Genomic DNA, 288,358 nt, shown 5'->3' with positions numbered 1-288,358 from the left:
TTAACTTGATTCATATTTTTAAAACAACGCAAAGGAACCTCCAAAATGATGGCGTGGGCTACTCACAAAGTAGTAATTGGAGCAGTTATAACACAAGCTGCTCACTGCAGAAAGAAAAGCAGAACGACTGAAATTAATTTGTTCAGGATGGAAACAATGCATAAAATGTTTTGATTTGTACAAGTGCTACTGGACTTGACATATAGAAGGGGTCACCTAACCACTCTTCTTCAGGCTCATGCTGAGCTGGCAGTGAGGAGTAATAGTTACCCCTTCTTCAACCAGTAAAACAAATTAAATACACTTTTGGCTAAAAAGTTGAATCTGAAATAGTCCAAGGGCTAGATTTACTAAGCTGCGGGTTTGAAAAAGTGGGGATGTTGCCTATAGCAACCAATCGGATTCTAGCTTTCATTTATTTAGTACCTTCTACAAAATGACAGCTAGAATCCGATTGGTTGCTATAGGCAACATCCCCACTTTTTCAAACCCGCAGCTTAGTAAATCTAGCCCCAGCTCTCCTATTTTGTAGTCTGGGTGTAAGTGCAAACAATCTCTTGGTGTAAGTGTAACGTGGGTGTAAGTACGTCTGCCGTAAACCTGGAGCACATGGCAGCACAGTGGCTTAGTGGTTAGCACTTCTGTCTCACAGCACTGGGGTCATGAGTTTGATTCCCGACCGTGACCTTATCTGTGTGAAGTTTGTATGTTCTCTCTGTGTTTGCGTGGGTTTCCTCCGGGTGCTCCAGTTTCCTCCCACACTACAAAAACGTACTAGTAGGTTAATTGGCTGCTATTAAATTGACCTTAGTCTCTCTATGTCTGTGTGTGTGTGTGTAAGTTAGGGAATTTAGACTTTAAGCTCCAATGAGGCAGGGACTGATGTGACAGAGTTATCTGCAGAATTAGTGGCGCTATATAAATAACTGATGATGATACAGGGCTTTTTGTTCACTTCTTAGAAGATGGTCATTCTAGTCATTCTTAGAAGATATTAAATGGTAATTGACAGCTGTGTCAATGATATAAATTAATATTTTAATTGTCTTTTTTACTACTCTGAATAGGTTTATTGTTAAGAAATTTCAAAACAATACTAACAAATGAATTACTAAAACATGACAAAAACTCAATACACTTATCTAAATATAAACAAATCGTACCCTAACTAAAAGAAACACACAGAAATATAACTTTATGCACCCTCACTAGCTGCCTTCTGCTGCTCCAACAGAGATCGTACATGACTGATAGGAAGTGAATGGGATGAATCGGTGCTGGGATCGTGCTAGTAAAATTTAAAAACAAAAAAAACAAACTAAGGGCCTGATTCATTAAGGATCTTAACTTGAGAAACTTCTTATTTCACTCTCCTGGACAAAACCATGTTACAATGCAAGGGATGCAAATTAGTTTTCTGTTTTGCACATAAGTTAAATACTGACTGTTTTTTCATGTAGCACACAAATACTTGATAGCTTATTTGTACACTGAAATTTAAAGTTGATATTTGTGTGCTACATGAAAAAACAGCCAGTATTTAACTTATGTGCAAAACAGAATACTAATTTGCACCCCTTGCATTGTAACATGGTTTTGTCCAGGAGACTGAAATAAGAAGTTTCTCAAGTTAAGATCCTTAATGAATCAGGCCCAAGAATCTTATTGGTTGCTATAGGCAACATCTCCACTTTTCAAACCCCTCGGAACTTGCAGCTTGATACATTTACTCCCTAGAATTGCATCTCTAACTCCTCTCTGAGGAGACTGAAATAAGAAGTTTCTTAAGTTAAGATCCTTAATGAATCAGGCCCTAATTTCACAAATTTTGAGCAAAACAAAAAAACAGGTTTTACCTATCCTTATACTACACGTGGATACAGAATTTCTAGGGTTTTATAAACACCATGGGTTACAGAGCTCTTTTCAGTGAAATACAAAAATAAAACTTTACAAATAAATTTAAAAGCTAGTGATTAAGTAATGGGTTTCAGCTTTGTGGCAGGACTTAATTCATAGATAAGCATATGGGGGGCGGGAATCAAGTGATAGAACTCTCTGCTCTCTCCAGGCCAGAAATACCGAAGGTCCAGTTTTAAAATAAGAAGCAAAACTCCTGCCGTACAATGCCTAGCAAGGCTCAAAATCATGCAGTAGGTATACGCATGCTGAGTTACAGAGCATATGAAAAATTTGGAAAAAGACAGAAATGGAAGTCACCCCGCCCCTCATATTCATTTCTACTCCTTCCCCAGGATTTGACTACACATATGCTTCCTTGGAAGCGATTCCACAGAAGCTGCTTTTGTAGCTCTTGCTAATTTAAAGTATTGTTTGAAGAGTTCTTTCGGTTTAGCGTCTGGTTTTAAAAGGAGTTGGGCTGTCTAATTACTGATCTGCTTCTTTTCTCTCTAATTGCCTGCCAATGGTCTGGAACGCTATTTGCACACGGCCACTGTTTAAGCAGCTACATGATTTCAAAGAGTCAGGTAATCCCCTGAATAAACTCAGGACCAATGCCCAAAAGTCAACAGCTCTCAAACTGCCTCAATATGGTGTTCACTAAGTGGAATATAAACTCTTTGTACTTACACTTTGCAAGTGAATCAAAGAGATTTTTACTCTTATCCTAAAAGAACTTTATATATTTTTGAACTATTATCTACTCATATGTTCATGTTAATTCTCATTCTTGCCAATGCCATACATAAGCCTCAGGAGTCTGCAAAATATTTGTTGAAGCTTAACTTTAGCATTGTATTAAGTAATGCCAGTCACTTGAAGTATACCATGGCAGGTTGTCTTTTTGTGGGCTAAGGCAGTGTTCGTTAGACTGCAGCCAATCAGGTTCACTACAAACCTATGACACCTCATTAATAGATAAGTTGCCGTAAATAAATTGATTGGCTTCAGTTTAAATATTGCTTTGTCCATTGTATGTAGGTGGTGGGTGCATTTGAGTGTAAAGGAAACTAACTGTATTAGATATGGACCATAAAAACAACAACAAATTATATTAAAATATGAATCAACTGTAACTCAAAAAATAACAAAAATAGAAATTAAAACATATAAAACCCTGTTATTGCTGAACTAAATAATGTATCTAAAGAAACAAACTTTTTCATATTTGACTATATCTACCAACATTCCATCCTGTCCCATCCCTTTGCTGAAAGTTTACATCTTCTCTATCTTGCTTCACTAAAAGGCAGAAGAGAAAATTCCTTGGCTGTAGTGTAACGGAGCTTGGGGTTATGCTGTATATTCCAATGATCTTGGGGGGGATGTTTGTTGTAAAATATTTGTTGTGTAAGCATTGCCAAGACGAGAGGCTTGATGTGTGTTCTAGTGAAAATTTAAACTCTGGTGCTCTGGAGGGAATATCAAAGCACTAAAAATGGGGTATCGGCTTCTAAGGAGTTTGCTGAATTTGGATTTGTTTCTAATTCCAATGAATATTAAATTCTGAAGCCGTTACAAAAATTGTGTCTTTGTTGATAATTGCTGTTGGATGTCCCTTTTCTCAAACCAAAACTCATGGCTGTTAATAATTCAACCACTATTTCCATCTTCATTGGCCTATCCCTACTCCTCTTTACCTTGCTCTATACTCTCTTAACCTAGCAGCAAATGCCTTGGTGATGTCACTGGGTCATATGGAAGCCACAAAATGGGTGTTTTATCTATGTGCATGCCATGGGCTGCAATAGAACAGCACCACAATGTGGCCAAAGAAGAAATAGCAGAAAATGAACCTGTGTTTACTAGAGATGCTCAGGCTCAGTTTTCTATAAAACTGAACCCACCCGAACATAGGGGATCCAAGTAGGCTCGCGAGCCGGCTCTGTACTTTCACACGTCCTCGGATCTGAACGGAGGCAAAACGTCATTTTTGCATTGTCAGATCTCGTGAGTTTTGGATTCCAAAAATACCTTCTTCCCAAGGAGATCCAGCGCCATTGCTCACACAGAAACAGGAGTAGAAGTGTTCTTGTCACTCTTCATTCTCCAGTGACATTGCTCACACATAAACAGGAGTAGAAGTGTTCTTGTCACTCTTCATTCTCCAGTGCCATTGCTCAGCGCCATTGCTCACACAGAAACAGAAGGGGTAGCAGTGTTCTTGTCACTCTCCAGTCTCCAGTGACATTGCTCAGTGCCATTGTTCACACAGAAACAGAAGGGGTAGCAGTGTTCTTGTCACTCTCCAGTCTCCAGTGACATTGCTCAGCGCCATTGCTCACACAGAAACAGGGGTAGCAGTGCTCTTGTCACTCTCCAGTCTCCAGTGCTATTGCTCAGTGCCATTGCTCACACAGAAACAGGGGTAGCAGTGCTCTTGTTACTCTCCAGTCTCCAGTGCCATTGCTCATACAGAAATAGGAGTGGTAGCAGTGTTTTTGTCGCTTGACAAAAAATTGACTGGCAATGACTGGAAATTGATGTTATTAAGGTTAATAATAATGTAGGAACAAAAAAAAGAGCCAAATTATGTGATTTTAGCAAAAATAGTAGGGATTTTAGAAAATAATAGGGATTCAAAACCAAAACACGCAAGGGCGGTTTTGCCAAAACCAAAACGCAAAGTTAATCCAGATCCAAAACCAAAACACAGGGGTCAGGGGTCAGTGAACATCTTTACATCTCTAGTGTTTACCAGTTAGACCGGGGAAGATTTCAAGATTGGAGTGCTGCTGTTTCATTCATCAAAACATACCTGGTTTGTGCATGAAGCAGTTCTTAGGTACAACACCCTCCCTTATTTTTGGTTGCATTTTCCATATATGTATTAAATAAATGGACAGGAGTTAAATGTCAAATCGGCTGTAATGCTCTATTGCAAAAGCCCTACAGCGCTTCATACAGTGTACATTCTAAATTCTTCCAAACTGTGTCATTTTCAGATGCTTTTATTGACCATTTTACCTGGAAAAATGTTAATGTGTAGAAGAGAAAATATTTAAATGGTTTCCAAATCTTGAGGGCAGATCTCCTAAGAATGCTTTCTTTGGACTCCACAATGTTATTTCTTTGGCATTCACGCTGTGGTCAGCGCAGATCATCAGAATATTTAGCAGAGGCAGTGAGACTTGCGCATTTCCTATAGATTTCCCAGAGGAAGTCTTCCACACCCTCCGCTCTGTGTTCTAGGTAATGCATGTTAAACACGGAGGCTTTTTCTGCTGACTTCAAATGTGCTGCTACTCTGTTTCAAAGAACATTTAATCCGCTCATATGTTTTTGATCAGTTCCAGTTCTCCATAAGTAAAATATCTGCTTCAATGTCTGCTTCATATGCTGACTCAATTAGATGGCCATTGATAACATAAAGATGTATGTATTCAGGATGAATTAATAAATTAGCTAAACAAATAGATCAATAGCTTGGGTTATTTTAACTGGGATAAAAAAAACTAACGTATTTTGGAAAGTCAAATTCACATTTCAAATAAGAGTGCTAAGACAGTCCTTATATAAATAATATAGTCATCGTCAGGCCTAGAATTACGTTTCTGATCCCTCCTGACCAATAACAAAGCCAAATTAAGACCAAATAGGGCCTCATTTGGCATGGTACCAGTTCTGAGTCCACCACGTTCTCTGTGCCCCAGCAAATGATCATAAAAGCACTGTGCCCAGATTCTAGCCCTTCTGCCTAGACTACTTTGCCAGACAGTTTGCAAAGGCTCCATGTTGTAGATCTGTTTGCAAGCCACTTTGCACAACCTGCACCCCCCTGGATAGTTCTCCTTATTGCACATATCCACTAAATTGTACAGATATCCACTGATTGGGCAGCATGGTGGCTAAGTGGTTAGCACTTCTGCCTCACAGTGCTGGGGTCATGAGTTAAATTCCCAACTATGACCATATCTGTGTGGAGTTTGTATGTTCTCTCCGTGTTTGCGTGGGTTTCCTCGGGGTGCTCCGGTTTCCTCCCACACTCCAAAAACATACTAGTAGGTTAATTGGCTGCTATCAAAATTGACCCTAGTCTCTCTCTCTCTGCGTCTGTCTGTCTGTGTGTGTGTGTTAGGGAATTTAGACTGTAAGCTCCAGTGGGGCAGGGACTGATGTGAATGAGTTCTCTGTACAGCGCTGCAGAATCAGTGGCGCTATATAAATAAATAAATGATGATGATAATGATGATAATGATGATTGAAAAGACCAGAGCCTTACATGTTTCAAAGTGTGGACCAAGCAGAGTGGTGCTTAAACTTTCTAAGAATATCGGCATGACCTCTGCCGTGTGTATGAGGTTCTGAAGGATGTCCAATGCTATGAGCATCTCTGTACTTTGCATTTATGCAAAGGAACACAGATAAAACTAGACGACCCTCAATGACATTGCGGGGTCAGGTTAAAGCATGCAGCGAGGGCCAAGATCCCAGCAGTGACTCTTGTAACATATTTAACTAAGCGCCTATTTGGCCTTACCAGTAATGCAACCTAGGTTGTTAAAAATTATATTTTTTTATGCTACCATGCACAATCTACTAATTTCTTATTGGAAGTTTTCTAATGGATAGGACCTGATTAAGATACCTTAGAGCAGGGTTTCCCAAACCCAGTCCTCAGGGCTCCCCAACAGTGCAGGTTTTCCATATCTCCTTGCTGGAGCACAGGTGTATTCATTACTGACTGACACATTGTAACAGATCCACAGGTGGTCCTAATTGTGTCACATGTAATCCAGAAAACCTGCACTGTTGGGGAGCCCTGAGGACTGGGTTTCTGACCCTGCCTTAGAGTGTTGAGTGACATCGAGGACCTTCTGTAGCCATCACTGAGCAGTGTGTGGCTCATTTTGAGAATAATTTTGCTATAGGGTACTGTTCAGACAGGTGGACCTGAATCCTGGCGATGGTAGTCTCTAACATGCCTACCACTACACCGACAAGGACTTACCCGACTGATAACGTAGAAGGTGCCAATGACGATAGGATGGGAACAGCGAAGCTTTGAAAAGAGGACTTTGCAGAATCGCGATCAATACAGAAGCCGGCACACAATGTCATGTGATTTTCTCGGACTGTACTATTATTAGGGGGGTTTAATGAATAATGCAGGGAGAAGCACAATGTAAAACATTTTACAGCAACCCTTCTACTTGGTACATTTTCAAACTCCCTGCATTACTCATTACACACCCCTAATATTAGTACAGTCCAAGAAAGTCACATGACTTTGTGTGTGGCGACTTCTGTATTGATCCCGATTCTGCAAAGTCCTCTTTTCAAAACTTCGCTGTTCCCATCCTATCGTCATTGCCACCTTCTACCTTATCAGTCGGGTAAGTCCTTGTCGCGCTACTCAGAGTCAGGGGCACGTACCTCACCCAATCCTGGAACTGTCCTTTTAATTTAATAGAAACCATATCTACACTTTCAGCCACAAATCTAATTAAAGCATTTAAATAGGCAAGATTGCCACCACACAAAAGTCCTTGCCGGTTGTTCTTTGTGTTGTGGGAATCTACACTATAAAAGCCACCTGTATTTTTTTTCCTTTAAAATGTTCCTAATAGGCTACTGAGTTTTTTTTTTTCAAGTGTTCAGTGATCATATAGAGCCACAAGACGTGATACCTTAAAACTGCCGGACAGTATTCAAACCATTGGCAACTACTACAATTTGTCACTCATCCCTTAATATTCCCAGGAGATTCTATACACAAGTGTTTTTTTTTTTATAAATTGAGCAAAGCTGACAGTCTTGGGCAGCACAGTGGCCTAGTGGTCAGCACTTCTGTCTTACAGCACTGGGGTCGTGAGTTCAATTCCCGACCATGGCCTTATCTGTGAGGAGTTTATATGTTCTCCCCGTGTTTGCGTGGGTTTCCTCCGGGTGCTCTGGTTTCCTCCCATACTGGTAGGTTAATTGGCTACTATCAAATTGACCCTAGTCTGTCTGTCTGTGTATGTTAGGGAATTTAGACTGTAAGCTCCAATGGGGCAGGGACTGATGTGAGTGAGTTCTCTGTACAGCGCTGCAGAATTAGTGGCGCTATATAAATAAACTGCAATTAACTGCAAAAGCCTCTACCCAAGTTTCAAAAATATACAACTAGTCCCTCAGCCAAGCTCACTTTACCGTTAGTTAAGATCATACTTGGAGAACCGAATTGAATCTAGGTCTGGGCCCCCTTGCAGATTTGGGCCCCAGACGACCCTCCGAAATTCAGTAATTATAACACACCAGTGTCCACAAGAAGCCTGGCCAAGGGCTTTTAAATGTTGACATTCAGAACTGACTGTTAATCTCTTTATAATCTACAGCAGGACATATGTTATTGCTTATAATATACAAGTTTCACGAGCGAATACTTTAGTGATGATATAATTCACAGTATAATTAATGACACTTGTGCATTATCCATCTCTTATTACATATTACACTTTCATTTACATGTTTTTACGTCCTTATCCTGCTAATTCGTAAGGGGCAAAGATCAGGTAATTTACTTAGCTCTAACTAGTACGAGATGAGGGGGAAAAAGTTGGTGTAGTGTGTGTTTATGAAGGGTAGAAGCTGGGCAGACATGATTAATATGTAGACCTCTGAGTACAGACTGCACATTTTAGGCCTGGACAATCTACAAGACAACCTAGGCCTGTGTGTAACCGGGAGCTACTAAGAGGCTGCGTGTTTGCAAACAGCTAAATGGTTGCACTAAATGATCAGGTTTCAATGAAATCTCTGCAGACTAGCAATATCGAGGAAAGAAAGTCTTAAGTTCGCTCTTGATACTAGCATTAAAATAAAACCAAGGAACTGGGCACTGTCTAGGGCCCAATATACTCTTGCACGACTCTAATTATTCCCATCTTAATCCATTAGAAACCAGATAGCCAGTTACAGCGGAGTGTGCAGAGTACTTTATAAGAATAATAGTTGCTTTATTAATTTATTACTTGTAACTATATTCCTTTTTTTCCATTTAAAATAGTGGACATGTCTTAGTAATAAATCATGGCAGGCCTTTCTCCCTAATGCATAGCTTGTGTAACTTTTCAGGTATGTAAAACTCTACAGATATATCGAAATAACTGACTCGCACATACCAGGATTGGTTGCACCGGATCTATAGCTTTATTTGTTTTGGCTCGCTGAGTTTCTTTAGGAAGAGAAATCATCAAAATAAAGTACTTCCTCTGTGTATTGTCACAGGAAACACTACTTCTGTGCTTTTTCAAATACCGTAATCTTTTTTTTTCCCCCAACACATCCAGCCCTACCATTAAGTGCTAGACGCTGGCTTTGCCTGCTGAACCCCCTCAAATAACCCAGCTCCCAACCCATGATTATTAGCGGTAAATTGATATTAAAAAATATGACGCTAGTTTTTTTTTAAAAAAAAAAAATTCTATAAAGATGCAATTTGTGTCTTCCGAAATAAAAATGAAATGCATTTATTTAAAACAGCTGCAAAAGCTTGTATCGAGTGCTGGGGAGGTCAAAGTTCAGCTTTAACACCACTCTCTGTGGATCTTTGAAGCTGACATTTTGCAGATTATATGTGTCTCTGTACACACTGGGCATGGCATATAAATTGGACTAAGAGGCCCCTTATTTGTTCTCTGTTTTTTTTATGAGCCAATAGAGATCTTCTTTGAAGCCACATACGCAAGAAAAAGAAAAGTCATTTTAATGTTCTAGGGCCGTTCGCAGTAAATCATGTTAACGTAGTAATTTTCATTCCGCAGGGATATGTGTTGAAGATTTCTGAGTTATGTTTGTATAACATTCTCCTACAACTCTATTTGGAGCATTTAACGTGGTCAAAAATACTCTTTTTTGGTGTCATAATGTATCACGAGTTATATAGAGAGAAAAAAAAGAGATTTTAACTTGCTAAAAAAAAAGCATTGCTTTATTTTACGTCATCGGTGCAATTAATATAAGAAAAGATTGCCATTTAATTAGCCTTTTATATATTTACCTACAGTCATATGTATGTGTGTGTAGAGGCTGTATGTTCGGCTCACAGCTGCACAATTTGGAAAGTGGAATATATAAGAGGGTAATATTAATGGCAATAAAAAAGGCTTAGAGGTAATCTTTCATTAAAAACATATTACCTTATAAATCTTAAAAAACAGCCATGAGCATAAAATTTTATGTTTCTGACTGTTGTATTCAAGGAATCATGTTCCATATATTAAAGGCTGCTGTCCCTATCTCCATTTCTCACCTATAAGGCACCCGTGAGTGATTTTGCAAAATTGCAATGCTGGAAAATCACAGTAAAAATAAGGTGCAGTCCTTTCTCGCAGTACCTTGTTTCTTATATCCCAGACAAAGTCTCTAGGGATTGGTCATTGTGGTGGATGCCGCAGGTATGAATAGCTTTCTCTTTGGAGAGAATATGAAACACTGAGCAGAAAGCCCTAACTTACACTGATGAGACCTACAAACCATTTGCTTGTAGGTGACCATTCGCTGTCTTGGTTTGGGTCATACTCTGCGCCCAGTGGTTAAAGCAATGACTCTACCACAGCAGCAACATTTTAAGGTTGAACAGGTCATTCACTTTTTTGCTTCCACATTTTGTGGAACGGCAACACAGATTGTATTTATAAACTCCACATTTAGTTGAATATGTAGATTATAAATCAAAATGGAATGGTGATCTCTGCTTTGTACCTGCGACTGTTTTGTGGTGTGGCTGGGGCACAATAAGTCATGGGGTAACAAGAATAAAAGGGGGAGATTTCCAGCTCTGTGACAACACAAGACCACATTCTGCTGGAGAACAGTGGCTGCTATCCACAGTATTGATATATTGTGCTCAGATGTCATATTAATAAAGGTCACCTCCACCTGGGATCTTACTTCATGCAACTCATTCAAAGAATGTTCCTCCTGTAATTTCCAATGGGTGTCAACCAGTTCAACCATCCCCTTTACAGTTTTATATTTTCCCCTTTGTAGGATTTTGACTGGGCAATTTGGATTAAACCACAAAATCCACCAAGGGGTTAAACACAACATAATTTATTTATTTATATAGCGCCACTGATTCCGCAGCGCTGTACAGAGAATGCACTCACATCAGTCCCTGCCCCATTGGAGCTTATAGTCTAAATTCCCTAACATAAGACACAGAGACACAGACAGACACTAGGGTCAATTTTGATAGCAGCCAATTAACCTACCAGTATGTTTTTGGAGTGTGGAAGAAAACTGGAGCACCCGGAGGAAACCACGCAAACACGGGGAGAACATACAAATTCCACACAGATAAGGCCATGGTCGGGAATTGAACTCATGACCCCGGTGCTGTGAGGCAGAAGTGCTAACCACTGAGCCACCGTGCTGTTACACACAAGTATGAATGCATTCACACTACGGTTTCCTGGCCCTTTTTTCCCTGGCCCCTTTCTTATGGTCCCCAGATTTCCACCCAAGCCAGAGCGGGTTTTCTAGGTTTCTAGGGTGGTCCTCAGACCCACTAGTGCCCATGTGGTGTCCTACATCAGAAAAAAAAATATTATTGCCCCATTGTTAATCATCATCATCATCATCATTTATTTATTTATATAGCGCCTCTAATTCTGCAGCGCTGTACAGAGAACTCATTCACATCAGTCCCTGCCCCATTGGAGCTTACAGTCAAAATTCCCTAACACACACACACACACACACACACACAAAACTAGAGAAAATGTGATAGCAGTCAATTAACCTACTAGTATGTTTTTGTAGTGTGGGAGGAAACCGGAGCGCCAGGAGGAAACCCACGCAAACACGGGGAGAACGTACAAACTCCACATAGATAAGGCCATGGTCAGGAATCAAACTCATGATCCCAGTGCTGTGAGGCAGAAGTTCTAACCACGTGTTAATAGAATAGTATGCCACTATAATATAATAAGATACATTTTTTCCCTCTTACATATAATCAATAATGAAATTTGGCTCACTAGTTTATTCATAAGATAATTTGGCCCCTGTAAGCTAATTACTAATAATTTTTGCCCCTTTAAACAAGAAATCATTACCCTCATAACTAAAACTTTTATTATGCCTCCTGTTATGTTAATAATGGGCAGATAGCCCTAACAGCATGCTTTATTTTCTGTTGAATCTCCGGCGAGACTCACTAAACCGATGGCGGGATAGGTGTTTTAAAATCAACACAAGTCGCCGGAGATTGGATTTTGGAATCTCAGAATTGTGGGTTAATACATATAGTGACTTTGCACACAAAAAAATCGCTGGTGATCTTAAACGATTTGCAGCGCTTTGAAATGGCTGAAAAAATAGAATTTTGATATTTACCCCCTAGTGTTAGAAGTTCAAGCTGTACAGCATACTGGTCACATAGAGTGTTGCTAGTGAACGATTGAATACAGCTTTGTGGGAGGGTTGTTGTGTTGCCCCTTTTCCTAGATGCCATTCCTGGGAGTCTCAGACGACAGCAGGGTCACTACTTCCACCCATCCCCTCAGACACCCCCTTCCTTCCACTCTGTATTATATCACCTGAACAATTGTTGTGATCTTTCCCCTAGAGCGAAGTGGAGTGTGGGGAGCTATGCTGAGGATTCGGTGAGTACGGTAGTTGGACTGATCGTGATCAGGTAGGAACTCTGTGCATCTGTTGTCTCCGTAGGTGTTACAGGATCCATGCCCCAGCTCACCTCCAAGTGTCTTAGCCACTGACTAACACTCAACGTTCCCTCCAACACATTGGAGTTTATGAGGGATAAAAGTCCATGTGTGGGGAGGGTTCAGGAGATTTTGGGTAAGGCAAGGCTGGCACTTTATGTTCCCATTAGTTGGTTATTGCTATGCCGTTTCTATTAGATCTAGGAAGACAGAGTGGGTCTGATAATAGCAGAGAGTCTCTATGGCCTGGTGCTGCCTGCCACTAGGGACAGTGTTGGTCATATGAACCACCCACCACGGCCTTATCTGTGTGGAGTTTGTATGTTCTCCTTGTGTTTGCATGGGTTTCCTCTGGGTGCTCCGGTTTCCTCCCACACTCCAAAAACATACTGGTAAGTTAATTGGCTGCTATCAAAATTGACCCTAATCTGTGTGTGTGTGTGTGTGTGTGTGTGTGTGTGTGTGTTTGTGTGTGTGTGTGTGTGTTAGGGAACTTAGACTGTAAGCTCCAATGGGGCAGGGACTGATGTGAATGAGTTCTCTGTACAGCGCTGCGGAATTAGTGGCGCTATATAAATAACTGATGATGATGATGATGAGTGCAAATCTGTGGGAACATTAGACTGCTAGACTGCCCCCCCTTTGTGAGTTTGAGCCCCAGGAGGCGGCAAAAATCCTGTAAAAATGACTCGGGTTGTTTGTGTATTTCTCTTAGTGTGCACTTTTATTATCTACTGAAAATGTTGTGTAAGTTGCTGAGAACCTTTATTTTTGTATTCATTTTTGGTGTGAGCGAAGATTCCTACCACACATTGGTACCCAGTACCTCTGTTCTCTAGTCCTTAAGGGTACAGTTAGGTAAAGTTACCACTAAGATGCAACTGAGGGGGAACCAGCTAAAATTGGGCCCTGTACTAGTTCTTTTCTTTGGGTATCATCACAACAGCATAGAGAACATTGCTGGTGATCAAGAAACGTTAATTGACAGTTGTTTAGTGGAAAGCCCTAATGTTCTTCTTTACAACATGAAACAGAATACAAGTAAACAGATAATTAAATCCCATTCTGATCTATATAATAAACATAAAACAAATGATCTTTATCTCTATATTTTACAAAGCAGAAACACTTTTATTGCATGCCTTTACGCATATTTCTTTGAGTAGTTTCATAAATTTAATGATATTGTAAAATTACCCCAATATATTATATATCTAGAATAATTGTTTTAGTGGAATAAAAGGGATTTAAATACACAGAGCTCTGCCCTGGGGTATTGGATTTCACTCTGGGACAGGTTCTATTATTTGTTTTATTGAAAGATTATACTGATTATACTTTTTTTTTATGTTATTAGGTGTTTTAAATGGTGAATGCGAGGGACCTACAAGAAACAGACTGCCAGGGAATTTAGCTGCAGGCTCTATAGCCACCTAATTAATTTTCAAACAGAGCTTTCAGTGGTTAATTTACATTAGGCGAAATGTAAATCATGAGGAGACAAATGGGGTTAAATTGCAATTGCGGGATGTGGGACACGGTTTATGGGCAGTGTAAGTACGAGCTGTGGAAATCCCACACAGACAGGGATGGCCCGATAGACCACACTGCTATTCTTACTGCAAATTCGATTTCATTTAAAGGCTCTTGTGTCACTTGAAAGTTATTGTACAATTCATATATAAATACACTTTCCAGTGAAAAACAAACATTTTGAGGTAAATTTATCAAGATGCGGGTTTGAAAAAGTGGAGGTGTTGCCCAGAGCAACCAATCAGATTCTAGCTGTCAATTTGTAATATGTACTAAATAAATGACAGCTAGAATCTGATTGGTTGCTACAGACAACATCTCCACTTTTTCAAACCCGCAGCTTGATAAATTTACCCGCTTGTCTTAAATGTAGTTCCATACGGTAAATGTGTTTTTGATGCCATTCTCCTGTTGTCTTCTGAATGTTGACTGGAATTATCCTTAAAGTGTTAGGAGAACTACAAACACTAGCATTCAAATGAGAACTGGATCACAAAGTCCATGTTAATTTTTAATCTATATTTGCTCCCCCCCAATCCCCTTATTATTTATGTTTTATTAGATGCTAAATCTACCCATTGTTCCCTCACAATCCAATTACTTTTTTATGTGGTAAAAAATAGTGCAACTACGCTTAGTATATAAGTAAATAAATCTATGTAGAAGCTATTATATAAGCCAAACTCTAAAAGACAAAACACATAAACCACAGCGCTTGTGGATATCCCCAAAATTTTTTTTTTATATGTCTCACTTATAAAACAAAGGAGTAAATTAGATTTATCAAACCTTCGACAAAGGAAAAGTAGAGCTGTTGCCCATAACAACCAATCAGATTCTAGCTATCATTCTCTAGAATGTACTAGATAAATGATAGCTAGCATCTGATTGGTTGCTATGGCAAACAGTTCCACTTTAACTTTTTTGAATGTTTTATAAATCTACCCCAAAGTCTATAATAAACTTTTTATTGCACTTTTATCTAAGATCTAAATCTTAACACAGGGAAGAAAAATATAATGTTACTTGGCACAACATAGCCGGTTACGCTCCCAAAGGTGCAGGACTCCTTCTCTATGTTATATTCCACACAAATTCATTTTAGAAGACTGAGCTTCAGAGGCGCAGGAGCCAAATCAATATTGCTGTAATCCGCAATGGCAGAAAGTAGAGGAATAAAAGTATTTCAACACATCAGACGCCAAACGAGGGACTATTTGGAAGGAAAGGGGAGAGTAGGTTTGGGGATGATTTGGTTCCAAAAGAGGGAAGGATGTGCCATTGAAATGAGGGTCGCAAACAATTTATACTTTTATTTTTATGGATTGATCTGAATTTATAAAAGCTCTTTTATGAACCTGCGAAATGTGCACCCACAGGACATATTGCAACTTTGCGCGCCCATTTTTAATGGGAAGCACATGGATCTGTACGCCAACATGGGTGGAACTAGATGCATTGGAGTGCTCTTAGTTAAATGCAGACTGGGTACATTAATGCACCTCAAATTGCTCTTGCATGCACAAATGAGATTTTGTTTAGCAGTATAGGATATTGTAATGAGTCTTAAGGACTGGAAAAAGCACATTTACGGGATGTACATTGGTTAGCACCCCTGCAAAAATATAGATTTTTTTATGGTTGCTCAGGGAGTGCTAGGATACAGTCTTCCGGTCGCCCACTGATTAATTTAAGATATAAATGATGCTGGAAAGAGAATTAATGAAGGGTGGGGTCCTAAACTTTTAGTTACAGTACTCTGAGATGAAGTTATTACTCTTCCCACAATGCAAATTTCCAGTTGGACCCACAATCCCCTAAAAATGGGCAAAGTGTGATTTCATGAGGCAGCTCCCAAAATAGTAAGTGGGGCGTGCATCTATGGACAGAGATATTTGTACATAATAAACTGAAGCATTTCCACTTCTGTAAATAACTTTTATGCATCCTTATCCTGTTTATGTAGAATACAATTCTGTCCATTCATCTAGGTACTTGGTCATTGTAGGTCTTCTTTGTAAAAATTACTGCCTCAATTCTAAATCCCCAGGTGGTGAGCTGGAATTGAGGAATTCTCTTGCGTAAATGATAGCATCTTCTCCTTGTGTAACATGGTCACATAAATTCCAGGAAATTCTTGAACAGTTTATTTACAACGTTATTTGTATTGACTCTGTGATGACGTGTCAGGTCTGAAGAGATGCTTATAAATTAGATGAAGCCTTCCTAGTCTTTTTCTGTTCCTCATTACATGAACCACCGGTCTGTCCCTCAATCTACACGTAACTGACTGAAGGGCCCTTTCATAGGCAAACCAAGGGGGGGGGGGGTTAGTGTCTGGAAACCCCCTCCCAGCATGGGGCACTGTATGCTTGTGGTGGCTTGCCCCGTGTATATGATTGGGATAGGAATTGCCTGTGTATATGATGTGGATAGGAAGAGTTGGAGAGCAGCCAAGCACTGTCTAAAATTATAGTCATGCCCCCATGCATGCTGGTCACGCCCACTGGTGGCGTAGCGTAGAAACCCCTCTCTACAAATCCTGCATTTGCCCCTGCCTCGGTCCTGCAGATATGCTTGTTTTCTTCTCACTACTTGGCTAAGTGTCCTCCTCATTTAGGCTAGGTACACCCTGAAGTTTTCTTCAGCCAACTATTGGGCCAATCTCCTGATAAACAACAGCTTGGCCAGATATCGCGTTAGTGTGTATACTTACACGCTGAACGGCAGTCGTTCAAAAGTACCCATAGTCATTTCATATAGTTGGTTCTGTTTAATAATTTCGTTCCAATCACCTTCCAATCTTGCAGTGTGTGTCACAGCTACAGCCCCGGTGGTACCCGGAGGGATCAGTGACAGTTACCCCCCGTTCCAGTTGTTTTTGCCTTTAAATAATATTATACAATATATAATAACTTTGGCATCAAGTCCCACTTTGATGCCAAAGTTATAGCCAGGCCAGTAAAATGCCAGCCAGGTGGCAACTGTTAGACTAGGTACACACTGAAGAATGTTTTTCCGACTAAAGTGTTATCTCAAATGATTGTACCTACGACTGAAGGTCCGATCAGTCTGACGATTCATATATACACACTCACACTATTTACCTTTAGATCTGTGCTCCTTATCTGGTCCTCTAGTCTTCAGAGAATGACAGCACAATATCCATTCATTCATTCTTGTCACATTGTCACACTGATTAAAACCGGCCTTGTTATAGCTATCCACATGTCCTAACGAATTTCGTTAGCTTCTGGGACTTTGAAACGAAACATTCTGTCTTAGAACAAACAAATTAATTATTCCTTTTACAACACTCTCTACATTTTCTCACCGGGACATTAATTCCCAGCATCGGCTGAAAAGAGCTCAACTCTGTAAACTCTATGGGAATCGTGAGCATGAGTGCATACACACTACATGATCGTTAGGTGGTTGGTCGGAATTGTCGTATGTCGGCCGAATTGTCCGATTATTGGAAATGCTCCAGTGTGTACCCAGCCTTATCTTCAATAGATGCCAGTATAGTAATCTGCATGGTCCATATTCACACCCTCTCTTTACAAAGTGTTTCAAGAGATAATACATAATCATGTCAATTCAACATTGTTTGATTTACATAATTTAGCCTAACCCCCACCCGGACCTTTACTGGACAATAGAAACAAATTGAACTCAATATTGCTGGACCCAAAAAAATCCACCCTTCTTTTTTAATTGTCCCCGATGTGTTTGGTTCTAATCTTACCGTAGGGTGTGTTAAAGGGATTAATGATCTCCCAACTAATTTTCAACTAATTATTCTGAACATGTTGTCAACACATACTAAGCAATGAGTTAATGTCACATTCCGTGCTCGGAGCTGAGCAGACCAGGACCCTCCCCAGGAGAGGTGACCTTCCCTCACATAACAGCTGCTAGGGTTCATTAACTTAAACCATCATGAAACAAAAAAAAATCCTTTTAAGATCTTTCAACTTCTTTAAATGAAACTGGGGGAAAAAAAATCTATAAACTGGTAGCCTGGCTACTACGGTATGGAGTAGCTTAGGGCACAATGGGTGGTGATGGATGATATATGTGAAACAGATGTAATTTCTTTGGTGATTGCACTCGGCATTGCATTTACTGCCAAATTACATAGGCAATGCAAGGTAATTAAAGAGCAATAATTGTTCATGATGGCAGGAACCTCAAGGCAAATACAATCATATATGTTTTCCAGGACTGCCGTACTGTAAACAACGGGAGAGGTCTTATCGCCAACATTCCACATGGAACGTCGTGAAATAATGGAGGGAACAACAAGTGGTTAATGATTTAAGCTACCTCTGCTGTGAAAGCATGCTGAAAGTCTGGTACTTCCATTATACTGTCAATTGCTGGTTTGATTGCAGTGTGTAAATGTCTCCACAGGGTGCCAAGGAGAGGGCAGTCAATGCTACAATGAATGGGTCAACCAGGTCAACAACTGCTGAAGGATACGACTGTAAAAAAGGAAATTTAGAACTTCAGGATTGTTGTGGGAATTATTATTATTCTTATTATTTTACATCTGTACAACAGATCTCTATGGAGCAGCAGGATAATGCAAACAAGTCAACATATAAATTCTTACATAAACACAATGGAAATATAACTGTTCGGAAGTGTAGGTTTGTTTTGCAAATAGGGGGGGGTGGGGGGGGGGGTCATGTCTCTTTTCCGCAGTGAATTTCCATTTTTTTATGCAACGGTATTTTTTTATTTAGTTTTGAGTTTAAAACCTAAATAAACCAAATCCGCTTTTAACTGTTTTTTTTTTATACTTCCCATTAAAGGTTGACTTTATTGCTTTATAGCAAAATAATTTTTTTCAGAGATCGGGTTAAACAGCTTACAACCGCAGACTTTAATGGGCCCTCTAAAGATTTTGTACAGCCCTGAGCCTAAAATTTCACGCAGCCTGTCTGACCCACCTTTGCCTCTATTCTCTCCAATCAGGTTTAGGGAAAAGATAAATACAGATCTGCTACACTGGAATTTTGGTAAATCACCCATTGAGAGAGGTCCATAGCATTTCAACACAAGTATTGTGTTGAAATGACATTTCATTGACAAGTATAAATCATGGACCAATGCTGCAAATATTTAAGCATATAAATATCCATAATATACTGACACATAAAAAATTCACGTAAATGGGGGGAGGGAACCGAGCAGTGGGGGTGAATTGGGGAGAAGAGAGAACAAAAGGAAAGAGAACTGTAGAGAATGGAAGAAGAAAGATAACTAGGAGGAGAGAGAACTGGAGAGGGGGAAACGGGAGAGATAACTGGGAGGAGAGATAACTGGAGGGGGTAAACGAGCGAGATAACTGGGAGGAGAGAGAACTGGAGAGGGGGAAATTGGAGAGATAACTGGAAGGAGAGACAAACGGAGAGGGGGAAATGATAGAGATAACTGGAAGGAGAGATAACTGGAGAGATAACTGGGAGGAGAGAGAACTGGAGAGATAACTGGGAGGAGAGAGAACTGGAGAGGGGAAAACGGGAGAGATAACTGGGAGGAGAGAGAACTGGAGAGGGGGAAACGGGAGAGATAACTGGGCGGGGAAAGAACTGGAGAGATAACTGGGAGGAGAGAGAACTGGAGAGATAACTAGGAGGAGAGAGAACTGGAGAGGGGGAAACGGGAGAGATAACTGGGAGGAGAGAGAACTGGAGAGGGGGAAACGGGAGAGATAACTGGGAGGAGAGAGCACTGGAGAGGGGGAAACGGGAGAGATAACTGGGAGGGGAGAGAACTGGAGAGATAACTGGGAGGAGAGAGAACTGGAGAGATAACTGTTAGGAGAGAGAACTGGAGAGGGGGAAATGGGAGAGATAACTGGAAGGAGAGATAATTGAGAGTGGGAAAGAGGTGAGATAACTGGGAGAAGAGAGAATTGGAGAGGGGGGAAGGGGAGAGATAACTGGAGAGGGAAAAAGTGGAGAGATAACTGGGAGGATAGATAATTTAGAGTGGGAAAGAGGTGAGATAACTGGGAGAAGAGAGAATTGGAGAGGGGGAAAGTGGAGAAATAACTGGGAGGAGAGATAACTTGTGAGTGGGGAAGAGGCAAGTTAACTGGGAGGAGAGAGAATTGGAGAGTGGGAAAGAAGAGTGATAACTGGGATTAGAGTGAACTAGAAAGGGTGAAAGGGGAGAGATAACTGGGAGGAGAGAGAACTAGAGAAGGGAGGAGAGAAAATATTCATCTACTATGAATAACATGGAAAATTTTGAAAAAAAGATGGAGAGGACTGTGGGATAGTGAGAGAGAGACAATGGGTTTACCAATGTCCACTTCCCCCTCCAGGAGTATAGGGGCTCCGCAATGGGTATCGCATAGGCCATGATTATGTTAATATACCTAAAACCATATACAACTACCACTATTTTACATTAGAACTTCTTCTGATTACTGATAGTCAATAGAAATTTTCCAACTCTCCTCATTTTAAATTTCATGTTTTCAAGATTTGTCCCTGGAATTTTTTGTCCCTGGAAATGTCTCTGTCTTTCAATACTGACCAACTGCACAGTGCAATTCCTCTAAAAATGCATATTAGATGCAATTCTCACTGCCTATTATTATTCTTTGGGCTTTATGATGTAAGATTTATTAAGGCATATCTAAAATCTCCCCACATTACATAATAACTAAGTTTAATCAGCCTGGGATAATGTGGATAGTAGTTCCCTATGGTCCGCCCAAACTGGACCCTGTGTAATGAGATTGAATCCATTTGCTCAGCAGCAAAATATCCCAAGAAATTATTTGACCATTATGGGTCGTGTTGCAGTATTTTGTAAATGAGATTGTGTAGTTATCAGAAGAGAAATCATTTGTGCCTGTGATTAAGTGACCTTGAGACACCATATGGCTTCACCTGAATGACGTGAGTCGAGGTAACTTACCTTACCTTTGCTGCAGTGTGTGCCTCTATGGTCTACCTTTTCAGTTTTTGCCCTAAAATAGTGCCCAGTTTAGCTTCATTGGTGGATTATATTAAACATTAGCAAAGAGGGGACCCTCTTCACCTCCCCCAAAATGTGCCCTCTTCACCACCACATAAATCATACATGCCAATTCTCCCGGGAATGTCCGGGAGACGCACACATTCCGAGTATGTTTCCCGGAATCCGGGGAGAGTAAGGCATCCTGTCACGGTGGGCAAATTAGAGTCGGCTTCTAGGGGAATCACGTCATTTTGGTCCCACCCCCCGCTGCAAAAAACTCTTAACATGCATTACGCCACTGAAGTCGGGGCCAAAATGACACGATTCGCAGGGCCTGACCCCTCTGCCCATACACCCCTCCTACACTCCTGGACGGGACCAACATAAAGTCGGCAAATATAACCTAAACCTGCCCTCTTCACCACCCCTTAAGCACTCCAGCGCTTCTTCCGCTGTCTGTATAAACATCCGGGGGTAAATGTATGAAAGTCCGTTTTTTTCAACTCGCCGGAAATCAGCGAGTTTACAGCTAAAATTTAAAGCGGCGCTGGCTTGTAAAGGCAATTTTGCCTTTACAAGCCAGCGCCGCTTAATCAAAATATAAAATATAATCAAGGAGGAGCGCTCTAAAGACCCACTAATGAGAGAATATCCAACCCTACATCGTAATCAAACAAGAGGTCTGGCGCAACTGGGACAGAAACGGTTAAAGTGATAAAATATGGGAAAGAGGGGGAGACACAGCGCAAACAATACAGCAATGGTGATCTATCAAGCGCAAGAGTATATAGATATATTGTTACATTTGTTGATACAGTAATTCTCCAGTTCAGTAAATTATAATTGTGCTTTGTCCCTCCCCACTTTCTAAATGACTTATAGCTTTAACCCTTAATGTCCCAGGTTCGCTGGACCGCTTGCTTGTTTAGCTTGGTTTTATTTTCTACACTGCACGAAAAAAAATTACAGTTAGAATCTGGTTGGTCGTTATGGGCAACAAACTCTTTTTCCACTTCAATTCTGACAACATCAGCACTGAATTTCCTCTTCTGGGAGGTTTGTTTTCTACCAAACTGTGAGATGAATCAGTTTTTAAAAAGTTTTCATTGCAAGGAATTGGTTACTCGAGTTACGGATGGTGCCTGTTGAACTAAACAGAGTGAAATTAAATTGCTTCATAAAATTACAACATGTTTTCTCTAAGGTTTGATTGTGATTTTTATTAGCCAGACCTTAATTTTGCAGGGGTATAAGAACAGTGTTTTCCAGTAAGTGTAATTGTAAGCTAAGGCTGCCATCTAGCAGTCATACAATGTAGTTACATAAACTACTGACATTTTTGTAACCTGTTCAGTTTAATGTTTTAAAATTATGTTACACTAATTACTCATAGTAAGTGTTGATTAATATTTAGGTATACACTGAATCTAGGACTCAGAGCAAAAAAGGTGTATTCTTTCGCCAGTACAGGCAAAACAGAGGTGCGAAGCCTAACGGACCTTTAAATTTTCACCGGGTATCCCAGCAAGGAGGTTTGGGCTTCGTTGCCAGGAGCCTGCAGGACACAGCCCTTTTTTATCCTTTAGTGTGACGAGTTGGTAAAAAGTAGGGGTGGGGTACGGAATAATAATGGAGATTATTCCGACAAGACTTACCCGGTCTTTACACCGAAGGGCTCCTTCCCGACGAGGCTGCAGGACGACTGATGTGGCCACCGACTGCAAGCAATCGCGATGAATGAAGAAGCCGGCGCAACTTGATAACGTCACTGGGAACCGCGATGCTGTTATCAGTGCTGTTAAGAGGGTAACATAAGTCTGCACCCATGGACAATGTACAATGCTTTGTAAAGTACATCATACTTGCCCAAGTTTCCGGGAGTTAGGGGCGTGACTGGAAGGTGGGAGGGGGCGGGGCATGACCAATTGCGGCATTTTGGCCCCGCCCCCCCGCGAAACCGTACGGCACATCGTGGGGGGCGGGGTCAAAATGACGCGATTGGCCTCTCCCCGCCCCCTCCCGCCCTCTAAAATGGCGTGATTCTCCAAGTGTTGTGAAACTACAAGTTCCAGCATACCCTTCAAGCAATAAGCTGCTATATATTGGAAAAGCATACTGGGGCTTGTAGTTTCACAACACGTGGAGTGCCACAGGTTAGCCAAGCCTGGTCTAGTGGGACAATCATGATTTTTGGCGACTGTTCTGCCCAGTCTAAGGTCTAAGACTGTGCATTCTTTATATACTACACTATAGTGCTAGCTGTCCTTCGTGGGCTGACCACTCCCCCTCTAGTGTCTGGTCTCGCCTGGCTGGCCACATCCCCTCTGGTGGGCCCCTAGCGTTTCAGTCCCCCGGTGGGCCCTTCATGACCCAGTCCGACACTGATTAAAGTGCAGACACCAGTGCCAGCGTGTAACAATTCGTTTCTGAATTTGGTCAAAATCTACATCAGCCATATTTGAAGCCTAGTGTTTCTGGGATTCTAGAAAATGGATTAGATTTACTAGTAACAATAGCGAAAATGAGATAAGATTTTATCATTCTGGTCCCACCTAAAAATGTAATATGGAAATTAGGGTTCAGTATTTGGTGGAATCTTTTGAAAATGGATTTGCTCTGTGGAAAAATCTTAAAATATGGACCATGGGGATAAATATTAATGTTATACTTGAAATAACATACTTGGTGACACTTATCTAAATCTGTAAGTGGATAACCCCACCCTTTCAAGCACCTGCTATAGCCTATAAACTGATTGAGCAACTTCCACTTCTGTATTTGTCTGAGAGGCATGTTGGTGTCAGTAGCTGAGGGGGAGTGCTGACATTGGATTGCTGTTTGGAGGCTTCTGGGGTACCTCTTTGGTAAGTTAGCTCTCAATTTAAAAACACATATGTATGGCCCAAATATATGGGACTCTCATTGCTTAGAGTTAGGACCACCCTATTAGCAAAAGCGCTGTGGAGTGGTGGGTGGCTTTAACATACATTTGCAAATGTGTGCAACTGAGACTTTTGCATTTTTATCTACAGTAGAAATGGCAGATCTGTTGCTGGCTATAGCAGTGTGCTGGGGGATCTCTCTGTGTCTGTTCCTTTTAGGATAACCCCACCCTTTCAAGCACCTGATATAGCCTATAAATTGATTTGAGTAACTTCCACTTCTTTACTTATCTAAATCTGTTACCCGACCAGGGCCTGAATAAGGGTTCTGGCCGCCCTAGGCTAATACACCTGTAGCGCCTACCTTCCCCTGAAATCATTAAAGGAAAATTCAGGAGTATTCTTTGGCAAACAAATTTAGCTTGTTGTTACAGCCTGTGGGCTAATTAACCCCATTATGCTTAAATTATACTATGCCTGGGGGAGCTAATTACATGATCCTATTCCTGCTTTTGATTGGCTGCATTTAGTATTTAAGGCAGGGAGGACTTAGCCTCCCTGCCAGTTATAGCGTTCCAGTTGCCTACTGTTGCTGACCTGCTCTGGATACTTTTATTACTGATTACTCGTTGTGACCCCTGCCTGTTTCTTGGACCCTGCATGTTTGCCTGTGACCCTGACCCTTTGGCCTGTACCTTGGATTCTGCTGTTCTGCCTGTGACCTTGACCTTTGGCGTGTTTCCTGACTACTCTTCTTGCAAGTGACCCCTGACCTTGGCTTTCGTCTGACCATCCCTTACCATCTCTACTGTCCCCTGGTCTGCGGCTGCGGTTTAGTATAACGAACCTACACTACTTGGAGTTAAGTCCTGGGGGCATCTGAGTACCTGTGAGCGCGTCTAGCTCTACGGGAAAGGCGGCTGCTATAGGTGAAGACCTCCGCCAGTCTGCTCTGCAGGTTCATTATCTGACCACCAGCAGCCTAGCACCAATGAGCTGTGCAATTTGCACTGTAGTATAATATAGGTCTATGAAAATGTTTTTAGTCGTAGTTCATAACTTTGATAAGTAACTTAGATGAGGTGCACTGGTCTGTAACAGAATTCTGCTTAACCTAACACTGTAATATGAAGTGTGGTAATTTACATAAGGTAGCACGGTATGTCATAAAAGATTACTTTATATAAATACAATAGTAAGTCCATATTTCCCCATTTGAAATATTGCAACATTAAAGTACTTTAAGCTCCCTTTGTGTAAGTGATTTAGGTATTGACATCACAGTCAATAAGGAGATAAGGGTCAGTGAATGTTACAGCCATTGGTTTAGTTACACTGCTGTCAAACAGAAATCAGTATCCTTGAACACTTGTAAATACTGTATTATTATAATATACTATAGATTTCTGATTTAGATGATTTGTCAATTAATAGTCTGACAAGTATGAAGTATGAACGGAAGGAACTCTGACAAGTGGGGACTTACATTCAGAATGAGTAGATCCCTGTTAGAGGCTGTGCTGGTGCTATTGCAGTCCTACAAATGGGGGAATAGAGACCTAGGAATAAAGTGACCTGATAACTATTCTATACAAGTGATGTCAGTTTTCCAGCTTTCTCGCGGATGCAGGAATGTTATTGCTGCCTGTTAAGGGACTTTCTAATCCTAAAACTTTATTGTCTCTCAAAGATACTATTTTGCTGAATCCACATCTAGCCCTATGGTGGCACACAGTTTGAGCTCTTTCTTGTACAGCTTGCACAGTACACTCTGTCCCCCCTCATTACACTGTCCCACTCATTACACTCTATCCCCCCTCATTACTCTCTGCCCCCCCTCATTAAACTCTGGTCCCCCCTCATTACACTGTCCCACTCATTACACTCTATCCCCCCCTCATTACACTCTATCCCCCCCCTCATTACACTCTGCCCTCCCTCATTACACTCTTTCCCCCCTCATTACACTGCCCCCCTCATTACACTGCCCCCCCCTCATTACACTCTGCTCCCCCTCATTACACTCTGTCCCTCCCTCATTACACTGCCCCCCTCATTACTCCGTCCCCCCCTCAGTACACTCTGCTCACCCTCATTACACTCTGTCCCTCCTCATACACTGCCCTCCCTCATTACACTCTGCCCCCCCCTCATTACACTCTGCCTCCCCCTCATTACACTCTGCCCTCCCTCATTACACTGTCCCCCCTCATTATACTCTGTCCCTCCCTCATTACACTGCCCCCCCTCATTACACTCTGCCCCCTCATTACACTCTGCCCCCCCTCATGACACACTGTCCCCCCCTTCATTACACTGTCCCCCCTCATTACACTCTGCTTCCCCTCATTACACTCTGTCCCTCCCTCATTACACTGTCCCCCCTCATTACACTCTGCTCACCCTCATTACACTCTGTCCCTCCTCATACACTGCCCCCCCTCATTACACTCTGCCCCCCCCTCATTACACTCTGCCTCCCCCTCATTACACTCTGCCCTCCCTCATTACACTGTCCCCCCTCATTATACTCTGTCCCTCCCTCATTACACTGCCCCCCCTCATTACACTCTGCCCCCCTCATTACACTCTGCCCCCCCTCATGACACACGTCCCCCCCTTCATTACACTGTCCCCCCTCATTACACTCTGCTTCCCCTCATTACACTCTGTCCCTCCCTCATTACACTGTCCCCCTCATTACACTCTGCCCCCCTCATTACACTATCCCCCCCCTCATTACACTCTGCTCCCCCTCATTACACTCTGTCCCTCCTCATACACTGCCCCCATCATTATACTCTGTCCCCCCTCATTACACTCTGTCCCCCCTCATTATACTCTGCTCCCCCTCATTACATTCTGTCCCCCCTCATTACACTCTGCCCCCCTTCAGCACACTCTGTCCCCCTCAGAACATACTCTGTCCCCCTCAGAACACACTCTGTCTCCCTTCTGCACGCTGTCCCCCCGCATAAACACAAATCTTTTCTTACCTGGCTTCTGGCTTCTTTTCCTCTGTCAGCAGTGAAGCGTGCAACAGTTTATTTTATGTTTTTTAAATAAACTGTACATATTACCTAATATGTTATCATTGTTATTTTAAAACCTTGATATTATTTTTAATCCTCTTAACTTCTGTTACAATTTATTATGCATTCTATTGCTGGGCTGCTGTTTCCATTTTGACCCCCACTTCCTCACAGATCACTGCACAGCATACCGTAGCTGAATCACGTAGAAAAAACTTATTGTAGATATTTAGTTCAATAAGGGTTTCAGTGCGCCGCTGTATATCATTGCAAATGTACTTACATTTTATTATGTGTTGCATTGTTGCATTAGAAATGTATTAATTTCTGAGGTATTGATTTCTGATGCAGTAGCCATTTGTTTGAGGAATTCTGATTTGTAACTGCAAGAGGAAATCCTCATTAAGTTAGTTAGACCTTTTCATCACAGTGAGACCAACAGGTCTTTTTAGCTTGGATACACAGCATCCAAAGGAGAAAAAGGAGTCATCACCTTTTCATCCTGTGGGTTAGAAGAACCTGTCTAAACAATGTAAACAACAAATGATTTGGGAAATCACAGATTGTTGTAAATTTTGTTAAGTATAAATTACATTTAAAATTCAAATTTAGAGAACATATTACATCCTGATGTTAATCTTTGAATGTAATATCTCAGACATTTAGGTCTCTGGTCGGAAAAGGAGTTGGTTTACCACCTGCCAACATATGAGTCAGAAACTGTGTAAAAAGAGTACTGTTTGACCATGTTTTGTATCATTCCATCTGTAACTTCTGGAAGATCTCTAGTACCTCAAACTAGCATGTAACTGTCCTTGTAAGGACTATGTGAGCTAATAAAACATCACTGCTTCAATATCCTGCTTTGATGCCTACTTACCTGCTATATATCCTGTGACCTACAGATTAAACCAATCTAATCTGTTATCCGGCTGTTCTGAGGTTGGGACCTAACATTCCAGTACCAAAGCTCTGTCTGCTACCCTGCAGGTCTGGCCACTATGATAGTAGGCCAGTGAGAACCATCCACAGCAACCATTATCTAAAGGAAGTGGTCAGGTTTACCAGTCCAAGTGCCCAGCAAGGGGGTACACTAGCAGCAACAGTTACCCAGAAAGAAGCGGTTCTACATGCCGGTGAAGGAGCCTAGTGGTTGTGCATTTGGGATAAAGAAAGAGGATGGTGGCAAGGCAAGCCCAGTCAGTCCCCACCATCACTACAGGGAGGCATAGGAGGTCCATCCTGTCACACATAAAATATAGCTGGAAGTGAGGGGGTGTGAATTTTTTTCAAATTAAAATGTATATATGTAAGAGGTGTGGATGTGCCATCTACCTTTTTTAGGCATAATTGATAGTGTACCCCTTGCCCATGATTAAGGGCTATGGAATATATTGGTGCTATATAATTAAATGATGATGATTATGAAGGGATCAGAGAAAAGTTAGAGATGCAATTCCAGGGAGTAAATGTATCAAGCTGAGAGTTCCAAGGGGTTTGAAAAGTGGAGATGTTGCCTATAGCAACCAATAAGATTCTTGTTAGCATTTATTTAGCAAATTCTACAAAATGACAGCTAGAATCTGATTGACTGCTATAGGCAACATCTCCACTTTTTAAACCAGCTGGAAATTCTCAGCTTGATACATTTACCCCTATGACTTCCATACATGTAAATCTCTTCAGTCTCTTCACATTAAGAGATGTAAAACATGACCTCACTATTTTATCCTGGGAGGCATAAGACCCCTAGGCATATGTCAACAGTGACATTTGGACAAGGGGTCAGGACCTGGAGGGAGCTGAGGGAGGGAAGCTGTCACGATACTGGTATGTTAGCTAAATCCAATGGCCATGGTAATTGCAAACAGTATACTGAAGTAACTGGAATATGTTGATTATACACTGTATATATGGGCAAATTCAGTTTGAAGTACAATGGCGACCTCTGGTGTCCTGAGGTGATATTTTCTGAGACTATTCATAACAGTATTCCGCTGTCTCAAACACATCTTCTGGAGCAGTGCTTTGCTGAGTTTCTCTGGATATCTCTAATGGAAATCTCCCAACAATCGAGGGGCATGGACATTCTCTTCTGGTTCCCATGAACTCTCTTCTGGACTGTACCCCTGTCATTGTAATAAATATCGGTTTTAAAAAATGCGTGAATCCAAAATTCTTTTTACAGGAAACTTTTCATATTCATCAGCTTAAACAGAATCTGGAGAAGGTAAGGTATGACCAGGAAATGTTTGAGATCCCCAGTATCAGTAGAGAAATATGAAAACTGGATGAAACTTCAGTATGGGACAAGTCAGAAGTCATTTGTACTAAGATTTTAAAGGTGACTTTTGGGTCTAGTTTAGGGGTAGACTCTAACTTTCAAATTTGTACAACTTTGTTGCTCATCTTTAAAACTGATATACGGTACACCGTGTACCTTTATGGTGCCTATCAAGAGTTTTTGTATAAATGTCAAAAAAAAAGTGACATAAATGACAGACACTGTCTCATCAAAAAAACTACATCACCAGGTTCTCCATATAAACTAAACACTTCTCTGCTGTTTCTTTTGCAGAAGGAAATCCACAACAGGCTACAAAGTGAACCATCATTACGACTGGATCGACAATCACCAGAGTTATAGTCTTGCATTTAGATGGTGGTAAATCCACAACGAAATCCTTCGGGATTGATTCCTATTCAGATGACAGAAAAAGGTGGTGAAAGTCCAAGTGGAAAAGTATGTGGAGTCTTAAACCAGGCACAAATACTGAAGGACGACACAAACTTTTTAACGTCCTCCTTGTATTTTGGCCACCAGAAATAATGAGATAGAAATGTGTCGGTCCTATAAATATCAATTTGCTTACCAATTTGGAGTCAAAACTAAATTGCATTATTTTTATTTGTGCCACTGCTGGTACATGCAAACAATGCCCATAATTCCATATAGTATTGATAGGTTAAGTGTAACTTTAATGGAGGATTTATAAGGATTTGATCCATTCTATAACCTTTCTTAATGCAGCAGCTCGTCATCATCATCACCATTTATTTATGTAGCGCCACCAATTCCGCAGCGCTGTACAGAGAAGTCACTCACATCAGTCAGTTCCAATAGTTCCAAGAAAATTTGACTTCTCTATGCTGGTCTCAAATTGGGGTGAGCAATCAATATATTCTCTAGATAAGGCATCAGCCTTTCCACTCTGGGATCTGGGTTTGCAAGAAATAAAGTGAAAATGATTTATGAATATACCCCATCTTGTTTGTTGAAGTAAAATGCAAACCTGATAAATTCTAAATTCCGGTAGTCTTAAAGCACAATTCCGTAAATGCAGAACATTGGCTAACAGTTCTGTTTTCAAACACATCATCTTTTCTGAGGCAGATATTTGCTGGGAGAAAATAACACATGGGAGCAACTGCATCTTCTCTCCCATTCTGCTCTCAATATTGCCCCAAATGTGAAGAGACGGTTCTGATTCAATCCCAGGAGAACAAATCTCTTGTGAAAATGAAAGGGTCTTTGATTCCAAGATAAGGGTTGGGTTATTTGTAGAATTGCCCAAATAATAGGAAACAGAGGGAAGAGATAAACAAAAAGGTAAGCATCTCATGGTGATTTGGTTTGATTACTAGTTCCAGGGGGTCAGTTTTGCAAGGAACCCCACCTAAGTTCAAGGTATTGAACGTGTATAGACGTGGCCCAAGCAGAAAGCATTGCACAGACCTCTGTAGCATATTCAATCAGCTTAACACACACACACACACGGCAGTGCGTGTAAAGTGACAATACGGTACTGCAACATTGCGGATTATCCTTTGCAACCGTAAGGGTGGTGCACATGGAAATCCGCGATGTTGCGGTATCAGGACTCATGCAGCCGTGCGTAATCATGGACCGAAAAGCTAATTGACTATGCCCCTAAGTCTGCTTTCATTGGACAAGTGTGGAAATAGATCTTAATTTCAATGAGGTCCACTGCATCTGTACTGATCATAAATATAGGGAGCATGGGCGAAGTGGTAGAGCCAGGAACTACCAGTAGCGCTGTCCATGAAGCAAGCCCATGTGAAGCCTTAGTGAAGGTCTAAGAGGCTGTAGAGCCAACACATTCCGATGGGGTGAAGATAGATATAGAAGGAAGGTGATTGTGTAGCAGGTGAACTCAGATCTTGCTATATAGTAGTCCTTGTTATGCCTGCATTGTCATGAACAATATCAATTTCGCCCTGAAGATTAGAATTCTAGGCAGGCTGTTTGCTCTTCTTCCTCTAGGCCTTTTGAAGCTGTTGCAATTTTTCACTTTTAAAATATGGTATGAAGCAGGGCACTCTATTTAAACCCATCTATATGGCTCTATGCTGAGTCACACCCCCCTGAAGGAATGTTTTTTGACTCTTTACACCATGTGCATTTCCGGCTGGACCCACATTCCCACAAACTTAGTTGCAAAGGAACTTTTTTTTCTAAAAATGGAATGTGGGCGTGGACTTATGTGTGCTCCAGGACAGCAAATAGGTGCATAAGGAAAGGGTGTTGTAGTGCCATTTTTATTCCAGTTAAAAAAAAAACTAATACTCTCAAATTATAAATGGTTATGTAAGAATCACAAAAAGTATAAACGGAAAAGCTTTTTTATGTGTGCCAGTGCACCTATCTCATGGTTCTTTCAACTGACCCTAGAAAATCACAGTTACGGTTTTACGGACACTCTGGAAACCATGGTGGTGAAAACAGTAAAAACGTCACATAAAAGTACTACTTAATTGCACTCTAGTTTTCACTCTAACTTTTCACTTTTCCTTCTAAAATACTGCTCCCTTTAGCTTCATTTATTACTTCAATGAATAATAAGAGTGAGAGAACCTTGGGCGTGATTCACTAAGGATCTTAACTTGAGAAACTTCTTATTTAAGTCTCCTGGACAAAACCATGTTACAATGCAAGGGGTGCAAATTAGTATTCTGCTTTGCACATAAGTTAAATACTGACTGTTTTTTCATGTAGCACAAAAATATCAACTTTAAATTTCAGTGTACAAATAAGCTATCAAGTATTTGTGTGCTACATGAAAAAACAGGCAGTATTTAACTTATGTGCAAAACAGAATACTCATTTGCACCCCTTGCATTGTAACATGGTTTTGTCCAGGAGACTGAAATAAGAAGTTTCTCAAGTTAAGATCCTTAATGAATCAGGCCCCTTGTGACTATCTTTATTACAGATGACCATATTCTGTATTTGATGCTTTTTCTATTATGGTGGTCAAAGTGTGCCTAAAATGTTCTTTCCTGCAAAAAAAAAAGAGACCTAATCCCGTCACATCAGGAGTTCTGGAAAATAAACCAGTCCTTTTGTGGGGGGAAAGAGCCGCTGTGCCCTCTTGCGGCTTCTACATGACCCTTACAGTCTCGGCTCACAAAGCAAAAGTAATACTTTAAATACAATCTAAGTGCCTTGTCACACGTGCGTGAACATGTCTATTTTGAAAAAATAGACATTGTAAACAAAACACATTAGTTACAATGGGCAAACATTTCCACGTTGTGACTTTTGCACATATGACAATGAAATGTTTTCATATCGCTTTAGATATGCACATTAACCCATTCACATGTTCTTCACTTGTATCCATGGAATTCAGGCTTTAATACTAGTAACATGAAACAGTTAGATATTATGATTTTAGTACTGAGCAAACAAAGGGTTCAATTTATTATTGGGGGACAGTAATCATCGGTATGTATTGCAGCAATACATTATGAAGTACTCCCATACTGGGGCTGCACTGGGCGCACTGCACTGCAACTGTGGCGTAACGCTGCCGGTGAACGGAGGATATGCTGTGCGCATGATCGGCTAATGTTGGTGCATGTGCCTATCACTTTGGCAGACTAGTTATTCAGCAAAGCCAGACAGGCTTCAGCTGGATCCCATGTTGAAAACAAGTAACGCCAAAGCTTTTCGCAGATTCATAAATTGCCTAATACCAGAGAGGTCTATGGGTTGGTGGTAAGTCATGGTAAATAGGTTACAAAAAGAGAAATCCCTGATTAACCCTTTGTTAAATAAGGAACATTGGTGAAAGAGCCTTTTGTCAGCGTTTTTTGGGTCTTCGCCACGTGTTAAATAGACGCCTAAATATCTATTGGTCCAAAATTTCCAGAAGAAAATATGCTTTTAAGCAGAAAATAAATATTACAAATTATTTTGTGCAATTTCCATGTAATGTTTGTGTGCCATGCTGGTAAATAAGGCTTGCCTCTGTGTCCTGACTCTGCAGATCTACACAGACACCGCAGAGATTACCTTGGCTGCAAACAGATTCAAAAGACGATTCAAAACCTGGGATAAATGAGGCCACGCCCCTCTCTCCCCAAGCTCATGGTCCAACCTGATAGGTCCAACATCTGCCTAAGTAACATTAGCAAATGGTTAGATCACCGCCCATTTGACCCACAGTATTGCAGACATGCAGGACCATTCATTTAAGCTTTTCCTATTTTTCTCCTAAAATACTGCTCTTCCAAGTCTCATTTATATATTGCATTAATCATGAGAGCAAAGGAACATCAACATAATATTTATTTCATGTGTCACTATTTTACTTTTATTTATTATATTGGCTGAATTGTGACTATATATCCACTCTTCCATATAAATTATGCCTCAATGGTTAAAATGTATAGACCCAATCGCTACCATAGTGTATATTTACTAAACTCTGGGTTTGAAAAAGTGGAGGTGTTGCCTATAGCAACCAATGAGATACTAGCTGTCATTTGATAGAATGTACTGAACAAATGACAGCTAGAATCTGATTGGTTGCTTTAGGCAACATCTCCAGTTTTTCAAACCTGCAGTTTAATAAATATACCCCCATGTCTGAGTAGGTGTGAAAATCCAGTCCATTCGTGTGGAACTGACCAGGGAACTCCGTTCCTTCCTTTCCACCACGGGTTACATACTTCATCCTGCAAAATGAAATCTAGTTTTTGCATTTGGGTGCATTTACAAACAATTCTTCTCTCCCCTTAGAAGATGCAAAATGTTGCACCCCATCCCGCAGATGCTACCATGTTGGTTTGAAAATCCATGTACTTTCCTATATAAATCGGTTCATTTGGGTAAAAACTATCCCATACACATTGAAGCACCATAATAACTACTTGAGAAATTGTATATATATCCCCATATAGCTTTCTTAAGAACGTCACTCAAAAGTGCCAGGTTTCCTCCTTTACCATTATCTTCTTATCTGCATGTACTATTCGGGGGGTGGTATATTTAGCATAGCCTCACCCCCCATTTGCTCTGATTGCTTGGCCCTGCCCCCTACTTTGCTTTGATTGGACCTCTCGTCCACCATGCAAAGGTATGTAGTTTGGTGCTGGGGGGGGGAAATACTGCCCCAATCGCCACCTCTAGACACGCCCCTGGTATTGACCCCCCACAGACTAAGCCTACAGCCGCTTGAAGACTAGAAGATCTGAGAGACAAAGGAGAAATTCAATTTTGTTTGGTTTGGTAGCAATTTCTGTACAACCTGTACTGGATTGGGCTGGACAGGTTCCATGGCTATCCAATAAGGAATGTCTGCACTGTAGCTCCTTCTTCTTTTCCTCAATCAACTGGAGGACTTGACCTTCAAGGGCAGATTTCAACATTGATTTGAAGGCAGCACCATGTGTCCAGGGGAGGGCGTAATAAGTCTGAAAGAAAAAGGGGGGGGGGAGGTTATTACATTTGGGATTAATAAACCCTCATTAATGAAACCTGTATATTTTATTATATTATCAGGTCCAGGATTGGGGACAAAACACCAGCTAAGATTGATACAGCCAGACAGTTGTGGTGCAGAGTCTAGTTATTAGTGATATTCTCCAGAGTCAGCCGCAAAGCAGGATGATTGTGGCTACATCAGACGGTTGTTGTCTTATGTGTAAAGGGACGGTACAAGGGAAACCTAGTGAGGTTGGTTGAGGAATATTATAAGCTTGCCTAAAGAGGTGGATTTTCAATAAATACTTGAAGGTTTGAAGACTAGAGGAAAGTTGTGCGAGGGAGGGAATTCCACAAAGTGGGTGCAGCCTGAAAAAAGTCCTGTAACCTGCAATAGGAGTAGTTAAGTGTGGATATGAGACACAGATCTTGTGCAGAACAGAGGTTAGTAGAAGTATTTTATATTGGATTTGGTGAAAAACAGGCAACCAATGTAGAGTCTGACAGAGTGGCTCAGCAGAGGAAGAATGATTTGCAAGAAAAATCAATCTAGCCGCTGCGTGCGAAAATAGATTGTAGGAGGGAGAGTCTGTTTCAGGGACGACCAGTAAGGAGGAAATTACAGTAATCAATGCAGGAGATGATGAGTGCATGAATTAAAGTTTTTGCAGTGCTTTGTGTGAGATATGTGCGTATTCTGGAAATGTTTTTTAGATTTATGTAACATGATTTAGATATAGAGTGGATGTGGGGAACAAAGGATTGTTCTGAGTCAAGGATCACACCTAGGCGGCGAGCTTGTGGGGTGGGATTTATAGTCATGTTGTCAACAGAAATAGAAATGTCAAGTAGGTAACAATCTGTTGGCGGGTGGGAATATTTTTAACTCTGTTTATTATTGTATTAAGATGGTGGTCAAGAGTCATCTCATGTTGAGTGTAGTTTTCTATGTATTATGATGATGTCCAGATGTCAGGTAATGATGGGTAGGCTGCGTATCCTATGTCTGTATAGAGTAGTGATGGGCAACAGGCAGAGTTAGGGCAGCACCATGCGGTCCCTGATGTGTATCCGGTTGCCCATCAGTGGTATAGAGTATTGTTTAACTGTATTATGATCATTTCCATTGGTCACGTTATTTTAGGTAGGTGTAGTGTCCAATGTTTGTAGAGTGTATACAACATCTACAGCTCGACAGTCCAGCAGCAAAGTGTTGCTGGAATTTAGAATCCTGTGATTTACTGAAGACTTGGACTGTTTGCATCATATAATGTTATCAAGAAAGCACATTCATGTTCAAGTGCAACATGAATATTATTACACGTTACCGAAACGTCTTTTTTTTCTTTTTTATACAGCAACAATTTGTGGTTTAACATTTTCCTTTAACGGAATTTGTATGTTTCCTGCTGAGTGTAATGAAAGGCTTGAAATATTACCTTTCACAAATATAAGCTGTATCCTCGTTTGGAAAGACTGTGCTGTGCGGGATTTGTAAGATGATCAGCCAACAATCACAATGGAAACAAATAGTTGTATTTCTCCAGAATTGTAGGCAGTGGAAGCAGCAAATGCATGAAGCTGTTCCTTCATATATTTATGCAGTATTTACGCTTCAGAATCCCAGTTTCTGCCTTTATGTCAGCAGTTGCCCAAGATCAGTCTGTTATATAAACAATCTTAACTTAAACAGGACTTTTTTTTTTTAATAAATAGTACAGGGCAGGAAGGGATAAACCAAACTCAAACAAAGCGCAGTGACCCCAATCTTAAATAAACAGATTGGCTGTCTTTCTTGTTCCCCTCTCTTTGGGTTATAAAGACCAGACAATCATGAGGATGCCTGGGGACAACCGTAGAGACTGTTAGAAACTGCTACAACTTATTAATCCCATGGAAAGAGACAGGGTAACATTATGTATGAACTACCCCTCTGATAGGGAAAGTTATTATTATAATTTATTTATATAGCGCCACCAATTCCGCTGCGCTGTACAGAAAACTCACTCACATCAGTCCCTGCCCCATTGGGGCTAACAATCTGAATTCCCTAACACACACACACACACACACAGACTAGGGTCAATTTGTTAGCAGACAATTAACCTACCAGTATGTTTTTGGAGTGTGGGAGGAAACTGGAGCATCCGGAAGAAACCCACGCAAACACAGGGAGAACATACAAACTCTTCACAGATAAAGCCATGGTAGGGAATTGAACTCATGACCCCAGTGCTGTAAGGAAGAAGTGCTAACCACTGAGCCACCGTGCTGCCCACCGTGCTGCCCAAAGTTTTGTTTAAATAATAGTGGTTCACAGAATGGTATGCACCTTCTCCGGGCCATTTTATTTTGCTTTGGAAATGTCTTAAAAATGTTTCCACTAGTTTGGGGGGGGGGGGGGGGGGGTTAGCATCCCCTGTCATGTTTGATTTACAGTTAAATTTAGAGGCGGTACATAAGTACAATCAAATTAAAGAAGGATTATCAGTAAGCTGAAAAAACATAAACTTTATTTGTTCTTATAACCAATTTTTTTACACATTTATATTGAAAAAACATTGTGAAAGTAAGTTTCAGGATGAATGCTGTATAATAGGCAGCCCCAACAATCCCTGTGTTAAAGGGAGAGAAAACATGAAGCGAAATGGGCGTCAGCATGTCTATGTTTGTGCGAATGTCTGTTTACTATAAGCATTAAGCAAGATACTCCCTGTAGGAGTCCCGCAGGGCTCTGTCCTCGGCCCTCTACTTTTTTCGCTCTATACTTCCTCCCTTGGTGCTCTCATCTCCTCCTTCGGTCTTCAGTATCACCTTTATGCTGACGACATTCAACTCTACATCTTCTCCCCTGATCTTTCTTCCACCCTCCTCTCTCGTGTATCTGACTGCCTCTCTGCCATCTCCTCCTGGATGTCTGCGCGTTTTCTCAAAATCAATATCTCTAAAACGGAACTCATTGTCTTTCCTCCATCCAGACTCCCATCCCACCATAACTTTTGTCATCAACAACACCACCATCTCCTCTGTCACCCAACTCCGCTGTCTGGGTATCACCTTCAACTCCTCTCTCTCTTTTGCCCCCCATATTCACTCCCTTGCCCAAGCCTGTCGCTTCCAACTTCGCAACATCGCCCGCATCCGTCCCTTTCTCTCTCAGGATTCTGCCAAGACTATCATCCATGCACTCATCATCTCCTGCCTGGATTACTGCAACCTCCTCCTCACTGGTCTCCCCCACTCACATCTCTCCCCCCTCCTCCACGCCGCTCCTCCTCTGCCTCCCCTCTCTGCCTCGCCTTACACTGGCCTCCCTTCCCCTACAGAATCCTTTTCAAACTCCTCACCACCACTTACAAGGCTCTCTCCCACTCTACAGCCCCCTACATCTCTAACCTCCTCTCCATTCACACTCCTGCCCGCTCCCTGCGCTCAGCCAATGATCGACGCCTCTCCTCCACTCTTTTCACCTTTTCCCACTCCAGAATCCAAGATTTTTCCCGTGCTGCCCCCCTTCACTGGAACGACCTCCCTCGTTCCATCCGCCTCTCTCCTACTCTGTGCTCCTTCAAACGTGCACTGAAAACCCACCTCTTCCTTAAAGCCTACCAACCATCCGCATAACCCCTTCATCTCCTCCACTTGCCTCATCTGGCTCCCCTTGTGCCTGTTCTGTTTTTCCTCCCTTAGAATGTAAGCTCACTTGAGCAGGGCCCTCTTTCCTCCTGTCTCCTCACCTGTTCTTCTGCTCCGTGTTTATTGCTTTAACCTGCCTGGAGTTCCTGAAGTATTATTGTTTTGTACTGTCTCACCTTGTATAGTGTACTATTTGTATGTATGGTGTACGGCGCTGCGGAAATCTTGTGGCGCCTAACAAATAAAGGATAATAATAATAATAATAATAGCAATGCTCCTTAGGAAGTAATTGATAATGACAGGGGAGAGTTTTAAACCCAATATAGGGACATAATAGTTTAAAATGTATTGTTTCCCCTGCGCGAGTTTGTGCAATGTGATTTGATAACCTCAGATGTGATATGAGTAAAAAAGAGGCTCCTGGATGCCCGAGGCCCCTGGGCAATAGCCGAGTTAGACCTCGGGTTAATCCGGCCCTGCGTACACCAGAGACAACAACTGCTAATTTACAGTAGATGCAGAGCAATACCTGGTACAGAAGAGGAACGCAAACAGCAAAAAAAAAAATCTCTTTACTCCGTAACACCATGCTTGCCAACTCTCCCTGAATGTCAGGGAGACTCCCTGAAATAGGGGTGATCTCCCTCACTCCCTGAAGAGTCTGACATTCTCCCTGATGCTGAGCCAGTACAAGACATGTTTGGCTTCACCATCTGTGGCATGATGACACTGTTCAGAAATTGTGTCCTATGTCCCTGTATTGATGCCTATGGAGGTGGCCATTTTAATGGAGACCAAGATTTAATCAAAGACTGACAGATAAGACAACATGACTTCAGTAATGGAGACAGAAATGTAAAAGACACTTCAGTCTCTAGAGATTCATTAGCTGCTTTTCTTTAACGCATAGGTGCCTACTTTTCCGGAATGTATGGGAGACTCCCGCATTCTGGGAGACCTCCCAGGAAGCAGGGTAACCTCCCGATTCTCGCCCCCGCAATAGATAAGTGGTGGCGGGAGGGGCTTAGTGACGCGTAATCTTAGCGTAGTCAAGCCCCGCTCCCGCACGCCCACCTCCCCCGGGATCTCCCTGAAGTCAACAAGGTAAAGTTGGCAAGTATGCGTAACACACGGAGGTATATTTACTAAACTTGCGGGTTTGAGAAAGTGGAGATGTTGCCTAAAGCAACCAATCAGATTCAAGTTATCATTTGTTTAGTACATTCTATAAAATGACAGCTAGAATCTGATTGGTTGCTATAGGCAACATCTCCACTTGTTCAAATTCACAGTTTTGTAAATATACCCCCTAGTGTTCTAATTCCAAGTGCTAGCAATGACACATATCAGCCATACAGGGCCTAAATCATTAAGGCATACACACTGAGCACATCGTGCATTTGATTTAAACTGCATGTAAATAGGCTCTGCATACTCCAAAAGGCAACAAGGAACGGATCTCATACGTGTGGTAATGTTTACAGGTGCAGGTTTACTCTGCTGTACTCGACCAGACACTGCAAGACACGTTCAATACTTATGTGGAATATAAAATCTCAAAAGAACGCACAGAAAAAATAATATATATATATATATATATATATATATATACATATATATATATATATGTATATATATATATATATATATATATATATATATATATATATATTCAATTCCATGTCAATATTATACTATTTATGATTATACATGGAAATGTAAAAAAAATGTTTTTTTTTTAAACAAAAACATTTATTAGGGTGGGGTGTACTTCATGTCTACTGTACAGACATTTTACAGTTATTCCTGATTGCAAAGCACATGTTTTATCATGAGTACTCAGCTTTCAGCACTAGTAATTGGCATTTAGACTGGACCTCTAGCTGGAGCAAGAGATACAGAAGAAAACCAGCGTACTGCTGCATGCGCCTCAGTTTGACTTGGACGTAGGTGCACGAGAACACCTTTACTGTATATTGCCAACATGCACCCGCCCATCGCCGTCCCCTGTTCCCCCACTCCGAAATCATAAGCTGTAGTAAGTGTCCTTTGCGCTCTAAGATAACTTGGGCGTGGCTGCGTTTAGTTGCGTATCGTCCGGTTCTGAGCATGTGCAGTGTGATTTTGCGGAGGATTCATTAAGGAAAGTTAAGTAAAAAAATTGAGTAAGTAGTCTCCTGGACAAAACCATGTTACAATACAAGGGGTGCAAACTAGTTTTCTATTTTAGATATAAATGCTAGTCCCTGGGCGCATGAACAATATTAATGTGTAAAATAGACATTTATTGATATTAGAGTTGCAACTCTGCATATAAAGCTGTACACAAATCACACATAGAGCAGTAGTGTAAAAACTTGATGTGGTATGTCAAAAACAGCACATTATATACAACAAGCATATATAGCAAGCATAGGTGGGCAATAGAGATCAGCATGCATAAATAAATGTTAATAAATCCAGCTGGTAGCCAATCGGGCTAATCGTAAATGCAACATGTGCTGGGGTTCCCAGCCCACAAGTCCATCACGCACCGTGAGATGAACACAAGCAATGTCCAATTTTGGATGTCATAAATCCGTTCCTCCTGGGTGAGGATATGAAACAAATGGGATAGTGCAGACAATTGAATATCCACAAATAGGTAATAAATCAGTCCTTTACTATACTATACTGAGCACTTTCCTCCTCCCCCCTGTGATTGGAACTGTTGTACTTTTGTATATCTAATACTGCATACTCTCTCCATTTTTCTGATGTATCTGTACGGTATTGTGTGCCCCCCTTTGCTGTTGCCTTCTCTCCCTCCTGCCCTGTTTGTCTATTTGACACCTGTCAAAAAAAAAGGAATACCTATGCTGTCTCTAAGTCTTATATGTTAATATATATTTGCAAGCAGTTGTATTTATTGCATATTTGCCTACTCTCCTGGAATGTCCATGAGACTCCCGAGTCCTCTCGGACTCCCGGGAGAGCAGAGCAACCCCCCGCATCCCAGTCAGTTCGGCAAGGTAAATGGAGGGGGCAGGGTTTAGTGACGCAATTCACACATCACCGTGGGCCCGCCCCCTGCTGTTGTAGGCCAAAATGGCAATGACAGTCTAGGGAGCGGGACCAATAACGTGATTCTCCAAACCCACCCCCACACACTCACCTGCCCCCCGGACCTCACAGAAACAAATTCCCAAAGTTGGTAAGTATGATTTATTGATGCTTTTGCAGTCTCATGCTGTATAATGTGCATACCAGGTCCAATTTACTATTTAAATGTTATATTTCATGCACTATGTGGCACTTTCCACATACCTTTTTGGCTGTGGTTTCGTTTATGATATGAATTGGTTGATTATCTGGTAAGGTGATTACTGTTTTAGACTATAGTTGCCCACTCTCCCGGAATTTTCGGGAGACTCCCAAATTTTTGGGAGTTCTCCTGGACTCCTGAGAGAGCAGGCAAAAATCCCGGATCCAGCTGTAGCCATTGATGATGGTGGGGGCGGGGTTAAAAAGTGCATCATGGCCCGCCTCCTGCTGCGATTGGCTAAAATTGCCTAAGATTGACAGGGGCAGAGCTTAACGTGCACCCCGCGTGGCCACGCCCCGTCGACGGACCCCCCTCCCGGAGAGCTCCCTTCACAAGTAGGCAAGTATGTTTTAGACTGCCTGTTTCTTTTATTTTGTTCTTCAATATTTATTTCTGGTCAGTCTGTGCTGAGTACTTCCTGCATGTCATGTTTAACAGAAGTTTTTTTACTTTCATAGCTGATATTTATTTTTGTTCAGCTTTGCCATGCCTGATTTGAATTCTAGACTTGCACCCATTTTACAGATATGTTTCTTCTGTGTCTTCATCTATTTACAGAATCAGATTACAGTGATCTGCAAAGTTCAGGTTCTTTGTAATAGAGGACAGAGAGACATCTGTAATCAGCTGTATTCAATGTACACAACAAGATAGCTATAACATAATCACTTGTCTGCAACACATCCAAATACAGGAACAATAGCAAAGCAAGTGGAAAAGTTTGAGTGTGATGTAACTGATATCAGCCTATCAGCAATTAACTTTGATCTATTGCAAGTTACACAATGAAAGCAAGCATCTGATTTTTGTTGTTAAGAGTCACTGTACATTTGCATTCTTGTACTTTGCTAGTAAATGACTCAAACTGTTAACTATCCCATCATTACACACCTAGGGGTATATTTACTAAACTGCGGGTTTGAAAAAGTGGAGATGTTGCCTATAGCAACCAATCAGATTCTAGCTGTCATTTTGCAGAATGTACTAAATAAATGACAGCTAGAATCTGATTGGTTGCTATAGGCCACATCTCCACTTTTTCAAACCCGCAGTTTATTAAATCTAGCCCCTAGGCTTTCTGTCTATGGGTAATTTTTGGCTTGGATCTCATTTAGTCGAACCACAGACACAAAGCCTCACATTCGCCATGTTGGCTTTGGACTGGGTTGTGTCTTCCACCTTAAAACCTTCCAGATCAGTACATAGTGCAGCCAGATTCTGTACGTATCTGCAAAGCTGCCATGTTCCTATACATGGCTGCCATCTATGACTGCGTGATCGCAGTCTCGGTGATGTCATGAATGCACAATTTCTGCTTTTGTGCTGCACTCTAATTTACTTGCTGGCTATAAATTCTCCCTAATCCAATAAATTGTATCTGCAGTTAAAAAAAACCATTGAGCTATGCTGTAGCTTTAAGTCTCTAATACTCTCAATTAATAATAATATTCTCCAAGTATTTTTCTTGTAATTGAATACATGCTGAATTCTAAGATTATCTTTGGCATCAAACGCATGGGGTATCTGAAATAGCTGCCAAATGATAAATAACTGAGTCACCGGAAATCTGTAACATATTGAGTGTATGGATGCAACACCGTTCTAGGAACAAATTAATCTGTATATCAGCTTTAATTATGTCACAAAGTTTATATAGACATACATGGCAAGAGACGTCTGCCACATAGGAAGGACAAGGTGCGAAATCTCTGCCAGACATTTGTGCAAAATTCAACCGAAATAAATTACAAATGTTATCACATGTAAGGAGTATAAAAATCATAGCAAATGTAAACTGTTTTGAGTACATACATGGCTCTAATCTCCAGGAAGAAATATTTCTGGCACCTTGTTACCCTGTGGTTCATAAATTATCCTACCTAATTTATAGTGCATAGGATTATGTAAGCTGCAAAGTATATCATATAGATTTACATAGACAGTAAAAATATACATATATATGGAATGGTTTTGTTATGTTTACACCATACGTTTATAAAGCTACAAGTAAAAATAATGTCATGCACAGTCCTAAATTCTTATTTTTATGCTTAATTTTATGCTTTATGTATTGTTTTCATATAGTTTGTTCTGGGAACTAGACTTCTATGTGAAATAAAGCTGGGTACACACCTATGCAATCCTACTTAAGATGCAATGTAATGATTTCACCAACGATTGAAAGTCCCGATAAGCACGCCAATTCATGTGTACACACCTATCATCATCATCATCATATATTTATATAGCACCACTAATTCCGTGGCGCTGTACAGAGAACTCATTCACATTAGTCCCTGCCCCATTGGAGCTTACAGTCTAAATTCCCTAACACACACATACGCACACACAGACTAGGGTTAATTTGTTAGCAGCTAATTAACCTACTAGTATGTTTTTTTTGGAGTGTGGGAGGAAACCGAAGCACCCAGAGGAAACCCACGCAAACACGGGGAGAACATACAAACTCCACACAGATAAGGCCATGGTCGGGAATTGAACTCATGACCCCAGTGCTGTAAGGCAGAAGTGTTAACCACTTAGCCACCTACATGATTTACCTTCAGAACTGTCCTCTTCATCTTCATAACCATCTGCTGAATAGATTATAATTCTGTACACAGTCTACAGATATCTGTCTACATTGTTGGTCGTGAGTGCGTACACACTTCCACATTTGCCCGACATCGTTCTATCTTTGATTGTGATTTTTGGAAGGTTAGAAAACCAATTTAACAGATGCAATGTGTTTTGGGACAATAAAACATGATGATATGAGCATACACACTATTGCAATATTGACCACATGGTCATGAATCGCATGATCTGCACGATAATTGCATTAGTGTGTACCCACCTTTACTCACATAGGCATTTATCTAAGGGCTCCTACAGCTAGATGTTGGTGGTATATGTCATTCACAGAGGTAGTCATTGGTATCAATAAACAGGACACATGTTTTCCCCACATCGCTGTATGAATTAATGATTCCTTTTATTATTATTATTATTATTACTATTATAAGTATCTTTTATTTCTAGGCGCGCCACAAAAGATCCGCAAAGAATGAAACAGTACACGGCATACACGGTAAAAACAAAAACAAAGTGCAACTAAATTACCAACCCAGCTGAAAAGAGGTGCGCTGAAGACCAGAATACTTTAGAGACTAGTAAAGAGAATTAGGAGAGCGGGGAGTGCACCAAAGCAAGCTGAACCTGTGCCCAGGAGCATAGGCGCAGCTAACAGGTAGAGAGGTAAAGCCAGAGGAGAAGTGGAGACCAAAGGCAGGGACCTAGTGTTGAGGCGCGAGAATGAGGCTGGGGTGCCGAAGGCAGAGGTGACATGAGGAGGAGAACAGAAGAATAAGAAGGCCCTGCTCATGGGAGCTTACCATCTAAAGGGATAGGGCAGACAAAACAGAAAACACAAAGAGGGTAGACAGTGTGAGGGGACTATGAATAGTGAAGACAGATCATGAAGAGGCGGGTTGAAGATAGGACAGAGAATGTTAGGCAGAGGAAGGGTAGGCTTTACTGCACGGAGGGTTTTGAGGGATCGTTTGAAAATGTGTAGGCTAGAGGAAAGCCTGATAGAACGAGGGAGATCGTTCCAGGAAAGGGGGCAGCATGGGAGAAATCTTGAATACGGGAGTTATATATGGTAACCAGATGGGAAATGAGGACTATAGAGGACAAGAGGGAGTATGACTGGAGATGAGGTTAGAGACATAAGAAGCAATGTGGAGTTTGAAGAGGATTGTATGGCGGAGGGGAAACTGTTGTGGTGTTTGACAGAGAGGGGAGGCAGATGAAAACCGGCAAGAGAGGAAGATTAGCCGAACATCAGCGTTGAGTATGGACTGCAGTGGAGACGAGAGTGGGGGAGCCCAGTAAGGAGCAGGTTGCAATAGTTAAGGCAGGAATTGATGAGAGAATGGATAAGAATTCTGATGGTATCAAAGAAGAGGAAAGGACAGATGCAAGCAATGTTGTGGAGATGAAAGCAGAACAATTGGGCGAGGGATTGGATGTGGGGGGTGAAGGGTAACACCAAGGGATCGGACTTGGGTAAAAGAGGAGATGTTGGTATTACCAATAGTGATGGAGAGGATGGGAGGAGAGGAGACTCTAGAGGGAGGGAAGACTATTACAGATTTGGCCATGTTAAATTTAAAGAAACTATGGGACATCCAGGAGGAGGTGGCAGATAGGCAGCAGGACACATTAATGGGGAGGGATGTAAAAGATGGTACTGGAGGCCAAAAGAACTAATTAGTTCACCCAGTGAAGAGGTATACAGAAAAAAGAGGGGAGGACCAAGGAAGGAGCACTGGGGGACTACCATGGGAAGAGGGGAAGGTGTGGAGGAGGAGCCTGAGGTAGAGACAGAGAAGGAGCAGTCAGAGAGACAGGAGGTGAACCAGGAGTGCAGAGTGTCAGAAAGACAAAGGGTGTGCAGCAGATTGCAATACAGTTACAGAATGTAAGAGCAACATAGATTGCCCACAGAATCAGGGGTGGTATTTACCACATAAATATATGGTACATGGTTTTTACGATCCACCAGTTAAAATAATAGAGGAAAAGGTCATGGATTGTTTACGTATGGATAGAGCAGTACTTGTGTTAAATATGGCCCTTTCATACAGGTCTATTTGATTACTCTCAAACTTACAAAAGGCTAAATAATATTATATATTATTATCAGGGCATATTCCTGCATTGTAGGTGTTTGAAAGTAAACTTGCAGTGCAGGATAGATGGGCATTAGCACAGCTTTACCTGAATTTTATTATTATTATAATATATATTATTCTTCATGATGACCGTGTTCTGTACTGTTTGTCACTGAGGCATAAGGGCTACATGTCACCAGAGACTTCCCACATTTCCAGCTCTGCACTAAGCCATCTCCCAGTCATTCAGCCATCATGGTCTCAGACTTGTAAACAAGCGTCTTCAGGACCACCTCCCCTGCAAGATTCGAGAGGTCACCATTGCCACGAGATTGGCCGAAGCTTCCACTGGGTACCGGTTCTTCAGCTCCCCCTAAAAGGTGGGAGCATCAGATGACTTAGGGAGAGATGGTCGCCCATAAGGGTCAAAAAACAAAAACAAAAGGACACAATAAAAAAAAAAAAAACGTAAAAAAAGTGTAAGGGGCTGCGTGTTTAAAAATAAGTAAGGGCCGTAAGGCTCCAGCCTTTCGGCAGGAAATATAAAAATTGTCCTTTGCGCCCGGCCAAAAGACTAGGGCAAACGAACAAATGATGCTGTCTGAAAATTAAAGGTGCATAGTGCAAAGTACCTTACTCTTACTCCATCGTGCATTTTCGGCCACCCCCAGCTCAGATAGCACCGGGGGCATGTAACACCTAGGGCTTCAGGCAGCCGGCCTCTTGGCCAGAGGGCCAGGTGAGGTGCCTTTAAGCCCCACTTCGTACATGGGCATCTACACCTGATCTTAGAGAAGCAGCCTTGTAAAAACAGATTCTGAACTCAGGCTTGCACGGCTCCTAAAGTATCCTTATACATATAAACCCTGTAGGCTAAGTGCCTATACTAAGAGGAGTATATAAAGTAGTGTATCAGTAAACTATAGGGTAGCGTATCAGTAAAATTGTACCCCCGTTTTTCATGGGGCCAGAAAAAAAACATGCTAAAATCCTGGAAAGCTTAAAATGAGGGAAACAATTAAAAAACACCTCAAACTTCATGTAAAACATACAAGCTCATTAAATGTTGACCACAGTTGTTTATTGCGCTGGTCAATTTGTTCCAGCATGTAAACTGTCTACAAACTGTGGACTTTCCATGGAACACATCTATATATAGTAAAATAAAATGTTAACTTGAGTAAAAAAAAAAAAAAAAATTGTCGTAATTAGTCCTGTATGCAGTAAGTACAGAAACTTGGAACTTCTGCATTACTAAAACAGGAATTACTGCACTGTACTGAGCACTGACAGTAATACAGAACAAGACAATATCTACCATACAATAATATGACAGAACAAAATACTAGTATATTTTTATGATGCAAAATAAAGGATTTGATTTATTGGAAAAAGAAGAAGAAAGAAGAAGATCCATTAGGAGCTCAATAAAGTGGTGAACAAACAAATTAGTGGTATTTTATTTACATTAAAGGACACTTACTATGGTATGTATTTGGCTTTTTTAAAGTTTTTTTTGTGGTACTATAGGTTCCAGCGGGCTGTGGACGCCAGGGCATGTTTGTGCTTGTAGTTCTATGGCTTGCTGGGACCAGTAGTGCAACATATGAAAATTCCTCTAGGGATTGCAGCCCCTTGCTGATCAGTCAGGTGCTGTGTGACATTATGACAGAGGGACCTAATGCTGCAGTGTGACCAGCCCAGCCTGTCATAGTCTGGTACAGGTTGCGGCTTGTGTGAGGGGACCCAACCATTGCTCAAGCCTGTTATCTCCAGACTGTGTGGAGCCAATGCCGGCAGGGGGTTCAGGAGAAGTGAGTTGGGAGATGCATGGCTTGTGGACAGTATTGCTGTGGGTTCTACTGGTGCAGATATCATAGAGCGCTGCCTGACCTCAGCCTTTCTGGTTTGACTGCTAGTGACCACGGCATCACAAGCGCTCATCAACTCGCCTCTCTAATCATTCCCCAAAATAACATTGGCTGGGAATCCACTCATGACTCCCGCCTCCATCCCACCCAAAACAGGTGTACTTGTAGTAAGGGGATGATGGTGGCTAGACTTTGGCTAGATTCATTCCTGGGGCACCAGAGTGGAACTCCACACAGTGATGACATCACTGCTCTCTAGATATAAGTGATGACGTCACTACTCTCTAGATATAAGTGATGACATCACTGCTCATAAAATATAAGGATATATTTTAATGGATATTTTACATATATTCTTGTCAGTTGTGTAGTGTGTATGTGTGTGTGTCTATGAATTGTTACAATACTCAGCGATTAGTCATAGTGACAGACATTAGACAAAAATAGTACTGAGCAGCCAGGTAATGTCAGCATTTCATCAATTTCAGGAGAAGACATATTACCCTGACAAAATCTAGCTATGTCTTTGCAAATCTCTTTAAAACTTGGTCAACTTCTCTGTATAAAAAAATACTCTGGTGCAATTCCTGTGACATGGTTTGTCTCTGTTTTGAATTAAGAACATATTGTAACTACATTTAACATAATAACCATTTAATAAAAGAAAATTGAATTGTTTTATGGAGACGGAAAACATATGGGGAAGTGAGAATGCCAAAGTAAGCTCTCCAGGGTCCGATGAGATTACTCGAAATGTACTTTCCAAATATTTTGCCTTCTGTGTTTACCTTAGATGTAAATGTGTACAGGACTAAACAAAGCCACCTTAGAAATAGGACAATTAATTACCTCTGTCTTGTTTAAGGGTCAGTGTTATGCTTCTGTTTGATGGTGATGGTTAACGGTTATTACCTATTGCTCAATACAACAAAACTCCATCTTTCTGTCGATATACCGTCGAAAAGTTAGGAGCAAAAATGTAAATGTTATATATGATAGTCAAGGTGCCCCTCCTTCTCCTGACACCGAGGGCCTGAATTATTAAGGGATGTAAATGGCGATTTTGTGCGTATAATCCGCACAATTACTCTGCCCACGCCCAGAACCGGACCACACACCATAGAACGCAGCCAAATCCAATTCATCTTCGAGCGCAAAGGACACTTACCACAGCTTATGACTTTAGGCAGGAAACAGGGCGGGGGAGGGGCGTTTGCCTTTAGTCAATGTACAGTACTGTGCCAATCTCGAGCGCACACAGCAGCGTCTGATTCAAGCTCTGGGCAAAGGTCCTTGTATTTTGGCCGTATCTCTTGCTCCAGCTACAGGTCTAGTCTAACTGCTGATTATTAGCGATGACGGCTGTGTATGCATGCTAGGACATGTGTTTGCAATTAGGATCACCTGCTAAAATGTATAAATATATATATATATATTTATACCTCTCCATACCTGTTCTTCAGCTCCGTCTTTACTGCACATTACTGGCCGGAGTTTCTGAAGTATTGGTACTTTTTGTTCATTGTTCTGTATGGTTTCACCCTGTATGGTCTACTGTTAGTACTGTGTGCGGTGCTGCGGATACCTTGTGGCGCCTAACAAATAAATGATAATAATAATAATAATATATTATAATATATATATATATATATATATATATATATATTTATTTATTTATTTTCAATGTATGACTATATTATTAACATGGAACATTAATAAAAAATAAAATAAAACAATTTGTGTGTTCTTTTGTGAGTTTATATTACACATATGTATTTGACGTATCCCACAGTGTTCTGTCTAGTAGAGCAGAGCAGTCCTACACCCGAATTCATCACCACACAAATCTTCACATCCTGTCCTTGTTGAATTCGGACATACATATACCCGATTCAGGTGCGTTTTTAAATAAACACACATTACATTCAGTATGCGTGCCTTAATAAATCAGGCCCTGAACGAGTAATATTACGTCACTCATTAATAAAATGCATATGGTTAATGTCTTTTCCTTCACGCACCTTACCAACCTTCGTACATTATAAGTGTGACTTAAACTAAACCAAATTAACACACGGACACGTATAAGCTTTTTGGCAAAAGGTCGCAATTTTATTAATAATAACCAATTAAATGAAATTCCACCTGGTGGTAGCGAGAGCAAAATGCAGTCAGCTAACAACCAATCATTTAACCAAATATTGCAATGCCAAGATGGCATTCAAACTAACCAAGGAATAATCCCTTAACATTGGCCGGTGCTAAAACAGGCGTCAGCATGACTGCTCCCCTCTGGACTCAACATTGACGGCCACACAAAGCACGCCAAGGGATCCTCCGCTCAGAAGGATCAAGAGTGATGTTACTTGAAAGGGGCAGTGATGTGCGGCCAAATAGCATAACTACCGTTGTGATTAGTCGCTGACTGCACTGCTCTCCCACCAACTGCGCCGCCTCTGTAAATAAAAAAATATTAAGCCAAACCAAACACAACTAGCTGGGTGGGAGGGAAGGCATCCGAGAAAGTGTGGGAAGAAAAGACCCAGCATTCCAAGGGAAGCAATAATGAAGAGGCTATGCCACTCCCCGTGGATCCTATTGGCTAGAGATCAGCAAAACTTTAACCCCGAATGAGTAAGTGCTTGAAACTCCTAAACCAATGCATTTAAGTGGCCTCAGTTTAATGGCTTCACTAAACATTCTTTTAGGCACCCCTAACACCTGGGGGTAAATGTATCAAGCTGAGAGTTTTTCGGCGGGTTTGAAAAGCCAATCAGATTCTAGCTATCATTTATTTAGTACATTCTACAAAATGATAGCTAGAATCTGATTGGTTGCTATAGGCAACATCTCCACTTTTCAAACTCGCCGAAAAACTCTCAGCTTGATACATTTACCCCCTGGTGTTCTACACCCAGGATTGCCTAGTGATTGTGCCTGCCCTGACAAAGATAAAAAACCCATTCAGTAGATAGCAATAGTAAACACACACCTGTTTTTGCACATAATAACCCATTTTTACAGGCCAATTTGGTATCATCTGCTGCACCAACAGGCTTGTTTATTTTTTCTGGGATAAGATTATTCCAATTAAAAAAGTGATAGCTTTTTCTCTACACAAAAGGACTTGCTTTGCCAACCACTTCTGAGGTACTTTGGCACTATGACTATGTAATCTCATGATTAATACAAGACACAGATGAACCTAATCCAGAAAGTATTTCAGAAACAAAATAAAAAAGTTTAAATAAACAATAGTCTGATCTTAAGTGTTAGTAAGTTGGACTTGGAAGTGATGTTAACTCCAGTTATGCATGTTTCAGGTTTATTTGCAAACCTGCAAAGCTCGGTGCACATTGATTTTCCTGGGGCAGATTTAAGGACCGGGAAGTGGGGATGCTTCATTAAATTAATTTTCAAATCAATTGTCTGAGTAAAGAAGCAGTGCAGTTCTTAAATGATCTTTATAGAAATTAACACAGGAACGGTATTATAACTAGAGTAAAAAATTAGGATCACCTGCTAAAACTTTTATCATGCACCAATTATCATCATCATCAACATTTATTTATTTATGTTCTGGTTTTGGTTTTGGATCTGGATTAACTTCGTGTTTTTTTGCTAAAATCCCGATTTTTTTTTTTTTTGCTAAAATCACATATTTTTGCTTTTTTCCCCCTACATTATTATTAACCACAATAACACTAATTTCAAGTGATTTGCAGTCAGTTTTGGCCACCTCACAGGTCACAATATTATTTTCATACTCTTTCAAACAAAGACTGCAGATTTAGAAGACCAAGCCTGCCAGACCCATTATTTGTATTTCAGCAATGACAATTAGCAATGTCTGTCGAGTCGTGGCTCCTCTCGTTGTGCTCCTCAATGAAAATGTTGGGCGTGATGGCGTCAACATTCAGTGCAAATGCAGCATGGAGGAGGGGGAGCTGGATCGACACTGCAAAAAAAGTACGTTTTTTTTCTCTGTAATAACTTCAGAGCCCTGGGAAAGACAGCATAGGCAAACCGAGGGGTGGTTTTCTAGCGCCTGGAAACCCCCCTCCCAGCCTGGGGTACTGTATACTTGAGGTGGCTGGACCCTGCCCCCGAACCAGCCACTTTGCAGCTTGTGTGCAGGTCGTTTCTGTCTACACTGTTCACAGCCATCTCTCCCCAACAAGTACTGAAGCAGCAAGAACAGGTAGCAGAGAGCAGGACAGTCTGTCAACGGTTCTGACACACTCAGTCAGGACTTTGTCCTGATTGTAGGGACAGTTGGGAGGTATGTCCCGCTTCACACGGCTGTGCTCGAAAAGGGAGAGCTGTGTGCCCCTAACAGTAGTGCACGCAGCATTGCCTGTGTATATGAAGGGGATAGGAAGAGTTGGAGAGCAGCCAAGCACTGTCTAAAATTGTAGCCACGCCCCGAAGCATGCTGGCCACGCCCACTGGCGGTGTGCCATGGAAACCCCTCTCTACAAATCCTGCGTTTGCCCCTGGACAGCCCTGATCATGTGAAGCACTTAGCCAAGGGATTATGTGAGTAAATTGAGAAGCAAGATAGTAAAGTCTAAGGTTAGGCAGGGCAAGTGCACCTGAGCTCTTTGTTCCCCATATCAACGAGATTAGGTACTTGTTAATATTTTGAAACACATATAGCGGCAAATCCACTGGAGAATATTGTAAAGTATATAAATATTTGGGTTGGATTGCCATTTTAATAAGATTAATTCTTCCAGTGACTGTAAGGGAAAGTCTTCTCCATGCATGACACTTATTTTTAAAGTATTCAGCTATTGGGTCTATATTGAGTTTGACGTAGTCAGACGCATGAGCCGTCATGTAAATTCCCAAATACTTAAACTTACTATGTGAATAACCACAAATAAAATTTGGGATAGTCCCCAGGCGCCTATACAGAGACAATGAAGTCAAATGGGCGAAATAGGTGTTTATTTGAATGAATCCATAATAATAAACGTTGGTATATAAAAAATAAAAAATATGTACATATTTCTCTTTGACTGCGATATAAAAACATATACAGAAAAACTTGAAACACAGCAAAAACTTCCAGCAGTTTTGCTGGTAAACAAACTTCACAAGATAGTGAGCTGTTATGCACAAATGGATGATAGAGTCCAGAGTAAATAATTGCAAAGTTGCAAAGATGGTGCAATAGCCATGTGTATAGGCCCAAACAACAATGGGTGTTGTAGTTCTTTACAAAACAGAGCAGTCTTTGTGTATCAAGGTAAAATAAGTATGAGTGGAGTGATCCCACAGCGGCTCCAATTTACCACATAGGGGCAAAGAATCATAAAAAAACAGACTCACCCCGCTCTGCAGAGTTTAACTCCCAAACATCCGTCCAGGGGAGCTGTTATATAAATCTCCGTCTGTGCTGAAGAGAATCCAGTTGCCGAGTGAGAGTTGAAAGATCGCGCATGCGCATGCGGTAGTTGCTATCCAGTCTGTGTAAGCTTACGGCCGGCTTGTCAGTGAAAAGGATGAATGCTGTTAGATGTCGGTAAATCCGGTTTGGATGAATAACCTACGCGTTTCACCCAGTACAGGGCTTCATCAGGGTTGTTTAGCAGAGGTCACTTGGCCTCCTTTTATAGTTATTAAAAATGGATTGTCCAATGAAAAGTCTTGTTGGACCAAATGCAGATATTGAAGCTTCACAATGAATAGGTTCAAATATAACAGCAGGTTCCTTTCAATATTTCAAGTGACAAAAAGAACTAGATTTGATGCAAAAATCTAGTCTCTTAGCAAATCCCTTAAGAGACCAGGATTGTTCCAATCTAAAAAGAATGATTAAAGAAAACTGTTAAGTTCAAAGTCAATATTAAGACCTCTTGGAACGAGAGTTTTAAGTTTGTAGATCCATTTACTCTCCTCACAAGACATGGACCGGATAAAATCTCCTCCTCTCCATGATCTCTTTATTATACAGATGCCCTGAAATTTAAGCAATGAAGCATCTTTATTGTGAAGGAGTGCAAAATGACTGGAAACACTATGGGCCTCAAACCCCTTAGTTATGTTCCTTTGATGTTCGCTAATCCGGGTATGTAGATCTCTTGCTGTCCTACCTACATACTGTCTTCCACAGGGACACTCAAGCATGTAAATCACCCCCTTGGTGTCACAGGTGATTTTGTCTTTTATCTTGTAAGTGGCTCCAGTAGCAGTTGCCGTAAACGTACAGATAGGTTTAGTGCCCCTCATACGGCTCGTCCTGCATGCTTGGCATCTTGTGCAGTAAAAGAAGCCTTTTTTATCCTCTCCCAACCATGTACTGGAAGGTGTCTGTCTGGTAATGGGAATGCTGCTTGTTACAAGGGCATTTTTGAGATTATCCGCCTTTTTGTAGATAAACCTTGGTTTACAAGGTAAAACTTCCCTCAATCTTTCATCACCCAAAAGAATGTTCCAATGTTTGCAGATGATTTTCTCTATCTTTTTGGAATCATTATTATATCTGGTGATAAAAGAGGGAGCATCGTATGAATCAAGGGGTTTTGTCGTCTTCTTTATCAAGAGGTTTTCTCTGTTCTCTTCCCTGACTTCAACAAGGGCTTTTTCTACAGAGGTGTTATCATAGCCTCTCTGTAGGAACCTGTCCTTTATTATGCCAGCTTGGATGTCATATTGCTCTATAGTGGAACAGTTCCTCCTGATCCTGGTGAACTGGCCTTTGGGAATGTTCCGTAGCCAGTTGTTGTGATGGCTACTACAGGCCGGGATGTACGAGTTGCAGTCAACATCCTTGAGGTGCGTTTTAGTTGCAATCTGATTGTCCTCGAGACGGTAATGGGAATGCTGCTTTTACAAGGGCATTTTTGAGATTATCCGCCTTTTTGTAGATAAACCTTGCTGACAAAGGGGGGGGAATAACTGTTCTCAACACCACTGATTACCTAATGGAATTGGAGAGACAACTTAAAGATTCTGAAACATATGAGCATCTTAATGGTGACCCCTTAGCTAACTACCAACGAGATTTAGTAAAATTACTGAAAAGTGCATCAGAGGAGGGGATACTCAATAAGACTGAATTGGAATTTCTCAAGATTAAGAACCCACGGTTACCGGTCATTTACCACCTCCCTAAAGTGCATAAATCTCGTACAAACCCACCGGGGAGACCCATTGTTTCTGGGATTAATTCCCTCACCACCAATTTGTCAAGCTACATAGACTTTTTCTTGCAACCTCTTGTCATACAACAAAGGAGTTACCTGAGAGATACAAGCCATGCATTGGAAGTCCTACAGGGTGTCCAATGGGAAGAGGGCCTTATTCTTCTCACATGTGATGTAACTTCTTTATATACGATAATCGATCATGACAAGGGTTGCCAACATGTGAACTCTATTCTAAGAGAGGAATCAAACCTCCAAACGGAACAAATAGAATTCCTGATGCAAAGTATACGCTTCGTCATACAACATAACTATTTTTGGGCGAACAGTGGGTACTACAGACAGATTCGTGGAACTGCGATGGGCGCGAAGTTCGCGCCAAGTTACGCAAATCTGTTTGTAGCCCACTGGGAAAACCTTAGGATAGGGAACAACAATCCGTTCGCAGAAAATGTACACAAGTGGTACAGATTTATAGATGACGTACTGTGTATATGGAAAGGCACTACAGGACAGCTGGAAGAGTTTTTACTCTATATCAACAACAATGACTTAAACATGAGATTTACAGCCAATCATAGCAGAAACAAGGTTGTTTTCCTGGACCTTGAAATTTATATCGAGGACAATCAGATTGCAACTAAAACGCACCTCAAGGATGTTGACTGCAACTCGTACATCCCGGCCTGTAGTAGCCATCACAACAACTGGCTACGGAACATTCCCAAAGGCCAGTTCACCAGGATCAGGAGGAACTGTTCCACTATAGAGCAATATGACATCCAAGCTGGCATAATAAAGGACAGGTTCCTACAGAGAGGCTATGATAACACCTCTGTAGAAAAAGCCCTTGTTGAAGTCAGGGAAGAGAACAGAGAAAACCTCTTGATAAAGAAGACGACAAAACCCCTTGATTCATACGATGCTCCCTCTTTTATCACCAGATATAATAATGATTCCAAAAAGATAGAGAAAATCATCTGCAAACATTGGAACATTCTTTTGGGTGATGAAAGATTGAGGGAAGTTTTACCTTGTAAACCAAGGTTTATCTACAAAAAGGCGGATAATCTCAAAAATGCCCTTGTAACAAGCAGCATTCCCAGTACCAGACAGACACCTTCCAGTACATGGTTGGGAGAGGATAAAAAAGGCTTCTTTTACTGCACAAGATGCCAAGCATGCAGGACGAGCCGTATGAGGGGCACTAAACCTATCTGTACGTTTACGGCAACTGCTACTGGAGCCACTTACAAGATAAAAGACAAAATCACCTGTGACACCAAGGGGGTGATTTACATGCTTGAGTGTCCCTGTGGAAGACAGTATGTAGGTAGGACAGCAAGAGATCTACATACCCGGATTAGCGAACATCAAAGGAACATAACTAAGGGGTTTGAGGCCCATAGTGTTTCCAGTCATTTTGCACTCCTTCACAATAAAGATGCTTCATTGCTTAAATTTCAGGGCATCTGTATAATAAAGAGATCATGGAGAGGAGGAGATTTTATCCGGTCCATGTCTTGTGAGGAGAGTAAATGGATCTACAAACTTAAAACTCTCGTTCCAAGAGGTCTTAATATTGACTTTGAACTTAACAGTTTTCTTTAATCATTCTTTTTAGATTGGAACAATCCTGGTCTCTTAAGGGATTTGCTAAGAGACTAGATTTTTGCATCAAATCTAGTTCTTTTTGTCACTTGAAATATTGAAAGGAACCTGCTGTTATATTTGAACCTATTCATTGTGAAGCTTCAATATCTGCATTTGGTCCAACAAGACTTTTCATTGGACAATCCATTTTTAATAACTATAAAAGGAGGCCAAGTGACCTCTGCTAAACAACCCTGATGAAGCCCTGTACTGGGTGAAACGCGTAGGTTATTCATCCAAACCGGATTTACCGACATCTAACAGCATTCATCCTTTTCACTGACAAGCCGGCCGTAAGCTTACACAGACTGGATAGCAACTACCGCATGCGCATGCGCGATCTTTCAACTCTCACTCGGCAACTGGATTCTCTTCAGCACAGACGGAGATTTATATAACAGCTCCCCTGGACGGATGTTTGGGAGTTAAACTCTGCAGAGCGGGGTGAGTCTGTTTTTTTATGATTCTTTGCCCCTATGTGGTAAATTGGAGCCGCTGTGGGATCACTCCACTCATACTTATTTTACCTTGATACACAAAGACTGCTCTGTTTTGTAAAGAACTACAACACCCATTGTTGTTTGGGCCTATACACATGGCTATTGCACCATCTTTGCAACTTTGCAATTATTTACTCTGGACTCTATCATCCATTTGTGCATAACAGCTCACTATCTTGTGAAGTTTGTTTACCAGCAAAACTGCTGGAAGTTTTTGCTGTGTTTCAAGTTTTTCTGTATATGTTTTTATATCGCAGTCAAAGAGAAATATGTACATATTTTTTATTTTTTATATACCAACGTTTATTATTATGGATTCATTCAAATAAACACCTATTTCGCCCATTTGACTTCATTGTCTCTGTATAGGCGCCTGGGGACTATCCCAAATTTTATTTGTGGTTATTCACAAGGTACTTGGGGGGAGGGGTCTCCCCCCCTTTCACTGTCTCCATTCTTTGGCAGCCATTATCTACCTACACTGGGTATTTGCGCAGATATAATACCCTCTCTATTGTGTATACTTAAACTTACTAGTCCATAGGGTAGTACCATATTTGCCTTCTGTTTTTTGTCATTGAATGTAATTTGTTTGTGTTATGATCTCCTCAATATTCAGCTCTGCATAATACAGCATGTCAGTGCTTTATAAATAAAAATATAATAATAAAATAATAATAACACTCACTGAAACAGAATCAGTGTTAAAAAAAAAGGACTGGGTTAAAAGCAACGGTCTGCAAAGCAAAACATGAGAATGTTTTCCGTGCAGGAGGGTTGGTCACTTAATAGAGGACTGTTGGGTTTGGAAAGTCAGAATAAATCAGCTGAAGCAACAATCTATTCAACAAAAAGCTCAAAGTGTTAAAAAGGAAGCAGAGGAAGTGAGTTCACCTTCAACTCCCTATCATTTAAAGTCTGATGAATGGACTCCAGAACCGTGAGTCATATGACTAATGCTAAAAATCTCTGCACTCAGCTTGGTCAAAGCACCGGAGATTGAATTACCACAGTTAATCGTCAGTATATAATAATAGGGAGGGTTTACCTAAACCAGTCTGTAACTATAAAATATATTATATGTAGCCAACTTTGAAAATTCACCAAGAAAGTACAGTTCTTGGTGGTCAGGTGTGTAATTTATTTACCTCCCAAGTTACTACTAGTCTACGTTTCATATTACTGTTACTTTACATCCTGCTCCAAATCACAGCTCCGTAGAGAGCAGAACAATAATTAATGTAAGCCAAAAGAATAGTCTCATAACACTCTGCTTCCTGCTCTGAACTGAACTCAGCTATCAAGTGTACAGTGGGACAGACAAAAGTAAGCTGCTATCAGCCAATAGCATGGATGCTGTGACCTAACAGCAATGCTGAGGCTGCCACTGAGCACTTCTGCTGGGGGATTAGAGGGTCCCTATACTCTATCTCCCACTTTGGCCCTCACTCTGTTAGACGCTTGAGAGATGGGCATGTGATAGGGTGAAATTGTTTGAGTCTCCTGGAAAATATGTTTGACATGTATGCACAAAAGCATTGATGGGCAATTTTTTGTCCACGACAAGGCCACCCCCAGGGGCACACGCAGGGGGGTTTCCACACCATGCCGCCAGTGGGCATGACCAGCATGCATGGGGGCATGGCTATAATTTTAGACAGTGCTTGGCTGCTCTCCAACTCTTCCTATCTCCATAATATACATGGGCAATGCTGTGTGGACTACTGTTAGGTGCACGCAGCTGGGGCAGGGTCCAGCCACCTCAATTAAACAGTGCCCCAGGCTAGGAGGGGGTTTCCAGGCACTAAGAACCCCCCCCCCCTCGGTTTGCCTATGACCCCCAAGATCCAAACTTGAAGAGCTAGAGTTGTTCACCACATTTATATGCCAACCCCACAATAATATTACCAAAAAGAAAGGTAGCGCTAATAAGATACATTCCATTAACATAATAAATACACACAAAATAAATTACTGCACCGATGATTGACTGGGGGGCAAACCTTGGCAGTGAAAGTGAGAATTTTTTAATCTATAAATACCAATTCATAACATATTAAAAAATGCAATGGTTGTAATTTATTTAAATAGTGGATCATGCTGCGACTGTGTATATCTTATCCTTCTAAGGAAACCGGCATTATAGGTGGAGAAACGCGTCAAGTTGTTTAATAATTGAGTACAGATGGATTTCATATTTATTTTATCCACAAGTCTTTTACTTTTAAGTTATATTGTTATACAGTAGAACTGGGAGGCAGTAGGTTCCTTTTGGTTCTGTCTAAGGAACAATCTGTTACAGCCTGAGAGCACAAGTATTGCTTGAGCTGACCGCTCTTTTGTAAAATTGCTGCTTCTGTTTCCATCTGATCTAATAACTGTCATATACTGTATGAACCCACAGCAGACCACAGTGTGAGTGGGAGTGATCTCCCTTCCAGGCTGTGAGTACATCTAGTACAGCGGTAAACCATCCCGATATTAGGGCATAAGAAATACAATTTTTATGGTTTATTGTATACATTAACTGTCTGGAGAGATCTATCAACATTCACTTTGCAAATACTGGTGAAGATTAGATTTACTCGTATGTTAATTTATAAAATCCTAATTGACTTTTTTTATGGGCTGACCGTGACTGAAGCTGGTTATTTATTTCAACACAGGCACAGCTGGGTTTTTTTGTCACTGTAATTATCAGCAACAATTATGTGCAGCATTGAACAATTATTATGGCTTTTGATATTACTGTTATTTTACACATTTTTTGTTTTATCACAGTAAATTGCATGTGGGCTGTATGTTGTGGCTACATAATGCTTTTATTATATATTTCTATACTGTATTACATTGTGATCTTTATGAATATATACATTTCTTTACATTCTTTCTTTTGGACTATGTGGTTGTTTCCAAGATCTTTCTCTTATTATTAATATGTTATTATTGGTTTATCTGGGGCTATGATGTCACATCCAGGTGCCACATTCCCAGTCTGAGGCCCGATGATGCTGCCCACACCAGAGGCATAACTAGTGAGCTGTGGGCCCCGGTGCAGGGAAGCGCAGAGGAGGGAATTGGGGCCCACAGCTCAATAGTTCCCAGTGGAGTGGGCTCGTTTATCTCCATGGGCCCTTGTTGCACCAATGGTATATCCACCACTGGCCCCCACCTTCCCCAGGTCAAGGTCAGATGCAGAAGGATGGGGGCACAAAGCCTGATGGAAGCCCCCTGCTACTGAGTGGGAAGTATGCCACCTCTGGCACCCCATCAATTGCTCTAGCCCGGCATATCACTCTCAAACATTGACATTTTCTATTAGAGAATATGAAGACTGCGGTTCCTTCTACATTCAGTAAATATGTAAAATTTGGTTAAAGCATAGGAACTACACATGTTTATGAATTTTGCAATATGAGATGTATTGTTTCCTCTGTGATGTGCTTGTTTGACTTTGGAGTTGGTGGTGCTATAACCAACCTGTAGCCAAACAGAGCAATAGAACATTGAGCAACCTATAGCCACTCAGTGGTCTTCCACATCTTTCTTGCCCCAAATAACCCCATCCTTACATGAAACTCTTTAACTTGCCCCTCTACAACTTGGACTGTTCATCCTCTGCTACACACTTGTACTACTAAGCCGAATATCTTATCTGCTCCTATTGTCTGCTCTTATCTGCTTTTACTGTCTCTCATTATTATCATAGAGGGCTATATATCATTACCCCTCCTTCTAGAATGTAAGCTCTCACTGGCATTGTCTTCTACCCTATGTCTCATGTCTATCAACTATATGTCCTTGTATCATGTCTTATATGGAATTGTTTCTGCTATACGATTTGTTCTGTTATTTGCATCCATGCATTTATTATTCTGCTTAATTGAGCCCATGTACCTGTTACTACGTTTGCTGTTGTCTTGTATGTCGTATTTGTAGGATTATGTTAGGATCTACAGAATCTGTAGCACCATACAAATAAACAATGATGATATAATATATATATTTAAAGTGCTACCTGTTCTTTGGGGCTCATTTACAGTTCAACATGACCACTGTGGAACCCATAATCCCACAATAATTGTTACAGAAAAAAACTGCACACAAACCGTTGAAAAGTACTTTATTTAAATAGACATAAACCCTTCTATCACGCTTTATTAAACAGCAGAATATTTTTTCCTGATTGTAGTCCAATCACAAAATGATTGTCCCAAGCTGGCCATTTGTGATTGGCTGAGAGATAAAGGCTTATCCAGGTCAATTAAATGCAATATTGTTCTGCTGTGCATGTTCCTAGGGGACTGTTCATCTCATTGGACTGTTTTTTGTATTTCCAATTGGACTATGTCGTGGATGAAGATCCCGATAGGACTACTTCCAGAAAGAAGGTTTTGCTGTTTACTATTGTGAAATATATATGCAGATGCTGTCATCATAATCAGCACGTATCTTCACACCAGGTATTAGCACCCCTGAAAAATACACCTCCTAAGAGGCATATCTGGAGATGCAGCTGTCTACTGAGGCCACATATCCAGGGAAATATCTAGGGCTAGATTTACTAAACTGCGGGTTTGAAAAAGTGGAGATGTTGCCTATAGCAACCAATCAGATTCTACCTGTCACTCTGTAGAATGCACTAAATAAATTATAACTAGAATCTGGTTGCTATAGGCAACACCACCACTCATTCAAACCTGCCATTTAATAAATATACCCCCTAGACTTCCCTGTACATCATACATGCCAACTCTCCCGGAAAGTCCGGGAGACTCCCGAAATTCGGGTCAGTCTCCCGGGCTTCCGGGCAAGCTGGCATTTCTCCCGAATCCCAATCTCCCACCGAGAATCACGCCATTTTGGAGGGCGGGAGGGGGCAGGATGAGACCAATCGCGTCATTTTGGCCCCACCCCCCGCGACGCAAATTACGGTTTCCCCTCCCGCCCTCCAGTCACGCCCCCTCTCCCGGAAACTTTCCGGGAGTTGGTAAGTATGCTGTACATGCTGTTTCTACTCAGCTCACTCTTGCCTGCCCCTGATCCACATCTCCAGACGTAAAGGACTACAAGTGCAAGGTAAATACAGATGAATTATTTTGTGCATGTGCAATGTGGAAAAGCATATACACACCGCAAATGTACTTACATCCAACATCATGCTCCATGTCTTTCTTTTCTGAATTAAAACCCCTGGCAGCTGTTCCAGGTATAGCTCTTCATTAATCTCCCCATACAGAAATGCAGCTTTTATGTCTTCCTGTTATGTTTGCATTCCCTATTTGGTTATGATACATAACAGTTCCCATGGCTGTTTTACCACTACAGCCAATGTTTCCCCCTAATATTGAGCATATTTTTGGAAGTATCATTTGGCAACTGGTCTAGCTTTGTAACACTCACCACCTCATTTTGTATTGTATTTGATTTTAAATATTTCCATCTTTCATTTGAATGCAATGAAAGCATTTCCCCTTTTGCTGCCGTATCACATTTTTGGATTCCTCCTCTGGCAGCTGACTGCTCCCTTCCTAATAGTTAGGTTTGAATATTTTTTGTGTGTAAGCCTTAATAAGAGTCTGCGAGCTGGTATGACTTTTGTAAATCGATTTGATGTTCACAGCTCAGTTTCCTCTGTGATTTCTGGCTATTGAGTGTATGGTGGATTTGCAATCACGGGGTTAACAATGTAATCTATTTCACTGAGTTGTTCTGGTCCTCCTGTCACTTATACTGGTATTGTCTCTTCAGAATCTATACCTCCCAACTGTCTTGATTTTGGTGGAGCAGATCCAATTTGATGGTTCTGTCTAGTTTGCGGAGAGCTTTATCCCACGGTGGGGAAGTTGGATGGTGCAGAGCTATGATGAACGGGTGCCACATGCACCTGTCACTGGTGCGAGCTGCATTTAAGTGGTGTTTTGAAGGGTGGTGAGGGAGACCCAGTGCTCAGACAGATGTGTCCACAGCTAGTGACGTGTGGGTTATGCCCCTTCACTGCAGTGCATGCACATTGATCCAATTCACAAACTTTAAAAGTTGGGTGGTATGATATTTAGATGTTGCTGGTGTAATAATTTTTGTTGGCCAATCCTCATTAATATACACACTCTAGCTTGCTTTCACTTTGCAGGGTTTAGAATGAAGCATACTGTAAACGTTTCTTTTGCTAACTTTATCCTATCAACACACCATCTGTTGCATTGTCTCACAATTTCAAGTGCTTATGTGTAGGTAAGTACACATAGGTGTCAGGTTTGTACACGAAGGATGAGTGAGATCCTGCTGTCTCACCTGGTATTTACTAGACTCCCCCAAAGGCACGGAGTCTAACAGAGTGGAAGGTATTCACCCGGGATCCCCACAAGGAGATTTTGGGTTCAGCGGCTTCCACCCTGCAGGTCACGATCCTCTAGGTAATCCACGATGAGGTGGCAAGGCAGAGATCAGAGAAATACAATATATACAGTCAGGGCCGCCTTCAGAAAAATCGGGCCCAGTACGGGATCTGCCTGTGACAGATCACATGATCGCAGGGGGAATGATTCCTCCACCCCTGCGATCGGATCCTGGTGCCTGGCTGTCACGGTGACAGCCAGGCTGAAGACAGAATAGCAGAGACCAGCGGCGGGCCCCAGGTAAGTCTTTGCTGAGCTGTTGTACCGGGCCCCCTGGTGAGCCCGGGCCTGGTACAACAGTACCCCCCGTACCCCCTGATGGCGGCCCTGTATACAGTGGACAATGAACCACAGCTATTACCATTTGGAGGGTGGACGGATCAGCGACGTCAACGGTACATGTAGAGTAGATAGCAGACAATGGTCACAGCAATTACCACTAAGGAGTGGGACATGTATGCAGAGCTCAATGGAGTACAGGGTACGCAGCAGACAATGACCCACGGCTATTAACACTGGGGAGTAGATCGCGGGCGTTGATCACAGCGATTACCACTAATGGGCGGAACAGGTGAGCAGAGATCAGCGGTATCCAGGTTATGCAGGAGACGGTGACCCACAGCTATTACCACATGGAAGTGGAACGGATCAGCGGAGGTCAGCGGTGCACGCAGAGTAGATACAACAGAAAGAGGGAAGCTGTTACAGGCCAGGTGAAGACTCAAAGAACCAGCAGTGAGAAGGTGAGAGGAGGAGCCTTATAAAGGAGTACTGACCAATGGCTAGACAGGCCATAACATAGGTGAAGCATAGAACAGGTGCAGATTGCTGCTGACAGCATGCACAATGAGGAGATTAAGGTGAGGGTAGGTGTGCTGAGGCTCGGGTGGCGATACCCGGAGAGCCGTGTGTGACAATAGACCTTGCAGCCACATGTTTTTAAATGGTCTATGTTGGGGTTTTATTACCATACAACAACAATGAGATTTTGATGGCATCTTATATAATGATTATTGATTTTGATGACATCTTGTATAATGTGCTAAGCCCCACGTGGTGCCAAATACAGGAATTTGAGCCATATCTGTTGCCAAATTAGTATGTAAAGCCATACCTAGTGGTAGTATGCAGAGCTATATCTGCTGCCAAGTAGGATATGCAGAGCCATACCTAGTGGTAGTAGGCAGAGCTATTTCTGCTGCCAAGTATAATATGCAGAGCCATACCTAGTGGTAGTAGGCAGAGCTATATCTGCTGCCAAGTAGGATATGCAGAGCCATACCTAGTGGTAGTAAGCAGAGCTATTTCTGCTGCCAAGTATGATATACAGAGCCATACCTAGTGGTAGCATGCTGAGCTATTTCTGCTGCCATGTATGATGTGCAGAGCCATACCTAGTGGTAGTAGGCAGAGCTATATCTGGTCCCAAGTCTGATATACAGAGCCATACCTAGTGGTAGTAGGCAGAGCTATATCTGCTGCCAAGTAGGATATGCAGAGCCATACCTAGTGGTAGTAGGCAGAGCTATTTCTGCTGCCAAGTATGATATACAGAGCCATACCTAATGGTAGCATGCTGAGCTATTTCTGCTGCCATGAATGATGTGCAGAGCCATACCTAGTGGTAGTATGCAGAGCTATTTCTGCTGCCAAGTATGATATACAGAGCCATACCTAGTGGTAGCATGCTGAGCTATTTCTGCTGCCATGTATGATATGCAGAGCCATACCTAGTGGTAGTAGGCAGAGCTATATCTGGCCCCAAGTCTGATATACAGAGCCATACCTAGTGGTAGTAGGCAGAGCTATATCTGCTGCCAAGTATGATATACAGAGCCATACCTAGTGGTAGTAGGCAGAGCTATATCTGCTGCCAAGTAGGATATGCAGAGCCATACCTAGTGGTAGTATGCAGAGCTATTTCTGCTGCCAAGTATGATATACAGAGCCATACCTAATGGTAGCATGCTGAGCTATTTCTGCTGCCATGAATGATGTGCAGAGCCATACCTAGTGGTAGTATGCAGAGCTATTTCTGCTGCCAAGTATGATATACAGAGCCATACCTAGTGGTAGCATGCTGAGCTATTTCTGCTGCCATGTATGATATGCAGAGCCATACCTAGTGGTAGTAGGCAGAGCTATATCTGGCCCCAAGTCTGATATACAGAGCCATACCTAGTGGTAGTAGGCAGAGCTATATCTGCTGCCAAGTAGGATATGCAGAGCCATACCTAGTGGTAGTAGGCAGAGCTATTTCTGCTGCCAAGTATGATATACAGAGCCATACCTAGTGGTAGTAGGCAGAGCTATATCTGCTGCCAAGTAGGATATGCAGAGCCATACCTAGTGGTAGTAGGCAGAGCTATTTCTGCTGCCAAGTATGATATACAGAGCCATACCTAGTGGTAGTATGCAGAGCTATTTCTGCTGCCAAGTATGATATACAGAGCCATACCTAGTGGTAGCATGCTGAGCTATTTCTGCTGCCATGTATGATGTGCAGAGCCATACCTAGTGGTAGCATGCTGAGCTATTTCTGCTGCCATGTATGATATACAGAGCCATACCTAGTGGTAGCATGCTGAGCTATTTCTGCTGCCAAGTATGATATGCAGAGCCACACCTAGTGGTAGTAGGCAGAGTTATATCTGGTCCCAAGTATGACATACAGAGCCATGTTTGATACCAGGTCTAATATGCAGAGCAGTATCTGGTGCAAACCCTAATATGGAGACCATTATTTGGTGCCAAGCAAAATATGTAGAGCCATTTCTTATGCCAAATATAATACACTGTCACGGGCACTAGGAGTCTTTACCCAGGGATCACCAGGTGATAGGCTTACCAGAGCAGTATAGGTGGTAATATGGTACTCTGGTAGCAGGGTGATCACGGAACAGGAAATAGCAGATGATGAGATGCTCAGGAAAGTCTATGACTAGCAGCACTGGCAATATGGAGGTAGTAATACACGAGGAACTGTATGGACAAAGGACACGTGAAGGTAGTCAGTGGTCTGCGGTAGCAAGTTGTACCACTGCTATAGTGAGGAGGAATGTCCAACAGAAACGAGGAGGTGATGAGAGTCAGCGGTCTGCGGATAGCAAGTTGTACCGCTGTCTGAGTGAAGGAATGGAATCCAAGTGGAGATATCCGGGGAGTCAGTGGTCTGCGTTAGCAAGTTGTACCACTGAATATATATGTGAGGAGGTGCACGGGGAGAGACTGCAACACAATATATACACGGGCACCTTGACTTTGATCCACAGTAATATGCACAATATAAATGTATAAATGACTGAACAATACTGCCAATATAGAAAGTCTCTTGAAGTAGTCCAGCATAAGATAACACAGTCAATGATGGCAGTAGAGTCAGCAGATAGTACACTCCAGAGGAGAACCAACACAGTCAATGATGGCAATAGACTCAGCGGATAGTACACTCCAGAGGAGAACCAACACAGTCCAGCAAGGTATGCAATACACAGCACAGTCAATGGGAAGTATGCATACCGTGGTTCAGGAGCAGGCAGTCAGACAGGAGTGCAGAGATACCTGAAGGGCAGGAGGCCAGCAGGATACAAGTCCCTGGATGGGTGAAGCGGGGGTCTAGCAGGTGCAGCGCACAGGTAGGTAGACCAGCAGGGAACACAGGAAGGCGTGGAGAGCGGATCAGCAGTAGATGGATGAGTAGCGCTGAGAAGTCACAGCAGCGGGTCTCTGCGGGAACACGGAGGTAACCAATAGCAACCAGCAGGTGCAGTAACGATGGGACCCCGGAGCAGAGTTGAACTGGAACAGATGATCACGGAGAGTAGCGGGTAGCAATAGGGGCAGCAGACTCAAGGAAACACGGTAGAGTTGACGAGGACTGAAGACTGAAGCGCACAGAGGCAGCGGATAGGAATCAGCTAGCAGTCACGATGATGAAACACAGACGAGTTGCAGGTTGAAGACTGTAGTGCACGGAGGCAGCGGATAGGAATCAGCCAAACAGTCACGATGATGAAACACAGACGAGTTGCAGGTTGAAGCCTGTAGTGCACGGAGGCAGCGGATAGGAATCAGCTGGCAGTCACAATCATGAACAGGTGAGTGGATGTGGTTGAAGCCTGTAGTGCACGGAGGCAGCGGATAGGCATCAGCTAACAGTCCCAATGATAAATGGTAGAGTTGAAGTGATTAGAAGACTGTAGTGCACGGAGGCAGCGGATAGGAATCAGCTCACAGTCACGATGATACAGTAGATGGTAGAAGTGGTATGGGAACCACAGTAGTAGAAGTGGTTTGGAAACCACAGAGGTAGAAGTGGTTTGGAAACCACAGGAATCAGCAGGGCTGAATAAACAAGGAAACACAGGAACACCTTCAGAGGCTCATGGGGAATGAGACTCCAAGATCAGGCAATGTGGTGATGACCACAGGTGCTTAATATAGGGAGGTTGCCTGATCTGCCAATTAAGTTAAAGGAACATACACTGGAGGTATAGAAAGGGCTGCGCATGCGCAGTCCCTCAGGATGGAGGACGGCCACGGTTCCTAAATGTCCGGGAAGAAGCACTCACAGTCCGGTGAGTGACAGTACCCCCCCTTTTAAAGGTGGGCACAGAACGCCTGGAACCGGGCTTGTCCGGATTTTTGGAATAAAACTTCTTCAGAAGGGCAGGAGCATTAAGATCTTCAGCTTTGATCCATGAACGCTCTTCAGGACCAAAGCCCTTCCAATGAACGAGGAAACGGAGGACTCCTCGCGAAATTTTTGCATCCAATACCTCAGTAATCTCGAAATCCTCCTCCTGATGAACTTGAACTGGCTGCGGTGCTGAGGAAGGAGTCGAGAAACGGTTGATGATGAGAGGTTTGAGCAAGGACACATGGAAGGCATTGGAAATCCGAAGATTCTTAGGAAGAAGAAGTTTAACACATACTGGATTGATAACTTGAATGATCCTATATGGACCAATAAAACGAGGGGCGAATTTCATAGATGGAACCTTCAAACGAATATTTTTGGTAGATAACCAGACACGATCTCCAATTTTTAGTGGTGGAATAGCCCGCCTCTTCTTATCTGCGAAAGACTTATATTTGTTAGATGTCTTCTTTAAACAGGTTTTGACCTGAGACCAGATATTTTTGAAGGTCCGACAAGCAGTCTCCACAGCAGGAACTTGGGTGGGCGGGAGGGCAGGAAATTCCGGAAAAGACGGATGGTGACCGTAGACCACAAAGAATGGAGTTTTGGATGATGACTCATGATACATGTTGTTATGGGCGAATTCAGCCCAAGGGAGCAATTCTACCCAGTTGTCTTGGTTGGCTGAAGAGAACATCCTAATAAAAGTCTCAAGATCTTGATTGACTCGTTCCGTTTGTCCGTTAGATTGCGGATGGTAAGACGATGAGAGTGCTAATCGTATGCCCAAGGTTTTACAAAGGGCCCGCCAGAATCTGGAAACGAATTGTACTCCTCTATCTGACACAATCTCAGACGGACATCCATGGATGCGGAAGATTTCTTTAATGAAATGTTCAGCCAGAGTAGACGAGGAAGGTAAACCGGACAGAGGGACGAAATGAGCCATCTTCGAAAATCTGTCTACCACTACCCAAATAGTATTGTGATTCTTACTTGGTGGCAAATCAGTAACGAAATCCATACTAATATGGGTCCAAGGCTTGGACGGAATGGGTAGTGGTCGCAGCAACCCTGCTGGAGTTCTGCGGGAGGATTTGAACTGAGAACATAAATCACAGGAAGCAATAAACTCTTTGACGTCTCTCCTCATTGAAGGCCACCAGTAACTACGAGAGAGAATCTCAAAGGTCTTATGTTCACCGGCGTGTCCAGAAAAACGAGAGGCATGGAACCACGAAAGGATTTTCCGCCTCAGAGTAGGAGGCACGAGGGTCTTCCCAAATGGTAGCATTTTGGTGGATGAAGCAGCCAGAGAAATACATTTGGGGTCTAGAATAGCATGGTTGGGAACCTCTTCTACATCAGAGGACGTCACAAAAGCTCGAGATAGAGCGTCAGCTTTCTTGTTCTTAGCAGCTGGTTTGAAGGTTATAATTAATTCAAAACGGGAAAAGAAAAGAGACCATCTTGCTTGACGAGGGTTCAAGCATTGAGCAGATTGCAAATATGACAAGTTCTTATGATCCGTGAAGATCGTCACCGGATGGCGAGCTCCTTCCAACAAGTATCTCCATTCCTCTAATGCAGCTTTGATGGCCAGCAACTCCTTGTCCCCGATAGTATAGTTTTTCTCTGCGGGCAGAAGACCCCGAGAGTAGAAGGCACAAGGATGTAATTTTTGTTGCTCCGAGCGTTGGGAGAGAATAGCTCCTAAGCCCACATTAGAGGCATCTACTTCTAGGAAGAAGGGGAGTGTCACATCAGGTTGTCGCAGAATGGGAGCAGACGAGAAGGACTCTTTGAGGATTTGAAAGGCTTGGAGAGCCTCAGATGACCATTGCTTAGTATTAGCCCCTTTCCGAGTTAAGGCCACAATGGGAGATGCAATGGATGAGAAGTCTTGAATGAAGCGTCTATAGTAATTGGCAAAACCTAAAAAACGCTGGATGGCACGAAGAGTAGTTGGCTGAGGCCAATGTAGTACAGCATTTACAGAACAACGAGTTTTTCCGTAGTCTGGAGAGGACCTCTGCCACATGTTGGTGATGAGAAGGCAGGTCCTGTGAGAAGATCAATATGTCGTCCAGGTAGACAACGACACATACATATAATAAGTCCCGAAAGATCTCATTGATGAAACCCTGGAAAACCGCGGGGGCATTACACAGCCCGAAGGGCATTACTAAATATTCGTAATGCCCATCTCTGGTGTTAAACGCGGTCTTCCATTCGTCACCGGAACGGATTCTTATTAAATTGTAGGCACCACGAAGATCCAACTTAGTAAATATCCGAGCTCCCTTGATGCGATCAAATAGCTCAGTGATCAGCGGAATGGGATACCGATTCTTGATAGTAATGGCGTTGAGTCCACGAAAATCTATACAAGGGCGTAATGATCCATCCTTCTTTTTGACGAAGAAGAACCCAGCTCCAGCGGGAGAGGTGGAAGGTCGAATGAACCCACGCTGGAGATTCTCCTGTATGTACTCAGATGTGGCTTGAGTTTCAGGTAACGAGAGAGGATAGACCCGACCCCTGGGAGGAGTCTTGCCAGGTAGAAGGTCGATCGGACAATCCCAAGAACGATGAGGAGGAAGACGTTCAGACTGAGCTTTATCAAACACATCGGCAAATGAAGCATACTGAGGAGGGAGTCCCGGGGAGGAAGATGAGATGGAAGATTGCTGTACTTTAAGAGGAATAACTTGAGAGAGACAACGATGGTGACATTCAGGCCCCCAAGACGTAACTTGAGGGGTGCGCCAGTCAATCTGGGGAGAGTGACATTGAAGCCATGGAAGGCCTAAGACAATCGGACTTGTCGTAACTGGAAGAATTAAAAACGAAATTTCTTCATGGTGTAGTACACCAATCTGAAGGGTTACTGGAGACGTACTCTGGGTGATGAGACCATTGATGAGACGTGATCCATCTATAGCCGTCACAGTAATGGGTGTTTTTAAAGTGATCACTGGTAGGGACCATTGATTCACTAGTGATTTAGAAATGAAATTTCCTGCTGCTCCGGAATCAATCAATGCCTGTGACTCAAAGGATTTGGTAGCAAAGGAAATCGTAACATCGAAAGCGCAGACTTTAGATTTCATAGACAATGGAGAGGACTCCAGGGACCCTAACTTTACCTCTCCAGAACTAGTTAGGGCCTGACATTTCCCGATTTCTTAGGGCAAGAACTGAGCATATGTGTGGAATCAGCACAATAGATACAGAGTCTATTCTTTACTCTTCGTTTCCTCTCTTCTAAAGATAATTTGGAACGTCCTATCTCCATGGGAATCACAGAAGGTGAAACTGGACGAAATTGAGGGTTTAAACGAAGAGGTGCTTTAGCAGAAGTTGTTTTCTCAGATTCTCTTTCACGAAATCTCATGTCTACACGATGGCAAAGAGAGATCAAATCTTCTAGTGACGAAGGAAGCTCTTGGGTAGTCAGTGCATCTTTAATTTTATCGGAGAGCCCCTGCCAGAAGGCGGCAACTAATGCTTCAGTGTTCCACTGAAGTTCAGAGGCTAAGATCCTAAATTGAATGACATACTGTCCTACTGTATGGGAGCCTTGTCGCAAACGAAGAATGCTGGAAGCAGCGGAGGTCACACGACCTGGTTCATCGAACACACTTCGGAACGTGGAAATGAATTTGGCACTATCTTGTAGAATTGGATCGTTTCTTTCCCACAGAGGGGAGGCCCAAGCCAGGGCTTGTCCAGAAAACAATGAGATAAGATAGGCCACTCTGGAACGATGGGTAGAAAAATTTTGAGGTTGGAGTTCAAAATGGACTGAACATTGGTTAAGGAAACCTCTACAAGTTTTGGGGTCCCCGTCATATTTTGACGGAGTAGGCAGGTGAAGCGTAGGAGCTGTAGACACCTGGGATGGCACTGGGGAAACGGAGGAAAGCACAGGAGCTTCAATACTAGCTGTAACAGTCTGTCCAGATGTTCCTTGGGAGGTTAACGATTGGTAACATTGAAGTAACAGCTGTTGGCGAGCATCCTGTTGCTCCACACGACTGACCAGATGCTGCAGCATCTCTTTAGCGGTAGGTTCCGTATCTGGGTCTGTCATGGCCTGATCTTACTGTCACGGGCACTAGGAGTCTTTACCCAGGGATCACCAGGTGATAGGCTTACCAGAGCAGTATAGGTGGTAATATGGTACTCTGGTAGCAGGGTGATCACGGAACAGGAAATAGCAGATGATGAGATGCTCAGGAAAGTCTATGACTAGCAGCACTGGCAATATGGAGGTAGTAATACACGAGGAACTGTATGGACAAAGGACACGTGAAGGTAGTCAGTGGTCTGCGGTAGCAAGTTGTACCACTGCTATAGTGAGGAGGAATGTCCAACAGAAACGAGGAGGTGATGAGAGTCAGCGGTCTGCGGATAGCAAGTTGTACCGCTGTCTGAGTGAAGGAATGGAATCCAAGTGGAGATATCCGGGGAGTCAGTGGTCTGCGTTAGCAAGTTGTACCACTGAATATATATGTGAGGAGGTGCACGGGGAGAGACTGCAACACAATATATACACGGGCACCTTGACTTTGATCCACAGTAATATGCACAATATAAATGTATAAATGACTGAACAATACTGCCAATATAGAAAGTCTCTTGAAGTAGTCCAGCATAAGATAACACAGTCAATGATGGCAGTAGAGTCAGCAGATAGTACACTCCAGAGGAGAACCAACACAGTCAATGATGGCAATAGACTCAGCGGATAGTACACTCCAGAGGAGAACCAACACAGTCCAGCAAGGTATGCAATACACAGCACAGTCAATGGGAAGTATGCATACCGTGGTTCAGGAGCAGGCAGTCAGACAGGAGTGCAGAGATACCTGAAGGGCAGGAGGCCAGCAGGATACAAGTCCCTGGATGGGTGAAGCGGGGGTCTAGCAGGTGCAGCGCACAGGTAGGTAGACCAGCAGGGAACACAGGAAGGCGTGGAGAGCGGATCAGCAGTAGATGGATGAGTAGCGCTGAGAAGTCACAGCAGCGGGTCTCTGCGGGAACACGGAGGTAACCAATAGCAACCAGCAGGTGCAGTAACGATGGGACCCCGGAGCAGAGTTGAACTGGAACAGATGATCACGGAGAGTAGCGGGTAGCAATAGGGGCAGCAGACTCAAGGAAACACGGTAGAGTTGACGAGGACTGAAGACTGAAGCGCACAGAGGCAGCGGATAGGAATCAGCTAGCAGTCACGATGATGAAACACAGACGAGTTGCAGGTTGAAGACTGTAGTGCACGGAGGCAGCGGATAGGAATCAGCCAAACAGTCACGATGATGAAACACAGACGAGTTGCAGGTTGAAGCCTGTAGTGCACGGAGGCAGCGGATAGGAATCAGCTGGCAGTCACAATCATGAACAGGTGAGTGGATGTGGTTGAAGCCTGTAGTGCACGGAGGCAGCGGATAGGCATCAGCTAACAGTCCCAATGATAAATGGTAGAGTTGAAGTGATTAGAAGACTGTAGTGCACGGAGGCAGCGGATAGGAATCAGCTCACAGTCACGATGATACAGTAGATGGTAGAAGTGGTATGGGAACCACAGTAGTAGAAGTGGTTTGGAAACCACAGAGGTAGAAGTGGTTTGGAAACCACAGGAATCAGCAGGGCTGAATAAACAAGGAAACACAGGAACACCTTCAGAGGCTCATGGGGAATGAGACTCCAAGATCAGGCAATGTGGTGATGACCACAGGTGCTTAATATAGGGAGGTTGCCTGATCTGCCAATTAAGTTAAAGGAACATACACTGGAGGTATAGAAAGGGCTGCGCATGCGCAGTCCCTCAGGATGGAGGACGGCCACGGTTCCTAAATGTCCGGGAAGAAGCACTCACAGTCCGGTGAGTGACATACACTTTGTCATATCTCACCCAGGTGCAATATGGAGATCTGTATCTGGCATCATGTTTGATGTGCAAAGCAATATGTGGTGCTAATATACACAGCTATATCTAGTACAAAGGTTAACATGTAGATCTGTATCTGGTGTCCAGTTTCATATGCAGACCCATATCTAGTTCCAATTCTAATATCCAGACCAGGGGATAAATGTATCAAGCTGAGAGTTTTCCGGCGAGTTTGAAAAGTGGAGATGTTGCCTATAGCAACCAATCAGATTCTAGCTGTCATTTTGTAGAATGTACTAAATAAATGATAGCTAGAATCTGATTGGTTTTTCAAACTCACCAGAAATCTCTCAGTTTGATACATTTACCCCCAGATCTTAATCTGTTGCCAAATCGAATATACAAATCTGGCCCTCAATCTAATTTGCAGAGCCACGTACAAAGCAATATGTACTTATCAATCCACTGCTTCCTATCAGTTTCTCCTGCTTTTTCCTGCCCTGCACTGATTTCCAGCAGCCAATCAGAAATCGGCTTAGGTCAGAAACCTAATCAGCGATCAGCCAATAATATTATTATTATTATTATTATTATTATTATTTATAAGGCGCCACAAGATTTCCGTAGCGCCGAACACAGTACAAACAATGGACAGTACAGGGAATAACAGTACAGAACAATAAACAACTAGTACCAAAACTTCAGAGGCTCCAGGCAAAGCAGATGTAATGGAGTAGGAGCAGAAGAGAAGGTAGAGAGACAGGAGAGAGAAGGGCCCTGCTCATAAGAGCTTACATCCTAAAGGGAGGGGAAACAGACAGCCGGCACAAAGGGAGTCAGAGGAGGGGAGCAAGCGTGCACCCCAACAGAGGAGGAGCAAGGGGATGGGAGCAAGCAAGGAGAGAGGGTTAGGTGGAAGGCTGGTAGGCTTTAAGGAAGAGCATAAAGCATAAGGCACCAGATGTTCGATCAGCAGCATAGGCTGCAGGTAACTTTTTAGGTTCAGCTTCCTGTGGTCGCACCATGTAGGGAGGTGACAATTTGAGATGTAGAGATCCCTTATCTGTTGAAATAGCAAGTAAAAGTTTCTGTATCTGCTGCCCCATTTTATCAGCCCTCATGGTGCCGCCTAAAGCTGGATACACACTACACGGTTTTCGTCCAATAATCGGCTCAATCAGCCGACATACGACTCGTTCAAAAGTCGGGTCAGTGTGTGTAGTGACACGATGGTCGAAAGTCTGCCCAAATGGACGATTGTCGCCTCATTTGGTTGGTCGTACCGTTTAATATTTTCGTTCCAATCTCGTTTCCGCTGTGTAGTGTGTATAAACTTCCCACCGATCCACAACAGTGAGTATGAAATTACAGTCATTGCTCACGACAACATGGCTGTATAAAGTCGCTAAAGGGACGTCCGCTCTTCCCTTTATCGTCCTAAACAAGGCTAGTGTGTATGCAGTCCATGGACCGAGCGATCGGACCATCGATCGCATGTAAAATCGCTCGGCATAAAAAGTTGGTTGAAATTTCTGTAGTGTGTACCCAGCTTTAGGCTGCTGCTCAGCTCTCCTAATGTTAGATGCTCCTCTGCCTGATGTCAGTCAGGTGATCCACTTCTACTTGTAAACTGATTCAGCTTCATCCTGCCTGTTCCTTCCATTCCACTCTTCAGGATTGCTTTCTGGTCTATATTTATCTTTTGCTTTACCTCATTGTCTGTCATTTATTTGTAATATGATCTCCACGATGTTAAGTGCTGCATAAAATATTTGAACTGTATAAATAAAGTGTAATACATTGCACATATCCATTTTCCATCCAACCTTATACAGACTGCTTTACATGAACTCAAACACAATGTAGAGACACTAATGCCGGTCACATTGCAAAGACATTGGGCCTGATTCATTAAGGAAAGGAAAGCAAAAAAATTAGTAAGTTTTCTCCTGGACAAAACCATGTTACAATGCAAGGGGCAAATTAGTTTTTTTAATCTTGCACACAAGTTAAATACTGGCTGTTTCTTCATGTAGCACACAAATACTTGATAGCATATTTGTACACTGAATTTCGCCTTACTCCAACTATAAATCTGCCAAAACATTTTAAATTTACCTCCCCCTCCAATGCAACATGGTTTTGCCAAGGTGCAAAGTTACTCTTTTTTTTTTTTGCTTTACTTTCCTTAATGAATCAGACCCATTAACGCTAGCTACACAATCACACTAAAACCATTGCCAGCCATATTATACAATTCCCATTAAACGACCCCATTATCAGCCATGTAATCAGACAATCCTATTGCCTGTCACATTACACTGATCCTATTGCCAAAATCATTGAACAGATCTCATTTCCCACCCCATTGCAGAGATCCCATTTCCAATCACATTGCACAGACCACTTTGCCGAGACTGCTTTACCAGTCTTATTACAAAAATCATATTGCCAGCAACATCCTGCCCATCCACGGTGCACCGGTCCATTTATCAGCCACATTGCACAGGCTATATCACCAGTCAGAGTGCGTAGATTACATTGCAAGCCAAATTGCCTGTTTCGCACTTGGGGGCATGGGTACCTGTGGTAAGGTTTGCCAATCACCCTCAGCCCAATTAGCATAAAACTTATCAGGACTCCTGTGATGGGGGGGGGGGGGACATAACATAACAGGACATCCGCTAGGAGTTATCAAAGAAGGGGGAGTAGCAGAGAGGGGAGGATGCACAGTAAATGGTTTTGGAGTGTGGACCAGGCAGTGGAATAGGTTAGGTGAAGTGTGGTTAAAGTGATAATAAGATAGGTAGAAGATGTCAGAGCAAGGAGCAAGGAATTTAGGCTGAGTGGGAACAAAAGGAAGGGTAGTAGGAAAGGGACTGGGTGCCAGTGGTGAATATTACTCTCTATCTCTGTCTGTGTGTTTGTGTGTTAGAGAATTTAGACTGTAAGCTCCAATGGGGCAGGGACTGATGTGAGTGAGTTCTCTGTACAGCTCTGCGGAATTAGTGGCGCTATATAAATAAATGGTGATGATGATGAGATATGGAGAGAGACAAGTAAATGGAAAACTGGAGAGTATATGGAAGAATATTTGCAAGGTATACGTGTATGTGTTTTATATACATTTAATACAATATTTGTATTTAACTATTCAGCACTTTGCTTGTGTCTGTGTGTTAATGAAATATATGTAATGTGTGTTAGTTTAATGTGCATCTAAAAAGGAAAAAGCTATTTTTTTTACAAACTCGAATGTATTTCACTTGTAGAACTAGTTCTTTCTTCATGGATATACATGGATATACGGGGATATACGGGGGATATACGGGGATATACGGGCCATGTAATGTTTTTTCTTCTGCCTAGGATTGTCTTGTGATGGACTCTGCCTTTTGCTTGTACCCAGTAATGTATAATGCTACATTTTGCTAGATGGCTCATATATCATGAATGTGCAGCAAGCCTCATCACGCAGTTCAGCTTTGGTCTGGTGTCGTTTAGACTAATAAAATATTTGATTAGTCTTTAGGGTATTCACATTTGTAATGTTTGCACTATTTTATTAAGTATGTTTTTTTCATATCTGGAAATCCAATTGCCTGGAAACTATTTTGTTCAGGTATTTGGTGTCTGATTTCAATTGCACCTCTTCAAACTTCAAAGATGTTTTCTTCTTTTTAAACTGAATACTTCCCCTTCAGAATAAAGAACATGTTCATTATCAGTGCCTATTCATGTGTTCCGCATTGCAAAGCTAAACAGAGAATGTTCAGCATTTGTGAGTGCTTGGATTAAGCAGACAGGTATATGTCAGGGCAGAAGTGTAAGGACAAAATAATCAGCTCCATAGAAAATATTTGAAAGGGTGTTTATGACTCCAGTCCCCAGCTACCGGCCCATGCCCTAGTGACATATCTGAGGCCATCCATTAGGCAACCTATGCCCCCATGAGTGTTCCTGTAGGCTCTGGGCCTGGGCTATCCTAACCCATTTTTATGTTTTTTTTTTTTTTGTCAAATGGGGTTGAGAATGGGGCCCAAACCATTATGTTACATAGGGCCCCATGGAGTCTTAATCCGGCTTTGTCTGTGCTCAATCCACCTGCACTTCTTCCATTGCCCATTGTATAATGTAATAATTATAGGGCAATGGAAGCTGTATGTCACGGGCACTAGGAGTCTTTACCCAGTATCACCCGCTGATGGTCTTATCAGAGCAGTAGAGTTGGTATATGATACTCTGATGGCAGGGTGATAATGGAACTGGAAACAGCAGATGGTTAGAGAATGCTCAGAAAGTCTATGACTAGCAGCACTGGTAAACAATAGGTAACTGAACACGAGGATCTGGATGGACAAGGACACGTGAGGGTAGTCAGTGGTCTGCGCACGGCAAGTTGTACCACTGCTATAGTGAGAAGAATGTCCAGGAGTAATAAGGAGGTGGAAGTCAGCGGTCTGCGTATAGCAAGTTGTACCGCTGTCTGTAGTGAAGGAATGGAATCCAGGTGAAGGTCACGGGGAAGTCAGTGGTCTGCGAGTAGCAAGTTGTACCACTGCTTATGTGAGAGGATATATGCAACTGGTGACACAGGGAAACAGGAATCAGTGGTCTGCCTCTAGCAAGTTGTACCACTGAATATATATGTGAGGAAGGACACGAGGAGATAAATGCTATGCAGAGTCTACACGGGTACACTGAACTTGATCCCACGTTGAACTGCACACAATGATAATAATGAATGAACAGCACTGCACAGATAAACAAAGTCACTCAAATAGTCCAGCAAAAGGAAACACAGTCAATAATAGCAATAGTCTCAGAGGATGGAAACTCCGGAGGAGAACAACTCAGTCCAGATGGATATGCAATACACCAGCACAGTCAATGAGAAGTATGCATACCGTGGTTCAGATGAGCAGGCTGTTAGGGGTAGCTGCAGGGATACCTGAGCGGCCGTGAACAGACGAGATGCGAAGTCCTTGCAGAATGGAAGCGGCAGGTAGGTGCAGCGCACTGTAGGTAGGACAGCAAAGATGACAAATACTCAGGAAGCAGTAGTATATTGAATAGAACAGCAGGAGACCACGGAAGAGTTGAAGCGATGTAGCAAAGCTGGAAGCCGAGGAGCGTAGACTCGAAGCAACAGGCGAGTTGACACAAATGGACACACTGTAGAAGCAGTAGGCAGCGGGTCAGCTGACGGCAGGTAGAATGCAGACTGGAGCGCTGAGACGAGCAGACTCTGTAGACACGCTGAAGTAGCGAACAGGAATCAGCTGGAACAGTAGCGATGTAACTCAGGAGAGTTTGCAGTAATCTGTAGCTGTAGATACACGGAGGCAGCGGATAGGAATCAGCTGCTGGAGTCACGAAGAAACACAGGAGAGTTTGCAGTAATCTGTAGCTGTAGATACACGGAGGCAGCGGATAGGAATCAGCTGCTGGAGTCACGAAGAAACACAGGAGAGTTTGCAGAAATCTGTAACTGTAGATACACGGAGGCAGCAGATAGGAATCAGCTGCTGGAGTCACGATGAAACACAGGAGAGTTTGCAGTAATCTGTAACTGTAGATACACGGAGGCAGCGGATAGGAATCAGCTGCTGAAGTCACTAGGAACACGAGGAATAGAAGTGGTCTGGAAACCACAAACGGCAAACAGGAATCAGCATTAGCTGAACACACGAGGAGTCACTGGAACACCTTCAGAGACTCATGAGGCATGAGACTCCATGAGACTCCATGAGACTCCAAGATCAGGCAACGTGGTATTGACCACAGGTGCTTAATATAGGGAGTGTTGCCTGATCAGTCAATTAAGTTAAAGGAACAGAACTGAAGGTTAAAATGGACTGCACATGCGCAGTACCTCATAATAATGGACGGACACGGTTCCTAGCTACTTTAGAAGTAGCACTCACAGTCCGGTGAGTGACACTGTATTACACAGTGACTCAAATTCCACATACTTCCTATACTGCACAGGTCCCTTCTTTGTACAGTGATAAACCAAACGATTACACAGTTACCGCTTTGCACAGTTATCCCCATTTGCAAAGAGCTCCCCCACATCCATTGTAGAGATAAACTGCAAAACTAAGTGCATTTGTTCCGGATAAAGGGGTTACATATGGTCCTCTGGGACCAGCCACCTTTATGTGGCCGCGGATCTTAAGATCCATTACTCCATCTGTGTGTGCCTTCTCCCTCCCTCATGTGTGTCCATCATTCAGATGTCACATGTGCGACAAGCACCAAATGACAAGCGCCGACCCATATGTGCAGAGTCTGCCTTTGCCTATCATCATCTATTTACATAGCGCCATTAATTCCGCAGCGCTGTACAAAGAACTCACATGAGTCCCTGCCCCATTGGAGCTTACAGTCTAAACTCCCTGACATGCACACACACACACACACACACACACACACACAGACACTAAGGTAAATTTTTTGATAGCAGCCAATTAACCTACTAGTATGTATTTGGAGTGTGGGAGGAAACCGGAGCACCCGGAGAAAACTCACGCAAACACAGAGAGAACATACAAACTCCACACAGATAAGGCCATGGTCAGGAATCAAACTCATGACCCCAGTGCTGTGAGGCAGAAGTGCTAACCACCAAGCCATTGTGCTGCCTATATCATAATGTAATGAGGGTGAGAGGTAGACTTTTAATTTAACGGTGGAGTGTGGGTGGGGGCTTATTATTTAATGCTGGGTGCTATTAATTTATTTGTGGGGTGATGGTGTGCTATTTAATTTAATAACGGAACCTATTAATTTAAGGTGGGGCGTTTGCTTGAATGCTGGGATGGTTTGAGGGCTACTAATTCAATGTAGGGCTGAGTTTGGGGAGAAGGAGGGTTATTTATTAAATGTGAATGTGACTTATGTCAGGGTGGTTGGGGGAAATAGTTATATATAGTTACCTGTCTTTTTTCCAAATAGGGAACCAACATTCCAGGATCAAAAGAAGTATTACTGAGCCTAAGGTGCCAGCAGCCGCAGGTAGTGAGAGCTGCAAGAAATGCTAGGAGAGGAAGTAAGAGTTACTATTTTAATTTTTCAAAACTCAAGAGTGTGATGGGCTGTGAAACAAGTAGGAAGATACTGGCACAGAGTTGATAGTGAAAGTAGCAAGTTCTCCATTAGCACAATGCATTGATAAGAAGCTCAAGTCACACTGATGCAGCATCAAACACATCCCTGTATGAAACGTTGGTCAATCAACTTGTTTAATTAATGTTAAAATATTTTGCTAAGTCATCAGTCAAAGCATATCATTCAATCTCTTGTAACAAAATCTTTTATGTCCTATTAATTCCATCTGTTTTGTTCTTTAGTAGAAACAGTTATTATCTGCCTCTTGTTGATCTAGCAGTTAAAGCCATCAAATGCTTTCTATCATAGGGTGAGATATATCAAAGGGCGAAAAGCCCTGTTACTGGGGAGAACGGGAGTAATCAATGGTGTCCAAGTAGATCATTGACTGCTTTTATGAGGGCAATCCCAGTGGAATGTTGGGGAAAGTCTCACTTGCAGAGAGTCGTGGAGGGAGTGAGAGGAGAAAAGGCGAGATAGGCTTTTGTACCTAAACCACTGAAGTATGAGGGAAGGGTTGGAGAGGAATAGTTAGGTTGTTGGAAATAGAGGCTGAACCAAGAGATGGTTTAAGACTGGTGACATGAATGTGTGTCCAAAGGAGAATGGGAATGTGTCAGTGGAGAGAGATTGAAGAGGGGAGATAGAGGTCGGCATGCAGTAGGGAAAGGCAGTAGAGAGGGAGTAAGTTCTAGGGGGCAAGTTGTGTGGTGAAACTATGAGATAAGTGCAGGGACTTTGTCCTGAGCAACCAGGAATGAATCTGAGGGTGGATTGGTGAGTTTAGGAGAAGGCAATGGCGGAACCAGGGGGGAGCGAATTGGAGCAATCGCCCCCCCCCCCCCCTCCTCCTCCCATAGCAGCACAAGTCCTTTAAATTTGGGTCCAAGTCGCCGTTTAAAATGTGCAGAGGGGTGGGACCAATCGCCGGTGGTGGGCGGGGTTTTCGGTGGTCAGCCAATCAGAATGAAGGAGGGGTGTTATTATGCAAAATCGCATCTAGGTCCATCCCTGGGAGAAGGTGTGTGGTGCATGGCATGAGGAGATAACCTGCTGAGTGGTGTTGATTTTGTCTTTGATGTAGGTGGTAATATCATGCACTGTGAGGGATGAAGGGATAGGTGTTTCAGGTGGGCAGAGAAGAAAGTTGAATGTGACAAAGAGGCATGGGGAGTTAGAAGACTAGGTGGATATATGAGGGAAGTAACGTAGATTTGCTGGCAAAATAAAGGGCAGTGTTGTAAGATGAAATGATGAAGTTATAGTGACGTTGGCAGTAGCGACAGATTTCCTCTAGTGGTGCTCAGAATTACACTGCATTATATAATCTACATTCTACATTGTACAGTAAACATACCATTAGAATTGAAGGATTCTATCTGGTGGTCAGACTTGTCACTGAAGCCTCTTTTTTTTCTAACAATATTTTTTATTCCAAGATACAAATGCAATAACAATTACCAGCATGTATAAATATAAACTGAATACAAAATAATATCGATAGATAGATAAAACATAATTTAGAAACTTAATATAAATATATACTTAACGCGTATTTTCTTGAAACATTTTAAAACAATATTATGACGAAGAAAGGGTGTAGAAAAGAGATATTGGGGCAGGATAGATATGAAAGGGGCAAATAGGAATAGTGTTTATTTTACTTTTATTTTTATTTTATTTTAGTGTTTATTTTACTCTCAACAGTAGTATAGACCCAGGATATAGTTTGACATAAATGTCCTATAGTTAAAATGATATTTCATAGTTTAAAAAACAATCCAATGAAAAGCAGGTTTTTTTTCTTAATCATAAACCACTGTGGCAGGCTGAAAAAAAGAATGTTGGTACTTAACATTTTCTAGACTACCACGGCAGTCACATGACAGGATGTAGTGAGCAGAGAGGCTTTGGAATGACTCTCTGAACTCTGTCTGCATCCTCCTTCTCCCCTCTCTGCCATCACATGACATGCAGACTGCTGTGAGCCTGTGTTTTGGTAGCAGACTTATTGTGTCTGGCAGCCATAATTGTTTGCCAACCAGAGAGATTTTGAATGGAGATAATGACTTGCAAGAAGACAGCTATGAAAAATAAGACTCATGTTTGAAAGTTACATAAATTGCTATTTTATGGGGCAAAAAAAATCTATGTGGGATAGCTGCTTTAAGTTAAAAATAAAAAAAGAATAGGTTGGGACAGAGTTAAATAAATTGTTATTAGAATTATAAACCATAGGTTCCATATTTGGTTATTTTATCCTCCTTTGCCATGTAGGTATTGGTTATTTTCCCGATTTAAATAATGTATCAAATTTTAACAGTGTGTATAGCAGGCAATGTGAGATGCTTTCCCAAGTTTGCAATAAGGTTCGTTGCTAGTAGAACATGAATTGCCAATTGTTCCTTAAGCAAGAGATCAGTCGGCCTTCACTGAAGCTATTTATTTACTTTACTGCTTTCTTAGGATATTTATAGGTATTCGTTATTATTTTGTGAGGTTTCTGTAATACCCCTAAACATGCCAGTGTCCCTGCATCAATAATGTGAAAAATACACAATGTGACATAATTATGATTTACAATGCCCACATATTTCCCTCTGTGTATCCTGAGATCATCTGTGTAAATGAGAGCAACATCTATTTGAAAAAGCGAGTTTTTAATGCATGCAATTGGGGCAATGGTTGGGAAGGAGAAGAAAGATAATATCAGGAAAGGCTTAGTGAACAAGATCTATAGAAATAAGGGAGAACAAAAATCCTAAATACATTTGTCTATTCCTAGTGTCTGTCCTGTTCATTTTTAGATAAATGTTCCCCATAGTATATACTTATGAAACCAGGGGGTAAAGATGAAATCGGCGAGATGACAGCTTAAATTCAAAGCGGCGCTGCCTTTACAGGGCAGCGCCGCTTTAAATTTAAGCTGTCATCTCACCGATTTCCGGCGACTTGTACAACCTGCACTATGATACATTTACCCCCAGGTGCATTAAGTCTGGAAGTAGATTCATTTTCTTACAGCACTTGAGCATTTCAGTCTATAAACTTGCAGCATCAAGAAACACCTAGGTCTACTTATTATGTCCCCTTTACTTTTTATATTTGCAATTTGCACATAAGTATAAACCTCATCACCTTTGCAGAAATTATAGGTTCACCGATGCATTTTATGTATTTTTGCAGTGGATCACCCCTTACTCATACTTACCAACTTTTCGGGAGAGGTGGGCGTGATGGGGGCGGGGGCTCCAAAATGCGCATCATTATGGGCCCGCCCCCGTGATGCAATGACGCAATTGCATCATTTGACAGCGGGGGCGGGACTAAACGCCGCGATTCACTGGGCATCGCAGCGTTTGGGAGCTAATTCTGCCACTAGGAAGTGGGCACTTCCTAGTGAAGTGGGCAGATCCGGGATATTGTAGAATATTAAATATAGTGCAGCACGTCTGAGATGGATAAAGCTGCCAGAGGAAAAATAGGGAATCCCAGTTACAGATCCGGGATATTGCCACACTCGCCCGGGAGTCCGCAAAATGCGGGAGTCTCCCGGACATTCCGGGAGAGTTGGCAAGTATGTCCTTACTTGCATCTCTTGCATGGCCATCTTTCCCCCTGGGCACGCTGGGCAGTTGCCCAGGGGCCCCACAAGCATAGGGGCCCCATAGGCAGGGCCCAATAGAAAAAAAAAATTGTTTCACCCATGTATCAAGGCACAGCTATACAGCATGTTTTTTAATGTTTAAACACTGATTTTTGTAGCAGGTACCAGTAATTTTAAACTTAATTTTATTGATAATTTAAATTTTTATTCCTGTGTGTGGTTGTGTATGTAGGGGCCCAAGTGCACTGCTTTGCCCGGGGCCCCATAATGTTGTTAAGATGGCCCTGATCTCTTGCCTCTAGCAGCTTTATCAGTAACGTGAAATGTTATGTTTTTTGACAATAAAAATATTTATTTGAAAATGTAATTGTTTACTTTATCTCGTCTCCTGTGGTGGATCAAGCAGCCTGTATTTGTATGTATTCTGCGGAGTTATACATGTTGTGTAAAACTTTGCTTGTTTAACAACTTTTTAATGAAATAGGTAGCACAAGCTGAAATATGCACTACCTGCAAAGCACATGGCAGGCCGCTAGGGGCACTGTTGTACCCTCATATTCAGTAAAAGGCTTCCTGGTTCTGCTGCTCACACCACCACCAGCTGCAGCAGCAGGACTCAGTCTGCTCAGAGCTGATCGCTGCACCGGATCCCTGTGCACAGGCTGGGTGTCTGCACTGATTACCACGGGACGGAAGACAACTGCACCTACTCTTAACCTCAGTGCCAGCCCTAGGAGAGGTGCGGGGAAACTTTGAGAGCCAGTGTAGGTGCCACTCGCTGCAAACACTGCATGCAGTCTGGGTTGCCCCCCGCATGCGGGTCAGTGCTCTCTTGGGGTCCTGGCATGGACAGAGAAAGACTGGCAGCAGGTGCAGTGTGACAACGACTTTCATCCCTAGCAAGGAGGTGTGCTGATCGCCACCTGAGCTCTTCACCAGGTCTATGGCTGGCACCATGAGGTTTAGTGGCAATTTAAAGCTTAAGATCGGTGAGGCGGTGGGTCTGCAGCCCACCCGGTGGTCCCTTAGGCACTCGGTGTTTAAGAAAGGCTCATCCTTGCTGGATCCCTACATCACCATCAATGTGGATGAATGCACCATCGGGAAGACCACTGTCAAACACAGGACTAACAAGCCCACCTATAACGAGGAATTCTGTGTTACTATAACTGAGGGGAGCAAAATGGAGTTAGCTGTCTTCCATGGCACCCCAATAGGGTATGATGACTTTGTGGCTAACTGCTGCCTCAGCTTTCAAGAACTCTTCAGAAACTGCGGACCCTCAGACTCCTTTGAAGGCTGGGTAAGTCACCAAAGTGCTCTGTGGGGTCCCTAGAGGAATATAGTGTTTCTTTCTCGCAAGCAAGAGGTTGACGATTATAAACCTATTGCAGTTTGTCTATTCAGTGCTGTGTTAGATTGTATCATTTTTCTTGCTTCCTTTGCAGATGTTTGTCAGGGAAAAAAAATCTCTATCTCCACTTGACTTTCTTAGCATTACACAAATATCCACTGGTCCTGTTTAATGACAAGTCAACTACTCAATGCTAAACAACTTTCTAACAAAACTTTTGTTTGGTTATTATTTTTTTTTTATTAAGCTGTGAATATTTTCGCTGGCAATCCTATTGCAGAATTATACATAAAGCGACTGAGGCAGAGTTGTTGGCAAATTTGCGTAAATCACAGGTATAAATAGCGTATTTCCACCTTTATGCAGAGCCGGACACAACTCGAGATGTGGCCGCCTAGGCGCCTGGTTTATGGCAGTCCATCAGCCTGTATTAGCACCTGCACCTGTAGCAGGTGCAAAAGATATGCCTCCTATCAGACATATATGCATGTTTCTGCAGGTCTGCATGAGCCAAATTTGTGTAACACATGCCTCTGCTATACGCAGCCTATGTTAGAACTCTATCCCCTCTATGGTCCTACCTCTCCAGACACCGGCAGGTGTACGTGACAGAATTGCAGGAGTCTGCACAGGGGCATCGCGTAGGGATTTCGCGCTGCGCCAACTGTTTCACCTCTCACTCTCTGGGGCCAATTCAATTGGGCCGCATTATTCTAGGAATAACGCGGCCTGCGCACTATTACCGTTAGTACGGTAATTTTAATGCTAATTTTTGCTTGCACTTCTCAGGGCCGTGAGTAAAAATCTGAGGTTAAAATTACCATATTTAGGGGCGTATTCAATTGTTAACGCTAACAAACGAGCGCTTGAAAAATCTTAGCGTTAATACGGTAATTACTCGCGGAATTTCGGAGCTGCGAGCTGAAATTTCGCGAGTAAACTACCGTATTAACGCTTTTCGCGCGCAATATTGCCGTATAAATGGTAATATTTTTCGAGCGCTCGTTTTTCAGCGTTAACGCTCACAATTGAATACGCCCCTAAAGGTAATACTACTAACACCAACGCCACGTTAATCCTAGATTAAAGTGGCCTAATTGAATCTGCCCCTCCTGTATTTACTGAACAGCAGTGTTAAATAAAACTTAGTTTGACGACAGGATCTGTTTTTGTCACCTGCTCTTACTTAACAAAGTGCGATATATCTTGTGGCTGTGGAAGTTTTAAGATCTTTAAATATCTTCCACTTTTAATAGGACTTTAGCAACTTCACTATGGCCGACCACACTGGGAAGGACGTAAAAGGAAATGCAGTTAACACTACTTAAATAACAACAAAGTAAAAGGCTTAATACTTTAAATTGCTATCTGTAATCATCTTGCTGATTCATCGGAAGGATTGCTTACACGGCCTTATTACAGTTAATAATACTTCTATGCAGGACATGGATGGATCTTGTGTTGACTTTGTGTTTTTTTTTTACCTGATTTTATAAATTTATTTGTAGGGGTTATGTAAAAGGATACAGCACTTTAATCAATAAGATCTATCAGGATTATTCTCTGTTTAATAAAGTGACTTACGAAGTTCATTGCATTTTTAATCAATGTTGAGGCTTTATTTGTCTCCAGTACAAGTTACCTCTGCTATAATCCAATATTATTAATCCTTCTATTACAAATCATGCTTACTATAAAATTGTCCAAGAACTGGCATTATGGGGAAATGTAATTTTTTTGGGGCGTTTATTTTGATTTTTTTTTATCTATAACTTGTTAGTAAAATTTACAGACATTTGGCTGCGCCGTATAATAAAAGCTATGTATTATATTATTTATATGTTGCAATGGGGAAATACGTTAGATGTTTACATAATAAGCTATACTGGAACAGTAATCCTGTTTACATATAAGTTGATATCAGCAAACTTTTCACATATCGCCTACTGTTTCAGTGACTCTAAAACAAGCACAATGCCTGAAAATGATCTGATCAAGCTAATCATATAATTATTGGGCATGACTCTAAATTCGATTGACACATGACTGCTATGGCCCTTCTTCAGCCAAATTGGCCAGATGTTGCTGAGCGTATGGTTTTGGTGTATAGCTGGGATTTTGGTTAAGCAGGACTGAAATGTGGTCTGCTGTTAACCTCAGATGTGTGCGGTCATAGGATGGGTACACACTACAGAAAACTCTCCCGATGTGTTAGCTATAACGATTTTACCAACGACTGATTTAAAAAAAAAAAAAGTTCAGATCAACATTCCGCTTCATGTGTACACACTATACACGTTTTACAAGATTTACCTTCAGATCTGTGCTCTTCATCTGTCATAACCATCGGCTAAAAAGATCATGACTCTGTAAATTCTATGGAGATCCTGATCGCGAGTGCATACACACTGCAGAATTGGAACGACATTGTTCCATCGTTGAACGAGATTTTTAATTCACTTTAAAAACCCAATGGAACGATCCGATGTGCTTTGTAACGATAATCGCTCATCGCACTAATGCAATATCGGGCCGAACAGTCGCTTATTGGGTGGTTGGCCCGATAATCGGCTGAAGACCCTGTATTGCGTACACAGCCATAGGCTGACCAAACTACATAGATGTGATTGTCTAGGGATCAGGTGAATGACCTGATACGATAACTATATATGGGGGACACAGTTGGACCTATTCAATAGCATGGTGCAAAATGTAATAAAGTAATTTGATCAAAAGCAACCAATCAGACGTCTGATATTGGCTGTCTACTATAGTCAGGAAGAGAAGCAATTGATGTTATATCAAAGATCCATTTGTACTATTTTTTTAAAGTCCTAGGGGTATATTTACTAATCTGTGTGTTTTTGGAAAAGTGGAGATGTTGCCTATAGCAACCAATCAGATTCTAGTTATCATTAATTTAGTACATTCTGCAAAATGACAGCTGGAATCTGATTGGTTGCTATAGGCAACACCTCCACTTTTTCAAACCAGCAGTTTAGTAAATATACCCCCAAATATATTAAGGAAGCATTTGTGTGATTATCTAGTGGCAATGGGAAAGCGGCAGCTAGGGTTGTAGTAGAAATCTAATATACAACAGACTTTAAGCAGCAGAAGTCATTCCATGAACAGGTAATATAGGTAGGTAAGTGGTTAGCACTTCTGCCTCACAGCACTGGGGTCATGAGTTCAATTCCCGACCATGGCCTTATCTGTGAGGACTTTGTATGCTCTCCCCGTGTTTGCGTGGGTTTCCTCCGGGTGCTCCGGTTTCCTCCCACACTCCAAAAACATACTGGTAGGTTAATTGGCTGCTAACAAAATTGACCCTAGTCTGTCTGTCTCTGTGTGTGTATGTCAGGGAATTTAGACTGTGAGCCCCAATGGGGCAGGGACTGATGTGAGTGAGTTCTCTGTACAGCACTGCGGAATTGGTGGCGCTATATAAATAAATAATGATGATGATGATTATGTAGGTAAGGAATATTTGATTTCACAGGTGATTATTGTGGCCCTGCATTATATTTGTGAGTCTTTTTGCAGCTCGTGTTGACTCTGAGTTGCAGTGAATGAGTTAGAATGTTATTTCTGGGCTGAATATGTTTCATACTAGGCTTTAAAGAGTTTGTTATTGTGTTAAAAATATTATGATGAGAAGACACTTACAGGAACTCAGATGACGCAACGTGGAGCATGGTGATAGAAGGAAACCTAGCCGATATCTCACATACACAATACATATGTCTCTTCAGGAGTGTATATAGGACAGTGCTGCAGTATAACTATCAAAGTTTACATCCACTGAAGAGGAAATGATCTACTCACACAGATACATTATATGGCATATTTATGGAAGCAGATGAGTGTCGTTCTAAACTCCAAAGGTTGACCTACATTTACGTGCTATGTAGTAATGTACATTAAAATGTGCCTGCCATATGCACACAATAAAGGCAGCCATTCACTGGGAACGTGTAACAATATTGAGGTGTGAGGCACATCTCTAAGTGATGCCACTAGTACTTAGTGTATTGGCAGGCTACATTATATTGAGTATTGGTTCAGAGGAAAAGGTGGAATGGTCAAGTGCGAAGGGTGGCATCGGCGATGTGACTCTGGTCATAACGAGCCTGCTGTGCAATGACGTGACCTGAGTCATTGCGCAGCATTGGGCAGGGGTCATAAGGACGCGATTTGCAGACCATTTTGCAGGAACATCGGGCGGGATCCTGGAGGGTAGCCGCTTCTTCCGGGAGTCTGAGAGAACTCCTACAAAATACAACAGTCTCCCGGAGAGTGGACAAATATGTTGCGAGTAAGTCACATGCGCACTGTAAAAGCAATTTTTTGTAGAAAGCAAAACAATTGTCATGATGTCCTTGGCTTTTTTAAATATATTTTCCAGACAATTCTAAAATAGCATTTTCTTTGTGACCTAATTTTAAAGGGGGTGGCCACCAATATACTAACACGCAAACCACTGCGAGACAAATAATCTTGTCATTTATTGTTATTAAACACCAGCTGCCCTATGCTCTGCACATCCGGTGCTGACGGTTGTTTCAGCATGCTGGTAGACCCCACCCATATCTTCCTTTGTCTGGCGCCTCTGCCATACTGTCCACCCACTCCTGCGTATTTTATGGGGCTTTCATCAATTCTACTTCGCAGGTTTTATTTCTGACTGGCAGCTGCCATAAGTTTAAGTGAAGCCATAAGCCGAGGGCAATTAAATTATCGTGTTTATACTATTCTCAGCACTTACCGTTAAGGGTTAGGTTTTATTTACAGCCAGCCAATCACAGTGGTGGAGAGTGGTTAACGTTGATGCTATACATTATGCTGACACGGTGGGCTGCCCTCTTGGTTCCTGGATCTTCGGATAGGAAACATCTGCTGTGTCATAAAGACACTTTGTCACTGCCCCTTTCGCAGTAACCTGACTCTTGGTCCTTTCTGGTGGAGGGTCCCTTGGCGTGCCTTTGGGCAGGCGCTTCAATATGAGTCCAGAGGGGGGCAGTCACGATGACGCCAAGTTAAGTACCGGCCAATGGTAAAGACTTGGGTTTCGTAAAGTCTTGGTACAGTGGTATTTGAGATTTACCATACGCTGTATTGGTTTCAAGATTGGTTGTTAGCTGACTGCTTTGCTCTCGTCACCATCAGAGTTCAAGAAATATGTTATATTAAATAAACTGCAACCTTTTTGACAAATTCTATATCTTGTGTCCGTGTGGTTAGTTTAGTTAAGTATGGTTATTAAGCATAGCACAAAAGGTATTGGTGCAATGATAAAAGGTATGAACACTGAGCATTTTATGACTTCACTTAAAGCTCCACTACCACCTCCCATCTACATTTACTAACCTGCCAATTCCCCTAGCACACAAGTAGGGCATACACACCAAACAGCAGAAGTGGAGCTGCGGGCTGCTGCTCCTCCATGTCAGTGTTACACTGGGAATGTGGCGCTTAGCTATGATGTCACAGCCACACCCTTCCAGTTCCAGGAAGAGAGGATGCTGCCAACACCTCCCACCTGCTAAGGTACGCAGCGGGGTTGGGGGGGGGAGGGGGGTGGGGTCATCGCTAATGCATCATGTTATAGCAGTAACCTCCGGCCCACCCTATTTCTTCAACGGTTTTCTTAAATTATTGGTCTGTTTGAAAAGCTTCTCTTGAAAACTAATGTATATGTGTGGGTGCATTGTGCACTTTCAGAGGCAGGTTTCTATAATTATGAGTTACTGCTCTGGTAATCTGTTTGTTTTATAACTTTTGTAGTTAATAGGTAAGAGTTAAAAGTCACGGGCTGTTGATCCAAGTCAAAGACTTGGGATATATGTGGGGTTTTCACAGATATATGGTAGCGTTCATTAAGAAAGTTATCGATGCATTTTGAGTAAACATTTACTCTAACAAACTCAAGGCAAGGCAAGACTTTAATTTACTCTCTTCTTCAATTAGTTATAGCAAGAAAATATACTTTCCTTGCATAAAATTGCATTTGCTTTTGTTCTCAAACCTATGTTAAGGCTTTAACTTCTAGGACCATATTCAATTCCTCCAAGCATCGTGGCAGCGCACTTTTTCTGGTACCTCCACAGTGCGCATTTCTCCTCACACCCCTATGGGAGCAAATAAGGGGTGTTCGGGAGTGCTGATGGACCCTGGGGGTATGGGAACCTGGCATTGCCAGGACCAGCTCACCTCCTGGCCCTGTAGAGGGTGCACTACCTGCACCCATGGCAGTTCCGCCACCTCAGGTAACCAACATGTGGTTAGAGCAGAGCTGGGCACAGAGGATGAATTTACTGCAAGTATTCTGTGCTACTCACAGAACCTAATCAGAGATCTGACACAAGCTACCACATCTTCTTCCCTTAAAGGGCTGCTCCAATTTAGGACAACCCTATTCTCAATATAACATGCACCTTTGCCATACAGCAAAGAGTTGTAAGAGTAATTTGAAATTCAGCTATAGTTTTCCTTTTAATTATAAAATCAAGGAATAAAACTGCTCACTTAGTGTAACCACCCTTTAAAATGACCTTAAATGACATAACGTAAAATCATTGTAGTTACGTATCCAGTCCTTTTGTGGAAACACAATTCACTTAATATCACCTCTCTATAAATTCTACATATGCATTAAAGGTGAAGTCCAGACTTACTGTTTAGACAACACCCTTCTATGGAGTGCTTCTGTGCTACATATATTTATTGTTTATTTACAACAATAAAGCTGATACTATTACCATTACTGCCTTTACAGAAACAATAAGTAGATATAATATAATCTTTAGATTGTGGGAGCTCTATACTGTATATGTGCTATTTACACACAGTGATACCATACCACAACGTTCCAAAACACATCGTATCAGTTGATTTGATCTTTTAATGATGGAAGTGATGCCGTTCCAATCCTGCAGTGTGTCTGCACTCATGACCTGCAGTGTCCATAGATCTTTATGGGGTGTGCAAAGTCACAATCTATTCAGTCAATGGTTATGACAGATGAAAAGCACAGATCTGAAGGTAAATCTTGTAAAACATGTTTAGTGTGTAAACATGAATCGGCATGCTGATCAGGAGTTGTTTTTTTTTATGTTGTTGGTAAAATCGTTAACTATATCGCATCTGGAGAAATTTTCTGTAGTGTGTACCCAGCCTAATACTGCTTTAATTGTAAAACCATGAAATTCAATTTACAGACATTTTCCATACCAAGACCATAGGCAAACCGAGGGGGACAGGGGGGGGGGGGGTTCCTAGTGCCTGGAAACCCCCACCCAAGCCTGGGACACTGTATAATTGAGGTGGCTGGATCTTGCCCCCGCTTCACACAGCTCTGCTTGATAAGGGAGAGCTGTGTGCACCTAATAGTGCATGCAGCATTGCCCATGTATATTATAGGGATAGGAAGAGTTGGAGAGCAGCCAAGCACTGTCTAATATTATAACCACGCTCCCATGCATGCAGGTCACGCCCACTGGTGCCGTGTTGTGGAAACCCCCTCTGCAAATCCTGCATTTGCCCCTGAAGACTTCCTATATTTCAACTTCGACCGCTGTTTACATTTCTAAAGTACATTTATAGAGTAGGACTACAGTAGACTGTACAGAACAAGTTAACTGACTACTGGACATTTGGATGATCTGACTATAACCCAGATTATTTTTGAGTGCTGGAAGACAAAGGGTAGAAATGTTAGTAAATACGACTTTGCTATATATAACATGGCGCAGTATTTAAAGTCCATAAATCTGCTATTTGACATGACCAGATTTAAGAACCTGTGTATAACATACCTCATTTTACCAACGTGTTTACACTTAAATTAATCTGTCTGCTGTTTGCTCAATCCTCCAGAGTAATCAGCCAGGGAGAGTAGTGCTTCTGTTTTACAGAGTGCAGTCTCTGCTTGTGTGATTGAATAGCACGTCTCCATAGCAAAAGAAGTGCTTTGTACACTTGACAGATTTGTGGATCAGTGACTTGCATTTTAACTTTTTGTCCTATGCATGTGGGTTGAATTGTCTGTCAACGGTGAGATAATAGTATGGCTGAATCACATAGGAATAGCTTATTGTAGATATGTATTCTAATTAAGGGTGCAGTGCACCTCTGTATATAATTGCAAATGTACTGATAATTTGTTTATGTTGTGTGTGTGTTTCGGTATAGGAAATGTATTAATTTCCAATGTATTATGCCAGGTTAGAGGAAGTTTGTTTTACTGATAACAGGAAAGGCTAAGTAAATCTTTTCTTCTCAGAAGTGACAAAAACCTGCTTTAGACTGAAGGCCCAGCAGGAGATTGTTACCTGTTGTCATGTCTTGTTAGAGAAACAGACAGTAAATCTGAAGAAGTCAAGGTTGAGGTGAAAGTTAAATGCAAGATAGGCGAACTACATAGATAATGCAACCAGCAATTCATTTAGCAAATTGATGTCCATTTTGTTAAAATTGCGTTAACTCCACGTCTAGAGAAATACCACATCCTGATGTTAAATTATCTGATGTGATATCAGATGGTCGGATCAGAGGGCTGTGCTACCCCCAGACAACATGTGTATAAAAGGAGGACTGTTTGACTGTGTAATGTATTATTTTCCATCTGAACTTCTGGATGGACAGCACAGTGGTCTAGTGGTTAGCACTTCTGCCTCACAGCAGTGGGGTCATGAGTTTGATTTCCGACCGTGGCCTTATCTGTGAGGAGTTTGAATGTTCTCCCTGTGTTTGCGTGGGTTTCCTCCGGGTACTCCAGTTTCCTCCGACACTTCAAAAACATACTGGTAGGTTAATTGGCTGCTCTCTAAATAGACCCTAGTCTCTCTGTCTGTGTGTGTGTGTATGTTAGGGAATTTAGACTGCAAGCTCCAATGGAGCAGGGACTGATGTGAATGAGTTCTCTGTACAGCGTTGCGGATTTATTAGTGCTATATAAATAACTGATGTTGATGATCACCAGTACCAGAAACTGGTGTCTAAAAGTCCTTGTCAGGACTCTTGAGCAATAAACCATCACTGCTTGAAGATTCGGCCTATGACTATTACCTGCTGTATCCTGTGACCAACAGATACAAGCTGATACTCTAATTCTTCCACCACCCCCCAATCCCCCCCCCCCAGGTGGTGAAGTGAGTTCATCCAGTCACAAATAGTTTATTAAACTCTACTTTATTTTAATAGGGGTGCAGTAGAATGTCAGTGTAAGACTCAACAATGTAATTTACTTTCATGTTCCAGATATGAAGCTTTCAATTTTTGAGTTTGCTGTCCTTCAACTCTGCACTGCCACCTAGGAAAATATTTTACGGATCTGCACCCTCCCTCTAGGTCAGGCCTGGCTAGCCTGTGAAACTACAAGTCCCAGCATGCCTTGGTAGCCATCTGCTGGCAGAGCATGCTGGGGATTGTAGTTTCACAACACTTAGAGAGCCACAGGTTGCCAGGTCTGCTATAGTTGGATCCCTGGGGTTCTGCTGGGTGCATCCATTTTTCCCAGGGCTCCTCTGTTTCTCTCACAGCCTTGGCTGAAAACCAGGTGGTAGGGGGGCCCTCCTGCTCATAGCCTCCTCCACCCCGCCACAGCCTTTTACACATGGGGGGGGTTTTATTGATTTGCTGGTTATACCCGGCTATGCCAGATGTATTGGGAAACCGATTAGGGGGAGAGAGCAGGTTTTTTCTTTTAATTCCATTTATTTTCCTAGGTGGTGCTGCAGCCTTAAGATAAATAAACTAATATATGCTAAGAATAAACATCGAGCCCTCTATGGATGGAATGTAAACCAGGTCATTATGGGTCGTGAAACCTCATTAACGATATGTGTTTCACCGAGTATTTCTACTAGCTCAGCGATTTCCTCTCTTCTGATCAAACATGTGAACTGAATAATACATTGTATATATATTGTCAATTACCGTATTATGAGAGAGACCTGCATTTAATGACTTATTGTTCCGGGGACCATTTTCCTGGCTTATCCGCATACAATAGTAGGCAGTAAGTGCTTTGTTGTCATATTTATAACTCTGCAGATGAGCTGAATACTCTGTCCCAGGGAAGTGAATCAAAGAGCTCTCCTGCGCATGGGTAAAATACAACTGGTACAGGCCATGTATGACAGAGGACGGGTGGCCGGCTTTATATCTTAACAAAACTGTAATTAATGAAGTGTGTGTGTTTGGAGGTAGGGGGCTTATCAACCAATCAGAAAGTAGATTGGATTAATTTAGTTGAAGTTATACACTGAAAGCAAATGTGCAGCAACTTCTAGTAACCAATCAGAAGTTCGGATAACGAGCCGTTGGTGAAGCCGATTGTATGACTGACAAATCAGCTTCATCATGGTTTACCCAATGTGTGTGATTTACTTGGACTTCCAGGAAGGAGTGACCTCTAGAGCCATCATTGCGGGTGCTGAACCAATCAGTCCCCAGACATGGGACCCTCACAGGTCTATTGCTAGGAGTGAAGGAAAGGAATTTGGAACTTTCCTACTCAGTGGAGTTCCACTTTATCCATTTACTAACACACTATATAGGGATACTTGATAGACATTTACCAGCATAAGGAATATGTAGTAAATATTTAAAATAATAAAGGAGTATTTAGTAAACATTTATGGGCCCATTCAATTCACTGGTTTAGTGATAATGCTTTTATATGTGAAAACAGGATATATTTGTACATCTGCCAATATAATTCTATCTTCTCCCCCCCCCCCCCCTCCCCCTCCCCCTCAATGGAATAAAAACAGGATTTTGCCTCTTCCTGAAAACATTCGTGGACATTGGGAATCAACCACAAATATGGTTGTATCACGCTTCAATTTGTTTTTCATAAAATTGTATGATCTAATATATATAAACCTAGTGGCGTGTGTTAGTGTGTGTGTGGAAAAAACTATTTTCTCAGAAAGGGCTCATCCAATTGACCTGAAATTTGGTATACTGACATTATTTGACAAAAAAATTATAATAGTGAAGTCAGTTAACTTCCATCATCCCCCCTTCCCCCCGTGGGAGGGGTAGTAAAGGCTAAATTTACCAGTTGAGGGCTCAAAATCTTGACCGTGTGGGTATTTATTTACCAGAGCCTGTCTTTGGTCATGGACAATTGTATGTCGCATTTCCACGAGTACGGAGAAGCAGTGATGTGAAAGTGCAGGTTATGAATACTGCCCTTCAAGGAAGACTGATTGAGCACAGCGATAAGGTGTTTAGCAGAGACGTTGTGTATCGAGAGGTTTTAGAACAGTAAGACGATGGAGATTAAGGATGTGGAGATGAAGATGAGGGATGAGGTGATGGAGAAGAATGATGAGGTGGTGACATGTGGACAAAACCACGTTAAAAAAGGGCGCTTACGTTGGGAAGTAACGCTCTTCCCCTGAGGAGGCCTGGCCTAGCCCCAAATGCATGACAAGACCCTTTTTAACACCTTAAGTAGCTTGATTTGACTAGAATGGATGAGTATCATGCACGGTTAACTTGTTTTATTTATATATATATATATATATATATATATATATATAACAATATAATATTCCCTGATTCCATTCAAACAGCTTGATGTGAGGCCTTCTTCCCTGGGCCATGTTGGGGGGGGGGGGGGTCTCTCTCTCTCCCTCTCAGTGGCTGCACCTTATGTGGTTCCACCGCTGGTCCTAGTATAATGGCAAAGGGTCCCTAAGAACCATGAAAAATAGAGCAACGGAAGTCTTTACTATATTTTAAATAAAAATTAGTATGCATTAAATTAATACTAACAAATCTATAATAGTACTAATATAATAATGGTGAAATATAGTCCTAGAGTTGGCTTAATTAACACATATTTTATTTGAAAAGAATTATACAACAAATTCCCTTTAAATAATACAATTCGCCAAGTACGTTAAAATCATTATCGCATGGAGACAGTTCCTTATAGCAAACGGGTAAAGTACTTATTGGCACCGCCAATAGGAAAACAATTCCAGACATATGTGAGGTATTCATTTTAAGTTACATAACCTGAGACTTATGGACCAAGTCCATATGCATGGACCTACGGCTATTGCGGGACTACATGTTCCAGCATTCACTGTCAGACATTGACTGTAAGGGCATGCTGGCACTTTGGTTCAGCTATCACCAGCGTGTCCTTCCAGCCTATAACTGACAGTGTGTGCTGGAACATGTAGTTCCACAATAGCTGGGGGATACCTTGGTGTTGATAAGTGAAACTTTAGACACTAAAGGGTACTCTATTCTCGCATTCACAAAAATTTCCGCTTATCGAGCTGAATTTGCTTACGAAAACGGGTTCTTAGTAGATATGTACAGACACCGCTGTTAAAAGCACAGACAAAACCAAGTACTTTGTATAGTGTGTAATAGTACATTAGAAGTGCACTCTCTCAGCTTCCCTGCAGCATAATGTACTATATACTTAGTGGGCACTTCCAGACACAATTATATTTTACTGATTGTGAACGCTTCTGAATACTGAAGGCAATGATGAAATTGATTCAAAGTGAAACACATACTTAACACAAGGTATATGTATACATCTCCATTTGCTTACATATATATTTTTCTTCCAGCTATAAGTGGTAAAGCAAGTAAGAACATAAAATTAGTGCCCAATGTGTGCGAGACCTAAGGGGTAACTTTTAAAAATTTAACAACATAGGGGGGTACTCAGTATTTAACTCAGTATTAAGATAGGGTGGAGAACTGTACTCTTCATTAAAATGATTATTGCACATCTTAATCATAATGTGAATGTCTAAAGATGCCCACACACAGCGCAATATTGCAACTGATATTGTGTCGTTGGCACAATATTGTAGCGTGTGTAGGCTGGAGATGAACGATCACTAATTATGTTGATTACAAGATGATTTAAAAGCTGTTGCCCTGTGTGTGGAGTCACAATGGAGCTAAAGATGATCCGGATTATGTGTGTGTGTGTGGCCAAATTGAACATTAATTCTGTCGCCCACCCCTTGATTTGAGGACCAGATCCGCCCATGTGTGGTCCAGCTTAAGGTAGCAATTGGAAAAAGTTATAGGATACACTTCTGTTTCCGCTTTCAAACCAACACTTCCCTATAATAATGATATTTTGATATCAACTTCCTCAGATATCTATATATATATTAGACCTCAGACTGCTTTTGCTGCCGATATCCTCTTCACCTTGGGTGAGTGTGGGGTCAAGTACCAGCAGATGTCTGTCTATTGCTTCATAACTCCAGCAATATTTTGTTTAGTGAGATGAAACTGGTTTATCCAGACGTGTGTATTGTTTTATAAAATGCACAGTGTGGAAGTTCTTAGTGTTTACCATAATACCATAAGTAAAACCAATAAAGACACGGACTCCAGATAAACGTTGGAATAAAATATTATTTATTAAATGACTAATATTAAAACTAAAGGGGCTGAAAGGCGGACGAGAGCAGGGCAGTCAGCAAACACAAAACCAATAATGGTGGAAAGGTCAGACCATTGTACCACCAACCCAGTATCATACCTTATCAATTGGCCGGTGCGAAATATCTGTCCAACGGCAAGACTACACCCCCCTTATAACCACCAGTAAAATATTCAACATACTGGCCCAGAGTCCCATTCACTGGACCCAACACACGTGATGACAACACAATCCAAAAGGGGGAGTAGTGACCTATGACGAGATAACCCAAGCACCATATGCAAACTTACCGACTGCACTGCTCTCCCACCTAAAAGAAACCAAATATACAAAAACCTAATAACTGCAGGGTGGGCGGGAGGAATCCGGGAGCAGAGAGGGGGAAATGCTGGAGCACTTTCACCTATATAAAACCAAACCACCCCCCTCCTCTGCCTTATTGGTTAACAGATAGAAGCAGCCCATAGGCTAAACATCTAATCACTCACCCACGTGATTTTAACTGCGTTTAGGCTGATGGCCCCACTTCCCTTAGATGAGAGGAGCTTTCACTTATTATCCACAGTTTTCTCATGGTTCAGGACTTTAACCAAACTAGGTCAACTCTTTTTGTAGTCTCTCTTTAGTATTAATTTTTAATATTGTAGTTTGACGAAGTTCTTGTTTAACGCTGACTACGGCTGTTTAATATACCCTGCATGTCGGGGCTTTCCAAAATCGTATGGCTGGAAATGATTGACTCATTATGCTATCTTGCAGCGTTTACTGTATTCTTTGATTTATCTTCCTGGCTTCCTACTGTGCTGTCCATGAAGTGATTATATAACCCATTGTCATGTTTATTTGCTACGAAACAGCCTACACATCTTTGGATATATTGCACAGGACAGAGCTGAGCGGTGGATTTGGTTAAAGTTGCTGGCAAGTATGTACACACCAGTACATTAAAACAGTCTGAGGGTGCAATATAATTCATACTTGCCAACTTTCTGAAGTTGGCTTCCGGGAGCCTACCGGGGAAAGTGGGCGTGATGGAGCCGGGGCTCCAAAAGTTGCGTCATTTTGGACCCGCCTCCGTGTCGTAAAGACGCAAACGCGTCATTTTACAGCAGGGGGCAGGGCCAAATGCAGCGATTCCCTGTGAATTGCAGCGTTTTGGTCCTAATTCTGCCAACTTCACTAGGAAGTGGGCAGATGCGGGAGATTGCCACACTCTCCTGGGAGTCCGTGAGACTCCCGCGAAATGCGGGAGTCTCCCGGACATTTCAGGAGAGTTGGCAAGTATGATATACTTTAAAGTAAAAATATACTTATGAGGCTCTCTACGTTGCTGTTTTTTACGGGACAGTCACACTTTCGTGTTGCCGGCAAAAATTAATCTAACCAATGTAGATTGAGGAGGTGACTGGGTCGATCAGTGGTGGGGACAAGTGGTTTGGGGGTGTTGCCAGGTGTGCCTCAAATTGGGAATGTTGCTAGATGTAATATGTAACTATTGTGTCTATCAACTAAAAGTTCTAAAAGTATAATAAACATCATTTGCATAGAAGCTACCATACTGGTCTCAAATTACGCAGAACATGTTAAGAAAATAAAAATGGACAATAACAATAAAAGTATTGTCAGAAATCTTTAAGATTATTATTTATTCCAGGATTTATATTTTGGAATATATTAAAATTATTTTTTGGAATTATTGTTTATATGGCACTAATCTTATTATACAGCGCTTAAATTCCCACACAGGTTATTGCAACCTTTTAATGTGCTTGGGTTTCTAAAATAAATGCAGTATAGCAGTATAGCTTAGCAAAAAAATATCTGATGGGTTTTCATCATACTTGTCGACTTTCAAACATCGGCGTCCAGGAGCTGCGTGGGGGAAGTGGGCGTTTCAGGGCGTGGCTATGCAAATCACATCATTTTTGGCCCCACCCCCGTGATGTAATGACGCAACCGCCTCATTTTACGGCGGGGGGGGGAGGGCCATATGCCGCAATTGCATTTTTGATCTAATTCTTCCCACTTCACTAGGAAGTAGGCAGATGCGGGAGGCTGACATACTCTCCCGGGAGTCCGGGAGACCTACTCGAAATCCTGGAGTCTCCCGGACAATTCACTACCACAAATAGTGAGGGGGTACGGTTGCCCACCTTTGTAAATAATAATATTATTATCTGACAGACAGACAGCATTGTTGGGGTAAATCAGAATTTCTCCATAAGTGAAAGCAGTAACTACGTCTAGGGTTTACACCCTACCATGTATCAAATTTATTGGCTGTATAAAATGTCAGATTTTTGCTCAGTTTGAAACTGTTGTTACCAAGGGGTGAAAATTTCACAAATGTTTTACTGACAGATGCCATTAAATTTACTGACAGTTGACACAACTAGGAATGCTGTGCAGACAATGAAGCCAGGTAAGGTTTGTCGCTTAGAACATCCACCTACTTGGGTAAAGTACCACTCTGACAATATAAAGTGTCGGCAGTTACTGGTTCTTGGTAAACACACACACACACACACACACACACACATACACTTTAATGACTTTGAGTAAATCCACTCTGATTTCAGTGGTTGACCATGATGACTCAGTTGGCCACGTATGATGCACTGTGTCTTTCTGAAACACAGGTGTGTGTCTGTGACCGTGCAGTTGGCGTTTAAAGATCGTTGGTCTCTGTGTAGCAGTTTACACACTTTGTGGTTTAAAACGGCATCTCGTCCTCTGTGCTGGGTCTTCTACTTTGTTTCGGTCCGTTTATTCACGACCGTTTATTTCGCTTCTTCCTCTTTTAATGAAGAGTGTAGCAGAGTGGAAAATGTCATAGCTTTAATATATTGTATGTCCTTATAATTATTGAGTCTTTTGTGATATACTTTTTTTTTTTTTTTTTTTTTAAACATTGTCTACATCACTGTAGAACTCATTGTTCTACTTGCTAACTCTAGTTTTCACCTGCGTAGGATGCACTGAGATGGAGCAAAAAGCGTTCAAAAGACTGCACAGCAGCGCAAGTTAAACTCGCTTAAAAACCGCAAATAGGACGTGTCATTTGGGGCACTGATTTTTATTTTCACATTCATTTACATGCACTTAATTGCATTGGAAACACAACTTAAATGCAGAATTTTAATGTCCCTGTGAATTATTTTTTTTAAATATATGATTTTTGTGAATCCTTGTAATATAATGACATAGATAGTACATGCAGCTTTAATTCACCCACCAAAATCATGTCTGTACCTCTTACTTCCTGTTCCTATTTACATATTGTGAGCTCTTGGGACCGGCCTGCTGCTCATAACATAGATCAGTAGTTGTGAGGTCGTCAGCACAGATCTTTCCTGGTGATGGAACCCGCAGCTGACTTAGTAGAGATCATATCTGTTAATCTAAAGCATGACAGGATAGTATTGACACCCCTGATGTGCTCCTCGTTGTACCAAGTATAATTATTAAGTACCACTTGTAAAAGAACAATGTGGATGGCACAGTGGTTAGCATTGCCGACTCAGAGTTGGGGCTATGGGTTTTATTCTAACAAGAATATCTGTGTGGAGTTTGTACATTCTCCCCTTGTTTGTGTTGTTTCCTCCCACAGTCTAAAAACCTATTGGTAGGTTAATGCTAGTGTGTGGGTTGGCAAAATTATTCTACCAGTGTGCCAGCTAATTATATATATATATATATATATATATATATATATATATATATATATATATATATATATATATATATATATATATATACATAAAAGCTGCCACACTTATAGAAAAATGTTGCCAACCCTTGCTATATAAACACACACACACACGCTAGAATTAACCTACCATTGGGTTTTTACAATAACCTGCTATGTTATAGTTACTTCATTTACAACATGTTTTTTTTAAGCATACCCATCATTGACACACGCTGGTGGCTACCAATTTTGTGGCATGAAATAATATTCATGAGAATGTAACGTACCAGTAACCTGTGGCATTCCTGAGTCGTGAGTTACACAATGTGATGTCATTGGTTTCGGGCGAACTGATAGGCTAAACCTTGATCCAGTTCACAACATAGCGGCCTCAAATGTTTGCCGACAATGTGCAAACTTGTCTGTTATGTTATGAATGTAAAACATACTGGCCAACTCTCCCGGAATGTCCGGGAGACTCCCGAAATTCGGTTCAGTCTCCCGGGCTCGTTGGCATTTCTCCCGCATCCTGGATTTCACAGAGAATCGCGTCAAATTACGCAATTCTCGGTGATTGCCGCCATTTTGGAGGGCAGGAGGGGGCGGGACGAGGCCAATCACGGGGGGCGGGACCAAAATGACACGTTTGGCATCGTCCCGCCCCCTCCCGCCCTCCAGTCACGCCACCTCTCCCGGAAACTTGTTTCCGAGAGTTGGCAAGTATGATGTAAAATCTTGGAAGAGCTAAAATATTCTGCAATCCACTTTTTATTTGGACTGAATTGCCCATTTTCAGATATCCCACTTTGTGGCAGTCTTTTAATATTATTTTTTTAATATATTATGTCCTGTCAGCCTCCTTGTAGGAGAGAGATCCCTTTTGCATCTTTGTGTGTGCAGGTGACGGGGCCGCTTTAAATAAATGATAGTGTCATCGCGTTCTCATGGTTGGAAACACCATCTCTTTGTACAGGATCTCATCGTATGGAGGTCATTCAGGAAATGCTGATGTTGCTCTTTTCACCTGGGCCATTGGACAGTAATTATGAGACTCTGCAATTCTGTCATCACTGGAGGGGAAACACAGCGCAGAGGAGACGTGACAGATATTCCTCTTTACATTGCCTTATTTAATACCAAAACAAGGGAGTGCTTTGGCAGCCAAGAGAGAAGTAATTAGAGAAATATGGTTGTGTGAACTATTCGTACAGATGGTGTTTTTCTGTCAGGCTTCTTTGCAGATCGTTATATGCGTTTATTGGAACAGTTTTCGCATAGTGATATGTCACTTGAACCTGTAAATCCAGGAATTTGGGTTACGCAGTCACTTGGCAGCTTAGCTCCTTTCTAGAAGGATTGATATATTTTATTTTTACATCTAGTGTAATCCTAATATTTCATTCTCCTAATCTGTACAGCACTGGATACATACATGCTAGTAGGATTGTTTTATTTGATTAGGGTCTGACTGCTTGTTATAACTCTTGATATTCTGCTCATCCACAGTTTTGAGGCATAGAGCAACCTGCAGTACAGAGTATTTCAGGAGACGTGTATGTCGTACTTGCCGTAATTTCCCGGGGAAAGTATGGTTTCCAGGATGGGCGGCCCAATTGACTAGTTCAGTGGCGTGATGACGCGATTCTCATCATCACTGCCCCACCCCACTGCTCAATTATGTGATTGTGTCATCGTCCAGCAGGGGGGCTACAGTGTTGCGAATCACGCCATCACAACCCGCTCAGAAAAGCCTGATGACTCGAATCACATCATTAATACCCCACCCTCTTTACAATAGGAAACACATGCTAGGCGAGGGTAGTCTTTTCTCCCGGGTGTCTAGGAAGATTCCCTGAAATCCGCCAGTCTCCCAGAGGTTCCGTGAGACTAGGCAAGTATGCTGTATGCTGATCTTTCTGCAACGTTCAGCAGTAAGAGGAGAGGAGCAGAAAGCCAGAGGCTGAGCGTTAGATGGTGGACTGCTCCTGTCGCACTGATGCAGGAAGTCTGTAGTGTCCAATGCACCTCCGTAAATTAAATATATTCCATACATTTTACTTCTTAATATTTTAAACCAGATATGGAAAAACTCAGTGGTTGAGGTTTGTGAGATAGGTGACCTTGGTCCACCTGGATGTGGATTTTTCCTTCACCTGATCCATTGTTCCTTTAAACATTTACTTAGCAGATTTATTAGACTACTAGCATTAGAAGGTAATCGTGGTGACGGCTTGTTCTCTTACTATATACCCCTAGATTATTTTTTTAGTAACTAGTTACATTGTTATACCTCTAGTTCAGTGGTTCCCAAACTGTGAGCCTAGGCTCCCTGGGGTGCCTTGGCAATCTCACAGGGGTGCCTCGGCCAAGGTCAGTGGTAAGCAAGGCGGGTGACCACTTAGTAATTATTTTGGCTTAGGGGTGCCTTGAAAACATTATGGAGACCCTAAGGATGCCTTGAACCGAAAATGTTTGGGATCCACTGCTCTAGTTGATAGTGGGCACGATAGATTGAAAACAATTGCCTGACTATAGGCTGTCTAATCTTCTAAAAATTGTACTTGCACCATATTCACAGAACTTTGTTTCCATCGGGATAATATGGAGCCCTGACCATTCACTTCCTATGGGCACACCTTCCTTGCTGTCCCGATTTAGGTTGGACAGTCCCGATTTAGGTGGGACAGTCCCGATTTGTGAGGACAGTCCGGCCTTCCCATGCAACAGAACTATTGTCCGCATTCGTATGTCCTTTCAATGATATGCGTAGCAGTAACAGTATGGGAGGGTAAGGGTCTGAGGTCTGCCAGCAGGCCCCATGTCCTTGTTTAACGGGACCCATCCCCTGGATGTGCCAAAACCAACGCGTTATGTCTAGTAAGCCATACTTGGTTCCTGGTATAAAATATAAATCCATTGCCAAGTATAGTCTATACGTGACCGCAGATATTTGTATGACCCTCTCTCCCAGCACTCCAAGAATGAATACATAACCTACACCCGCAAGCTATTTATCTTAAGGAAATCTTAATGACTTCTCTAGCATTTCAGTTTTGCTTGACAATGGTCCCATGATCAAGACCCAATTAAATTCTCCTACTTATACCCCATGATCTTAAATAAATGAGCTATTGATGATCACTAAATTAAATTATGGACTGACGAAGTTATGAGTACTTTTGGCATGACAATATGAAATAATGTACACATAATTTCTATACGTTGAAACCCAATGCTTTCATCTCTAGATTTGAATAGATGGTTGCATAGTAGAACACTGTTTTTTGTGTGTGTTTTTTTTTCAATTAAAATGGAACATAGGCAACATGTGTTCATCTTGTATATTTATAGAATAATTATTTCCCTCATTGACAGTTTCAGGTGACCTCTTTCTCTGCCTCTTCCTCTTTTGTGTCCTAATAAGTAAATCTCACTTTGTCGGCAGTCATTGTGGTTAGAGCAGAAATGCATTTGGTCTTTTATGACTTTCTAACGTAATTCATCAAATCTCATTACTAAGAAACTAATGATCTGTAATGAGCTGCAACATGATCCTGTTTCTCCCAACACATATCCATCTAATGCATGGAGAGCCCAAGGATTCCTCACCTAAAATGTTCCTATTTGGCCGTGGGAGCAGTAATATGTTCCTGCGTTTCGGAGAACCTGCCAGGAGGGAACGAGGCTGCAGGAACCACAGCTCCCATTGGTTGATAGGCGGGGAGCGTGCTGTGCACTGGTGAGGTCACTGCAGAGCATGTTCCCAACATATCCGTATCTGGGCGACTTTGCATCTCTGGACATAGCCAGTGGTTAAAGAGGGAAACTCATGAGTGTAGGGTGGGCCCATGAGTCAAGGGGCTGGCACGGAGACCCCCTGACTCATAGTCCCATGTGCACTGCACACCTTGCACTCATTATAGATCCTCCACTGCTGTCCCCTTTTTGAACCTACCTGTACACACCCTCACTGATGTCTTACCCCACCAAAATTATTTAATACTTTATGCTTGCCAGTTGACCCAAGCTATTGTACTGTGAGATGATTATCGCATCCCAATTAAATTAGGGCAGGCAGGCTCTGAGAGGAGACAAAGGTTGTGATATAATGGAAGATTTTTGAATGGGGAGCATTACACATATAAGTGAATGTAGGAAACCATGAGTTGTTTGGAACGGTTTTGCATCAGTGAAACGCAAGTTGTTTATATATATATATATATATATATATATATATATATATATATATATATATATACACAAATTCTAGCTAGCTGAAATGTTGTTTCAATAGGAAAAAAGGTCTTATGATCAAGTGTGCAAGTCTTTCCAGCTAGACATGCAGGTAGTTTTCAAGTTTTTTTTTAAACTATAACTTCCGTTATTGGTTCCTCTTTTAAAGCGCAATCATCTTCTTCTTGAAACTCCTTTTTTTATATACCCATACTGATACACTTTACATAGTATCCTGCACTTAGAAACCCTTATGCACAGGAGGGCAGTTTTTTTGTGCCTCAATAATGTAACTTGAATTGACAGGCTGCTTTGTCATGCAAATTTTGCCACCCACAAAATGGTTGCATAAATGTGTTTTATGTCCCAGTGGTCCCTAGTTAATAGATGGGATGTTTTTTCTGAATAATGGTGTCAGAATATATCTGCATTCAGCGTCTTCTACCAACAAGGTGCATTTCATCAAGAAACAAATATACATTAGTTAGTGCAGGATTTTGACAGAGGTAAAATTCATAGCCTATTTCTATACATATACTACCATAATTGTCTACTCTCCCGGAATGTCATCATCTGTTTATATAACGCCACTAATTCCGCAGCGCTGTACAGAGAACACACTCACATCAGTCCCTGCCCCATTGGAGCTTACAGTCTAAATTCCCTAACACACACACACAAAACTAGGGGGAAATTTGATAGTAGCCAATTAACCTAGCAATATGTTTTTGGAGAGTGGGAGGAAACCGGAGCATCCGGAGGAATCCCACGCAAACACGGGGAGAACATACAAACTCCACACAGATAAGGCCGTGATTGGGAATTGAACTCATGACTCCAATGCTGGGAGGCAAAAGTGCTAACCACTAAGCCACCGTGTCTGGGAGACTCCTGAATTTATGGAAAATTCTCAATGTTGGCAAGTATGGTACATATATAAAACATTATGTATGCAAATTATTTGTAACTATACAAATTACACTGTCCTGCAAAAGGTGACGTATATCGGTGCTTGTGCAGTACTAGAATTGACATTGCAACAAAATTCATATTTGAAACTGTAGTGGCCTATGGAGCTGATTTCGGGTGCTTGCAATTCTTCCCCTGCTTTTGTCTGTGATCTTGCAAAGAAAATCTCAACCTAGTCACTGAAATTCATATTGTAAAAAACAAAAATGAAAACTACAGATAGTAACACTATACTCAGATCTACAATTCAAAGGGTCTAATCTTATGTGTATATTTTCATATCCCATTTGGCAGTTGAAAGACCTAATGCACATTTAATCTCATTGTCTGGCACAGGTCACTCAGTATAACACAGTATTCTAGCAGCAGACACAATCTTCTGACAGAATTGGTTAAATACAAATTGTGTTTTGAATTTTCTAATCCGTGTGGGTAATCTAAGGCTGTAAGAGACTCTACTTAGCATCTGCTCTATACAACCGGTAGAGTTTGACAGGAACTGTGGCTTCTATTTTCGCTTCTGAAGAGGAACCATATTTCCTTCCATATTTGACGGTGTCACTATTTCACTTCTAATTTCTATTTCTAATAGGAATAACAGAAATTATCTATCTAGTTGCTGCTTATCCCTTGGTGAATAAGTAAATTCCTATGAGTATTTGCATTGTGCTCCTGGAAGACTTAATGGCTCATTTCAAAACCTAGCACAAGGAGCAATCATATGCTGGTAACACAGAGCAGCCAATCAGATATCAGTTTGTATCTGTTTAGTGTAGTACACTGAACTTACACCTGATTGGTTGCTACAGCACATGTTTTTAAAGGGGTTCTCTACCTTCGTATATATTTAATGTATTCATTTGTAGATACCCTCCTGCAGACTTTACTACATATATTGCTTCCTCTTTATTTCCTTCTGTATGATATAGCCATGTTTTTATATCGGCGATTGGCAACAGGCAGCACGGTGGCTTAGTGGTTAGACCCCAGTGTCTTACAGCACTGGGGTCATGAGTTTAATTTCCGACCCTAGCCTTATTTGTGTGCAGTTTGTATGTTCTCCCTGTGTTTGCCTGGGTTTCCTCCGGGTGCTCCGGTTTCCTCCCACATTCCAAAAACATACTAGTAGGTTAATGGGCTGCTATCAAATTGACCCCTTGTCTCTCTCTCTCTGTATGTGTGTTAGGGAATTTAGACTGTAAGCTCCAATGGGGCAGGGGCTGATGTGAATGAGTTCTCTGTACAGTGCTGCAGAATTAGTGGCGCTATATAAATAGATGATGATGATGAGTGGGGATGCCGAGAGGTGTTTTACAGAAAGTGGGAGGTCTCAGATGTGTTCTGGGGTGCATAGGACTCTAAAAGGCATATGGGGCAGTTCTGCAATGTGAGGGGTGTTTAGGGTTTGGATAGGCATGTGGGGTCTATTCTAAGGGCATGTGGTATCATTCTTTTTTTATTAAATGTATTGTTTAACATATTATTGAGACTATGGGGAATGTGAGGCTCTTTTTGAAGGTTAGATGGTCATACCAGAAGTGTATTATTAATGTATATAATCGGGGAGAGTGGATTATATGGTTGTTTTTGGATATGACACAGCTTTGCTGGATTCAGTTATATCCAAGGAGCAGCTTTGCACCTTAATACAGGGTAATTAAACTAGACAACTGTATTATGATAGGAATATGCAGCCATAAGCATAAAGAAGATGCGTTTTGTAAAAGTTCAAGGGGGACGCTCAAGGCGGACATGTGCAAGCTAATATATTCAAGTTGTATGAAGGTGGGAAACCCTTTAAAACAAGCCCTTTTACTTCTGGGACGGTGGCTTAATTGTTAACACAATACAATGATATCACGGACAATAACAACTAGGGGTTCTTTAGAAAGTGGCTCATTGATGAGTGAGGTAATATAATTTTTGGTGTAAATATGCAGGAACAGTTTCATGGGCAAATACCATGATTTGTTTTTCTCCCCCGAAGTTTTGCGGTGTACCTATGAAATAAACACAAGTTATTTTTACTTGAATGAATATCTCAATAGATTGAGCTGTAAGTTTTTTGTTTTGTTTTCATTGTATAAACAAGATGTTCATTTTGGCCTGTTTGCTCATGTATCAATGCTGTTTGACTTGGGAAGGACAATGGCACAACCGACAAGTCAATGGGATACCGTGGGAAGATGAAAAAATTTTGGGTGCGAGGACCAAGGATCAACTTATATCCTTGGGCAAAATATATTGTACACTAGATGCTCCATTGATATATGTGAATCAGACCTCGCTTCTAAAATAGAAAATGGAAGGTTGACCTCACCTTATGGGGCCAAGACCTGCAGCTGATCTGGGGGAGAGTAGCTGAAGCAGAAACAGGTTTCGGCTTAATGGAGAATTCAGTAACCCCTATCTCCTTCAACAGAAGGTCATTCAGCTGACATTCACTCTATATGGTTGGATGATTTTAGTAACTACAACATAACTCTCTCTCCTTTCACCCAAGCCCGGGAGTCACCCTTAACCCTGTCCTCATCTTTACCCTCTTTTATCCAGTCCCTGACCACGTACATTCTACAATGCGACAGATTTTCATCTCACCTTCTTGTACCTATCTCTCCCACTCTTTGTTAATAGGTACCTTCTACCTATTATTGATTCAGCAGAATTTCCTCTCGGGTCAGACTCCCGGATCACACTGCTTGTCATTAATTTGGGTATCGGCCACATACCCACTGGCCATATAATTACATTTTTAACGCAAGTAAAACACATACCAAAGGCATTTGATATGCATTTTTAGTTATGTCATTGCTAGGGTTTTAGAGATCCTGATGTGTTTAACAGCGGTAAATGCAAAAAATGTAAATTGGAATGCACCAATAGTTATGGTAATACTGGAACAATCATTTCTAGTGTGTGACCAGTTTTACTGATGTTAACACATTGTAAAATACATTTAGAAAATGCCTGTGGGTATTCTGAAACTTAAAATAAAACAAAAAAAACCCAAACCTTCCTCCTGAGACAAATCTAGGATATGAATGCCCCAACATGTTACCCTTACCCTAGATACCATACAGCGTCCCTGGAAGTGGTTTGGGATGCTTAATGCTTTCAAAGTTTACTCAAGAGTTTTGATCCAATTCCATAAAAAAAATGGCAAAACAGGAGGTAGATGGGCTTACCATAAAAATTCGGGAACTAAAGAAAATATATTAACAAGACCCAGTGCCAACTAATATGCAGAGCGGGAGGAAAACTCACATGGAGGATAAAATCTTCTGATGCAATAAAGCTGAGAATTGTTTTATGAATAAATTAATTTTGAGTAAGGAGAACATACAGATGTGCTGCGGCCATTGTTCACCAGGGACACTGGCTCATCACCCTCAATTACTACCATTGGTGCCGAGGTAATCTTGCCATCTCACCTCCTAAAATCATTGCAACATGTCTCCAATATTAATGTTCTCTGTACTCCTTCACCACTGAATTCTGAAAGTTAGAACTATGTTTAGCAAACATTTAGCAGATAGATCTATCTCTCATACTTGCCAACTTTTCCTCGTTGGCTTCAGGGAGATCCCGGGGGAGGTGGATGTGCGGGGGCAATCGCATTATTTTGACGCAATATTTGCTTAATTAAGCCCCGCCCCCACAACTTATCTATTGCGGGGACGAGAACCAGGAGGTTGCCCTGCTCTCCCAGGAGGTCTCCAAGAAATGCGGGAGTCTCCCGGACATTCTGGAAGAGAAGGCAACTATACATTAAAGAAAAACAGCTAATGAATCTCTAGAGACTGAAGTGTCTTTTACATTTCTGTCTCCATTACTGAAGTTATGTTGTCTTACCTGTCAGTCTTTGATTAAATCTTGGTCTCCATGAAAATGGCCACCTCCATAGGCATCAATACATGGACATAGGACACAATTTCTGAACTGTGTCATTGTGCCACATACGGCGAAGCCAACCACGTCTTGTACTGGTTCAGCATCAGGGAGAATGCCAGACTCTTCAGGGAGTGAGGGAGATCACCCCTGTTTCATGGAGTCTCCCTGACATTCAGGGAGAGTTGGCAAGTATGTTATCTCTGCTCCACTTGTAGCTGGACTAGCTCATACTGGAGGAGGTCAACACTGCCATAACTCTCCAATGGGAATGCTCTGGGGCTAAATTGACTGCCAGTGGAGTTGTATTGCCTATTTGGACCCACACCTAGAAAGCCTTAATGAAGTCTTCATTTCATGCCTGAACCCCTCATAGAAATATTTCATAAACCAGGAAATTACCTCACTTTTAGTTCATGCACTCATTGTGTATGTAACGACCCTTGTTGATATACTTATTCTAAGTAGACTAGTATAGCCTCCTCTATGATTCTTCTGATTAGATTTACGTGTGGGAAATTGAAATTTCTAAATAGGAATAGTTTTGCCCCCCCCCCCTCCCCAATATGTAACCACGTGATAATTTAGGGGACATAGTCTTTGTCTCATAAGCCATTCGAGTTGAATAGTCCTCTCTAAAAGTTGCATACACCAGATTTGTCTTTGGAAAAATTCTGTTTATTGGAAATATGTACTATACTACTGTCCTGAAGCGAGTGTGCACTAATGGTCAGACAGTGTTGTCTCTTATACTCTGTCCTATATGTAATTGCTATGGAAGCTCTCGCTGTCCGTATTAGGGCGGAATCTAGGCCATGGATGGAAAGAGTTCAGGAATATATTGAATTATAGGGTGAGGACATGATTTTATACCTGGGAGACCCTTCTTCGTTCCTTTAGAGAACAGTGGAAGTCAGGGGCCAGTTAATATGCTGCATTAAGTGTTATTGGGATAAAATGGTACTTTTTTCACATTGATGGGAGCCCATCCCCTGCTGTGTGTTACTCCAATAGGTGGGTAGTTTACGTATTTAGAAATCCAAATTTCTCCTGAGCTCCTAATATTTCTTACAGGAAATATGAATTTATTTAAATTTGCTTAAATTTATCCTTAAAAAAAAGGCTAAAGTGCTACTGTCAGTATTTGGCCATATTAACTTAGTAAAAAAGGTATTATTAACCCCCAAACTTTATATATAATTCACCAGTCATCTCTGTATTTCCCTCAAAAGACTTTTTGTAAGATGACTTCCCTATGGTAATTTTAAGTTTTGTGCGGGCAAATGGTCAGGCCACGTTGACAATAGTAATTTTATAAAATCCCACGAGATAATGATAAAAGTTCTTCCAGTCCTCCATATATATTAAATGTCCTGCATATTTCAGTGTTATTTCCCTAAGTAGATTATGAACGGTGGTTACATGCTAACATTCTAAAGATTCATTTTACGAACATACTCAGAATTGATAATTGATCTTTTGTTATGTAGTATTATTTACACTTTTCATCATCATCTATTTATATAGCGCAACTAATTCTGCAGCGCTGTACAGAGAACTCACTCATATCCGTCCCTGCCACATAGGAGCTTACAGTCTAAATTCCCTAACATCCGATACAGACTAAGGGAAATTTAGTAGCAGCCAGTTAACCTACTAGTATGTTTTTGGAGTGTGGTGGGGAGCACCTGGAGGAAACCCACGCTAACACGAGAAGGACATACAAACTCCACACAGATAAGGCCATGGTCAGGAATCAAACTCATGACCCCAGTGCTGTGAGGCAGAAGTGCTGACCACTGAGCCACCGTGCTGCCCACTTTTGAGAGAATATATCTGGCCTGGCTGTAAGGTGCTTTAAATGTAGAAATGTATTAATCTGTATGTATACAGTGGTACCGATAAAATCTCTTTAACTTAAAATGAAAGAAGTTTAAAAACAATGGCGGACAATTGATTAAAGTGTAGCTGTTCCCTATTCACATTTCCTACAAGTCATAGCAATCTGTGAAATTGCAGCTCTGTAACTATGAGCAGTTGGTGGACTGGTAATTAAGTCTACTGCCCTGCCGGGCCACCACTTTCACCTCTTGTTTGGGTGCTCTGATGAATGGATCACCAATGGGCAGGGCCGCCATCAGGGGGGTACGGCGGGTACTGTTGTATCGGGCCCGGGCTCACCAGGGGGCCCGGTACAACAGCTTAGCACAGACTTACCTGGGGCCCGCCGCTGGTCTCCGCTATTCTGTCTTCAGCCGTGACAGCCAGGCACCAGGATCCGATCGCAGGGGTGGAGGATTCATTCCCCCTGCGATCATGTGCTCTGCCTGTGACAGATCACATGATCGCAGGGGGAATGATTCCTCCACCCCTGCGATCGGATCCTGGTGGTGGCTGTCACACAGCCAGGCTGAAGACAGAATAGCGGAGACCAGCGGCGGGCCCCAGGTAAGTATGTGTTGCTCATGGGGGGGGGGGCGCTCATGGGGGGGGGGGGCCCGCTCATGGGGGGGGGGGCGGGTGGCACGGGGGCCCGTACTGGGCCCGATTTTTTTCTGAAGGCGGCCCTGCCAATGGGCATCCAAGCTCCTCATTTGGTGTTGTCCGTGGCCTGCTTGGTGGCAGCATCTGCCAACATGTTTTGCAGTTTCCGGTTTTCACCTTCCACGGTCTCCTTCCAATAGTATCACACCAGCTGAAGATGCACAAAACCGCCAGTTGCCAAGGACTGCTTTCGTAATGATAATGTCTCTGCCTTACCAAACCAACCGGCAACAGTTACAGATGTTATTCTGCTACTTTATGTATCGGGCGTCCCAACACCTCTTACATTGTTGGCAGGGACATTTTTGACATTCTATGTAATTTGCCTACATCGTGACCCGCTCAATGCACAGTGGCCTAGTGGTTAGCACTTCTGCCTCACAGCAATGGGGTCATGAGTTCAATTCCCTTGCATGACCTTATCTGTGTGGAGTTTGTATGTTCTACCTGTGTTTGCGTGGGTTTCCTCCGGGTGCTCCGGTTTCCTCCCACACTCCAAAAACATACTGGTAGGTTAATTAGCTGCTATCAAAATTGGCCGTAATCTCTCCCTCTCTGTCTGTCTATGTCTGTGTGTGAGTATGTGTCTATATTAGGGAATTTAGACTGTAAGCTCCAATGGGGCAGGGACTGATGTGAATGAGTTCTCTGTACAGCGCTGCAGAATTAGTAGCGCTATATAAATTGATGATGATGATTATGTATAATATGTCCTCTCTTTATAAATAATGATATTCACAGTTGAGCAGTCACTTTGTGGTCTGACTCAACCGTGAAAATTTAGCCTTTCAATTTGCTTAGGAATGGAAAACTCGCTAAGGCATTCCTAGTGAACTGAAGGGGTTAATAGAGAAAAAATAAATACTAATAGAGGGTTTAGGAATATGTTAAAAAAGATCTTGACACTTGCAAACAAAATTCTGCACATAATGTGCAAAACCCAATCAAGTATTTTTTGGGATTTTGGGTACCAAAACAAAAAATAGTTTCTTGGCCTCTGCAACACAGAGTATTATTCTCCCAGACTAAATGTAAATAAACCTGAAGCCTGGTTTATATAGTGACAGGGGTAATATCTGTTACTTGTCTGTTTTGCAGCCACTTTGTACTGGAAGACCTGCTGCCTATTTGGCTTTGATTAGTCAAACAGCTACAATCTGCACTACATCACTCTGTCTCCCCCATGTCAATAAGAGGACAGTGTGTCCTTTAACCCTTCTGCCTCTCAGTTTTTGTTGGAAAGCATAATTTACAGGAATCATCTCTCTAGTGTTACATGTATGTTTTAAATGTTTTCAATATATGTTTACATTATGCTAGAGCTTAGGGCATACTTGCCCACTCTCCCGGAATTTCCCGGAGGCTCATGAATTTTGGGGAGTCCTCCCAGAAGAGTAGGCAAACCTCCCAGATCCTAAAAAATGCATAAATTCACGGTATTGAATATGTGGGGTGGAGCTTAATTGTCATTAAGCCGTGCCCCCGCCATTCAATGCCGTGAATTTCGGCATTTTATAGTGGGGGTGGAGCTATGGTGACGCAAAGACATCACCACGCCCCCTTCCTACCCCTGTCACATGACCTGTCCTCCAGGATCTCAAAGTCGGCAAGTATGGCTTAGGGTACTATTAATGGGTAAATACATGAACCACCCCTATGGCCATCCCCCACAACAGATCCCTCTTCCCAGCCAGAGTTGGAACTAGTGAGCTGTGTGCCCCAGTGTGGGGAGGAGAGAACACGGCCCTCCTTCCATGCAGCGGGCCCCATTATCTCCCCGGTGCATGGCACCTACCGCACCAATGGTAGTTCCCAGTTGTTTGAAATGCTCAGTACTGAATGCACCTCATCCTCAATTAGCAGGGTAGGAAATTTCAAACATAAATGGTGGTTAGTTGCATAGTGATTGACGGACAGTTTTGTTTTTTTTTTTTTTTTTTTTTTTTAAATGCATTTATTTAAACTTTTAAACATATTACAGGGAGTAAATTAGTAACAGGTTTTTCTATGTGTTTTTCATTGCATGGTAGATGACTTTGTACAATGTATGGGCGAGTGGTAACATGGTAACAAAATATTACTTTCCCCGTGACATTTACAAACCCTGAAAAGGAAAAGTTAGAGTTAAAAATAAATGCAAGTTTTTTTTTTATGTAACAGAACACTGATACTGGTATTATCAAATGCAGTCAATCATAACCTTTTCTATAGATAGAGTATGCAAATGTGTGTGTGGTGTGTGGGTGACGTGGTAAAATGTTAAATAAATGAAAGATATACAAGTATTATATGCAGCGCCGGTTCTAGGGTTCACGGCGCCCTAGGCAAAATAACGCCGCCGCCGCTCGCTGCCCGCCCCCGCTCGCTCCCCACCCGCCCCCCCGCTCATCCCCCGATCACCCCCCGCTCACCAGATAAAAGAATAGTTAATTAAAATTAATTTAAATGTTACTTACCTTTTCTTCCTCTAGCTGCTCCTCGCGATGCATGCTGAGAGGGGAGGGGAGAACTCAGAGGCGCCGCCGGACAGACTATCACATGATCACTGACGTCTGCCCTTCTCTCCTGAACCGCTGACTAGATTAGAAAATCTAGTCAGCGGCGCCCTGCAGGTCCCGGCGCCCTAGGCAACTGCCTAAGGTTGCCTAATGGGAGCGCCGGGCCTGATTATATGTCAGTTTTAAATGTGAATGGAACCAATAAGCTGTAGTTTTATTTGATTTTCAAATATACTTATACTATGATTCTGGTTTTACTGATAACCATATTTTAGCATTGGTGTGCCACCAATAAGTGAGTTTGGTGGGTCTATGTCAGCAGGGAGGTCACAATGCCAAAAACATTTGAACCCATTTGCCTACGATGAAGAATAAGGCAGCATTGCTTGCCCCTGGTGATTGAAACATTGTGCATGTAATCTCTACCCTTTTGCTATATATCAAAAGATGGAAACTTTGCTTGCAGATATTTGGTGACGCACTAATATTTTATACTATTATGTTACAGCTCAACTTTCCATAGTAATTACTGTCCATGGAGACTTGGGGAAAACCGGGAATGGGGGTTGTCTTCTGTCATTGGCAACTCATGGACTCATTTACAGGCTCAGTATAAAACCTGGTGGTGGTGTGAGCCTAGAGTTCTACAAAACGTATGGCGTTATGGAGCAATGGGTTTTTTTGGAGTACGAGTTTTCAATTTGTGAAAGAGGATTTTGAACGAAGATAACTGGGTGGACAGGGTGCATTTTTAGGGGTGTTCCCTTCCATACCAAAAAAGTATTTTTCGCACCAGCTCTAAGCCGTATAGATCAGGTCCATACTTTTAATGAAACACATTTTGCACTTTCCAGTTGAACTTGGGCGGAGAAGAACATTTTCTAAGACCTAGAATCTAGGTGGACTGTAACCAATGTAAAATAAATCTTCAAACACAAGGAGGTGTCACATATTTAAAGTCCCACTGTTCCCATACTTTCAGAATTCAAGCCACAAATGAGGCTAACATAGCAGTGTTTCAGTAGAATAACCCAACTGTTTTTATGTAACGAAAGGGGTGATTCTAAAGTGGTAGGAGGTTAGACTTCATTTACTTGTGGCATGTGAATAATACAGAACCCATTCACTGGTGGCGAGAGATAAAACAAAACGTATTCACTGGGGTTATTGGCGACCTAGGTGTATGCTTCACTGCTGTGAGTACTAATTGCCAGCTCGACTTCACAGAAAACAGAAAGTGAAGTGCTACCAGCCTGTTATAGATTAGATTGGCACATTCAGGTTTTATATAATATACTGTTCCCCCTCATGTACAGGTGGTGACCAGATCACTGGGTGCCATTCTTCTAGAAAGACGTTTTTAGCTTAATGACATTTGGCATGCTGAACCTCCGTATCTGGGTGTGGCTCTAGGTATGTGCATGGAGGAGCTGTGGGTGGACTTTGGTAAGATTGAGAAGGCCTTTGTCAAGAAAAGGAGAGTGCAAGCAGGGAGAGTGGTGGGAGGACCTGGACTAAGGGGGACTCATGGGGAGGGGTGGAGGTGTGTGTGTGTGATTGAGAGGAGAGGTCGATATGCATGTCCTGCTTTTGTCTGTGACTGGAGACACCCATTTGTATATACATTGGAAAGTGAACAGCATAATGATTTCCGGCACTGTTTGCCAAAGGTACTTTGGCAAACAGTGTCCTTGATAACAGTGCCCTTGATAACAATTGATTACAATACTAGATAAACAACACTAGCGCCTAACTGCCTTTTGTAAAGAGGTACTTTTTTTTCAGAAGGATAATGAAATCAGAATGGCAAAATTCCATCAGGTGTACTCGTGTAAAAAAAAAGTGTTTAAGGCGAAGTTCGAATAACTTGAAAGTTATATAAACCTTACCTAAAGGTACGGTCACCCTTGAAACGCTGGCCTTGACTACTGATGATCAATTGGAACCACTTATTAGGCTTTCATCATCATTATCTATTTATTTATATAGCGCCACTAATTACGCAGCGCTGTACAGAGAACTCATTCCATGAGTCCCTGCCCCATTGGAGCTTACAGTCTAAATTCCCTAATATAGACACACACTCACAGACAGAGAGAGACTAAGGGCAATTTAATTGCAGCCAATTAACCTACCAGTATGTTTTTGGAGCGTGGGAGGAAACTGGAGCACCCGGAGGAAACCCACGCAAGCACGGGAAGAACAAACAAACTCCACACAGATAAGGCCATGGTCGGGAATTGAACTCATGATCCCAGTGCTGTGAGACAGAAGTGCTAATCACTAAGCCACCGTTCCTGATCAGTTTGGACTTTCCACTAAGAAGCTTCTTTTCATTTATGGGTTTGTATGTCACATTTTGGAACTCTTAATATATGCTTTATATTTTTGGCTTCCTATTTGTGCTTGTGAGCAAAGGCCTTTGTAACATTTGTAACACTAACCTTGTTTACTGAAGAACAATTGGAACCACCTATTAGGCTTTTCTGATCAGCCTATTAAATGGACTTTCTATTATGAAACCGCTTCATGGGATTGTGGCTTTAAATATTTCTGAAGGTGGGAAAACTCATTTAAATACAGCAGAAACTCCAAAATTTACATATTCAGATGTGAACTACACATTTTTCAGTGTTAATTTGCCATTACACTGAAACTAAAAATAATTACCTGCCCTCTCCATTACAAAAAGCTCCATCTTCTTTCACATATTTAAGACCGTGTCCTAATGGGATCTTGTGCAAAAAGCTAAAAAGCTGAGATATATTTTCTATGACATCACTGGTCCTACCCCGTTTATAAACCCACCAATCCACACAATGCATTTCTGTGAAGCAAGTCTGCATGGCTGTCAGTCACTCTGTGCCTGCTTTGTTAGAGGAACACATACCTTCTAATATAGCAACCTGCGGCAATGGAGAGAGCATGGAGGACATAATTGGTTAAGTACAAACAATCCATTTGTTTCATATACTATATTCAGCTCAGCAATATTCAGCCTTTGGTATGTATTCATGTAAAATAGAGGCTTTATTTATCCTTTTATTTTTTCTGAAAAACAGTTTTCTCATTGGTTGTTATATATCAAAGCATAAAACAGCTTGGTCAGTGGCCCTCATTGAAGAATTTTTTTGTAGGGCAAAATATTTAACTTGGCCTCAGTTGATCATTTTGAGGGGGCATACCAAGCTTAAGCTGGGTACACACTACAGAAATTTCAACCAACTTTTTATGCCGATCGATTTTACATGCGATCGACGGTCCGATCGCTCGGTCCATGGACTGCATACACACTAGCCTTGTTTAGGACGATAAAGGGAAGAGCGGACGTCCCTTTAGCGACTTTTTACAGCCATGTTGTCGTGAGCAATGACTGCAATTTCGTACTCACTGTTGTGGATCGGTCGGAAGTTTATACACACTACACAGTGGAAACGAGATTGGAACGAAAATATTAAACGGTACGACCAACCAAATGAGGCGACAATCGTCCATTTGAGCAGACTTTCCACCATCGTGTCACTGCACACACTGACCCGTCTTTTGAACGAGCGGTCGTATGTCGGCTGATTTAGCCGATTATTGGATGAAAACTGTGTAGTGTGTACCCAGCATTAGTAGGTGGCAGTCAAGCTCCAATTCCCCCGCAAGACAACCTGCTTTCAGAGGTGCCTTTAAAGGGATGCACCAACCAGACACTATACATAAAAGTGCAATGTAATAAAAACATTAAATAGTAAAAATGTTACACATGAAAATAAACTTAATGTCCACTTACTCCCATGACTTAGTTTAGAGCTGAACGAAGGTTGATCACATAGCAGAAGAAACATATCATGTCGCCTACTCTTCATGAGTGTTGCAGTACTAGTGCACAACATGTTGAGTCACATTTTACACACTGCCCTGTGAGAGGCCATCACCTGCACAGCGAAATGTTATTGTTCTCCATGTGACACCAATACTAAGCACGAGGCAGCAGTGCACTGACAGCACCAACCCACTCACCTGAAAATCAAGGTAATTGAAGACTGTAAAAAGAACACACCTGGGGATGTGGCCGTGTGAAAAGCTATTTTAAATCTCCGGCTTCCTGCCCCTCTCTGTCTGATGACACAATATTATTTTTCTCCCAGCCTTTTGCAATGTTTTTTATTTGTTTGTTTAAAGCCATATTTCTATTTTTGTCAAGATGTTGGCAAACTGCAATAGTAATAACACAAAAGGAATACAATTATAAAAGAGAAAGCCCAACTGTCGCATAGAGAGGTATTGCTTTCCTTTACTAATTGTTAGAAACTCATACACACATGGTTAACAGTGCTCTTGGACTATATATGAAAAATCGTAGATGTCCTTAACCATTACATTTCTCTAATGAGTTATCGAGAAAGAATTAGTATGTGACAAAGATGAAATTGGTTGATGGCTAAAAAAAAAAAAAAGTTTTATTTGATCATGTAATAAGTTTCAAAAGCTTCAAACAACTACACATACTAATGCAATCTACACATAAAATTGTATGGTCTATATTTATACCTCCCTTTTTTTGGTAGCAAAGTCACCCACAATTTGGCTATGATATATCTAAAAAGCTGGATCAGAATTTTCAAGTCCCCTTGTAAACTAAGCCAGACACAACTACAAGTTTACGAGCAAAGAAGTTAAATTACCCAATCCTGGGAACTGTCAGTTCTTCCTGTGTTGTATGAATTCCATGTCTGGCTAAAATGATAACCGGTCTTATCTGTGTGGAGTTTGTATGTTCTCCCACGTGTTTGTGTGGGTTTCCTCTGGGTGCTCGGGTTTCCTCCTGCACTCTAAAAACATACTAGTAGGTTAATTGGCTGCTATTGAATTGACCTTCGTATCTCTCGGTCTCTGTGTGTGTGTGTATGTTAGGGAATTTAGACGGGGCAGGAACTGATGTGAATGAGTTCTCTGTACAGCGATGCAGATTTAGTAGCAATATATATATAGCGGATTATATGCTTACAAGAACTTCTGCCCGTAAAGGAGGCCACCTTGTATGTTAGTTCATAAGCCGAAAAGGTACTCTTCCAACTAATACAATGTGGAGCGGAGAGGGGGTTTGGCATCTAGATCCTTGGTGCAAATAACTTGCTGATGTGTTTCGTCCTTGAATTCGACATTTTCAAAGCTGCCGGAATAGTAGAATTAAAAGGTATATTTTTTTTTGTCTGAATCTCAAATCCATAACAATTATCTGAATGATATACATTTATCACATAAGTAATTTGTTTCTTGGAATTAACCTTTTAATTTATCTATTCCATATCCCTGTTTTGTCTACGTCAATTTTAGATAGATTCATTAGGAAGTTAAAAAGGTGGCCAAAATCAACTTTGATCCCAACCTCCTTCAGAAAATCAAAGCAACTAGGTGAACTAAATCTCCTTCTATCCAATCAGGCTACGAACAAACTCACTTGGCTCAAACATCTGATGTGTGAGGATTGGGGGGACCTTGAATGTAAAATATCTCTTTTTGATAACGATATCCTATTGACCCTACAGCCGCCCAGATTGTCACTTCCTATCCTCTTTAAATCCATATTGTTGAACCATTCCTCCATTTGAAAAACAACATATCTCCTCCCAGTTTGACTATAAATGGAGTGAAACAAACATTAAATACTTGGGGGGGGGGGGTTACATTACTCGTTGCTATGAGTCCTTGTATGCTGAGAATTTTCAGGGCCATTTCTCTAGGTTCAGACTTGTATGCCTAGAAAGTGCTAAAACTCTCATGGCTGGGCGGGATCATTGCAGTCAAAATTAATTTACTCCCCAACTCCTTTCAAGGATTTATCAGAAACACATCTACAAGTTTATCTGGAACAACAAACAATGCAGAACCCCACTTTGTATTCTTAAAATATCTGCACGATTTGGTGGCAGAGGCTTTCCAGATATCAAAATCTACTACTGGGCAGCCCTAAATTATTGTCTCCTGCTATTCTGTCCTGGCTTGGTATTGAATCCAAGCTTCTCAAACTTGCATCTCTCTCCAACTTCTGGGGATTCACAAAACAAACAAGAGGAGAGCTGGATGGACTCCTCCTCTCCCTCCGAATCTCTATTAGGATTTGGGACAGATGCAAATCCATGCTCCTCTCACAGACGCCAATATCTCTCCTGACCCCATTATGGGTCAGTGTTGACTTCCCTCTGGGCCTGTCATTATCCCGATCTTGGATCTGAGCTGGAATATGTTTTACTTCTGATCTTTTAGACAGGATGGTCTTGGTTGACCTTTTGATGCTTTGGGAAATTTATTTCCCAATCTTAACCCTACATTTTACAAGTATATCCATATTCTACATTTCTTGAGAACTATCCTAATAACTGAATCCCCAACAACCACAAGTCAGTTTGAAATTACTTCTTCAAAAGGCATTTTTCCTTTACTTTGTAACATTCTTCTAGACACAACGCCAGGATCCCAATCCAGACATGAATTTGAATGGCAGAGGGATCTTGGCCTGCCCCGGAGGAGGATTATTGGGAAACAATAAGAGAAAAGATTGCCTCTAGCTCTATATCATCCCTTCTTAAGGAAAATGCCTATAAGATTTCAATGGTACTATACCCCTGACATACATGCCCTATGTATAGTACCATAACCTCTGCCTGTTGGAGGGAATGAGGCGAGACAGCCACCTTCCTCCATATCTGGTGGACATGTCCCACGATCTCCCTCTTTCTGGGACACTGTCCAAGAGCTTGTAGTCTCCTCCCATGTCAGGTTCTTAAAAATCTCTTCCGTCTATGCTACCCTCTTGAAGACACTGACAAGCACTCAGCTAAACTAGCCTCTCATATCCTTGCTGCAGTGAAATGCCTTATTGCCTCTATTATTGCTACCTACTCCTTACTGGCCTCCCCACTCCCATCTCGCCGCCCTCCGCTCTATACTCAATGCGGCTGCAAGACTCCTCTTCCTTTCACGTCGCTCCTCCTCTGCCTCCTCTCTGCCTTGTCTTACACTGGCTCCCCATCCCCTACAGAATCCTTTACAGACTCCTTACCAGAACTTACAAGACTCTCTCCCAGTCCACTGCCCCTTATATCTCTAACCTCCTCTCCATTCACACTCCTGCCCGCTACCTGCGCTCGGCCAATGACCGCCGCCTCTCCTCCACTCTGATCACCTCTTCCCACTCCAGAATCCAAGACTTTTCCCGTGCTGCCCCCCTTCCCTGGAATGACCTTCATCCCTCCATCCGTCTCTCTCCTAATCTGTGCTCCTTCAAACATGCACTTAAAACTCACCTGTTCCTTAAAGCCTACCAACCGTCCACTTAACCCCTTCATCTCCTCTGCTCGGTCTCCCCTCTCTCCTCCTGGCCCCCCTTTTCTCTCCCCCCATGCTTCAACTGGCTCCCCTTATGCCTGTTCACCCTCCCTTAGGATGTAAGCTCGTATGAGCAGGATCCTCTTCCCTCCTGTCTCCATACCTGTTCTTCTGCTCCGTCTTTACTGCATTAGCCTGCCTGGAGTTTATGAAGTTTTGGTATTTTTTGTTGATTGTTCTGTTCTGTTTCACCCTGTATAGTCTACTGTTTGTACTGTGTGCGGCGCCGCGGAAATCTTGTGGCGCCTAACAAATAAACAATAATAATATCCAAATTCTGGAAATGTTGAGACCCACCCCATGTCTTTTTTCTTTATTTCTTATGTTTGGTTCATCGCACGCATGAAGAAAATCGCCTATTATCTTCAAGACGAGAGCAATATCTTTACTCACATTTTGAATGACATGTGCATCATGTTGACCACAAGGCTAAGGCCTTGATTGTCTGGCCACTATACCAACCCCTTAATCCTATCGGCTGATTTCTCCATGTACTATCCTGTTATCATATCGCAGTGAATGTGTGTAGCCTACTATAGATACAATGATGGGGCTTTCATGTAAATTGATGCAGGCTTGTTTTATGGAATTGTCGTTTTAGAAATGAAAAAATTTGACATCTGAAACTTAGTGGGGATTTCCTGAAAGGTACTCGAAGAACTTCTACCGGTTATTCACATACACTACATACCTTACCTGTTGTGTTTCCAATAGCTCTGTTCTAGCAACAAGGAAGTAAAACATTGCTTGGGGAAATTCACTATGAAAACACACACAATGTATTATCTTGTTGTTTACATGAATTAATCAGTGAAGATTCTTCAAGGTCAGAGTAAGGTGGCGGCAGTGTTCTACATGGAAATCTAGACTTATATTAAATTTTTGTCTGAACACTAAAATAAACTCTATATTATATAGATCATATGCTATAGTCTAGTATTAAATTGTGTAATACTATTAGCATAATACAGTTGTACTGAGGAGTTCCTATAATTTTATTTCTGATGTCTAATCTCATTGGAAAACTGACAGGTGTCAACTCTTCTATGTGAGATATTTGCAGGTGTATATATAAAATACAGGGGAAACTGGTTGTCATTTATAAAGCTGAAAATGCCATTATTTGATTCCCACTTATATCGGTCCCCAAGAATTAGAGTTATGTGGATCCTTACTGAATGAGAACTAGGGGCCTGATTCATTAAGGATCTTAACTTAAGAAACTTCTTATTTCAGTCTCCTGGACCATGTTACAATACAAGGGGTGCAAATTATTATTCTGTTTTGCACATAAGTTAAATACTGCCTGTTTTTTCATGCAGCACACAAATACTTGATAGCTTATTTGTACACTGAAATTTAAAGTTGATATTTGTGTGCTACATGAAAAAACAGTCAGTATTTAACTTATGTGCAAAACAGAATAATAATTTGCACCCCTTGCATTGTAACATGGTTTTCTCCAGGAGACTTAAATAAGAAGTTTCTTAAGTTAAGATCCTTAATGAATCAGGCCCTAGGTGCTAGAATGTGCCTGTATTTCATTGACATGCAAAACCAAATGCAATAATACATTAAAGTGAACAAGAATTAAAGACCGTCCCGATTTCCGCTTACTCCTGTGACTTTTATTTGAGTTCTGAACGAGGTTTCAACAAGTAAGAGGACAAACATGTCTATTGTCTTGTGTATAGCGAGCAAATACATGGATGTCTTGTAAGTATTAAGCACATACATTTTCGCTTGCTGTAGTTGCTTTGTTGATATACGTGTTGAGAAAATGCTTAGGCCATGTGGATACTGTAGATGTGTTTTCTCTTTTGTATTGCCAAGCAAAGGCAAGCCTCAACCTGAGGACTTAATAAAGACTTGTTGCAGTAGTCTGTAGCATGAGAACGAAGGGTTTATCCTGCAGTGTCTGTTCTCCTTAACAGAAACTGCCCATGCTATGATTCATCACTAGTAGTAGGCCGTTTAAATACAGTCTGGCAGGGAGTATCTACAGAATAGCCCAACGCCCAGGTGAAACGTGAACTTGACTGACAGGTATTGGTTTATATAGAGCCCCTGTCTGAACGCAGCAGGAGTTGTGCACTAGTCTATGCCTGTCTGATCCCAGTGATGTGAATAAAGGACTTCCTATTTCCTTGCTTTTCATCGCTCCAATGTAAACTAGATACTCTTTTTTTTTTGCCCCGCAAAACCTTGATCTCTTAGACTGCAAAGAAACCAGCAGAAATAATGTGATAAAGTATTGTGCGCTAGGTCGTAACCAGACGTCTCAAATGCACATTCAAGTGTTACAAGCGAAAAGGAAATCCTGTAATGTTATTGTAGTGATATCACTAGGGCTTTCCCAGTAAATGCCAGTCCCAGGACACTGGATATAAGTTGTGTGTATATTTCCAGAGAAAAATTCTCATTGCTAAACCAGTTATTTACAAAAAAAACTTATCTTGTTGGGAAAACAGATGAAGCCTCTGGTCATATGGTTACAGTCTGGATTTTTTTGAGAGCCCCTTGAAAATCCAGCTATGGTAATAAATCATCTTGGTTTTATTCCTTATGTACATGTGTGTGCATACTGTTAGTTATAGATAAATATTTATATTACATTACAGTGTATATAAATATTCTGTACTCTGTGCATTTTTTTGCATGCAGTTATTGGAAGTATTAAAATCTAGCTAAATGTGTTTTAATATAATCCCCAAACAAACTGTATAAATCCGTTACACTAGGAATCAAAGAAGGAATGTCTGGGTTGGTTTGGATCTTAGGAGTGAAGGACAAAGATTCTTTTCGGCTTCCTGTCAAACTCTAGTGTGATTTCACTACTGACAGAACTCACCTTAGAAACTAGTATGAAAAGTGTGAAGTGTAAGTGGGTGACCTGAAAACGGAAGAGGGGTAAGGGAAAGACAAACACCTCTTTACCTGACTGGCCATCCTCGGGGAACGTCACTGACGGCGTCCACGTTGGAGCCAGGGAAGGGGATGTTGAAGTATCACAACATAACGGGAAAGAGACCCGTGTCTCCTATTCTGGATACTCGTGTTGCTGTACAAAAATCGTGGAGGACAGTTCCTCCACAGGTGAGGGCTGTTTGCACCACCGCAAACAGCCCTCACCTGATTATACTTACTAAACTCGTGGCCCACCACGACACGTCATGGTGCTTCTGTCCACTCCTCCTCCGTGCATGTCTATTACCACATCTCGCGGTGAGCTCCTGTTGAAATCGCCAGTCCACACCTGTGCACAGAACACACTTCCTACCTAGGCTTTTCCTATCCTCTCTACTGCGGCCTTCTTTGTAGCTACATGAGCCCTGACAGCTACGCTACGCATGTGCTACACTGACGCTCAACACAATCTACAGCAGGAATGTAAACAATGCTGATGCACACAATAGGCACAATGAAGTACAATACGATATGATCCTTGGCAATAATGTACAGTACAATGTAATAACACTGGACCACTGGAATATGTGTTGTCTGCCTAGGGGATGTCCAACCTTGCTTGGGAATTGGGGGCTAGTGATGCCGGGTACCTGGGGAGTGAGCAAAGGCCTAGGGCTGAGGCCTAGAAAGCTGGGGAACTTAGGTGACTATGACCTAGGGCCTGAGGGCTGTTGACTGGGGGCTTGGTGTCTGCAGACTTGCATTGGCTGTCTGGGTCTTGGGGAGATGAGTATTATTATTATTATTATTATTATTAATTTTTATTTATAGGGCGCCACTAGGTGTCCGTAGTGCCGTACAGGGACAAACAAAATTACAATACGAGGTGAGACAGCACAGTACAGTAAACGATAAGCACAGTAACTCAGTGAGCTCAAAGTAGCCAATGAGTAGACAATGATCACCTACCTGGGCTTGCTGCTGCCAGCTCTGCTCGTGGTCTCCGGGTCTCTGCCGGGCGTCTCTTCTTTGCTTCTCTTGCTCTCTCTTCTCTACTTTCCTCCTTTTTAGTGCCCTCCTTTGTTTTTAATGTCCTGCCCAGAGCAGCTACCTATAGCCACTCACAGTGGTCACCCTGCCAGACTGGGTATGCTTATGAAGTGGGAGCAGCCTCTACAGGGCCCGGAAGTGAAGGAAACTCAACAAAGGCCGGTTGTCTCCCCCACTTCCTCCTGAGGCCACTGCTCTGCTCTCAAGAGAGAAAAGCAGAGGCCTCTTCGGAGCATGTGCTGGTTTGGTAACGGTCCGGGGCTTTACTGCGCGCACTCTGGAATCCTGTGTGCTCAGAAGAAGCCGCCGCTCTGCTGTTTTGATAGATGAGAGGGAGCCCAGGAGGCTAGAGTGGCATTGCTGGGCCCTTACCTAAATTTTGCCATGGGCCGGACAGTGCACTGTTTCTCCACTAGACATGCTGGTAATTGTAGATCCACAGCATCTGCAGAGCCACTGGTCACCCACCTCCTAACTAGCTTATGCAAAATTGATTTCCATTCTTGTTAACTATATAGACCTACACATAATGCACAACATCATGTATTTTCTAAACACTATATGCAGCTAATGACATCTACTGTATATACAAACTGCACCCCTTGCATCTGGATAGGGGTTGTCCAGGTGCAGATTTGCATCTATTAACTGGATTTGCTCTTATCTCTAAATAAGGTCCGAAATTATGATCCATTGGAATTATTTATAACTTTGAACAGAACATAAGTTGCAGTGTATTGCTCATATATAAGAACAGCCCTGATATGTGGCTTGTGGAAATACGTGCATTTAACGTAATCCCATCACATACACACGTTGGATGCTGCCATTTGGGGAGCTGAATCAATATTTATGATTTTTCATCCCATCAGCTCCCTAGAGACTGGTGACCAAGACACTGTGGGTCGGCTCACAAACAGTGGATCTCCGCTGTGCGTAGGTGGCAGGGCCAGTTTAAAAACAAGGCTTAGTGTAATTGCAATATTTTAAAAACTCTGTATAATTTCTACATTTATTCATGTTGAATAACACAAAAGAACCTGCAAGTATGAAAGTTCATTTGTTCAAAATATAGTGTTTAGTAAAGCTTGGCATCTACAATACCATTTACTGTGATAATTTGGTCACTAGAGCAGCAATGTATTGATGTATTTGTATGTGTTTATGTATGTATGTGTGTATGTGTGTGTGTATGTATGTATGTGTGTATATGTGTGTGTTTATGTATGTATGTGTGTATATGTGTGTGCATGTATGTGTGTATATGTGTATGCATGTATGTATATGTGTGTATATATATGTGTGTGTGTGTGTATGTATGTGTATATATATATATATATATATATATATATGTATATATGTTTGTGTGTGTGTGTGTATAAATTCCCTTATTAAAGTACCTAGTGTAAACTTGCATATTATTTATATGCTGTCAATTTCTAGAATGGTTTGTTCTATTGTGTTTTACTACATTTTATAGAAATAAAATCAGGTTGGCACTGTCAACTCTGCCAATAAACAGCTGGACAACGCAGCTGGGCATGATAGAAGATGGGTTACCTACTTTCTTCCCCACCTGTACAGAGTCATAACTTTAAACTACACCTACCTGTTATCCGCAACTGACTGATCTGTCTGTCTTAAAGTTCTCAATAATCCAGCTTCTCCTGTGATGAAATAACTACTAAATTGGTAAAGGCAAGAGATACCTAATAAAAGGGCAATTGTTTACTCCCATGTGCTGGCGTGTCTACTATGGGGGCAGGAGGTGCTCAAAGGGGCTCACGTTCCATCTTCTTGACTTGAGGACCACAAGCACCCAGAGTGACAGTGGTTGGACATAAAACCGATGAGTTCCAACCATGTTGGTAACACTTTGCTGGCCCTTACCTATCTTGCACACGGTCTCACTCCAGTAATGAAATGCTGCTGTTGCTCTGTGTGCCTATGCTGCCTGATGTCTATTACCTAGTGAACTAATAGGTGGTATTCTCATGATTCTCGAGCATATGTAGTTTGTTTATGACCCCTTGAAAAAGTCTTATTGAGGACGAAACGCGTCGGAAATTTATGGTTCTCGTTCTACCTCATTATCGGAGTCTGGAGTGGGATGTGTATCTGCCGGGCGGGATTTTTGCTCACACCCTGGATATTCTATCTTGATTTGTGGAGGAGGACAGATAAGCTGATTTATTTCTATTTGTATGTACGGGCATGATTTTGCTCTAAGCTGTTTTAATGTTTTTATGCATTGTTATATTAAAATCCTTTTGCTAACATCAGCTTAAGTATCATTGTGAATAGTACATATGTAGAACGTACTACACTATTGTGGATATCTTCTGAGTTGCAGTTTGTCTGTGAGATGCACCAGCTTGATTATAAGAAGAGGACACATTCTCATACCCATCTATATATCAGATAAGCTGTTATAGTTCATATATTTGGTACGGGCATCTCTTGGCACTGAATTTTATTCTTTGCTTGTTTGAATGAATTACACTATGTGTGGCGCCCCTTTCTTTTTGTGTTTTGAAGTGATTACAGATATTTAAGAAATAGATTGAATGGACTACGCAAACATCAAATCACTTCGGGTATCTTTCTTCCTCTTTTCAAAAATATGAAAGCCCTCACATCATCTCAAATAAACCACCTTCCTGTTTCGTGGCCTTCTCTTGTATAGAACGACGCAAGATAAAGCCGGTGAACACATATTTCCACCCAATGACAAATGAGCCCCTAACTCTTCTAACTCTTTAAACTTTGCCTTGATGATTATTTGCCCAAGTCGAACAGTAAAGTGTTGCTTTGCTACTGTGTGTTCTTTATAAACAATTCCGAAGAAGGATATTTGTTTTTAATGGCTTACAATACACTTCCTTATGAATCATTTCTCCACGGACTTCTATTCCTAGAGTGTCTGTCATGATCACACAAACACACAGAGCGTGAGCGCTAGTTTTAATTATTTTCGCATCTTGTGTTGGAGTAGCTTTAAATATAGACACCCAAGTGACAAAGTACGCTTGTTATAGCAACTGTGCTGAGTGCTAGTAATATTATAACGGATAACAGTTTTTTTTTTGGTTATCACAGGAAAGTTATTTCTAGTGGTTTTGTGAAGTGAAGGAGGGAAAGAGAGTAATCATTTCTTGCAAAATTCAAATGAACAATTATATAAATAAGAAATGTAGCACAAACCTTTTAAATCACTGTCCCAGCATATTCTTCAGAGCACTCCGTTATTCTATCATGTAGAAACATTCTAGAAATTAAGTTTGTTGTAGAGTTTTAAGCTACTTTCTGTTCCGGGGGAAGTCAGCATATCGATGCTGATGACCTCGACAATACTTACCAAGACATTTGTAAACTACATTGTACATAGGCGCATACTTACATTACACCATTAACAGCAGCGATAATCCTGTCACCATGGTGAATCATCATCATTTATTTATATATATATATATATATATATATATATATATATATATATATATATATATATAGCGCCAACATATATCGTAGCGCTTTACAATTGGGGACAAACACCGTAAACTAATAAACAAACTGGGTAAAACAGACAAAGAGGTGAGAAGGCCCTGCCGCAAGCTTACAATCTATGGGACAATGGGAGTTTGATACATGAGGTTAAGTCTACATTTTGCATTTTGGCCCTGCCAGACTGCAAAGGTAAAAGTGATTCATAAGCTAAATGATCCCGTGACACAACATTGTTGGTCAGGGGGGTAGTTGTCTTGTGTGAAATTGTGTAACGGGTGGTAATAGGGTAATGTAGTGAGGTTAAGAGGGTGGTTGAGGAATATTATAAGCTTGTGTGAGGAGGTGGGTTTTCAGAGAACGCTTGAAAGTTTGTAGACCAGAGGAGAGTCTTATTGTGCGAGGGAGAGAATTCCATAGAGTGGGTGCAGCCCGAAAAAAGTCTTGTAACCAGGAATAGGAGGATGTAATGAGGGCGGATGAGAGACACAGATCTTGTGCAGAAGGTGTACAAGATGACGTCGTTGACATTCATGATGTCATTCTTTTGGTGAATGACGTCATGAAGGGGAGCCGGCTTATTACTTCTTTGTGATTGGTTCAAGTCGCTTTCAACAGTAGTCGTCATCGGTGATTGTCGATAAGGAACCCTTCAGATTCATCATGTCGTGGTGAGTGTTGCCGGGGTATTCAGCATTGATATGCCGTACCCAACTCCATTTCTAGGAAGCAGATGGCTACAGTAGCTGGAGATGTGTATGGATAACATTGGGTCGTCTTTAGGTGAAGCTGTTTACCATCTGCCATCTTTTCAAGGAGAGCTTACAATCTTCAGTTCCTGCTGCCTCCTTCACCCGTCTGCTGCAGCGAGAAGTTAGGACTAACATGCTGGAGATGTTTAGTGTGAGTGCTCATGGTTTGTACAGCGATTCAGTGCTGTGGAGCAGTGGGGTCTGTAGTCTGAGAAATGATCTGTCCTAAAACCTACATGGCCTGGAGTAAAAGCCCAGACCTCAAACCTTTATTCTCCCCTACCCTCAAAAATATCAAAAAGAATATTCAATAATTTGAATAATAATTTTAAATCACTGTATGTGTACAGGACATTTATGTCCGTCTCATAGACCATGCCCAACAATAAAATCTCCTATCATTATGTCTCTTGCTGCATCCACTCATGTAGTCTGCAGCTAGTCACGCAGGAATATTTGCCCCTTTGCCAGAGCGGCAAAATCACTGCCCAAGTTGACCACATAATGGTTGTAACTGTATGCTGATAATGATACGATTGATTGGCAGATATTATATGGTTGATAGGATATGACTAACGTTCTGACATCACACCACGTAGGCGCGGTAGTGACAACATCATAAATTTAAATATACTCAGAAAGGAGTCGCTGTTTGAGGTACTATCCGCAGTCGGTAGAGCAGTCTGTCGTGATTTCATACACACTGCCGGATCGGGAGGTGGTTGGAACAAGATTTATAGTTCTGCTGAACAATCTAATGAAACGACGATCAGTCCTTAGGAACGACTGACGTTCATCGTGCAAGTGTACACACTAATACAATTTTGGGCCAATCAGTCGTTTATCAGGTGTTTGGTCCGAGAGTTGGCTGAAAAATCTGTAGTGTGCACCCAGCCTTATCAACTACATCTCCGCTAAGCAGGGCCATTTATTGTAATAACAGTCCTCATCCAATCGAGCAGTTTCCAAACACAACCTGAGAAAACCCAAAGGCAAAAATCATCTGGTGAAAGATCATTTCATGCCATACGCTTCCCATACAAAGTGCCGCTGGAAAAGTGTTTCCCATTAAAAGTATGCGCCAAGAACTAGTTTTCGCTACCTCCAAGACATGTTAAAAAAAAAACAACAAGTTCTTTTGTAGAGAGTGAAACGCTCCAGAGATGCCGATAAACAGGGAAGGCCTCTAAATTTGCCTTTTCCACCCCCTTTAATCTCATTTATATAAACTACAAAATGAAAATTCAGTTTTTACATGTTGATGTTTAAAGCAAGAAGTTCATATATGTGCACATGCCTGATTTAGCACGGAACTCCCTATTACGCTATCCTCCAGATAATGCAAAAAATATATAGAGTATTTGAGCAAAAATAGGAGCGTGATGTCACACAAAGTTGTTTGCGCTACAGCAGTGTTCTTCAACTCCAGTCCTCAGGACCCACTAACAGTGCAGGATTGCCAGGTGACCAGTGACATAATTATACCACCTGCTACAGTCAGTAATGAACACACCTGTGCTCCAGCAAGGAGATATGGAAAACATGTACTGCTAGGGGGTCCTGAGGACTGGAGTTGAGAAACACTGCGCTACAGGCTCACTTTTATGGTATTTTTTTCCAGTTGTAGAAATGACCCCCACCATATTTGCCCACTGTGCCAATTTTGCCGGGACAGTACAGATTCACAAATCTGAAATGGGTCTAAGAAAGTGGCCAAGGCTTTGTTGGACAGTGGGGCATTGTTGTGTGGATTAGGGTTCGTTTTGTGTGAAATTTAGAAGTACATTGTGTACAGTCTTACTTTGTGCTTTTTTACAGCAAAATACTTACATCAAATGAAAGATAAAGTGTACTTGCATGTTTGTTGAGTCAGAAGTATGTCAGGTGTACAAGTGGGTTTTGCCTAACAACAGCATAGAGATGCGTCTAGAGTCTAGACAGTATTAGGGTAATGTGACTTTAGCATCTGCAGCTCCTGTTTATACGCAATATAAAATGTTATGAAGTTCCATTTACACATGAGAGATTACTTTCTTGACTGTTATTGATAAACGCGAAACTTGCATTTTCCATGTAACATGTAATTAAATACAAGCACCCCTACATCTGTCTTTCCTGTAGTTGTCCAAGGGCTAGATTTACTAAGCTGCGGGTTTGAAAAAGTGGGGATGTTGCCTATATCAACCAATCAGATTCTGGCTTTCATTTATTTAGTACCTTCTACAAAATGACAGCTAGAATCTGATTGGTTGCTATAGGCAACATCCCCAATTTTTCAAACCCGCAGCTTAGTAAATCTAGCCCCAAATGTGAATATAAACAGTTCTGCTTATGGTCATCATTGAGTATCTTTGCTTTAGCCATTCAATACCCACAAGAGATACCCTTCCTAAAATATGAGAAGCAGGTTCATGTCTAATTATGTTGCACTTACATGAACACTCACCTACTGTACTCAGATTATGTATTCCTCCCCTCGTTCTGCCTCTCCAAGCATAAGGGAACGCAAGTCTGTGATATGCAAAGACCTAGATATTTTTGGTGCCCATAAGAAGTGCAGAAATGTGTATATTAGATAGTTTTCTACTCTCCCGGAATGTTCAGGAAACTCCCGGATTTCTGGGATGATTCCTGGGAGAGCAGGGCAACCTCCCGGATCCTGGGCTCTTCATTAGTTTAGGGGTAGGGGCTTAGGACGTGATTCACACACCATCGTGGCCCCTCCCCCTGCTGTAATAGGTTAGAAATTGTTACGACAGTATAGGGGTAGGTCCAAATGACGCGATTAAGTGACCCCCCCCCCTGCATCTTCCAGAGGCCAACTTGCCAAAGTTGACAAGTATAGTATATTACTGTAATACATTTAAATTCTAGATGTGGCCCTTTTGTATTTCACAGAGCAGCAGCAAATACTTTCTTTCTGGTTTTAAGAACTTTCGGGATAATGAGTTTACAAATAATATACCTTTATTTACACTACTTCTGAATATCATCAAGAATATGAAATAATATTATATTTGTGTTTATATGAAAAAAAATTTGTATGTAACAAAGGAGAGTTGAATAGTTCATTCCATGTCTATTTGCGAATCTCGTCAGGGGTTTGATCACAGGGTGACCACAAGTCACCAATGAATGTGTCCTTTGTAATACTGTATTTAACAAGCTTTTAAATAGATCAGGCAAGATAAATTGATTACAAAGCTTGATGATGCTTCCTCTTTTTCTTGCCAGCGATAATAAACGGTGTGTGATATTCCAGTGATGTTTACTTACAGGGGGTATTAAGTTGAACCTCCAATTTACGCAAGCGCATATAGGTTTCCGCCAAACAAGGTTACGAAGCAAGATTGTGGTGGAGCATCATCATCACCATTTATTTATATAGCGCCACTGATTCCGCAGCGCTGTACAGAGAACTCATTCACATCAGTCCCTGCCCCATTGGAGCTTACAGTCTAAATTCCCTAATATACACAGACAGAGAGAGACTAAGGTCAATTTTGATAGCAGCCAATTAACCTTCCAGTATGTTTTTGGAGTGTGGGAGGAAACCGGAGCCCCCGGAGGAAACCCACGCAAACACAGGGAGAACATACAAACTCCACACAGATAAGGCCATGGATGGGAATTGAACTCATGACCCCAGCGCTGAGAGGCAGAAGTGCTAACCACTTAGCCACCGTGCTGCCCAGTAGTTTGCACTGCTTGATGGGAGGATTTCGGTGGAGTGAGAACATATCTTGCAAAGTATAGAGTAGGCACGTCGCTTTGGGACGAAAAGGAGAATTTGTTTTGCAGACCTAAATTATTTCAGTTGAAAAAGGCGGCGCAGAGGGTGTATTTTAATGGTCGATCCTTGGTTTGGGGATGGCACACAGACCTTTAAAGTCGGCAAAAGAGCTTGAATTTTGCAGGATCCGGGTTTCGGGGTTTTTTCACAATTTTACAGTGATGCATTTCATGTCTTCCAGTTACAGGTTGCCCAATGTTTTAAAAAAAAAAAAAAAAAGCTTCAAACATACAAAAATGCCACTTGTAATAAAGACTGTCTGCATAAAGATTTATTTATTGTTAAGAGATGTAAAATGACTGCAGAGGAGGGAGGGGCGTAAGTGTCAGCGACAATCATAGTGCGGCTTCTGCAATGTCGGTGATTGCGGCTTCTGATTCGTCCTCTTGCTCACTCATACTCCCCCTCTGCAGTGTCACACGGCTCAGGCTTTCATCCAGGGAAATCAAATGAACAACAGAGCCTGGGAGAAATGGCAGCACAGAGCGCCACCAGGGGGTCGAGTAAGGCGATAATTAACTCCTATTTGCCTTTTTTCCCGGAATGTCTGGGAGATTCCCAAATTTTAGGCCTCCTTCACGGATCCCACCCACTCCACTATTGAATTGGGAGGGGCACGAGGGTGATGACTATTACATCATCATAGCCCTGCCCCCATCATATGATGCAGTGAGTTAGTACATCGCAATGCGGCTGGTGGGGGGACACAGTGACCAGATGGCGTTACCATGGCCTCTCCCTCACTTGCCCCCCGATCTCCTCTCAAATCTCCCAGAGGGGAGGTTTAAAATATTGACAAGTATTAATTAACTCCAAATGGTTATAGTGCTTTAAGGGCTTGTAATAATAATTTTTAGTTTGTTTTTAATTTCTTAAAGTAAGGAAATGCTATCAGTTTCCATTAATGGAGCTCTACCAGGTATGTAGCAACCTACGTCAAAGAAGAAATAAGCCAGTGCTCGGTTAATCCCATATTATCGGTGGTACCGGCTGCACAGCAATATAAATGCCCTATTTTGTATACAAAACAAATAGCCGATTGTTGTCCTCGCTTGTCCTTAGCACTGCATATCTGTGTGTATCTAGCAAAATGAAAAAACAAGGAATTGGTTCATTTCCAGTTTCCATTAATGAAGCACTAACAGGTACCTAACAACCCTTAAGCCACTGTAAACAAACAAGAGAAAGTATGGAGGCTCTTATATCCTACTAGGGTACACATTGAAAATTGCATTGTATTAGCTTCCTCAAGCACTTTGCAGGGGACATTCATTGGTCTCAACTTGCAGAAACTGGCCACAACTTGTTATTGCACAGAGAAGTCACCTCTTTGAATATACAGTACAGCAGCCTCAAACCCATACCTGCTGTGGTTGTGTAAAGCAGGGCCGTAACTAGGGCTGTGCTACAGGGGCGACCGCCCAGGGCGCAACGCTGGAGGGGGGCGCAATTTAGGAATATTTTAGGTTAACTTGGTTAAAATGGAGGGCTAGGGGGGCGGCATTTGTCTTTCTCGTCCAGGGCGCTAGAATTCTAAGTTACGGCTCTGGTGTAAAGACATACTTGACTTCTCTCCCGGAATGTCCAGGAGACTCCCCAGCTACCGAGTAGTTCTGCTGGAGCCACTGGAGAGATTCCGCCCATTTCCAAGATGGCGAATCGTGTCGTTGCAGCCCTGCTCCTAAATGGTGGCATTTGGCCATGGGGGATTGGGCCAAAAATGATGCGATCTTAGGCGCCACTCCCCCCCTGCACTTTTTACGTGATGTCCGGGAGGGGAGTTTTTTTTCAAAGTAGACTAATATTTGTAAAGATAGATATTCTGAAGCATAAGGAACATATCTATAATTTAGTATCATGCTTCGCCATTGTATATGTGTAACTAGATATGTTGAAGACTCCAATAGTTAAGTTTGGTTTTGTTTTTGAACTGGATCCTATCAGATTCTAACTATAATTTTGTAGAATGTACTGGCTAAATGATAGCTAGAATCTGATTGGTTGCTATGGGTAACACCTCAACAGTCATCATCATCATAATTATAAAGGTTTTGCATTTCTGTTTCATTTTAATGGGTATTTTTTGTGTTTGTGGATTCCATTCAAGTTTGTGCAAAATCAATCAACAATGTATTTGCTTCTGTACGTCAACCTTGTTATTAACCAATTATTTTTCAGTTATGTATAGTCCCAGACTAGCTTTGCACGGCTTTACAAAATTGGACAACAATTTAGCAATTACTTCATAGATATAGAAAGTGATCACACGATAGTCATTCTTGAAACTTTAACAAAAATGTATACTTTTTATGTTATGGGAGGGTGCATTAATCCATCAATTGGATTGTTAGGAATGAAGATCACAAAGTTACCCAACAAGTTTTCAGATGTTCTGAGGGCAGGGCAGTTCAAATCAGTAACGTATGATCTGGCATTCCCATAACCGGTGCACCTAGTTTACACACCAAGTATAAAACTCTGCTGTAACACAATAGTATTTGCTGTACGTTAAGATATGCATTCCTTTTAAAGGCTGTTCAAGTGAACGTTTGCTCACCCAGGGAAACCTCACTGGTTTCTTTACCTAATAATTTGTATATCAGCTAAGAATGTATATTGCTGACTGTGTGTTGAAACATACATTGACTTTTTAATTTAGTTTTTTAAAGATACAGTAACACGTTCATATTATCAAGTGTTTTGATTGCGTAATGTATTAATCTCCTTCCTCTAAATTGCATTTATGGGGTTTTCCATTGGAGAGGGGGGGTTACCCAACCCCACGTTGGCCTCCACTGCCCCTCACCCTACACTAGTTCATCAATTGGGGCTAGATTTACTAAGCTGCGGGTTTGAAAAAGTGGGGATGTTGCCTATAGCAACCAATCAGATTCTAGCTGTCATTTTGTAGAATGCACTAAATAAATGTAAGCTAGAATCTGATTGGTTGCTACAGGCAACATCTCCACTTTTTCAAACCCGCCGTTTAGTAAATATACCCCTTGGAGTGCTTGGGGCTACTACAGTTTATTCAGTGCATCAGGTTCTCATACTTACTGTAACAAGGGGTCTTCGCTTGACTGATACTGTACCACTGTAGAGAAGCTTAAGGACCCAACACCGGGTTATAAATGGCACCTGGCCAATCAGGTTCTGGGTATACAACTTAATTCCTTGCATTGGCTCCATCCCTCCTGTAATCGCACTGAAGTTGTTACAGCAACACTTCAACAGATGCCCCCCCACTCCTTTTAAGTATCTGGACCCTGCTGAAATAAGCACACCGCATGGTTTCCAAGAGAGTCGTCCCCACCAACGTACAAGTGCGGTAGACGGCAAAGCTTTGGGCCGTCAGACAAGGAAATATAGTAGACAAATAAATAAAGGCAGTAAAATAATTTCAGGATTTTTGGAACACTAGTCCAGCATGATATATAGCTTTGTGATGTACATGTTAATTTGGGGCAGAGTTCTTTATGGGTAGGCATTTTATATACTGCAGTTAAAACTGGTACCTAACAAAGCGATGGGATTTCTAACATAGCGATGTGACTGGATGTTCTAAAACAGGGACGTTTCCGCACACTTCTAATTCTATCCTCTATTTAAATCCTAAAACAAATATGGACAGTTTAAAAATAAATGTTTGTTATTATCTTATGTTCCAACACAAACTGGGCAGATCGAAGCTACTTCTTAATGGGTTGCTGTTGGTCAATGCACATTTGTAATATATATTTCTGTAAACATGATCCATTTTACCCATAATTCTCGTGCTCCCGTTTTACTCTCTTGTGGCCTCAGTTAGTGCTGGGCGCAATTTATAATCCGAACGTATTTCTAAATTCTGTAATCATAGACTGCACATACATGTGGGTGTTGATTAGCACACATCTCAAGATAGGTCCAACTCAAAAATAGCAGTATTTGTGTCATGCGCACAAATGCGTATACTTGTACCCCACAATAGCCTAGAGATGCTGCTTGAAAGTGATCGTAATAAATGCAAAAGTCTCATTATCCAATCAATTATAATATAACATAATGAAGTGTCGTACACACGAGAGAATAGCAATTCGACAGGGCATTTAATAAATGTGGAAGTTGCATTTTGCAATATATAATGTAATGGAATGCAAACACCCCCACATCTGTCTTTTACTGCTTAAAAAATCTAATGGGATTGTGTGTAGTTTGTATGTCCTCTCCGTGTATGCGTGGGTTTCCTCCGGGTGCTCCGGTTTCCTCCCACACTCCAAGAACATACTGGTAGTTTATTTGGCTGCTATCAAATTGACCTTAGTCTCTCTCCCCATGTCTGTCTGTGTGTGTGTGTGTGTGTGTTAGGGAATTTAGACTGTAAGCTCCAATGGGGCAGGGACTGATGTGAGTGAGTTTTTTTTTTTATTATATATATATATATATATGTGTTAACCCGTGCATGATACTCATGCATTCTAGTCAAATCAAGCTACTTAAGGTGTTAAAAAGGTTCTTGTCATGCATTTGGGCCTAGCCCAGGCCTCCTCAGGGGAAGAGTGTTACTTCCCGACGCAAGCGCGCTTTTTTAACGTGGTTTTGTCCACATGTCACCACCTCATCATTTTTCTCCATCACCTCATCCTTCATCTTCATCGCCACATCCTTCATCAAGCTACTTAAGGTGTTAAAAACTCCCCACTGTCACCCCTGGCAACCACCAACCACTCCCAACTGTCACTTCTCCTTCAAGAAATATATAGGTCAGTGTATAACTCTGCCCAGCAGGTGGCGCTGCAGCTTGGGGTTTTTTTCCACACACGCCACTAGGCATTTATATAGTAGATAGGGGCCCCGGTGCACTGCTTTGCCCGGGGGCCCAAAATGTTGTTAAGAGGGCCCTGGACCAATCCACTTTAAATTGAGGAACACAATGCAGAATAGAGGTTATTTATTACAGCTTTGAATGTACAGTATCCTGTGAAGGTGACGTGATTGGGGGTTGTCTGTATACGTTACTATCAATGAGCAATTAACACAAATGTGTATAAACAGTCCATTTCTCTTTTTCAGATTGATTTGGAACCAGATGGCAAAGTGTTTGTTGCGATAACCCTCCTAGGTAGCTTTACAGAAGGTAAGAGATTTTTATTGCATCTTCTAAATGACTTAAACTTATAAACTTAATTTCATACTTGCCAACTTTTTAAATCTGCACCCTGGGAGATCGGAGTACAGATCATGTGACAGAGGGTAGGAGGGGGCGTGGCGACGTCATTACGTCACTATAGCCCCTCCCCTACCGTAAAATACGAAAATTCTTTGTATTGAATAGCGGAGATGGGGGTGGGGCTTAAGACACGATTAAGCCCCGCCCCTGGTATTCAATGCAGTGAATTTCTGTATTTTACAGAGTCCGGGAGCTTTGCCTACTCTTTCGGGAAGACTCCCTGAAATTCAACATTGACTGAGACTCTCCTACTGATTTTACTGCTCTCATGGCAAAGCTGGCTTGAACATTTTCAAAGGGGGTCTAGAGAACAGTACTTGATAGCATATTGGCCCCATCCTGGCCAATCTTGTTGTTACTTGCCCTTGGATGTGTTTAGGCAGCAAAGTTTAGAAAGTGTTGAAATGTTTCTAAAAGGTGAAAAGGCAATTTGGATTAATACAGAATGTACTTTTCAAAAAATATATACGTATCATTAAAAATAAATTACAAATTAATGTTATATATTTTTCTGCTGCCTCTAGGTAGTACCAAAAAACAAACATTTAAACTACTCGGCTGCTCTGCAGCACCCTCCAGGTACAACAAAGTAAAAATATGACTGCAGTCCAATAAACTCCCTGTTTCAATAGATAAAGACTAAGGGGGGTATTCAATTGTCAGCGGGATTGCCGAAAATCCCGCGGCCCGCGCAGGATTACCGTTATTACGGTAATCCTGTGCGGAAAAACCGTTAATACTGTAATTTACTCGCTGGATTTCAGCTCGCAGCTCAGGGAGCTGCGAGCTGAAATCCAGCGAGAGATTACCGTATTAACGGTATTAGTTTTTCCGCGCCGGATCCCGCGGACAATTGAATACCCCCCTTAAGGGGTACATTTATCAAGCTGCGGGTTTGAAAAAAGTGGAGATGTTGCGTATAGCAGCCAATCAGATTCTAGCTGTCATTCTGTAGAATGTACTAAATAAATGACAACTAGAATCTGATTGGTTGTTATAGGCAACATCTCCACTTTTTCAAACCTGCAGCTTGATAAATTTACCCCTAAGTGATTCTCTATTGATGTGGGGGTTTTATTTTGACATGCTGGTGAATGCTTTGCACAAGTGTTAAATACGCAAGTCAGATGCAGCCTTTTAGGTCTATTTATTTATCAAAAATAAGTCTTAAGGCCTAATAATTATTTATTTTTACTAGACATAAGGTAACTTAGTTAGTATATATGCACTTAGTATATGTACAATACAGATTACAATCAATTTACCTACTATGTATGAGTTTTCTGCTGTGCATACAAATAAGCGTGTTTTTCTTTACATTTCCTGTGAGCACTGACCACATGTTGACAGCTTAATGTGCATTCTTAATAACCTATCATGGGCTGCTTTCCTGTGTAACCTATATTTTTGCATTCATAGAGAAAGCCACATACTTTATGGCCTTGCATATCTTGTGATAAACAGACCGCAAGATGCATGTTACAGTGCACCCACTGGCGTGGGAATCCACAGAGGAGAAGAATGAGGGGCAACGTGACGGAGACGCCACAGCCCAGCTGTGGTGTGCTTGGCACTGCTGTGGAGGGGAGGGGCCTGAAAGGCGGCCTAGTCGTGTGAGCATTTAGACCTGAGTGGTTCCAGAGTTCAAACAACATAAAAATGCCTACTTAGAATACTATGACCTATATAACATAGAATCATATAAACACATTTCTTTGACCTTGTCATCACTTAAGGCTGAATTTATCACGTTACCGTGTACATTTTTGACCTTTTGGGATTATTGGTTTGAACCCTCATTTTTAATTTAGCATTGGTGACACACTTTCAACATTTGTTCCACTTTATGAGTAAACTGCAGAGTGTAACAAAAATACCTGATGTTTAACATGATATAGTTGGAGTAGGTCCAAAGTACTACTGAGATATCAGTAAACGAGATGAAATGATATCAATGCACCAAATGAGGTGTAATAAATGGAATGCAGAGAATCCGTTCTTAATCCTGGTGCAAGCAAAGGGGTCGCTACATCAAAATCCACTCCCTTTGAAAAACATGCATGGATTTGGTGTCCTGCGTTTAACGTATGGCGCAATTCAGTGGACGTTCCCCAGATCCCTCAGTGGTAGTTTGAGCACCCAACCCGTACTGAGGTCCGGGCATTTATCTTCCTCTCCACTGAACCAGTTTAAGTACCCATCTCTGAATTGTGTGTCTGTTTTACACCAGTGATTGAATATGTCTAGTACCAGTTTTGTATAATCCATTTAAAAGCAAATAGGTGGCACATACCAATTGATACATCCACCGGATATGGCAAGAGTATTCAAATATCTGCTGGGATTGACTTTCCATTATCACTTAATTTGTAGGGACAATGCGGGATGGTCGGCTGCTTAAGCACTTTACGAGGAAGCGCCAGAAGGCGATGAGGCGGAGGGTGCACCAAGTGAACGGGCACAAGTTTATGGCGACTTATCTCAGACAACCAACCTACTGCTCACACTGTAAAGATTTCATCTGGTAAGCATGACGGGGAGAAACATACGTTGACCCCACACATGCAGGTTTTGTGGTTCATTATAAATGTTGAATTTGAATGGTCATTATGATCGTATGTGTAATAAAGGATCCGAACACAATACAAAAATAATTTTCAAAGTCAGGTTGGGTTAGAAATTTTCATGCGTTTGTTAAATTATTGGATCATGCACATCTCCAACCAAATAAATGATGGTAGCCTATACCCCAGACGTTGTAGAAGGCACCAGAAGTTAACGCTTATGGGCTGGTGCTAGGTCTGATGTCAGAAGGTACGTTCTGTGAACCTGCACATGTGGCTAAGAAAATTGTTGGTGTTGATTTATTATTTATTTGTGAGTATATTTTTGAGTATATTTTTGCATAAGTGTAGCTCATGATATGGTAGTAATAATAATAGCTTTTTTTGAAATTATAAATACCACTTTTTTATTATTTAAACTTCACAACCTATACATAGCTGTAACACGACCCTCGTTCTTCCATATAACCTGGCTCTTTTGTTCATTCTGTGCAGGCACAGGCAAACCAGGGGGAGGGGGGGTGTTTCCTAGTGCCTGGAAACCCCCCTCCAAACCTGGGGAACTGTATAATTGAGGTGGCTGGACCCTGCTCCCGCTTCGCACAGCTCTACTTGAAAAGGGAGAGCTTCGTGCACCTAACAGTAGTGCACGCAGCATTGCCCATGTATATTATGGGTATAGGAAGAGTTGGAGAGCAGCCAAATACTGTCTAAAATTATAGCCACGCCCCCATGCATGCTGGTCACGCCCACTGGCGGCGTGGTGTGGAAACCCCCCTCTACAAATCCTGTGTTTGCCTCTGGCATGTGTAGCTCCCCGGAGGAATAGAGGGACTACCATGCAAGAACTTACTTTGTTTCTTCAACACTGTTTTCCTCCTTCCTCGCAATTCAGATTTGGTTGGTAGGACAATGAAAATGGAATAATTCCTTAAGCAGTTTGTTGGATAATTAAATAGACCCTTCCGTAGACAAGTAAATGGATACTTAAAATAACAGGTATAAACACTTAAATAAACAGGTGGCCTGACATTCAAATTAGGCGGAGCAGAGAGCCAAACTCCCTAGAGATAAATCACAGTGGTGCCTCCATAAAGGTACGGATCTACTTTCTGGAACAGCTGTGGCCTGAGCACAATAGCAACGTGGTAAACCCTGATTCTGATGCACTAAATAGTCCCGTATCGCAAGTGTACAATGCTCTCTTAGCAAAAGGAAGTCGCTGAGGTGCATACTCCCACACAGTTGTACTTAAGTTCATCACAATATCTGTCTGTTACTAAGGTTAAGTGGAAACAGTCCCTTTAACCAATGGGTATTGAATTGATATAGCATAGAACTCCTGTGTTATGACAAATAACATTCCCGGGCTAGCCGGGATCTGTGATTCCACAGAACTGGACAGTATCTGATAGTCACAGAGTTTCCTCAACGAAGTTACTGCTTAGGTAGGAAAAATGATATAAATTCCAGGCTCCCTTTTAGTTGTGAGGTTTTGGGCATATGCCGTGTAGGCACACTACTACTGCCTTGTATTTAAATGGTACTCGGTGCAGACTACGTCCTGTAATTTCTCAAATCACAATAAGATTCTGAAAGATATTCTGACTCTGCACCAAACAAAATGGCTGATCCTTGATACTGCATCCACTTGTCTCAAAATGGTGGTGGTTAACAAACATATTTCCTTTAACTGGTGGACAGTCTTAATTACAGTTCTGAAACAATTATATCTTCTTGCTAGTGGGGTTGTTTGACTGGTGATGTGCTGTAAAAACTGTAGTTACTAGGTGCTTTTATATCCTGAAGCTGGCTGGGATCTGTGGTTCCCCACTGTTGCACAGGCTCTGTTATGCAGATTATGACATCCTCTCTCAGTTCCTCTCAATAATAGTGTCCCGAATATAGTCTGAGGATTTATGCTTAGGGCAAGTAATATGTAAGATGGGGCTGGGGGTCAGTTGACCCAAGAAGATGTACACAATGCCCAAAAGACTCAGGAACCGGCTATGTAATAAAAATGATCACTCCTTGGTCTGGTCCTTTTTATTTTTGAATTTTTTTTAAATGACCAATTTAGGCCACAATGGGCCATGCAGAGTTTTCATTAGTCTGAACAGCTAAAAAACTGTGTAGACCAGAGTGTGTAGTCATTGGCCAACATGGTACACTGCCTCTTGCCGTCAGTCTGCACACCAAACGACAGATCTGTGACAAATTACATTGGTCAAGGATTTAGGGCTAGATTTACTAAACTGCGGGTTTGAAAAAGTGGAGATGTTGCCTATAGCAACCAATCAGATTGTAGTTATCATTTATTTAGTACATTCTATAGAATGACAGCTAGAATCTGATTGGTTGCTATAGGCAACATCTCCACTTTTTCAAACCTGCAGTTCAGTAAATATACCCACTGATCTCAACATCATCGAGTCTGTCCAGGATTACATGAAGAGACAGAAGAATTTGAGCAAACCTATATCCACAGAAGATCTGTGGTTAGTTCTTCAAGATGTTTGAAACAACCTTCCTGCTTAGTTCCTTCAAAAAGTGTGTGCAAGTGTACATAGAAGAATAGATGCTGGTTTGAAGGCAAAGGATGGTCACACCAAATATTGAGTTGATTTAGATTTCTCTGCTGATCGTTCACTTTGCATTTTGATGCACTATGTCCCCATATAAGTTGTAGAGCACACCTTTAATAATCAACCCTCAGGCTCCTTATCTTTGTGACTTCCTACCACATTTACCACAAAGCACCACATGTGTAATCTTCAAAGGCCGAACAGCTGATTTATATGAAACTTTCCCATGTATTGTGACAGAACCCTGGTTTACCCAATAACGCTGTAAACTTCCTGTATCCATATATGTTGGCAGGACTGTATGTTTTATTATAGACTCTGAGGAAAGCTTAACCAGGAGCCCCCCACACTCACTCTAATACTCCACAGAGTCCAGCACACAATACTATTGTGCTATGGCATTCAGGACGTCTAGCGACTTGGCAGATTTCTTATTATCATTTTGTGGAGCCCTGATCGTAACGCATTCATATTTCCATTCATCAGACAGAAGTCATCCAAAGCTTGCCTTAAATCCTGCAAGCTATCCTGGTAAATGTTGATCTTTACAAAGTGTCTGCTAGTATCCATATTATATACACATGTGAATATTATGCAATAGTAAAGTATTGCTTTTATGTGTTTTGTATGTTTATAACTTTACAACCTTTCATATATATTTTTTTTAAACAGGGGAGTGTTTGGCAAGCAAGGATACCAGTGTCAAGGTAATGTAACTTCACTGCTTAACGTGGTGTGACGTAGTATTTAACAGGCATAGGTAGATGACAAAACATTATTATGTGCATAGTTATTTTTAAGTTAACACTTCTATGTCATACAGGCCATGCACATAGTTGTAGCTTGTGTCATGTTAAATCCTGTCTCGGTGAGATAACAGAATTTATTGGACAGCTGTGAGTGTTTGTTTTTTCGTAGTGCCAAGATTTTGGCTATCATTGTTACTACCATTATAAACATCTACAATTCGACACTGATTTGAAGCTGTCCCACTGGTTGCAAGCATAGTGCAGAGGGAGATCTTATGGAAGTCCTCCTGGGGTCCAGAAATTAATTCTCATCAGTCTTTACATGAATGTCCCTCTGTGTTTCTAGGGCAGGGCCAGTCACACCTATGACAGGCAAGAAAGTCTAATTATATTTTTAAGGGTTGGGAAAGTGTTGCTGTTGACGTTTTAATGACCACTCTGTCAAAGTTCAGGGCACATTTGTTTTTTAAAGTTTGGACACAACAGAAATAGGGTTGGTTCTGAAAACAAATGTGATTTTACACCTGAAATGCCATGTGTTGTCTATGTATAACATGTTCTCTTTACAGGTCAGTATAATATCTGCATAACATGTCAGCGCTTTAGAAGTAAAGGATCAGTGGTGGAAGTGGGGGTGTATATGGTGTATATACCATACCGCCACTACACAATTTCCACTTCTAAGTATAATATTATAAGAAGATTTATCGTCACCATGGACTTACTTGACCATATAAATACACACTACTAGTGACTAAATATGTGCAGAAGACAGGAAGAAGGTATTTTGTTCTTTTTAATACACTGACTCAGACTAGACATTACATTTACCAATCCTCATTAAAGTGCAAGTGTTTTTTACACCATGTGAATTTTTCCAGTTTAATGGAAATTGCCATAATGTAAAATATGGGCATCAGGACTGGCCTTTACAAATGCGCTATCCGGTGCAATGCCACTCCCATCCCACCAGCAGGGTCATGGCTACCATAGGGGGTGTGGCTATACTTACTCTCTGTTGGGTGCAGTAAGATGGCGCATGCTCTGGGTTAGTCCTTTCTCTATAAGGGGTAGTGGCAGGAGTTTATTGGCCAGATGAGGGCTGAAACTAGGCCTATGCGAGAGGGGCAGCCGCCCAGGGCGCAGGTATCAAGGGGAGCCCAGGGAATGGATATTTTACATGAATTATTTTGGTTACAGTTGAGGGCTTGGGGGGGGGGGGGGGGGGGCGTCCTATCTCCTTCTTGCCCCAGGCGCTAACATTTCTATATACAGCTCTGAATGCTCTAGGGAATGATCCTTGTTGTCCCCTGGAAGCTCGAAGCTCTAAAACAACAATGTTAACAGCAGATAAATTCTGCAGCGTAGCAGATTCTAAATGCAGCTCCTCAGATTAAAACCCTCATTAGATTGTGCATTTTACACTTTAACTTCTAAATTCCAGAACTTAGAGGCAACATTAATATCTGTAGCGATGTTTCCTGTCTGTATGCAAAATATACCAGTTCCTGAATGTATCTGGATGCCAATTTCGTGATAGTGATGTTCCCAGGTCCTGCTCATGGCTAATAAATGTACTGATAATGTTATAGAAAACTCTTCAAGGACTATGTAAGGAAGTGTGCGATTCTTCCTGAATTGTTCCCAATACATTTTGTACACAGTTTTCATTTACAGACGTTAAAACGATGTAAGGCCAATACGTATTAATTTCATAGTTTATTTAAATTTATTTTCATTATTAGCACAAACATTCTTCCTCAAGTCGGCATTTATAAAATATGAGTCCTCTCTGTCTATAACAATGTCATTTTAGGTGTCTATAACTACAAAGAAATATTACTCGGGTATTATAAACTAACTGTAACTTCATTAAAAAGGAATAGCCTAATTTGCAGTCTCCTTTTGAGATGTGTGCAGACAACTGTTGCCAGGTAAATAGATACGGTGTGCAAATGCAGCAGAATAAATGACCAGGTAGTTTACTCAACTGCTGAGCACTGGTCGTTTATAAACATACTGTCAGACGTCATTGAAGCCTGACAGTAAATTTATAAACATCCTGTCAGAAGCAGCTTGCTTGTCACCCTGGAACCAGGCTGTCCGTGACAGTCTCCAGGGGCAGTGTAAACTGATTAGGCTCCCAGGCACATGGTCACTAAGCACACAACGTGTGTTATAAGTTCTGCGTAACCCATTGTGCAGGCTGTGCTTCCACAAAGAGGGTGACGGTCAGCGGTAAGTCACCGTAGATTACCGCCAACAAAGAGGACAGGCTGTAGATTACTTGCGCTATTTATGACTAATGCTGTTGAGATGCAGGGGAGACATGGACCACGGCCCGTCTGCTCAGTTATTGGTTAAAGGAAGATAATTGTAAATTGTTGTGCAGCCAATGTTTGGTGGTTTTCTATTAACTTGGACAACAGAAGCAAACTTGCTTTGTTTAATAAGTAATAACTTTTGAAACGTTCATCTCTCAGACACAGAAGCAGTTAAGCTTTATTCAGCGAGAAGAGTTCTACCAACATTATATTGGTTTTTCAATTAAGGTTTCAACCATTTTTTGTTGTTGTTGAAGCCTAGTTGTGTCAAAATGTATTCAGGATTGTATTTCTCATATAGGCAAACTAGAAATATGTCTAGGACAACATATAAATCATTTTATGTTTATTTTATTTGTTTTCACTTTTACTCTTCTTCCTGTGATACTTGTTTTTTTGTTTTTTTTACCAGCTACCCTACACTCCTAGTAAAAATACATGATCATGTGATGTGCCCAGCTCCTTGTCCAATCAAAAGCTACTCTGACACCGTGAAATAATTTTCTCTTCTCTGCTGTGTATGAGATAACTACATAGAACAATTCCACCTACATTGTTACTGTGCAAATTTCCCAATAATACAGATAAGGATTAGCCCTGCTTCATAACTCCAGGGAGTATATTTACTAAACTGCGGGTTTGAAAAAGTGGAGATGTTGCCTATAGCAACCAATCAGATTCTAGCTGTCATTTTGTAGAATGTACTAAATAAATGATAACTAGAACCTGATTGGTTGGTATAGGCAGCATCTCCACTTTTTCAAACCCCCAGGTTAGTAAATATGCAGAGCTATCAATATGTTCATGATGTAAAGTTAAATAACACTCTAAAGTTTTAGGGCAGTGATTGACTCTCAAGAAGTTTCCACTGAATGGATGTGGTTTTCTGACAATGCATCATGGAAACTGTATGAGCTATTGTTAAGCTACATCTCCTATCACCCCCAACCATATAATACAGCGTTTAAGACATAATTTAATCATCTTTTTCTTTTTTTTTTTGTCCAGCGGAAACTACATTGGTGTCATGTTATTATCCAACTAGTGTAGCCTGTAATTGCATTTCAGTTCTAAAGCTACAGTAACAATGGATCATTTCCTGTGAAAACGCTTCCATTTCTAAGTTAACCCAAGTGAAATGACCCTTTGCAGTTTTTCTTAATAAAATACATTATCTAATAGTTCTATAACAACATCCTTCTTGATTCTCAGCGTTATTATATTGTAGCTAATCCTCACAAACAAGGGGTTGCGTTCAGTGCTTGACTATTTCGGGTAGCAGCACATTTTATGCCTATCTTTCTGCTAAGTACATACATTGGGGCATGTTTTCATTTTTTACTTTTTGATGGTTTATTCGCACAGAAGCTTTGCACAACATTTTGCAAATGTTTATTCTGAGAATTTGCCCTGGAACAATATAAGCGTCCTCTCAAAGTATTGCACAGTTGAACCACCCCTTAAATATTTTCACTGCCTTTATTTTAATTTTCGGTCTTTAGTTACTTTTGGTAAGCTGTGCATTTTAATAGGATTTCCATATTACCTAGTATTGTTTCATAACTGTGTTTGTTCCCAATTTTTAAAGCGCTACGGAATTTGCTGGCGCTACATAGATAAATGTTGATGATTATTTGCTGCACCATGATCATTATCGTATCTCCACCCTCAAGACTTAATAAAATGATTCTATTAGTGCCCATAATGTACTTTTTGGTCCCTATCCCACATTTTATAGGCAATGTCCCAATCTACCCGTGTCTGGTCATCACCTGCGTTAGAAAACTTTACGTCTGCATTTAGGGCCATGTTCTTATTCTAATCAATGCGCGCATCCATAAAAGCAGCGCATGATTTCACCATAAAAAAAAACTGCTTCTCTTCCGTCTCTCCACATATTCCCGCGTTCAGAGATGACCCACACTTTGGACCATCGCTCATGAGAATGCAGCCTACACACACTTACTAAGAATTCTTGACATGACACAATGTAATATCTCTACTAAAGTAAACACTCTTTCGTGAACTAATGGCAAATTGTAATAAATACAGTTCTTAGTGTACTATTGAGTTAGGGAATATTTATCCATGGTGAGTAATCCACTTAAACGCACAGATGCCTGATTTTAACTGCTTAAATGGTTTCTCTTCTCTCAACTCAGTTTGCACGTGCGTAGTCCACAAACGATGCCACCAGCTGATCGTCACAGCCTGCACCTGCACGCACAACGCGGCTAAAGTGGAAAAAAAGGTGACGTGTTATGGGGTTTTTTTACTCTTCAAACTGTTCTGGTCTCAGCATCTTGTTCTCCGAAACCACATCCTGTCTCTAAATCTTAAAGCTATTTCTAACGCCAAAATCCCCTAGTATATATAGTTAGACACTGTACCTACAGCTCTGGGCAATGCTATTCCTGGGGGACGGCAGATTACAACTTCGGCTTTTTAGAGTTGTATTGCTGCCTTGTTAACCAGCTAGCGTTCTATCTAAATTTACGGTCACTTTTTTATTTATTTTTCTCAAACTGCACTTTTCCTTCCAAAATATTATAGTAGGACAAAACACCAGAGATGATGGGCAGTGTTCCTGTTATTAAACGTGAACAATAAAAGGACCGTTTACAAATGGCAAAAGCGTAAAACCGCAGCGCAAATGTTCTTTTGTGCAGAAATAAGGTTTCATGTTTATGTAAGCTCGTCTTACGGTATGGCTGCTTCTAAACGCATCCGTTTCTTGGAAATGCATCAATCGAGAGTCGTAATCAAAATTAGTTCAGACATATAGTTTAATTTTTTTTTTATTAATCTTAGTCACTTGCTATAGAACACATTAAAATGGTTGTGTAATGTCATATGAGATTTAAGGGTCTATTTATCAAGACTCGGTGACATGGAAGATTTCCTGTTGCTGCTCATCACAAATCTTCTTTCACCCAAACATGTACGGTGGAAGCTTCGTTGGAGGTGAAGCCTATAACTGCCTTGTTAACATAGGAGAAGCCCTAAATTCGGTGAAAACTCCCTTTTTGCCAGAATTAGGTATTTTCTCTATTTGTTAAATAGGCCCCATACCATCCTCAAGAGTCCATGTGTTGGGAGTTTAAAAGATATGAAAATTGCTGAATCAATAAGAATAATATTGGAACAATTGTTTAGAAATTGACATTATTTCCGCATTAATCTTGAATCCAACTATCCAGTGGATGAGATTACAAATACAACGCAATTGAAAACAGGCTCTGTGACTCCGTAATAACATTGGATTTTTAAAATTATTGGGTAATTTATTTTTTATTTTGTGACGTTTCGTTTATATAACAATGTGTTCTGTTGTTAGATCTTTGAACAGCGGTTTGGCATCAATTTGCCTCACAAGTTCCGTGATCACAATTACAAAGTGCTGACGTTTTGCGACCACTGTGGATCTCTATTATGGGGGCTGTTGAAGCAAGGACTACAGTGTAAAAGTAAGACCTGGTTAATAGTTGTTAAAAAAAATAATGTAGAAACCTGTAACGGTTTATTACAAAGTGCTTGTGAAATTCTCAAGGTTGATATAAAATTGTGGTTTCAAGACAATCCCTGACAGGTCCTGGTCACTGTCGGGACCTAATTAAGGATTCGGGCCGTTCTAAGCTGATACTAACCCTCTCCTTCCACACCAAACTTTTCCTTTTCTCTCATACTTATGCCTCTCTCATCATTAACCAGCTTAACCACCTTGTATCTTCTAACACCATCATTTGTCTTCCGTCACCGTTCCCCCTCCTATTATTGCCCCTTCCAGTATTACTACTACTATATTACTGTAGTGTGGTAGAGTTTACGTTTTTCTCACAGCTACACTATAAGCCCCATTATCACTGGTTACTATCTGGTGTAATCTGTTTGGAAATGGACGTTGTTTATAATCAAACTGATGGGAGGCAAAGTCGATGAAAATTTTACACAAAATTGGTGACCACAAATAAAAACCCAGAGAACAAGGAACTGGAGCTTTAAGCTCTAAGCAGAATGATTTACTGCAGAGCGTTCCGCTCTCAGCGCAGAGCGGCATTTACATTACATCGCTTTGAGCGCTATCACATAGAGGGTAGAGAAAATCCGTTCTGCACATGTGATTACGGCAGCGCTCAAGAGTCCCAGGTTTAAAAAAAGAGACGTTACTTGGAGGTAGGGTAGGAAATCTGCATATAGCTAATTACCTAAGTGTTTCATTTCAAGGGGTATATTTACTAAGCTGCGGGTTTGAAAAAGTGGAGATGTTGCCTATAGCAACCAATCAGATTCTAGCTGTCATTTTGTGGACTGTACTAAACAAATGATAACTAAAATCTGATTGGTTTGATAAATTTACCCCCTAGATGTGTTGATCCAGAAAGTGGCAAAGCCAAACTCCCAGAAGCCTCAGTGACTTTATTCTGACAGGAGGAAAATTCCTTCCTAGGCTTGTAAAGTAGCCTGACGGAAGAATGGCGATCAGAATAACTCCATGGGGTATACTTACTAAACTGCGGGTTTGAAAAAGTGGAGAAGTTGCCTATAGCAACCAATCGAATTCTGACTGTCATTCTGTAGAATGTACTAAATAAATGATAACTAGAATCTGATTGGTTGCTATAGGCAACATCTCCACTTTTTCAAACCCGCAGCTATTAAATATACCACTACCACAACCACCAAACCACCTACTCTACCTACCAAGTAACATCTGTTACTGAAAGCTTAAGTAACATTTGTGCACTCCAGTTAATTACATAACAAGTTCCGCTACATGTGTGTTCTGCTCGACAAGGAGCGGGGACTAATGTGGGGCCATCAGTCCCGTATGGGTGCAGAGCTCAGCTCTGCCCTGCAGTTAAAACATCCTGCTCAGGGGGAAAGGATCAACTTAAAGACTTACTAAACCTATGTTTTAGGCTTTCTCAAGTGATTTATCTAAAGGAGATACCAAGAAAAATATTTATATAAAATTTGTATCCAATCGATGAAGGTGTCTGTCAAAGACAACAAACAGCCTATTCCATGCTCCACCATTGTTCTTGTTCAGAAGGGTGAGGAATATGGGAGGAGAGAGTGAGGGGAATGCAGCGTTACTAAGCGTCCTTTTAAGAACTGCAAAAGTGCAAAACCGCAGCACAGATGCTTTTTTTTGTAACACCACCAGCTACTTCTCTGCAGTTACACCCACTGTTATAGGGAGGTCATGGGTTTGCAGAAGGTAGCACTGACTGGTGGGTGGAGATGGATAGAATGGGAGGAGTTGGATAGAATCTCGTGTCTGCAAGACGAGATTATTTAAATCAAATTGGGTGGTGATGGTGCATTTACTGGGGCCTTGTGTGAGACATTTTTTCCCCACTTTAGGACTTTTTGGCACCTCTGAGGTGTCAAAGACCCTGTCTCGTCCTATTATTTTCCAGTTCTAAATTTGCAGTAAAAGCTCATTTCTAGGGACACTTCAACCAATGAAATATTAATATTCAAACTCACAAAAGTGACACATAATAAATACAGTCATGATGATGCCTTACTATCATTATCCTACTAGTGCTGTTCAGACTGAACTTATCGCTTTCACTGCCATTCTGCGTTGGCTATCGCTGCCATTCTGCGGTGGCTATCACTGCCATTCTGCGTTGGCTATCACTGCCATTCTGCGGTGGCTATCGCTGCCGTTCCATGGTGGCTATCACTGCCGTTCCATGGTGGCTATCACTGCCATTCTGCGTTGGCTATCGCTGCCATTCTGCGGTGGCTATCGCTGCCGTTCCATGGTGGCTATCACTGCCGTTCCATGGTGGCTATCACTGCCATTCTGCGGTGGCTATCACTGCCATTCTGCGGTGGCTATCACTGCCATTCTGCGGTGGCTATCACTGCCATTCTGCGGTGGCTATCGCTGCCATTCTGCGGTGGCTATCGCTGCCATTCTGCGGTGGCTATCGCTGCCGTTCCACGGTGGCTATCGCTGCCTTTCCGCGGTGGCTTTCTCCCCCTATGACGCTCTGATTTGCTGTTTGCATCGCTGTAATTATATGCTTACATCAGTATATGTCTAACATCTTTCCAGTACCTTGAACAGATATTGCATTAAAATCCAGCAGCCCACAGTATTTGAGACCAAGTTGAATGCATATTTAATGTTGTTGTGTTTCTCTTTATAGTATGCAAAATGAATGTACACAAGCGCTGTGAGGCAAACGTGGCGAATAACTGCGGAGTGAATTCAGTGGAGTTAGCGAATGCTTTGGCGGGGATGGGGCTGCAGCCTGGGAATATTGCCGTCACACGGGTAAGCCTTGGTAACAAAGGAGGGGCTACAAACAGAAAATTATAATTAATGACGGAAATAATGAATTGAGAATCTTGTTAACCATCAGGTAGAGTAACACACAAAAAATAGTTTATATATATATATATATATATATATATATATATATATATATATAATTTTCCTTACCTTGATGAGAAAGAAAGCTTTAGAATATAAGATATCTCAAACGACAGTTGTAGTGTACTTCCCCATACATCCACAAGGTGGCAGTCAATGACAGTATTTCTTGCCTTATGCAGTGTAAGCGAATCTAAGATGCTTCACGTCTTAAGTTATCATGGAAACAATTGGTTATTATTATCTATTTCTAACATTTTTATTGAGGTCCACGTGCTGTTGTAGCCCACAGCTTTGAGGCCCACCACTGCATCCTTTATTTACTTACCCACCATGCCTAGTTAGTGGGTCATGTAATTATGGTGTTGGAGCCATTTAAATGTTATTTCCCTGTAATGCATGAGTTACTCTGATAAGTGTCACATTGTTAAACTGGTGTTTTGAGCTTCTGATTAATTTGTATAGAATACTGTACAGTGCTATAATTGTATACACCTACATTAGTATGGAAACACCAGTATCTATGAATTTGACTATTTTCCATTTACAAAGTATGCCATTACTGTCTATGTGAAATCCCAATGAGCACAACCAACCCTCAGCTAGGAGCTGGTCTTTGGGGCTTGTAACTGTGAACTAGGTAGAGTGCCATCATTCTTGTTCAGGAAATAGTAACACATATAGGGGCATGACCTTATCTGTGTGGAATTTGTATGTTCTCCCCGTGTTTCTGTGGGTTTCCTCTGGGTGCTCCGGTTTCCTCCCACACTCCAAAAACATACTGGTAGGTTAATTGGCTGCTATCAAAATTGACCTTTGTCTGTGTGTCTGTCTGTGTGCATGTTAGGGAAATTAAACTGTAAGCTCCAATGGGGCAGGGACTGATGTGAATGAGTTCTCTGTACAGCGCTGCGGAATCAGTGGCGCTATATAAATAAATGATGATGATGATGGCCACTTATCCAGAATACAGTCATCCAGGAAGTTCTGAGAGCACTTCTACCTATAATCACTGAGAGGAGCACTGCTAACGTGTGAATGCCAGGGACCGTGTGGGTGTAGTTTAGGGTAATGTTTAAATGTAATTTTAGTATATTGTAAGCATGGTGCTCCAACACGCATATCTGGAAATAGATCCCATATATGTATATACATACTAAATTGTTATTGGTATAACAAGCAGAATAAATGTACATTGAAGGATAATATTTTATAGTATTTAGATGCACTCTTTTGGTGATCCAGAAATCTTTGAATCCCCAACCTGTGCCCTGGGAGGTTGTGCCCATTGGGGGAATTAGAAGAAAGCAGGGGGACCTCTGGAAGTTGGACCAGTATGCTCTGGGGATCGTCTATGTTGTGTTACACCCCAGACTATATTTTATATACACAAGCCTTATTCTTTCTACTTAAACATGAATAAATAAATCAGGCCACTCCCTAACTACATATATAACAAAGCCCATCTAGGACTGAATATTATACCATGCTTGGTTACTGTAGACATATATTGCTAAACTCCATTTAATAAAACCCTTGAAATTGTATTTTTTTTTAAAGCAATCAGACAAGAGCCCCATCACATCAGAAAACGGCTCAGAGGAAGACACTCTCTCCAACACGTCTTCGCTGTACAAATTTGGGATTGAAGATTTCACCTTCATTCGTGTGCTGGGTAAAGGCAGTTTTGGAAAGGTCGGTACTCTCAGTACAATCAATACCTTGCATGGTACAAAGTGGATTTTGTGTCTTTATAGAGCTGAACCTATGAGTTCGATTCACGACCATGGCCTTATCTGTGTGAAGTTTGCTGTTTCCTCCGGGTGCTCCGGTTTCCTCCCACACTCCAAAAACATGCTTGTAGGTTAATTGGCTGCTAACAAATTGACCCTAACCTGTCTGTGTGTGTGTGTGTGATAGGGAATTTAGACTGTAAGCTCCAATGGGGCAGGGACTGATGTGAATGAGTTCTCTGTACAGCGCTGCGGAATCAGTGGCGCTATATAAATAAATGATGATGATGATAATAAGTGAATACAGTACATTTAATCAAAGAAAGAGACACCTATCTGTAATAACATATAAGCAGGCAGTGTTATATGCTATAACAGTAAACCTGACCATGAAGAGGGAAGGAGCTTGGGGCCACAAGTGAACACTCGGAGGGCCACATGCTGCCGATCACTGGTGTAACACATTTTATCTGGCACGATCCATGAAATGGGTAAAAGTTGTTTTCCTCCGCGTGTATGATCATTCACATAGACAGCGACAGCAGCTGCTGAAGCACAGGGGAAGCAGCAGTGAGTAACTGTGTTTAAACCACACAGTGAAAACCATCATTGTAAATTGTGGTTTATAAATACTTCCTTCAGCCAATAAAATATCTGCTAACTAGTGCTGCATTTGCAGGTTAATATATGTGATATAATTTGCACCACATGTTAAAATAGTTCCCAGCATTCATCGCAGTTGCGGTAATAGGATGTGGTCCAAACAGAACCTATAAAGGTCAAGGGGAAAATATATGTGGTAATTGTCAACAAATCTTTTGAGTTCTAGGTACAAACATGGCCGTCTTTCCCATTGGGCACAATGGGCAGGTGCCCGGGGGCGCTGCAGCCCAGGGGGGCCCGTCGGAGGCAGCACAAAAAAAAAAACCTGAAAAAAAGAAGAGGAAAATACTTACCTTGCGGTCAGCTGGCGATCCGGTCCCCTCCCTGGTCTCCTCCTCTGTGCGGCGCTCGCAGTGCATGTCGGGCGTGATGACGCCCGCCCGACATCCATTGCGGAGCGCAAAACGGAGGAGGAGACCAGGGAGGGAGCCGGATCACCAGCTGACCGCAAGGTAACAATTTTCCTCTTCTTTTTTTCAGGTTTTTTTTTTTGTGCTGCCTCCGACGGGCCCCCCTGGGCTGCAGGGCCCATATATATATAGTCACTTTTTTTATTTTTTTATATATATATATAGGGGCCCCGGTGCACTGCTTTGCCCGGGGGCCCAAAATGTTGTTTCAGAGGGCCCTGGGTACAAACGCAGGTCTAATGAATCCTAGAAAAAAAAATTATGCAAATGGCTAAATGAAACACAAAACATGTATAAAACCAGATAAACAACTAACGTATAAAGCCCAATCAGACATGACTAGCAGAAGTAGTCAAGTGACCAAACAACAAAAACATTCAGAGGTCACCCATCGCTAGAGAGAGACTTCATTTTTCAGAATTTATTATTATTGTGGATCCTATATAATTGGATTAATGTGATATTTTCCGGTATAACCTTAACACTGACTTTGGCCACCTAGGAACGTAGTACTTAATCTGTAAACATGCTCTGTAGTCTCTCCAGGGGCAATTATGTTTATGCCAAGATCACACAACAATCTACAGCAAACACATAATAAAAACGTTCACCTTTCAAGGAGAAAGCGATCGCTGAATGCTCAGTGATAACACGTGGACCTTTTATTTTGTACAATGAATGAATAGATAAAGTTAGTTAACTAAACAAACTAACTCCAAAGGCTGAATTATTCTGAGAAGTAAAAAGACTGTTACTTCACTTTCGCAGACATTAAAATTTGCTCCACCTTTGGACAAACCCTTCTGTTCATTACTATTTACCAACATCTCTTCCATGTACAGCTTGGATACAGATCAGGTATCGCTGGCAGAACAGGCAACGGGGAGAGAACAGAGCCAATGTCTCTGGCAGTCAAACTTATCTTGCTGATCAGCACACATTGTCCTATACTGCCAGTCTGCAGCCTGGAAACTGTGGGGGATACATCTGGGTACTGTTAACTTGAAGGGTTGGTTCCAAAGTTACAAACGTTGTCTCACTTTTGCATAATATAATATATTATATATATATATATATATATATATATATATATATATATATATTTATATTAAACACACAGAGCTTGATTCACTAATACGCAAGAACGAACATAAATTGTGTGTTGTTTTTTTAAACATACGGAAACCATCGGATACGTCTCTTGTGGAATACGGGTCTAGGCGTGCTCTGCTCTAACAGACAACACACTGAAGGATACGTGCGATACATTTGTGGAATATAAAGTCACAAAAGAACGCACAGAAGAAAGAAATATTCAATTAATGTCACCAGTTAATAATGTAGTCTTTAATGACAAAACCTTAACAAAGGGGTGTTTTTTTCATCCCTGCCCCCCATAAAATACATTTATCAGGACGTTACGAATGTCTGCTGTACAGAAAAAGCATTTGTACAGGTGCTGTGGATTGCAGACACCAGTTCTAGCATGTATACAGCCATGATCAATAGTAGTTGGGATTCACACCCGACCTGTAGCTGGTGCAAGTGTTATGGCAGAAAAACACGTACCTTAGAGATGCCAGAAGCTTGCATCAGTCGCTGCATACGCTCGAGCTTGGCACGCCCTTACTGTACACTGACTACGCGCATACACCCTTTACCCTTCCTCTTCCATCCATGAAATCGTAGGATGCAGTAAGGGTCCATTGCGCTCAAAGTTGAATTGGATGTTTCTGCGTTCTCTTGGGTATGGTCCAGTTCCATGAACATTGTCATATACAATACTGTGCAAACGTTTTAGGCAGGTGTGGAAAAAATGCTGCAAAGTGAGAATGCGTCCAAAAATAGAAGTGTTAAAAGTTTATTTTTTTTAGAAATTAACAAAATGCAAAGGGAATGATCAGAAGAAAAAATCTAAATCAAATCAATATTTGGTGCGACTGCCCTTTGCCTTCAAAGCAGCATCAATTCTTCTAGGTACACTTGCACAATGTCCGGGATTTGTTAGGGATTATAGTCAGGTGTATGGTTAACCAATCATACCAAACAGGTGATAATGATCGTTATTTTTGTCAATAACTGGAACAGAAACAGTTGTGTAGGACGCTTAAAACTGGGTGAGGAACAGCCAAACTCTGCTACAAAGGTTAGGTTGTGGAAGACAGTTTCATATCACAGGACAGAAATGAAAGTGAATGAACAGAAGAGACATCTAAATCAGATCAATATTTGGTGTGACCAGTATTGTATTTTCTGCGACATTAGTTTCTTTCTTTGATTTATAAGAACGCACTATACAATCATTGGTGTAAGGGTTGCCTTTGTAATTTTCTTAATTACTGATTAATTTTTCCTGTAACCCACTCCTAATACAGATTTTTCAATATACCCTGTCCAAATAAACATTGATCTATTAATCTTGCCAACGCAATCTTTTCGCAGTAATGTGATTATATGTAAACAGAGTTCTGACTACAAAAACATATCTCTTTTACAAATAGGTAGATAGATAGCTAGATAAATAAATTTATATTTTTACCCGTGTTAGCAATTCTGTTTTTGATGTAATTAGTCTGATGAAAGTTTTATGTTTGCAGATAAATAGCTTTTGTTAATCTTGTTGTGGTTCCTGTTCTCTAATTAGGAAGTAGCTAAGTGGGTCAAGTGATTATGTTCTGTAAATAACAAATTACTCTTTGCCAGAAATCGTTGTGACAAGTTTTAATTGCATGGTAATTAAAAAAAAAAATGTTCGATTATTATGTCAGTGTAATGTGCTTCCTTATGTTCTTCAGGTTGTGTCTGTGAAAGAACCATTGAGGTTTGTTTAATGGAGGAGAAATGTAGCCCTGAATTAATGCACATATATTCGCATTAGGCACTTAACAATAGGCAACAGATTCACTTTATAGCCCCGGTCTAATCGCTTCTTGTGTTAATCAAGATTATTAGCTAATAAAAGTTTCACTTAGCCGCTAATGTCCTGCAAGTATACATCCTGATAGATGTGGCAGCTGTTCTGTTTCTCTGTCCAGTGAGTAGACAGCACACAGTAGAGTTTATTTAGAAAACATCAGCACCTTTGGACCCGTCGGTACACCGCACACCTCGATTAGAGCAGGCGCGTCTATATATGGGCGTACAGGGCAAGTTGGTGGTGTTTGCAGAGGGTCCCGGGTTTACAGAGGGGTTGGATGAAGAGCAGGTGTACAGAGTAGAGATGCTCACTGACCCCCTTGAACTGGTTTTGGTTTTGGATCTGGATTAGCTTCGTGTTTTGGTTTTGGCAAAACCGCCCTTGTGTGTTTTGGTTTTGGTTTTGGATTTTTTAGAACAAATCCTAACATATGCTAAAATAACATCATTTTGCTCTTTTGTTTGTTCCTACATTACTATTAACTTCAATAACACTAGTTTCAAGTCATTTCCAGTCAATTTTGACCACCTCACAGGTCACAATATTATTTTCATACACTTTCAAACAAATACTGCAGCGACCTGGCTGGATGGTAAGCGACAGAGCAATGACACAAACACATGGCAGTTCCTAGCACATCTAGGACACATTGGCACACAGCAGTGACAGAAAAGAAAAATGGGGGACCGCCCTCCTTCCCTATGTTGGATCTTAAAAAGGATTCCAAAACTCCCGGGATCCGACGACGTAACGATGACGTTTTGCCTCCTTTTCAAATCCGAGGGCGCGCGACAGTCTCGGTACTCGGATCTGCTAAGTTCAGGTATGTTTGGTTCTCGGGGAACCCATCCTGAGCCTCTCTAGTACAAAGTAGATGCAACAATGTGCTTAATTTTCTGAAGAAGTGCCAAAACGAGTTTTTGTTTTGCAATGCAGTATTATTGAAATGAGGTGAAGGGGTGCATTTTTAGGGGCAACCTTGTCTTGCAGGCAGCAACACAGCCATGTCCACTCCACAAAAGGGTTTTTAGTTTTGTATCCGCTCAGAACTGAAGATCTTCCAAGTCTATACTTTTAAAGGTATCGGGGTTGCACCTCCGTGGGTCCCTAGTAATGTAACAAACACACATACAATTGCCACATGGATTAAATGTATTCTCATGACTCGTTGTGGCCATAAATGAGGCTGTAATGAGCAGTATTTTAGGAGAGTTTTATTATCTTTAAGGTTACAAGTGGTGGGTGGACTGTGGTATTGCAGCTGGCTCCATACAGGATCTATCCTGTGTTTGATAAATATCTATCCGGTGTTGGCTGTAAATATTGTAGCAGAATTTGGCAAACTGCTCACCTGCTGTGCAGACAAATCAATGCACCACGGATTATGTAATACTGCCCATGGTTATGTATCCTTCTAAAGTGCAGGAGTGCAACTGAAAGTATGACCCAAGGCCTGATCCCTGTCACCTCCTAGGGCGAGGTGGGCGGGTCAGGGGAGGGGCCAGAAAAGCTGCGCCAAGATTTTTCAATATATTATTACAAAATACAATATTTCTTTCTCATGTAATTCATGGTTTTTCAATTATCCATGTCCAAATGAGAGTTTGTGTGGTCATTTACAAAGGAAAAATTGCATCCAAGAGCATTTCATTTAAAGGTTCTTGGAGGTCATTGTAGGCTTCCCTGTTTCGTTTTCGTTTTCCTGTTTCGTTTTCAAATACAATGCGAACACATCCCACCTGAACTCAAGTGTGTATTGTGTCAGTGATAATAGGTTTTATTTTCAGACCCATCATCATTATCATTTATTTATATAGCGCCACTGATTCCGCAGCGCTGTACAGAGAACTCACATCAGTCCCTGCCCCATTGGAGCTTACAGTCTAAATTCCCTAATATACACACAGAGACCGAAATAGACTAGGGTCAATTTGATAGCATCCAACTGACCTACCATTATGTTTATGGAATGTGGGAGGAAACTGGAGCATCCGGAGGAAACCCACTCAGACACGGGGAGAACATACAAACTCCACACAGATAAGGCCATGGTCGGGAATCAAACTCATGACCCCAGTGCTATGAGGCAGAAGTGCTAACCACTGAGTCACCGACCCATTTATTTGCTTTGTACTAGCATTAAAATGGCAGAATAATACATTACAGCAGTGTTTCTCACCTCCAGTCCTCAGGACCCACTAACAGTGCAGGATTGCCAGGTGACCAATGAAATAATTATACCACCTGCTACACTGTGTCAGTCAGTATTGAATACACCTGTGCTCCAACAAGGAGATATGGAAAACATGTACTGCTAGGGGGTCCTGAGGACTGTAGTTGAGAAACACTGCATTAAATGCATGCCAGTAGGTATGATGTTCACGGTCGGATATGCCGGTGTTGGGCTTTTTTAAGCTACTCTAGCTTGGCCAAATCTGGTCTATTAGACTGAATATATAGATCTGTAGATGATTTAGTTGCTGGTTGTTTGGTAATTGGGCATAGGGCACGCGCTGATGATTGCCTTCAAGAGTTTCCATTCTGCCTATTTCAATTCTATTTCAGCTCTTCGTTGATAAACGTATCCACCTGTTATGATCTGGAAACTTGAAACAAAAAATAAATAGGGTAAACAAAGCAATATTTATAATTTAAAAACTTTTTTAGTGAAATCATTTTCAAGTCCCAATTACAATGACCAGATGTTTATTATTTCTCCTTTATTATTACGTTATTATTTATAACTTGATGCACTCTGAGCTGTATTGGTCTATTCCTCAGGTGATGCTTGCCAAATCCAGAGACTCGGACAACCTGTATGCAGTGAAGGTGTTGAAGAAGGATGTGATTCTTCAGGATGACGACGTGGAGTGTACCATGACCGAGAAACGTATTCTGTCCCTGGCATGTAACCACCCGTTCCTTACCCAGCTCTTCTGCTGCTTCCAAACTCCGGTGAGACCCCCGTACAACATTTACCGCTATTTATTAATGAACAGAACACATTCCATCTGCAGGGGCATTGCCAGCACCTCAATAGACCCAGGCTACAGCCAGGGGCGGATCCAGAAGTTAATTGTACCGGGGGCGATTTAGCCCCGCCCCCTTTTTGACACCTAAGGCTGCTGACGGCTGCACACTATGTGCAGATCCGTTCAGCAGAGAGAGTTAGGGAGAGAGTCCTGCCCGGCTGCTCTGATTGTGTCAATCAGAGCAGTTGGGCAGGACTCTCTCCCTAACTCTCTCTGCTGAACGGATCTGCACATAGTGTGCAGCCGCCGGCAGCAAGCCCCTGCTAGGGGGGGCGATCGCCCCGATCGCCCCCCCCCCTGGATCCGCCACTGGCTACAGCCTAACTCACCACAATTATAGTACCTACTACCATAACGGTAAACAAGGCACTAATAACACAGGAGATGTTTGATTATTAGAACATTACTGTAGTTGGAATCATGCAGCGATTATTTTTTAATGTTGCTATGAATTTCTTAAAAATATAAGAATTTTTTTTTACATGACCAGGGGGGATCAAGCTTAAGACTCCGGACATGGGGGCCTGATTCATTAAGGATCTTAACTGGAGAAACTTCTTATTTCAGTCTCCTGGACAAAACCATGTTACAATGCAAGGGGTGCAAATTAGTATTCTGTTTTGCACATAAGTTAAATACTGACTGTTTTTTCATGTAGCACACAAATATCAACTTTAAATTTCCGTGTACAAATAAGCTATCAAGTATTTGAGTGCTACATGAAAAAACAGTCAGTATTTAACTTATGTGCAAAACAGAATAATAATTTGCACCCCTTGCATTGTAACATGGTTTTGTCCAGGAGACTGAAATAAGAAGTTTCTCAAGTTAAGATCCTTAATGAATCAGGGCCCTGGTCCTTTGTGCCATCTTCCCAGAGGTGTATGCCATAGATGGTTGGTTAGAACCACCTGTACATTCTTGTAGCCAAGTATGTTTTCGTACTGTTACAACCTATATATTGAGCTGCCACAAAGGGATCAGACAGTGTGTATATTTCTAGAAACCCATGTATATGATGTTGTATTCCTTGCATAAATCTTATACATGTTCCTGTATAGGGACTACATAAATTTACAGCTATACAAAATTACTTGTATGTAAAATAAGACACTAATCATTTTGTATGTGCAAAAAGGAGACCTAAAGATCAGTCATATGCACGTTATTAATTCCGTAGTGTGATTATTGTTTTCTGTCCGAGAAATAGGTGTAGCCATCCAAGTACATATGCCCCCAATTTCATCATCATCATCTATTTATATAGCACCACTAATTCCGCAGCGCTGTACAGAGAGCTCACATCAGTCCCTGCCCCATTGGGGCTTACAGTCTAAATTCCCTAACACACACACACACACACACACACAGACTAGGGTCAATGTTAGCAGCCAATTAACCTACCAGTATGTTTTTGGAGTGTGGGAGGAAACCGGAGCACCCGGAGGAAACCCACGCAAACACGTGGAAAACGTACAAACTCCACACAGATAAGGCCATGGTCGGGAATCGAACTCATGATACCAGTGCTATGAGGAAGAAGTGCTAACCACTGAGTCACCATGCTGCCCTACAATATCCATGAATCATTTGTATACACAAGATATAGTATTTCCATTCAATGAACTGTGTTCATATGTTTTCTTTCCGATATTAAGGAGAAATAATTTTGAATAAGAGACTGGTACATGGATGGGTCATGTGATAAGCATGCTCAGCCTGTAACAGCTAGCCCATGCTTATACCTGAATGCAGTAAAACATATATAGAAACCTCACGCCTGTAATCCTGGTAACACATATGTAGCAGTACTCAGAATTATTGGAGACTAAGCAATCTAAGTTGCAGTTTACCCGTCTTCAAAAATGGAAGCTATAATTCTATGATATATCTTACTATAAGATTATAGGTACTAAAGGATATGATACTACCAGTATATTTGCTTTTCTGAATCTTTCTGTAATATGGAGTGCTGCCCAGTGCACAGGATATTAGCACACTAAGGAGGGTATGAGAAAATGTAATGATTAGTGTCCAGCAGGGGGCGCCATTGCATAAGACTACACATGGTTTGCAGCTGTATTGGAAGATAATCTCTACCAGTCCTTCCTGCTATATTATATTATGTACGTAGCTGAACATTGCTAGAAAATAATATAAGAGAAAGGAGCGCAAGAGAGCTCTGTTTACAGACTTGGGGTCTATCATGTGTGCAGATTGGTGCCAAAAGTGCTTGTTTATTTAGTTCATTAGCCACCCTGATGGGGATCAGAAACTCTAACATAGAACAAAATGGAACAAATGGAACAAAATATTGTAATACTTTTATTTTCTCACTTGCACAGTAATATGGACACAGCAAGTGTGTGTTGTGTAACATAAAATATGAATAACTTATTAGTCCATGTTTAAGATACCAGTGAAACAGAGAACTGGGACACACATAAGACCTAGGGGTTAATTTATCAAACTGCTGTTTTGAATAAGTGGAGATGTTGCCTATAGCAACCAATCACATTCTAGTTATCATTTATTTAGTACTTTCTACAAAATGACAGCTAGAATCTGATTGGTTGCTCTAGGTAACATCTCCACTTAAAACCCGCAGCTTGATACATTTACGGCCTGGAGATTTCTCTGTCTGTATTTGCTATCTTGTGCTTGTTGAATACAATAAAACTGATGTATGATCCATTACACCAGTACAGTACATAATTTGTGTGATTTTCTTGGTAAATAGAGTGAAAGCCAGGGGTGTAACTAGACATTTGTGGGCCCCATAGTAAAATTTTGGAAGGGACCCCCATTTACCAGGAGGGGGGGGGGGCGTGCCGTGCCCCATCACAGCATCACCCATAGAATCCGGTTCCCCGATCTAGGTGCTGCTAAAGCCACTGACCATGTCTATATATGGAGTTTTCAGTCGTGTGGGGTTGCCCACATTATATAAACAAAAAACATGGATGCTCTGCACTCACCAAACACGCAATTAATGCTGTACTAACAACTTTTCTATATTAAAAACAGGGAATGTTAGTTCCACATATTGCACTATGTGTTAAGCTAACCAGATCCCACCAGAGTCTTCCCATTCTGGTCAGTCCTAACATGATCATTATAAATTTAAAACTGTTTTAAACGCATGTTTATTGTGTTGGTTTTTTTTTTACATGATATATTATAGACTATTAGCAAAATCCATGAGACTGGCGTGAGAATCAGTGATTGCCAAACTGCACTGTAGATCTTGCAGTAAAGCATTTCAACATCTAATCAATCAGTTTAATGAATTTACAAGTTCCAAAGTCTGTTAAGGTCCCATCATTTGTACAGCACAGAACAGGAATGAACTCCTACACTCTGCTGTACTGTAGAGTTAACTGGGGCAACAATTTCAGGTGGCTGCTCTGTGGTTGTCAGTTAAAGATCTATAACCTTATATTTGTATGTTCATTTTGTATTTCCCTGATGTAAATATTAAATTGTATAAAAAGTATTGTTGTAGGATTTTTCCTAATTTTCCAGAATTTTACCTTTTTATTTCAGTACCGTTATGTGGATTATTTTAATCACAATATATTTATCTCCTAATGTAAGTGATCTAGGTGAAATCACAGGGGTAGGGTTTAACAAAATCAGGGCCCCCGTCTGGTCCGTAAAGGGTAGAAAATATGAGAAATGTAGAGAGTTGATGGTCGGTAACCTGAGTTTATCTATAATCTTTACAGAAGGAGAATATCATCCTCATAACCATCATGTATTTATTTATATAACCCCACTAATTCCGCAGAGCTGTACAGAGAACGCACTAACATCCGTATAGAACTATGTCTAGCCTATACATTCCTCTGTGATGGGTCCACATAAGTACGTACTTGTTTTTTAAGTGTGTCCTTTTAAATGTCCTTTTAAGCGTTATACAATTTATTCACTATGTTGCATAATAACTTATTGCCTGGATGGTTGCTCGTTTTAATATACTTTTGTGTAAAACATTATGAATAAGAGCTACTGCTTGCCTGTAAAATCTGTTGCTATATAAATATTATTTAGTTATAATGATTCAGCAGTATGTAAAAACCTACATGCAAGTGCACAGTCCAGCATGGACGCTTTTACATAGCAATCCAGGGGAACACTTCAGAAGATCAATAAAGTATGGTAGCTTTGTTCCCGCTCCAGTTTCGCTGGTGATAATTTGTTCCCATCGGTTTCCGGCCCCTTAGGGACTTTAAATATTCCCTGTTGTTTTGCTGCTTTGAAACGTTAAGGTATTAATATTCTATTTTAATCTACCATTTTTTTTTTCTTCTTCTGTCCATTGTGCTTACTATTGAGAATAACTCGCTTAATTTGTTGCCCTGTAATATTTGGTGCACTATCGCTTGTTGAGTTACATTGTATCTCATCTCCATAGTTTAGAACCTTAACTTGTAATTTTGTGTTCCTGTTTTAGACATGTTTATGTTGTTTGTGGTTTGTTTGTTAGATAAATTAAATAAAAATACACAACTTACTAAAAAACTACATGCAAGTGGAGTACTACTAGTTTAGACTAGTGCAATATTGAGAGCCGGTGTCTCAGCCCACATTTATGCATGTAATGAACAAAGGATAATCGCTGCTCTGTAAGTGAGGAAGATGATAGAGAAGAGATTACAAAAGATCCGTCCTGGTTAGAACACATAACAACTGGACAGATGATTTACTTTCTTATGTTAGACTCCAGTATAGATCTCCGTAGGAGCAAAAGGTCTCCTTTAAAAGCAGCTCTGTGCTGCTGTATAGTAACAATATGTTATTCCACAGACACATTTGCTAACAATGTCTGAACTGTTTCTGGTGCTTCACTAAATGTCAGGATTAGGCAGACCATTCGCTTCCCAGGCTCCTGTTCTCCTTTCCTTACTGTATAGAATGTACTTGGAGTAATTCTAAACCACAAGTGTTGCAGCTATTTCATAATGACAAAGGTCAGATTACCACAGACTTCTCATACATCAGGAGCGTTCCAAGTCTGCTGTTGACAGCTTCAAGCAAATGACTTGTATAGGTATCTTAAAATATGGGGATGGGTCTGTGAGGTCATGATTAGAGGGTGTTTTAAAGGACATCCTCGGACACCTTTAGTATTCAAGGTTTTCAGCAAGTTGTCCGTCAGTGTGTTACACCTATTGATTACTACAGAAGGTGCTTTTAGGGCAGAGCGAATTTACTTATGGTATATATTTAGAACATAGTGATACTGATATCCTCTTTCTTATTGTCAGGGAATTAACACTCCTGCTGTAGTACAAGGGATAATATATATTGAAACCTACGTCTTTGGCCACTGTCCCAATTAAGTCATGAATAATTGAGCAATTGCCCAAAATGAAAATGTTTAATATGAACCCTGTGGATTCAATCTCAGGTTTTGTTGCTCTGCAAATAAACACTTTGGTCCTGATTCATTAAGGAAAGTAAAGCAGAAAAATGAGTAACTTTGCACCTTGTCAAAACCACGTTGCATTGGAGGGGGAGGTAAATTTAAAATGTAGGCACAGATTTATATTTGGGGTAGGTCCTGTCCTAGATCAATATTAAATTTCAGTGTAAAAATAAAGCTATCAAGTATTTGTGTGCTAGATGAAAAAACAGCCAGTATTTAACTTCTGTGCAAAATAATAAACTAATGTGCAAACCTTGCATTGTAACATGGTTTTGTTGAGGAGAAAACGTACTCATTTTTTTTACTTACTTTCCTTAATGAATCAGGCCCCTTGATCCAATTTTTTGATGAGTTATGAAGACAACTGCATTTAAAGACTGAATCCTATGCTAATATTTAATTATTTTTGAATTGTTGACTTTGTTTGGACTACTGTGATTAAGCCATTCATGTTCATTAAATATACAAGTAACTGCCATCAAAGCAGGTGTAAGTGTGTTTGTTGCCCTTTGGAGAATTCTGCTTCAACACTTATTTTTAGATGGCGGTAAGGGGATTGCTGTCACCGGCTGCTTAATATTGGCTGTGTTGCAGCACTTGTCCTAGAATAATTCTGTCTGGCCACATGGAATGAACCCGCTACAGCATTCTAAGGCAGCATGGAGATTTCAACTTTTCAGGATCACGGAAGGTTGGGGTCTACTTTTTTGTGAGGAGAACAGACTTAAATATCAGCCAATGTAATATTTTCTTATTTTGGGAGTTGTGATGGTATGAGCAGCCACCCAAGGATAGGCAACATATTAATTAGATGCTAAAACACTATGGTCATCATAAAGAGTTGGACAGACGTCTGTTCTATTAGCATAAAATATGCATTTTTGTAGTGCACATGCGCATCAGAAATGCATATGTGTAACACTGGCGGATCCAGGGGGGGGGGCGATTAGGGCAATCGTCCCGCCTAGCAGGGGCTTGCTGTCCGTGCAGGTCCGTTTTGACAAGAAGCATTTTCGATGCAGATGCTGGAAGTCTGGTGCAAGGAGACGCACCAATGCGTCTCGTCACCGCTAACTAGCAGCTTCTGATTGGATGATTGCGGATTGACCTCTCCAACTGATAGTACTTAATACATTAGTGTGACTGCTACATTATATAAAGTTGCAGCCATCTATTTGCATTACTTAATGTTGCCATGTGCAATACAGCAGCAAAGAATTTTTTTAAGGGAAAAGTTTGTATTTAAGTTCACATAATTTGATTGAATATCACTTGTGTTTTCTAGTTAATATTTTACATGGAAAATGCGACTTTCGTGGTTATTAATAACACTGTCCATACACTAGTCTCTGGGTACATAACACTACATTACATTATTACATTGCGTAGAAATAGGGTAATGCACATTTACTTTACCCCAGATGTCAACCCTGTGTATGTGTTTGTGTTGTAGAGCAGGAAATGTCCAACTGAGCATCGCCGTATAAATACTATTCTTAATGAGTGCGTCCTTTCCTGCTAACGTTCAGGGTGTAAGTGCGCCCAGTTCTACATGATTGTAAATGAGAAACGCTGTCCTTGAGAGTAGAAGCAAGCATCAGGCATCCAGATTTAATTTGGCCAAACAGCACCTGGATGGTTGGCGCGTAGGAAAAACAGCTTGTTGCTATGGGGCATTATTAGTTGTTTCTGGTGATAATCACACATGCCGTTAGATCATGAGCATCCCCTAAATGCATTTTCCACCACTATTAATATTTTTATAATGGTCGATTTGCTTAAAGCCAAGGGAACACAATTGTTGCTGTTGAGAAAAAAGTTTTCCATTTAGCTCTTTGGAAATGTTGTTGTTTTTCCTATAAACCCCACTCAAAACTAGCAGGCCCGCTGAGTTCCCCTGCTGAAGAACCTGACAATTCGGGAGAAACGCCCCCCTGATGGCTCCTGCGTAATGCTACATCTGAGTAGACAATCGGAATCGACAACCTGCATCTCCTGTCGTATTTATCCCTCAAATCCCAAACATGCAAATTCACGTCTACTACTGTGCCCCCTGTCTGCTCTTATTGGTTCACATTGTACATTTTGTCATTTATACACCTGGGGGTAAATGTATCAAAGTCCGGTTTTTTGTAACTCGCGGGAGATCGGCGAGTTGACAGCTAAAATTTAAAGTGGCGCTGGCTTGTAAAGGCAAGTTTACAAGCCAGCGCCGCTTTAAATTTTAGCTGTCAACTCGCCGATCTCCCGCGAGTTGAAAAAAAAGGTACTTTGATACATTTACCCCCTGATGTGCTTCCTGATTGGCTGTAACAACTCCCTGTGAGTATTCAGCTAATATTGTATGTATCATCATCATCATGAACCTTGTCATATGTAGCGTTTCTCCACTTACTAAATGTACCAAATAGTAGTATAGATTTGAGTGACTTAAATGCTTGTTTTCCTGTTGCATGCAGTTCTCCCATTGCTGATTTTTATAATAATGTCTGTTAAACAGCTATTAGCATAGCTGACAATTACAATGATTTTATATGTATTACATAACATTGTTTGCACGACTTTAAGATTTGGGATGTTTCTATTTAAAAATGTCATACATTCTTTTTGTCTCAGGAGAGTGATTGTTGCTGTTGGCTTTTCTAGATAACAGTCAGGAACGTCTGTATGTGGGTGTTTCCTTTGCAAATTGTTGAACACTGTTCTGGTTTCCTGTTTATTTCATCTGATTACAGACTACATGCATTGCCCAGCTGACAAAATATTCTGTAGTGCCATTGTAGCATGAGACAGGAGTGTGAGCTAATGAGGAGAAAGGGTTGGAAGGTGTTTTGTAGGGCCTGTGTGTGGGAGTAGTGCTTGGTTTCCCCCAATAGTGGAGGATAGTGGGGGGAACATAAGTGACAAGGGGAGAGTGGGGAAGACATAGCAGACATACACCCTCCCCAGTCTGGAGTTGCATGCAGCCACACTTGTGCATGTAATTCCAGATTGGGGAGCTCAGGGAGGACAGAAACCTAATGCAAAATAAATGATAAAAATATATCATACTTGCCAACTCTCCCTGAATGTCAGGGAGACTCCCTGAAATAGGGGTGATCTCCCTCACTCCCTGAAGAGTCTGGCATTCTCCCTGATGCTGAGCCAGTACAAGACGTGGTTGGCTTTGCCATCTGTGGCATGATGAAACAGTTCAGAAATTGTGTCCTATGTCCATGTATTGATGCCTACGGAGGTGGCCATTTTCATGGAGAACAGAAAAGTGGTGGGGGTGGGGCTTAATTTCATGCATACGTGGAAAGAAGGTTATATCTGCTGTATTATGTAAAGCCGAATAGCAAATGCTGTTTGCCTATATAAAGAAATATTACAAAGTGTTATAGTGACCTGATTCTGTGTAGGTGGGTGTAAGTACGCCTGGCGCGTATCCTACAAATGCAGCGCTGGTCTTATCTTGAGCAAGCATATGGGCTGAAATACACTATTTTTGGGTGCCCGTTTTTGGTCTGTAAATTACGACCATGTTGCGTCTCAACACCAGCACAACTAGACACTTGCTGTAGACCCATGCCTATATAGATATATATTGAGGCATACACAGAAATTTTCATTTAATATTTGACTCTGTAGCAACTACAAATAAAGTAGTTATGTTGGGTTTCATGCTCAGCATGGTCAAAGGCACATTAATTTCCATTTGCCTGATACACTGCAAACTCATTGGCCCAGCTTAAAAACATGCAGAATAAGGGAAGATTCTGGGAACAAAACATGAAATGAAGTATCGTATCTTTGATAGATGACTTTCATGTTGTTTTTTCACAGTTTGTAATAAATCTGTCAGAGGGTCCTGTATAATGTGAGATAACGTGGCTCTATGTAATAAGATCTACTTACAGTAAAGCCTTCCAAAAACACAGCCACAAGAGTCATACACCCACTTGTAATAACTAGCTGATTTGCACGTTATCTGAGGTAAGATGGATATAAAATATTGTTCCTTTGGGTGAATTTTATCTACATTTCTTCTGCGTTATGCCTCATTTACCATAAAGTATCGTAATTTATTCTCCCTTTTAGGAGAAATCTTTCCACATCTATCTTTAAAAGGCAAGTTAAAAAAAATTGGACAGCACAGAGGCCTAGTGGTTAGCACTTCTGTCTCACAGCACTGGGGTAATGAGTTCGATTCCAGACCATGGCCTTATCTGTGTGGAGTTTGTATGTTCTCCCCATGTTTGTGTGGGTTTCCTCTGGGTGCTCCGGTTTCCTCTCACACTCCAAAAACATACTAGTAGGTAAATTGGCTATTATTAAACTGACCCTAGTCTCTCTGTCTGTCTGTGTGTATGTTAAGGAATTTGGACTGTAAGCTCCAATGGGGCAGGGACTGATGTGAGTGAGTTCTCTGTACAGCGCTGCAGAATTAGTGGCGCTATATAAATAGCTGCTGATAATGATTGTTTTCCTGATACAGATACAAGAATAAGAATTTTATGGAGGTAACACTGGTCCTTCTGGTCTAGATGAGAACACTCCAGTCACAGCTTAGGGTGATGGTTTAGACACAGCTTATAATAATGTAGATAAAATGAGTTATTTCTGGGGGGCTGGGGAGACAGTTTTCTGCTGCTTCACATGAAGAGAGGTTTCTGCAGTGATCCCGATGCCCTGGGATGTATTGACTTTTAAAGCTAAGTTGTGGTTCTGCATAATAGATAGTATAGTAATTATGAAGTGGATGGGGCACCACTGAGCCATGGGCCCCTAGTGATCACGCCTTTCCAGCCATATTACAACTTGGCACTGCGGTGCAGCTAGTGGGTCCCACTGGTGTTTTCCCCGGTATAGTGGTGGACCAGGCCAACATTGGTGCCACCCACTTCAATTAAATACAGTTTTATTAGGAGAAACACTGAAAAGTTTCCTAGTTAGCCTCATTGATGGCTTAACGATTGTCAGTGTTTTCACTTTTTTTGTATAAAGCTTTTTAGTACATTGCTTGGAGCGGCTTTAAAATGCACTCTTCTGCTAGAGACTGATGGAGATCCTGTCTCGTCTGATACTTATAATGATGCAGAGAAGAGCATGTCCAGGCTCACTCAGAGTCTTGTAATGCGCTTCACACACACACACACACTTGGCACCTCTTCAGCGGCGCACGGAGCATTTTTAAGGGGGGGTTTCCCCTCCACCGAAAAAAAAAAAAAAAAGCGAAAGAGCTGTTGCGCATGCGCAGCAGCTCCGTTTAGGCAGCACTGTACTATACAGCAGCCGCCGCGCTGTCAAAGAAGCGTCCGCGGTGGTGCTGTATACAATACAGTGCCGCTATATAGGGCACTTGTTTAGCGGAGGGGAGGGGTTTCTGGAGACCCAGAAACCCCCCTGCGTGCGCCACTGCTCTTATAAAGGCCGTTCTCATAGATAGTACTCTGCTTAAAATAAGGGGTCCCTGAGACCTGAATGCTAAGCAAAAAGATGTGTAGATCTAGGACACATATGGATTTCTAAATTAGATTCAGATGACTCTTAACGCAGCCTGGGTTCAAAGTATGCGTCATCAGTGATGCTACATAATAATAATATTATTGGAAATTTCACCCTTAAAGGGAAGATTCTGCATTTGTCAACCATGTAAATTATATATTTGATGCATCTGTAATCCGTTATTAAATAGTTGTCGACCCAAACATGGAAAAAAACTTTGATTATATAGGGTGTGTTTTTCCTTTAAGCTATAGTGTGTGAAGTGTGTAAGAGTCCTGAAATCAGAAATAGATGTCCCATGTTCCGGAGCGGTGCTTTGGAATGTGAAAGTATTTTTACTCCTGAGCCTTGTGATGGATACAATTCTCTACCCACATGTTACAGGATAAAAGGACGATGACTTGAACTCATGTCTCAGGTCAGGTGACATTTGGCTCATACTGTACATATCACACATTGTTTACTGCAAGTGCAGAAAACAAGGGGGGGGGGGAATGATAGCTCATTTGTGAACCTTTTGTCTTATGACCCTGTACAAATAGCCATTGGAAACCAATACCTGTTAAAAGTGAAGACAAAACCTTATACTGCTTTCAAATTGTGGTCTGCACCATAGTGTACAGCATGCTTACAATCGCCATCATTGTTTGCAGATTATTTTTTGGACTCTCTGCGACAAAGTGCATTCATGCAAAGGCTTATGTATGCTCATCGAATGCTAGATTTTAACACCCGTGTATATGAGCTCTGAAGGACCACTAAGCATTAAATTAATCCAATATGAAAAAGTAATCAAGTAACATTTATATTTAAAATATTGCAAATGTCAGCTGAAATTAAGCTCATTGATAGTGCATGTATACGTACCTAGCGCCCTGCAAGCTACTGTCAGACAAATTAGACATTGAAAAGAGCAGAGTTCTTTATTTACATTAAAGAGGTTTAATAAATCTCTTTTCTTCTGAATATGATTGTTTTGGTGGGGGTTACTCCTCTGGGGCTCTCACAGATGACTTTGTTTAGCAGTGTCCTGGCACTTATACCGCTTTCATACTGCCGCCCCGGCAATATCCCGGGTTTTTCAAGCCGGGTTTTTGGGGCTCGGAGCGTCCCAGCTCATAAACACCATTCATACTGCACCTCGGACCTGGGAATTTCCTGGGTTGACCCCATTCATACTGCACAAGTCTGTGCCCTGTCAATTTGTGGGAGTCATCACCAGAGCAGTTTTCATTGGCTGAAAAATGGTGATGTCATTGAAAGGTGACTGGTTTTTTTTTCTTCCACGGGCTCCAACCGATGACATCATCCTCCAGAGACAGGCAGACAGCCAATCAGCTTGTTTTCTATGCAACCCGGGTTGAAAAACCCGGGTTGCATCATTCATAGTGCAGGCAACCCGGGTCCGACCCGGGAATTACCCCTCGATAAATGCCGGGTTGAAGACCCGGGTTTTTAGACCCGGGATTTTTGACTTGTACCATTCATACTGCACCAAGACCCGGGTCGTTTGAGCTCGCCCCGGCAAAAACCCGGGATTTTGGTGCAGTATGAATGGGGTATTAGATACTGCCAGGACCTCTGGCGATCACCTGTGCTGATGCTCGGCTCTCTGCATAGTATGGGTGATCTGAATCTGACACAGTGGCTCTAATTGAAATCCTTAGAGGCGCTGTGACGCCCTGCTACAGAGAGCCCTTGGTCACCTAGCAGTGAGCTCAAGAGACTGTGACTTCTACACTCTCTGCCCTAGGAATGTGCAGAGCCAGATTGTAGATGGGGGACAGCAGGTGACTGCATGCACCACCTGGCTGAATAAGACTGCAGGACGGAAAGAACCCCAGCAATCTATTATTGGGAAAGAAGGGAAATTCATACAGAAATGCAAGTGACCTAAAGAAGCTTTCCACTTTAATGTCTAAAGTGCTTTTAATCTAATGACTAATTAGTAGCATACTTCCCAATGCTCTATAATTTCCAGCGACAGTCCCTCTGAAATTCATTTAGTTACTAAGGATCTAAAAGAAAATATCAAACTTCTGGGACCTTATGGGTTCAATAATATTACTACTAATACTACTGTAATACATTGAAAAACATCTGTGATCCCACACTTGCAACAATTGTTTATTTTGAGTCAGAGTTACAACACCCTCTTCCCTATGAAATGATGCACACTGACTTGACTCTTGACATCTCTCCCAAATGTGCAGTCCTTTCTTTAGTCCTTTGTGTCACTGCCTTTAAACTCACAAGCATTCAACATCTCTTTACTCCCCCAGGTGGTAAAATGAATAATATTTACTTCTGTTGCAATTGGGCTCAACATAAACTCCCAATTTTTACAGATAAACCTAATATCCACTTATAAGACACTGTGGGCTGATTTATTAAAGGCAGGGCCGCCGAGAGGGGGGGGGGGAGCGGGTACAGTTTACCCGGGCCGGGCCCCCGCTGCTAATTAATTTTTTTTTTTTTAATTTTTCTGTCTTGCGCTTTTTTTTTTAACTTTTTTTTTTTTTTTTTTCCCGCGGAGGGGGGGGTCTTGGGTTTCTTGGGAGCTGGGAGGAAGAATAAATTAAAAAATAAAAAATAAAATAAATACTCACGTGATCGCGCGGCGCCGTGTCCCTCCTCTCCTCCATTCACACTGACTGCCGGGCGTGACGTCATCAAGTCACGCCTGTCAGTCAGTGAGGAGCGCCGCAGCCAGCAGGAAGAAAGAAGACAGAAGAGGAGACAGAAGAGCAGAAAAGAAAAGAAAGAAGTTGACAAAAGGTAAGTAAAGAAACGGAGAGGCAAGGGGAGGAAAACAGAGAGGGACAGTACTATAAAGAAAGGGGACAGAGAAACAGAGGAGGAAAAAAAGGAGAGAGCCACAGAGGAATAAAAAAAAATTGGGGAAAGAGGAACAGAGGAGGGGAAAAAAAGTGGGAGAGAGGAACAGAGGAGGGAAAAAAAGGAGAGAGCCACAGGGGAATAAAAAAAAAAGTGGGAGAGAGGAACAGAGGAGGAAAAAAAGGAGAGGGCCACAGAGGAATAAAAAAAAATTGGGGAAAGAGGAACAGAGGAGGGGAAAAAAAGTGGGAGAGAGGAACAGAGGAGGGAAAAAAGTGGGAGAGAGGCACAAAGTAAAAAAGAAGGGGGAAAAGCAGCATGGAGGTCGCAGTGTGAGCATAAGGGGGTACAGTGTAGTTGTGATGAAGGGGCACAGTATTGTGTGTGTAATGGCACAGGGGGCTTGTTGCAATGTAGTGTGTGTGAGGTAGGTGGCAGCTAATTAATGGGCGCTATTTTGTTTGTAGGGTGATGGTGAGGCAATTTAATAGTAGGGACTATTAATTTAAGATGGGGTGGTTTGGGGGCTATTGAATCTTGGGGTGAGTTTAGGGAGAATGAGGTCTATTTATTAAATGTGACTATGAATTATTTAATGGCAGTGATGGTTGCGGGAAATAGGTATTGCTGGGGCTGTTTGCAGGAAGGGATATAGGTTTATTTATTAAATGTGAATAGTATTATTTTAATGTTGGGGCTGGAGGAAGGCCTAATTATTAATCGTGGGTGCCATTGATTTAACGCTGGGGCTGGCTGTAATTTTCTAAATGTAGCCATTTTTTTTCAAAATAGGTCCTTCAACATTTCTGGATCCGGACAAGCCACAACTAAAGAAAGCAGCAGCCACAGGTGGAGAAAGTGAGAAGAACAGGTAGGAGAGAGCAGCACAGTGTGTGAAATGTTGTGATTCTAGTAGGGACAATACCAATTTTTGGTGAATGTTGTGTCCAATGTAAGGTGTAGGCCAAGACTGAACTGTTTGTGTACACACTGCATTGTTTGTATACTACCCTGTGGTGGTAGATGTCCTGAAAGTCAGGAGTGCTTGAACATATGTGACGCTCCGGCGAATTGAGAGCCTAGTGGTTTTTATGTTAGCCACGCCCCAATGGCACGTTTGCCACGCCCCCAAATGCATGACCACACCTCCCAAAAAATTTGCACTGCCGTTTGGCTAGCCACGCCCCTGAATATATGACCATAAACCTAATTTTTTTTGCGCCGCCAAATTTTGGGGCTTACTTCACTATGAGGGGGGCCCCATGAATTTGTTGTACCCGGGCCCTGAATTCTTCTTGGCAGCCCTGATTAAAGGGTCAAAAACACTATTGCGATAGGAATTCTTCTCACTTCTCTCTATACAACAAAAGGTTATTGTCAATGATAACACTGCTATTACTAAAATTGGTAAGATTCACCAACGATAGCTAAGCATATTTAACAAGTATTACAGTGTTACTTATAGCAACTCAATAGCTGTTATTTCTCCTGCAGACATGGTAGTTCTGCCGCTGCAGTTTGAGTTACTATGCTAACAAACCCCTAATTCCTCTGGAATTATTTCTAGTGTATATTCTTTGCTTGACTGTCAGACCTCTCTGAAGTATCATGGGAGGCAGACTGGCAAATAATGCTCTGGGAGTGGGTGGTCTATGATCTGGAAAGAAGCCTTCACTTCTACTCTACTCTACAGAGAGAGCAGTCCAGTCTTTAGAGGTTGGACCGTACTCCAGAAGTCTGTCATAAAATATTTCCTATTAGAACTGAGCCATGCTGTTTCTTAGGCTGTGGGGCACTTGCTATTTATTATCATGTTTGGTGGCTCTGCCGAGAAGTGCCCCTCTTTTGCAAATTGTAATCCAAATACCGTCCTAGGAGTTGGGTATGATTGCACCACTAGATCCTAAAATGCTTTTACTGGGGCTCATTCCCAGACACATTAAGCAGGGTTCCTCTGAAATTGTGCTGGCACATTTCATATTAGATCATTCTGAAATTGATCACTCATATTGGTTTGTACTATCCTGGCTACGTTGGTACTGAATATATCAAGTATTTAAGAGTTCGATATATTCCCAATAAATTGTGCCCAGTGAGAAACAGGTGTGTACCTAGATACCTGGATGTTCTGGTAAGGTTCCTATCTGAGCACAGATGGAGAGGTCTCTAACCCTAATTCCAATTTCTCCCTCCCTTATACCCTCTTTATTTTTTTCTCCATTTATTGTGTGCGTTGTGTGTTTTGTTCATCTCCTTGATGTGTTATTGTGATATTTCCATAGGTCAATAGCTATTTCAGCAGCACTTGGAACACACTTTTAATTATAACTACTGTTTTAATAATTACCGTTCTATTACCGTTCAATTTGCAAGTGAAAAAATTGCAACAATAAAAATGAATGATACTTCTGTACATTGCATTGTTGTAGCATAAATCTCTTTGGCAGTGTATGAATAGAACTAAATTTTATATTCTGTGGCTATAACCCAAGAATATGACAAAAGAGTATTATGTAGACATTCCCCGACTGTTACTCTGTTACATATAACACGGCTCCTGTAAAACTAGACTTCTGAAGAAAACTTGCTACAGTAAAACCAGTTCTGTCTTGTATAACATGTAGGTTTATGTTATAAGTAGCACTTTGCTGAACCTTTGTTTTTTTTTTAAACTGAGTTTTATTGACAAAAAAAATGTTCACAGTGACAATAATTTACATATTTCTTATATATTGCACATAAACTCAGTACTTTAAACAGTTACAACAAAACCAAGCATGTACCACAGTGGCTCAGCCAATCAGAGGCAAGGAATGAAATTAAGGAGGAAATGTGACTGTTCCAAATATAGTCTATTTTATATTCATAGTTTTTTTGGATTTTGTGGTGTAAGTACATATACCTGAAGTTTGTAAATGTTGGAACAGATTTTTTTCACTTGTATGTTTAGATTCTAATTATTTTAAAATTAAAAATGTTGTGTTTTTTTAACTTTTTTAATGGTCTTTGGAAAGAAGAGTAAGTTTGTTTATTTATTTTCATTGTTTGTGTCTTTTCAGGTTATTTTTAAATGATAGCAAGATTAACAAAATGTTTATGATTTTGCTAGATAGGGAAACAAAAATCAAAATTTGTTTTTGGTGCTAATTACTCTCTTAATTATTTATATCTGTTACTGAATGGAGCTGGCATTATTTGGACTTAAACCATCTTTTATACTTAACATCTGACAAACTAAAAACCACAAGTCACTTCCTAGTCACTGAGGCACTGAGGCACTTCCTGACCAATAATCATGAGGTACATCTTCCTAGTGACATCACTGAGGCACTTCCTGACCAATAATCATGAGATACTGCTTCCTAGTGACATCACTGAGGCACTTCCTGACCAATATTCATGGGGTACATCTTCCTAGTGACATCACTGAGGCACTTCCTGACCAATAATCATGAGGTACATCTTCCTAGTGACATCACTGAGGCACTTCCTGACCAATAATCATGAGGTACATCTTCCTAGTGACATCACTGAGGCACTTCCTGACCAATAATCATGAGGTACATCTTCCTAGTGACATCACTGAGGCACTTCCTGACCAATGATCATGAGGTACATCTTCCTACTGGTATCACTGAGGCACTTCCTGACCAATGATCATGAGGTACATCTTCCTAGTGACATCACTGAGGCCCTTCCTGACCAATATTCATGGGGTACATCTTCCTAGTGACATCACTGAGGCACTTCCTGACCAATAATCATGAGGTACATCTTCCTAGTGACATCACTGAAGCACTTCCTCACCAATAATCATGAGTTACTGCTTCCTAGTGACATCACTGAGGCACTTCCTGACCAATATTCATGGGGTACATCTTCCTAGTGACATCACTGAGGTACTTCCTGACCAATAATCATGAGGTACATTTTCCTAGTGACATCACTGAGGCACTTCCTGACCAATATTCATGAGGTACATCTTCCTAGTGACATCACTGAGGCACTTCCTGACCAATGATCATGAGGTACATCTTCCTAGTGATATCACTGAGGCACTTCCTGACCAATAATCATGAGGTACATCTTCCTAGTGACATCACTGAAGCACTTCCTCACCAATAATCATGAGTTACTGCTTCCTAGTGACATCACTGAGGCCCTTCCTGACCAATAATCATGAGGTACATCTTCCTAGTGATATCACTGAGGCACTTCCTGACCAATGATCATGAGGTACATCTTCCTAGTGATATCACTGAGGCACTTCCTGACCAATGATCATGAGGTACATCTTCCTAGTGACATCACTGAGGCCCTTCCTGACCAATAATCATGAGTTACTGCTTCCTAGTGACATCACTGAGGCACTTCCTGACCAATATTCATGAGGTACATCTTCCTAGTGACATCACTGAGGCACTTCCTGACCAATGATCATGAGGTACATCTTCCTAGTGATATCACTGAGGCACTTCCTGACCAATGATCATGAGGTACATCTTCCTAGTGACATCACTGAGGCCCTTCCTGACCAATATTCATGGGGTACATCTTCCCAGTGACATCACTGAAGCACTTCCTCACCAATAATCATGAGTTACTGCTTCCTAGTGACATCACTGAGGCACTTCCTGACCAATAATCATGAGGTACATCTTCCTAGTGACATCACTGAGGCACTTCCTGACCAATAATCATGAGGTACATCTTCCTAGTGACATCACTGAAGCACTTCCTCACCAATAATCATGAGTTACTGCTTCCTAGTGACATCACTGAGGCACTTCCTGACCAATATTCATGGGGTACATCTTCCTAGTGACATCACTGAGGCACTTCCTGACCAATAATCATGAGGTACATCTTCCTAGTGACATCACTGAGGCACTTCCTGACCAATATTCATGGGGTACATCTTCCTAGTGACATCACTGAAGCACTTCCTGACCAATAATCATGAGGTACATCTTCCTAGTAACATCACTGAAGTACAATGCACTTTGTAAACACTTTCCGCCCCATATCTCAGTGATATCATTTAGTTCCTACTAGAATGGCTGCCTCCATTGTGTGTAGGGGACTGATACATTTAAAATACTGAGATCCCTTTCACTGTGATGCTCTTTGGTATTTACTATTTGAGAAATTGCATTTGCAATTCTCTTTCCTCATTCCTCAATATGTAAAGGTGTTTTAATTACTTAGATGGTTCTATTCCCTCATTTTAATTATTAATGTAAATTGTCTAGAAGTGTACCTCTGTTAAGACGCATCCATCGGATACTTTCAAGGCAAAGGCATCAACTTTGGGGGCTGAAACAATATTTATCGGAATGTAGCTGAAACAGTGACACATGAGCTATTAGTTACTTATGATTTGATAGGCTGAATATTGGTCCTTCTCTCAAAATATCTGGCCCCACTTTGTACACATTTGCCCAGTGGTGGAAGTGGGGGTATATACGGTAGTATGCCATACCGACACGTCCCCTACTGCCTTCATTGTAAAACCATTAAATTCCAGTATATTTTCCATTCCGCCACTTATAAATTTCCACTTCAACCACTGCCTACCTTCATGTATAGACAGCACATGCAGACATTAATTATTATAATAAGATCCTTGTATCTGATGACTTATCTTTCTTTTCTTTTTTTTTTTACTTTCAAAAGGACCGGTTATTTTTCGTGATGGAGTTTGTAAATGGGGGAGATTTGATGTTTCATATCCAGAAGTCTCGACGGTTTGATGAAGCCCGGGCCTGCTTCTACAGTGCTGAAATCACGTCTGCCCTCATGTTTCTTCATGAGAAAGGCGTCATTTATAGGTAAGGAGACCTTCAAACACTTAAGCATCCGAGCAGGGGCTGCACCTCAATTGTGTCAAGTTCAGCTTTAATGTCTGTATATATTTTCTCCCCACACTGTGTACCCTCTGAAATATGTTGTTGCTTTACACATAAAGTGTAATCATAATCGCAAGCTAAATTTATGCTTGTAATAAATTATCAGCCATATTGCTAATATAATGGAGGGTGCTTCTGAAACCTAATTATTGTCAGGCCTAGTAAATGTCATCTTTTAAAATGGTAACATAACAGCCTTTTTTTGCAACACGCCACTCCCAGTCATCATACACACATACCTCTGTCTCACTTGTTTGAGCAGAAATGCATGTCTTTAGACCAGAACGGTGGGGGCTGGGTTTCACAATACTGGGGCACCCACAAGCTAATTTCCGTCAGCGCTTAGCAGACTACCTTCAGTGTATCGCCTCCAGTACTGTGGGTATGGGAACATCTTTTCACACCCTGGCAAATATCTGAATTAAGAATGCTTAAGTTTATTAATAGCAAATCACCAGCAGAGCTATAGCATTTTTATCAAATGGATCAATGAATCACTCTGTGAGGAAACACAATTACACTATGATACCAGTCTCCTTATAGCGGACAAAGGTTTATCTGCTTCGGCTTGATCCTTTATAGCGATGCTCTACTCCTGTTGCTGCAGCCCCTCTTCACTGTCATTCCACTTTCGGCAGCAACAGATCCACAAGACCTGCAGAGAATGAGGATGATGAAAGGACAGTGCCGGTATTCACAGTCCTTTGCTGTAACCTCTGTTTCTTGGTCAGTCTAGTAGGAGCTGTAACCCCTCACCAGCCCTGACACCCAGCTTACGATCTGAAATCCCTGAGTTTCTCTTCTGTTCTGTGGTCTGGAACCTTATTTATCCAGGCTCTGTTTCCCACCCTTGAGGCTTCTGGGTGGAAGGGAGGAGCTAACTTTGCTGGCTACCCGATTGGCAGCCCGGGAATGTGACAGGGACTGACAGCTGCCCATCTCACTCCTGGACACCCTGCCGACACTGGCTCCACAGAGTCTGGAGATACTGTGTATTAACAGCTCTGGTAACCTCCCTGAATGAACACCTTGTAGTCTTTTAGAGACATCTAGAGCTCCATACTTAATAGCATGTCCTGTGTGTGTATTCCAGATACCAGCAGCTGTAGAACCGGTGCTTAGTGTATGAAGCAGGCTGGGCTTGGAACAATCTTGGCAGCTCTGTTGTATTACAGGATACATACATAGGCATAAGGGGAAAATTGGAGGGAATAACCGGGGGAGAGCGGGTCCCAGCAGGTTTAACCTTTATTGATCATGACTGATACCTGGGGATCTGGGGGATACAAGGAATACAAAAGTTTCAAAGTCTATACTCACAAGGTGCATCTATGGTGGGTTAGAGTTAACCTTTTGTCTCCTCAATACTCAGTAACATGTATAAAGTAACTGACTTCTGTGCAAAGCTCTTGTAGAGACAAATTGGACATGTATACACAGTGATTACAAACCAGTAAAACAGCGAGAAAATTCTTAACTTGACATTCATTACAGAACTGTTTAATAATATTGAGTGTATATGAACTGTTGGGATAGAATCCATCCAGTCAAGAGAGACTATGAAAAATAAACTGCTTAAAGGATGATTATACTTAAATAAAAATAGTTTTCTAATTGTAGCAGATGCTCCCCATAATTAGGTGAATATTTAATTATAAATTGTCTAATTATTGTCTTAAGTGGAATTGTCTTTGTCTGCAAATCTGGATAAGCAGCCAGTTGTGTCCTACAGGTTCTACCAGAACACTCTGTGGACAAGGCCACCATCATGGGGGTACAGGGAGTACAGCAGTATGGGCCCTAACAGCAGAGTGGGGCCCCACCAGCCCCGGGCCCAAACAAATGTATTAGGGGTGGGGGACTCCAAAGTGAATTAAGGGAGGTAGTGGGCACCGTTTCTAGGCAGCTGCACCTGAGGTGTGAGAGGTGGTGTGAGGATAGACCTCTGCGTGTAATTACGGATATGGCAGTGGGCCCTCTTACAGGCAGCATGTCTGCCTCTGCTTCCAAGATGTCGGGGGCCCACAGCTGCTGCTATTTGCTCTAATTGCAGCCCCCCGGGTTCCCAGTCCCCAGACAAAGATTAATTAATAACTTCACAGCGCTGTTAATCAGGGGCAAACGTAGGATATGTAGAGGGGGGTTCCCACACCACGCCACCAGTGGGAGTGACCAGCATGCATGGGGGCGTGACTATAAATTTAGACAGTGCTTGGCTGCTCTCCAACTCTTCCTATCCCCATAATATACATGGGCAATGCTGCGTGTACTTCTGGTGCCCCAGCCTTGGAGGGGGTTTTCCAGGCATTAGGCACCCCCCCCCCCCCTCGGTTTGCCTATGTTAATAGGGAGGAGCTGAAAGGAGACAGCAAGAAGACGCAGAGAGGTAAGTTGCCTACTGCAGGGGTTAGATGAGAATGAGGGGGGGGGGGGCAAGGCAAATGTTGGGTAGAGATTAATTTAAAAATGAAGGTGGGTTGAGAGAAGGAAGGAGGGGGGCCCTGCCTGTTACATTTGTACTGGGCCCCGCAAATTCGGCTGGCAGCCCTGTCGGAGGGTGGATAAGAAAACACATTGTCAGTAATAATCACAGAACTACTGCGGAGATTATAGAGCTCCAAGTTTGCTATTGTTAAAGCCCTGTACCTAGGGGTATATGTACTAAACTGCGTGTGGAGATGTTGCCTATAGCAACCAATCAGATTCTAGTTATCATTTATTTAGTACATTCTACAAAAAGTCAGCTAGAATCTGATTGGTTGCTATAGGCAACATCTCCACTTTTTCAAACCCGCAGTTTAGTATATATACCTCCTAGACTTCTTTTATAGACTAAAAAATGGTCTTACGTATCAGCCTCTGTGACCCAGCTTTGTCTCACGTGCCATTTGACGTCCTTCTTGGCACCGAGTTTATCAAATGAGTGAAGCAGACTAATCTAAACAGGACAGACGTGTGTATAGTCCTTATCATGGGATCCTCTTAGGGTGGTGATGTAACACAATGCTATACTAGTCTGCTGAACAGCTCACGTGTATACTGCCTGCATCAGCTAGACAATATTATTCATTTAAACTACTGCTCAGTGGTCAAAGTGGAAATTTAGAAGTAGCGGTATGAGAAATAGCAGTAAATGGCATTTGATAGTTTTACAATAAAGGCAGTAGGAGAAGACTATGGCATACCACCGTATCCCAGCCCATTTCAACCACTACTACTATTTATCAGAAAATAAAAGTATAATCTATATATATATATATATATATATATATATATATATATATATATATATAATTATAGAGGTGATAAAACTTGGTGAAAATAAATTCTCTTGGCATGTAGGCTGCAAACATGAAAGGAATTTTCCAAAATCAGATAATATATGTTTTGTTCTCCTACCATTATAACTAAGCACATAGCTTTATCTGTTTGGCGTCCTTCCGTACTTTCCAGTCTTGTTTTATAATCAGGGCAGAGTTTATTTTCTGTGCCCTTGGGTAAAACACTATTGTGCGGTGCTCTCTGTGTTGGATATAACTGAATCCAGAGTTTGTGTTATAAAAACTTTGTCTCATGCTATAAAGACATGGCTGAAAAACACAGAAGATAACCTGAATGAGGGGAAATATGTTTTCTTTGCTATGCTTATGACATTTGTGCTGGGGTATCTACCAAGTGAAGTAAAACTGGCAGCTACGTCTCCTATTAATAGATGCCAAAGCCCCCCGGACACATTATTGTAAGTGAGCAGAATTTAAGTATAAGTTGATTTTGTTTTCACTTTAACCCTATCTGTCCTGAGGAGAAATTGTATTTGTTCTTCAAAAAAAGTTCTTGAAAGTCTAATTTTCGCACTGGAGGGCAGGGAGAGGTTAAATGGTGAGAGGACTTTATCTAGTCATCTAGAGGAACAGTGGCTCAGTTTTGGGAGTCAGAAAAAAATATAAAATGTCTTGCCTGTATTAAATAAAATTAAAATGATGGATTATTTTGTTGATTGTCACCTTACACGCATGTGTTGTTTTATTGTTCTGTGAATAAGTGCTATGAAATGCAGAGCTATCTTGTTTAATACATTTAACATAGTAACCGAGACTTGTTGGAACAAGTGAATGTCAGGACAAACACGTACATCCACGTCACTAGAATTTATACAGAATGTACAGGATCTGCACGGAGGCATAGTGGTTAGCACTTCTGCCTTGCAGCACTGGGGTCATGAGTTTGATTCCCAACCATGTCCTTATCTGTGAGAAGTTTGTATGTTGTTTGTGTGGGTTTCCTCCCACACTCCAAAAACATACTGGTAGGTTAATTGGCTGCTAACAAATTGACCCTAGTCTGTGTGTGTGTGTGTGTGTGTGTGTGTGTGTGTGTTAGGGAATTTAGATTGTAAGCTCCAATGGGGCAGGGACTGATGTGAGTTCTCTGTACAGCGCTATGGAATTAGTGGCGCTATATAAATAAATGATAATGATGATCTGTCTCAGAAGCAGAGGAATGTTGGGCACCTTAGGCTGAGGCTGGTATGATCACAGTAGAGATGGGACTGCAGTAAGAGGGCAATATGGTAATAACACATATACTCTGTCATTAATAAGACTGTAATCTTTGTATGTTTTCCTATATTTATCCTGTCGTTCGGTGGGACAATTTCATCCAGAAAATCTTCTTTTTCTGCCCTATTGACTGATTTGTTAAGGTAAAATCAGTAAAAATAGGCAAAGATTTTAACCCTGGACATCCCGCGGGGTAACCTTCTGTGAGGTTCCGAAGGGATACCTCTTGTAATTGACATTACTACTTAGTGCAATTAACTGGAGTCTCACCCCAGAGGGGTTCCTTTTCACTTTAAAACTGTTACCCTTGAAATAGGAAAAAGCCTTTAACCCACCTTCCTTACAACTGTGTCCGTGACCTTATGTAATTTCCACTCAGACCTGTTCGGAAGTGCAAGTACCTTGGCCAAGTATGTTGCAATCAATGAACAATTCAGCCTCATGTGGAGGACAAATTACACACACAGGTTGGGATGCTTATCTGATCACTCTGCGCTTCCTTCAGACTTCCATGGCGTTCCAGGAGTTAACACTTGCATCTGCCCATCTGACACAAGGGCCGTATATTGTGCAATAATCTACCAATTTAGGCAAAAACTACCAACTTGTCCAACCGAACTCCTGTTTGTGGCCAGGGCTCATCTCAGAAATTGTGGGGCCCAGTACAAATGAAACAGGCTCGACCTTCATCTCCCCTGGATAGACATAGTGGTGTAGCTTGGAGCCATGGTGCCCAGAGCGAGCGCCCAACGATGCCCCTCCTTTGTTGGTGTACTGTGTGGTTCTCCAGGTATTATTGTGACAGGTAGATGCACAATAAGAGCCTGGTAGATCTGCATAACAATTTTAATAAAATCCTTGCAAATTAAGATTAATTTTGTAATTTCATACTGTAATGACCTTTATTGAATGTCACAGGATTGTGTTGTTATGACTCCTGTAAGCTTCAAGTGTAATTACCTGAGGCAGTCTTGCCACACGCAGTTCTCATCCATCAGATTTCTCCAGTTAATCTGGTTCTGTCAACAAGTTTCTTTTGTAGAGCGATTCTAAGTAAAGTTAATTAACTTATTGGGTTTAAACCTTACCGACAAATTTGCAGGCGACTATGACCTCGTGTTGCATGCACGCTGATTATTTTAGCTGTACACTCATTCTGTGAATGTGTGAAGGTAAATGTAGACGATTATATAATTGTAACCACTTTTGACATGTGTGTATTAGGTCAGATATTGTACTTCACATGCTATGTTCATCAGTTACATGTTCTCTAATGAAATAGTTTTCTGCCATTTTACATGTTTGTGTCCGAAAGACTATTGCAATATTTTTATGGATAATTGTAGATAAGTATGTTATATGTAGGAACATTGGGCCTGATTCCTTAAGTATCTTAACTTAAGAAACTTCTTATTTAAGTCTCCTGGACAAAACCATGTTACAATGCAAGGGGTGCAAATTAGCATTGTGTTTTGCACATAAGTTAAATACTGACTGTTTTTTCATGTAGCACATAAATGTCAACTTTAAATTTCAGTGTACAAATAAGCTATTAAGTATGTGTGTGCTACATGAAAAAACAGTCAGTATTTAACTTATGTGCAAAACAGAATAATAATTTGCACCCCTTGCATTGTAACATGGTTTTGTCCAGGAGACTGAAATAAGAAGTTTCTCAAGTTAAGATCCTTAATGAATCAGGCCCATTCTTATCGAAATGTTTTGTGTGTGTATATGTGATGCAAATGAACTGACCATTCATAGGGTTTGTATGTAACAAAAAAGTTTGCAGTTCACCTTAAAAAGGTTTCCACTTTTGGACAACTCCTAAATATAACATGCCCACCAAATATAGAAGATGGGCAGGGGTCCTACTGGGAACCAGTCCTGTTACCTGATGACAAGAGTTAGCATATTATAGGGGGATTCCGGGGTACCAGAAGCCAGGTTTCAGCTGAGCGTCACTTAAAGCAGGAACTTTGAATAAGCTATAGAACTGGCAATAGTGCAGCAATGGATGACCCTGAAACTAACCAGCTTCCTTTGGAACATTTTAGACCTAATTTCTTTTTATAGAGCTATGAATAATGGCACCCGCAGACATGTCTAAGATAGAACTACAGATAAACTCTAAGCAAGAAAGATTCTGGTGATAAACACTGTTCATTAGCTCACAAACCATCTCTCTCTATTCTGAACTTCACCAGTAAATAGAGAATGCAGCCATACTACCTTATCTGAATGTTTTGTTTTTAAACTGATGTATAAAGGGACACAACATAAATAAATTAAAAAGCATTTATATTATTGTTTTACAGGCATTTAACTGTGAGATTTAGCATTATAATGCATAAATAACCTTAAAGGGTTTTTCCATCTACAGATAACCTTAATTTATTGGCTCGTGTATGCCATTCTGCAAATTTTACTGAATACTTCACATTTTCTTTATAGCTCCTTTTATGTACCTTTTAGTCCTCTCTTTATATCATTTTGTAGCCCAATAATTACATTTTTACGAACCACAAGCCACAAAGCATCTGCACGCACAATCAGTAGTTATTGCCTCCTTTCCTGGGGAAGAACTCCACCCTGCCTCAGTAAATGCCAGTAATCCCTGCTCAGATAGGCACAATGGTCAGAATTCTCAAGAAAAAACGAGGTTACATAATACAGTAACAATATAATAACTGCCTAAGAGATGAAGTGAAAACAAGAGGAACAAAGATTAAATGTTTTTGAGAGATTTAAAAACGTTTTACACGTTTTAATGCAAATCTATTGGAAATAATTACACACTATCAATACATGCGAAGAAATGCAGTATAAACGGAACTATGTACAGCGCTGCAGTACCCTAATGGCGCTTCATACATAAAATATAATAATAAAATAATAGATATTACATATAGAACCAGATTAGTGGTATGAGTATGAGTAACAACTGAGAATTGCATCCAACATAGAAAACAAGAAAAGTGGCTCTGTACAAGGTTATTATCAGGGATTAAAAATGTCCAAGGACATCTTTTTGCAAACCTCAATTGTCCCTGGAACTCAAGTATAGTTCCCATTTATAGTTCAACATCTAAAAGCAAGTAAGTGGTGAAACAGAATCCCATAGAGCAATTAGACCGGGCTTATGATAGTGACATACAAGCACTTTGTGCTCCCTTATGTTGTAAACATGCGCTTGCATTCTTTACTTGCCTTACATAGCAGACAGTGTAAACACTGAGTTCACGGCACTAGCGCTAATCAGGTCTATGAATGCCGTAGCTATCATGTGGCAGTTGCTGTGAATACACTGCCTGCTGTATGGAGCCAAATAAAGCATGGGACAATTGTTATGGTTAAACTACTGTATGTGTATAAAAAAAACAAAACAAAGCACACTGAACCCAGAGTAGCAGTATAGCTGTCAAAAAGCTGTTATGATACTTGACATGTGACAGAAAAACAGTGTTTCCCATTCACTCTAAGGGCAAGGTCACATGGGAGTAGAATGCTGAGGTTTACTGACGGGAATCTGCAACATTCTATTGTGAGAATAGACTCAGTAAGCATTAAAATGACGGGAAGCACTGTTCCCCTTTAGTATCAAATCATCTCCACTGTTAAAATGTGACACATAAATGCAATGGAGAGCAATGGAGAGCAATGGAGCTCTCCTGAATGTCACTGTAGACTTTGAAGAACACTGCTACCCCTGCTCTTTCTTCTCTAACTATGACGCTGCCCAACTGCACTAGAGACTGCCAAGAACTGTGCTACCCCTTCTGTGAAATGGTGCTGGATCGCCGTGGAGGGCGGTACTTATAGAGCCCAAAACTCGAGAGATCCGACGAAGTAACAACATTTTGCCTCGTTTTCATTTTCCGAGGGCGCACGAAAGTACCGAGCCGGCTCGGTACTCGGATTCGCTAAGTTCGAGTGTGTTCGGTTCTTGGTGAACCGAGCCTGAGCATCTCTAATATATATATAAATATATGTATATATATATATATATATATATATATATATATATATATATATATATATATATATATGTATATATATATATATATATATATGTATATATATATATATATATATATATATATATATATATATATATATATGTATATATATATATATATATATATATATATATATATTGTACATCAAACAAATAGACACTAGTAATATATATATATGTATGTATATAATATATATATATATATATATATATATATATATATATATATATATATATATATATATTGATGTGTCTTTGTGTCTCTCCTTAGTAATCAGTGGCTCATCAGCTCATTAAATCTAAACCCAGTGCACTCTGAGCATGCTGATGCGGCTCTTCAGCTGTACATATTTACATATTTACCTGTTACCTTAGCAGCCACGGCAGGTGTGACTAGTCCATTCATCTCCTGTCAGGTTCAGGACTTTTACACCTGATTTAATGTTGAGTTACTGCCTCCTCCCAAGGGATCATATTCATAGAGGGAGAATTTATTAGTGTACATTAATTTGCTGACTACGTGTTCAGCTGCACAGCAGTCTGCATAGATTTTCCTTTTCTAATAAGGCTTTATATTGTAGTCAGATTTGTGGCAGTCAGGGCACTTTGTAATAAATCTCATGATCACATGCTCACTCTTGCATTCTCACACCTCTTCTGTCTGTACCAAGCAGAGTGTGGAGAGTTCTACAAAGAGTGCATCTTTCTTGGTAGACACTGATTGGGGTTATTTTGCTAACAGAGTTTGAAAACTGCACTAAAATCATAGCAACCAATGAGACATTTGCTTTCATTTTTAACTTGCCCTAGACTGATCAAAGCTAATTGGTTGCTTTGGTTTTAGGGCAGATTTGCACTTTTGAGCAGTGTTAATAAGTCCAGGAGGTAAATGTATCAAGTAGCGAGTTTCTGGCGTGTTTGAAAAGTGGAGATGTTGCCTATAGCAACCAGCCAGATTCTAGTTATCGTTTTGTAGTACGTACTAAATAACTTGAAACTGGTTGCTATAGGCAACATCTCCACTTTTCAAACCCGCTGGAAACTCTCAGTTTGATCCATTTGCCCCTAGTGTGCCTTGCCCTTTACAGAAAGTGAAACTGTAGGGTAGTTGATGAGTAACATATCGAGTTACTCGCAAGCACCCCCAGCAACAAAAATGACCCTGTTAGACAAAACCTGTATGGAGAGTGGATGCTGTGGTCCTTTCAACTTTACCTAGTGGATCTTAAGTTGCCTACTCTCCCGCAATGTCCGGGAGACTCCCCTGAATTTGTAAGAGTTTTCCCGGGAGAGCAGTGAACACTATCGCATTTCAACCCACTTCCCTGGTGCATTGGGAGGAGGCGGGGCTTACATACATGATTTGCATGACCACGCCCCTCACACTCGTCCACAGGATCTCCCCCCCATGATGTCCCGGGACAGAGATTGATGATGACAACAAGAATAATAATAAGATTATTTGCGTACCTCCCAACATTCAGACGTCTAAAATTGGGTCAAAATTAGCCCTGCCCCTGATCCACCAAACTCTATTCTGATCTGCCCAAAAACACCCACTTTTGTGCAATACTCCACCCAATTTTTTGCAAGCCCCGTCCCTTTCAAGCTCTGTGAATCGAGACAATTGGGAGGTATGTTATTTGTGTTCTTTTTTTCCCCCCAAATATACATGGGTATCCGGACAGTAAAAAGGGACTTGCTTCTAAATGATCCACAGAATATATACAATCTGCTCTGGAAAAGTCTAAAACTCACACTGCCCTGCCAAGCGCTTGTGCAGTGCAAGAAATGGCAACTCTACAGCCTTCCTTAATTTTATAAACAGTATTCCTGGTCTAGAGGCGGATTCTGGGCCGTTTTCCATGGACCCAAGGAATGCATTGTAGGGTTCTTGAATCAGTGTTTGCAAAAAAAATGACAGCTGCCCTGGTTAGTAGTATTTTGTGTTCTATTTCCCAGTGTGTCACAGAACACTTGAAAATTTGAACGCTCAGGCGTCTGTCCTAAATTAGTATTGCCCTGGCCTTAAGGTCAGAGGAATGGCAAAACTTGGAGGAGGTGGGGGAGGTGAATATGTACCCACAGCAAGCTTAAGAGAAGTAAATGAATCACTGATATAATGACATCACACCTCTGAATGTACAGCTCTGTGCACATTACACATATTGTACATGCTGTACCATCTGTTAAACAGCGATGACGAGAACAGTGAAATCAATCTAGATTTCCAGATGCCCAGTCAATCGACGTTTGAATGCCAAGGTGACCTTAATGAACAACACAGGATTTAGTAAATTGGACAGCAACAAATTAAGGAATTAAACACACACACAAGAATATTATGAACACTGTTAACTTGAGATAAAATGGATTTTTAATTGTCAATTGTACAGCAACCAAGGGGTATGCATATGTCTACAACTTTAATACTTTTCCGTAATAACTGGCAGTCATTAAAGATGCGCTAGTGGACAATTTGGTCTCTGACAAAAGCGAATTCCTGAAAGTGCAAAAGTGCAATTGTTTTGTAGCGTCATATGCCTACAAATGTGCAGATGAGTCTATTGTCTTTGGGATGGCTATAGCTTGCACTTTCTGCGCCTCTCGTGACAGTCTTTAAGCCAGCAGAGGGGGAGAAGGCACATTTCGCGTGACGTTCCATGTTTTCCGTGTTTTTAACACTTTTTGCTCCCCCACAAAATGACTTGATTTATTTATTTATTTGACTGGTGGGAGGTCCCAGATATCAAACCTCACCCTATAATTTAGGGCATTCTAGGTGCACTTGTATTGAAAACCTTTAAATGCACAAAGGTGTCCTTGTTCTGTAGTAAGGGTAACTGCACAGTACAACTTCTACTTTGACCTGTCTGCTGGATGTTTATTTACAGGTCAGGGCACTCTTTAATATGCATGCCACCTAGCTGTAGGTAAGATGTATGCCTGCAGGGGCAAAGACAGGATTAGTAGAGGGGGGTTCCCACACCACGCCACCAGTGGGCGTGACCAGCATGCATGGGGGCGTGGCTATAATTTCAGAGAGTGCTTGACTGCTCTCCAACTCTTCCTATCCCCATAATATACATGGGCAATGCTGCGTGCTTTACGGTTAGGTGCATGTAGCTCTCCCTTTTCAAGCAGAGCTGTGTTAAGCTGGAGCAGGGTCCAGCCACCTCAATTATACAGTGCCCCATGCTTGGAGGGGGGTTTCCAGGCACTAGGAAACCACCATTCGGTTTGCCTATGGCCTGCACAGACACAAAAAAAAGTTGTACAGCATTTATCTAATTGCATGGCAGCCAATAGTGGGCCTGAGTCATTAAGGAGAGCAAAGCATGAAAAAGGAGTAACATTTGCACCTGGGCAAAACCATGTTGCATTGGAGGGGGAAGAAAATTTAAAATGTGGGGACAGATTTATAGTTGGGTAGCGCATGTCCTAGATCATCTTTATATTTCAGTGTAATAAAAAAGCTATTAAGTATTTGTGTGCTAGATGAAAAAACAGCCAGCATTTAACTTATGTGCAAAATAATAAACTAATTTACACCCCTTGCATGTAACATGGTTTGTCCCAGAGAACATTTACTCCTTTTTTGCCTTAATGACTCAGGCCCAGTATGTATAGCTCATAAGTGTTCTGTTTTAAATTAGATTTGATAATATACACTACGTGTAATGTTAAATTTAAATTTTTCTCTATGTGTATGAACTCCTGCACAGATCCAGTAGATGCTGGATTCATATGTTGATAAGGACTTGCAGTAATTAGGGGCCCATATGCACTGCAATTTATAGCCACTTATGTGTTAAATGCAGTTAAAAGAAGGAAGGAGGGGCATGTTTGCAGGCTAATCCTGGTCTGTAACTAAACAATAAATGTGCCAAATTGGCTGATATTGGGGATTTCAGTTCAGAAGTTGCATTGCTAGTACAGTACACTTCCACATGCAGCCACAGGAATGACTGCTCTAGTAATTGGAATACACTGAAGGCCAAACAGGAGCTGGTGAAAGGAAATTAATTTATTAAGGAAAACTGCCACTAGTTCCAGGAAAGGCGAACAGCTTGCTGTCTCCTGGGTGCTCAGCTTCAACATATAGCAAATCGGTTCAGTAGACTGTTGTGAGGGTCTGGGCAGCCCCTGTAGTCTTGGTACACGTCGGCACCGATGACAAAAGATGGATGATCCTCAGGAATGATTTCAGGGTCATTTTTTTTGTCTGAACTTCTACCTGTGCCACAAGCTACTCCTGAAAGACAGCGGGAGCTTAGGGAGGTTAATAAGTGCCTGAAAAGTTGGTGTAGGAAGGAGAGTTCTGGGTTCTTGTAGTACTGGGATAATTTTTCATTTGTCATGTGTATACGAAGTAATAAACATTGAGAGGAGCCTCCTCAAAACATTGTGGGTGCTCTGTGCACCTGTCAGTGTTGAAATAAAATAGCTTGTATGAGTACATAGAACTTTCAACCATGGCCATGTATATAGTGTGTAGCCCTGATTAATTTATTCATCGTTTTGCAATGTTGGCTGACAGCGAGGGACCGACAGACTTGGAAGCACCTGGGTTTTGTGTAACTGTCTACAAGAAGGACCTAGCAGAAGAGATGGTTCAGAAGTGGACAGTATGCCTCCAGTGCATGCAACAATTCAAGAATGTTTTTAGAAGAAGGCAGGAGATTCGGGTGACCTAGCACTTGAGAAACACTAGGCACAACCCCAGACGGCATGGCCAAGCCCACTGTGAGGTGAAGACACCCCTAGTGTCCCTTTTGAAGGAGGCGTCCCGACTTAGACACATCAAGGAGCAGATCCGATTCAGAAAATATCCACGCAAGGTGCCTTCGGAACTGCTGCAAGACACCTTGGGCCTAATTCATTAAGGATCTTAACTTGAGAAACTTCTTATTTCAGTCTCCTGGACAAAACCATGTTACAACACAAGGGGTGCAAATTAGTATTCTGTTTTGCACATAAGTTAAATACTGACTGTTTTTTCATGTAGCACACAAATATCAACTTTAAATGTCAGTGTACAAATAAGTTATCAAGTATTTGTGTGCTACATAAAAAACAGTCAGTATTTAACTTATGTGCAAAACAGAATACTAGTTTGCACCCCTTGTGTTGTAACATGGTTTTGTCCAGGAGACTGAAATAAGAAGTTTCTCAAGTTAAGATCCTTAATGAATCAGGCCCCTTGTGCTGATATTTTTTGACAGAAGTAACGCTGATTTTTATTCGCACCTCACAGATGTGCAAGCAAAACTCAGCGTTGCTTTTTACGGTAGTAATGATAAAAAAGCGCAACTGAATATGCCCCCAAATGTTAGGAGGTATGACCTTACTGACGAAGCTAATGGAACGGTTACATTAAGAAAAAAAAGACTAAACAAGTTTGAAGTTATATAGGAATAAGGAGCTTTAGAGGTGTTATAGTCAGTATCTATTATTATTATTATTATTATTATTAATTTTTATTTATAGGGCGCCACAAGGTGTCCGTGGCGCCGTACAGGGACAAAAAAGAAATACAATACAAGGTGAGACAGCACAGTACAGTAAACATAAAGCACAGTAACTCAGTAAGCTCAATGCACAGCTAGTGAGGGCGGGGGGAGTATCCGCAAATGACGGGGCCCAAAAGGAGGGCGCGGAAGACAGGGAGACCCCCAGAGGAGGGAGGAGGGCCCTCGAGGAGGAGGGCAAAGTAGCTGGAGAGCAGAGTTAGAAGTGGTGGAAACAGGAGGAGAGATGGCCCTGCTCAGAGGAGCGTACAATCTAAGGGGAGGGGTGGACAGACGGAGAAACGCAGGGGAGAGAGGGAGAGTAGAAGGACGGAGGCAGGGAAGGGGAAAGAAGGGGGAGAGGCAGAGGATAAGGTAGGTAGTTAAGTGGGAGACTGGAAGGCTTTAAGAAAAAGGTGGGTTTTTAAAGCCCGTTTGAAACTGGACAGGTTAGGGGAAGTCCTGATGGAGGGAGGGAGCTTGTTCCAGTGGAGGGGGGCAGCGCGGGCAAAGTCTTGGATACGCGTGTGGGAGGAGGTGATGAGGGGGGAAGATAGGCGACGGTCATTGGCAGATCGGAGAGGACGGGATGGAGCGTGAATAGATAGGAGGGTGGAGATGTAGGGTGCAGTGGCGTTGGCGAGGGCCTTGTATGCAAGAGTGAGGAGCTTGAACAGAGTTCTGTATCTATAAATAGATCTGAAATGTACAGTATAGTAGTAACTTGTTTTAATACTTTTTGCTTTTCTCCACGTTCTCAATGCACTTATATGGTCATGTTATGATTCCGTTGGTATTATAAGAAAAATTGCAAGAATTTGCGCTGCATCATCAGAATTGCTTTTAACTAATGTCGCTCTTCTTGTGTTAAGCATGAAGCAGTCAAACTGTAAAACATGGTTTAAATCCCCTGACCTTAATCTGGACAGCATGGCCCAGTTCTTAGAAAGAAGAGTATTACTGCAGATGCTAGATAACATGAATGGATGCATAATGATAAGCACCTTTATTGGGAAAGAGTTCAATAGGCGTTTTTGTGACATCTTTACATATCATTCCGGATTCCACGGGGACATTGAAGGGATATTATAGCAATAATGATTTTTAAATGACTGTTGGATTAAAGAAATAAGCCTGTTTCATAATCATTGGCATAACTACATGAATACCACCCACCCTACACACAGTCTTGACACATCATGTCCACAGGCGGGACCTGACAACGGAAATAGCGCCTGCTCTCTCGGGAGTCTGGTAGGGAGTCCCGAAATTAAGGGAGAGTAGGGAAGTCTGATCACACATACTGCATCCATGTTACACCCATGCTTCCTGCCTTGGGAGATCTCTGACCCATCATGTCTGTTCTGCACCATTCCTTGATCCTCCATTATCCAAATGAAATTAAATCTTCTTTTCTTCTTGCTTAATGTTCATAGACCACATGGTGGGGCTGACCAACATAAAATGATCAATGCCCAAAGACTTCCCTTCTCTGGTATCCATGCAGCAGCAGCTTGTTCTTGGGAACTGTTAAATTTTAAGTTCTTTTGTGGCGAGAAAGATGCTGTATGCACTCTGCTTCCCCTATCAAACACACCCCTTACATGTACCTCACTTCACTGCTTCAATCTCATAGAAATTTTGTCCTGCAAATAGAAATCTCATTTTTGCATTTTGGTGAATCAAAGTGCATTCATGTGACAAGTCATCACCGTCCTAAAAGGAGTGCACCCGATCCACCATATATTCTCATCCGAAATTGCGAAATGCGTACCTGAATATCCATGCTTGGGTGCAGTTGGGCAAAAATGACATATGCACTGCATTAAATTATGATTATTGTGTCATACCTTTCCAGCAGCAGTGGGAGCAATGGTCTACAACATGGAATACAGAAGGCTACAGGAGTGTTGTAGGGGACGGCACTGATTGGTGGACTGGTTGGGGGTGGAGTAAAGTAAACTAACCCAAAAAAGTTGCAAAACAATTTAACTCATGCTGACAATGTGGATTTGCCAAAATGTTTCTCTTGAAGTTGACTAAGGAACTAAAATGTTTCCTATTGCAGAACAATAATATATGACTTCAGAGAAGTGTCTTGTCTTACATTGGAAGTTGTCTGTATTTGGCAATCAACATGTGAAAGGAAGCTGATGGTAGTATGTATTACTACTTGATTATGAAATCAGTTTGTGTACTCTTTTCTGTGCCGTCATTGTAGGTCTGGCACCCAGAGCAGCTGGGTCCGTGCTGGGGAGCCTGATTTGCAAATGTTTGACAGAGGATAGAGCATATTTGCCAACTTTTCTTCGTTAGCTTCAGGGAGATCCTGGGGGAGGTGGGCATGCGGGGGTGGGCTTTGACGAATCGCATCATTTTGGCCCCGCCCCCAAAAACGGTTGTCGCAATTTTGGACAATTACAGCAGGGGGCTTATCTATTGCTGGGGCGAGAACCGTGAGGTTGCCCTGCTCTCCCGGGAGCCCGGGAGGTCTCCCAGAAATGTGGAAGCCTTCCGGTCATTCCGGGAGAGTAGGCAACTATGCGTTAAAGAAAAGCAGCTAATGAATCTCTAGAGACTAAAGTGTCTTTTACATTTCTGTCTCCATTACTGAAGTTATTTTGTCTTACCTGTCAGTCTTTGATTAAATCTAGGTCTCCATGAAAATGGCCACCTCCATAGGCATCAATACATGGACGTAGGACACAATTTCTGAACTGTGCCACAGATGGCGAAGCCAACCACGTCTTGTACTGGCTCAGCATCAGGGAGAATGCCAGACTCTTCAGGGAGTGAGGGAGATCACCCCTATTTCAGGGAGTCTCCCTGACATTCAAGGAGAATTGGCAAGTATGGGATAGAGTCCACAGCAGCTATTGTGCTGGTTAGGGAAAAGAGTCTGCAGCCTTTTTGTTACAAGGGAGATGTATCAGTGAGTGCTGCTAGGGGACAAGAGGAAGCCAGGAAACAATGTGGGCAGGATGTAGAACGTGCTAATTGTTAGTACACAAGATGTACGACGCCCATTTATCCAATGTCTCATCTTTGGCTCTGCAGACTCTTCCAAACCAAACTGTGCACCCATAGTAGTAACATCTCTTAAATGTTGTGCTCTTTTCTCAGTCGTTCATTTGTAAACTTGCCTGATGAAGGGGCCTCTGTGCTCTGAAAGCTAGCAAATATAATCATTCCTTTTGGTTAGCCAATAAAGGTATCACTCCTATAATACTTTTGTCTTTTTAAACACGAACGTATTTAAAATCACACCCATAGTAGTAATAGCGTCATCAAGACAGAGACACTAAGTTGTTGACTTGTACAGTGTTTGGCTACAGGCTATTGCTCTAGACATTTTCTTCATAACTTGCCTGCTGAAATAGTGAAATATTTAAGATGTTTCCATCCTACGCATCTGCTGAGAACTTGAGCAGTGATTTTAAAACCTTTAAACAAAAAGCACAAACCCACTTTTGGACATTGACACATCTAAGGTTTAGTTGTCTATGTTTATATCTGAAAAGAAGAACATTTTGCCGCCAAGACAAGTAACCAGTATTTCTTTGCAAGAAGTAGATGTGTGCATTTAGTATTCAAGATGTGGAAAAAAACAAAAATGTCAAGATATTTGTGCTTAAAAGGTTAAAAAGAAAAAAAAATGGTGAGATACAGAGATATAAGCTGTGATTTCTGATTTATCAAAAGCAAATTTATGTTTTCATAAATGTGAAATCGTTTAGAACAGTCTTACTGGAGTGGGACAAATATTTATCCAGGGATGAATAAATAAGTTCAGTTACATAAGCACAGGCTAGGTGACTGTGGAACATCCCCACTCTCTCCTATTTAGATCATACTTGCCAACTTTTCCTCGTTGGCTTCAGGGAGATCCCGGGGGAGGTGGGCATGCGGGGGTGGGCTTTGACGAATCGCATCATTTTTACCCCTTGACGATTGTCACAATTTTGGGCAATTACAGCAGGAGGCGGGGCTAAGATGACGCAATATTTGCGTTATTAAGCCCCCCTCAGCCACTTATCTATTGCAGGGGAGAGAACCGGGAGGTCTCGAGAGGTCTCCCAGAAATGCGGGAGTCTCCCGGACATTCCGGGAGAGTAGGCAACTATGCACTAAAGAAAAGCAGCTAATGAATCTCTAGAGACTGAAGTGTCTTTTACATTTCTGTCTCCATTACTGAAGTCATGTTGTCTTACCTGTCAGTCTTTGATTAAATCTTGGTCTCCATGAAAATGGCCACCTCCGTAGGCATCAATACATGGACATAGGACACAATTTCTGAACTGTGTCATCATGCCACAGATGGCGAAGCCAACCACGTCTTGTACTGGCTCAGCATCAGGGAGAATGCCAGACTCTTCAGGGAGTGAGGGAGATCACCCCTATTTCAGGGAGTCTCCCTGACATTCAGGGAGAGTTGGCAAGTATGATTTAGATGCATAAAGGTAACTCCAGCACAGAAATTGCATTTATACGTGGAAAAGAAAACAATATGGTGTTCTCGTGGTTGTTCTAGCACAGGATGAAAGTAGAATGATGTGGTATACGACTGAAATCAAAGGAGCAGTGAGAGACCAGTACACGGTGTAACTCGTGATGTCATCTTTCGTCATTTGTCCTTATTATAATCTGCCACTGATCCCTATGTACAGTGTATAAATGCTGCTACTCAGTTATACTTTTTTTCTTCTGGTTTTCTGAGCATTCTTGATAGCGGGAGAAAAGATTTTATGCCATACACACATGACCGTAACTAGGGCTGTGTGACAGGGGGATCTCCCAGGGCGCAACGCTAAATGGGGAGCAATTTATCAATATTTTAGGTTCATTTGGTTAAAATTTCAGTCTGGGGGGGGCACATTTTGCTTCTTGCTCCAGGTGCTAATTTTAAAGTTACGGCTCTGCATATTCTTTATATATCAGTGATTTTCATCCCTTTTGCCAAATACCTGATCTCCCATTTACCACTTGATATTTTCATACTTGCCAACTCTCCCGGAATGTCCGCGAGACTCCCAAAATTCGGGTCGGTCTCATGGGCTCCCAGGAGAGCAGGCAAGTCTCCCGCAACTGCCTAGCCTAAATGATGCGATTTGCGGTGAAACGCGCCATTTTTACCCTGCCTCCCGCTACAAAATGCCATGTCCGTCATGGGGTGGGGCCAAAAGGCCGCGTTTTTGTCATGCCCCGCCTCCTCCCGCCCTCTAGTCACGCCCCTCTCCCGAACTACGCTTGCCGAAAGTAGGCAAGTATGTATTTATTATTTCAGTAGACACCAATATTGAATTATTTAATCAACAAAACCATAATCTTGAAAACAAATACTACATTTTACAGCTAAAGCAAACCTTAATTTAATTTCTAAATAAAAATATAGTTGAAATATCATCCAGATCGCGTTCTGTGAACTTTATTGTATATATTTTAGTTCTAAAGTCTACTCTCTTGTGACACATCCAGCTTGTTGTGTGAGATATAGGCTGACAATCGCTGTCATCTACTTTGTATTGTAATTGATGCTATCCAAGCTTTTTCTTTTTTTTTTTTTGTTGCTCCTTGAAATGTCTGTGGAATTTGATCTGTGGATGCTGGGAAGCTATTTTTAGCAGTGTTACATAATCATGTAATACTTTTCGAATCCAGATCTACTGCCCCTATTTGTGATGACTTCCTTAGCTAAACCTAAAAATTCCATTCTATCCATTCACATAATCACTAGCAGACTGCAGAACTATGACGCTTAATTGTGTATCTGTTATAGCAGTAGGAAAACAGTGCTTAGTACAGATACACCATGACGGAACAGCGGTGCTGGGAAGTTAAGCATTTCCTGTTTTCTCCATCTCTGTTTTGCTGGTATCTTTGGTAAATGTATGATTTCTATGTGAGCAGACATTTGTGTACACAAGCACTAACCTTTATAAATATGTAAAAGTTCCCATACTAGGACAGAAAATTAGTACTTGAAATGAAAGTACCATTGTTACCTAGCTTGTGTGCAAGCTATTATATAAGACATGTTGTATCCCTAAAGGCTCCAGGGTGACTTCTGTAATAAGCTTACCACCCAACTTCATACATGACAACCTTTGAATAGTGAATTCCGGGAGATCATGGGCAGGGGGCGGGAGGGGGCGGGATGCTGTCAATAGCGTCATTTTGGCCCCACCCCCGCGACAAAAATGTTATTTTGCCGCGTGGGGCGGGGCCAAAATGACGTGATTCACCACGAATCGCGTCATATTGGCGAGTAAATTGCAGTATGCGGGATACTTGCCTGCTCTCCCGGGAGACCTACCCGGATTTCGGGAGTCTCTCGGACATACCGGGAGAGTTGGCAAGTATGCCCTACTTGTTTATAGTCAGTGATTGAAATGGTTTTCTATTATTGCTTATTGCAGCCATAGAAAACTTCCTATGGTTTTCGTTTATCAATAAAAAATAATTTCATTTTAATAAAATTTACATAAGGAAAAAATATTTTATTTAAATAAATTAGTTTAGTAATTAGTAATAAATTAATTTTTCTATCCTGCTACCGCCATCCTGGGATGGAGACAGCAATATGAGGACAGTGCCAACGCTGTCCTTGTTAAATTGGCTTCCTCATGCTTTACATGGGGGAGTTTTCAACAGACAGACCTGGCAGGGTGATTTTCTATGTAGGGAGAGGCCCCATCACATGCAAAAATGGCCATTTTCACCGGAGATGGAGCTTTTCTCTAATTAATAAATAGACACATTAATAGCAGGAAGTCCTGATAAAATATTTCACTCTTTATGACCATATCCTGGGCCTTGTCTCTTACTAATAGATTGTATATATAGAACAGAGTGCAGTTATTTTCGTGGTCTGTCTCAGCCCTTTACTTATATGGTATGTGCTATTGAGTCTTTATTTTACAGTGTCATTATATATTATGTGAGCAAAATTCATATTTTTCTTTATCGACAAAGTACATTACCGCAGCCATAAATAGTGTCCTGTCAGGTCATACATTGGCTGGTAGCAACGTATTGCTGGTTCCCATATCAACCTCCTTGTAATTTAATGTGTGTTTGGTCCATGGTTATGATGTGCTCATTTGTCGCACATTTGACAGTCTTAAGGCTCTGAGTTTATAACCATAGCAACAGCCTCAATATTTGCTCTTATCCAGTATGTATCCATAGCAACTGGCAGATATTTGCTCTTATCCAGTATGTATCCATAGCAACTGCCCCGATATTTGCTCTTATCCAGTATGTATCCATAGCAACTGCCCTGATATTTGTCTTTATCCAGCATGTATCCATAGCAACTGCCAGATATTTGCCTTTATCCAGTATGTATCCATAGCAACTGCCCTGATATTTTTCTTTATCCAGTATGTATCCATAGCAACTGCCCTGATATTTGTCTTTATCCAGTATGTATCCATAGCAACTGCCAGATATTTGCTTTTATCCAACAGTTTAGTAGAAAAAAACAGTCTGATCCTTTTTTTTTCAGAGATATGCTTTGTATATAGTGTTTCTTCACAACCAGTTGATAATGATCTGTTCCAAGGTCAGATTAAGACTTTTTGGGGCCCCAAAGCAAGTAACTTGTGGATCCCCCTGCCAGTAAAACTTAATTGTTAAATTAAACTCTGCGCAGGTCAGCCAAACACTGCACTGACTGCCTGTATTAAATGCCATCCCGCCTTGTGAGAGTGCCGGGCAGCAGCATGCCCAGCTCTCAGTGAGCAGCACATGCCACAGCATGGAGAGAGGGATGGCAGCTAGGTTGTGGAGGCCAGTACTTAAGTCCTATATTATCTGCACATAGCTGTGGGCGGAGCACAATGGCACATAACACCCTATACAACACCTTAACCAACATCCCACACATTGAATAAACGTATCATGTTCAAGAACATTACTTTTTTTATTAAAAATATATACAATATTACAATGCAGCCACAATTATAAACATGCTGCTGTAATGAAAATGATGCAAATCACCTTATTTCCACACCATAACTATATAATATATACATTTTAGATGCACATATACAGTACTTAAAGGTGTACACCCAACTCTACATTAGCCCCAATATTTGTCTGCATGTAGCAGGGGAAAAAAAAAGAAATGTAAGAAAAAGACCTGGCACTGGCTGTGGGCCTATTCACCTGAGAAGGCCTGGGGCTATTGCCTCATCAGGCCCATTGCCAATCCAGCACTGCCCACTCTTTCTCACCTGCTTGTGCACCACATATTCTTGGAATGTCACTGTGGCATCAAACCACAAACATACCGGTAGGATAATTGGATTCTGATGTTTGTGTGTGTTCAGTAAGGAATTTCAACTGTGCTCCACTGGGGAAGGGTTGATGTGAATGGGAATGATCAAACATTCTCTTTAAAGCACTGTATAGTCTGTTGGTGCTATATAAAATAATGTTTATTCTAGATAATTAGAGAATTTCCTTAACACACATATTTATGGCTCGAGTGAGCAATGTATCACTTATCTTGAAATGGAAGCATTATTAATTAGTAAATGACGAATTATCTAGAATTTCCTGCTAATTCAGCCAAATAAAAATAGTCCTAGAAAATTCCCATGAATTAGAGTACCATCATTATTATGTTTCCATAAACCTTTGGGTATTATTTCCCTGTAGGCAACAAAATCATTTGGTGCTTGCAGACATTTGGAGATACTTGGGGAAACTAGATGACATTTAGGTGGTCAGGGAATATGTGCTGAAGTTCACAGCAACCAATTACATTCTAACGTAAATTATTCTTCTTTAAAAAATCAAAGCAAACTTCTGATTGGCTGCTATAGGCGACGGCGTTGTTTTCTGTGTACCGATTTTCCATAAATGTCCCCAAAGAACTCTGTCCCTGACATCACACGCATCATCAGGAATAGATAGCCCGCCAACTCATGTAATGCCCATATATACGGGGTATGAAGACTATTGCCCCTGCTGGAGCCTTTTGGCCACTGCACTGGGGTCAGCGATAATCGGGCTCTTAATCTTTTGGAGGAAGGTCTGAAAGGACAGCACCCCATTGCACTTTTTTTGCTTTAGCACTTTTGAACACTGGGGGGCAGGAGGAAAAGTGACGATGTGGTCCATAGCTACCAATCAGTCGAGCTCTCAGATATCTAGTATGTTTTAGAAAATGATTGCTAGAACCTGATTGGTTGCTATGGACAACACTTCCACTTTTCCTCGTTAGAAGGGTCGATAAATCTGCCGCTGCACATACCTTGGGTTAAAACAAACACACAACATACAGAAGAATGGATAAGTACTAAAAAAAAAGGGAAAAACATTTATAAGCAAATTACATATTTAGATCAATGCCTAGAGCTGTATATATATGTGCTAAACACATCTTTATTGGTCTGATCCCATGATAAGTGAAAAGTCCATGAAAAGATCACGTCTGTGAAACATTAATAGTGGTCTGTGAGGATGGGAAGGGTCTAAAGATATACAGAGAGACAGGACCATGTTTCTTATGCCTAGTCAAGTGATGGGCACTTCGGCCCTTGATGAACCTCCTATCCTATCATGATCAACCATTGGGAAGCACGTGGCTAAGTGGTTAACACTTCTGCCTTACAGCACTGGGGTCATGAGTTCAATTCCCGACCATGGCCTTATCTGTGTGGAGTTTATATGTTCTCCCTGTGTTTGCGTGGGTTTCCTCCGGGTGCTCCGGTTTCCTCCCACACTCCAAAAACATACTGGTAGGTTAATTGGCTGCTAACAGATTGACACTAGTCTGTGCCTGTGTGTGTGTGTTTTAGGGAATTTAGACTGTAAGCCCCAATGGGGCAGGGACTTATGTGAATGAGTTCTCTGTACAGCGCTGCGGAATCAGTGGCGCTATATAAATAAATGATGATGATGATTGGAAGAGAGCCAAGGCAACTGGGGGCCTATAGTAACCTTCCTGACGTTGTTTCCTGTACGACTAACTAGCACAATTTTTAGCTGGTGTGAATATATATGTGCCAGTGCATGAGGCTGCAGTTTCATTAAACACTCCTCCTTTTAATAAAAGAAAAAAATGAAGCCGTGTTGCAAAGGAAAAAATGATTGATGAGAAACTGGTGAGGTGTGAAAGAGATTTTCCTGGAATGCCGCTTATGGATAGAACAAGAATCCTTTGTGCATGGGGCCAAGGTCGTAGCTTCAATCCAATCTTAGTGTCTCAAGCCCTGAGCCCTGGGTTTAATGTCTGGGAGATATGCCCGATATACCAGTGACCACAAACCAGAATACCACAGACTGACTAGGAGACATTATTCTGGAGAATGAGAAATGTCACATAGCTCTCCCTAAAAGCATTCTAAAGGGCTCCTCCAGCCTGCACTGCTATGATTGCCAGCAGATGCTTGTTAACCCGTTTCTGCTCACAGACCCCAGTGTAGCATTGCTTCCTCTGTGATGGATTTCATGTACGCAGAAAGGAAACTCATTACCAGCTTGGAATATTTCAGACATTTACAGACGTAGATTTTCTGTTTAAGAAATTGCATAATAGCCACAAATATATGCTTGTGAAATATATAGTAATGTGACATAAACTGTAATCTGTAGGCCTTGTTTAGAGCAAAGCAAAAAAAAAGAGCAATTTTGCTCCAGGTCAAACCACGTGGTGAAGCAAGTGGTGCAAATTAATTTATTTTTTTGACATGCAGATAAATACTGAGTAGATTTATTTTTACATTGCGATGTAGAGTTGAGCTCTAAAATGCCCCCTTCCAGCTCTAAATCTGTCCGTACATTTTAATCCCCCCCCCCCCCCCCGCAGTGCCTCATGGTTATGCCAGGGTGCAAATTTGCTCCTTTTTTGCACCTTAATCTTAAATGAAACCCTCTGTGTGCATGTGCTTTGCAATTGCCTTTGTATAGTACAGGCTTCCGCTGTGCCTTCCAACAGCATGGGATTGTAAGACACAGAAGAAGAGCTAAGTGGGAGTTTGAGTACGTGCATTCAAACACTTGTTACATTTCAGAGTAAATTGTGACTACAATGTAACAACAGGTATAGTAACACTCCTGTTTATCTGTTACCTCAGAAACTGTAGCCCATAGTAACATAATATGTGTGTGGTTTCTGGACTACATGCAAAATATATTTTAACATATTTGTGTCTTCAGGCATAAAGTAAGACGTTTTAGTATTGGTTTGATATTGGATAGTTGTGATTAATAAACACTTTAATTACTTTAATTTATTGCAGAGACCTGAAGCTGGACAATGTTTTACTTGATCATGAAGGTCATTGCAAGTTAGCTGACTTTGGGATGTGCAAAGAGGGGATTCGTGAGGGATGTACAACGTCAACATTCTGTGGGACACCCGATTACATTGCACCAGAGGTAACCGTAACCTAAAACAAATTGTTCTTAAGTGTTAAATAGAGAATTCTGAAAGGGGAAAGTATTGAAAGAATGGAGTGGTTTCAAGGAAAAAAAGTGAACCTGGAACAGTACTTTTTAAAGAAAAGGTCTTTCGCTCTGTTTTTCCCAAAGAATTATTAATTATTGAATTTTTTTTGTCCTGCATTTAAGTTTTTGCCAACAGCAATAAAATAAATAAATAGCACAATTACACTAAATAGGGCAATTATACATACACGCACACTCATTCATTACGCCCTATTCATTACCCCGGGACACCACTGGGAATGTCCAGTGGTCATATGTGATTCGGTAGTTGACTCAGAGGGGCTCCCCCTCCTTCCATAGGGAATGCGATAAAGTACATAGGGTAACACCAATGGCCCTTGGCACAAAAAATAGACGCCGTGGACCCCAATAGTGATTTTACTCAGGTATGATAAATAAAATAAAGTTTAATATTATTACAAGTTGTGTTAGGTCTTGTGCTGCACAGAGGTTTACTTATCTAAAACCATCTGTACAAGGGGGTCTGTGTGCGTCTTAGCTGTAATTTGGACAGTAAATGTCTAAAAGACAAGTAAAAAGTCATTGAATAGTAATAATATAGTGCACAGAAGACCAAATTGTTCGGCATTTTATAGTCCCATATATATTATACAGTCCATTCCTACCAAATACATTCCCAGTGCTCACTATATCCAGTTCCAAACCTACATAATAGCCCCAAGGCAAATAATCTATTGCCCCATGCCACCATAGACAGCCCCAGGCCTTGGCAGCAACAAGCTCATCCATAATCTGGGAGCGGCAGCTTTTTTTTTTCTAATGATCAATCAGCATTGATGGGGAACCATCTGCACTGTCACATGTTATAAATCTGAGATTGTATCCCCTATATGATAAACACAAATTGACTCAAGGTATCTATAGAAAGCTGTTGTTTCATAATGACCCCCCCCCCCCCCCCCACCAGTTGCCCCAGACCATGTGAGATCCCAGGTCTAGAACATTGATGGCAACATACTCTTTGCTTGCAGATTTTACAAGAGATGCTGTACGGACCTCTGGTGGACTGGTGGGCAATGGGTGTTCTTCTATATGAGATGCTTTGTGGTCATGCCCCATTTGAAGCAGAGAATGAAGATGACCTTTTTGAAGCGATCTTGAATGACGAAGTTGTATATCCAGCGTGGCTCTCCAAAGATGCCTCAGAAATTCTGCAAGCTGTAAGTCCCTTTACTCATGTCTTCCATTACTCACTTGCTCACGAGTCGATTAGCATGACCAGGATCTACTTATTCTATATCCTATATACAGAACAGCATTTCCACTTACAAAGTTCTTCCACTCCACACTAACATTAGTGGTTTGTGTATAGTTATTTAGAATGTTTGTATATTTTTATTTGCAGGAACAGTAACAAGACATCAATTTACGCAAATAGACTTTGATACAGGATGTTAGGGGACCACACAACAAGACATTTCCTATCCACGCAGTATTCAGCTTGCTAGAATCTAGCTTTGTCTATTTTTTTTATGTTTGTTGCCTTTTTGATTGTTTTTGTATTCAGTTTCAAGGTTTGTTTTTTGCTTAGGCTATTAAATTTTTTAGTCAAATAAATGGAAATAAGGTATTATGTTCAAGGAGACTCTTTTTTTTTTTTTTTTGTATATTAAAATGAGTAAAGGCTGCCATATGTCCTGCTTTGTTGAGGTATGTAATAAATATACATCAGTATTTTTTTCTCTTACTACTACCAGACCACTAAGATGGAAGTATATGTATATTGTTCATAAAAAGAGCAAGACATCTGCTGCTCATTGCAAAGACAGTTTTGGGCCTGCCATATGTCTCCATTTGTGCGAGTGCACCTAGATTTAGGCAAATTAGTGTACAAGGCAAATAGTGGCATTTGAAGCAGAAGTTTTCCCAGGCTGAGGGGTGGTGTTGGACTGAGAGCATTCTTGGCTACGTACAAAGTAAGCGCACTAGTGTGAGAGCAGTGCAGAAATTAGTTTTTCTTTTGGGGAGTGAGGTTATTAAAATGGGGTAAAAAAGTGCGATCTTGTTGTCTTGAGGGGCGTAATACCATTTCCAATCTTCAACAGGACTTGAATTTGCACCAGTTGTCTATATTCAGGTCTTTAATGAGACCCATTTATACCTCCACGTTGCACTTCAAATGAAGACTATATAGCGTATACTTGTCAACTTTTTCTGTTACCCCTCCGGGATCTCCCAGAGCGGCGTTGAAGTGTGAATGTGGAGGGGAGGCTGGGTGCCGGGAACTGCAGCATTTTGGCCCCGCTTCCTGAGATGCAATAGCGAATCATGTCATAGAGGTCCCCATCATGCCAACTTCACTATGAAGTGGGCAGAATGCAGGAGAATGGCCTTCTGTCCCGGGAGACCTACCTGGAATTTGGGATTCTCCAGTAATCCTGGGACAGTCGGCAAGTATGATATAAGGTTCACTCTATTAAAGTGATATTTTATTGTGGTGTTGACTAAACCACAACTACATTTTACTGATTAGCATAAGTCACTTTAACATGGCGGTATAATATAATTCATGGAATACAAAGAACGGCGATTCAAAATATAGGTTAAACCAAAATCTATATTTCTCTTTTATTATATAATATCCCCTATAGACAGGGATGGTGCAAGCCAACCAAGTCAGAAGTGGCACCTTAACCCCACAGATTTCCTTGGCAGCAGGGTGACATCCTCGTCACCAAAGGACTGGGAGTGTGGCGTTTGGCTGTGCCATTATAACGAAGTGCCATACTCCCAGACAGGACCGGCAGAACATGGTAAGCATGGCCGTAGAGCGTCGTGCTTACCGGGGCAGCCTGCATGCAACTAATTTTTTTTTTCATTTATTTTTTTAAAAGCCAAGCGCCTTCCCCCTTAGCCTCCGTGTTCCCGCTATAAACAGGTACTTGGGTAAGGGGCTTTAGTGCACGTGCACACTCACCAGCAGGGGGCGCTGGATATGTCAGTGCCGCCCTCCTGCCAGCATATCTTGAGGAGCAGCAGCCAATATATAAACAGATAAGAAGCACCGTCTGTTTCTCCTTCATGTCAGCAGAGGGCGCTCCATATTGGGGGACAGCGGGGGGCATTGACATCACTGTATAAGTGACAGGTCTGCCTAATGGTAATGCCAGCACTGCCTATAGACTATCAGCATAAATATAAATGACTTTGAGAACAAGGTGAAAACTGTTTTCTATGTCTACTGTTTTTTGCTATGGAAACTGCTGGATTTATCCATTTTTCCATAGCCATCGTTAAGTAAGTATTACATATTCATGTTATGCCCTTTTAATGAAAAATATTTTTCAGATATCATCTCTGTCTGGAGCTAGCTGTTTAATTGCGCTCTAAAAGACGACAAGCAATTCTAGGAAGACGCACAGACACTCATACATTGTTTAATGTGTGTTTAAAATAAATCCCCACTCCCATTATTTTCTAATCCCTATACAGCCAGGAGTCACATTACAGAACAATGTTGTGATGCACATATAATTTTAAAATAATGTAGAAGATCATTCTCTCCCTGCAGTGAGATCCTACAATTATCAGCACTGAAAAATGGGTTAATATATTATTTGAAAGAGGACCTCGTAGTACAATGGGTCAGACCTTAGTTTTTGCTGAGGGAAGAACACTGTATCCCTGTATTCCTTCTTTCCCCGACATATTTATTTAGTAGATCTGCCCCAAGTTATTAAATTATTTTTGTGTGTTTATTTGTTTATGTTTCAAGCCATTTTTAGTCTTTCTGCCACTGAATGCGGAAATTTTGTGTTGCTTCTCACCGCGCCTTGGGAACCCTCTGTGTAAGTGTGTAGCATTATTCCATCCTGTTAGTCTCGCTGACTTCCTGTGGGAGACGGGAGGATTCGTGGCTTTACTGTTTAATTTTAGAATGCAGCGTGCAGCATGATTCTAGTCTTGTCCTGTCAGTTTAATGTGGATTTGAATCTAAGAAATGATACACTAATTAGGAGTATAGGAGTATTTTGTACTCTTTTACGTACTGTGTTTATATACTGGGGGTGTATATGTAGGTACTGTACCATACATAATTTAGGAGACTATGGGCTAGATTTACTAAGCTGCGGGTTTGAAAAAGTGGGGATGTTGCCTATAGCAACCAATCAGATTCTAGCTGTCATTTTGTAGAAGGTACTAAATAAATGACAGCTAGAATCTGATTGGTTTGCTATAGGCAACATCCCCACTTTTTCAAACCTGCAGCTTAGTAAATCTAGCCCTAACTGCTTTTAATAGGGTTCATATGTAAACAAGTAAATTAGTATCAAAAATTTGTGTTACAGTATAGATATCACATGTAGTGAAGAGCGGCTTCTACATTATTTTCTTAGTATATATATATATAGACCTATTTTTAGATTACCTTTTTTTAGAGACGCTCAGGCTCGGTTCCCCAGAAACCGAACACACCCGAACTTATGGGATCCGAGTACCAAAGCCAGGTCGCTGCAGTTTTTGTTTGAAAGTGTATGAAAATAACCAAAATTGACTACAGATGACGTGAAATTAGTGTTATTGAGGTTAATAATAATGTAGGAACAAAAAAAGAGCAAAATTAAGTGATTTTAGCATATTTTAGCAATTTTTTCTAAAAAATACAAAACCAAAACACAAAGCTAATCCAGATCCAAAACCAAAACCAGTTCACGGGGGTCAGTGAGCATATCTACTTTTTTATGTTTTAGTTACACTTTTAAAACTGGTGCTGATGTTCCTGTTATATACATGATTAGATTCCATCGGCATGCGAGAGAATGGATTATTCAGAGGTTTTTGTGTATATACAGCACATACACCAGTGATGCACTACAAATGGCCTGACTGTAGTCCCGTCAGATGCAGGGAGGCCCAGGATGCCAGGACAGATATCACTGTGCTATCCCTGTCTTTGGTTCCCCTATATCTGTTCCACTGTTGCAGGGAGACCCGATCGTTTGTCAGTCTGACTTCAGATTAGAAGTAATGCGTTGCATTCTCATTCCTTGTGTTCATGGAGAACGGTAGACACATGAATAATGTCAGAGTCTCACTGAGATTACTGCTGTGGATGGGGGTTGCGGGAACGTGCTAACGTGTTGCTACTGGGGACGAGGGGTTAATGTGTTATTACAGAGGTGATGGGGGATATGTTATTATAGAGATGAGAGGGGGAGATGTTTTATTACAAATGTGAGTGGGGGAACGTGTTACTACAGATGTGTGTGGGGGGTGTGTTACTGCAGATGTGGGGGAAGACGTGTTACTACAGATGTGGGGGGAATGTGTTACTACAGATGTGGGGTGGAATATGTTACTACAGATGTGGGTGTTTTGTTACTACAGATGGGGGTGACGTGTTACTACAGATGTGGGGGGGAATGTGTTACTACAGATGTGGGGGGGAATGTGTTACTACAGATGTGGGAAATGATGTGTTACTACAGATGTGGATGGTGACGTGTTACTACAGATGTGGGGGGCATAGGCAAACCGAGGGGGGTTTCCTAGTGCCTGGAAACCCCCCTCCAAGGCTGGGGCACTGTATAATTGAGGTGGCTGGACCCTGCCCCCGCTTCACACGGCTCTGCTTGAAACAGTAGTGCACGCAGCATTGCCCATGTATATTATGGGGATAGGAAGAGTTGGAGAGCAGCCAAGCACTGTCTAAAATTATAGCCACGCCCCCATGCATGCTGGTCACGCCCACTGGCGGCAAGGTGTGGAAACCTCCCTCTACAAATCCTGCGTTTGCCCCTGGGGGGGAATGTGTTACTACAGATGTGGGGGTTGACGTGTTACTACAGATGTGGGGGGTGACGTGTTACTACAGATGTGGGGGGTGACGTGTTACTACAGATGTGGGGGGGAATGTGTTACTACAGATGTGGGGGGGAATGTGTTACTACAGATGTGGGAAATGTGTTACTACAGATGTGGATGGTGACGTGTTACTACAGATGTGGGGGGCATAGGCAAACCGAGGGGGGGTTTCCTAGTGCCTGGAAACCCCCCTCCAAGCCTGGGGCACTGTATAATTGAGGTGGCTGGACCCTGCCCCCGCTTCACACGGCTCTGCTTGAAACAGTAGTGCACGCAGCATTGCCCATGTATATTATGGGGATAGGAAGAGTTGGAGAGCAGCCAAGCACTGTCTAAAATTATAGCCATGCCCCCATGCATGCTGGTCACGCCCACTGGCGGCAAGGTGTGGAAACCTCCCTCTACAAATCCTGCGTTTGCCCCTGGGGGGGAATGTGTTACTACAGATGTGGGGGGGTGACGTGTTACTACAGATGTGGGGGGTGACGTGTTACTACAGATGTGGGGGGTGACGTGTTACTACAGATGTGGGGGGTGACGTGTTACTACAGATGTGGGGGGGGTGTTACTACAGATGTGGGGATGTATGTGTTACTACAGATGTGGGGGGGAATGTGTTACTACAGATGAGGGGGGGGAATGTGTTACTACAGAGACGGAGGGTAGAGGAACATGTTACTCCCACGGAGGTGTAGGGGGGGGGAAATGTATTACTCCTACTGAGATCAGGGAGAGGGAGGTGTTACTCTTATAGAGGTGAGGGGGGGTGTATTACTCTTAAAGAGGTGAGGGGGGTGTCACTACAGGGGTGGAAAGATGTTGCTACAGAGGTGAAGGAGAGGATATAATACTAATGTCCCGGTGTGAAGTGTGAGATGCACAGGTTAGGCAGTGCACCTCCTTATCTAGCCCTGGCTACCTCATGGGCATAGGTGTAGATTACCAGGGGGTCCCCACACGTGCAGGTATTCCATTACAAAGTCTCTTTGTAGTTGGTGAAACCCAGGTGATGTAATTTGATGGTGCAGTGCAATCAGATGTCTCAATAATTTGGGCGCCAGACCATCTCTATGTGGCAAAATGGAATATCCTTATTTACACCCCTTCTTCACTCCAGCACATTCTTAAACTGTTGCAATAATGAAATATATACAGCTCCCGTTCTCCTCCGTTGGTGGTGGGGTGATCATTACCACAGCACTAACTCCTTACTCCTCCTGCACATTACTTCCACTCTCAATTCAGCCTCTCCCTGCTCCCGTTTGCTGGCACATTGGGGAGATTCAATTAGCCGCACCAGCAGCGATGCCCATAATTCTGTCCCATGTAGATTGTTGTTTAACATTGTTGAGACGTTCGGCATAACTGCAGAGATTCCTCTTTACTGAAGTAAACTGTACATATTTTACCTGTTTAAGCAAGTTCAGTTTTATTGCCGTCCCTTGAAATGATACTATCTCCCAATGCAGCCTTGAGACCCAAACAATATGTGTGCACCTCTGGCATCCGCTGTCTATTCTAAATAATACAGTATGTATTACATAACTTCCTGTGCATATGTTTATGGAAGCCCTAGGATAAAAAAGTTCCTTTTACCATCTTTTCTTGCATAATTAGGTTTACAGAGAGAACATAGCACTATTCAGATATTGTCAGCTAAATAATTCAGTCCATGTGACACCTGATTGGACAGGAACCACACCATCCAATCAGAAGCCTCCTTAACTTAATAATTCAGTTGCAATATGTGTTCTCTATGTACCCAGTAGTTCTTGGCTGGTGAAGAATGTAAGGCTATGAGGCAGTGGAATATAGCAAATTTTGGGGAGAAGACCCCTACCATTCTTCTACCCAAGGCCATTGTCTCTTAGACAGCTAGACCACAGTTTCTAACATTTCAAGATAGTTTCTAGGGACGTTTTGCAGCAGAGATGCAACATCTGAACTTGCCACATACAATACTGTCTAGGCAGACCTCCGACCACTACAATCTCAATCATTTCATCAATTAGGAGCAGTTGGTAGCTATGCTAAATACAATAAGTGTAAAACAATTACATTCATTAATGTACTGCTCCTTTACGCTTCTCCATTGTCTGCGTAGAGCGGAATCAGCGGTTTTGTGGACGAAACCAAGATCACTGGCAATCTGTGCTCAAAAGTCACTAGAAATGTCATTAGTTCCTAGTGAATTGATGGTCTGAATATTGGTTCAGACCACAAAATGGCAATGACCAGTGTGTGTCAGCTGGGGGTACACATTAAAAAAATATATTTTCTTACTACAGTGTCTGTTCTTGAAAAGTTAGATAGGAACAGTAATATAAACAAATTGAATGAGGAAAAAGTTGAAAGCACAAAGAAAAACAAAACAACCAGCAACACTCTATGTTAAATTATGTAATATTTGTGCATGGTATAAACCAGTGATAGGTAAAGTGAAAGAGGTGGAGGGCAGAACGGTGGCTTAGTGGTTAGCACTTCTGCCTCACAGCGCTGGGGTCATGAGTTCAATTCCCGGCCATGGCCTTATCTGTGAGGAGTTTGTATGATCTCCCCATGTATGTGTGGGTTTCCTCCGGGTGCTCCGGTTTCCTCCCACACTCCAAAAACATACTGGTTAATTGGCTGCTATCAACTTGACTCTAGTGTCTGTCTGTGTGTGTGTATGTTAGGGAATTTAGAGTGTAAGCTCCAATGGAGCAGGGACTGATGTGTGTGAGTTCTCTGTACAGCGCTGCGGAATCAGTGGCGCTATATAAATAGCTGATGATGATGTACAGTCTTTAAAGGGACTACACAGAGAGAGGAGAGAAAGCATAGTGCACCTCCCCCTCCACCTCCTCCAGTAAGCAGCGTGCCCTCCCTGCGCTATGCATAAGAGGTCATGTGACGTGAGAGTCAGCTGCTCCGTTTTGATAAGGTCAGGAGAATCCAGCTGGGGGGGCGGCTGCAGGTGAAGGCTCAGTGGGCCACCTGTTGCCCATCACTAGTCTTTCTTACACATGTTTAATCTACAGAAACAATAAACACAAACATAAGAAAATTGCAATATAAAATGTACCGGCCACAGTACACTGTTAAGCATCATGGGCTAGGTGATAGAAGATTACGCATTTCAAGCAATAGTTGAGCATTTAAAAACATTCTTAATCTAGAATAGGAAGAGAATATCCAAATAATATCCAAAGTGGTGGATCACGCGAGGTCACTCATTAGCTTTTAGACTGTAGGTTTCGGTTACAGTAATTATGCTACTACCGCAGCGGAACGTCATATTCAAAAAAATGCTCTCCTGATGTTGGGTGCCATAAATAACCACTTTCTTTAATTTCGGGAACCATTTGTAAGTGTGTGGCTGACTTTCCTCCACCTGCTGAAGCTGTAACAGAGCTGGTATTCACCGCTCAGAGGTGGAATTTCTGCTTCTGGAGGCCCGCCAATGCAAACTTACATGGCATCAGACAGACATGAATGAGATGAAGGAACAGGGCATCTTGGTTTTATGCAGACGGGGTAATAAAAAAGTGTCTTAAAAAAATTGTACAGTCAGCATAGGTGGGAGCTTTCTAAATGGATGAATCTTACCATAATAAAGGGCATATATTATATGTAACAGTGACAGAGCTATCGGTCCATGGCACCAGTGCCAGGCTCCCCCTAGGCGTATTTAAGCACCAGGACAGCCTGGAAGATCTCCTCATATAACTGCTTAACGAGCTGAGCTGGTGCTTCTGCAGACACACAGAGAAAGAGTCAAGCAGGCCTGAGCTCATATAGTGATTGGTAACTTGGATTAGCTAGAGGACACATGCGTCGGCCTCCAGCCTTCAGAAGGGCCGCACATAGGAAGGAAAAAGAGCACAATGCAATCCCTCCTCCTCCTCCTATGTCTCGGGGTATTCCGCCTGACTTCTGTGCCCTGTGCCGAGGACATCACCTCACTCAGAACAGTCTGCTACAGTTCTGCCTTATTCTCTGCTTATTAAGAAGAGAATAAGATCAGGAGGAGCCGCCTGGGTGCCGCAGGTGAAGGTCGGCGAGCCACCTCTTTACCCACCATTGTGGTATAGCATATTGGGGTGGCAGCTGGTCCCCAAACCCCCTGGACCCTTGTGAATTTGCTTATGCTGATGTTGCACTAGTATGTAGTAACTTTCTATGCAAAAAAATGTTTTCTTTATTATTATGTTGATTAAATATCGGTTCTGTTATTTTGCATTAAGATCCTCTTTTACCTGCAGCATTGTTGAAAGAAAGCAGAGTTAAAGGGAACTCCACACTATTTTTTACTATCAGCAGCAGCAGCAGCTATTTATATAGTGCCACTAATTCTGCAGCGTTGTACAGAGAACTCACTCATATCAGTCCCTGCCCCATTGGGGCTTACAGTCTAAATTCCCTAACATACACACATACACACATACATACTAGGGTCAATTTGATAGCAGCCAATTAACCAACTAGTATGTTTTTGGAGTGTGGGAGGAAACCAGAGCACCCGGAGGAAACCCACGCAAACACGGGGAGAACATACAAACTCCACACAGATAAGGCCATGGTCAGGAATCGAACTTATGACCCCAGTGCTGTGAGGCAGAAGTGCTAACCACTAGGCCACTGTGCTGCCTAGCAATACCTCATGGCTAAAGTTCCTGAATAGATGGTCACTTTTGTTTGGCTAAATTGGACATAGATCCGACCATGCTTTTGGATCTACTTGTGCATAGGCGACTTTAGTTCTTGTTTGATGATATCTCTTGCTTCATATGTCCAATTAGCCTAGATCAAACTGTTATGGTTAGCTCAAGCTACCATGGCTATAGATAATGCCATCAGCTGATTGGTGTTAATACAGCTAGCTATTGTTTTGCAGCAATTTGAAAGTGACACACCATCACCACTATGAGGTAGAGTTATCAAACATTCTAAAAATGAAAAGTGGAGGCATTGTCCATAGCAACCAATCAGATTTGAGTTATCATTTACTGGAATGTACTAGATAAATGACAGGTAGGATATGATTGGTTGCCATCCTTCACTACAGCCTTACTTTTAGTAGATACTCCAGTCCTGACAATGAAATCAAATTCTTTAGGTACACTGTTAATTTACAGATTTTAGGTAAGAGCTCATCCAGGTGACTGATCCTCGAGTTGTTGTAACACACCCTTCATCATCATCATTATCATTATTTATTTATATAACGCAATCAATTCCGTAGAATATTTGTCTTTCACATCAGTCCCTGCCCCATTAGAGCTTCAGTCTAAATTCCCTAACACATAGACAGACAGATTCACTAGTGTTAATTTTGTCAGCAGCCAATTAACGTACCAGTATGTTTTTGGAGTGTGGGAGGAAACCCACACAAACACATGGAGAACATACAAACTCCATACAGATAAGGCCATGGTCAGGTATCAAACTCATGACCCCAGTGCTGTGAGGCAGAAGTGATGATCACTAAGCCACCGCATAGCCGGATTAAGGGGGGGACACAGGGGGCATGTGCCCCGGGCCCCCCTCTCTCCGAGGGCCCCCCGCCGCTGCGCGCATAACCTCTGATGATTTTTTTTTTTTTTCTTCCTCTTTTCTTATTTTTTTTAATGGCGGCGGCGGGGGGGGGGGGGGGGGGCGGTTTTGCGGGCGGCCAGGTTCAGGGCTCCCTTCGTTGGTGGGGGGAGCAGGGAAGCAAAAAAAAGAAAAAGATATACTCACCTGATCGCTGCGCCGGCGTCCCTCCTCCTCCCTCCTCTCTGCACTGTTAACACTGAATGACAGGCGTGATGTCATCAAGGCACGCCTGTCATTCAGTGAGGAGCAGCGCGCAGAGGACCAAGAAGACAGAAGAGAAGACAGAAGAGAAGAAAGAAGCTAAAAGAAAGGTAAGTAAAAAAAGAAAAGGGAATAACGCAGAAAGGCACAGTATGGAGGAAAAAGGGGGAGAAGAGAGGCACACTACTGAGGATAAAAGGGGGAGAAGAGAGGCACAGTAAGGAAAAAGGGGGAGAAGAGAGGCACACTACTGAGGATAAAAGGGGGAGAAGAGAGGCACAGTAAGGAAAAAGGGGGAGAAGAGAGGCACACTATGGAGGAAAAAGGGGTAGAAGAAAGGCACACTATGGAGGAAAAGGGGGAGAAGAAAGGCACACAATGGAGGAAAAAGGGGGAGAAGAGAGGTACACTATTGAGGAAAAAGGGGGAGAAGAGAGGCACAGTATGGAGGAAAAAGGGGGAGAAGAGAGGCACACTATGGAGGAAAAAGGGGAAGAAGAAAGGCACACTATGGAGGAAAAAGGGGAAGAAGAAAGGCACACCATGTAGGAAAAAGGGGGAGAAGAGAGGCACAGTAAGGAAAAAGGGGGAGAAGAGAGGCACAGTAAGGAAAAAGGGGGAGAAGAGGCACAGTAAGGAAAAAAGGGGGAGAAGAGGCACAGTAAGAAAAAAAGGGGGAGAAGAGAGGCACAGTAAGAAAAAAGGGGGAGAAGGGAGGCACAGTAAGGAAAAAGGGTGAGAGGCACAGCATGAGAAAAAAGGGGAGAGAAAGGCACAGTATAAGAAAAAAGGGTGAGAGACACAGCATGAGGAAAAAGGGGGGGGAGAGAGGCACAATAGTGGGGACAATTAATTAATTTAAGATGGGGTGGCTTGGGCGCTACTGAATGTGGGGGTGAGTTTGGGGAGAATGAGGTCCCTTTATTAAATGTGCCTATGAATTATTTAATGGCAGTGACGGTTGCGGGAAATAGGTATATTTCTGAAATGTAAATACTATTAATTTATTGCTGGGGCTGTTTGTAGGGAGGGAAATAGGTTTATTTATTAAATGTGAATGCTATTATTTTAATGTTGGGGCTGGAGGAAGGCCTAATTATTAATCATGGGTGGTACTGATTTAACGCCGGGGTGGCTGTCATTTTCTAAATGTACCCATTTTTTTTTTCCAAATAGGGCCCCTAACATTCCAGGATCTAGATAAGCCACTAAAGAAACCTGCAGCACAGGTGGTGAAAGTGAGAAGAACAGGTAGGAGAGAGCAGCAACGTCTGTGAAATGTTGTGATTCTAGTGGGACAATCCCAATTTTTGGTGACCGTTCAATGGTGTACACAACAATGCAGGTTTTTTTTGTCTGTAGGAGGGTGGCCTGGCCATGCCCAATGATGCATTATCAATGGTATTTTAATTTGCGGTATCATTGCTAGTTTTAATGTGCATTATAAATTTTATTTTTAAAGTGCGGTATCATTGCTAGTTTTAATGTGCATTATAAATTTTATTTTAAAAGTGCGGTATCATTGCTAGTTTTAGCGTGCGGTATCATTGCTAGTTTTAGTGTACGTTATCAATGGTATTTTTAATGTGTGATATCATTGCTAGTTTTAATGTGTGGTGTCAATACCCATTTTAATGTGGTGTTTTGGTGATTGTTTTAATGTACAGTATTTTAGTTTGTGGAAGCAATAATTTTTCTTATGCAGACAACCTAAGCGAGCCCTCTGGGAGAGCTGTAAGTGTCATACTGTGGGCTGTAGGTGATGTAATGCAGGATGTGTCCCTATGCCCTTAATTTTAGATTTTAGGGGCCCCCCTGTCTTAAGTGCCCCGGGCCCCCCGAAGCCTTAATCCAGCTCTGAGCCACCGTGGTGCCCACCCTTCGAAATCTACTGGGAAAGAAAGTAGTGCAGCCTAGAGATTTTCTATGCCATGCTGCCAGTGTTTTTCACAACGGAAGCAGCGATCTAGGGGGTCTATTTATGAAGTAGTGTAAAGCCTGAACTCTGGCTGTTTTCACCAGAGAGAGTCTCTGTTACCACTACATCAATTTATTTATGGGTTAACGATGGAGGAATCACATTAAACTGGATAACCAAGTTTTTGCAGATTAGCGTTGCCCCCATCGTTGGATGCTGTTAACCAGCTTTGTGCCTGCTTTTTCAGCCCTGCCAGTGAGGAGAATCCACGGAGACACATCTCTTCCCGATTCCTGCGTGCTCCTCCCCTCCTTACTGTCCCTAGTAATAGCTGCTCATAGGCAAACCGAGGGGGGGGGGGGGGGGTCCCTAGTGCCTGGAATCCCCCCTCCAAGCCTGGGACACTGTATAATTGAGGTGGCTGGACCCTGCCCCCGCTTCACACGGCTCTGCTTGAAAAGGGAGAGCTGCGTGCACCTACAGTAGTGCATGCAGCATTGCCCATGTATCTTATAGGGATAGGAAGATTTGGAGAGCAGCCAAGCACTGTCTAATATTATAGCCACGCCCCCATGCATGCTGGTCACGCCCACTGATGGTGTGGTGAGGAAACCCCCCTCTACAAATCCTGCGTTTGTCCCTGCTGCTAACTCTTGGATTTTGAGACTTGTAAGAATGTAAAGGCATGTATGTGAGAAGTTATAGAAATTTTGTAAATGCCCTGTGGAACGATCTTATTATTAGGGCGATATCTGGTAACAGTCGGCACGGAGTACACTGCAATATTTGGAGTATGTAAATGGTACATCTTACTGCCATAATTATGATTGGTGCAAAGTTATTGCTCCTCTGTGAGGGTGGGACCAGTACAGAAACTCTGTTCCTTACAGCTCACAATCTGTACAGCGTGATAGGAAAGTGTGGTGGAAACATGGCAGAGCAGCCCAGCGGAGCCTGCAGTGCACAGCACATCTAACATTATATACTGAGCATGAGCAGACTGATTGTTGCACGTGTACAATACAAACTAGCAAGGAGAGACCCAGAAGAGAAAGACTTTGCTACTGCGTTAAGCTAACGGCAAAAGTTATCTCTGGGGAGATCAAACTCCGTCAGAACAGCCACTTTGTGCAGATTTACATTTTTTTTTATCATTGAAATAAGTGGCAATAAACATGATCAAACACCAAAGATGGTGAGAATTGATAGATCCAGACACCCAAGGAAACATCATAACCCTATTAATCCCTGCAGCCCATGTGGACTGGTTGCTAACCAATACAATGATTTTCTGCCTTCACTCTCTTGTGGGAAGAACAGTGGAGGGTGAACAGTGGGAGGAAGTTTTATATAGAATATTAACTCTTTTTTTTTTTTCATTTTGGAGAACAATTAAATAATGGAAGTTGCACAAATAAAAGCGGTTGACATTGTTGAAAAATGCATCTCAAAGGTTGCACCATAAAAAAAAGATATGATTCATCACAAGTCAAAGTTTTTGATTAAGTCATCAGAGTTTAAGCATGAAAATTCCCTTTCAGTAAGTGACTGTTACAGCACATACTGTGAGAAGCATGAATAACATGTACCGTGTATGATGCAGAACTTCAGCTAATGCATTCCACATTTTTAAATAGTGGGATGCTTTGCAGCTAACTGATGATGTCCTAGAAATTCTTTGTAAATTATGTAAGGAAATGTCTGGAATTGCTTAATTCTTTTAAGAAGTGACATTAATAATAGGAGGTGAACTGAGCTTGAATTGACACGATCGTTAGGATATTATAGAGGGAGCCAATCACCTGACAACTAATGTCCTTCATGAAAGGTCGGCTACAGTAAGCATGCAGCTGCTGAATATATCTCCGTGCTTGGCACAGTAGTAGCCAGTACTGTAGGATTTTGGATCACTGCCTGGAGAAATCGTGACACTGAAAAGAAAACTTAAAATTCTAAACAAGGATTCTAAATGATAATTTAAAGCACTAAAGTAAATTAAAATGTCATTCCTACACTTATTGTGTATAAGAATTTTGTGAGTAAACCTTTGCAAATCGCCTGTCTAGGTGGTTTGCCATAGACTAAAAACTATTTTTCTCTGTTGATCGTTCAGCCTTCATTTTCCTGCCTCAAACTTTATTTTTTTATTTTGCTGTTTGACATATTTTTAGTCTCTGCGGTTACCAGTCATACTCATGGACATAATTATATCCATTGCAGTCCATGTGAGTGCTATGGAAGCTGGCTGCAAATTGAAAAATGTGCCTTAGTGTACAAACTCATATCTCTCGTCAGTCGAGAGTCCCAATTTGAGAGGACTGTCCAGATATCCCAATAGTTGTCACGCTTGTCCCTACTGCTGGGGAGTTTGGAGGGATGTCCTTGGTCACCACGTTAATTTAATGATGTTTTCATTGTTCGGATGGGGCAGGGGGAGGCACAGCTTGTCCCCCTTTCTGGGGTTGGCAATCTTGATAGGGCGTCTTATCGAATGTATAAAGGCAGCTACATGATTTGTAAAATAATGAGGATAAAATGACTATATATAATTCAGTCTATTCTACTGCAAAAGTAATCAATACAATGGCCTATGGGATAGGGGATACATGGAGCAGACTTTATGATGCTACATAGAGAGCCCCATCAGAATTTTGGTGTGGTGCCCAGACAATGCTAGTTATGCACCGAGCCAGAAAATAAGACAGCAGAATATGTAATGTTTGTGATATATTTTTACTTTAGTACATGTGTCTGTAAGTATACTGACTGTTTCCTGTTCTCTCTCGGTAGTTCATGAAGAAGAAGCCCAGTAAACGGCTAGGAAGCCTGGCTCTGGGGGGCGAAAAAGCCATCCTATGGCATCCGTTTTTTAAAGATATTAACTGGGATCAGCTAAACAAAAAAGAAATCGAACCTCCATTTAGGCCTAGGATTGTGAGTATATTATAACTTCCTCTATGTTAAGTGCTTAAGTGCAATAAGCGCCAATCTCTCCAAACCCTGCATGATTAGACTCTGAAATAACGTTTGTAATAGTTTATATAACTTCCTGAAAATATACTTGTATAGTACACAAATTATGCTAATATGTGTATACACTTTTGTGCATTATATCTGTATAAACAGTGAGTTATGTTGTCATCACGTATAATTGAGTCATCACGTGTTCATTATAATGTTATGATTAATAGTGTCCTCCTTACTTTAAAGTAGTATGGATATTAGAAGTCACCCCAGAGATCTGTGACCTCTATAAAAGCACTCAACCTTGTTCTTCGTGCCACTATATGCTAATGGGTTTTCTCGGTGACTTATAATGTCCGTATAATTTACAATAGGGGATACATTACAACATACATATTTCATATTAAGTTACTTTCTCTAGAATTCTTATTCTTTTAAATGATTTACTTATAGAACATCAGTCATTTATATTGGCACAAAAACAATACCCAGTGATGTGAATGATGGCTAATATATACATTTTTGTTTCGTTGTACAGAAAACCAGAGAGGATGTGAGCAACTTTGACCCAGAATTCATTAAAGAGGAAGCAGTATTAACCCCCATTGATGAAAGGTTGCTCCCTATGATTAATCAGGATGAGTTCAGAAACTTCTCATATACTGCTCCAGAACCTTTGAACATTTCACAGGATGGAAATGCCCGGATGCTGCAATAAGACCAGATCCTGAGAAGTAAAATATTTCGGCAGCAGAGGACACAAGAAAAACAGCGAATATGTCTTTGTTGGTTTAGTGCATTCCTGCACTCAGAAGATTAATTATAGTGCTGGTACTATATTTTGTTCCTAATAGGCTGTAGCCCCAAGTCTCGCTCCCCGGGGCTAAAATTTGCCAGCCAGCCCCTGCTCAGACTTACAATCTTCATACCAAGTCTGTACCGGAACTAGCGAGAAGGTTGAAGAAGATTTGTGCTACAGGCTAAAACTTCAGTCTGTGCTTCAGAGCGGTATGTGTGCAAAGCTTTAGCACTTTGTCTGAAGGCAAAAATTGTGCTTCTGAGCGGTGGCATCCTGAGATTTGGGAAGGAGACTTTAATGGGCTTTTTTAAATATCATGAAAAAAAAACTGGTCAATGTCCAACCCATAGCCTTTTTGCTATGTAACTATGTACCCAGATACAGCCTCAGCAAAGTGACAGTAGCCATAAAGTAGCCTGAGGGTATAGATCACAATCTGCTACGCTATTTACAAGAAAAGTACATACATAAATCAAGCAGAAGATGGGAGATACCACTGTTATGAGCTACTTGGGAGTGGAGAGAGTTAAAAGAGAATTTGCCTTGAATTACAGCCGTTACAAGCAGATACTCAGTTGGATTTGGCTATTCCGTTGTCGTTATGAGAAGTGGTCCATGGTGGTGGAACAGTTTCCTTCAGTAAAGGACAAAACCTTTCACCACTAGGTGGCGAGTTTGAACTGTGTGGTCATAATAATGTGCACCACCTACTGTGGGAGCAGTTACACAAGTTGTGTGAAGAGCATATCACTTCCTAATTTACAGTTCTTAAATGCTTCGTTCCATCTTTTTATATATATATTATTTCATCACTTAAAATATTTTCACCAGTAACAATCTAGAATTCCCAGTTACACGTGTTCTTGTATTTTAGGGTCATCCATGACCGAACAAAAGTGTACAGCACAAAGTAATGTTTAGACATCTTTACATTAAACACTCTGTAATTAGAGAAGCTAGGAAGTCAACGTACTATAGAACAGACGTTAGTGCACAATTTGTCATCACCTCAACTTTCCCTTCAGTAGAAAAGGTGGCATGTGGATCCAATGAGCCAGAGGCTACAATACAGTCTCTTCCATCTGCAGTAAACCACTGACTTATAAATAAGTGTATAGATGCAATCCGCTCATTTGTTTTTAGTATATATTTTGCAAAATGAATTGTAAAAAAAAAAAAAAAAAAAACTTTTTAAACCTACTGATTGTATTAGTATATTTTATTTTTTACTTTTACAACTATTTATAACTTATCCTTATCTTGTATTGCCTGATTTGTAAAGGTTCCCTGGGTTTGACAGTAACACCTCTCCCAGTTCCAATGCTGATAAAATAGCGGACACATCTCCCAGTTCTCGAGTCTTTATTATAATCCAGGAAAGCTCATTACCAACCAGCTGTAACGGGTTCGGTGTAGCAGTATTCGGAATCCATGGGTGCACATTGTTAGACCTCTAAAACCTTTTATTATTATTATTATTATTATTATTATTATTATTAATTTTTATTTATAAGGCGCCACAAGGTGTCCGTAGCGCAGTACAGGGACAAACAAATTACAATACAATGGGAGACAGCACAGTACAGTAAACAGTAAGCACAGCAACTCAATAAGCTCAATGCACAGCTAGAGAGGGCGGGGAAGGGGGAGGGAGGATCCGCAAACGACAGGGCCCAAGAAGGAGGGCGCGGAAGACATGGAGACCCCCCAGGGGGGAGGAGGGAGCGAGAGTGGACGTGGGGTGGAGGACCCTCGAGGAGGAGGGCTAAGTAGCTGGAGAGCAGAGTTAGAAGTGGTGGAAACAGGAGGAGAGATGGCCCTGCTCAGAGGAGCGTACAATCTAAGGGGAGGGGTGGACAGACAGAGAGACGCAGGAGAGAGAGGGAGAGTAGGGGAACGGAGGCAGAAGATAAGGTAGGAAGTTAAGTGGGAGACAGAAAGGCTTTAAGAAAAAGGTGAGTTTTTAGGGCCCGTTTGAAACTGGACAGATTAGGGGAAGTTCTGATGGAGGGAGGGAGCTTTTTCCAGTGGAGGGGGGCAGCGCGGGCGAAGTCTTGGATACGCGCATGGGAGGAAGTTATAAGGGGGAAGAGAGGCGACGGTCAGAGGCAGAATGGAGAGGGCGGGATGGAGCATAAATAGAGAGGAGGGTGGAGATGTAGGGTGCAGTGGAGTTGGCGAGGGCCTTGTAGGTGAGTGTGAGGAGCTTAAAGAGGATTCTGAAGGGGAATGGGAGCCAGTGAAGGGCTAGGTAGAGGGGGGAGACAGAAGAGGAGCGGCGAGAAAGGAAAATGAGCCTAGCGGCAGTGTTAAGAACAGATCGAAGGGGAGCGAGATGAGAGTGGGGGAGGCCAGTGAGGAGGAGGTTGCAGTAGTCCAGGTGGGAGATGATCAGAGAGTGGATAAGGCATTTGGTGGCATCTTGGGAGAGGAAGGGCTGGATGCGAGCGATGTTACGCAGCTGGAATCGGCAGGATTTAGCAAGAGAGAGGGTGTGGGGGCCAAAGGAGAGAGAGGAGTCGAGGATGACACCAAGGCAGCGAAGTTGGGGGACAGGGGAGATAGAGGTGTTGTCGACAGTGATGGAGCGGTCAGAAGGGGGTGAGGTATGAGAGGGAGGAAAAACTATGAGCTCAGTTTTGGCAAGGTTAAGTTTGAGGAATCGAGAGGACATCCAGGAGGAGATGGCAGAGAGGCAGGCAGACACCCTAGAGAGGAGGAAGGGAGAGAGATCAGGAGAGGAGAGGTATAGTTGAGTGTTGTCAGCGTAAAGGTGGTAGCTGAAGCCGAAGGAGCTGATGAGTTCACCCAGGGAGGAGGTGTATAGAGAGAAGAGTAAGGGTCCCAGAACAGAGCCCTGAGGGACCCCGACTGGAAGGGTGGACGGGGGGGGAGAGAGACCCAGAGGTGGTGACAGAGAAGGATCGGTGAGTAAGGTAAGAGGTGAACCAGGACAGGTCTGGGCCGGAGAGGCCGAAAGACTGGAGGGTGTGAAGGAGGAGGGGGGGAAAAACATAAATCATAATTATAAAAATGTAAGTCTGAAAACTTGTTTGTGGATAAATAATATCGCTTTCACTCGTGATTACTGTTGGTTTGCTTGACGGAGATGAATACACTGGTCTGCTACACTGTGTTTGGTTTGTATGATTACTATCACAATATCAAGAGCAAACATTAGGCTGTTAAAATACTCAGGCAGATAGATTAGCAGACTTTTACAGTTCTCTAGTTAGACTCCACTTTTATATGTATTCAGTTTTGGCTCAATCATAACCAGGGGCCTGATTCATTAAGGATCTTAACTTGAGAACCTTCTTATTTCAGTCTCCTGGACAAAACCATGTTACAATGCAAGGGGTGCAAATTATGATTCTGTTTTGCACATAAGTTAAATACTGACTGCTTTTTCATGTAGCACACAAATATCAACTTTAAATTTCAGTGTACAAGTAAGCTATCCAGTATTTGTGTGCTACATGAAAAAACAGTCAGTATTTAACTTATGTGTAAAACAGAAAACTAATTTGCACCCCTTGTATTGTAACATGGTTTTGTCCAGGAGACTGAAATAAGAAGTTTCTCAAGTTAAGATCCTTAATGAATCAGGCCCCAGAAGTACAGTATATTGATACCATTGGAAATATGGACAATGGGATGCCCAAAACGGTCTTCTGTCTGTGCTACAGCCCCCTCCAGGGACCGTTACGGGCTGTGCGAGAGGGGCGACTGCCCAGGGCCTATCGCTTAAGGGGGGCTCAGTTTATGAATGTTTTAGGTTCTTTCGGTTAAAATTGAGGACCAGGGGGGCGGCTGCTTTACTTCTTGCCTCATGCGCTAAAATGTAACGGCTCTGGCCCCCTCTATAGCTCAGTGTCTCATTTTATAGTATACACAATAAATGTGGAAATAGAGTTAGAAATCATTCTTGATGACTACACACCTCAGGGAATATGCATTTCCAGATATAATAACTTAATTTATGGTGCGTGACATAATATCATATTATATTTTGGGGAACTGTTTGCCTATTAGTATTGCAGATGGTGACAAACCAGCCAAGTGGTGAGAATAAACCCAACATCCTTTAAATGCAAACGTGATGTAATACTACTTATAAGTGTATATAAACATAACACATATACAGTTTGTTTACGTGTATGTATATATGAGAAAGGTGAAATAGACATACTGCGAATTTACATATAAGACAAAGCTGAAATTTTCCCATGTACATATACTAAGTGTACATTTTAAAAACTCACTCCTGAAGGAACAGTGTTAATCATCATAGGACAGTTTTATCTATGTTATATAAATACTTATGGTCTGTATCTTGTTGTCCTTCATTTGAGCCATCTGGGCTATGTTGGGTATGACATGAGAAATGCTGGTTGAACTCAACAGGAGTAATGTATATACCTCTCATTATATGCTCAGTCTTATTATTGTTTTACGGAGACTCCACTACGGTACAAGGTCAGGAAGGTCAGAGGGATAAAAAATACATTTCTTTATGTTAGGCTGGAAATGTGGAAAACTGCTCGTTAATGATTTTAGCAAAAAAAAAAAAAAACAGCATGCCGATTCATGTGTACACACTAAACATATTTTACCTTCAGATCTGTGCTCTTCATCTGTCATAACCATCGGCTGAAAAGATCCTGACTCTGCACACTCCATAGAGCTCTATGGACGCTGCTGGTCGTGAGTGTATACACACTGCAGGATTGGAACGTTATTGTTCCATAGTTGATCGAGATTTTTAGTTTGGTTTAAAAAAATCAAATGAAACGATGCAATGTGCTTTGGAACGATAATCGTGGCAGCGCACACACTGATGCGATATCAGCCCGAATAGTTGTTTAATGTGTGATTGGACCATGGGCAGCGCAGTGGCCTAGTGGTTAGCACTTCTGCCTCACAGCACTGGGGTCATGAGTTTGATTCCCGACCATGGTCTTATCTGTGTGGAGTTTGTATGTTCTCCCCGTGTTTGCGTGGGTTTCCTCCGGGTGCTCCGGTTTCCTCCCACACTCCAAACACATACTGACAGGTTAATTGGCGGCTATCAATATTGACCCTAGTCTCTCCCTCTCTGTCTGTCTGTGAGTGTGTGTCCAATGGGGCAGGGACTGATGTGAATGAGTTCTCTGTACAGCACTGCGGAATTAGTGGCGCTATATAAATAAATGATGATGATGATGACCGATAGTCGGCTGAAAACCCTGTATTGTTTACCCAGCGCTAGTTGGAGTGTGTGTGTGTGGGGGGGGGGGGGGGGGGGGATGGTAATTTGACTGGAGCACTCTATTAAGAGACATCTAATATTTACTTAATTCTGATCTTATTAGTGTTCGTGAATACAATTTGGATCTACAAATATGGCTTCAGAATTATATACACTGGGCAGAGTTTCCATTACTTGTGACTTGCATTCATGTGGAGGCATTTCTAAGTGTCCTGACCTTCAGTCTCATGTTTTATGATGTTATTTGCAGCCTCTGGAACACTCAGTGTAAATTGTAAATTTAAAAAAGTAAACACTTCTTCTTTCTGAGCTTGAGCCCAAAGCCCTAAAATGACACATCACATAACCATTAATGGCAAGAGTGCTGTTAGTCCCTATATAATGGTCGGGTATTGCTTGGATCGTTATAAATAGTGCGATGTGCAAAAATGTACTGTAACCCTTAGTAACCAATGAGATGTTTACTGTTTACTCCACGTCTTGGTTTAGATGTAGTGTTTGGGACCATGTAGGAATCATAGGAAGACGTCAGTGATGAATAAGAGAATGAAGGGGTTAAAGCACGGTTGGAGTGACTATAAAGCAGCTCTGGGGGTATATTTACTAAACTGTGGGTCACCTCATAAGCAGGGGAGGGCTGGCAAATTTTAGCCAAGGGGGCGAGACTGGATTTGAAAAAGTAGAGATGTTGCCTATAGCAACCAATCAGATTCTTGTTATCATAATACATTCTACAAAATGACAGCTAGAATCTGATTGGTTGCTATAGGCAACATCTCCACTTTTTCAAATCCAGTCTTGCCCCCTTGGCTAAAATTTGCCAGCCCTCCCCTGCTTATGAGGTGACCAAATTAATGTGCAGAAATATTTCCAGCTCAAGATAAAGATTAGTCTATCAAGCATTCCTACATCACGATAGAGTTCTTTACTGTGATCAGTGTGTGGACTTCCAAACAAGAAATGGTATTGATAGCTAGAACTAGCAGACACAATTGAAGTGACCTGATTCAATGAATTAACATAATTGTCATTGAGGCAGGTGAAAAAATGTTGAACTTAATTGCACCCCATATTTGGCAAATGTATGGAAAGGTGGATCACCACTGTCCCTCACCTTACACAATAGAGGACTAATACTAATCATTGTGAGAAACATTTTGTTCTACACTGTAATATTGAAATATAATATCTGAAATAATGCTAATATTGCATATTTTGATCAAACTTTGAATTCCCATCTACCGGGACAAGATTATCTCATTCATGAATGAATTATTAGTGTATTTTCCCATTTGGATAAGATCACTTTGTTGCAGTTGATGGGTATTCACAACGTGATGCATTTTTAGGGCTGATCCTTGATTTAGCAGAAGGGATCGTACAGACACTTCACCTGCACACAGAGCTTGCAGAGATTGGATCTAGCACTATACTTTTAGTGGGATGCATTTTGCAGCGTCCAGTTTCCAATTTTGGAATCTCATTTGGTCCAAAGCAAAAGCAGCTTCAAACATACAGAGCGTAACATGTATTAAAGGCCGTCGGAATGTCTCCTCCCACTCATCTTAATTTTAAACCATAAATTAGCCTAAATGCACCAACATTGTAGGAATAAAAGCTGACGTTTAAAGAATAAGATGGATATAAAGTTAGGGGGTTGAACTTTTTATGTGACCTTTATACTTTTGCACAGTACGCTTCTGGATGTTTTTCTGCCTCACTCCAATCTTATGTGCACTTTAAGCTTGCGGTAGTGTCTCCTGAGAGCGGAGAGTTAATGTGCACCTGGGAAAGGATTCCTTTGCCATACGCCTCTAGCGCTTTCTAAATGAAGTCCAGAAACTGCCAGAGAGAACAGATCCCTGAGGAATGCAGAAAACCCTTTATCAATTTCCCATCTCTGTGCAGTCACAATGACTATTCATAGAGCTTTCTCAGAATTCAAATACACATGTTGTAGGTCGAAGGTTGGAATTGTCTGCAGACGTCCAGATTTCCTTCTGCTGTGTTATTATTTCCTTAGTGTTTGCATACAATATAAAACGCGTCACCTTGAATGCTTTCATTTCTAGTCCTGCCAGTTCAAAGGGAACTTGGATTATCCCTTTCCTTGTTTTCTGTGTATTTTCTGTTTCTATTCCTATTTGTCTAAGATTAGTATTCTTTGATATACAGGTGTTTACTGAAAGGAAAATTCCTCTTGAGATATAAACAAAGCATGTGTTCTGTCTTGGGAAAGCCTTGGCCTAGTTTGGAAACTGTTTTGAGAGAATAAACCTATGCAGAACACACAAATGTTTGCGGGATGACAGGATAAATGTAAGCTGTTGCCCAATATGAACAGACTCTTCAGGTAAATCACAGTTCAGGCCTTTTAGGAGACGCAAGCGAACATCCCACAGTGTAAACTGACCTTCTGACCCACCATGTACATCGACATGCTCAAGCACACCTAGATTTCCCCTGGGGCTTTGGGGTTTACCAGGCAAGATGGCCAATTATTTTGTTTGGGAGGAGCAGCAATTTGCAGAGAAAAGGATTTGGGTGGACTGAAGTCATTCATTATGAAGCACATAGTAGCAGCACCAATAATTATGGAAATTAGGAGTCAGGGCACATTTTTAGGGGTGTACATTGCGTGCAGAGAGGTACATGGCCATTTCCACGCCTCAACAAGACTTACATTTTTCACCAGCTCTGAGCTATGTAATAAAATGCTTCTCACACACAACTGCCCGTTGTAGTAATGACCCAGGTCCCCTCACTCGTATGACTAATATAAGTCATATACATGGCTAAACTGAGCATTATTTCATACTCGCCTAGTCTATCGGAATTTCCAGGAGGCTCCAGAACTTCAGGAAGGACTCCCAGAAGAGAAGGCAAACAACCCAGTTTAGCCAAATTTCACAGCATTGAATGGCTTAATCACGTCAGTAAACCCTGCCCCCGCTATTCAGTGCCGTGCATTTCAGCATTTTATAGTGGGGGCGGGGCTATGGCGACGCAACGATATCACCACGCCCCCTCCTACCTCCTGTCACATGACTCCTCCCCCGTGAAGTTTTGAATATTGGTATGTAACTATGTATGCATTATTTCAGGAAAAGGAGTGAAACATTTATTTGATTCAGTGACATTTATACTTTTGTAAAGTACACCATAAAGAAAAACTTAATTGGCACTAAAAATATGTAAGAATACAAAATCAAACCTTGCTGCAGTTTAAAGGAATACTGCAGTGTCGATACACAGAATAAACTTAAATATTATGGAAAGCGGTGTTAGCCCAACATACTGATCATCAGTATGTATGAAAAACAAGCACAGAAATAAAGATAAAATAAAATAAATATTTTTTGTTATCAATAATACAATGAAAACATAGAATCAATCAAATAATAATTTTGTAATGAAAAGACTCTATATTCCTGAGATGATATTCACAGAGATGACTTGGATCAGCCTTGGCTAATTCACTTTCTGTTCAAGTAATTGGAATGTTTTGAGTTCCTAAAAGAAAGCAACTGTTGCATTATTTATATGCTTGTATTCTGAGATTTGATACTATCCCGACCCAGGAAAAATAGACTCATTCCACTTTATTCTTATTAATAATGAGTAAGCCACTAAAGATTATTACACCCCTCCACACATCAAGGCACACTTTTAATTTGTGGAGGTGGCTTCAGAGAGTTGTAAAGTGGGTGTGAACTTGCGCTAGACAAACAATTATGGCAAACACCAAGGGCTAGATTTACTAAACTGCGGGTTTGTACGCATAAGCATTTTTGAAAGTGGATTCCTGGGGATTGCATGAAGTCTCTACTCACGATTTTGCTGCTATATATTCACAATTTGCACAGTATTTATGTGGGAGTTACACGTTCAATATATTGTGAATTACTTTGCACTATTTTATGTCTTGTAATCGTTATATATAGCAATAGTACACTATTATGGCGCCTTGTCCTATGTGCTTTAGTTTATATATATATATATATATATATATATATATATATATATACCTGCCAACATTTTGAAGTGCCTGCAGGGAGTATGGGTGAAGGGGGCGGAGCTTGTCGAATGGCTTTATTTTTGGCCCTACCCCTGTGACATAATGACGCACACACATCATTTTACAGTGGGAAGGGGGGGGGGGGGGCAAAATTACGCAATTCCCTGAGAGTCGCATAATTGCTGCTCTAATTCTGCCCACCTCACTAAGAAGTGGGCAGATGCGGGAATATTCCCTACTATATAATAAATACCAGGCGCGGGCTAGCAAATTTCAGCCCGGGGGGCGCACAGGCGGCCGCATCACATGAAACGCGATGCGGCCTCTTCATTGATGACGCGGCCGCATTGTGTGTCTTGTGATGCGGCCACCGGTAATTTTCGGGTAGTATTGCATCCACGGGGGGGCTGCTGGCCCAAACAGCGGTCAGATTGAGCGGCCCAGCCCGCCCCTGCTCCTGGCAGTTCAGGAGACCTACCCAAAATTCGGGAGTCTCCCGGACATACCGGGAGAGTTTCCAGTATGCTCTATCTTCAAAAAAAGATCAATGATTGCCTTTAAATGAACTCACTATAAATATTCCTGCTTGGTTATTGCTAAACCTCAGTTGATCTGGATAATTGAAAAGCTGTGAATTTATTTCCAATATGGAGACTGTCAAATCTAATGGAAAAGAAGACATTCTCTCTGAGGGAATGTGTACTGTGTTAGCCACAGATGGAAGCAGGCATGCTTGAATTTCATGCCTTAGGAATAGACCTATGTAGTCTAGAAATCTTTCAACTTATGTCTATTCAGTTAGCCAATAACGTGTTCTGCTTGTACGCCAAATTGTTGTCACTGAGTGGATAAAATTGGACCATATGTAAATTAACACTCGCCTGGTAAGGAGATGCGTTCGTGGTTTTCTGCCTTTTCCCTTTCAGTGAATCTGTGGCTATCTGGTCTTCTATTGCTGGCCAGAGAGTGTGAGTCACTGTCTTGTAAAAGTAGCAGACAAGGGTCAAAATGAAAACAATCCAGGTCAGAACGGTTGAGCAATGGTACAGATTGTGCAGACAGGGATTAACTGTGAGCAAACAGAGGTTGTGGTTGGTGGCAGTCTTACAATCCTAGAACAGGCTAACTCAAAAATGGGAAAACTATCATCTAAATATAAAACACCCAGTAGCAAGTGTTATAAATAGGCGCAGGGTTAAAAATGATACGTACTAATGCAATATCTTATAGGAATGCACAGATACCCATGAGAACAGTGACACCAGTAATTGGCTGCAATAGGAGACAATGGGGTATATTTACTAAACTGCGGGTTTGAAAATGTGGAGATGTTGCTTATAGCAACCAATCAGATTCTAGCTGTCATTTATTTAGTACATTCTACAAAATGACAGCTAGAATCTGATTGGTTGCTATAGGCAACATCTCCACTTTTTCAAACCCGCAGTTTAGTAAATATACACCAATGTGTATATAAATACACATCAATGTCATCCCAGCGCACGTCAATGTGCATGCCTAATTTCCGCTTTCTGGAAATGCTTCCACAAACTAGAAGTGCAGAATAATCTCCGTAAGACCAACCTTCTACCACGTTATCTATCAATAATATAATCTTTACAATTTTTCTCCTAATGTACGGCTTGGCTTACCCTCATTCATGGCCTCATCATGAGAGTGAGGGAACATGGGGACTGTCATTATTATATATATATATATATATTTATTATATGTGGCACTTGTGTGTGTGTGTGTGTGAAGCTGTTTATTGCATTGCTCACAGTGCGCCTGGGAATGCACTTGAGAAATGTGATGTTGCTAAGCTGACGCCATCTTGTTGCCTTGTAGCCATTTTTTTCTGTTATAGCTTAAATACAATTAGATGCACCTGTTTTGTAGGAGTAATTCATTATTTGCAAGGCTATACTTATAACCTTGGACATACCGGACAGGAGATAAGATAGCCCCCCCCTGGGGAGTTCTAGTGTGGATAATGAGAGAATATACTAACATCTGTGTGAAGGGAACATGAGAGGTTAAAACCTTTTGGGGCGTAGTTTTCTGTAATACGTGATTTTTGCTATATAGATAGGAACTTGTAACTAATAAAGCAGAGTTTATTGTACACTCAAACCATGCAGTGTATTTAATTCTCTCCAGCTGATGAGCTCATAACTGATAAACTGACACTTACAGGTGAACATTCTGATTTAGATTGGACACACTCCTCCGCTGAAGTGCAACATCACAGTGCAGAATAGTTCCTATTAATGATATGGGACGAGAGCCCCCCAAATGTGAGAGGGTAATGTATGTAATGCTGCAGAAAGGCTGTTCTGGAACTGCTGGTCTCAGCATACTGTGTAAGCCCGAGGTATAACAATGTAGATATAAGTTTACTTTATCCTATTTAAGTCCATAATCATCTACTCTCTAGCTTCCAGCATTTTAGACAATACTTTCTTACGAGCGCTGTTCAGCAAGAGAATATTATTCAGGTACATCAGTTCCAGACTCAGTGGGGTTTACAGCCTATGTTCCCTACCCTAATCACACACTTACGAAATTAGTGTTTTAATTTCCATTATAAAGACAATTATAGAAGAACTGGTACTTAATTGACTGTGTTTCAAAATTATATCAACAAGTTGCTGCAACTTGTTGATATAACTTTGACCGTTCCAAACTATTATATCGTCATACTGGTTTGGAAAAGTACACTTTGCACAGGACGTCTATTCCCCATCTGTAATATAATATGTATAAATGTCAGTCTGTGGTGTGGTACAATCGCATGTGCTGGCCACAAACGTCATTTTGAATGGACTGTTTGATCCTTTTGACCGAACTATCCTGTGTGTCGGTTCCTAAGTTAATGGTTTACACAATTAAAATCCAAAAGCCATGCTTGCATTGCAATCCGGTAGATTAGCTGCCAGCGGAACAATCCATAGGTGTGCCTTGTCTGTCATCCAGCTGTTTGACCATATTGAATGTTGTGGCATTTACTAATAATAATATAGCAATACAAGCTTTCTTTTTCTCCATATAATACAGAAAGGATCTCTAGAGTGCTTAATGGCTGTGAGGTTGAGGCAACTGTGTAGCGTAAGTTTCCCTGTGCATGCTGGGAAAGATAATGAGCACACCTGCACCTATGTATTTGTGTTTCACAGAGCAACAACCCAGAGATTGGGCTGCACGGGCAACCCAGGCCCCAGAGGAGAGGGAGGAGGCATCTGATGAAGGGGCATAGGAGGTGCTAGCAGGGTGTTTGCAAAGGAAATCAGCTGCGGTGGTGGAAGAGGGGCTACGCGTGGACCCGGAGAAAGGGCCACAGTAGGAGGAAGCAATGCTCATAAACAATATGTAGCGTCTTCTCCTCTTTGGAAAGCATTTCTGTTTATGTAGGCAGACACTGTAGGCCTTAGATGAGTCACTGTTGGGCAATACAATTGATGATGTAGGTATAATGTCAAAATAAATAAATATGTAGAACATATTACCAACACTTTGAGAGGGGGGATAGGTTTAAGAAACTTTGCAAACAAGAAATGTTCTGGATACATCAGTTGAATTCTATGAGCTCTTATGGCGTAACTGAAACATTGGAATTAAATGTGATTAACTTAAGATAAATGCTATGACAATGTTTTTTTTATGGTTTATTGGAGACATTTATTAGTTATGATCAGTGCTCGAAGTGTGCCAGTATGAGACGGCATGTCATAGCGGCACTTCTCTAAAGTCCAACTGTCCTTGAAGTTGCTCAATAATCTGCAAGCAACATAGTTGCTTGCAGATCTGAATGTAACTGTGCCTACTGTATACATGGCGCATATTCTTTGGAAACTGCTGGCGCTTTATAATTAAATGTTGATGATGTTGATGAAGAGTCACACACATCAATTCAGCTCTGTATTTGGACATAAATATACTATATTTGCACCTTGCAGAAATGTGGAGCAGATGCGGATCCGGACTCATCTCGAGATGCATACGGGAGAAAATACTCTATTTTTCCAGATTTTTTTTTGGTGTGTGTTAGTTACGCAACAATAGAGTCAGTAGGGTTGAGGGGAGATAATATATACATCACAGAGCCATAGGTAGTAGTCAGTGCTTTTTTTGTCATAGAACTCACAGAACTGAGTTCCGGCACCTTTTTTCGATTGATTTTCCAAGTTTTAAAAGTATCTTTTGAACATTTGATGTTTGGTCCACGTGGACTTGAATCGCCCTGCCGAGCGTAGCAGGTCGGCAGCAAAATCATTAAAACGGTGCATGCGGGCTGCTTATGTGTCGAGTCCGATGCATGCGTGCTTTGTCTGTGCTGGTTGTGATGGCACTGCTTGGCTTGTGGCGCTGCTCAGCTTGTGATTGGTTGTGTGGTCACGCGCTGAGTGCTTACTGCGGGCAGTGTCCGTTATGTTTCCTTACACACTGTTTGTGTACAGTGATTGACTAGGTGATGTGAGTTCCGGCACCTTTTGTCTTACAAAAAATGCACTGGTAATAGTACATAACAAACTGATACCTGTAAACTTGTATTTAGTTGGAAAACTGGCGTAGGTCATTGTAGGAGTGAGTTTATTTCTTCACACCCAGCACCCCTGGGCATATGTGTCAAACATTTACTAGTGCAGATGTCTGAAGGCTGGTTCCTTATCTAGAGAAGCCAGACAAAGGACGCACTTCCTGTAGAAAATTTATCTTGTTAATGTGGTGTTGTAATGTACAGCACAGAACATGCACAGATTATTTACTATATTGTATGCATAGGGTGGTGTTTTCACTGTATTTATCTATACATGTTAGTAAAATATATTAGGTATAATTTATGAATGTGGTCAACTACAAGTTATAAAGTCATGTCCTTATTATTCTGGCAATACACCTGTGATCGCACAGTCATGCACTGATTAGGGGGTCAGAATGACACTGATTGTGGGGTGGAACATTTTACTTAATATGCTGACATTGTGAAATATCAATATCTTTGGGAAATGTGAAAGTATCTGCAATAATGAGCCTGTTTTACTCATACATGCAAAAAATATATATTTTGTTTTGCAGGACAATATATTTGAATTAGACTTCATCTTCGGAGGGGTTACCAATTTAATTGGCCCAGAACCGAATTATATGGATATTAATATGCACTCAAAGAAAATCTAATGCATTTAACATCTTAAAATAATTTATTATGCATACTTGCCAACTCTCCCAGGAATGTCCGGGAGACTCCTGAAATTCGGGTCGGTCTCACGGACTCCCGGGAGAGCAGGCAATCTCCCGCATCCTTCAAGTGCCTTCCCAAAATGACGCGATTGGCGGTGAATTGTGTCATTTTGGCCCGCTACCTGCAACAAAACGGCATTTCCGTCGCGGGCGGCAGGGCCAAAATGACGTGATTGGCCGCCCCCGCCCCCTCCCGCCCTCCAGTCACGCCCCTTTCCCGGATAGAAGTTGCCGAAAGTAGGCAAGTATGGTATTATGACACTTAAAATCATGACAACCCCAATGTCCCTTTTCTGTTCTTAGTTACTTAGAACCTAAGTGAACATCAAGCAAGAAGTATTTTTGCAGTGAAAGGGAATGGTTCAAATTAATTTGGGGACAAATATGAGGCAGTGTAGTAGGTATCAGCAGTCTAAGTAGGTGATATTTGTATTTCTGCAAACATTCATATTCAGTCAAGGCTAAAATTCCACAGAAAGATTCTGATGGTCTGGAGAGAGTGTGAAATAAGGCCTGAGTCATTAAGGAAAGTAAAGCAAACAAAATGAGTAACTGCACCTTGGCAAAACCATGTTGCATTGGAGGGGGAGGTAAATTTAAAATGTGGGGACATATTTATAATTGGGGTAGAGCATGTCCTAGATCAACGTTACATTTCAGTGTAAAAATAAAGCTAGCATGTATTTGTGTGCTACGTGAAAAAACTGCCAGTATTTAACTTGCATGCAAAATAATAAACTAATTTGCACTAGAGATGTTCACTGACCCCCGTGTTTTGGTTTTGGTTTTGGCAAAAACACCCTCACATGTTTTGGTTTTGGATCCCGATTTTTTTCCTAAAATCCCTATTTTTATTTGTTAAAATCACATAATTTGGCTCTTTTTTTATCCCTACATTATTATTAACCTCAAATTTTGTCAAGTAATATTTACCTCAAATTTTGTCAAGTGACAAGAACACTGCTACCCCTCCTGTTTCTGTATGAGCAATGGCACTGGAGACTGGAGAGTGACAAGAACACTGCTACCCCCGTTTCTCTGTGAGCAATGGCACTGAGCAATGTCACTGGAGACTGGAGAGTGACAAGAACACTGCTAGCCGTTTCTGTGTGATCAATGGTACTATGCAATGTCACTGGAGACTGGAGAGTGACAAGAACACTGCTACCTCTGTTTCTGTGTGAGCAATGGCGCTGGATCTCCAGGGGAGGGAGGTACTTATGGAATCCAAAACCCGCAAGATCCGACAACGCAGCAATTACTCGATTCAGATCCGAGGACTCGCGAAAGTAACCAGCCAGTTCGCGAGCCTACTCGGATCCTCTAAGTTCGGGTGGGCTCGGTTTTAAGAACACCGAGCCTGAGCATCTCTAATTTGCACCCCTTGCATTGTAAAATGGTTTGTCCAAGATCAAATACACTCTTTATTTTTTGCCTCGCTCGCCTTAATGACACAGGCCCTTAATGTCTACCTAAAAGTTTGCAAGTTTTGAGCAACACCACCATGTGTTCTAAGGAACATTTTCACCAACATCTGTCTGATAAGTTAAGATGTATCATGCTCAAAGGCCAATTTGTGGGGATCACAGGATGTTAAATTGGAGAGAGTGAGCTCTGAGTAGAATGTTGAGGTCACACCAGCTGTGGATGTCTGTCACAAACAAAACATTTCAATAGTCGTTAAGGGTCGAAGAGACAGGTTCTAATTTTGCTATGGAATTTTCTGACTGTAAACATTGATAAAAGTTTTTAGGGGGGATATTAAATTTAGATTGGATGTTTGAAAACAGAGGAAAAGTAGCATCACGGGTTAAGTTGTTCATGAATCTAATGCTACTCATCTGCCAAGGGCTGAATGAGACAGGGGCGAGGAAGGAATTGTGGATTATTGTAGTTTTTAGTTGAACTGGTATCTGCCCACTTGCTATTGGAAAAAAAAGCCTATTAGTACATGATAGAATTATTAGTTATAAAGACACAAAAATTGTCTAAGGCACCCAAAACTTGTATTCAATATTCACAATCCTGCTCTGCTCTCTTATGAAATCACTGAGAAACATTCAGGGGTATATTTACTAAACTGCTGGTTTGAAAAAGTGGAGATGTTGCCTATAGCAACCAATCAGACTCTAGCTGTCATTTTGTTGAGTGCACTAAATAAATGACAGCTAGAATCTGATTGGTTGCTATAGGCAACATCTCCACTTTTTCAAACCCACAGTATATTAAATCTAGCCCTCAGTGGCTATGTATAAGTAGTGATGTTGTAAGAGGCTATTAGTCTCCCCGTCTGTATCGCTGGAGCAGGTGTTTCATTAAGGTGCCCTATAGAAAAAAAAAAGAATTACAGCCTGTGTGTGAAAAAGTGTGATCAGATTTATAGCCATAAATCTCTTTATAACCACACTGTACAAATGCTTTTAGCTGTATAAAAAAACGGGGTCAAACCGCAATCAATACTAGCATGTCATTGGTTGTCACAAGCCTGGTGTTATAAACTGTCTTAAGACACATTAATTAAAAGAAAAAAAGAATACATAAAATAAAAATGCCTGACAAATGTTCAGTTCTTTTCAAAATAATTTGAGCGCAATGTGCTGCTGTTTTAAAGATAACCATGGATGATATTTCAAGTTTTTGTTTTTTTTAAAAAAAAAGCAAAGCAAGTAGTACAGCAGATAATATTCATATTACTAAATATATTTGCAAAGAAATATGGTTGTGGATACCTGGTCTCTGCTGTAACTCTTAGAAATCAGACTGACTATTCTATTGACTTAAATGTTATTACATTTTTACTTACATTATTGCTTAAATCACAGTGAGTAAGAAGCAAACCAAGTACAGATTTAGGTTGATTCATTAAATTTTTATATTTATTCCCTAATATTTTGTTTAATAACTTACACTGCCTTATAAAAGTTGTGTCATGTGCTGAGATTTAAAATCGATCTTTCCTTCTTTCTTCGAGTTCACGGGAAATAGACCACACGCGTTTCAGGTGCTGCAAGGTGAGGAAGTGGGAACTCCATCTAGAAGCTGTGAATTGAACTGTTCTCATAATGATTAATTTCTTTCGCTTTATGTGTTTGAGCTGAATCTGGTTTTGCTCGGAGACTGAAGTTAAATCCCATAAGTAAACATTTTTATGTTTGTTTTCAGGGACCTGTTGGTCCTGTATGTCCCCCCTGGAATGTTTGGTTCTTATCTTATAAACACTGAGCTACAGTTTATTTATAGATCTCTGTACACTTCTTTGCAGAGAATGTTGTGAAATTTTGTTTATGGAAAAAAAAAAAGTTTTGTTGAAAGAATTTACATCTCCTTTTTTTTATTTTAAAAAGCCATGAAGTCACATGGGCTCTGTGATATGCTTTAATAAGATTTAACAAGACCTATTCGGGCTGGTATGCCCCCTAGATTTAGTGGTGGTTTTTTCCCTTTTGATGGCTCCCAAATGTGGGGTGGAGTTGGTGTCCATGATCTGTATAGATGCTACAAAACCACAATGTGGAAATGAATAGTTGATAGGTGATTAAATGTCATAAGATATCTAAATCATCACCCTAAGAACAAGAATTTGAAGGACAAGGTTAGAGATACTTTCAGACTTCATTGACTTAAATCAAATTACTAACCCCATCACTTCTCTTCTTCTCATAGCCCCTTCATTGACAGTGTTTGCTTTAATACTATTCTCCGATGGCTATTCTTCCAAGCACTCTGTCCTTGGTATCCATAGTTGACAATTCAGACTTTTCCCCTAGGGCTTTAGTCCACTTTAGCTGGCCACACACCTGCAATAACGCTGTATTAAAGTTATTTAATCGTTTACCAATAACCATTGTCTATGCGATTTGTGTGGTTCCAAAGCACAAAGCAATTTATTAGCAAAAGCAAAAGAATAAGTTCAATAAATAAGTACAGTCGATACATACGCTGCATCCTTGATCCAGTATACAGCTATTCAGTCCAGAAGTCTGTAGTCAAAGAGACCGCAAGCTGATTCCAGGGGGCAATATATATACAAGTACTGTTACAGCAAATACAATACAGGTGACTTGGCATGTTTTCATAGCTTCAGGCTCCAGAACAGTCTAGTGTAATGCAGGTCATTGGCCAGTCCAAACGACACCCTCCAAGGGTGGGGGTCAGCTTTCCAAGGGTGGGGGTCAGCTTTCCAACCAGATGCATACTGATCTTCCCACCAAGAACTAGTCTATTTACATTATACAGACAATACCATTTCAGATCATTTATTCCCTATTATCCATAACTAGCATATGCACGGTGCGATCTTTTAGGCGTTTGAATCGGACATCTGCGAATAAATAGGGGATTAGAATGACACCAAACATGATATGTTTCCTGCAACCTGAACCTTAGATCTCACTGAAGTACATATAACCTTATACTATCTAACTATAAACTCAATAACATCTGTTAATAAAAACCTGTGGCTTGGAACTATTATATACTATTATAAAATGAACTATGTGCATGTGCAAGTGTAAGTGTATGCGTGTGTTATTTATCGTGCGATTGCGTCATGACACGTGGCGTACTGATCGCAATCGCACGGTAAAACAATATTAATCAATATACCTTCTTTCATCCAATTATTTGACTTTGACAGCGGACAACATCAAGAAATCTGATTGTGATAGCCACATGTGCCACTGAAAAATTGGTGTTATGATCATCTGATCGTAATTGTTCAGATTATTGGGCAAGCCTGGAATATGACCACTGTTGGCCTGTTTGTATGATGGCAAATTATCAGTGATGTGGCTTCGACTTTTACCTTATTTTTTCCCTGGAGCTCTCCATGTTAGAGTGGTCCCTTTGGATGCCTGGCTTTATATTCAAACATAGGGGTCTATTTCTTATTGATGAGCAGTGTGTGGCCACTATTCAACAATATTGATCTGACGGTCAATCCCTGGCAACAACTCTTCTTACATTTTCTTCTCTTCCAGTGAAAGGCACAGGCTCGATAGAGTTGACAGAGTTGTGCGCATGCGTGACGATATGTTGGTGCATGTGCATAGTAATGTGACTGGCCTACGGTGCGGAGGAACATGCAGCCTGAGACTGGATGAGTTGACTGCCTCTATGGGGACAGCACTAAACACTGAAAGATAAATTAAGGCCGGAAAAACCTCCAATTTGTCCAAGGTTAAACCATTGAGGAATTGGATCAAGTGCTTCGATAGCCTATCTCCAGAGACAATGGCTGTTTTTGGCTCATCGAAGTTTAATAGATCACACTGAACTTTCTCATGTATAACTAAACAACACAGACATCTTACATATTGACGAAAATATGTCTTAGCAAGGATCTCGAATGGTGTTTGAGCTCAATTGTGAGAAGAATCTTTAAAACCCTTTGACCCCAACAGTAGAACTTACAGCTTCAGTGCTATATTGATATTTGGACTTAGTTGTTCTCAGTACTAGCTGAGACCTTTGCTGATTATGACATATACATTTTTCATGTATTTAATTGACTGTGAAAAACAAACCCACATTAAATAAACCATGCTTTCATGTGTTTGACCATTGTGTTTTGGCCATATTGAGCTTCACCCTCTGCAGAAGTATCTTCTTCTCATCGGAAGTGTGAGGACTTCCCACTACTCAGATTGGTTAATAGCCAGCACCATCCACCAATCAGTGCGCTACTGGGTATGAAACTGTCATACCCATAATTGTGCGCTGCATTTCATGCCTGCAATTGGCGGCCGAAAAGCAGGCAGAGGATGCTTCCCAGCAACTGTGATTGTGTTTTAAACACAATCGGAGCAGTTAGACAGGATCCTATGCCTGATTCTCGGCCGCCAATCACATCTATATGGTGTTGGCATGCAAACAATAAAACTAAATCAAACCCTGCTAGCGGAGATCTTCACCCCGATCGCTCTCCTCTGGATTGACCTCTGGCACTTACAAATATGCTGCTTTTTCTGTGGTTTGTTAATGAGTCTTTCTTAGTCCAATAAGGCCACAAATTTGGATGACCAAATTAGACACTCAAGCCAAACAATCAGATTACAGTGGGACTTATCAGTGCAGTCACTCCATGACTAAAGCAGATTGTGCAGCACGGTGGCTTAGTGGTTAGCACTTCTGCCTCACAGCACTGGGGTCATGAGTTTGATTCCTGACCATGTCTTTATCTATGAGGAGTTTGTATGTTCTCCCTGTGTTTGCGTGGGTTTCCTCCGGGTGCTCCGGTTTCCTCCCACAATCCAAAAGCATACTTGTAGGTTAATTGGCTGCTAGTATGTGTGTGTGTTAGGAAATTTAGACTGTAAGCTCCAATGGGGCAGGGACTGATGTGAGTTCTCTGCACAGCGCTGCGGAATTAGTGGCGTTATGAAAATTAATAGATGATAGTGATGGACATTAACTGTAGTAGACTGGCCAGGATCTGGATTCCTGGTTTTTGGGTTAGCTTTCTCTGTAGCTAAAATGTTGCAAACAACCCACTGAGCCATTATAGTGATAACACCACTGAACCAACCAGGGAATATTATTAACATCTATTTATACAGCACCAAACATATTATTCAGCGCTGTACAAAGAATATGTAATCATTCACATCAGTCCCTGCCCCATTGGAGCTTACAATCTTAATTCGCTTCCACATAGATACACTAGAGTCCATTCCGTCAGAAGCCAATTAACCTACTAATATGTATGTGGGATGGAACCGAAGCACCTGGAGGAAACCCAAACACGGAAAAGAACATACCAACTCCTCACAGATGTTGCCCTGGTCAGAATTGAGCTGATAACCCCAGTGCTGTGAGTCAGCAATTCTATCCACTGTGCCACTGTACTTTGCTCTTGCTATAATTGTGCAGAATGCTGGAGAGTAGCGCACAGCTTTATAGCTTGCCTAGTCAGTGCGATAAGTCAAATAAGTGTTGATAGTGCAGTGTTGGACTCTAAACTAAACTACGTTAATTGCCAAACAGTGCATCATGTCTAACAGGAAAGCTGCATTTAGAGTGATGTCATTTATCTTATTTATTACTTAGTTATTGGTGCCTGACTGAGAGCATCTCCCGATTGGCTTATGGTAGAACTTACGTTTTTTTTAAGAGTTCTTCATTTCCTGCTTATAATAAAAAAAACTTTTATTGAGCAAACTTCATTCAATGTGTGTAATAAGCAGTGTCCCTAATGACTGAAACTCTCCAGTAATTTGCATGGGATGTTACTATATATCGGGAAAAGGATTAGGTTTACAGCTTACTAAGAACCCATGTCTGCAACTTGTAACATTTTCTCACATTTGGAAGTACACATTCAGTTGTGTCACTGATGTGGAGATCAACGTGATTTTCAAAAGTGTTCTGAAAAATGTTGCACGTTTCGTTGGTGGCATTTGGCCTTAATTGTTCCTAGTCCTATCCTACACAGCAGAATGAGTTGTCCATTGTTGTCCCAGGTATGTACGTAGACAAATAGTGAACTTCAAAATACAATGAAGAATAGCGAAGGAAAAGCAGAATTTGATGATTGTATTGCTGGAACTTCCCACCACTGAGAAATGGTCAACGGGAGGTACCTCCCATTTTCCTGACCACCGAGACCAATCTGTCCTGAACGGGACGGAGGGGGTAGAGCTCTTAAATCATGACAGTTGGGACGTATCTCTAAACTGAATAAAAAAACAAATAGTCAATCAAATAGCCGCAACATCTCAGGCCTTCCTGGCCATCATACAGATGACGGAAATGTATCTTCCTTTTTATTGCTTTATCCCGTTCCCCGATTTAATTTGTATTTCTTACTGAAAGGGTTGTCAAAGGGTTAAATAAAATAAGTTTTCTGAGTTTCAAGACTTCCTGTTTCAGACCTTGTTTGTAGAAACCTGTAGATTGTACTGTCAGGAAGGATTCGGTGTTTGGCAATACAGGCTGTGAACTGCATTTGACCTTGAAATTGCCAACATAATAAACTTTGGGGTAAATGAAAAATTGCTGTCAGAAACATGTAATACAGGAATTTTTCTGTTATATCTGTGTACTGTATATAAAACAAGTGACATTAAAAATATTGTATTTCATACACTTCAGTTTTATTTACATAGCAATCATTATCTTTTATTTCATTTAGAGCAGTTAAAGTTTGCAGCATATTTGCATTTATTGTAACACAGTTATTATTATTGCATTTATTGTCCCTATGGGTCGGCCGCTGATATGGAGTAACAGCGCTCGACTGCTGCTCCTCCATGTTGGTAATGGGCTTATTAGATACGGTGTAACTTAAAATCCCTCGTATAGATGTGGCCAGGGAAAAGATGAATGAGAATCATGACTCTTAAATGAGCCACATCTATAGTCTGGGCCAACATAGGCAAACCGAGGGGGGGTTTCCTAGTGCCTGTCAACCCCCCTCCAACCCTGGGGCACTGTATAATTGAGGTGCTTGCTGGGCACTCCCCACTGGTGGCGTGGTGTGGAAACCCCCCTCTACAAATCCTGCGTTTGCCCCTGGCCAATTACCACTTTAGAAGTGGCACACTTTTATAGGGGGACAACAAGTATGGGGTCCACCCTGCAAAAGCGTTAAACAGCTCCCGACTTTGCCAGGCTGACAGGGAGACCCCACAGAGTGTGATCACCTGTCAAAATGTCATCTAGTCCATACTAGCCAACTCTCCCAGAATGTCCGGGAGACTCCGGATTCTGGGTAGGTCTCCCGGGAGAGTATGGCAGCCTAGGAAGTGGGCAGAATTAGATCCAAAATGCTGCGATCTAAGGGAATTGCGGCATTTCACCGGCCCCCGCTGTAAAATGACGGGTCTGCATCATTATGTCGCGGGTGGTGGGGTCAAAATGACGTGATTTGCTGAGCCCCCCCCCCCCCCCCCCCCCTTTCCCGCGCGACCCACCTCCCCCTGGCAGCTCCCGGGCGCCAACTTCAAGAAGTCGGCAAGTATGATCTAGTCACAGTCTGTTCTCCACGGACTGAAGCACCTAGGGGAATCGGCAAATAATGGCAACCCACAGGGGCAAACATCTCCAAGCATTGGGGCTCTTTCTGGCACCACTATTTTGTGTGCCAGTGTAATAGTTATAAGTAAAGAATAGATGAAATTATATTGTGGAACTACAAGTCCCCAGCAACCTGGCAGCCATTGACTACTTGGCAGGGCTGTAACTAGGGCTGTGTGACCGGGGCGATCGCCCAGGGTGCAACGCTGAAGGGGGCGCAATTTAGGAATATTGTAGGTTAATTTGGTTACAATTGAGGGCTAGGGGGGCGGCATTTGTCTTTCTCCCCCCAGGCGCTAGAATTCTAAGCTACGGCTCTGCTACTTGGGCATGGATACTTGTCGAACAGCAAGTGCCAGCATGCCTATGTCTGCTAGTGGCTGCCAGGGCATGCCGAAGCTTGTGGAAGTATAACTACAACTACACCACATGCATCCACTTTTAGAGTTGTCCGTACGTTACAATTGTGGTGCTTTGCACTTGGAAAATCAGGTCAGGGGGTTAATGTGCAGGTACAGTAAGCGTGTGCACACACATGTTAAGCATGTTCTTTATATCTAGTTACACGAATCTTGGAATATGTTAACTTTGAGACATAAACTTTACACTGAATGGTATTATGTATTTATACTAAACTAAACGGTACTCTGGTGTTATATTGAATGGCAATATGCTGTTGCATAACACATGAGGATAAGGTGGTGGGTATTGCAAATATTGCATGTTGGCAGCAGGGGTAGGCTGGCCTGAGGGACAGGGTGGCATCTGCCCCCCAGGCCGGTCCAATATTAGGCTACCTTGGGCTGGATCACTGTGCCACCTGCAATTTTTTTCCTTTAAAATAGACTGCTGAGTCGAGTTTTGCCCCCGGGCTAAAACTTGCCAGCCCTCCCCTGGTTGGCAGCCATCAAGATTACTTAAAACAATGACCCATTGTGTGAGAGGAGAGGTATAGGCTATTTCCACAAAAGACACACTTCCTAGGATCAACTTATTTCATTAAAAATTCAGATGTTTTTATACCCTGCTGCATGCATAAAAATGGATGTATTAATGACTTTCCATGATGCTGTTTCACCATTGTCTAATTAGACCCACAAGTTCTTGAGCAGCACAGAGCTGAACATTTCCCTGAGCGGAAGTTGTTTCCTGGACAGCAAGAACACGCTGGAGACTCTTGGGAGACGACCTGGTCAAAATTAGCATCTTGCAAAATATGAATCTCATGAGAGAAAAGAACAGCTGTGGATAGGATTTGAAATGAACATACTGAAAATGCCTTCTCTAATAAGGACAATTCTATAGCTATATATACGTACTACTATGGGCATATTGATGGGAACAGTATTGACTCATAGAATCATAACAAGAAATCTCTACGCAAACAGCAATAACCACCAAATTAAAGAGACAGCTTCTCCTAAGTGAAAAGCTTTATAAGTCTGAGAAACGTTCTGTAATACTTGTATGGAATACTGGCATCAAGTTCTTGTGACATAGAATAATGAAATAGTATCTTGGAAATTCAATGCCAGGGGACCTGTAGCTCAGGGTGATGAGTGTTTAATATATGGATAAGTTGCAAGTCTTCTCTGTTAGGAGAAACCTCTGAGATAGGGAGGGAACGAATCATATATATTGGAAAGAAAATATATGACACCAGGCAGTAACATAGAAGAGAGCATTAGGTATAGATAAAAAATAATAGTGGCAAAACCGAGGAACAGAAAGGACATTCTAAATAAAGAAAAATGACACTTCGCATTTCATCCCACCATCACATTATCAGTTCCAGGTAGGCTGTTGCTGTGATTTTGTATTTTGTAGACCTGTTTGAGGCCTTGTCATTTTGACGTCTTTAATAGGCAACATATTGGCTGACACCTCAGTGGTGTCGACGCGTTTAGCCACACTGGCCAATAATTGGCTGAGCCCACTTGAGATGGTTGGACCAGTCCATTTAGTCTGGCTAAGAAGGGTCTACTGTTCTTCTAGATATACTGCAAACAATCTAGCTTCCTAGTAGTCCACATGGTGACACTTCTCCTAGTCCGCTTGCACAACACTGACTTTTGCCGGCAACCTCACTCCCAGTCATGTGACTGTGAGGATCCAACGCAATGCCAGCTACAGACGACAGGTGCAAGTACACCGTCAACACTGATGACACTTTATCACTTTCGACTATCAGCACTTCTAAAGATTAAGTCTATTAGGCCTGTGAGCTCACCTGTATACAGCCTTTATAAGGCCCTCACCCCTACCAAGTTTTGAACAAGCAAAGTTAGGACTTGTATTTTTCTGTTGATGCTTCAAAGAGTCTTCTACTTTATTCAACACATTGACTTTGGCTTTGTCCCTAACCATTAGTAAATACATCAACTTCATCTATGTCCTTCTCGACCCTCCATCCTTCCCCAGCCAAGTGGTTCTCTCTTGAAATCAACTAGGCAGCATTGTGACATATAGCTTGTGCCTACCATGGACCACACTGTGATAGAGCGGCAGTGTGACACTTTGCCATATCTCTAAGAGATATACACGAAGCGGAGATTGGTGTACTAAAGCAAGCAGTACTGACTGATGCCCGTTATGAATTGTTGGCAGCTCATTCACCTGACAACAGAATCACAGATTTTTGGCTGAGAGCATCAAACTGCAGTGCCCATTTTTGTCTGGGAGCCTAAAAGTGAAAAGTAAAGTAAAAGCTCTAAGGGTGCAGAGGATTCCTGACCCAGATTCGCCTGAACTACAAGCAGATTATTCCCACGGAGAAGATCAATGTGTGACATGTAATCTGATTGATTCCTGTTTTAGGCATTGTTTAATCTGATCTTTGACACTTCGGGTTGCACTGCCAACAACTTGACAAGACTGGCACAGATTGATCAACATATCGATCACTCGCCCAGTATGCCATTGAATTCCGGAATCTTGCAGCAGAAACCGGATGGCACAATGAGTTGCCACTCCCCTCCTTTCAGAAAGGAATGGCGGACTCCATTAAAGACAAGCTCACTTGTTCGGGAGCTCACTTCTTTTTATAAGGTCACTTAAAGCTTTGCGTGAGCACAATTTGGATTTGCATTTCTCTGTTGGTACATCAAACAGTCTTCTTTTATTTACTATTTATTAACTTCAACTTTGTTCCTCACAACCCGTCCTCTCCGGACTGAGCAGCTTGGCCGTGCTTGGTGTGTCTCTGATAGCTACATTAGCCAAGTGGTCCTCTCCTATGAGACGTGACACCATCTTTAGCTGGTGCAGGCTTCCCTGGCTAATGTTCTTTATTGAGTTGATCAGCTGGGGATAGTCCAATCCATTTTAAGGTATCACCACATTTTACAATTTGGTCGTGTAACTTAACTGATTTTGATTGAGTAGTACAGAAATCTTTGTGTGTATAAACATGTAATTAAATCTAATCAGATTGGATTAAGTGGATTGTGTGGGGCTGTAATGGTACAATTCTTTATTGCAGAGCTTACATTCTGCCACGGTCAACAGGAAATATTGTTCAGTGTGGGATAATCTTTTGTATAATAGAATTCATAGCTGATCATAAAATAATCAGTGAACCACATGTATGGAAATTGCAAGTCAAATGACACGATATACAATTAAAAGTTACATTTGTGTATAGAGGGTCCCATATTTGCCTTGCCTAGAGATGATTAGGCTGTCAGCCATATCATCATGGTCTTCATTACACTTTCATTTATTTACAGACACATTTACTGGACTATCTCCAGGCCCCAGCCCTTGGTACAGAAAGCACTGTTCTTTCATCATCTTCATTTCCATTTTATGACCGCTGGTTCCTTGCAGAACTCTTTCAACTTCTTCATTTGGAGCCTAAGTCAGTTAGTGACCCATAAAACAAAATATTACCAGAAGCGTCATTAGCAGAAATGATCTGCGCAATGATATGTTACCCACAGGACTCACATTGCATCACACTAACACTTCTGTCACTTCTTGGCAGTACGGAGAGGTGGTTTATCTCATCGGTATGTCAAAGGGTGCCCTACATAGTTCTATGTTATTCAGGCACTCTGCCCTGCAAAATTATTTATTTTCTTCTCAGTGGCATGGAAGGGTTTGACAAAAATAAAACTATTTGTCCAACTTACTCACAAGTCAACAACTCCTGGCAGGGCCGCCTTCAGAAATCATGGGGCCCAGTACGGTGAGCCGGGCCCGGTACAACAGTACCCCCCGTACCCCCCCTGAAGGCGGCCCTGACCCCTGGCAATCCCATCATACATTTCCAGCCTTTGAAGAGATCCAGGCTGTCCCCCTTTTATTAGGCCATCACAGGTATGCAAACTTTGGCTCTCAGCTATTGTGAATATAGAAGGCACAATGGGGCATATTCAATTGTCAGCGGAAACGCCGAAAATCTTGCGGCACGCGCACTATTACCGTTATTACGGTAATAGTACGTGTAAAAACTATTATTACGGTAGTTTTCTGGCTGGATTTCAGCTCGCAGCTCCCTGAGCCGCGAGCTGAAACCCAGCTAACTATTACCGTAATAACGGTAGTAGTTTTAACGTGGCGGGGAATCCGGACAATTGAATATGCCCCAATAAGTCTCACATTTTATTAGCAACAAGGTAACTTATTTTATAAAACACTACCCAATATTTACCTTGCAAAGCTGGGTACAAACTACAGATTTTTCACTCAATTATGGTGCCAATCACACAATAAATGACTGTTAGGTTCGATATCGCATTAGTGTGTATATTCCCACAATAAGGTTTTATCGTGGGAGGCAAATTTTAATTTCATACTTTTTAAACTTTTTATTTATTGGAAATAATTGTATTCATTTTAAAAAAGTGTTTTTTCTGCAGCACAAAACTATGTTACAGATTTACCTGCAATGCAATTATCCCTTCCTAATCTGTATGTGTGTATGACTACACAGTACAATATCTATTGTTATTTAAGCTGGATCTTCTCAGGATTTTCAGACAAACACTTTTGCTCTATATGCTGAAAGTAATTTCATTATCTCTTCTTGTGCCATACAGTACATATGGAGAACTGTACAACGTTATTCTCAAAATCTGTTCCTATAATATACATAATATATACATATATATATATATTGATAGCAGGGCAGTATCATATCTTCTGGTGTGTGTACAATTCTCTGTATCTACATATGGTGAAATGCACAGTACCACTATACTTGTCTTGCATTTGCATGCTGGATGTAAGACTAAGGATAAAATTAGTGCCGTTATATAAACAAATGGTGGTAAAGATGATGAGAGTGGGCCTGATTCATTAAGGATCTTAAATAAGAAATATCTTATTTAAGTCTCTTGGACAAAACCATGTTACAATGCAAGGGGTGCAAATTAGTGTTCTGTTTTGCACATAAGTTAAATACTGACTGTTTTTTCATGTAGCACACAAATACTTTATAGCTTATTTGTACACTGAAATTTAAAGTTGATATTTGTGTGCTACATGAAAAAACAGTCAGTATTTAACTTATGTGCAAAACAGAAAACTAATTTGCACCCCTTGCATTGAAACATGGTTTTGTCCAAGAGACTTAAATAAGATATTTCTTAATATAAGATCCTTAATGAATCAGGCCCTGTGTGTGTGTGTGTGGAGGGGAGTGCTCTACCAGCCCCCATCATCAAGGAAATACCCTTTAAATATGTATAGACCACCCCTTAGAACTCAATTATATTATTATGTTCTACTAAACAAATTTTATTTTAGCAGCCACGTGTATAACGAGACGCAATCATGCACTTGGCCTACACTCAGCAGGAAATCCCCCCCCCCCCACACACATTAGTCTATGCAAAATTTTGCCCTCTCTTGGAGACGCAAGTATCTTGACCCACAAATCCATGGGGTCCATAAGAAAGAATATATTTGTGCCAAAACGAGGTGTGTGATGCCACAAAATGCCTCTGCTTATGATGCCTCTGCAAACTTGAGGTGTTCATTCCAGTTCACAGTGCCAACTCTTCCAGGTAACTTTAACGCTGATGATCAGATCTAGGAAATACAGTGAGTAAAAGTGTGAATATCTCAACACTCGGGCTGATATATAAAAGCTCATTTACACTGGAATTTTGCATACAATATGTAGGACAATGCATCAAAATACAGATATGTTTATACATTTTTCTATTGGACAGCGTCTGGTCCCAGGTTCTGGGTCACCAAGACTGGCACTGGTTTTTTTTCACCCATTAAGGTAGAATACAACAAAGTCCAGATAGGTAGGAGAACTTGTCGTGCACCAATGGAGAAGAGAATGATTTTCTTGTGCTTCTCTTTCGTCTTGTGCTTTCGGAAAGGTGGTTTATTTGCCAATGCAGCTGGTTTGGCTACAGTCATCCCCGGTCGTATTACCTATAGCAAGTGGAATTTACAGCTGCTGTGTATTTCAACTATTTGAAAAGACTTTCTGCTGGATGCTGCCAGATACTCATCCATGCAAATTTCTTTAAATTTCGCACGAGTTAGATGACTATAAAACTTTTTACGAATTACACTGTATATCTATCTATATTTCTGTAACATAGTAATTTTTGATCACCTTTTAGTATTTCTGTGAAAAGTAAACAAGTCTTGTTTTGAGATATAAAACATCTGCATAGATAATTAGCACATCAGAAGATTAGATCTTTAGCAGCTGATGATGGGGTTTGATTTGAAGACTAGACCTGAGAAACAGATAAGGCCAATAGCTACAACTACTGTTACAATGCTTTTTCAAGCCATCTCCATCATCATCATCATCATCACCATTTGTTTATATAGCACCACTGATTCTGCAGCGCTGTACAGAGAACTCATTCACATCAGTCCCTGCCCAATTGGAGCTTACAGTTTAAATTCCCTAACACACACACACACACACACACACACAGACAGATAGACACTAGGGTCAATTTTGATAGCAGCCAATTAACCTACCAGTATGTTTTTGGAGTGTGGGAGGAAACCGGAGCACCCGGAGGAAACCCACACAAATACGGGGAGAACATACAAACTCCACACAGATAAGACCATGGCCAGGAAATGAACTCATGACCACAGCGCTGTGAGGCAGAAGTGCTAACCACTGAGCCACCGTGTATGTAATTTGATTGCAGGAAAGAGTGGTAACATAATAACAGATAATAGAGTGTACAATAGATTGGAGTGGATAAATATGTGAGACGACCACTGGGTTGTCCATCCGATGAGTACATTATTCTTACCATGCATCTTCATCTTATTGCATCATGCATCTTCATCTTATTGCATCATGCATCTTCATTATTCTTACCCTGCATCTTCATCTTATTGCAGCAAGCATCTTCATTATTCTTACCATGCATCTTCATCTTATTGCATCTTCATTATTCTTACCCTGCATCTTCATCTTATTGCAGCAAGCATCTTCATTATTCTTACCATGCATCTTCATCTTATTGCATCATGCATCTTCATTATTTTTACCCTGCATCTTCATCTTATTGCAGCAAGCATCTTCATTATTCTTACCATGCATCTTCATCTTATTGCATCATGCATCTTCATTATTCTTACCATGCATCTTCATCTTATTGCATCATGCATCTTCATTATTCTTACCATGCATCTTCATCTTATTGCATCATGCATCTTCATTATTCTTACCCTGCATCTTCATCTTATTGCAGCAAGCATCTTCATTATTCTTACCATGCATCTTCATCTTATTGCAGCAAGCATCTTCATTATTCTTACCCTGCATCTTCATCTTATTGCAGCATGCATCTTCATTATTCTTACCATGCATCTTCATTATTCTTACCCTGCATCTTCATTATTCTTACCATGCATCTTCATCTTATTGCATCATGCATCTTCATTATTCTTACCATGCATCTTCATCTTATTGCATCATGCATCTTCATTATTCTTACCCTGCATCTTTATCTTATTGCAGCAAGCATCTTCATTATTCTTACCATGCATCTTCATCTTATTGCATCATGCATCTTCATTATTCTTACCATGCATCTTCATCTTATTGCATCATGCATCTTCATTATTCTTACCCTGCATCTTTATCTTATTGCAGCAAGCATCTTCATTATTCTTACCATGCATCTTCATCTTATTGCATCATGCATCTTCATTATTCTTACCCTGCATCTTTATCTTATTGCAGAAAGCATCTTCATTATTCTTACCATGCATCTTCATCTTATTGCATCATGCATCTTCATTATTCTTACCATGCATCTTCATCTTATTGCATCATGCATCTTCATTATTTTTACCCTGCATCTTCATCTTATTGCAGCAAGCATCTTCATTATTCTTACCATGCATCTTCATCTTATTGCATCATGCATCTTCATTATTCTTACCCTGCATCTTCATTATTCTTACCCTGCATCTTCATTATTCTTACCCTGCATCTTCATTATTCTTACCATGCATCTTCATTATTCTTACCCTGCATCTTCATTATTCTTACCATGCATCTTCATCTTATTGCATCATGCATCTTCATTATTCTTACCATGCATCTTCATCTTATTGCATCATGCATCTTCATTATTCTTACCATGCTTCTTCATCTTATTGCATCATGCATCTTCATTATTTTTACCCTGCATCTTCATCTTATTGCAGCAAGCATCTTCATTATTCTTACCCTGCATCTTCATCTTATTGCAGCAAGCATCTTCATTATTCTTACCATGCATCTTCATCTTATTGCATCATGCATCTTCATTATTTTTACCCTGCATCTTCATCTTATTGCAGCAAGCATCTTCATTATTCTTACCATGCATCTTCATCTTATTGCATCATGCATCTTCATTATTCTTACCATGCATCTTCATCTTATTGCATCATGCATCTTCATTATTCTTACCATGCATCTTCATCTTATTGCATCATGCATCTTCATTATTCTTACCCCGCATCTTCATCTTATTGCAGCAAGCATCTTCATTATTCTTACCATGCATCTTCATCTTATTGCAGCAAGCATCTTCATTATTCTTACCCTGCATCTTCATTATTCTTACCCTGCATCTTCATTATTCTTACCATGCATCTTCATCTTATTGCATCATGCATCTTCATTATTCTTACCATGCATCTTCATCTTATTGCATCATGCATCTTCATTATTCTTACCCTGCATCTTTATCTTATTGCAGCAAGCATCTTCATTATTCTTACCATGCATCTTCATCTTATTGCATCATGCATCTTCATTATTCTTACCATGCATCTTCATCTTATTGCATCATGCATCTTCATTATTCTTACCCTGCATCTTTATCTTATTGCAGCAAGCATCTTCATTATTCTTACCATGCATCTTCATCTTATTGCATCATGCATCTTCATTATTCTTACCCTGCATCTTTATCTTATTGCAGAAAGCATCTTCATTATTCTTACCATGCATCTTCATCTTATTGCATCATGCATCTTCATTATTCTTACCATGCATCTTCATCTTATTGCATCATGCATCTTCATTATTTTTACCCTGCATCTTCATCTTATTGCAGCAAGCATCTTCATTATTCTTACCATGCATCTTCATCTTATTGCATCATGCATCTTCATTATTCTTACCCTGCATCTTCATTATTCTTACCCTGCATCTTCATTATTCTTACCCTGCATCTTCATTATTCTTACCATGCATCTTCATTATTCTTACCCTGCATCTTCATTATTCTTACCATGCATCTTCATCTTATTGCATCATGCATCTTCATTATTCTTACCATGCATCTTCATCTTATTGCATCATGCATCTTCATTATTCTTACCATGCTTCTTCATCTTATTGCATCATGCATCTTCATTATTTTTACCCTGCATCTTCATCTTATTGCAGCAAGCATCTTCATTATTCTTACCATGCATCTTCATCTTATTGCAGCAAGCATCTTCATTATTCTTACCCTGCATCTTCATTATTCTTACCATGCATCTTCATCTTGTTATCCTATCTGCTCCACAAGCCTTTCATTGACATAAAAGTTTAAGAGTGTGGTTCTGTATTTTCTTCCACCACTGGGCATGGTTAGCACAGGTATAGACCCTTCTAATATGTCCTCTTCTGAAGTTCAGCATTGAGCCCTGGTGGGTTTCGCTGTGAAGAGTTTCTTGCCTCATATTTGTTGTACCATATAGTTTGGAAGAATAGAATAATTTATTGATCAAACAGTGCCAAGTTTATCGGTGGGATGTAAACTCTCCTCTGGAAAGGAATTACTACATGGCACTACCTATGTCCTCAAGTAGACAGTAGCAGACTTGTTTTTGGGGGAGTTGTATACTCCTTGGAATTTTTTTTTATTTTTTTTTCCTTTTATTAAGTATGTTTTATTAACCTGTGAATGTATGGTCTCCTATCAATGTAAGAACTAGAGATGCTCAGGCTCAGTTTTCTGAAAACCGAGCCCACCCGAACTTAGGGGATAAGTACCTCCCTCCCCAGGAGATCCAGTGCCATTGCTCACACAGAAACAGGGGTAGCAGTGTTCTTGACACTCTCCAGTCTCCAGTGACATTGCTCAGTGCCATTGCTCACACAGAAACAAGTGTAGCAGTGTTCTTGACACTCTCCAGTGACATTGTTCAGTGCCCTTGCTCATGCAGAAACAGGAGGGATAGCAGTGTTCTTGTCACTTGACTGGAAAAGATTGGTAGTTAATGTTATTGAGGTAATAATAATGTAGGGATAAAAAAGAGCCAAATTATGTGATTTTAGCCCCAAAAAATAGGGATTTCAGAAAAAAATTGGGATCCAAAACCAAAACACAGGAGGGTGGTTTTGCTAAAACCAAAACATGAAGTTAATCCAGATCCAAAACCAAAACCAAAACACGGGGGTCAGTGAACATCTCTAGTAAGAACTCTGTCACTATGCAGGTTAAAATGAAGGTATGTAAGTAGTGTCACCAGTACAGAACTCCTTGGGGTAAATGTATTAAACTGTAGAGTTTACAAGTCGCCGAAATTCAGCGACTTTGCAGGGGAAGTTTAAACCGGCAATGTCTTTAAAGGCAAAACTTGCCTTTAAAGACATTGCCGTTTTAAATTTCCCCTGCAAAATTCGCAATTTAATACATTTCCCCCCTTTTCTGTACTGCCACTATGAAAATTGTGTCCACTGTGGAATTATACTCATACTTGCCAACATTTGTTTTTGGGCTTCCGGGAGATGCCGGCTGGGACGTGGGCGTGCAGGGAGCGGGGCGCCGAAATCGCGTCATTTTGGCCCCGCCCCCGTGACGTAATGACGCAAACCGCGTCATTTTACAGCGGGAACGGGGCCAAATGCCGCGATTCCGGGTGAATTGCGGCATTTGAACCGAATTCTGCCCACAGTGGGCAGATCAGGGAGATTGCCACACTCTCCCGGGAGTCCGGGAGACTCTCGCGAAATGCGGGAGTCTCCCGGACATTCCGGGAGAGTTGGCAAGTATGATTATACTGCCATTGTAGAAGATGCATTAGCTTTGAGGTCCAAAGATGAGTGGAGCCCGGTGACAGCAGTCTATCCTCAGGAGGTGCCCGTTCTGCTCTTCTGACCAATTCCAGACTCAAAAGCCCAAACAGGGCTTTATTGGGCATGTGCCGGCCCTCGTACATATTCAGTAGAGCAGAATGGAGGCCTCGGGAGGATATACTGCATTGCCAGCCCATCTCTATTTGGCTATGTGGCCTGGAGATGGACTGTTAGGTCTGTGGTGGAAATATCAAGGCGAGAGTGCAAAGGGAAGAGGAACCAAGAGTACATATTTTGTCTTAACCACTCCAATTCAGCTTCCACGAAGTTTCAGAGAGTAATGTAGATCAATCTCCGGAACTTCAGACAACAGAATTATATGTTTTCATTGCTTCTCCAATCAGATAAACTGGGCCTGGGAAGAGCCACAGAGGGATTATAAATGGTACATGAAGGTTTCTAGACACAGCGTCCCAAGCATTAATGAAGCTCCTTCAATTGTTGGCTTAACCTATATCTGTAAAAGCCTACTTCTATTATCAATTACGCAATTTGACAATGCTGGTTTGTTCATGGAGAATGCAAAATAGGCTCATGTAATTCAAAAGCCTTGGAATATATCACAGTCTCAATGATAACATTAGGCATCCAGCCAAGTTTCAATGGCCAGACATACAGTACAGGGAAGTACAAGCACATTACAGTGTGCAAATAAATATTTCCTTATTTGTAAAAAGATCGGCAGCATGTTTGTTATAGAAGTTAGACACATAAGAAATAAAAATATAATGTTCCCGAAAAAGAATTATTGTTCTCTTCCTGCCTATGTTTGTTATATTCTATTGTGACTGCAACGGTAAGGAAGCGGGAGTCTTATTCTCATCCTTGGGACTGCTGACGTACCGTCTAGTTATATGGTGTTTTCTAACCAACTCTTCTTTCGCAACACAGCAACAATTAAAAAATACAAAGAGGAAATAGTTTGTTCTCCACAGTAATTGTGCAGAAAGCAATAAAAAATATTTCCATCTAAATTACATTTTTTACCACCATAAAATACTATTGTTTTCCCTTTTTGCTTCACACAACAGTGTTAAAGTGCACCAGTTACCTGGATACAGTAGAGCCATTTTGTGGGATGAACCAATACTGGACAGGAGCCGCCATACCGAGCATCCTAGGATTGGATGTGAGCAGCACATGATCAACTTACGGCGACTCTCTATAATTGGGCACGCCCATCTGCTTTGGAGTCCTCCAACCAATCACAATAAATATTATGATGGATGCTGAGGTACCATACCCTTTAAATATAGCATTTTATGACAAACAAACCTGCAATATATTATATAATCATTATATTCAGGTAATAATAATTACAACCACTTTTTTGTTTCCCTTGTAAATAAATATAATAATAATAAATATATATATATTTCTTCTGTGTGGCTTTGCTTAACAGCTGTTATGCTATTAAAATATATATTGTGCACTCATCAAATATTTTGAGTGGATTTTACAGATATGTGTGATCGCAATGGTTCAGAACCCTTTTGATCACATATGGATAATGCTGACGTGAGGGAAATTGTGGACAAGGTTCAGCCAAATGAAAAGTTCATAGCCTAGAAGGACTTATTACTGTAAATATCATCATCCTCATCATTTATTTATATAGCGCTAGCAAATTCCGTAGCGCTTTACAATCGGGGACACACACAGTAACAAACAAACTGGGTAAAACAGACGAAGGGGTGAAAATGCTCTGCTGGCAAGCTTACAATAAATATACACTTAATATAGATACAGAAATTCATGGATTAGCTATTACTGAGAGGTGTAGGTTTAATTTTTGGGTACAATCATTAAGCACTCGGATACATAATGGACAGCACGGTGGCTCAGTGGTTAGCACTTCTGCCTCACCGCACTGGGGTCATGAGTTTGATTCCCAAACATGGCCTTATCGGTGTGGAGTTTGCATGTTGTTTGCGTGGGTTTCCTCCGGGTGCTCCGGTTTCCTCCCACATTCCAAAAACATACTGGTTAGGTTAATTGGCTGCTATCAAAATTAACTCGTGTCTGTGTGTATGTTAGGGAATTTAGACTGTAAGCTCCAATGGGACTGATGTGAATGTGTTCTCTGTAAGGCGCTGTGGAATTAGTGGCACTATATAAATACCTGATGATGATGACAATAATGTAACCTGTTTGGCCACACATGTGCCTGACAAATGATAGGCTGTCGAGAGGTATAAGCAGCGTACACTCACGGACTACAGTCTGTGTTTCAGCCCTGCCTGATGAAAACCAGATCACCATCATATATTAAACCTGTTATTCTCCACCTTTTGGGTCTCAGAATGATGTCAAACAAAACTGACCTACTAGATTTGCCACTGTACAGACAACTTTAGGAGCAATAAATGTCTACTTCCTTTGATCATTTAAAGTAGGCGGGAATAGCAGATTTTGTCTCTTATTGGTACTGAATATATTGACGAATAAACTTTTACTATGTACATTTACATAGAATCCACTGTACTTGCTCTATTAGCTATTTGCAAATCAGTATTTTACTAACTTTTTTAGACAATGTTAAACAGTGCCAACTAATCTTGGACTTGACTGAAACAAAATATAAAACACAAATGCATACAAATTGTAATCGTAAAAATAATGTGGGACAATCAATCCGCTCTTTTCCAGTTTTTTAGTTGTACACAATTGCTTTTGTTGTTTATTTATTTTGTGTATATACATGAGAGAATAGTGTCTTGAGTTATTAGTAAATGAAAAACTCATGTTTTCAATATAAAATGCAAATGACTACAAACACAGATACAAATCACATAAAAATGTAATTCACTTTAAATTAAATTAAATTGCATAATTTAAATTGGTTTCTTCTTTACAATACCAATGGGGATCTTCTTTCCAAAAGTAGTTCAAATGGAAATATCAATTAAGTACTGTGAATAGATGGCAGTGACTTCATATAATATAGTCACCACACTAAGGAAATTTGATGAAAAACTACTTGACAGAAAGAGTAGTGGATAAGTGGAATAGCCTCCCATCAGAGGTGGTAGAGGCTAATACAGTAGAGCATATTAAACATGCTTGGGATAGACATAAGGATATCCTTATAAAGAATAAAGGATCAAATAGGGTTTGAGGTTACCTTAGGTTAATAAAACAATGGACAGACTAGAGCAGTTCTCATCTAAAGAAAAATCATTAAAAAAATATTTTTTTCCCCTCCCATAAAATACATTTATTATGATGTTTTTAATGTTTACTGTATATATCTATTGCATTTTTTTAGTTGCTCCTGATTGCAAACACATGTTGTAGCATTCAAACACATCCGTCATCACTGTCACTCGGCACTTACTCCTGTCCTGTAGCTGGTGCAAGTTATATGAGAGAAAACACATACTTTGGAGATTCCCAAAGCTTGAATCGGACATTGCGGTGTGCTTGAACTTGACACGCCCTTACTGTACATTGGCTATATGCATATGCCCATACCCCTCCCAACTCAGTCCGTGTTAGGCTGTCGCCAGTCTACTTTGCGCTTGAATATGATTTGGATGTTCTTGAGTTCACTGGCATATGGTCTGTTGCTGCATGGGGAACTAGCGAGCTGTAGGCTTCGGTTTCCTCCTTCCCCTTCTCTGCACCAGGGCCCATCGAGATAATGGGGCCCGCTGCACGGGGAACTAGCGAGCTGTAGGCTCCGGTTTCCTCCTCCCCCTTCTCTGCACCGGGGGCCCATGGAGATAATGGGGCCCGCTGCACGGGGAACTAGCGAGCTGTAGGCTCCGGTTTCCTCCTCCCCCTTCTCTGCACCCACAGATCGCTAGTTCCAACTCTGACACAGACGTTTTTTCTATACTTTTATCTGACACTTTAACATTCGACACTGCAATGTGTTTTATTTGGAAACACAGCTTTGTCCCCTCACATTTTATTACTCTGAAAAGTTGTTTTCTGTGTAACATGCATATTACAGAGCAAAGTTCACTTTGAAGCTTAAGAATTATTTCAGTTTAAACAATGAGTTTTTATTAAAACCACCACTGCCTCCATCTTATCACTGCACCTGCTACATGAATCTGTAATAGCTACAGCCCAACTGAAATAGTTTCATTAAAAGTAGTAAATTGGGGATAGAATGAGCCTCATAGGACTAGGGAGGTCTAGCAATCTGCTCATTTTGCACCTGATCACAGGGGTGTGACTATATTGAGGCAAGTTATGGGGGGTCAAGAAAATCAAGAAAATGTATTTTAAAAGGGATAAACCCTGATAGAGATCATATGCTTAAAAAATCACAATATTTGTCTTTTAAAGTTAAGGCCAGTGCCAGCACTACCATTAGGCAAACCAATGAGCCAATGGTTAGGGGGGTGCCTAAAATATTGAATGAGTGACATAATGTCATTCTTCCAGTGTTTTTAATGCCCTCACACGGCGCACAGGCCACAGACAAGAAGAAGAAGCTTATTACATGTGAAGGTGCTGGCTGCTGCTTCTTCATGTCAGTGTTATGCTAAGCGTATGGCGCTCGGCTACGATGTCACAGCTAAGTCCCACACTCCTGTAGTTCCTCCGCTGACGGCAGTGGACTAAACCATTCTGCTTGAGGGTTGAAATTGAAAAACTGCCAAGCTCTCTGCTTCATTATATGAAACATATTTCACTTATTGCATTGATCACCAAAGGAAACACATATTGGGACACTGTGGCTTTGTTATTAGGCCACCAAGAGGAATTTGGGGCACCAGTACAGCAACTAATTGGGGCCCTTTTCCATAACCCCTGAAAGGTGTATTATCACACCCGACTGGTGGCTTCTTCCACTACCATGGTCCCCAGACAGTATAATTTTTTTATTTACTCCTCTGAACTGTTCTCACTAGGGATGAGCAAAACTTAAAATTGAGTTTCATGTTGGATCACACCAAGACAATGCCAGCCCACCACCACCACCTGATGCCCTTCTCTGGCCTCTTCTGGCAATGCATGAACAGTGGGCACGTGCACCAGTCTGCACATGCTCTGAAGGGGCCTGGATGGTGAGAGTGGCATTGCCAGGTTTTTACCCAAATTTTGCTACGGGGCCATGTGATGCAGTTACACCCCTGAAGACGGTCTTTCATTCTGCTGTGTGGAGTGTAAGGACTGGGAGCACTTAAGGTAACACTTAATCCACCATCAAAATGTGAAATTTTACACCTAGATGAGTAACAAGGTAAATATTTCATGGACCAGTTTTGAAAATTTCACTGATCTCTAGTTCCAACCCACAAATTTAGACATATTAGACCACCGCCTGCTGAGAGACAGAGCTTTGCCCGCACAGGAGAAATTGTATAGTGGATATTTCATTTCCACAGTAAACTGTGTCTGTGTATTTACATGTCTGTACATATTTCCAAATCATAATATAAAACAATACGCTCTTATCCAATAATATAACATAGACAGGAAATGAGAATGCATTGGAAATCCCCACTCCATTTACACACGAATACTGCAACAAACCTTCAGCCGCTTATATTGTGTTGATATATACTGTAAAGGGCCATGTTATCACAAAGTCACTGGAAACATTTTACATGAGATTTGAGTTACATATATCTGAAAGCTGCAATGCCATGAAAAAATATGTTTTTAACCTATTTTACACTGATTGGCTGTAAGAAGACACATTGGACTCAGTTAGGAACAAATCCAGCAAAGTGGTGCAAATGCCCCAAGCATGGGCAATTCCCTCCTCCACCCAGGGCCACCTTAGCAACATTATGGGCCCCTGGGTACAGCAGTGCACCGGGGCCCCTACCTGTATGTATATATGTATATATATATATATATATATATATATATATTTTTTTTTTTATATATATATATATATATATATATATATATATATATATACATATATATGTATATATATATATATATATATATAGAATCACTTTCTTTTTTAAATGTACTCGCTCAGTGACCCTTGAAGTACAGCAACTAAACAATCAAATCCCCCCTTCACTTATCTTTCAATCACCTTGTTCTCCGATTGTACCCCCTTCTTCTCTTCTTGTTTCGTATTCTGTGTCTTCTGCTTCTTTGAATCCTCGCTGTCGCTTGCTTCTCCGTTGCTTCTTGCGTCGTGGCTCCTCTGCGATCCTCAATGAAAATATCGGGTGTGATTACGTCACGCCCAACATTCAGTGCATAGCACGGAGCAGGGGAACAGGGAGGGAGCCGGATCACTACCTGACCTGACCGCAGGATTATTTATTCTAATTAAGAGCCCTGCCTAAGGGGCCCCCTTCCTTGTGGGCCCCCAGGCACCTGCCCAACGTGCCCTGTGGAAAAGACGGCCCTGTCTCCGCCAGCATTACGTTGGTGGTCGGTGGAAGAGGGAATCAGAGGGCTGTTCTTCACAGCAGCTCATACACCTAAGCTCCATGTGGACAGAAGGAGTCAGAGAAAGTGCCGGTGACAGCATCAGTGGAGTCCATATAGAAGTAGCTGTGAAGGTCAGCTCCCTGACCCCCCTCCTCCGCTGGATACCAAGCAGCCTCGGACTGGCCTGCAGGTCAGCAGGACTATCCACCGGTAGGCCCTGACACCTGATAGCCCCACCCACTTCCTTGGGGGGGCGGAGCAAAGTAAAGATGGTCCTGATCGATTTTCATAAAAACAGAGAGCTCAGACTATCTACTATAATAGCTGTCCACCGCTGCTGTCTGCTCCCCCAGCCTCCCAGCTGCTGCTGTGAGCCTCTCAGTGACGGGCAGCAGCTGTGAGATGAGATCGAGGTGAACTGCAGGGGAATGACTCGTGATCATGTGATCGTGACTCTGCTTCCTAGTTCATCAACTTCCTGCTGCTGCTGCTGTAAGAAGGAGGCTCTACTGTTAAGAGAGGCTGTGTAAGTATTTCTATTTCTCTCATCTTCCAATTATTTGTCCTGTTTACATGCATACCTCATATTCATGCTGCTATTACTATTTATTTACATCTTGTGATACCATTTAGCACAGGCACTTGTTACCCGCTTGTTATCCTTTTTCCATCTCCCTTTTTGTGCCTGATCCCTATTTCTCTTTTTCATAATTATTTGTCCTACTTTATGGAAGTGGAAGTAGAGGATATATCATGAAAATACTGGCACCTGAATATTATTCAGTGTGTGTGCAGTGCTCACCTACATATTGATGACATACTTGTTTTAGAGAATGGCAGTTATTCCAGTAGGGGGAAATGGATAAAACGCTATCAGATATATATGAGTATATGTTAACAAGTGATTCTTTAAGAACTAATCTAATACTAACATGTCACCAAGGACAGGTTGCTTTGTTGTATTGCTGACAGAATAATTGAGGTGTAGAGAGCAGTCACTCCATATTGTTGTTTCTCACAAGTATCCAAGCAAACATCTGCTGTGGCTCCCTGGGGTGCCTCGGCAGCCTCGGACTGGCCTGCCGGCCAGCCGGGCTATACACCGGTAGGCCAGGGCGCGATTAAGCCCCGCCCCCTCCGCTGTTGGGGCGGAGCTTACCGGAGGTCAGCTATCGTCGTGGGGGGCATAGGGGGCATGTGCTTTGGGCCCCCCTCTCTCCGAGGCTCCCCCCGCTGCCCGCATCAGATGATCTCCTCAGTAGTACAGCAGCTGCGGTGCTGCTGTACTACTGTCAAAAATGTCTGAATTGGAGCTTCTGCGCATGTGCAGCAGAAGCAGATTCAGGAAGCAACAACAAGTGAGCAGGTGAGTGTCAGTTTCACTGGACACATATTTATACAGTTAAAAACAAATCAATCACATATAAATAAATATCAAGAAGGCCCTTCACAGCATAGCATGTTTATTGCTTGATTAAATATGTTACCTATAGCAGTGAGAATATATATATTTTCTTGCTGCTATAGGTGGCTACATTTGACATATTTAATCAAGCAGTCAAGTAATAATCATGCTATGAAGGGTCTTCTTAAATATGTATATACATGTTTATTTTTGTTATCAGCTATATCTCAATAAATATACACTGAACATTGATATTAATGTTTCATTAGTAAAGTAATGACATAAGCCAGCCACTTATATTAAAGCTTGAATGAGAATTTAGTGTATGTATATATATATAGTGTGTGTGTAATCTAATTAAAAGATTTAATATAAGTGGCAGGCTTCAACAATTGCTTTACTATTGATTAATAAAATAGAGGATCCTCTAACATAGTCGCTGCATTATATAAGGGTATACAAACATAGCTACACACATACAGACATATATAGTCAAAATTGGTGTTATGTTATCAATGTTTATTTTTTTTATGTTAGTTTTAATGTGCGGTATCATTGCTAGTTTTAGTGTGCAGTATCATTGCTAGTTTTAGTGTGCGGTATCAGTTGTATTTTTAATGTGCGGTATCATTGCTGGTTTTAATGTGTGGTGTCAATGCCCATTTTAATGTGGGGTTTTGATGATTGTTTTAATGTAAAGTATTTTAGTTTGTGGAAGTAATGACTTTTCTTGTGCAGACAAGCTAGGTGAGCCCTCTGGGAGAGCTGTAAATGTCGTACTAGCGGGCTACAGGTGTCGTAATGCAGGATGTGTCAATGTTTACAGCATTATACCCAATGAAGACGCTCTTAATTTTAGATTATCAGGGGCCCCCTCCCAAAGCCTTAATCCAGCTCTGGGCGGCGGGGCCATTTCCGTCACAAACTCACTACCGCGCAGGTGTAGAGAGCCATGTCTGAGCTCTCTGCATCTGTGCAGTAGTGTGTTTTTCACTTCAGCAGGGGAGGAGTGTGCCATCTTCCTGGTATCACGGCCGCCCAGAGGAGCAGGATGCTGGAGTTTTCCACACAGGTAGGTGAGTGCCATCCCAAGCCAGCCAGCCTGTCATTTTTTTTTTCACCAGAAAGGAGCAGAGAAGCCCTGAGGGAAATGGGGGAATGGAATCAATACACATACTGCAGACCCCATCTAAATGGCACCTTATTATGAATATATATATATATTTACCAGGTGTCCTTGTTCTTTACGTTGTGAGTTGCCCTCCATGGGCTGACCACACCCCCTTGACTGGCCACACCCACTCTTACAGTTGACCACACCCCAATGTAGTGGGCCCTTATCACTACATTCCCCGGTGGGCCCTTCATGCCCCAGTCCGACACTGATACCAAGACAAGGTAATAGCTGGCGGAGGAATGATCGCAGGTCTGCTCATCCTAGCAGCTCACATAGCACAGCTCCATGTGGATGGAAGGAGTCTGAGAGAGTGCCGATGACAACATCAGTGGTGTAATATGTAACAATCGGTGGGTTGGGAGAGCAGGGTGCCCATATTGAATGACAAGGGGAGGGTTGGGGAGAATAATGTGTGACAAGGGCAGGATGAGAGGCATAATGTGTTATAAGGGCAGGATGAGGGGCATAATGTGTGATAAGGGCAGGATGAGGGGCATAATGTGTGATAAGGGCAGGATGAGGGGCATAATGTGTGATAAGGGCAGGATGAGGGGAATAATGTGTGATAAGGGCAGGATGAGGGGCATAATGTGTGATAAGGGCAGGATGAGGGGCATAATGTGTGATAAGGGCAGGATGAGGGGCATAATGTGTGATAAGGGCAGGATGAGGGGAATAATGTGTGATAAGGGCCGGATGAGGGGCATAATGTGTGATAAGGGCAGGATGAGGGGCATAATGTGTGACAATGTGATATTTGGGGAGGTTTATGGCACTGCCCATGTGAATAACCACCAACTGTCCCAAATCTGGTGGGACTGCCCTGATTTGGAGGTATTGTCCCAGTGTCCTAAGCAGCCAGGACTTAGTCCTATTTTAAGGGAGTTGGGAGATAAGACTCCCTTCTCACTGCACTGCAGCACAGAGGAACAAAATGGGAGAGCCAAACACACCATTATTTCTGGGGTATTGGAGGGGAGTCTTTATATCACTACATATGCCCCTTACACCCCCTCTACGGTCACTTCTTTCATCTATGAGGTGTTGGAGGGTATTCCTGTATAGAAGCTATCTGTAGAACATCGTGGATAATATTGGATGGTTTCATAGTGTTGGCGACATTGGTATTCTTGTACTAAAAATAAATGTTTTTTTATACCTATAATCTATAAATAAATGCTTCTTTAGTTATTTATGCAAATGTATTTGGTTATTAAGTATAATTAGAACACTGGTGTCACGTAAATCTAATTTTGTTTTTTAGCCTTTTTACTGAGTTGGTGTACTTTTTTTTTTTTTTAACCCAATAGGCTATACCATGGCCAAGCCTGGGTTACTGATAAGCAATCCCAGGCAATTGCCTGGATTTGTGAAGTGGGCCCGAGGGCACATAACAGCGTATTAAATGCTGTAGGATTGCTGTGTCCAGTCTGGATTTTATTCACTTTCCACTTTCAAGTTGCTGAATCACTGTTCAGGTTTGTTATTGCAGAGGCGCCTCAACAGCCAGTCAGGAGACTGATATAGATGTGAATACAATGTGCTATGGGACTGACACTCATCTAACAAAATAGCACAGTGAATCAATACAGGCCATAAAGGATAAGTGAGACTGGTGTGTTGGAGGTGTCTGGGGGCCTATTTATTAAAAATCTAAGTCACAGTGAAGTATATATTTGCCATGATTTATGAATATTTAATCTCCTTGGCAACAGAGTGATACTCAGCTGCTATGGCGTAAGTTATCCAGAGCAATAACAGTTATTTAGCAACTCTTAACCCTCTGGAGTCCTCCGTTCTACTGGGCACGTGCACAGACTTAGAAGAGAAACCTAGGTTTGAGCTTCCAGTTCCACTGCTATTAAGACAAACAAAATAGTTTTTATACAAAAATGCATAGTTGACTACTCTCCTGGAATGCCTAGGAGACTCACGAATTTCTGGGAGTCCTCTTGGTCTCCTGGGAGAGCAGGGCAACCTCCTGGATCCCGGCAAGTTCGGTAAGTTACATTGAGGGGGCGGTCTTAGTGATGCCATTCATGTATCATCGTGGCCCCGCCCCCTGCTGTTATAGGTCAAAAATGGCTATGACAGTTTAGGGGGCGGGCCAATGACCCGATTATATATATATATATATATATATATATATACAGTCATGGGCAAAATGTCGGGCGCTAACCCCGCACTCCTCCTAAGTGCACGGGACAGCTGTCTGCTCGTCTCCACTCTCCACGTCCCGTTGCCTAGCATTGCTCTCCGCTGCGCTGCTTCTTGGGCTTCCTATTAGTGGTCAGCTGTGTTCTGACCGCCGAATCAGCTCTCTCTCCTCTCTATATAAGGAGCACTCTGGCACCATTTGGGCGCCAGAGTATTGGTTCACACCGGCTCCAACACTTCCTGTTTGTGTAATCCATTTGTGTATGTTGATTTCTGGCTTGTTCATTGGCTCACTCTCCTGGATTCCAATTTGGTACTGCACAGTCCGTTTGGTATTGATCTCCTGACACTTTTTACGGTTCTCCCTGTGTACTGCGCTACAGTTTGGCTCGACCCGGATGGTTCAACTATACCTGTCTACACTCCACTGCGCTGGTAACTGACTTGGAGAACCGCAAACCGTGCAGCGAAGTCCAAACCTCCTTGCGGGGGTCCCTGGTGAAGACCGGGGGTGCGTTAGACTCCGCGCCTCCCTGTTCAGTTGCGTAAATACCAGCCAGTGACTCCTATGGTATCAGTAACCGTGAGAATTTTCACATTTTAGATAGTGAAACATGTAATCAAGAAAGTCCCGGTATTCCCTCACTCTCATGAGTTAAGGCTAAACCCAGAAATATTAAAAGAGAAAAATGTAAATGTTGAATTATATGAAGGATGAGAGCCTAAAATGATTGTACAAAGGACTTTAAAATTCTGTTTTTACAGTTTCCACTATATGAATTTCCACCTACACCTACAATCTCACAAATGGCCGAGTGTTTAAAAAGTGGCACTTTCCAACCCAGGATATAGGTTTTATTCAGTGAATACATTGGTGCATTGCTCACCTAACTAAATAAGCTGAGCATCTGCATAGACCACTGTTGAACTATAGTTGATGTATGATTTAGAGTTAGAGAGACAAGTAAATCCAACTAGCAGGCAAAACCATGGTGAGCTGCGGGGTGGTCACATTTAAAATGTGCAGACAGATTTAGAGTTTGGAGGGGGAGACGTGCACGTTCAGCTCTAAATCACAATGTAAACATCAAGCTGTCCAGTTTTTGTGCGCTTTATGATAAAGCAGCCAGTATTAACCCTGCATGCAAACAGAATTTATTTGCACCCCTTGCATTGCAACATGGTTTGTCCATATGCAAATTCGCTCCTTTAACTGGATTCTAGCCTAACTCTAAATGAAGTCTAACGTGTAGGGAGGACTCCTGGATTAGTGCCAGGTGTTGCGGTGCGGCTGAGTGTAGGATAAAATCGGAGTTCACTTCCAGTTTGGCAGGTTCTTGTATTATTTCTTTGCCAAGAACATGAGTTTTACAATGTACATTACACTCACTGATCTGGTTAACCATTACTGACTTCCTCTGCATTATGTATATCCCTGTATCTCCAAGCGTTTCTATTTCTCCGGTGTTTTTCCTGTTACATTTCTTTCATGTTCATTCTTTGTTTATATGCAGTGTGGCTGTCTGGAGAGTTGACCTATAATTATGCCATTCACAAGTACACAAGGTCTGAAAATTATATTTATTGCATAAAACAGCCACTGTAGTATTAGCCAGCTAATGTGCATCTGCTTGTAAATAGAAGCCAATTTGTAGGTCAATATGTATAATATTCCACACTTGTCCAGCGCTAGGCATATGTGTGCCGTTATATAAGCAAGGGATAATAAGCAGTGAAATTATTGAAAATAAATCAAATTAATTTTGCAGGAGAAATCAGAGCGTTTATACTGGATTTTATCGTTCTATGTAGAACAGATAGCCCAGATGGATGCCCTCCCAGTTGTTTCCAGGACAGGCATGGTATGCCTGGGTGCTAAAAGAGGCGTGGCTAATGCTGACCAAGGGCACGGCTAGGTAGATTAGGGACATAGGGCCTGATTCATTAAGGATCTTAACTTAAGAAACTTATTATTTCAGTCTCCTAGACAAAACCATGTTACAATGCAAGGGGTGCAAATTAGTATTCTGCTTTGCACATAAGTTAAATACTGTCTGTTTTTTCATGTAGCACACAAATACTTGATAGCTTATTTGTACACTGAAACTTAAAGTTGATATTTGTGCGCTACATGAAAAAACAGTCAGTATTTAACTTATGTGCAAAACAGAATACTAATTTGCACCCCTTGCATTGTAACATGGTTTTGTCCAGGAGGAGACTGAAATAAGAAGTTTCTTAAGTTAAGATCCTTAATGAATCAGGCCCATAGTGTGGCTGATAGAGGCATGACAATGGTGAATGAGAGGTGTGGCGGAATGTGTCCTAATTTTATTTTGTTGTAAAATTTCTGAGAGATATGCGTGTGAAGGATCACTCCCATATACTTAAAACAGGAAACCAGGATAACATTGTAGCACGAAGCGTGATTCATTCATAAATGCCAGGATGGATGTCAAAATCTGTAAATATTTATGGGAACCCTTTCCCTTGTTAACTCATGAGAAACAGGAGTACAAATTCTAGTAAAATTAAAAATAGAATTATGAATTTCCAGTGTCATAAACTCAGACTGTTCTGGGATTAGTCGAAAACATGGGAGCCTTGAGGAAACCCACACAATCTCCACACAGATAAGGCCATGGTTGGGAATCAAACTCGTGACCCTAGTGCTGTGAGCCAGAAGTGCTAACCACTAAGCCATCGTGCTATATTTCTGTGGATTATTACATTTAGTTTGTAAAATCCGAATATCATTATTTTTTTCTGTGATTTATTCAATTACAGAGATTTTGGATGATGTGCATCCAGTGTACTTCATAAATGAAGTCTTGATCTGGCCAAACCGCTCAGGACAGCGGCCAAAGAGCTGTACCTTCTCCCTCTTCATGGGCACCGTTAGTGCCGTCATAAATAGGACAGCACCTATAGGCTGATTTTTTGTCACTACATTTACCCACGTCTGATAATAATCTGATTGATTTCCATTTATTTCAATCAGATTATTATTGTGGTCATTTTTGGCTCCAAACAATATTGCAGAATGTGGGGCCAGCTTTTGTGCCAATCACTCTTTGGAAATAAGCCATGTGGACAGGTGTACAAAGGACCAGAATCCAGTGCATGGGAAAGGCACTGATTCACCAGCTCCACAGCCAAGTGCCCAAGGTATATGTATATTCAACTATTGGCTGCTAGATTCACGACTCTTCTTCATCGCTTAACACTTTAACAGCAATCTCTACATTCTTGTTTGTTTGCAGTGAAACGTTTTACAGGTTCTCTCAGGTTGCAAGGAGGTAAAAAGTCGTGACCACAAACTTTACATATCAATCTTTTATTGCAAACAAGTAAAAATATAGTAATAATATACTTAGCTTCCATAGTTTTCTTAGAAATATGTTTAATCAGCAATTATCCAGGGCACCTCTCTCTCTCTCTCTCTCTCTCGAGCTGGATAGACAAATGACTGGCACCATTAGCGATGGTCCAGGACGAGACAACTTGCGTCGCTGCAAAACCACCTTTTATAGAGAGGATACTAAGGGTGCCGGATATTACTACCATATAAAGTATAAACAGAATTAAGAACTTCTTATTGGTACAGCTATGAGTAATTAACAGTTTCACTTATTCTACGCAGGCGCAAAGTAGTGAAGTTACAGGGACTTTCCAGTACATGCGCAGTTAGCACTGGGACAACACCCAGCTGATATATGTATATAGACATATCCCGGCGTTGCCTTGGTTACATCAGCATTTCATAATACACACAATAAAAGTACAAGAATAATAAAATGGAGTTCAGTGGCCATTTTGTTTGGCCTGTCACATGGTGTCACATCTGTTTACTTCATGTCCTTCCCTATAACTCCCCGCATTCCTGCACATTCATACCAATACAAGCCTTTTTACCTGGTACTCAACAATGTGCTCCTGATCTTTCTTGTCATATTCCAAATGTAGTATCCTGTGCTGACTTCATGTATTGATATTATTTGTATTAGTAGCAGTAGGTTCACACAACAGTAACAACTGAATGCGGTGTCCTAGGGCACCTGTCTAAAGCGTACAGTGTGCCAGACAACACACTGTAGGCCACTGCTCATTTATCCCAGTTATTCAGACTTTACTTTGCTGTTTTTCACTCGTCCATACACTCATTTACGCCTGTACTAATCACTACACATCTTAGTTATACCAACTGCACAACCATAGGCAAACCGAGGTACAATTGAGGTGGCTGGATACTGCTCCCGCTTCATACAGCTCTGCTTGAAAAGGGAGAGTTGCATGCACCTAACAGTAGTGCACACAGCATTGCCCATGTATATTATGGGGATAGGAAGAGTTAGAGAGCAGCCAAGCACTGTCTAAAATGATAGCCACGCCCCCATGCATTCTGGCCACGCCCACTGGCGGCGTGGTGTGGAAACCCCCCTCTGCAAATCCTGTGTTTGCCCCTGACAACCATAACCTGGATCTCCAAATTCCTTCTCTGGCACCAAATCCCCCTTAAAGGAAGTCCTCTTGTTCTCTTACATAGCCACTATTCCATAATCAGCATTGGTCATAGCAAGTCTCACATCTATTCTATCTCAAAGCTATCGTGAGCTCACATACTTTCCTTGTGATCTGATTACCAATAAAACACTTAGGCACATCATGTGTGCGGCTAGATGTCAGATAGTAGATTCTGGGAAGAATTCCTCTCCGCCGACACTTCTGTCTGCAACCGGGTGCGGCACATTTACCAGATGGATCTTATTACAGGCATCCAGAGGGGACCCTCCGTTTCCTTCCTAAAGTATGGACTCCCATTGCCTCTTACCATAATCAGCCACTACACCACCACTAGGCGAGATTGTGGCTGGATAGGGTGTCTCCTTCTGTAGCTCTACTCTCTGGGCCTGATTCATTAAGGAACTTAAATTAAGAAGTTTCTTATTTCAGTCTCCTGGACAAAACCATGTTACAATGCAAAGGGTGCAAATTAGTATTCTGTTTTGCACATAAGTTAAATACTGACTGTTTTTTCATGTAGCACACAAATATCAACTTTAAATTTCAGTGTACAAATAAGCTATCAAGTATTTGTGTGCTGCATGAAAAACAGTCAGTATTTAACTTATGTGCAAAACAGAATACTCATTTGCACCCCTTGCATTGTAACATGGTTTTGTCCAGGAGACTGAAATAATAAACTTCTTAATTTAAGATCCTTAATGAATCAGGCCCTCTATGTGTGACCTTTTCTTCTCCTTTCTCCATCCTCTTTTCCCTCCTTAATCCCCTTACTGCTCCTCCTGATCCCCCTTCTTCCCCTCTTTCTTCTATCTACTAGAAAGTCATTTTTATTTTATGATTGTATGTTCATAGGTCAAGGCTATTGTGGATTTTGTTTACTGCCCTACCTGAGGCTACTTATCCTTTGTTTGTTTTTTTTACCACGTCTGGCTTGTCTTTTATGTTATTTCCCTTACGATGTTTCCAATAAACAGTATTTACAACAACAAAAAAACATTTTTTAAATGCCAATTATATGCTGGGAGAGGTGAGGGAAAGAAGGGAAAAAAATTGTTTTTTTGAAATAATGTGTTATTGAAGTTTTACATAACTTTGGGGAGAAGGGGGAAAGGGGAAAGAGTACGAAAAGAAAAAATGGGAGGAATCAAGGGTGGGATACAGACATGCAAAGTACAGTACTATTGATAATGTTTTGTACGAAGTATAATCACAGAAGTGGGAGCTGGAGTCATTTCACAAATGTTCACCCTGTTCTGCACACATGGGGACATCTTTATAGAAACTGGTGCAAATGAAAAAGATGGTGTTGCAACCAATTAGCTTGTAGCTCCCATTTTTTTTACTGCAGTTTAGAAAATTAAAGCGAAGATCATATTGCTTGTTATGGGCAATGCTGTGTTTTCCATTTGCACCACTTTTTACAAATGCCCCCAGCAGTGGCGGAACTACAATTGGTGCAGCAAGTGGGATGCACCAGGACTCATGGAGATAATAGGGCCCGCTGCCGGGAGAACTAGCGAGCTGTGGGCCCCAGTTACCTTCTCCACGTTTCCCTGCATAGGGGACCACAGTTCGCCAGTTCTACCTCTGGCCCCCAGTGAAGTACAGTTTAAGCTCCTTAATGTTATTCCTGTCCAACACAACCTTTCGAAGTCAGGACACAATTATTTTTGTAAAATAATAATACCTGTATTTTCTAACCAGCTTTCAACAAGCTTTTTGCTACAAATGTGCTTTGGTTCAAAACAAAGCCCAGTAACATAATCATTTCCATGAAAGGCAGAGAAATGCTAATTTCCGAGCAACCGTTAACGTTTTTGCAATTTATTGTTGGCATCTTGGCTTCCTCTGATGAAATCTTAAGTTATTAAATACTTACTTGGCTGCAGAGTCTTGGATTAAGCTCAAGCGTCTCATTCTGGAACATAAAAACTGTTACTGTAAAAACAGCCATGGAAAAATAAAAACGTAATGAATGCAGCTCTGTGTTGTATTCTGCCAGGTGAGCCGTAATAAAACATGTTAAATTACACACCTAATTAATATAAATAATTCGCTAATTTTATACGTCGATTGAAACATGTTCAATCGAAGGATATTTGCATATGCTGATGTTATATAAAATTAACAGAGCACATTCCCGATGATAAAGTAATATTAACTCCACATTTCAAGTATTACAGTACGATAATATCAGATTATTAAGGGTTGTGCGTCCCTCAGATTACTTTAATGTATTGGTTTTTACATGTTTCCTTTAACTTTACTGCATAAAAAAATTAACTGTAATAACTTTTATTAAATAAAACAGATTTTTTTGTTATAAACATGAATACAATAAACAACTGTTACTGACTATATAAATACATTCCTGAAAATCACAGAAGGAAGCCAGAAAAATAGCATGTACGAACCAATAAATTCAAGATAAGTGATATTCATAGATCGACTGCATATAAGCAAAAGTAATAAATAACCCAATAACAGTACAATAGACAACATTTATAAAAACAAAACAGTGCAAAGGTAAATGGGAAAAACAATGATTCTCTTGTTTTATGTAATTCAGGCTATGGTCCTGATTCATTATTGAGAGAAAAGCAAAAAAAAGGAGTAAGTTTGTTCCTGGATAAACCATAAACCATGTTGCATTGCAAAGGGGTGCAAATTAGTTTATTAGTAGAGATGTTCACTGACCCCCGTGTTTTGGTTTTGGCAAAACCGCCCTTGGGTGTTTTGGTTTTGGATCCCTATTTTTTTTTTTCAAAATCCCTATTTTTTATCTCTAAAATCACATAATTTGGCTCTTTTTTTGTTCCTATATTACTATTAACCTCAATAACATTAATTTCCAGTAATTTCCAGTCAATTTTGTCAAGTGACAAGAACACTGCTAACCCTCCTGTTTGTGTATGACCAATGGCACTGAGCAATGGCACTGGAGAGTGACAAGAACACTGCTAACCCTCCTGTTTGTGTATGACCAATGGCACTGAGCAATGGCACTGGAGAGTGACAAGAACACTGCTAACCCTCCTGTTTGTGTATGACCAATGGCACTGAGCAATGGCACTGGAGAGTGACAAGAACACTGCTACCCCTGTTTCTGTGTGAGCAATGGCACTGAGCAATGTCACTGGAGACTGGAGAGTGACAAGAGCACTGCTACCCCTGTTTCTGTATGAGCAATGGCACTGAGCAATGGCACTGGAGAGGGAGGTACTCATGGATCTCCTGGGGAGGAAGGTACTTATGGAATCCAAAACCCACAAGATCTGTCAACACAACAATGACGCTTTGCCTCGATTCAGATCCGAGGAAAAGCGAAAGTACCGAGTCGGCTAGCGAGCCTTCTCGGATCCGCTGAGTTCGGGTGGGTTCTGTTTTCAGAAAACCAAGCCCTAGCATCTCTATTTATTAGTCTATTATTTTGCACATAAGGAAAATACTGTCTGCTTTCTCATGTACTTGATAGCTTTATTTTTACACTGAAAAATAAAGTTGACCTAGGACATGCCCTACCCCAACTATAATCTGTCCCCACATTTTAAATTTACCTCCCCCTCCAATGCAACATGTTTTTGCCAAGGTGCAAAGTTACTCCATTTACATGATTTGCTCTCCTTAATGGCTCAGGTCTTATATTGTATTTTCCGCCAACAACAACATAGGTAATTTAACATATTCATGTGCAATAACGTTTTCAAACAGTTTTTTCAAAAGGCTTTCTCTAAATAAACCATACATGTCCTTATTGTTAGACTTGCAAAATGGACTTTTATAGAAGAGTGTTTTAGCCGCTATTCCTCTATAATGGTGTGTGTGTGTTAGGGAATTTAGACTGTAAGCTCTATTGGGGCAGGGACTGATGTGAGTGAGTTCTCTGTACAGCGCTGCAAAAATAGTGGCGCTATATAAATAAATAAATAAATAAATGATGATGATGACTAGAATTCCATATATTATAGCACAGACTACTTCCCGGCCTTCATAAGATGCTTTAGGTCTGTGGTAATGTAGATGTAGCATATATAACCTCTCAGGAGGACAATGTTATAACTTCTGGCATACAGGGTGGGGACGATATGGGGTACAGGGGGTGCAGCGGCTACAAGGCTTTGAGGGGGCCTTGTATCGCTGGGTTACTCTCACCCTTTGAGGTCCCCAGTCCTCCTCTTTTGAGAGTAGAGGGAGGGCCTCTTCTGTGCAGTTGATGCTTTGCACCTATCCAGGATGTCTGCTGGACCGTGCATGCTCAGAAGAGGCTCCCGTCCTGTTTATTTGATAGGAGAGGGGGGTCTCGGAGGGCAGAGCGGAACCACTGGCACTCTACTCAGTGATGGCTCCTCCCCTGTTGGCATGTTATCGTTATTGTCTTCTTTGTAAATTTTACAATGTCAGCAACATCACCAAGGCTGTGCGCTAAATAACTAATACTAGTTTATATTACAGCCATGGCATGGTGCACCCCCTTGTTATGCAGGACATGTGTAACTCGCCCGTTTGTAGCATGCACGCCCCGTTTGCAGTCTCAGGTTGGACAAACACTGCACTATCTGCAGCTGACACTTTCCAGCCTTGATGGAGCACTGCACAGTGGGCACGTACCACAGCCTACGCCACGCTGCCACGCAATGAGGAGAGGGATAGGTGCTATATGGTAGGGGCAACAAATAGCTTGCAGGTGCCCCTGTTGTGTTCTGGTCCCGCTACTAGTGTCCCAAGTGCCCCGACTATAATCCAGTTCTGCATTTCCTCACAGATATCTGTGGAACATTTTGCATAAATGTTTCTCCAAGTGCCGATAAAAGACAAATAGAGCATATAAGTGTCACACCATGTAATAATGAGTTTCAGAGAGAAAAAAAACAGCACTACCCCGACACTAAAGGGCTACATACAAAGTAAGGAAAGCATTATTTGTCTTGTTTATTTGCACAGAACTTATATTATCAGATGTTGCAACCAGCGGCTACAAAAGTCAGATCGCGAGATTGCAAAAACTTCCTTCCTCTTCATTTTGATATGACAAAATATTCTGATAACTCTGTGCTAATGTGGTTTGTGGTCGATAAGTGAGTTCAGTTACTATTGGTCATCCTACAGTGGCATAAAGCAAGTTTTCTCTTTTCTAGTACTCATATAGGTATGTTGTGATGATTCCCTGATGGAATATTTAATGACCAAACCAAATAAATGAATTAATCTATAATTCTCCTCTGTCGTAGCTGTTAGATGCTTTATTAAGCTTTTATACATTTGATTGAATTACTGACTTTTAGTTTCCACAAACTCAACTGTTGCTGATTATAATATGCTACGATATGATACTAATACTGCACCTAATGCAACACATAATGCAAAATAACACAATAACATGGTATCATAGAATAGCACTTTCTAACCAGCATAGGTGTTAAATAAAGTCTCTAAAATGCTTCAGATATATTATTTTACAGCCAATGCTCAGTGCAGACCGATCAACGGAATCAGTCAGAGCTGAACATTAGTATGATTAAATCTTGTAGCACAACAAGCTGTTCTAGAAATTTGAAGAGGAAATGAAAAATAAAAAGAAACAAGTGGACACTCCCTGAGCCGCGAGCTGAAATCCAGCAAACTATTACCATACTAACAGTAGTAGTTTTAACGCAGCGGGGAATCCGGACAATTGAATATGCCCCTTTCACACATGCATATTATATTTTACATATCCCCTGTTGTTTTACAGCTATTTCAGACCATGCCATTATATACTTAAATTAATTTTTGTTAGAATAGCATTTGAAATGTTGTCTCATACTGTATCAGAAACCACTCTCCCCAAACTTTCCCCTTCTTCCCACTTCCCTTTTTTTGTTTTAAAAAAAAAAAAGTTGGAAAAAAACAAGGAGAAACACTATCTAACGTATTGCTGAAAAACTTAATGCTGGCTATGATAGAAAGATGTCAGAACTCACAGTGCATCGCAGCTTGCTGCATATGGGCTGTGTAGCAGCAGACTGGTCAGAGTGCCCATGCTGACCCTTGTCCACCACTGAAAGCGCCTACAACTGGCATGTGAGCGCCAGAACTGGACCATGGAGCAATAGAAGAAGGTGGCCTGCTCTGATGAATCATGCTCTGTTTGAATACACAGGCAGTAGTAGAGGCTCTGGTTTGATTTTGCAGGTAAACTCCCTTTTAGTATCCTGGATGTTGCACTAGTCTCTGATGATATTGAGAAGCTAGGCTCATTGATGGCATTGAAAAAAAGTCTCTGCACTAACATAACAAACAAGAAGGTTTGGTGGACCAGTAGCTTGGTGCTCTACTGACAACAATGGAAGAGTTCTTGGTTTGAGTCCTAATGCAGGTTTATTTTTAGGCATATGAATGTTGTACCAGGCTGATTGATAATATTGAGAAAAATATCCAGAAACACTGATGGCAAAAGCTAGTTTAGTTGTCTACAAGCCCAGTACTCACCTGGTTGTGATGGAGATGTCTAGAAGCCAGGTACTCATTTGGCAGTGATGGTGGAACTTGTTACTTGAATCCCTATGTGTGTTCCCTCTTACTACCATGAATATTACACCAGGCTGGTTTGTGACATTGATAATAATACATGAGCTGGCCTAGTAAGCCACCGCTAGTGATGGTAGAGTCATAGCCGGATTAAGGGGGGGCACAGGGGGCAAGTGCCCCGGGCCCCCCTCTCTCTGAGGGCCCCCCGCCGCCAGTATGACTTCACCTGCTGTCTACCGCTCCGGGCCCCCCTCTCTCCGCAGGTGTCGCCCCCCGCATTAACACTCCTGTTTATAATCAGCTGTCAGTTACTGTCTGACAGCAACTGACAGCAACCGCGGCCATCTGACAGCTGACGCATGCGCGATGTGCGCCCTCTCTTTCCACCACGGCTGCTGTAATACCTCAAATGTCCGAAATGGAGCAGCTGTGCATGTGCAGCTGCAGCAGCTCCTCCTCAGCATGAAGACCGAAGAGAGAGACAGTAGGTGAGTGGGAGAAAAAATTATACTAAAATACTAAAACTAAATATAGAAAACCCTTAATAACATGGTTATTTCTTATATGTAAAGTGTAGCCACCTATAACAGTAAGAGTATATATATATATATATATATATATATATATATATATATATTCTGGCTACATTTTACATATTTAGTCAAGCAATCTAGTAATAATCATGCTATGAGGGGTCTTCTTAAATATGTATATACATATGATTATTAATTTTATCAGTAGTGTTTCAATAAATATACATTAAACATTAATATTAGGCTGGTAGAGCCAATGTCAGAGTGGCAGATTCTATTTTATTAATCATTAGTAAAGTAATTACTGAAGCCGTCCAGTTATATTAAAGTTTGAATAAAATTGTAGTACATTATATATAATTTATATTTATATTTATTTATTTATATACACATATTTATGTAATCTAATTAAAGCTTTATTATAAGTGGCAGGCTTCGATAATAACTTTAATAATGATTAATAAAATAGAGGGTCCTGCATGATTATATATATATATATATATATATATATATATATATATATATATATATAGTCAAAATTGGTGTTACGTTATCAATGTTTATTTTTTATATTAGTTCAAATGTACGGTATCATTGCTAGTTTTAATGTGCATTGTCAATGGTATTTTTAATTTGCGGTGTCATCGCTATTTTTAATGTGCATTATAAATTGTATTTTTAAAGTGCGGTATCATTGCTAGTTTTAGCGTGTGGTATCATTGCTAGTTTTAGCGTGTGGTATCATTGCTAGTTTTAGCTTGCGATATAATTGTTAGTTTTAGTGTTTACTTGATGTTAACTTGGCAGTAAAAATATATTGTCTGCAGAGAATGAGTAATCGTATTATCTAAGTTTTTATGATACGTGGCATCTTGGCTTGTAAAATTATTATAGCAACATCAGTATATCCGAGTACATGTGAGTCCATGATCATTTGTGTCTTCATGAGACACAATCTGTTCATGAGTTCATCTATATATCTATATCTTTGCAATTGGAAGTTGCTACTTTATCAATTAACTTAATTTAATTTAGTCTAATTATTTTGGATATTTTTATGTGGTTTCCAAAGAATGGTAGGTGTGAAGTTACTATGACAAATGATTTGCAAGATTGAAGAGTCTTCCAGGTAGCACAGATGTCCAACAAGTCAGGGACCAAAACAAAACCAGTTTTGAGGATATCCCTTGCTTCTCCTCGCACCTCATGGACTTCTCTTGTGCTGCTCCTATGTTATGGAGCTCCATTCCTTCCTCCACCAGTCTAAAGCCTCTAACACTAACTGAGGCTCATTTCTTTATATAAGTTTAAATCCTGACCCTGCTACACCACTGTATCTTCATTTACCTGGCCTGTTAGTACTTTTTTCTTTCCAAATACTGCAAACTGCTTTACAGTGCATTCTCAACACTGATCTGTGTTCCCACTCACTGGTTGCCTTCACCTTTTTGATTGTGAGTGTGAACGAGCAAGGTTCTTATCCATATTGTGTCTCCAGGTCTTGCAGTTGTTATAATAAATTATAAGTTAAAATATACAATTGCCAGATATTATAATAGTTCCACTAGTGGTTTTCAGCAGCATCTAGACAAATGGCTATTACCTTTCCAACAAAGCCACAGTTAATATATCAAATAATTGAAAAAGTCATATAAACAATGCTCAGTCCAGGATATTCACACTGATATATGCCAGAAAGTATATCAGGAGGTTAAAAGGAAGCGAATCCTCAATGCAGCTCCTCTCCTATTCTGAAATCACATAACAGACAAAACAACAACATCCTCAAGATCCTACAGGACTAGTGGTGGTGAAAAGTAACAACTAAATAAATTAGAGCACAAACATTATACCGTGATTTAATACGTAGATACATTCTTTATTGTGCACTTAAAGAGCACACGGGGAAAAAATAGTAAATATGTTTTCACTATGGGCGTACCAAATCAAGTAAGAAAATTAATTTAAATCCACTTTAACCGATTTAACAATTGAATACATCATCAGTCACATGTCAAAACTAAATTGCACAAACATAAAAATTTACACCACATGTCTCGGCTATATGACTTGCATAATCGAGGTAATGAAACCTTCAAATATTATTCAACAATAAAAGAAATGTAAACACACTACAGAGGAACAAATGTATGTTTTAAAAAAAATTCAGGGAAAGCCAACTAATGTTATAAACTATTTTCTTTCTCACACCTCACGAATAAAATAGTTCAGATCTATTTCTACATTTAACCCATTCACAGCCAGTGTTCCAAGTACATG

At 41.4% G+C, this 288,358-nt stretch overlaps 1 protein-coding gene across 1 annotated transcript; it reads left to right on the top strand.

Moving 5' to 3' along the window:
* Positions 1-85,825: 85,825 nt before the first annotated feature.
* Positions 85,826-229,660, top strand: PRKCH (protein kinase C eta). Its single transcript, XM_075192725.1, has 14 exons — positions 85,826-86,537; positions 142,291-142,354; positions 144,821-144,971; positions 148,269-148,303; positions 152,832-152,920; positions 154,007-154,136; positions 156,837-156,964; positions 158,624-158,758; positions 165,568-165,741; positions 185,251-185,405; positions 210,823-210,961; positions 212,023-212,211; positions 227,343-227,486; positions 228,055-229,660. The coding sequence occupies exons 1-14, from the start codon at positions 86,178-86,180 to the stop codon at positions 228,232-228,234; spliced, it is 2,073 nt and encodes a 690-aa protein (XP_075048826.1). The 5' UTR covers positions 85,826-86,177; the 3' UTR covers positions 228,235-229,660.
* The last annotated feature ends 58,698 nt before the right edge of the window (positions 229,661-288,358 follow it).

This window comes from Mixophyes fleayi, chromosome 12 (genome assembly GCF_038048845.1).
Source record: "Mixophyes fleayi isolate aMixFle1 chromosome 12, aMixFle1.hap1, whole genome shotgun sequence".
Taxonomy (NCBI): domain Eukaryota; kingdom Metazoa; phylum Chordata; class Amphibia; order Anura; family Limnodynastidae; genus Mixophyes; species Mixophyes fleayi.
This window is presented reverse-complemented; position numbering and strand designations above follow the sequence as displayed.

Excerpts from the sequence above, each read along its gene's own strand:
- PRKCH (XM_075192725.1), top strand. The coding sequence starts at position 86,178 with ATGGCTGGCACCATGAGGTTTAGTGGCAATTTAAAGCTTAAGATCGGT. Across the intron at positions 152,921-154,006 it reads CGGCTAAAGTGGAAAAAAAG|ATCTTTGAACAGCGGTTTGG; the intron begins GTGACGTGTTAT and ends TTCTGTTGTTAG. Across the intron at positions 154,137-156,836 it reads GCAAGGACTACAGTGTAAAA|TATGCAAAATGAATGTACAC; the intron begins GTAAGACCTGGT and ends TTCTCTTTATAG.